At 34.8% G+C, this 222,211-nt stretch overlaps 4 protein-coding genes and 1 non-coding gene across 11 annotated transcripts in view; 2 read left to right on the plus strand and 3 right to left on the minus strand.

The window, feature by feature from the left end:
• Positions 1-32,536: 32,536 nt before the first annotated feature.
• Positions 32,537-33,587, minus strand: LOC106101563. Its single transcript, XM_013280822.1, has 2 exons — positions 33,333-33,587; positions 32,537-32,890 (listed from the first exon to the last, which is right to left on the minus strand). Exons 1-2 carry the CDS (start codon positions 33,482-33,484, stop codon positions 32,605-32,607), a joined length of 438 nt encoding a protein of 145 aa, XP_013136276.1. The 5' UTR covers positions 33,485-33,587; the 3' UTR covers positions 32,537-32,604.
• An 18,726-nt stretch (positions 33,588-52,313) lies between these two features.
• On the minus strand, positions 52,314-52,385 carry Trnah-gug. The gene has a single exon. It is a non-coding gene; the product is annotated as a tRNA-His (tRNA).
• Positions 52,386-55,396: 3,011 nt separating this feature from the next.
• On the minus strand, positions 55,397-150,608 carry LOC106101559 (dual specificity tyrosine-phosphorylation-regulated kinase 1A). 5 transcript variants are annotated; one of them, XM_013280811.1, is made up of 12 exons: positions 149,551-150,608; positions 133,566-133,744; positions 132,128-132,229; positions 67,588-67,776; positions 65,890-66,037; positions 65,136-65,309; positions 64,681-64,793; positions 62,873-63,082; positions 62,593-62,681; positions 61,967-62,096; positions 60,553-60,694; positions 55,397-57,798 (listed from the first exon to the last, which is right to left on the minus strand). In XM_013280811.1, exons 1-12 carry the CDS (start codon positions 149,612-149,614, stop codon positions 57,683-57,685), a joined length of 1,656 nt encoding a protein of 551 aa, XP_013136265.1. In that variant the 5' UTR covers positions 149,615-150,608; the 3' UTR covers positions 55,397-57,682. The 5 variants fall into 5 exon arrangements, with proteins under 5 accessions (XP_013136265.1, XP_013136264.1, XP_013136267.1 ...); XM_013280810.1 differs by having other exon boundaries at positions 55,397-57,801; positions 149,551-150,607; XM_013280813.1 differs by having other exon boundaries at positions 55,397-57,801; positions 133,623-133,744; positions 149,551-150,605.
• A 624-nt stretch (positions 150,609-151,232) lies between these two features.
• On the plus strand, positions 151,233-158,419 carry LOC106101585 (nuclear RNA export factor 1). The gene is made up of 10 exons (XM_013280867.1): positions 151,233-151,633; positions 151,808-152,401; positions 152,499-152,689; positions 153,275-153,384; positions 155,059-155,095; positions 155,468-155,715; positions 156,123-156,291; positions 156,847-157,011; positions 157,340-157,506; positions 157,708-158,419. The coding sequence occupies exons 1-10, from the start codon at positions 151,576-151,578 to the stop codon at positions 157,805-157,807; spliced, it is 1,839 nt and encodes a 612-aa protein (XP_013136321.1). The 5' UTR covers positions 151,233-151,575; the 3' UTR covers positions 157,808-158,419.
• Positions 158,420-165,304: 6,885 nt separating this feature from the next.
• LOC106101562 (inositol-trisphosphate 3-kinase B) overlaps positions 165,305-222,211 on the plus strand; it is a 91,627-nt gene continuing 34,720 nt past the window's right edge. For 2 of the 3 annotated variants that reach the window (XM_013280820.1, XM_013280821.1), the window contains exons 1-2: positions 195,049-195,223; positions 218,687-219,308. In XM_013280820.1, coding sequence (XP_013136274.1) covers positions 218,871-219,308 — 438 coding nt within the window. In that variant the 5' untranslated portion in view covers positions 195,049-195,223; positions 218,687-218,870. Of the gene's footprint in view, positions 165,501-179,261; positions 179,312-179,843; positions 180,563-195,048; positions 195,224-218,686; positions 219,309-222,211 lie in introns of those variants that run through there. The other variant, XM_013280816.1, reaches the window with a different exon arrangement.

Raw genomic sequence — 222,211 nt, forward strand, 5'->3', positions numbered from 1 at the left:
TGAGAATATTTTGTTTTTGGTGTATTTTGTTTTGTTTTTAGTGCATTTTGTTTTGTTTTTCGTGTATTTTGTTTGGAAGTCGGTTTTTTTGCCTAAGATGTCAGCAATTACAGCATATTTTTGAATAATTCTTTATTTAATAAAAAGCCATACACTTATATCACGCTTTAGGCTATATATTTTCACGTCATTGAACTTAGAGGGTTTATTTTAGATTAAATCCATAATGTGGGAAAGAGGCCATAAGTTGCTGCTAACATCAAGGAAGCAAGATTGCCAAGGTTTGTCATGTTATGTCATTTTGACATTTGCTAATGATAATTTCACAAATGTAAACAATAAAGTAATATTTTCATAATTTCTTGCGGATGAAGACGCACAGAAACAGCTAGCGTTTTTATACAGTAAATACATTTTTTTTTAAAGTAAGATCATCCGTTTAATTAGAGACCTTAAAGTATTCTATAGACTCGACATAGTAAACAACATCCTTTTCATCGGCAACTTCCTTGTAAGTAATATTTGTATTGTAATAGTTAATCGTACATCATAATATGTATCTTGTTCACTGGTTATTGTGTAATTAACATACACACGAGTGGGCAAACTGTTAGGGTTGGCTTTGACCGTTCAGGTTAGTTGGTGCGTACATAACTTGTCGTTTGTGCGTCCTGCTATTGCCACTGTATTCATCCTGACTGTATAGTCTATTGATCAATCAGTTTGCAATCTAACTAATATAATAAATACAGTGTAACAGTGGTAGTGCCCGCTTTATCATCTTAGCACGAATGGGCCGGCACGCCCGGTGTAATACCACGACCACACAGAAGAAAGGCGTGAAATGGAAGCAATTTCGTGTTTCGTCTGATGAGTGTGGCCGTAGGCCTAATTTAAGTCCCTTACTCTTTACCACCCTTTTCTTATAAGGAGAGGTGGGAAGGGGAAGTGGATTTGACGGTGTAGGAAATGCATAGGAAGGGGAAATATCCTCTTTATCTGCGTCTCCTCCACCGTCAATTAAGGGTAGGCAAGGTATCTGCAATTGCGGATGTCTATGGGCAGCGGTCGCTTTACCATTTCGGCGCTTCAGGTGGCCGCTAGCTCGTTTGCACCTTATGTTATAAAAAAAAAGTTTAGATGGATGGATTTTTGTTAGAGTTTGTAGCCTAAGTGGCTGAACGGATCTCGATGAAATTTGACTTAGATGTAGTGGATAGTCTGCAAAAAAACATAGGTTATTTTAGTTTTTTAATTCCACGCGACCCAAAATGCGGGCAAAGCTAGTCTAAATATAAATTAATGACTGATAAGTAGATTATACAATGTAAAAAAGATACAAACATTTAACTTTTTATTGTCCTGTTTTTCCTAATTTCGCACATAGTAAAAGTTAATTAGCCAGGCTGAAATTAAGCGCAGTTTACAATGTCTGCTCGCAGAGTCATTGATTGATGAGGGTGGACTGTGTGTGGCCATTGCATTCGCTATTTTCATGTACTTACATGAGGAAATTAAAAAAAGATTTAAAAGAAAGCAATATCTTTGTTAATATAGATCTCCGCTACTTAACTTTTTATAACTACGAATAAGATTTAGCTAACTACAATTTAAATGTTTTTGGAAAATTCCTTAATAAGATGGTATAATTAAGTTTTTTTTTGTTAGACAAAAGTCTGTTTTTTTTTTCTAAAATATCAAATCAATTGTTTCTTTCTGTATCAATTTTACTGTCTTTACAATAGCCTATAAATATTGGGAATTTGTTTATCAATGTCTTTTTGCCTACAATCGCTGTTTTCGTGGCCCCAACGTAAAGCTGGCGATAAACGTTCACGTTAAAGTTTACGGCGTCGCCAGAGTTTGACGGCGATGCGATCGGCAATGCCCCAACCAGTTTAATTACGTTTGTCTTACGTCGAAACTCATTTACAATTTAATTTGTCGACGTGCAAAAACATAATGTGATTAATTAACGAACCTTGATATCGTTTTATTCATATCGCTGATTGGATTGCGAATGATATTAAAAATTTAATTTTTAAGTGCCGACCTGTGCTACGATGTTTTATCTTCAATTAGCTATTTAAATTATTCATTTTGTGTTAATATTGTCTCACTTAATAATTCCATTGCTTTACAATTTACATTACTGGACAATCATACAACATGTGACAAAATATTTCAATAGACATTATGCAACGTAAGTGTATTCGTCGTCATCGTCGTCACCAGCTCACTATACGTCCCCACCGAGGGGCTCGGAGCCTACCCTAGTATGGGGTGACTAGGCCATAGTCAACCACGCTGGCCAAGTGCGGGTTGGTCGACTTCACACATATCTTTGAATATCTTCGCCGATATGTGCAGGTTGCATCACGATGTTTTCCTTCACCGTAAGAACGTCGGGTAAATTATGTACATATGAAAATTCGAAAATCACATTGGTACACGTCGGGATTCGAACCCAAGACCTGTAGATTACAAGTCAAGTGTTCAAACCACTGAGCCACCGACGCTCTAGTGTATTCGTGTATTCGTGTGTGTGTATTCGTTTCGTTTTGAAAATACAGTAAGTAATAGTTCGTGGAACCAAACAAAACATTTCAGTTAAATGAAAACCGCTAGTATAAAATTAGTATCAGTAAATAAAAGGGCAGGAAATGGATTGAGGTCAGACGGTGAGCGGTTCGAACGATTTCTCATTTTAACGGCCCGTTGCGTAATCCAACCGACACTGTTACACGCACTTATTCGATGTACATTGACGTTTTTGCTATTATTACCGCTAATTACATAGAAATAAACAAGCAGTGTTTTAGTAACATTATGTATCTTCACCTCATCTTCTCCCTTGCCTTATCCTACTCCCGTAGGGTCGGCGCACCGGGTTTTCGTCCTCCAAAACACTCTATCATCCGTCATCTCAGTCATCACTCCCTTCTTGATCATGTCACCTTTCATGCAATCCATCCATCTCTTTCTAGGTCTACCTCTACTGATGTACCCCTCCACATTCATAGCTAACATCCTTCTTGTTACATGCGATTCAGACCTTCTCATAACATGCCCATACAACTCTAACCTTTTACTCCTTATTTTCTCAACCACTGGAGCTACTCTCAAACTTCCTTTAATATACTCATTTCGTATCTTATCCAATCGTGTTACCCCACACATCCATCTTAACATTCGCATTGTATGTATCTTCACCTATTACACAAAATCAATCCCAGATCCTTTTTCAGATGACTATTACATTCTAGATTTCTTCCTAACAGTGGCTGACTCCATACCAAAGTCAGGTGTGAAGTGAAAGCAATTCTCCGTTTAGTCTGATAAACGTGCGGGAGGCTTAATGTTAGTCCTTCCCTTCCCACCATTATCTTATAAAGAAAGGAAAGAGGAGAAGGCAGAGTTGAGGACGCATAGAAAAGGGGAAAATTCTGTGTTTCCTCTTCTACGTCTATTAAAGGATACCTTTAACATCGCATCAGCTTTTACGAAATGTTCGGGAAGAGTTCGCTTTGCTGTTTCGGGAAATTTAAATGACAAAAATAAAAAAAAAAACAAATAATTATTACATCATTTTAACACAAATTTAGTAAATCTGAGATATGTTAATAAAATTCAATACGTTTAAATCCCACTAAACGGAAACTATCATTCTAAATCGTAAATCCTTCCCCAGTAGTACCGTTAAATCAGCGCTAAAGCTAGATTTTGTATTTCACACCAGTGTTAGTTTAAAGTGTAATCCCACTGGACTATTACACTGAATCCCCGAAGAAGACTATAAAGTATAACGCTGAATCACGAACAAGGAGATATACGATATGTGGAAATATAAAAGTGTATATATGTAAAAGTGTGAATATATAACATTGATCAAAACAAATCATATGAAATTGTAAATGATTTATTATGCATCTTGTGTACTAAGGGCGGACATACACGAACTTCTTAAACTATCGACATCTAATAGTCCGACATAGACCACACCGTCATTGAAAAAGCTTCGTCTATATCTCCATAATTTGACAAAAGTAATATTACATTACCATATCACACTTTTTATATTTAAAAAATTAATACCACGATTTTTTTTACTTCTTTTATTGTTTTCATAGCATAATATGACAAACAAGCAAGCGATCATCCGAATTTGCTAGAATATCGAATCAACTATTGCCCAAACATAGCCGCATTTGCAGTTGCTTTATTTACCTTTAATCAACAGTAGAGGGGACGGACAGAAAAAGTATGTTTCCCTGATAAGTTAAGGGTAATCATAAATTTTCCCATGATGACGAAATTAAAAAGAAATAGTTCATAAAATGCGCAGCCTCAATGAAAGCGTCGCAGTGGGAAGGTGGAATTGTTTAAAAAATTAAGTGGATTTCCATCACGCGAGCGCGCATGCATTGTTTTCATTTTAAATTAGTTCTTATTTACTCGCAAATGAGTTATCAACTTTATTCCAAACGGTAAATGCAGCTTAATTTTAAATACATTTTAAAGAATTAAAAAGTAATTTAATAAGATAATTCACTTCCTCTTATTGCGATTATTCTTCCCGATGTTAGTGCATTATTCAAGAAGAAGTTAACTAATAAACAAGCGTGTAAATACAGTATAGTAAAAAACAATAAGCGCTAAAGGACACTCTTATTCACTTAGCGTTTAAGGTCTTTAACCAACGAGCATGTCTTTAAGAACACTGTCGACTATCATCAGGTATTATGTCATCATTATTTCCTCCTTATTCTACTCCCGTAAGGTCGGCGCAACAGTTTTTTGTCCTCCACATAACTCTATCATACGTCACCTCAGTCACTCCCTTCTTGATCATGTCACCTTTAACGCAATCCATTCATCTCTTTATATGTATACCTCTACCTGTGTACCCTTCAAACGAAACAAAAGTGTGTACAAAAGATAAAACGTACAAATTCAATATTATGGTAGGAGCTCAAGAAGACAATTCTGTTGAGACTAATCCAGTCTGAGTGGGGCTTTAGCGATAGGGACTGCACGTGCCCCTGTTATTGTTATGAGTTGTGTAGCTGCAGTGTAAACTAATGGAACTTTAAATAGCAAAGTTTGACCACTATTTAAACTGTTGAGTTTATAATATTGTTGCATTTAGAGTTAATCGTGGCAAAAGGACGTAGTAAATTAAATGTGTTCAAGGATTACTTAAAGGGTTTTTTTAGAACAGACTAGATGTTTCCGTGCGGCTTCATCTGCGTGAAATTATTGAAACTCCATTTTAATGATTACATTTGTCAAACTCTCCATAGCAAATGTCAAAAATACCGTTACCATAATAACCTTGCTTCTTTAATGTTGACTGCTTCTAATTTATGGTCCCTTGTCCATATGAAGGTTTTTTCTAGTTTACTTACCCCCTAATTTTAATAGCCTGAAAATGTATAGCTTAAAGCGTGACGTAAGTGTAGAGCTTTTTACTGAGTAAAGATTATTCAAAAATATGCTGTGATGGCTGACATCCTACGCCACGAAGTAGTGTGTGTTTACGCTATATTATATTAGTATAGCCAGCGAATCTTATAACCTTAAAAATGAAATTAGCATACTGAACGAATGTCTATATGAATTTGAGGAAGTCTTGTTACTAGGATTCCCTTCTTTTATGATTTAACTACCAACTTATAAAGCAATCAATTTCATCTGACGCAAACTGTTATAAGCCAAAAACTTACAACAGACGCCACAAATTAGTATGCCTATTTAGAGCAGTTCCGTTTAATTTACCGGCTTGAAGCGTTAGGGGATGTGGGATAAAGGGGAGGTTCATAAACAAAGCTCGTAAACTGGAAACCTCGTACATCAAGCGAACGAATTCGTGTATCAACGGTTCACAGTAATCATAATTCAGCAATAAATCTGATCCGTGCTATGCTAAAATTATATTGATATTTAAACTCTACATATCCTTGCAACAGCTGCTACCCTGGTAACTTTGATCACATAACCGTAGGTTTTCATTGCCGACATAATCACTCTATTCAATTAAGGCAGCAGAAAAATTGATCCCAACTCTTTACAATGAACTAAAAATTTTCATTGAAATACATTTAAGACTAGGCGTTGCCCGCGACTTCATCCACGCAATATTAAGATAAAAAAATTAAATACGATTTTCGTTATCGGCAACGCAAATACATCGTCCTCCCGAAATCTGGAATTTTAATGTTGATATTACAAACAGACAATTCAATTTCATTACATGTAGTATTATTACAAATCTGTTAAAATATAAATAATTTCAGTATATCGTGTTTTTTACAACTTTTCGAAATATCACGAGGGGAAAACATATTTTTTAGCTCACGATTTTAATTAAAACACATATGTTCGTTGGAAAACACACGAATAATTCAAGCGAGAATAAAAGCAAAAACAGTTTGTAAGTTATTTTAACCTCGAGAAAAAAGCTGAGGGAATTTATACAAACATGAGATAGTAGAATTAAATAACATAAAAAGTACGTCTTAAAAATATTACATACCACGAGGTAAACGTTTATATGAAACATTCTTTATACCTAAAGAGAATTTTTATTAAACCATTCGTAAAGAAAATGTTGTCCAATTTATTTTTTTATTCAGCAACAAATCACACCTGAGCATGTAAGGCTACAAAAAAAAAACTTTTACGATAATAATTAAGGAAAAAATAATAATTGTATGTCGATACTGTACTATTGTAGGTATTACAGTAAAGCATTTTTGTCAAACAATATACTTTCATTTTAAACCCAACTTGCATGAAAAAGAAAGTAAAATAAGCTCGTAAATTCCATCTTGTAGCCTAAACTGATTTTAACATGTCATTATTATATTACACTAGCTTTCGCCCGCGACTCTGACCGCGACGAATTAAATAAATCAAAAGTGAGTAGCCTATGTGTTCTTTAAGGCTATCCTATACATCTGTAACATATTTCATCCAAATCCGTTCAGGCGTTAAGGCTACAAACTCTAACAAACATCCAACCATCCATCTATTCATCCATCTAAGCTTTCGCATTTATAATATCAGTATGAAGTATGATAACAAAGTTGAATAAAACGAAAAGTGACCCAAACCGTACAGTTATGTTCGTAATCACTTTTGACCGTTTTGTTTACGGTTTTCCTTTCAAATAGGAAACAACTATCAGCTACGACGTTAAGATGCCATAAATCGCCCTTTCACGGCCTACTTAACGAATGAACTGAAAAACTTATCTAGCTCCTAGGGTTGTGTACAGTGGTGAAGACAAGTCCAAAATAATTAAATAACAATACCTACTCAGTCTACAAATCTTTTTTAGTAAAAGTTTTGAGAAATTTTAAACAATTTTAGTTTTAAAAATTGTTTCGTCTCATTATTGTGACCTACCTGCTTAATTTGTATTTGAATAATTACTTATTTTAATAAAAAAGCCCTACACTTACGACAGTCTGTAGTTTATAAATTTCACGCTTTCTAATTGGGAAGGTAAATAAATTGCCATGGTAAAAGAATTTGTTAGCCAAACAGCAAAGGGTTTCGTAGTAATTTGTGCATTTAAATTTGACATTTGCATTTACAATAGTAAACAATAAAATAAATGTTTTTACTGTAAGAGTGTTTTTTATATAAAAGAGCTAGTTAAAGTAAAAATGTTTTAATACAATAGCACTTCTGTACAGAATTATACCGGCAACGCATATAAAGAGGCATATCGATGGGGTTAGTTCCCCTAATGTTCGCATAAATAATCATGTCGAGATGTTATCAAGTGAAAATACGACGGCGACCTGGGAAATAGTTTCCTTCGACCTCCCGCTTCCCGGTAGAGGGAATTTTAATTAAGAAGCTTTCATACTAGAAAAATGCAATACGATTTTTACGGATAAAAAAAAGACGGAAAACCAATCGAGCGCACCCAGCGAGAACAAAACAGACTCTAATTGGAAATGAAGATCGATCGATAGACGAGTCAATTAAAAACTTGTTTAACTTAGTACTTTACGAATACTTTAAGCAGATTATACCGACAACTTGAACCGGTCAATGTTGGGCGAATTTTATTAACACGGAGAATAAAAAAGTATTAAATACCGAAAACTACTTTAACATAAAATTATGTTATCTTACTAATATTATAAATGTATAAGTTTAGATGGATGTATGGATGTTTGTTAGAGTTTGTAACCTAATAGGCTTAACGAATCTCAAAGAAATTTGGCACAGATGTAGAGAATAGTCTGGAAGAACACATTTTTCCTTGCTTTTGTTTTTTTTTTAATTCCACTCGGACGGAGTTGCGGGCGAATACTAGTTTAAAAATAAGCCTTCAGTACACACATTTGAAGTTTATTAAATTCAACCAAATTGGATTATGAAAACAAACTTGATTTGTCAATCCAGATTGAGATATCTTACGCTGTAATTAAACAATTGAACTCGTTCAACAAACTGCAATCAATCAGCTAATCTTGACAAGTGAATAATGCTCAATCTTTCCTGCTAATACAAATTAATTTGGAACTTCAACAATTAGCGCACCCCGCGCCGTGCAGCTGTTTAAGGCAATGATAAATCCATCCAGTTAATCTATAGACAAATCAAATTAACTACAGACTATAAATCAACTTCCGAATTGGTATCTAAATAGATCTGAATATGGATCGATTTATTTTATGTAATTTTTTTAAGGTGGCAAACAAGTAAGCGACCACTTGAATCCGCCAAAATGGACAAGCGACCTCTGCCCATAGACATCCGCGATCGCAGATGCGTTGCCTACCTTTATCCGACGGAGGAGACGCACATAAAGAGGATATTGTCCCTTCCTATGCATCACCTCCGCGGTCAAATCAACTTCCCCTTCCCATCCTCACCTTATAATAAAAGGGTGGTAAAGAGAAAGGGAGTTAAATTAGGCATACTCATCAGACGAAACACGGAATTGCTTCCATTTCACGCCTGTCTTCTGTTTGGTCGTGGTATTACACCGGGCGTGCCGGCCCTGCAGTGCTAAGATGTTAAAGCGGGCACTACTACTATTAATTATAGATTAAAACGTAAATAATAGATAAACCTCTTTAAATGGCCACAGAATTTAAAGTCAATTTTTGAATTTGTTCGACATTTAGGAAATACACCAATCTGTATTAAATTTTATACCACGAACAAGAAAAATCGCTCAACACATGCAATGCCATCTTTTTTATAGGAATAGCGGCCAAACTAACTGCGAATCGCTTGATATTAATTGATTTGACGCTATGGACATCCGCAACGCCAACAGAACTGCAGTTGCGTTGCCGGCATTTAAGGGAAAAACTACTAGATTAGTAGTATATAGTACTAACTTTCGCCCGCGACTCCCTCCGCTTGCAATTAACAAGAACAAAAGTGAGTAGCCTATGTGTTCTTCCAGATTATCCTCTACATCTATGCCAAATTTCATCGAAATCTGTTTAGCTGTTTAGGCTACAAACTCTAACAACAACATCCATCCATCCATCCATCTAAACTTTCGCATTTATAATATTAGTAAGAAGTATGATGTAGACATCAAACATCCACTCGCCTTGCAAGATCAGTCTAGTACATAAATAACGTTAGCATTGAGTTTAAACGCTTATGACATTCCTGGGCAAGAAGATAGAACACATAAGCGGTCGTGACTTGAGGAATGGCGAGATACCATGGCTGAGTTGCTAGGGATGGTAGCAGCTGCAAGCAATCCCTTCAAAGTGCCCGCCACTAGCATACTGCAGTGGAAATAATCAACGCATAATTTTACACAACCCTACTTTACACCATACTGAAATTATTTAGCTCGAGCACTAAGCTATTCATAACTTGAATAATTTTTAAGAGAATACTAGGTTTTTTGTCATGTCTTTACATAGAAAAAATGTATAGATTGTTTTATTTATATTTTACTTCTTACTAATATTATACTCGTAAATGCAAAAGTTTAGATGGGTGGAAGAACACATATGCTGATGCTGCTTTTGTTTTTGTTTTTTAATACCAAGCCAACGGAATCGGGGGCAAACGCTAGCAACTCATAATTAAAACTTAGGCTCTGAAACTTAAAGTTATAGACTGTCACATTATACATCTTAAAAAAATTAGAAAGAATAACGCAAAGTGAAACTGCTATAATAAAAATCAGAGTGGTGAAAACTACTTTTAATAATTATCACTTAAACGGTGAAATAAACTTGAAGTGCGGCAATTTACGCGATAAATGCAAATAACAAGAACAATAGCGGAATTATTCGTGAACGAGTAGAAAGTGAGCGTCGAGTGAATCTAAATAGACTCTCAACGACACTCGAGCCCAGCCACAGCGTAATATAATCAGCAATACAACTTCCAATGTAATAAATTAAACATACAAAATCATTTTAACCAATGGGAACGTTAAATCAAATAAATGTAAAGGAAAACCATTACATTTTTTTAAATACACATTTTGTAGAAAAAAATTTCTCTCTTTATCACTTTATAGGTCTCAAAAGTAAAAAGAGGAAATACATTTAATTCAGTCGCTTTAGAGACAATAACATCGTATCTTAAAAAAAACATTTTTTGACAAAAGACATGAAGCAATACATAAAGCCGAGTCTATTCCATTTCGTGGGTCTCATTAGGAGACAAAGCGAGCATCGAAGCGGAGCAGGGGAGTCCAGGGGAGGGGAGGCAGGAGAGAATTGAAATATCAGGGAACAATACAAGCCACGATACAGGGATTTACGTCGCAATGGAGGCCTCAGTGAACGGCCCTGTGGCTTAATTTACAGATATCTACAGTATACATATTTAGTAAAGATATTAGAATTTTTCAATATATTTCTATTTGTAAGAGCGCGCACCTTGGACTAAACTATCGCACAACTGCTACGCGCTTTGGATCCTATTAGTTTATATAGAAGTGCGCACACTACTCGATTTTTAGTAGTGCAACAAAATAGTTGAATTGACTGCGAAACAATCGACAATCGCATTACAGTTGTGCGAAAATTTAGTTACAGGTGTGGGCCCTCTAAAACGTAATTCCAGTTGTGTGGTGAAAACGCCCCCTTATACCGAGCGTGTAACGTGGCAGTTACTATCAAACAATTTGATACATATTTTGTGACAATATCAGAAAATGAAATAGTATATCGAATATTTCTATGACCACTTTTCGTAATTATATAATTTTCGGAAACGCTTGCGTGACAATTACACTAACCTGTCTGGTGTCGATAAAAAAATTGTATTTTTATTTTATTTATGTAAACCGTATATCATTGAAATTTATTGATAACCTGCCTTACAACTCTGTTATTATCTAATTCCACTGTTTTTAAAACAAACCTTAACCGATAAAAAATATTTGAAACTAAAGCAACTTTAACCTATTTTATGAAGTCTACAGAAACGCATATACAAGTATTTTTTCGCATCCTCCGTCCGTAAACACAAGATTAAAAAACTCAACGCTTGAATCGTGGTAACATAACCTATGGGAAAAGTTTCAGTGAGACTTTTCCAAACTCATGACAAACAGTCTGCGCGAACACTTTACTACTGAATGAGAAAAACTGTAAGCAGCGAACGACTTTCGCAATATCCGCAATTTCGCAATACCATTTGAATAATTACAGAGTGTAAACCAGACTGAACATTATTACTAGATCTAATGATAACAACAAACGAGCTTTTTGTCGACTAATGGCCGGTTTCCCAGCTACATTTAAATATTCGTTAGTGTATAAATTATAACACGGCTAAAGGGACAACCTTCGATGTAGGCACCGACCAGTTTCAGACCCGTCGCAGGTCCTTCTTCAGGGTGAGTGGTTACCAGCTTTATCCGCTATCGCGTCGGTCGGTAACCGACGTCGGTGACGTATAATGTTTATTGTACGTAAACGGCGTGTAATGTCTCACGACAGTTTTAATAATTTAATCAGTAGTTAGTGATTACTAGATGATAAAATAAACGGAAACTTCAGCAACCCCTAAAAGAACGCGACTATCAGCCGTCATAAAGGATAAGGCCACACTAAAACTCCAAATTCTATGAAATTTTAACGTCAGACAGATTGTAAGCGACGCTTGCGCAGCGAAGTTTTTAAGATTCGTTCCAGTATTCCGCTGTGTGAGAGAAAAAAACACGAATTGAATGAAACCTCACTCGTAAAAACGATTCATTCCTTTAAGTGACACTAACATAACTGGTGCATATTGTGATTCTCAAATATTTAACAAGTAAGCTACCATAGCTAAAAAACGGAGTCATACAGTCGGGTAAAAAAAACACATGTAATTTAAACATACTAAAGTGACATTCTAGACTCGTGCAGTCAGTTGAACACGGAGTACTTGTAAAACCTATTCTAAGCATTAAGTCAAATTGCAACAATTTACCTCGAAGTTACGGACAATAGAGACAATTTACATTACAACAGAACTTTCTATAACTCACCTAGTGGTTTCCAGAAGACTCTCAGCAAGAAATATCAGTGATTACTGAACATTATTAAATAAAGCATAACAGTACAATAAGAGTTTAATTCAAAACAAATACATTTCCTTGATGTTATTTGACTTTTTATTATTTCCAAACAATCACAGTTTATTTTCCGGTTAGAAATAACAAATGAACATTGTTTAGAGTTTCAATTAACGGCCAAACAAGTTGTAGAACAGTCAGAATTAGTATCTGCCGAGACATGAACAACTTATAGTCAATTCTCATTTCCATTAAAAAAGAGAAATAACAATGTAATCTTTAACAAGTACTTCGATAGTGGAAATCCACTGTTAAATACATCTATAGAAACCAGTAATAGTTTGATTGTCTGTCCGCAAGGCCGAATTTATTTCGCATAATCTCTGGAACGGCTAAACTGATTTGGCAGGACTTTAGAAATGGTAGTTCAGCTTGCGGGAATATTTTAGAATCTCTTTTTCCTCGCTTCCAAAGTCACGGGCTACCGTTAGTTTTAATTAAAGTCTTGGTGCTTTTCCAATCAATATTCCCCCATCATATTGCAGCTTACTTCATTTGATGTACATCAGTTGAGCAAACAGTTACGTACTCGAAAACTAATAAGCGACTTGAAATAACTTCCTGGTATCGTCGTTTGACAAAATTATTAAACTGACTCGACATATTACAGGGAAATATGAAGTGCAAATATTCTACTAGTACTATAAAAATGTCGGAGGACTGCTTAAAAATAAGAAATATTTACTACTAGCTTTCGCCCGCAACTCCGTCCATGTAGTATTAAAAAAAACAAGTGAGTAGTCTATGTGGTCTTCCAGACTAAGTTCTACGTCTCTGCCAGATTTTATCCAAATCCATTCAGTCATTTAAGCTACAAACGCTAATAAACATCCATCAATCCATCTAAACTTTCGCATTTACAACATTAGTAAGATTTACTAAAGTAAATACCCAATTTGCTGCTAATACAATTAGAGTAGACCTTTTCCAATTATGACGTCACAATATGTGTCTTGCCTTTTTTCTTCAAGCTTAATAAAACATGTCCTAGAAAGTTGAAATAGCCTAAAACCTGAAAAAAAACAAAGTTTGATACATTTTGGTAACATTAAAAAGTTACCAGTAACAGAAGTTTTTTATTTCGCAATGTTAGTCGATTTTACTCGTCAAATTGTTCTAGAAAGAATATAAAAACGTGCTCTTAATAAAGTTCTTACAATCATGATGTTTTTTCCACATAAAGCTTTTATGTACTAAATCCCTAAACTATGATTATACAATAGTAAAAAAAAATAAAAAATATTTTTATTTAAGTACCATTTTAATAGCCGAGGGTCTTCCATCAGATAGTCGATACGTTAAATTAAAAACGGCAACCGATAACGTCCCTTATCTAACATTCATTTAAATATTACATTTGCTTACCTAAGCTGTAATTTTTACTCCTATGATACATTGTAAGTTGTACATCGTGTACTAAACTGCGGAGAAAAAATATTTACAAAAGAAATACTAAGCTAGTAGTAATATGCTAATTTCTCCATTTACATACTATAACCGTGAATCTGCCGTCTTTGGCAACCTATTAAAAAAATAACTTATCGTTTAACAATGGACCCATAGGTAGCGAAATATCCGACGTAGCTGAGCTAAAAGCAAACAGCAAAAAATCAACATTCAACTAAAACACATAAAACGTTGGATGCAGTACTACAACAGAATGACCGCAAGCCGGTAATACTAAATGCTGCACTTAAAATAATTCCACCGCCGCACCGCAAACTTAGCGCCGCACAACACGAGACAAAGTCCGGACATTTTTCATTAGATACCAGCGAATTCCGGACACAATTTTACGGCAAACAATTATACGTGTCCGGTAGTGTAGGACTTAAGTGGTATTACGTGGCTACTGCATGTAATAATTTATTTTTACTTTGTACACTAACTAGCAAAAAAACGTGACACAAACGAATAACAAAATAGCGCTGTCTGTAGCCACTAAATACACCTTTACTGTTTTTAAAAGACCATTTTTAGTGTACAGATTTAGTGAAAGTTAAAAACTATGTTATTCAAGAGTTTTCTCGTAACCCTTCCAACAGTTTTAAGCAAAAAATCCCCACTGCAAACACTTTAATTTTACATAAAAATGTCTAAATGAAAAAACCAACGAGTAAAAAGGTGAGCACGTAGTTTGCGATCTGTTACAATTATTGTAAACGCGTCGAGGGATGCGTCATCGCCTACTGGAAGATTTCTCCGGAGGTTAACAATTTTTGTTTCGTATTGTTTTCTAAATTCGCTTTTATTCTAAACAAATAAAAGCGGATCTAAACAATTCAAAGTCATACAACCAAATAAGAATAAATGTGTATAGTATGTATGTATGTATGGGAAGTACGTGCTGCTGTTCCATACATCTCTATCAGCCGTCATATCTGAATTCACACCCTTCTTAAGCATATCTTATTTCTTTATTTAAAAACTACTCAGCACATGTGCTGCTCTTCTTCTCGCTTACACGCAATCCATCCAAACTCTCGTCGGTCTTCCACTACCTTTGTAGCAACATTCAACATTCAATTTTATGTCAGAGAAAAAATGTTCGCAAGTCCGTGTACGTTCTAAGATATATCAGAACTTTTCTCATACACGTAGGCAAGTGTGAAATGTCTGTGACATGACCGCGATAGAGCAGACAAAGACGAATGGTGGCTACACACAGTTGAGGCTTATCGTGTCGCACCGAGCTCCTGATTGTGACTACACTCTTTATACTATGTACGTCCATGTACAGGAATTACTTTTTTACCTACAACTACACCGTTCTTTTTTGTTATATTTTGGATTCGTTTCTGTAGTTTTTATGTTTATTTCCTTAAAAAAAATCCAAGAAACACTATCAGAAATAAATCCATCACATCTGCACGCCTTTTAAATCATTCATAAATATTTCCTATTTGAAAACAGGACATCAACAAAAAACAACAAAGTATAAAACGGCGCGAAACTTTTGCGAACAAAACAAAATTTCTAGACAAAGTAGTCGCTGCGGAAATACGAAGTTTCCGTCTGAGAAGAGAGATGATAAATACTGCGCGCCGCGTCCACGCCTGCTTATAAATGATTCTCTTACTACGGGGATGCTATTAACTCCGTTTAAGGCGACTTCCACTGCGCGAGTCTGGTGGACAGGCGACGGATAACTTCGCTCGCCTCGCAATTTGTTCGATGTTATCCGAGGACCAAAGTGATACGATACTGTTTTCAAGATGTGATTTCTTTTAAGGAGGCACAGTGGAAACGCACATTTATACATTGGAGATGCTATTAACTTCGCTTACAGAGAAATGAAACAAAACGAACATAAGTATGTTGTGTAAGATGTTATATTGTTACTTAAAACGATTAGAGAACATTTTACAGCATAATAAATGGTCTCAATATCTTACATTTTTTTAAAATACAAATTGTTGCAATAAAAATTACAATATTGCTTTTAGTTTTCGTTAACAAGTAAAACAAAATGTATAGCAGTTCTTTGTTAAAGTTCTCGTTTTACAAAACCTTCTTAGTTAAACTTCTCAAAAGGATTATTCTTTTGTAAAATACTACATCACAACTTAACCGCTCAGAAGCCGCTCAAAGGCTTTGTGGGAAGTTAAATTAATCTTACGCCAGTTATTTATGCAAACATTATAATGCGGTTTTAATAAAAAGCTACCAACTTTCTTGACTCAGAGAAGGTTCCCATACTACACAAATCTGCTCATCTCAGATGTATACTGATCATTGGTAAACTATGATAGTGACAATTCTTTTTAAAATGCCATCATTTTAATTACGTTATTTTTTCCGCTTTCAGAGCTATAAAAATATCAGTTCCTGATTGTACGAGCCAAATTTCAAATTGGCTACGATTTATTCTTCTTTTTTTAACAAAAACAAAAGAAACATTATGGCCTTTCATTATACGAACTCTCGCCACTGTCGTGACGTCGCCTGAAATTTCTGTTATTCTAACACTAAAAATAATGAAGCAACCTTGTATATTTTCTTCGTATAACTTGTTCGCAAACTTTATGAGCAATGATTTTCAAAAGAACGTGCCCCGCTGTGCATGTGTAATGAAACATAAATTGCATCCACTTTGCATAGATTTACATACGGCGACAGATATGTGTTTGAATTATTCGCTCTCTCTGTACTATGCAAGCAAATTGCATAAAAAAATGTTAAAAAAAAGCTAGGAGACAGACATTAGAATTATCATATTAGATGCACATAAATACACCCAATGAAATATAGAGATGTACTATAGAAATAAACTTTCTTCTAGACCATATAATAAGCCTTAAAATCAGGCTTACTTTCAAGTCAAAAAAATTGAAATTAAAATTAAGAAATACGTTTATATTTATTACGAGCTGTTGCCCGCGACTTCACCTGCGTAGTATTAGGAATCATAGGAACTATATAAATTACAAAAAGCGACGTATCCCTCGGGAACCGGACATTTCTCGGGGATGAAGCTTATCCCATGTGTACTCCAGACTTTGTTTTATATCTGTGCCAAATTTCAATACGATATGTTGAACCGTTGCAGAATGATCGAGTAAACATTAAAAAACTAAATTAATGAATCCCACGCGAACCGTAACTATTGCCGGGATAAAAATTAGCCTACGTGTTCTTCCAGACTATGTTCTAAACCTGTGCCAAACTTCATGGAGATCCGTTCAGCCGTTTAGGCTACAAACGCTAACAAACATCCATCCATCCATCCATCCATCCATTAGTAAGAAGTAAGATTAGTAAGAGATATCATGCCATAAATAAAATTAATAATATACGTTTAGAAAAAAGTTTGTCTTTTCATCTTAAAATATTCATGAGAAATTCAAACAAACTATAAGCCAGTGTTGAAATAACTCCATAGTTACTTTATCACGTAAGTAACAAACTACAAACTTTTCCAAACTATGAATCAAGATTAACTCTAAAACCAAAGCAAAACTTGGCGTACGAACTTGCGGCGATTTGATGTATGGTCGAAGTTTTGTGGATGCTTTTAAGCAGAAAGATACACAACAACCGAATGTTCTTGAGACATAAAATGTGTGTTTTTACTTTTATTAGAAAAAATACACCATAAAACAATGAATGTTATAAGGGGAATGGATGGAACAACACTTTCAGAAACCTTTCTAAAAAAAACAAGGATAATTACGGTCATCATCATCCTCCTACTCCTGTAGGGTCGGCGCAACAAGTTTTTGTCCTCCAAATAACTTTATCATACGTCATCTGTCATCACTCCCTTTTTGTCACGGTTCAATTATGTACACGCATGTATGAAAAAGAAACGTTAAAAATAGTTTCAACTGCTCTCAGACCTTTGCTCTAGTGTAAACTTTACATTCACCTTTCACAAAACAAACAAAGAAGTGGAACGTTTACCTTTCTTCGTTTAAATTAATTTCAAAGGCATTGTTCGCACAACTGTAGACTTGCCGTCCATATTGTTTCATACAAAGAGCAAGAGAATAATAAATAGAACTTCAATATCAAATAATTAAGAGAAAAGTAGTTCTAAATACACTGCTAGCTTCCCCCGCGACTCCAACCGTATGGTACTAAAGAAAAACAAAAGTGAGTAGCCTATGTTCTTCCAAATTATCTACATCATCATCACCAGCTCACTATACGTCCCCACCGAGGGGCTCGGAGCCTACCCTAAAGTTAGGGTGACTAGGCCATAGTCAACCACGCTGGCCAAGTGCGGGTTGGTTGACTGCACACATATCTTTGAATTTCTTCACCAATATGTGCAGGTTGCATCACGATGTTTTCCTTCACCGTAAGAACGTCGGGCAAATTATGTACATAATGAAAATTCGAAAAAATCGAAAATCACATTGGTACATGGCGGGATTCGAACCCAAGACCTGTAGATTACAAGTCAAGTGCTCAAGCCACTGAGCCACCGACGCTCTCTCCGTAAATATGACAGTTCTGATGAAACTAAAAATTGCTTTTCATCCTTTTTATTTTATTTCTTCCTGGTGCAGTCCCATCCAAAGAATAAAACAATAAAGAGCGAATTTATAGTGTTTCTTGTAATAAAAAAAAACATTGGCTCTAAATTTTGTTTAAATTGCAGACTCAACCAATTAACATATCACAGACTATCATAAAATGTTTCTAATCATTTTTGTTTAACACTACTAAAGATAAACATTGACAGAATTCATTATAGAGTGTTTCATACAATCAATAACAGAAACAACAAACATTGTCTAACGATACAACAAACAAGGTGCATCTGTTCCATTGTGAACAGAAATTCCGCTAACAATTATTTACCTGGACAGTCGACGCTCGCTGTTTACAAGACAGAACAATCGCATTAACTCTGCAGTTTGCACATCTGACACTTGGACATGGACAGTGTTCACACTTTCTGATATTATGAGTTTACCGTCAGTTTGAACTGAGAGTTTGTAAGCTTAACAATCGAACAAATGTAATTTAGTTCAGTATTATTTTCTGTTTAGCGACAGACGTAATCATGAACGTAACTAAAAGGGGTAAAGACCATGGACTTCTATTTTGTATCGTTAAAATAACTTAAATCAAGAACAATCTATACTAATGTTATAAAGAGGGAAGATTTGCAATTTTTTATGTATTGAAATAACTCAAAAACTACAGGGCCGAATCTAAAATCCTTTCATTAGAAAAATACGTTATCGCCGAGTAAAATAGGTTACATCTTTTAAATTTCACGTGGACGTAGTCGCGAGCAACAGCTAGTAGTTTATACTGAAGTTTAGGAAGGATTCAGCAGTAAACGACTTTAGGCTGCTAATGATGATTATTTCGACAAAGAAATCTAGTATATATGAAGGAGGTTAGCCTCAGCTAGCAAGCTTCAAAATTTTACAGACAAAACATATGTACAAAGATAAATACAAAACAATTTATAGGAACAACTCAAAGTATTTTATGAACAAAGTACTCTAACGAGAACAATGACAACAAACATCTTCCGGTTATATTTTATCACTAAGAAATATAATACAAAATTCTGGCTTACTTAAAGTAATTTTGTATTTTCAAAGGCAATTTAGAAGTTTAAATTGCTTCCTCAACCCTTACTGGATCGTAATTCAACGACGTAATCAGTGATCATCTGCAGATGGGCGATATTGTTCAATGATTTAATATTATTTACGATAAATTTAAAGAACAAAATAATATATCTTTTCACTTCAGACACCTGCCGCTTTTAATTGTAATGGAATAAAATGCAAAATACATAAAACGACATGACTTTATTTAGGAATCGTTTTGACCCACGACTCTGTCTGCGCGGAATTAAAAAGTACTTGGTAGCCTATGTTCTTCCAGACTATGTTCTACATGTTTTATATTTCATCAAGATCCGTTTATTCGTTCTGTTGATACGTAGTAATAAAGATAATTCGATTTATCTAAACTTGTGTCATCAACCTGAGATTGTCCCAATAGAGGATCGACAGACTTTCTTTCCATTTCATACATCTCTAATGAAATTTAAATAATTTCATAATTCATTTAAACTTGCGTGTTTATAATATTCATAAAAAGTAAGATAATAAGGTTAATTAGACTGAAATAATTACAGCGAATACTTTATAAGGAGTCCAGTACATTAGGTAGTCTTTTGTTAGAAAACATCCCCGGAATAAAATAATCATAAATTGTGTCCCTCGCAGTTACTGACTTCTCTTTATTTTGGATGAATTCAATTACTTTGCCCTTCTTATCTATTTCATTTGCTTAAAATATGTTGTAATTATAATACGCTGTGAAAAATTGTATAAATTACTAGTAATATCAACTATGAAAATTATGATTTGTAAACCTTTGAGGTGTTTCCAGTGTCAAAACATTTCTATTCAATATTGAACTAGAAAACGTAGTTGAATTAAAAATAGAAATCTATATTATTCCCGCATAGGTAAGGTACCTTCCAGTTAAAGTCCCGTCAAAATAGGTCCAACCGTTATTACCAGGCATAAGAGTAGATTTTTACAAAAATTTAAAAATAAGGATACTCGTATTCATGACGGAAATAGTATGTAGATATTCCAATTTTATTAATTGTAGTTTTGAATATTTAGCAACAGAAATGTACAGCTACGTCACACTTTATTTTACTTTATGTTCTATATATTTGTAATAAGCTTCCTTACCTTTTATGTACTCCTTATTTAGTCGGTAGTTAAAACATTTAATTAAAAACGGTTGCAGATAACGTTATGGTTCCGACTTTCATGAAAATATTACACCACGCTTTGAAAAGCTCTTTTAAAATTAAGCTCAGTTCGCTTCTTTGTTTCCTTTTAGGGATGTTTCTTTAATACATGAGTATTCGTTTAAAGCATTTCACCTATGAATTCTAATGAAACATTAAAATTCTAATCAAATCGAAGCAAATAAAAATATAAGACGTTGTTATAAAACTAAAAAAAATACTTAGAATAAACGCAAGTCCCGAGGGAGGACCGTACTTTCCGTCTTTGTCAACAATGAACCGGAACTTTCTGGCACCTACTTGCACTCCTCTTGTAAACTTTGCACGGCTTGGTTGCACTGATTTATTAATGGCCTTTGAATTGTTCAAACTTCATTCACTTTATAATTATATAGTACAAAAAAGACAACATTTGGATACTTTATTATAAACTAAATAAATAAAATCTGTTATTCAATTGTTACTCACCAAGGACTAGCCAAGATCAAACAAATGGTTTAACAAATAATAGAAAACGAATTTAATAAAAACATAGTTTAGGTAATGGGCTCATAATTATAAAGAAAACGGTTAAAAACATGCATCATTAAACGTATGAACCCAAGATATATTTTTATACCAACGTAATCTATGCAATTTACTATTTCATAAAGCAATTTAATCTTGAACCACGCGGGTTGTATATTTTAACTGCATCATGCAAGTTGTGTTATAAATATTAGAGTAGCGAGTTGAGCTCGCTTAAGGACGGTTTGCTGATTGAAATAATATTCGAAGTTAAGCTACGTTATGCTCCGGTTGGCTCGGAGCTGGTTTTACTGAAATTCTCTGTTATTCCAGCTAGAGCATTTCCACGTACTCTTATTAAACTTGTGTCATATAAAAACCTAAAACATATATCGTTTTACGGGTATAAAAGTTATGGATTTGACATAATTGATTTTACCCAAGAGATAATTATAATCTACAAGAAATATAAATATGTATCAATAAGATTAGTAAATATAAAGCTTGTTAATGAAAAATTTACAACACAATTTATGAATTTGTTAGATACCATTTCCTAAAAACACTTTAAAGTTAAAAGTCGGTCTGAATAATTAAGATGTTTAAATATTAAAGCAACTTCAACAATCGCTCTCTTCTTCGGGGTGAGTAAATTTACGAAATCAAACAAGGAAGTCATCTCTGACTAATGAAATGGTCGTTTTTAATATTATAACTTGTAATACTGAATTTTTAATTTAATTACTGTGATACAAGATAAAAACTATCTTAGCTTGTTAAACATATTTATTTATATAATAGAAAATAATAGTAACTAAGTTAGTTATTCATCACTTATAATTCAATACCGCAACTATTGTGTTTAAATTAAGTACAATAATCTAGGAAAAATAACTAACATCAAAAATCCCACATCACTCTAACAGTATCAAATTGTAAGATAAAACGAAGAAAAAGTTCCCACGATTTCCAAGGTTTATAAAACAATTTAAAGAATTCAAACAATTGTTCTAGCTAAAGGAAACTTTAAAGCAAAACAAACTCGTGGAACTAACGTCTAGCTACTTGACGTATGGAAAAAGTTGTGTGAAAACTTGAAGAAAGCATGATAAATACGACGCGTCCGAAACTGCTTATAAATCTTATATTTTTAGCTTGTATTTGAACGCGCTTTACATAGAAACTATAACTTAAAAAAAACCTGCATCTGTACAGTACAGTTTTATAAGGTACACACCCCTTATGTAAATAGTTCGTTGTACCTATTTCTTTTAGAAAAATGTATGGATGGTAAATCATCAACCATTTGTTAGTCAACTGCTTGATTAAGCCACTAAAGACTTCTACAGCTATCGACAAAGACAAATAGGAATTTATCAAAACAAATATATTGTAGGCAATACAAATTACAGTACCAGGTATGCGTATGACATAAAAACAAATTGTAACTTTTGTTAAATTAGAAAAGTATCGAATTCGAAAGGGTCCAGAAAGTAATTCCAACTTTTAACGAGATTAATATAAATTGTATAATATTACGACAGAAAAAATTCAAACTTGATAAAACAAACTCCGTGTCACAATAATTCGCGACCTAAATAAAACATATTTATAAATACAAGATTTGCATTACCGCATCACTTCAGTCAGTCCGTAAATATTGTGCATACTGTGTCTAAATATCGGGAACTCAAACAACCCAACCGTGGTAAGAAACGTGTCTATCAAACATTATACATACATATGTCGTAAGTAAATTCACAACTTAGCACACAATTCAACAACAGAATACACAATCGTTAAAACATAGTACAAAATATTCTGCAGCTTTTGCTATCGCATTACAAGGCAATAAACAGCAGAACATTCTTAAACCGGACAAGTCTTATAATTGTTTATTGTTTGAAACGGAGGCGAATTTTCCTCGACTCTAATGAAAAATGTTCTGCAATGTGACTGTTGCTTTATGGGCCAAGTTCTTGCGGTACGGGACTTAAATTATTTTAAGTGCCGGGCTTACCGCACGCCTTGCGGTTATCGTCCCACTGTTGTGATTAATACCGAGCAAATTCAAAGGTACAAATGGAACTAAGATCTTTAATTATTTCTTTGCAATTTGTCTTAAAACCTTTCTCGTAGACATATATTACTTATATCGCGTATGATTTCTCGTGTGTTATGATTGGAAATTAAGTTTTATAATAGATATACTATGTAGATCTAAATGCTCAGAATACTAGTAACTATAGAGTTGTTTGAAACTGTTTGAAAAGTTACACAACATCAACACGTTTAAATCAAGGAATATAACAGGTTTAATGTTTTAATCTTAGGTGAATATAATACCTTTACAATTCACAGCAAAACTTGCTCAAACTATAAGACAAGAACAATGTTAATATTTAAATCAAAGAGAATTTTCGGAGTGTCAAATTATACAAATGAATGCCGCTGCCGCTGCTGATGTCGGGCCGCAATCTGTTACAATTATTACTATGTAAATTGATCTCCATTATAACATCGCAATCAGACTTAACGCTAGTGTCGCTAGTGAGATTTCTCAAGGCACGAACAAGGAACATGCAAGTATTTGTAAATTGTCAAGGTCAAAAGATTGAGGGGAAGTCCGACGTACGCTGCTGCGGTATTCCGATTTTCCCCCATCCCCAGCAGGTGGCCTTTCAACTGAGTCTCTGTCGACTTGCAAGAGATGGCGCAGGAGAGGTGACGCTGGTGTTCTCTTGTGTCACAGAGCTAAGACCTACTTTGGAGTAAGTTTTAAGCGATAGCCTAGACTGGAAACGACTCCTATTTCTAGGACCATTCTAGAGTCTAGTTTCAATGATGGTTAATGGAAATTATACAAGAAATACACCGACAAAGAATTGTATCCAGATATCCAGAGGGCTAATACACAATCAAGACAGCAACACTAATCCTAAGAGAGGGTAATAGACGTGCGTAATGCAGGTCTGCGCAGCCCTACCAGAAGTATCATTAGTTAGAATAACACAACTCTATCACTCCCAAGGAAGCAGTTGATAAACTTTACGAAAGGGCCATGTAATAAGCTTAATTTATAAGCCAGTTCTTGTGACTAATGTCGTTTCTTTTACAATCAAATCACTATTACTGTTTGAAGTAGATATTATCTTATTTTAAAAACTTTTTTTTCGGGATATTTGTATTCACTTTATGGAAGTTTAAAGTAGATAAAAATTATTGTTAAGGAGAAATATTTTTCTTTGAGTAGAATCACCTGTATTTTTTTGAATACAAATAATTAGGAACTTGTTTGGAGATTTTTGTAAATCAGATACATGTAATTGTCAACGAGAAAAACTATGTGTTCTTTAAAATACATTTCCTATAGAAAATTCCGTAGGAAATATCGCTTATGACTTGCACCACAGATAATTTCGAGGATACCTTTTTGAGTACTTAGACAATATTTTAATTATTCCCGCTTCGTTGCTCAACTTTGGATATAACAGTCGGTACCTAATTATTAAAATTTGTTACTTATCTTTGCTCTCTCGTTCACAAAACAACCGAAGTTTCTGAGATATTTCTAAAATGCAAAATGTTTAAGAGTCGTCTGAACGAGATAATATACAATGTAGTCATTTAAGTTAAAATTATACGACGAAGATATAATTTCATGAGAGCAAATTGCAGTCCTTTATTAAATTATTTTAAATAATATGAAATTTTAATAACAGATAATCATTTCAGAATGAAGCACATTTACATCAAATTAGGCAAATGTAAGCAACAAAAACTCATAAAAGTGGTGTTTATTAAATTTCTACATCAATTATGTTATTTCTCAAATAACCATATACTATTATGTTTAGATATACAGACCGCCAGGTACCATCCTCACCATCTCGATGGCTGGCATTCCACAACCGTGCGGTTTTCGCGGTACTTTCTGCCCCGCACAGCCGCGATGTGGAACGGTCTGTCCTCGGCGGTATTTCCAAGCCAATACGACTTAGGGTCCTTCAAGAATCGAGCCTATCATTTCCTCAAAGGCCGGCAACGCATCTGTAGTTCCTCTGGTGTTGCGGATATCCATGGGCGTCGTTGACCACCTTGGTGTTCACGCCGCTCGTTTGCCCCCTTTTATTATATATAATAAAAAAAAAGATATTTTAACCCCATTGTATTAAGAAAACAATTGAAAACATCCAGTTATTGTTGTCAGGCAAATGAGCTGAAACTCCTCGTTTTGCAGATGGACATAAAATTACACAAACGGAATTAGATACAACGCAGAGCTAATATCAGATACAATAAGTCCCATGACACACGAATTGTAACTTCAAAACATAACCACTGTAAAAAGTAAAGGGTCGGTTACATAAATGCCATAAGTCCGGAGTCCCACATTTACGAGTTGGGGACACAATTTAAATTGTATATGAGGTTTTACATCACCCCACCAAACTTTAGGGTGAAGGGATGATGCGAAAATAAAATCTTCATAAGAATTTAGTGAATAGGGAAACAGAGATTTTCCTAGCATATGGAATATCCGAGCTCGTTTTGCGACACATAAACAGCGCAATGTATCGGTTACTTGGCAGGGAATCGGAGATAATGAGATCTCGAAGTCATTCCTTGCTTCAATGTTTGCAAAATTGCATTTTTCCGATCCAACATTATAGCATATAATTTGTAATTGAACAATTTTATGCTTTATAACATGTACTCTTACTAATATTGTAAATGCGAAAGTTTAGATGGATGGATGGATGTTTGTTAGAGTTTGTAGCCTAAACTGGTGAATGGAGCTTGATGAAATTTGGCTAACATATAGACTAATTGCTTTTGTTTTTTTTAACTCCACAAGGACGAAGTCACGGGCAAAGGCTAGTTTTTAATAATTAGCACTTTCATTAAAGCAATAATTATTCCATAGATTAAAAAGAAAACTTTTAATAAAAGGTCGTTGAAAAAACTACACAGGACATAAAGTGGGCGAAACCAGACAAGTGATATATGTGTCGTTAGAAACGAGCCATGAAAGAGATGTTGATTAAACCTATTCAAACAGAATGGGTATCATTTACGAAACTGCGCCAGCGTACAACGGCCTTCGGTCACAAAAAAATACTAATAGCCGACCGAATTACGAAGACCTACAAATTTCATTCTACGTAACAAATTTGATTTAATGTTTATTCCACGAATTTAGGTCAATACAAGAACACAAGTCTTTTAAGATATATTAGAACGGATGTTTAACAATGTTCGCATTACTAAATAAAGAATTAGAAAGGGGGCACAACTTTGACTAAACTATTGCGTAACTGTTGTGCGATTGTCGATTGTTTCTCAGCCAATTCAACTGTTTATTAACACAACTAAAAATCGAGTAATGCGCACCTCCATATGAGTGCATAGGAGTCAAAGCGAGACTAGTAAGTAAAATATGCGCGCGCGCTCTTACAAATTAAGAAAAAAAACATAAAAATCTACTATTAAGAAAATGTTACCTACAAATTATCCATACGTATTACAAAGGTCAATAACCTCTACTATCGCTAGTCTTCATGTTAGACATGAAAATTATTATGATACTTCGAGGACGTTTCAATAATTGTACAATTGCACGCAATCATTTCTCGCTGTGAACGCATCACAAAAGTAGTATCATAATAGTTTAAAATAGTGAAGGAAATGCAAGTGTTACAGAGACTTGTTATTGTGAATGGAAAAACTTTATTATAAAAATCTATAAAATTGTATTAAAGTTTTAGCTGACAATAGTCTACGTTACTATACGGAATTCGTTTTCAATAACCAGTAGAACAATACAACGCTACTGGAAGATACGGAGTTCCAGAGGCGAACTGACATTATCTCCCATCGCCCCGTCCAATGTGACACTGCCTTATCTTTGTCGTGTCATGTACAAATGCCCTTAGATACTATCGTCATCTATCCTTAACATTAATAAGAGGAAATATTTGTATTTTTGTATGTATTGAAAAAACTCAGAAACTACGGGGTCGATTTCAAATATTCTTTTACCATTAAAAAGGTAATTTATCTGTGAGTAACATAGGTTATGTCTTTTATTATTTTATAATTTCACGCGGACGAAAACAGCTCGTTTGTTTTTCATAAAATGGTTATATATGTAAAATATTAATTAAATGTGTGCAATTTACACAGTTATTTAAGGGCACGTAATAAATCCGCGCTTAGCGTAATTAAAGTGACGTTTTAAAATTCACAACGGACATCGTAAAAGCGAAACGCGTTTGTAAAAGAGGAGTTTTGTAAAAAAGAGTTTTGTAAAAAAATCCCCTTTTAATATATTACAGCAGGCTCAGAGCGAAGTAAATACGGCAGCTTAGGCAACGCTTTGAAAATTTATCGGTCCAAAGTAAGAAATTATTTCGGAGATTTTTAGTTGGGAGCTTTTAAGTCAAGAGCCATACAAGGTATTTCTTTACAAGCTTTAAGTATGACCCTGACATACGTAAGGGCTTCAGGAAATGTCACGTCGTGATATAAATAGCCGTGCGGGGTTTCTTTCATCTATTCATACGGTTTAATGTAAAGAAAATAAACAGAAAATAATATTACAGAGAAAATGTAAGGAAAATAATAAGTTAAGTCAAAATTAATTGGTATTTTTTCTTTTAATTATCACTGAAAATTATCATAGAAATGAAAAATACGTGCTATGAATAGGAACATTTTAATATTTGTAGCAATTTAGGAGATTTGATGTTAAAACTTTAGTAAAAAATTAACAAGATAATTTAACTAGGAACTAATATGTTAAGATTCGAAGCCACCAGAAACATATTTGTTCTTTTATATGCACAATTGCATCTAGTATACTTCATTTCGTATCCTTACAAATCTATCCGTATTCTCCGTATTATATCCGTATTCCGTGACAATTCTCTATAACGTAAAATGTCCAACAATCGTCATTTATCAATGGCCTTAACTAGCAATTCGTAGGATAAGGGCGCTATCAAACGAACAACTCAATATAAGAAATAAGCGGACAATGATAACACGCCTTAGTGACGGTCAAACTGCCGAGGTGACTCGTAAAATGCCTACATCACGATCTTAGGCTTAGTGTGTACAGGGCAGATACACACTAGCGATTTTTTTACACATGCGACTGTAATCAGTGTAAAAATAGAGAGTTTTCTGATGCTTAAAATTGCATTAAAACTAATTTAGACTAATAGTTTAAGGTTATTTTATAAACAGTTGTAGAATTTTGAAAAAAATTTTTATAGATTCTTCATTTTTTTTTTACTAAAGTTTCAATGAATCATAATATTCCTGGAACTGGTATCTTGCGACAAATTCGTCGCACGTTAGTATGATTTTTATGAACTTTATCATTACGCATTCCGTCTCGTGGCCATCAAATGTCCGGGACCCCTATAAATAAGCTACAAGGCTCCCAGATTGCCGGGATATAAATGAAAGGGTGCAGGAAATTAGGGTTTTTTCACAACGGAACCGAGTCGCAAGTTTGTCGGCGTCTTTGGGCCACTAAAACATTTTTAATACTGTGAAAGGCTACGCTGTATTGAGCTTTTATAAAGAATGATGGAAGGTTTTACGGCGGCAGCTGACTTTGTGTATAATCTTTTTAAGAGCGGTCAACGGCTAAAGCAACCGTTGCCAAAATACTTTTAAAAAATAATTTCGTGTTTATGATTTTTCGTTCCCTGTTAATAGCAACAATAAACTTTATTAGAAAAGAAGTATTTTTAATATAAAAAAACAAAACTCAGTTACTTTCCTTTCTTGTCAACCTTATTTCTATGTACCATAATTTACTGGAATATATTGGAATTGTGTTGTAAAAATTCAAAAATTCTAAAACATAACTTCCACTTTTATCTATTGGTCTCTTCTCTTATATTGTAATTCTACGTCTTACAGTGGTAGATAATCTTGAAGTTTATATTCTGACACATTAACTAAGAGTGTTCACAAAATGTAGTCTTAAAGTAAACTGTCTGACTTAATTGAAAAATTGCAATTACACCTCCGTCCGTATCTGCAACTATACGGGAGTAAGCACCGTGAAGCGAACAAAATTACAGCCGTATAACACGACTACTCTGTAACAGTCACTGTCAGACTTACAAGAGCACTTTTCCATTAACTCGCGCGCTAAACGAATGTAAATCCTGCTACTCACTTGTAAAGTGACCATACAAAATTATGTTAACGGATAAGTCCTAATAATAAGTCGATAGAACACGAATTTCACGACGTTTCGCGTGATACTATGTGATACAAGCCTCACAGTTAAACTAAAAATTTAACATATGTAGTATTTAATTAACCAAATATCCTTATAATTCTGTACGTAGTTTTGAAACTATCAGTATGGTTACCCTAAACACATGGGTGCACGATCCTGCCAGTTGGCTTCCGCGTTAATAATGAATTAATTAATGCATCGTACCAAGTCAGACGGGCGGGGTGTACTACCAACGGAACTCGGGAACTTTACGCGCCGGTGCACCCGAGTACAGGTTACCGTAAGTTTTAAGACTTTTTAATCTCAACTAGATGATTAAAACATACTTTGATTAAGGATGAACATTAAAAAATTAAAATCTCAAAGAAGAATAATATTTACTCTCACCGAAATGCAAGAAGAATTTCTCGTCAAACTGTAACTATGTACTGTTTCTTTTCCTTTGCCTCGAAATCAAATGCGATTGAAGTGTATTCTATACAAACTTTTAGATGTAATAAACAATCATATTTAGTTGTGGTTCTTCATTAAATTTAGCTAAAAAAATACCTTAAGCAATAAGGAAAAATGCTACCAACGTTTTACAACAATTTGATCGTATTTTATTTTCCGCTGAATCACTCTTTCATAGGGTAATACTTTTTTTATCCGGTGTCAAATGAAAATCAATTTGAACGTTCTGATGGATGTAGTCTGCTAATGATTAATGACTTTTAACATCGAGGTAAAGCAATCGGAAAAGGTAAAGCCATACTGAAATTTATCATCATCATGTACCCTGAAAATCATACTAATGTTATAAATGCGAAGTTTAGATGGATGGATGTTTGTTAGTTTGTAGCCTAAACCGCTGAACGGATATCGACGAAATATGGCACAGTTGTAGAGGGTAGTCTGGAAGTATACATAGGCTACTTAGTTTTGTTATTTTTGAATTCTACGCGGACAGAGTCGCGGGCGAAAGCTAGTCTACTATAAATACCAGCAGAAACTAAGACCAGGAAATTAAATGTAATTAGTTAGAAAACAATAGCGAATGAGGTCTTACAACTTTCGAACGTACTAACATATATCAGAAAGACGAACAATGACAACAAATACTACCAGCAAAACTGCAGTGACTTCCTTTATCTAACACTTTGATCCATCATTGATATGAAACATGCAATCTAGGAGAGACCCAAGAAGAGCTCTAACATTGTCTACCGCCAGATGAATCTCTTTAGAACTCGTAGCCGTCCCAACTTTTCTACTAAGCAGTAATCACACACGGTTCGTTTTTAGAAGATACGTCCCTTGAGTATGTTAAGTTATGCCGTACTAAAACTAATTAAACTAATCAAAACATACAATTAACATGCGTTGTCCATTCCGCCGCGAGAGCCGGGTCCTGTGACGTCATTTAACTTTATAAAGTTTCCGGCTAGTTTAGGGATCGGTTGGGGACCATAGTTTATTGTTACATGAGTTAACGCTATAACTCATACAGTTCTGACTGTAACTACGTTACATGTTGGAGATTAACTCTGATTGTTTGAGTTATAATTCTTAATCAAATTATTAATGTTACCTAAACCCTTATCAAACTAAAAGTATTTCAATTTAGAAGGTTTTTCACCAGAATACGTAAAGACAAACAAAGCTTTATCTATCTATCTATACTAATATAATAAAGCGTAAACACACACTTCTTTGTTGCCTAAGATGTCAGCAATTACAGCATATTTTTGAAAAACTATTTCTTTAATAAAAAGCCCTACACTTACGACACAGTTTAGGCTATATATTGAAACGCTATTAAACTTGGAGGGTAAATAAATTGTATACATTTGTAATAAAAAAAACTACAAGCTGCCAACATTAAGAATACAAGGATTATTTTGTAACGATAATTTAGACATTTGCAATCGAGAATTTGAGAAATGTAAATAGTAAATAAAGTTTTATAATTCTATGCGGGTGAAGGCGCACGGGAACAGATAGTTGTTAATTAAAACATAAACAAACTGTCCAAAGAAACACATGTTTTTACACATACTTTACTTCGAACAAATAAAACTCAAATAAGCTTTCAAGTTTCGAACAAAAAACCACAAACCTATCGCTGGAAGTTTGCAAGAAAATAAACAACTTAAGCGGCACTTAACATGTTTGAACACGTTCGACAAAATTAAGTGAAACAACACTGCAAATTTCTCTTCTTCGTCGTTTTCCCACGTCATCACTAATACGGGAACCCCCGTCTGGCCTGATCGCGTTTCAAACCCAATTTCTCAAACTGCACATTACATTAGCCGTCTAAACATGTTCAAACAGTACGTGCGACCTCCGCCATTCAAGGGTGCTTACGGACTGGAGACCAGAATTTTTAGCTACAAACTTTGTTTTTCTTGTCTTTATCGAATAGAATTAACCTCGTGTTTTTTTTTTTAATTCAAGTCTGTTTAGTAACTGCCGAGTCTTCATAAATGTAAAACTAGCAAGATATGATAACGTACCCGGTATCTGTGGTTACAATATCAGAATATCTGATTGTATATAGAAGCATGAGTATAAAAATAACAATTTATTAACAAAATAATCTAAACAGAAATATAACTAGGACCCCACAGATCGCGAAACATCTTGTCGCTCGCAGTCCGCTTCGGGGTCGATCGGAAATTGAATTTCCGATATGATACGATCCGCTAACCGATACCGCAAGAGTCCAGTTTGAGTCCAACGATACTGAATCAATGGTTAATCGAAATGCAATTGTAGGGAGATTAGACATATATTGTAATTGACTTTATAAACAGAAATGGTAATACTATTTGCTTCTCATCATAGATTATTTGACTATGAAACGAAAAACAATTTTGCAATGTTAAGAAAAAAGTCTAATGAAAACGATATATTATATAAATAAATAATAAAAATAGAGAAATAAAAACAAGGAACGTATGTTAAAAAACGAAAGTAACAAATATATTGATTGAAAGCCATAAAAATTTGAATCCACGATAAACTTCATGTTTCGCTTGAAGGTTTCACCAAGTTTCGAAGCTTCCCGTAGTATATGTTATTAATGATAGCCTTTCGGGATTTCCTTTTAGGTTCTGAATGATGCGTTGGGTCACCTCTTCTCTTGGCCCGAGGTCTAAAACTTGTTCTGTTACTCGAATGCGGCTGGTTAGACATAGACCTAACATTCTGCATTGCATTTCGATCCAAAGATAAAAAATCTCCTTTGCTTACGTCGCATGACTCCTTTTGATTAGAAGTCACGACTGCCAAATTTGGTAACACTGTTGTCCTACAATGTTTAAAAATATTAAGTAAATCACTTTCGCTCACGACTCCGTCGGTGTAAAGTTAAAAAAAAAAATCAAGTAGCCTATCTGTTCTTCCAGACTATCCTATACGTCTATGCCAAATTTCATCGAGATTCTTTTAATTATTTAGGTGGTATACTCTAACATCCATCTAAATTTCACTTTTATAATATCAGTAATTTCAAAAAGTTATCTGTAGAATTGATGAAAACAAGAATTTATTCCGATATTGACACCCAGTTCTAATCCAGTGATAATTTCCTAGTTACATTACCATCTTTATCATCATCTTTATGATACACTTAACCCTGGTTTACGCTGCAGAAAAAACCTATCAACATCTTTTTAAATCCCTGCCGAAAAACAGATACCAGCATGTTTTAACGTAGAAACTTATAAAATGTTATTGATTATTCTTCATACCGCACATCATCAGCTGATTGTACATTCAAGAGAACAACATCATTGACATTAGTAGGAGTTTGCACTGACGCATCATTGTCCTCAGAAACTAACGTCTGCACTCCCTTGCTTATATCTTCAGAACTGATGTCACTTGAACTTTCATTAGTCATTATCAGGGATTTAAAATTGCAATAAAAATTTATTCTTCTTTACAAAAAATAGTAAATGTTTTAAAAAACTCCTGTCAAATTCAGTCACATTATTCTTAAATTACGTCTCAGATTATACAGAAAGTTGAAAAGAGGTTATCCATGTCCTAACTGGGTTCTTTTTTAATTAAATTATGGGTCTTTGTCCTAAAGATTGGATGCAACTGAAGAATACAAAATCTTTTTCATAAAACGCTACAAGTTCATTTGAAATTCTTTTTACACCTGACTTGATAGAATTAATTAAAGACGCCAGTAGCTCTCTCTTGGCTTGTTTATACTGTAACGTAAATAATTCAACCGGGGGCGAGGCTAGCGGGGAAGAGGAGGGAATGAAGCCGGATGAAGTACGGGTAAGAAACATTTCATTGCGGCTGCTTACGACACACGGGGGAACAATGCTTAATAAGCTTTATAATTAAACGCAAACAGCGCCTCGCCTTGAACGGGCGGACTTATTAGGCGAATTCCGCAGCTCTAAATTAGCTAGACGCCTCAAGCTGAGTGCCGCTGCATGACTACACCTGACTAATTTTATTCCGTCTCTTTATAACAGTAACTTCTGCTCGCTACGGACTCTTACTATTTAACTTTTTAATTTAATCCGCAAACATGAAGGTATGATTTATAACAGAAAACTTTATCGTAACCAAGAATTATAACCTTCAATTTTAATAATTCATTACTATTTTTAATTTAGTTATCTAAAATGCTTTAATATTATCAAAACCTTTATACTAGTTGCTACCCATTTGTCAAAATCCACCGAATCCAATCCAATTTTCGAGCTAAAGTTGATTATGTGACAGATGTGGGCAACCCGTTCTGTTAAGTAGGACCACCTTGGATTACCGTCTCACTGTAATCACGTCCCGGCCTAAGAACTGTGTAATTACGTACGCGCCCCAACGGCCCTGTCCACAAGCTCCCTGCCACGGCCCATTCTCGTAATGGAATTAGCTGTTTATCCTGGGGTGTTGCTTATTGAAGAGTTAGCTATACTAGATGTGACCAATCTCTGCTAAACTTAAAACTTTTTTCGTATAAATCTTAGAAGAAATAACCAGATGAAATTGAAAGACTAGATTTTTAACAACAGAACAATTAAAATTGGTTAAGAAAATCGCAACTTCTGCAACAAAGCTTATGAACATGAAACACACGCGATTTGTCAATGACATCAACATAATAAATCATATTTACGTCGCTTGTAAACACAACCGTGAATTTTATAAAGCGTGACACTTATATACTATCGCTAACTCTTCTTTTTCTAAAAGATAGAGAGAGGTGGAATTATATGAGTTGTATGAATGTGTAGATTCACGATTTGTATATCTAATATCACTTCCAGTCAGCTACATCTACCGTAATTCCCTAACGCCCTCTACTTCCTCGGCTCGATTTATGTATCGCGTTACTTTTGTATCGGCAGCTCTTTCCGGTATAATTTACGGGACTTGCACTCAGTACTCACTGTTCGCTACCACTTATTGCACTTAGCCTACATTGGCTATAAAGCTTGCTGGTTTGAATACGCCACCGTAAGGACTCTTAATATATTAGAAAGGAGTTTCGGTAATAATATTGGTACTATTAAAACGATAAAATAAAACCTAGAAAGAAATGAAATTGAAGTAATTTAAACGAAAGGAATAGGGAAGAGAAGAGACTTAGAGTCGACAGAATAGAGGTTGTGATGATGATGATGATAAAATGACCACTGTGATATTCTTGTTAATAACTCATTAAAACCTAACAACAATTTTTAAATAAAAACTAAATATTCAGTATAGAGGTCCAATTTGTCTATTTTTCGTTGATTAGTAATAATAATCATTCAAAAGAGAAACAATTTTAATTATCAGAATCTTATGAAGACAGTGATAACCTCACATGAGGTCTAAGTCACTCACTTACTATATTTTATCAAAACTTTGATTAAGTTATTTAAGTCATCCGGGTTTCAATTTGGGTCGTCTCAGTTGTCAACGAATTATCAAAATGTTATCTCAATCTATTGAAATATTGATTTCGAATACAAAACTTGGATGGATGTATGTATGTTAATATTTAACTCCAAAACGGATAAAATATCTGTATGTTAAAACAAATAAAGATTTCCAGTCTGGATAGGCTAAACAATTTATTTTTTGATTCCACTCAGACGAAATCGCGAGCAACTAGTAATATTATTCAAGATGTTATCTTAGTTTAAGATCCTTTTTCTTCCTATTTTTTTAGATATATCAGTTTCTTTATAACATCTAAGTTGTTAGTAATTTATTTCTTTCATCACGTCTCTGAATGTAGACGCAAAGAATTTTTTCTTTTTCAGGTTATAACGTTTCTCATATCCTTCCACAGGTATTTTTATTAAACATGTAAATGTCTGGGAAAGATACGTACGTGATAATACGTTTACATAAATCGTTTAAACGTTTATATAAATGATAGATCACTAAAAGTGACGATCTATAGGTATATGTTGAGTATAATTTTACTGTTATTCAAATACTAGCTGACACCCGCGATTCCGTCCGTGTGGCATTAAAAAATCTTAGCCTCTGTGTTCTTCCAGACTACGTTCTACATATATACCAAGTATTAGCAAGATTCTTAGAGCCCTTCTGGAGATATGTAGTAACAAACGTCCATCCAACAATTCATCTAAACTTTCGTATTTAAATTAATACGATGTAAGAAACGGTGAGTGTTAGTCCTAAAATCTACATAAGACTAAATTCACCTTTTTTTCTAGTTTTTAAATTTAAATCTACCTTTCTATTCTTAAATAATGCCCGTGAAAAAAACATTAAGTGACTTCTATCCCTTTTTTCCTGACAACCAAGTTTTTACCGCGTGGACGTCGAAAGTACAAAGTCTATTAGGTTGCAGTGGGGCTCAGATGTTTGAGCAAATTGAGTGGCGGAGCGCACGGCTAATATATTTATGACTTGTTTAACATTTTAGCCCGACGGAAATGTGACAAACAAGCCGACCACCGGACTTTGTTAAATTATGTACATCTCAAACATGATAATGTTATAAAATTCAATACATATATTTAGAGAATGGACTCGTGTAAATTAAAGTATAAACATAAAGCAGGCTAGATACGCTCAGTCCTAACAGTTTTAAATTAACAACACTGATAATTTTAGACTGTGTGTGTACAGTTTAAGAACTAAGGTCTGTAGCGTGCTTTATATACTAATGACTTGCTAGTAAACAAACTCCCTTTCCGGTGTTCTAATTTGAACCTAGTTATTTAGTAGATTTTATTTGTAAACCTTTTAGCAAGCGGTAGCAATACAAATGTACAAAATCAGTACAGCAACATTGGCAACTTCACAATTCCGTCCTGTTAACTGGCATTAGTGTGATAAATAATTATCAAATATTGAAACAAAAATGAAAATCATTCTCTTCGAGTCTTTGAACGTTGAAATCTAGAGGAGATATTGAGCCGGCACTCCGATTTCATCCCCCACTTGGGCGACAGAGGTAAAAGCATCCGCTCCGTTTACACAGGATGTTTGAAGACCACAAACGATTGTGCACTGAAATATTCAGCGAGACTTTATTAAAATACTGCTCTTTGAAATTTGCTCAAATTGAATATTACTCAAGATTCTACGAATAGTAACCTTTTATTTCAAGAATTAGTTGACGCGATTTGGACTCTTTCACTTTTTTATTTAGTGTTTTAAATGTTGCAAACAGAAATATTGATAGTTAGGTGATTATTTTGTTACATAGTGCATTCACACAGACTTTTAAGATAAATACTGAAATGCTGAAAGTTTGAGATGTTATTTTTAAAAAATCTTTTTTATCAAGAACTTTTAACGTATATACATGAGCAAATAGTAAAGCCAAATAATAAAATAGTTAATCCGAAAAAGGTTGTTATACAAATTCTATTACTTTCAAGCAATTAAAACATTTTACAACACAATTCGGATATTAAGTGGTGATAAAATTTAACGTACAGTTGTAGAAAGTTTCACGGTATTTAAAATATCATACAAAGGATAATGGTTGGTGGTTGGTAGTTAAGGTATGATTTCATACAGAGGTTGAACCGTCCTCGGCAATTATATAAATGGTTAAAACTTGTCGATGACTCAATTAGAAATAAATTGACTACCGTGGTTTTTGGTTGTAAGGCCAATACAGTTTTAATGGTTTAAAATTTCTTCTTTTAAATTCTGGTTTACATTTTTTTATAAATTAGTGTAATGAAATGAAGATACAAGTCGCATTTCGATAACATTTTTAACATGAAAAGTTCGGTTGTTTATTTGCAATGTTTTAGTAAATAACTAACATTCGCCCGCGACTTCGTCCGCGTGGAATTAAAAAATGCTAAATACTAGCTTATGCGTTCTTCCAGACTATCCTCTACGTCTATACCAAATTTCATTGAAATCCGTTTAGCTGTTTATGCTACAAACTCTAACAAACATCCATCCATCTAAACTATCACATTTATAATATTAGTAAGATATATACTATATTAATTTACTACTAGCAATGTTTACCATTTGATAATCAGCTCTTAAATCAAAAAATCAAGCTTGGCTCATACATGTATGAAACCGTAGTAAATAAGGTTTGCAATTCAATTCAGATATCAGATCGTACGTAGCTCGTGTGCAGATGTGAATAGAAAAATCAGAAAGCATTGAAACTCTGGTCTTAGAATTGAATTTTCCAATGGAATTCTAAAGATCAATAGAAACGTGGTAGTAAGTTAAGATTTTCTCGATGCAAAACATCAAAATTGTTGATGAAATCTGTGTGTGTTTACGGTTATTCTTTGTTGCTTAAGATGTCTGTAATTACAGTATATATATGAATAATTTCATCTTTAATTAAAAGCACAACACTTATAGCACGCTTTAGGCGATATATTTTCACGCTATTAAACTTAGGGGTAAAATATTTTGGATAAAAAGCCTAAGGTGGGAAAGAAACCATAAGTTGCTACCAACATCAAGGAAACATGTCATTTTGACATATGCAATAGATAATTTGACACATGTAAACAATAAAATTCCATGCGGATGAAGACGCATGGGAACAGCTAGTTTATTATATATCTCATTAATATTTATCTCTCTGAATTATTAAAAAAAATAAAGATAACGAAGCGGAACTAATTGTTATTCAAATTTAAGTTATTGCAAGCGTTAATATAACGATGCATTGTTAAGGGAATAATCCGGGACGGGGACTAAATGATTTCCAACAGAAACAATTCCATGAACACCTGCGGCCCGGAGACAATGTTCGTACTGCGCCGAAGGGACTCTATTATAAGCTAACTTGGTTGCGATTGTACCCCAATACATTGCTTTTATAGTGTTTCAGTTTTAATGTACCTTTGTGTACTTAGTAATATATCGTATGATGAACATTTTTCATTGAGTAGTTTCATCATTAATTTTAAAGACGATACAAAGAAGAAGCGCGGAGAATGTAAAAGATTAAAACAAAACTAAACATAAAAGGGAAAATAATATCCAGCCCAGCAACGTTAGAAGATTTATTAAAACAATGATGCATTTTTACAAAAAAAAAATCGAAATGAATATTCTAAATTTAAAAATTAACAAAAAAGAAAAAGTATATAAAAAGATGGCTATAATTACATCGTAATTATAACCTAATTTTTATGATATAAGTTCTTTATAAAGTACAGCTTGAGATAATTAATTATTTACGGCTTACTCACGTATACTTTTCTTTTTCCGGTGACGGCACCGACCAGTTTCAGACCCTGCGGGGGTCCTTCTTCAGGCCCTCGCCCTGAAGAAAGTAAGTATTAAGAAAGTATCGCGTTCGCGTCGCGCCTCGCACTGCGAACGCGTGCCGTGCCGTCACCGGAAAAAGAAAAGTATACGTGAATAAGCCGTAAATAATTAATTATAAAATGTCTCACGAAAGTCTAAATAATTTAATTACAGCTTGAGAATTTTATTTCCTATATTAGTACATAACTATTTTAAGTAATAGTAAACACATCACACATACCTTCCATAGATTTTTTAATTATTGTTTCATACTGACAAATCTATGCTTATATTATAACGTGGAAAGATTTATATTTTTGTATGTATTGAAATAACTCAAAAACTACTGGGCCGATTTTAAAAATTCTTTCACCATTAAAAAGGTACGTTATCATAGGCTATTTTTTTTATCCCGCGGACGAAGTCGCGAGCAAAAATTAATCACAAATAAAGTTACTTTTCCATAGCCTTAAAAATGTTTTAAAACCATTAAAGACTACAGTATTCAATTTAATGGCATTGTATTCAGCTAGGTCTTAAGTCGCAACCACCAGACGTTCCCCGAGCTGTCGGCGTCGAGCTGAACGCTGATTAAATTGCGATGAATGGAAAAAAATCTTCGTCGCGAGCGCGGAATCGAATCAAAACTTCCGACAACTTCACAAGCTTGATTACGTTACTTTTATCGCAATGAATGCGAGTCTATTCGATTACTCGCGTTTAAACTACGTATATTATCTTACTTATATTATAGATGCGACTGTTTCGATGGATATATGGGATTTGTAGCCTAAACGGCTAAACGGATCTCGATGAAATTTGGAATAGATGTAGCGGATAGTCTAGAAGAACACATAGGCTACTTACTTTTTTTTTATACACGGACCGAATCGTGGGCCAAAGCTAGTTATTTATGTAGTTTTAAAATATAAAACTACTAGCTGTTCACGTATATTATTGTTTACATTTATCAAATTCTCAATTGCTTATGTCAAAATTACCGTTAACATGATGACCTTGCTTCCTTGATGTTGGCAGCTTGTAGTTTATGGTCTATTTCCCACAGGAAGGTTTTTTCCAATACATTTACTCCCTTAGTTTAATTCCGTGAAAATATATAGACTAAAGCGTGTCGTAAGTGTAGGGGTTTTTATTTAAGAAGGATAAATTCCAAAATATGCCGTGATTGCTGACACCCTACACCACAAATCATATTACTCGTAGTATAGATTATAAACTTTTGGTTATTTTAACTTCTTAATGACGATTTAACTCACGAATGATATCGTTTTTGATATTGTCTCACGAAAGTTCAATTCAACAACAAAGGAGTAAAATCAAAATTCATATAAAGAACCACTTAGTTAACTAATCAAATAAGTAATAAATGTATGAAAGTTCAATGACCTATGACTCTGTGTTGAATATAATAAAAACATAAGAACATCTAACCCTCCGAAGTGTGACGAGCACTAATGAAGCAAGTTGAATAGGGGCTCAGTGACGTTCATTAAACACGTCAATACAACTTGGACCTCTTTGGTAACTCAAATATACCCCTAATAAGGTGCACACGTTGCACAGAATATGGCACCTTTGATTTGGCTTGCTTAGGTCGTAAAAAACATATCAGATTTCTTAAATAACGGATTCTCGTCTGCTTTTAACCATTCGATAGTGTGTTTTGGTTAGATATCTTCATGAAAAGCCTTTCCGAACTTTATATTTTAGTCCCTTTCCCTTCCCACCCTTATTACGAAAGGATGGAAAGGGAAAGTGGATTTGACGGTGAAGATGTAGAAGGTAACATCCTTTTTATGTGCGTCTCCTACTCCGTCGCTTAATGGATAGGAAATTTGCAATTGCAGATGTCTATGGGCAGCGGTCGCCATTTCGGCGAACTTAGGCGCTTGCTCGTTCGCCACCTTGTGATATCAAATCCAAATTTAGGTAAACCGAGGACTAATGAATCGCTAGGTAAAGATAAAATATATGGTAACTTCCGCAACCCAGCATCAATACCGAGATTTTATAACAACATCTGCTTACACAATAACAGTATAAGTATAATAAAGCTGGAAAACATAGTTTATATTTATAGCAATAAATATCGCCATAAAGAAATCGCAATTGTTTCATTCAAGAATATATTAAATTTATCGTTCGCATAATTAGCAATTAGGGGTCCCTTTTTCCTGAGAACGCAATCAATTCACAATTATGTAGGAAAGGTTATACGTAGCTTTATTAAATAAAATCTTTTCAAGGGCCGACTCCCTCTAATTTAGCTAAATTTCCTTTTCCCGACGAATTTTTAATTACCATGATTTAATGTCGATATTTAAATAAAGGCAGTAAAACGGTAGCGATGTTAAAAAGCTTTTATTACAAATTCTCTGAACATTTGCCGAAAATGAGAACCAATATTTTTATGTAAATACTAACTGTTGTCCGCGACTTCGTCCACGCAATATTAAGTTAAAAAGTAGCCTTTAATATGCCTGTCTATGTCAGCTACCCTTCAATAAAATTCCGGTCGAAATCGGCCAAGCTGTTTTGGAGATTACCCGGAACAAACGCGGCTTGCGGACAGACAGACAAAAAAGTAAAACGCGATTTTATATCAGCAACGCGAATACAGACATCTTCCCGAAAAAGACAAAAAGACACTTCAATTTTATTACATGGATAGTATGTAAAGATATACATAGATTAAAAGCTCCATCATCCGTAAACATAACAACAAATTATATATTTAGTAAGTATTAAAATTTACTCCAACAATAGGAAAAATCAACCTGAAACATTTGTATGGAACAACTTACATCATTTTAAATTCCTATAAAGTAGCAGTATTCAAAACATTAACATATTCAACGTCTGTTCTCAACTTTACTGAAGAAGACAGACCAACTGTTACGGCACAAAATACTTGTAAACTAGAAAGACATTGAAGTACATTTCTTGTCATTCCGCGAACAAAATTATTTGCATACAAGTGTTACTAAATTCACTTACATCTTCATTTAATTTGAAACATGTATTTAAAACAAAACAACATATCGTATAAAATAAAATATTGCTATAAACAATATTTGCATTTAAAAGCTTTAGTTCGAAAGCCGAGAGTTCGCAGGAAAGCTGCGACCTTTTAAACATCCAATAAATTATTCAATAGGATCACCTACAAAGCTCACGATCTAAATATTTAACTTGCTTAGCATAATTTAAAGCGCCAAATGCACCAACCAAGCTTGATAAAAATATCCGACTGTAACATGATAACCTACACCAGTGATTCCCAAAGACTACTCTTGACCTTGGCAGTATTTCCAAACCAGTATGACTTAGAGTCATTCAAGAAGCGAGCCTACAATTTCTTTAAAGGCCAACAACGCATCTGTAGTTACTCTGGTGTTGCGGATATCCATGGGCGTCGTTGACCACCTCTATGTACCCGCCGCTCGTTTACCGCTTTACTTATAAAAAAAATTCTTAAAGTCTCCTATGTCTTTAGATTAGCAGACCCGGTAATGTACGATTGCTGAACATATATTTGGAGCACTATTTGGAGCAGAAAACTCAATGCATCAAAACTAGTAAGATTTTTAAGTTTTACGATATAATGTTTGAGAATCACTAGCCTACCAATTGCACCCTCATCCTACCGACGAGCCTACGTACCCGCTGTTTGAATTTTTAATGTGGCATTCAATGTTACTTGCAGGCTCTTCCTGCTATCTATCAAACACGCTCTTAGTATCTCTATGATTGAATCTTAATACTAATATTACAAAGAGGAAATATTTGTATTTTTATAGTTTTGTATGTATTAAAAAACTCAAAAACTACTGAACAGATTTTAAAAATTATTTCACAGTTAAAAAGGTAATTTATTTGTGAGTAACATAGGCGATAGTTTTCTAATTCCACGCGGACGAAGTCGCGAACAACAGCTGGTATATTATAAAACTAAAAGTAAAGATATAATAAACTTAACAAAATACTAAGTAAATCAAAGATAAAGGTAGATAGTAGTAGATAGGACAAGATGTTTCCACTCCATATTACTAACATAAAAAAAGATATTAAAAACAAAAAGAACTTACCACGTTGGGCATAAAGTCCGTGCGCGAAGTAAATTTTCACTTGAGTCCACTCTCAAACTTTAATCACCGCTTAATTAAACTTGAGTGCAGTGCACGTGACCACCCCCTATCACCCCCTACCTATCACCTCCATAAACCCTACAATACTGTCTTGGCGACACGAACGAAATTACATTACATCAATGTACTTTAAAAGACTTGTTTGTAAAAGTTCGTCTTGAGTGCACTTTACACCATCAGTTAGACTTCTACTTTATGTAATTAAATAATAATTAAAATGAGAAATAGTTCTGAAACTTAGTTAATTCGAATAATTTCGAATCATTTCGATTACTGAACCAAAAGTCTCGATCTTAAATGAGCAAGCTAGGTAATAGCTATCACAAATTAAAACGCAGGAATTAAAAATACATAAGGAGCTACAATACTCTCATTTGCTTCTCAACCGTACATATGCCAAACAAAATTAACATATTTTTATCCGACCTTAACAACTATTCTGCATCAAAGTAAATAAGAACCACTTAAATCATAAATCGCATAATCGCTATATGTAAATCAAAATTACATCCTATTTAGATTGTCTATAAAGCAATAGTAAAATGTAACTACAACATACAACAGTATAGCATTCTGATTAGTAGGCATAATAACACCAGCAAGCAAATTAACACAGTCAGAGGCCTAAGTTTCTCAGTTAGCTCGTAGAGATTGCAAACACTATAAAGGCTGGGATTCCTCTGGTAATTGGACTGGCTAAACTCATTCAAGTCCTGACAACACGCAAAATACGCGCGCTATAGTGAAGTTGCTCGTCCCTTGATTACAATACCACTATTTCTAAATGGAAAACATGAAATAAAACGTTACATTCCTTTTAAATTAAAAGCAGAGATGTTAAATCTTTAGTAACCAATAATGTGTTGTACTAATGATGTGAAAAAATAAATTAAAACGTCAGTCCAGAGTTTGTTCACTTAAAAGCGGCCTTTGACTAAACTATCGAACAACTGTTGTGCGATTGTCGATTGTTTCGCAGCCAATTCAACTGTTTAGTTGCACTAATAAAAATCGAGTAATATGCGCACCTCCATATCACCGGATATTAATGAAGGCGCGAATTGACAGTTGTACAATAGTTTCAAAGGTGTGCGCGCTCTATAAATTATTTATTTAGCTTTTAATGTTTGATTCAAATAAGTAGAATTTTATTGATATAATGCGTATCTAAAATATATAAACAATTCGAGAAACGTGTAACATAAAACGTCTGAAGACTGTAGACAGTAATTTTACGCGTTATATAACCCGTCCCGCGCCGTATACACCCACATTTGTCATCGCGCCCCAACGATGTAACACTATTACTTTTCTTTTAAAACGTTTACAGAATGATATTACAAAACGTTTGTTTTTAAACGTACAGCAAAACCATTAAAACTTTTAATTTTTTAATGGTTTCCTGCGTTTTCTTGGCTTTAATCATTCATTAACAATACATATTAAACGTTTCAAGTTGGTTTTAACATGTATTATAAAGGTTTCTATTAGTGCATTTTATAGTCTTTTTAGTAAAACTTAATAATGCAGAAAAGCTAATATAAACTCTTAAAAACACACTGTTATGTGTCGTACTATGAGGAAGACATTTGGCGTTTCCCCTTCTCAAATAACATTCTAACATCGATTCCTTGCGTATGACAGCGGCCTACGATACATATTTATCTAACAATATTTATGACTGTCCTGAAAAAGCACCGCGATTTCCCCGTGTCCTCTTTCATATTTAAAGTTTTCGATGTTTTATGGCCAGATATATTGTCAAACGGCAGGGGAATAGATGACTGCTCTGACACATGAATAAAACAATATGCGGCACATTTCTGTATTCGTGTTTTTCAACCACTACCTGTTTGTTTTCATTGATAGAAATGATATCTTCTTGTGAGTTAACTGCTTGAAATACATCTTCAAAAAAAAATGTATGTCATTACTGTCGTTAGACTAGACACGTCTACGTCAAGAATGTAAAGATAGTATCATGGTTACGCAACATCCGAGAGGGGACAGGAATTGCGAGTGCCGCCCAAGATAAAGTCAAATTTGGAGAACTGACCGCCAACCTTCGCTAGTCGGAGAGGTACCTTAAGAAGAAGATAGTATTACAATTTTAATGTTAATCTTACTAATATTATAAATTTGGATGGATGTTTGTAGCCTAAACGGTTGAACGGATCTCGATGAAATTTGGCATAGATATAGAGGATAGTCTGGAAGAACATTTTTTTTTTTTTATAATACGAGGTGACAAACGAGCAAGCGGCCACCTAAATCCACCGAAATGGAAAGCGACCGCTGCCCATAAACATCCGCAATTGCAGATGCGTTGCCTACCCTAATTGACGGAGGAGGAGACGCACATAAAGAGGATATTTCCCCTTCCTATGTGTCTCCTCCACCGTCAAATCCACTTTTCCCTCCCATCCTTTCCCCTTAAGAAAAGGGTGGAAAGGAAAAGGGACTAAAGTTAGGCCTCCGGCACCACACTCATCAAACGAAACGCGGAATTGCTTCCACTTCACGCCTGTTTTCTGTGTGGTCGTGGTATTACACCGGGCGAGCCGGCCCATTCGTGCGAAGATGTTAAAGCGGGCACTACCACTGTTAACGGGGACTACCACTGTTATAGGCTACTTTTGTTTTTTCTAATTACACACCAACAGAGTTGCGGGCGAAAGCTGGTATTTAATATTTCAACCCAATGATCTTTCAAGTAGTAAGTACTAAATCGTCTGTCCGGTCAGAACGAGATCCGAACACAAATCCGATCCTTTGACGATACATTATCACAGAATTAGACCTTTTCGTATTGCACGATCGAGTGACAGATTTATCAAAGCATGAAAGGGTCTTGTTACGTACGATTATTTAGGGTCCCTTTATATACTCTGTAGTCAGAAAACGTTTAAAGATATTTGTAAATTGAGTATTTACATTAAAAGTTGAAACAGACCTTTTAAAGACTGGCTTAAGAGTTCTCCAAAATTAGAAGAGATGTTGAGGTTTACACACTGCGATTTTGTATCCAATATAAATGAAATATTATAAAAAAATTGAATACTTTAACTGTAAGCAGTTATACTCCACTTAAAATATAAACGATATTCGTTGAGCCTACACTAAAACGTGAATAAATTTTAATAGAAGTTGGAGCTATGCCAAGCAACTAAATCATATTTCAGATATGACCTAGGTTTTATGCTAACAGAAAGTCCGGCTAGATAAGCGCTCGTGGCATTCTACAATAAAAAAAACTTAACAAAGAAACCATTACATTAAACTCTTTATGCCATTATGTTGGTAATAAACACGAGTTTGAATTTTAATTATTGTAAAATAGGCTTTCATTTAAACAAATGAACAAAATGAATTGAAAATCTTATTTTTCCAACATTAACACACACGCAAAAAAGACACGCAAAATAAATAATTTTAAAACTATGGGGAATCGGAAAACATAGTATGCGCTTTAACGATAGCTATTAAGGTCTTCTATCTCCACAAAGCTTTTGATTCGTTCTTTAAAAATCATACTGTATACCATCTTGTATTATTTTATTTATTTATTATATACAACATATTATCGTCATCTTTTTCTTCAGGTTCTTAAACCTTTTAGTTTGTAAAAACCCTGCACATTCTCGTTGGGTAGTTACATTTTTTTTGCATGCGACAGATACGCCTTACACGTGTTGTATAAACTAGGGACTTAAGACATTATTGACTTTAGTAATTTAATTTAATTAACAAGGATAACTATTCTCCGAGAACCTTTTACGAGAACCTTTTATATGAATAAAACTATTAATATTTCATTTGATATTCAGGTAGCTTGTAAATAAATGTATAACATTGAATGCGTACAAAGCCGGTCAAAGAAGGTGACAGGAAGCAGGTGGGCCGGTAAGAGGGTCGATGTATTGTGAAGGACAGATGTGTTGGGACGGCTTTTTAATGCCCCATCCTTTATGGTCATACTTGCATTTTGTACTTAGTAAGGGAAGGGATAATATACGACTTAAATATAACACAATGGTTATAACACGATGTTTAAATCATACCAGTAAGTTTTTAATAAGAGCAATAAAATTAAACAACTAAAAAATAAAATCAAAACGGAGACGACGGCAATAATGTTGATTTTTCTGGTCCAGTGAAGCTGAACAGTGTTTATGATAATTCAGTGTAAGCTGAACGCAAGGCAATTTGAATAGCCGATGAAGCGAATTTATGTAACGATTCGGGCCCGAGCGACGAAATCACTGCAAAAACATCGGAATTGATGGAGGTAGAGCATTCATAATATCAATAACTTTTGCTTAATGTATCGTTTTTGCTTTTAAAACTTCGAACTGGTTACGAGTTATTTAAACTACCACACTAATCTCATAGACAGATTTGTATGTTTCTGACGATTAAAAAACACTGAACCGATATAAAAACTTTTTAAATTCTATATTATTTCATATACATAGACTATATTACTAAAAGAAAAGATTTCGAAAAGAAGACGTTGGCCCTAACGCCATCTAGTATTCAATACTACCACGTAGTTTAAACATAGGATTGCTGTAGATATGTTATAAAAACGCGTGATAAAATCCTTCCCGCAGACGGCAGTAAATCAAAGCAGCGGGAACATTCGTACTGTTACCGTGTTATGTCTTCAGAACAATTCCCGAGGCGGGCTATTATCGCCCACAAGCTCTAAATCTAAAGATAACGGGCCCAAGCATCGTCGCAGTTCCCATCAAATTCCCTCGCCATGTTTAAAATAAAAATTTAAAGGTAACGGCAGTTTATTTGATAAACTTCACTTAAAATTACAAGATAATGTAAATTTTTGATATACTGCAAATTGGCAAATCTCAAGGAGGAATTAATTTCAAATTCTTAGATGTAACAGCTATTGATTTTCATGTTTTAAAAATTTTATGGCACAAAATAATAAATAGGTTCTAAGAAAAAAGTGACATTTGTAAATTAGTGATTTTATTTTACCATTATTTTTTAATTGTACTAAGATATTTAAATGTTTTGAATCAACACACATATTTAATGTTAGTACAAATAGATAAAATAATAGATTTTACGGTTACATAATAAAAGCTAAAATACAGGAGGAACAATAACTCAAATACATTATCCTATTATAACGGAGGCCATAAATTTACTGAAACCAATAAATCTCATAACTATTACGCCAATTAGGCAGCGGTCAGCAACCCCTTAATCCGTGCTCCGAGTTTGCAGAAAAAGGGTCCAGGGCCGAACTTGCCTTACTCGAAATTGATTTATACCTAAAGATAAGCATAGCGAAAAGTTCTAACCAAACTGTTTTCCAAAACCGGCTCTGTAAAATGGGTAAAACTATTGTTGAATCGGCGAAGGAACGCGCAGTGGGAAGTGCCATTGTAATAAGTTATCGGTGAAGGATTTGTGGCTGCGAGTTGGATCGCGCACGGCCGCCCTGATTCCGATATTGATCTCAGTCGGACGTCGTTTCACCGACAGATGAAAAACAGTAGCTCGTAGCGCCCTCGTGTGGCCTTATTTTGAAACTTTTCATTCATATACAAACATTGAAAGAAAAAGGGACGATTTTAACCTACAATATAGAACAAGACTTATGAAATTCTTATGTATGTTAATTGGAAAATCTAGTTTTTGAAGTATCCAGATTGGGTAATTCAGAGATGGATGTTGTGCACAATTTTTTTTGTTTATTAGCTAACTTTCTTCGCTCTCTTTACATTCCTTGTCACCGATTTATCAACAAGTCGTCTCTTCACTGGTGAGCCGTACCTCACTGTGTTGCCTATGACGATTCTCTCAGACAATCGGAACTGATCATCGTAAATAGGCCGCAGAACTGCATAACTGATCCCTATAAGTTTACCTTTATAAAGTTCCTCTCGCATTAGAGTATTTTCAAAGAACCTAGTTTTAGTATACTTTAGTACGCGGTCTATATCGGCGCTGGTGAGTTTTAATAATGCGGCGATTGCTACTTTGTCATAATCATCGGAGTCTCTGCAATCCACTTCCAGTTTTATTTCTGTATCTTGTTGGGGATAAATGATTTGTTTGATTTGAAAACGATTAGGTCCGGAGCCAATCATGAAGGCACATCTGAAACTGTTCTGTTTATCAACTAGATTGTTCAACCAGTGGGCGTTGCGTTCTAAAGCGTCCAGTACGAAGCTGACGAAGTCGTTGACGTCTTTTTGTTTTTTATAGGACACGATGGCGGCGAGCGCGGTGTCCGGAAGGTACTCTGGCTTCGGCGAGTAACTGTCTGGCAAGTCAACACGTCTCGACGACGATTTCTTCGTAAACATATTGAACGGTACACAATTTAAATAGTTAAATAACTTCTTTATTTTTTTATTGGTAGCAATTTTGAAATTACTAGAAAATTTTTAGGTGTTTAAAACTGATTTTTTGGATGGATGACAAAATGACAGTTTTGAAAACAAATCAAAGTTGAAACGGAATGTCAGTCATGTTGATGTCATTTCAGACGTTTTATTTTTACACCACAAAGGTGTTTTACATTCTGATGCAAAATATTTTTTCTATCCAAATAATTGCTTGTAAATATACAATTTATTGTTCAAGCAAGGAAATGGATGTAAAGAATTTCTCGATACAAAACGATCGCATTTATAAACAAGAACAAAAATATTTTCCGACAATACACGGAACTTATTACTAATGTTTTCCGAAAGAAAACAAAAGCAAACAATAAGCACCTGTTAGCGCAAATAAGAGACGTTTTTGCTTTCTTTTATAGTAATTAACTGAGAGTAGTGAGCAGAGGGAAGTGAGGGAACAGGCAGTCCTCGAACAATGGTCTTTGCGGACGCTTTGTTTGCAACAAATCTTACATTTGATCACTGAACAAACAATACATTCTCTATACATCATTCGATTCATTCCGATCGTCTTCGAAACTAGCAACCCATCAACATTTCAACACAAAGACAGCAACATTGCGAACTAATTTACTTGAATTAAGTAGTGACTGTGACCGTGACTTCTTCGGCGTGGAATTTAAATATGAACTAAGTAGCCAATGGTCTAGTACGGACTGCATTTTTTTTTCTGTCTTAGGTATCATTAGGTTCATTCAGGCGTAATGTAGTTAAGAGACAATACACATCCATTCAAACTATCGCATTTATATTATAAGAGTTATTAGCATAATATCAAGAAGAGAAACAATAAAGAAACCTAATTTGCTACGTATTTTAAATAAATTAACGGCACTGGGTGATTGACAAGTCATTCAACTCGACCACAAAAGTTTAAAACAGCACAAGGCGTTTACAGATGTAATTCTAACGTAAGAGAATTTAAAATTGTCTATTGTAAATTTGATAATGTCATCTCTTTTAAAACATAAATCTCACAGAAATCTCTCGTAAGAATTACAAAAGTAACTTGTGTACTTATAAAATGTTGATATAAATATTCCAATACTTAGTATTACCAACTTCATCTCGTAGATATTTTCTCGTGTGTATGGCTTTTATGCATTTTTAATCGAAAAGTAATATTGTGAAGGGGATTTATTATATTTTAATATTAAGTATCTTAATTATACTTACAGTAAATATTATCTGAAGTCAATAATACATTTCAAGTACCAATGAACTGTTTAAATTTTATTTAAACCCACAGAACGATTATTTTTTACGCGAATTAAAAATAGTTATGACACCTACTGTTGTGTCATTGCAAATTATAGTCATAGAGTGGTTCGACAAGTTTTATTAGACAAAAACCAGTTTTATTTCTGTATTGTTCAACCAATATGTAGGTAGGAGATATGGAGTCAAAACAAAATCTAAAATTTCAAATTGCAGATGAATAAATTTAAATAAATCGGTACAACTTAGATGTAACTTATTTGTTGAGAAATAAATTAAAAACAAGATATAAGTACAAAACTGTTAAATGAAACCTGCAATTTAAAAATCTGAATGAGATATTGCCTTTCAAAGAAATGCGATCAAGTATTGCAGAATATCGAGGTCAACGCAAACCTTCCAAAGTGTAACAGTACATCAGCATGGTCGCGTAAATCAGAGGTTAGGATTCAGATCAAAACAATGTGTAACTTACCAAAAAGACAATTCTCAGAGAGCATCCCGTTACAAGATTCGCTCCAACAGAAATGATGTCCGTACGAACGCACATTCACACTATAGTAAACGTCACACAAGCGCAAACACCATAGTAAACGTCATATTCAATGTTAACTTGGTTAATTAAACACTTTAACGTTAGTTTAGCGCACTGCAAATAATAACACACTTGGGAAACAATATAGTCTATTACATATTACAAGCACAGATCCTGATACGGCCATGAACCATATAAAAAACGTAAATTTTCGTCGAGAACGACATAATCACCACTCCTTTTCCCTTACAGATTTCTATGATAGCGAACAGCTGCGGTGCGTGTTGTATCAAAACAAATACATGTGCTGCCATCTATGACACATCTATGAACTGACAAATCATGAACATTTTCTTCGTTTCACTTCCAAATTGAGAAAATGGCCATTAAGTTCTGAAACAATACTACAGATGGCGGTTTTTCAACATAAAGAAAACTTACATAATAAAAAATAGTAAATTAAAACGCTACTGCAAAAAAAAACATTTGCCAACATTTTGTTCTGAAATTTTTATCAATAGTTTTTTTTTGAAAAAAAAAGGTTTGATTTCAAGTGTAAAAATAACGCAATAAGAATTAACATCAAAGGAAAGTAAAAAAAGAAAGCTCCGCCGTAACAGTGTGAGACACTGCCGTGACCAGGATTCGAACCTGGGTTACTACGGCCACAACGTAGGGTCCTAACCACTAGACGATCACGGCTATCGGAACGATGTCTGAGAGAGTGAAAATATTGAAAATATAAAAACTTTGGGTTTTTCAACCAAAGAAAAAGAATGATTGTTTTTATTAAGTTATTTCAAAACGCAACAATTCTTGCTGCTCGTGTTATCATAATAGCGTGTTTGAAAGCAGGAATAATTAGTTTGTTTTACTATTTTTAACTGGGTTTATTGGTCCCAATTTAAACTTAATAATATTTTTTAACAACTTCTTTAATTTACGTAATTTCTATGTAATCGTTTTATTTTATTTTCGCACATTCATTGCAAATATTGACTGTCAGGTGTTTGTGACTAGCGAGACTTATTTTATCCATTCAAAGATTGAGTATTAAAGTATTCTTTGCTTTGATTCGTGATTCGTCTGATGAGTGGTGCCGGAGGCCTAATTTAAGTCCTTTTCTCATTACCACCCTTTTCTTATAAGGAGAGGTTGGGAAGGGGAAGTGGATTTGACTGTGGATGAGATGCTTAGGAAGGGGAAATGTCCTCTTTTTGTGCGTCTCCTCCTCCGTCGTATAATGGTAGGCAACGCATCTGCAATTGCGGATGTCTATGGGCAGCGGTCGCTTCGCCATTTTGGCGGTTTCAGGTGGCCGCTTGCTCGTTTGCCACCTTATGTTATAAAAAAAAAACTTACCATGACTTACTTACGATCCTAAATTAAAAATAAAAGGCAGATTTAGGAACATAAAATAATACCAAAAAAATCATTGCTATCGTTTATTGATTTAAAATACAAAACTTAGTGACATAAAGCTCTATCCTTTTATTGTTACAGTGCCCACGAACCGACAATCCGATAGGAAATAAACATTTATCTCGCTCGCACACCGACACGCGTCACGCACTCGAGCCCGCACAACCCGCGCCTGCCACAGGATAAATAAATACAAGTATATTACATACTCAAGCGCAAACACCTAGGGGGCCATACCAATGGATTCAGAACTATTCAAATAGGTCGGTGTTCGTATCGTCGTTACCAGCTTGTTGCACACGTCGACGGCAGATTTCCCTGACAACGCTTACGACACGCTCGCCTCGCATCGGCACTGCGGACACAAGCACGATGGTCAACGCTTGTGAGAAATAACAGGAGAATGCCTCGTATTATAGTCGAGCCAACGAAACTAACTTATGGCTAACTGTCATATGCGCCGTTTGGCCTCAGTTCCGACAATACGATATGAGGTCGGCCTCGGCCAAACGATTACGTAAGTGACGTCACCGGATCATAGAGGGATCATCGGTTCGCCGTGAGCTAGGCCGATGCGAGCGGCGAACAAACTAATCGATTATACAATAATGCTTATGTGTAAAATAATGTATGAAGCAACATAACCGCACCCCGCGCTTCAATAGGAGCTTTATGTTTACAGTTATATATCAAGACACTATTACAATAAAAATAAATACAGTTTAAATACATAAATTATATTCGGAAACCTGCCCGCGATACAATTTATCACCCTATTAAATCGTTACGATCCGTTTCCCATACCTATCTCTTATATTCCTAACGATCCTACAACCTCATGAAGCAAAAAAGTATTACAGTAAATATTATACAGACACTCGAAAAATGTATACTTGTCGAAACGGATGATAACTAGAAATAGATTCAAATCTACATAGAATTAAATGAACGCGAAGAAAGTGGCGCGCGCACCAAACGAACGAGGGCTAGACAAATACTTTGATGCTTCATGTGCGAATGCAAGCCCGCCGCGGCGACAGACGGTTTACAATCTCTGCTTACGACACACCCGCACTCATACCGCCACCAGGAATATAAACAACCTCACCACATCGAGGAAAAATGGAATCCTTTGCACATAGAGTTACAAAAAAGAAGGCCATTAAAGCGCTCCTTTTACAGATTTTTATATTCTTGGTTAGGCCATACTTCAATCGCAGACATTGTAAACATTTTAAGACCTGTGTTGCCATGATGTACAAAAAATCTTAATTGCGTAAAAACGTAAATTATTCGGACTACATTGTACATTCTTTCCGATGACTGTACACTGTGGGGTAGGAGCATTAAATAAATTGGGAGAAAAAGGGTAATTTAAAAAAAATAGCAACATTGCAGAAATTAAAAAAAATTCTTACAGTTGCAATGTCGTTTAACGGCTCTATTGTGATATAACTTCAGTCGTTTAACAATAAAATGAAACTTATCTTAATAGAACATTTCACTATGGAGCCGCTAAACCAGCACGGCACTGTCGCGACTATTCCCACGTTTTCCAAACTGTTACAATTAAATCGATTACGTATATTATTAAAAAAATATTTCAATCCATATGTCACAGTTAAACAAATAATGGCGTATTTGAATGGAGGTTAGGGATGATCGATTCTTTTTACAAATCCATCGATATTAGTATCGATATAAAACATAAAACAAACATCACAGTTTCTTGTACGAAATTACAAATACAATATCAAAACAATACTAAGTTGGTACATTTCAGTATTGGTAACTGGATAAAAATTATAAGTTATCACCTTCTTTACGAAAAAAACTTTACTTAATTTTATTTTCTGAAACATCGATAACAATCGATCATCCCTAAATGTATTTCGACGTATAAAACCTTAGAAAACGTAAATAGTCGCAAATCAGTCGCGTGCCTCACCCATATAAAGTTACCGGCACAATAAGGCAGTGATTCAGTGTATGCTGTACAAAATATCTCCATTACAAAGTTACGACCAGTCTGTTGCGATGAGGTTTAGTCATACATATAGTACATATTGTGAAACTAATTTCATGCATTCATACATATATTTATTTAAATTATCGACATTTCGAACGCATTACAACACTACATAGTATAAAAATATATTGGAAGCTTTAGTTGAGGCATTTAAAAATGAAGCAACAGCCATGTTTTTTAAAAACAAAATTACAATCGACGTTTTTGTTTATTTTTAATCGATTCACTAAAATACATCATCATTTTTGTTTTTTTTTTTCAATAACTTCTGTAATCAACCTTTTTCAAATGTGTCAAGACACTTTTTTTTATTAAAATGCTTAAAACGTCATAAATTAAATACGCAATTCGCAAAATCCATCAAATTAGTTCCACCTTTTGTATTCGCATAAATATAAGAAATTATTAGCTATTGTAGATTCAAATCCAAAAAGGTTGAACAAGTCAGTAATTCAATTTATTAACTCCTATCAGAAATACCCAATTTTTTATATATGATTTCAACATTCCCGTAACCTACAAGTACATTTTGTGATTTATTTATTTTTTAATAGAATTACCTATACACCTATTCTCTGTGTAACATATCGAATACTCCAACGGGACAAATGTAAGGTAGAGGAGCCCTGCCCTAGCGCGTCGCCTCCGCCTCCGCTTCCGCCTCCGCCTCCACCTCCGCCTCCAACAACTAAACATTTACAATATACAACTCTGTAATGCGAGGGCAACGTTTCAAATTATTTAACACGTTTCTGTATCGAAATGGAAACGATTTGTGCAATCGAAAAATATTCATTTATCAAATATCTATGACCTCGGTCGCTTTCCGTACAAAACGAATTCTGAATTGGCCCTTTTTATCCTCAGTCATCAGTTGCCGACACTTTTAAAAATATAAAGCTTGCGATAATAACTGAATGTAAGCTTACCTAGCATAGACCATAACTAAACTATAGATTATTCAGTTTTCATTCGCAGTCTGTATCCGTAATTAGTTCGGTTTCTAAATTTATATACAATATTTATTTTCTACCATATTGCGTCCTTGATATGCATTGCGTAACAATAAAAAAACCTAGCTTTGATGCCCTGGATGCGTCCGTGTGTGGTGACAGAACCTCCGAACCTTCTAAGTAAGCGATTAAGAAATAATACATTACATGTTACAAAGTAACATCTCGTCACCATAGTGTTCTCTTTACAGTCAGACTTATCGCGATAAATAAAAATATAGAATTATAAATATGGATTCAGTCCAGGTCTCGTGCATAGACGAGATACTTCCAAAAGCCGATTCGTTCCGATTTCTCTAGAATTAATCACTACATCCGTCCGTTGGCTCGGCTCGCGCCTTCCTCTAAATATAGAGTGATTTAACTTTACTTAACCTAAACCAACCGTCGCGTTCGCTTTTGGCTTATAAAATACTAGAGCGTAATTATGTCTATCGTCTTCGATTATGGAGCAATGAATTAATCTAAAGCCAGTTTCCGCTAGCGTACCCGCTTTCCGCTCCGCTCGTGTCTGCGCACGCAGCCGCCGGCTCCGTGCTAATTAAACTAAACCAACCGAGTACAAAAGTCACTTTAATGTCATTTAAACAACGCAATCGTCTTTGTAGAGCACCTCGCTTCTGGTGTCCATTCCGCACTCTTTACTGTTTAAACACAACTTCACCACTAAAATAACTTCTTACTCCGATCATCGCATTCCGCTACCGTACATCTCGGGTCGAGATTTGTCAAAGTCCAAGTATGAAAACATACTCTGCTCCTTCTGTATACACTTGTGAATTATTCACAAGTTTTCTAGATTTGTAAAGCAAGTGAGTTGCACGCTCGTTGCCGTCCGTTACTTTATTATAGTACTAAGGTGGGGCGTCGGTGTGAGCGAGTGACGATCTTCCATAGCGTGTAAGATAATATTTAGCACTCGTCATGTCCATTTTTCTGAAGCAAATACAATATCAGTGTCATTAAATCTGATTCTTTATAACTTCTCTTCAGCATCCCCTTCAATATTTTGAAGTTTCCTGGAGCTTTACACCTCGTCTTTGATAAATATAGCTTTATCATTCTTCTGGCCTCTCACTTTAGGGCACACTTTAGTCTACTCGCTTACACTCCTTTATTGCAACTCTCACTTTAATGTCATCAATAAATCGTCACGCAACTGTATCCACTCGTGTCCACCGGTCGCCCGCTCACACTACGCGCACTTCACACTGACAGAGCTGCAACCCGCTTGCGATACCGATGAGCTAACGCGTCCGGTGGCGTCCGACGCGCCCCTTGGTGCGCCTGGTGGCGTCCAACGCGCCCCCTGTTGCGCCCGGCGGCGTCCGATGCGCTTTGTGTTGCGGCCGCGCGGCGTCCAACGCGCCCTCTAGCGCCCGGCGGCGTCCAACGCGCCCCGTCTAGCGCGCTCGCTTGCGCGTACGCCTGCGCTTCCTGGGCGGGCGCGGCGGTCGCGGCGGGCGCGACGGGCGCGGCGCGGGGGGCGCGGGCGCGGCGGCGGGTGCGGGGGGCGCGCGGGCGCCGAGCTCGCGCTAGTGTATGGCGACGGGGCTGTGCTGCAGCTGGCACACGGGCTGCAGCATGTCGTCGTCGCGGCGCACGCTCTCCACCTCCATGCGCTCCGCCGGGCCCCACAGCCGCGCGCCGCCTACTGCACACACCACATATATTTATATGTAGTTGTAACATAAATTTGACATTTATGTTATAACTAAAGCATATACAATGTTCTTACTCATAAAATATATTAAAATTAAAATACATGACATACTTGGACTTTTATCAATATCTATGTAATAAATATTGCATTTTTCAAGTGTTATAACGTTTAAGGTTTTAATTTATGAGTAAGACATCTAGAATGCAGATTACGAAGTACATCAAATGAAATGACGATACATTTGAATTACTAAAAAATCTTCTCATGCTAATAAGACTAGGCAACCAGGCTTAACTTTACGAGAATTATATTCTCATAAGAAATTGAATAAAAATGTACATATCGTCATTTACCACTAAACATACGATAAAACTATCCTTGTGAGTTATAATCATTTAATTTCACCAACAAGAATATTTTAAATACGTAATCTCTAACTTGTGGTTACTTCTAATTAGGGGTTTACGCTAATCTTAGTGTAAATAGGAGAAAAACTCCTCGTTCATCATTTCCTAAACTATCACGTTCACAACTAATAACACGATAAACTTTGTGTTTTGTGTTGCCTAAAATCAATAAAAATATCTGCGACATCTGCAACTACATTTCATGTGTATTCACACCTATAAAAACATGCTATTTCCAATCAATCCAATATATAATTGGGTGATCTTAACATTACTTATTTAAACCCTTATTTCAATAATTAAAATAAAACGTAATTGATAAAGCATTTAAGAGCATTTAAAACATAAACAGCAAATAAAACACAAATAGAACCAAAATATTAGATAGCAATGTAACTGCAGATTGAAACAGTGAAAGCCATGCAAGTGATTACAAGGACATGCGATGGATTATGACATCGTCAACTACCGGGGTTGGACAAACATGTTCAAACCAACACTTTTTAAAAATTACTGAATAACTAAATACGATCAATTTAAATATAAAAATGTTGGTAAAACAATACTGTCACAAATTGCAAGAAAGTTTTATTACAAATATACCGTAACCACAAAACTATAATTAATTCGAACCATAGAGGTTCTTGCTTTGTTCAAATGTATTTAACAACGTTGTACAACTTCATACATACATTAGGGCTTGTCCCACCAATTTGTAAATCGTCTGATAATAATCCAACATGTAAAATATGTGATGGAAATATCGGATTTTGTTCCCTTATCTGATTTTTTTTTTGACTGAGTTGTCACTGTTTGCCTTGAAGAGGCATTTACAGATTCACCGGGCTCGAGGTGGCCGAGCGCAGATGGCGCTTAGCCTAAACCTCTTTACCCTTATCTGAGAGTGACGTCATTTTTAAGACATCAGTCAGTAAGACAGGCCCTTAGTGTTTCAATTCGAACCGAATAAAAACACAAATGTTTTACAATTCCAAAAATAGTTTAGTGTATATTTGCAATAAACTTTCCTACAACGAGTTGCAAGACAAGGAGAAGGGAGTATAAAAGATTCGGACATGTCTGCAGACCTGGCAGGTAATGTTAGCACTAGTTGGCGGCTAGTGTCGCGCGGGCGCGCCGCCGGACCGCTCTAGTCATCGCGGGTCCGACGGCCCATCTGCCGCGGGAACATCCACAATAAACTCACATTAACTCATAATTATTTCTTTTCAACAAAAAATACAGACGAATTGAGTACCTCCTTTTGGGAAGTCGGTTAAAATCAGAACATAAGGATCCCCTTTCCCATATGGATGGATTAAATTAGACATGAAAATGTACGCCCGGTTTTCATGAGATGTAAAATTATTATAGAAGGATAGGCGTCTGTATTAAAAATTCAATAAAATAATTATATCGCCTTTTCTTCCATTACATAAATGTAAAAAAACGTCATTAGTAAACAATTATAAACGGAAACATTTCATCATTTCATCTCAACCAATCCACAATAATAGAGAAATTTTCTTTTAAACTGCCTCACTCATCATCAAGTGGTTTAATATCACTTAGTGTACATTTCTCATAAAATCTACACTAAGGTACTCTAGCGATCACATAACGACTTTGAGTGTGGCAATTTACTCTCCAGAATCAAAGTGTTCCCGTATCCCGTAGTTATGAAATTAATGGAAGCGTTATGCATAGATCATGACAAGCTCGGAATGATTGCTGTCGACTAAACAGTTAACTGAATGGAAAATAATTTAAAAATAAATGCCAATAAACACCAATATTTTAAACATAAAGTTAGTTATAAACATCAATACTATACACATGCCAATTATTTATTTAGATTAATTTTGCATTATAAAGAGTATTAGTAAATAAACATATAGTTAACATTATTCTTATTTAATTGTTTAGTATTAAAACTTATATTATAACATACATAGATTTATATATGTAATTGTGTGGCCTCAAAAATGTATTAATTTATCCCACATGTATGTATAATGGGATGGTTTCTAGTTCAGAAATGTCATCACTAAGAGCAACTTAAATTTAATTATTTTATTGTATCGGTTGAATTCAAAAACTTTTGAACCATCAGTCATGGGCGTTGCCAGGATTGAGCCTGCCTCAAAAATGTAAACAAAAACTATTCAAAAACATAATCAAAAGTAGTTGCCTTCTCCCTTCTAGACTTACCATAGTCTAGATCATCGGCTGGCAACGCCCTACTCAAGTACCGACATGTAAATTAGTACGTAATATGTACGATTGTTTTGTACTAGTGTACTCGTGTACTGTGTGTTTGTGTGTTTGTACTAACCGTGTTGGTGGTGCGACTGCGCCTGCGCCTGCTGGGTGTTGGTGGCCTCGTCCGCGGTGCGCTTGAAGAAGTTGTGCTGCAGCGAGTAGTACGGCGTCACGCGCTGCTTCGGATCGTACTCCAGCATGCGGAGGATCAGATCCTGGAAACATTCAAATATACATTTCATTCATACAGATAAAAATACTAGCTGTTAGCACTAGTTAACTGCTCGAAACTTCGTCCGCGTAAAATTAAAAAATCTATATTTAGTATTATAGGAAACCTTGATGGATTGTAATGAATAGGCTCAAAAACTACTGGGCCGATTTTAAAAATTCTTTCATACTTAGAAAGGTTATTTATCTGTGAGTAAATTAGGCTATAATTTTCAACTATTATTATTTTTTTAAAATTTCACGCGAACGGTGTCGCGGGTGTCGCGGGTGTCGCTAGGAATAAATAAATGTAGCCTATGTTACTCACAGATAAATTACCTTTCTAACAGTGAAAGAACATTTAAAATCGGCCTAGTAACTTTGCGCTATTTTAATAAATAAATAAACAAAAAAACTTTCCTAAACCCTAACAATAAATGACATTATCAACAATTGAAATGGGTAAATATATCTCATTATTATTGAATTCGATTATACAGAGTTTTATAACTAGCCGTTCGCGTGCAGATAAATACGCTTCATTATAAAAACTTTATTTTATTGTTTACATTCTGTTAAACTTTAATTTTAAAATGTCAAAATACACATGCTTTTAGACGAACATGGTTTTATAAGCTAAAAAATTCCCACATTCATTGGAAATTCTCTCATAATGAAAACAAAACCAAACAATATGTTTTTTTTTTTTTACAAAATTTAGTTACAAAACAATATTATTATTATCGCAGTTATCGGCGACATTCACTTGTACTGTTTTGCTCCCGTATCGGTCTAGGTTAAATTGTTAGTTTACAAAATTTCAAAATGCTATAATATCCTTGTCTTACTTATATTATAAATGTGAAAGTTTAGATGGATGGATGTTTCTTAGAGTTTATAGCCTAAAAATATCTCGATGAAATTTGGTATGGACGTAGAGGATAGTATTAAAGAACACATAGGCTACTTACTTTTGTTTTTTTTTTTAAATTCTAGAAGAAAACTAGTCATCCATAAGTGCGAAAGTTAAGTTGGATGGGTGGATGCATTTTTATTAGAGTTTGTAGCCTAAACGGCCTAACGGATTTCAATGAAATTTGGTATAGATGTAAAGGATAGTCTGGAAGAACATTTAACAACACTTTTGTTTCTTAATTTTACACTGACAGAGTCGCAGGCGAAATCTAGTTGGTCTATAAATGTAGGCGTTTACCATTGGCTAACAATCGTTAGTATGTAATCTGGCATGGTATGTGTGTTGTGTAGTGAAGGTTTACCTTAAACTTGAGGTAATCAGAGACGGAGTGTCCGGGCTCCCCGCGGCGGCGCGCGGCCGGCCCGCCGCCCTCCACGCCCAGGATGTCGTGCAGCTGCCGCGAGCCCGGCGCGCGGTACTTGCGGTACCCGCTGCGATACAACACAATATTTTAATACAAATAACAATTATATTAATACAATTGGTTTAAAAGCGTCACACAAAGCAGTTAGTTTTGGAAATGCCCATAGTGAGGATGCTTTCTCTGCAAGTCTGACCACGGGTTGATTGAATTTTGAGATTTTGCAACCCGTGGGATACATAAAATGATATGTTTTTTAATTTTTTTTTTCATAAAATGTATTGTTTAGAAACCAAGATAAAAGATTATTAGACTATTAAATACCGAAATTATAAACTTTGAAGTTTGGATGAATCTGGCTAAAATTTGGGACCATTGTAAAACATAGTCTGGAAGAACACATACTGTTTTTTTTTTTCTGAAATTCGTCGTGCTAACTAAAAAAGTAGGACTAGATGCAAGATTGTAGAATGGAAGATAATGCCAACTACACACACATTGGACATTTTACTGATAGTATAGATAGTATCAATATCATATTGTAAAATAAAACATTTTTAACTAACCTGCCATCCTTTCCGTTAACTTTTTTCAGTACGTATCCACCGCCCTCTGACGCTGGTAATTTGTCAAAGAACTTTCTAGTTTTGTGCGCCTAAAACATTAAAACATAGAGTAGATAAATACATCAAATCGAGCACACCAAGATAACTTTAATTTGCACTGAATATTGGCTTCTTGGCACATATAAGCTCATATGAATCAAAACGCGACTAAACAGTACGACTTCAGCTAAATGGAAATAGAATTGGTCACTTTTCATTGAATTGTCTCTATATTCATTACCTGATCGAGTAAATGATCCGGCGGCATTCCGAGAACTTCGACAATCTTGTTCATCTGGTCGAGCTCGTTGGCGCCGCTGAAGAGGGGCTCGCCGGTGTGCATCTCCACGAGGATGCAGCCCAGCGACCACATGTCGATCGCCAGGTCGTACGGGATGCCCAGCAGCACCTCCGGCGACCGGTAGAACCTCGACTGGATGTACTGGTATATCTGGAAATTAGGTTATACCAACGATTACTTCCTATATCAGACAACGATGTAAATTTTTAATATTTTCTCAGTATGACTTATTAATATAGGTACAATCGCCGAAAAATGCTTTTTTCCTTTATTCCTATCAGGATAACTACATCAAATTTAAATATTTTTCATATATTAAGTGTTTCATATATTAATTAAAATATAATTGCAGCTTCAAGATTTCTTATTGATTTAATTGCTTATCCTGTAAAGTAATGAAAATTAGATTCTCATATTCTGACCAATGGCTATATAGAATAGCCTATATTGAACTTCGATAGAAATCGATATTTCTAACGTAAAGAATGTAACTTCACTGGATATAATTTGTAAGATTATTTAGGCCTTATACAAAAGCAATATACGATACATAAAATTCTTATGACTTTTTACTTTTACTTTCATCTTACATTAACAAAAACCTGTATGACATAACATAGGTACTTTAATTGCGATAATATCGATGCCTGTGACAAAAGGATAAGTAGGTTTTGAAAAGTATTCTGTGTGGGATAATTTTGTGGGCGTATCGAGCACAATCAGGTTATTATCCTACGCATATCGATGCATAGACATCAGAGATACCATAAAAAAGGTTAAATGCAATCTTAAACCCACATTTTTGATACAAATAATATTCGAATTCTGTCATAGATTGTGATCTCATTCAGTGACTCGATACATGCGGATAAAGTCCAAACAGATACTCCTGACGGCCTTCGTTATTCACCAAAAGTATAAAAAGTTCGCAATCAGTTTTACATAATAAAACATCTGACGCAACAATGATAACACAATTACATAAGCAATAGAATAATTAGTCTAAAAACAAATTGTTTAATGATATACTGCTGCGTAAAATAATCACAATTAGCGTTTAATTAATTAGAACAGTATCGCAGAGAGGGCGTTTGCGATAGTATAGACCGCGACCCATCAATGAATCGCTTATCTGCATCGAAACACGCCAAAGGCAGTTCCTTAAACGCTGCGTAATAATTTAATATTTAACGCGCAATTGGCGATAACCCTTGCCGTGGCCGCGGCCGCGGCTCGGGAGGCCCCGGCGTGATTTATCTCGACAATTAGCTTCTACTCAGAATTGGATCTATAAATCGACAACGGAGATATTAAATACGGCATCTATGGATTTTAATTGCATTCATAAATTTGCTAGAATACTGATATCTTCGAATGTACGAATGAAATTATTATGCAATATTAAAGCAAGGCAAAGGACTGCTAATATTCAAAATAAGTTTGCCTTCAACTACAAAACAAGAATTTTTGAGCTTTTATATTATTATTTTTTTTATCTGGATAAAATTATCGGTCAGGATAAAAAGGCTTCCTACGCAGCGCTGTCTTGTACATGGCTCTTAAATTTACACCCACGCTTTAAAAAAAGGAAAAATTAGACAACTGAATTACCCCAGAAAATGCCGGCGACTCACTTTACATGTAGAAATACGTTTTTAATAAGTATCTGGTTGTACTCGATGGCTTCTACTAAAATAACTGTATACTACAAATGTGTACTTTTTTTACCAACTTAAACAGCCACTTACCCTTTGTCCTAGTTGACACGAACTGCCGAAATCAACAATCTTGATGGCTGATCTCTTAGGATTGCATAGCAAAATATTCTCAGGCTTAAGATCACAGTGAATTATATTTAGTTCTGTAAAGAAATACATTACATTAGAAAACGAGTAAAGTTTTTGAGCCCTTGATAAGAAAAGTTTAATAATCACTAATTAGACTAAAAAGCGGACATTTTAACTAAATTATTGCACAACTATTGTACGATTGTCGATTGTTTCGTTGCCAATCCAACTGTTTAGTTGCACAACTAAAAATCGAGTAGTGTGCGCACCTCCATAAGCTCATAGGAGTCAACTAAACAGTTGTGCGGTAATCAAAGTTGTGAACGCTCTTAGTTCTTTTGGCACGATTTGACTGAGTGAATTAAGGCACATTAGATATACAGTTTTACTTAAACCCAAAGAGTTTGTTTACCAACCTGGTTGACTAAGGAACAGTAACGCGGTGCACAGCTGCTGTGCGAACTTGCGCGTCAAGTTGAGCGAGACGCCGCGGAAGTTGGTATTACGCAGGAGGTCGTACAGGTTGTACGACAGCAGCTCGAACACGAGGCACAGGTGGTTCCGCCACATAAAGTGACGCTTCAGTTTCACTATAAAACAATAAACAATTAATTAGTTAATTTCTTATTTATAGGTTCACCTATTACAGGTAAAACACAGAGCCCAGGATAGAGCGAGCTGGCGGAGCACTGTGGATACCCTTTGCCCCGCTTTGGGGACATAGGACTAGTAGCGAAGCGAAGCTATCACAGGTAACACCATCATTTGCAATGATGACAATTTATTATTTTTTTATTTAGTAACCTTCCCCTAGTGATATCCCTTCTTCATCTTGCGGGTAATCTCTTGAACCTGTCTCGTTTTGGTAGTGATTGTACCAACAATCTAAAGGCAGTACTTACGTGCAATACTTAGGTATCGTGATCAAGCGCTAGCTTAACGAACTTAAAAAAAAAAAACTAAATTTATTTACTTGCTATGACAGGGAAAACTTATACCATGATTAACCCAAAACAAACAACTCTAAATGGGTTTTTACTTGTGGCAAATGTGGTTCCTATATAAACGATAACCTCATGTTTTATTTGTAATTCCGTGCAATTAGACTTGTTGTTGTTTCCTCATGCCTTTTTACGAATTAAGGGGGTTTTAAGTAAACCTGTAACTTACCTATATAATACTTATTTTCGGCATCTGCCCTGTTCATCATTTCTAGTAACTTGACTTCTATTTGTGCCTGGTTTAGGAAGGGTTTCTTATTCTTAATTATTTTTATCGCTACTTGACACTGCTCCTCGTGGTCGTACGCTTTCACAACCTGGAATAAAACATACAATACAAGATTATTATAAATAATCTTAATAATTCTATACAACTTTAGTCTATACTTCTATACTAATATCATAAAGAAGAAAGATTCTTAGTATATATTGAAATAACTCTGCCGATATTATGAATTCGTTCACGATTAGAAAGCTCGTTATCAGTAAGTAACATAGGGTATATATTTTTTTAATTAATTTCACGCGAATAAAGTCGCGAGCAACAGCAAGTATTACATAAGTATAGGCGATTTTTGTTTTTTTTTTACCTAGAGTATAATTAAATAATAATAAAAGGACAAAACCCTAAAGGACGACAGAGCAACATGCCTTTTATAATTGGCGATATCGTCCTCAGTTTGATTTTATTGTTGGGACTTGGATATTGATGTAATGATTATATCTTTTTCTGTCAATAACATACATATGATAGCAATTTCCACTTTATTAAAAAATTAATTCCAATTCGTATGTTTATTATTTTTATAAACGGACAAGTGCCAAACGAAAATCTATAAACGTCTTAAACACTAGAGAAATTGTAGTATTTTCCTAGAATTTTTTTAACTGTTAATTAGTTAATTTCTTAATAAGTTTTTATGGATTTATTGCACATATATAAATTTTCCCAGATGAAGTAAACACTACTTTAGAAAGACGTCTCTGAGATCTACGAGTGGCTAAGTAAACGTTTAAAATGTCTGCAATCTTACTCAGCTCTGCGGCGAGGCAATAAAGAATCGAAGAATAAAACACTAGGGTTGTGCAAAAAACTCCGCTGCTCGTTTAACTGGAATGTTTGCTCAATGGCCCCGTTATTCCTATTTTTATACACGAGAGCTAACTACATTTTATTATGAAGAAATAATGAATAATCAATATTTTATCACATTTTTCTCACAGTCCGTTTCTAAAAACCGTTCTTTATGCGAAACTTGGTTAATTAAAATGAAATTTTATAGTACTGAAAATTCCTAAGGGACTGTTCTATCTTTTGGGAGATGTTAACCAAGAACAAAATACGTCATCATCTCCACAACCTTATCCTACTCCCGTAGGTCGGTATATTTTCGTTGACCAGATTAATCTATCTTCCGTCATCAGGGTCGTTTTCTTGATCATGTCACCTTTCACGTAACCTATCCATCTCTTTCTACCTCTATTGATGTATCTCCACTTTTTTTTTGTTACTGAATGGCCACTGTTTGGCTTGAAGAGGCATTTACAGATTCACCAGGCTTGAGTTAGCCGAGCGCAGATGGCGCTTAGCCTAAACCTCGTTTATGAGTAACTGAGCTCGAGGGCTCTCTCAGGAGCCTCGGCACGAGCCGTTACTTCGTTATTATAACAGTATTCGGGGGCCACCGAGCTCTTAGATCGCTTCGGTGGACGCTCCATGGAGTGACTAGGCACAAGGGCCCCGAGAGGGGACCTCGGCTTCGACTGTCACTCAATACCTCCACATTCATCTAAGGTTTTATCAAACAAAAGTCTAAGTTTAAAACTTCTATAGCCATTTAACATAATAATCGGTTTGTTAGCTCACCTGCCCAAAGGATCCTTTTCCTATTGGCGAGGAGATTTCATACCGGTCGAGGAACTTCTCTCCCTGTTTGATGATGTAGTCGTGGTTGTCGTCGTCATACCCGTCGTTGTATAACTTTCTCTCCTTCTTGTGTGAACCGTCATCCCCAAGGTACTGTTGCGCTCTCCGTTTCTTCTTTGCATAGTAAACCTGAAGCGAAAATAAGAGAAATCGTTAATAATACACTTTAATCAAATAAACAATAGATCGAACATTCGAAAAAGTTCCTTCACTTCACACGACAACAAACAAAAGTCAATTTATATTTCGGCGTATTTACTACTCAGCAACAAGTTACGGAGTCTTTTTTTTTGATTTTAATAAATCAAATCTTAAGGTATAAAAGTTTTTGCTCGACATATTTATGTACAGATTAATAAAGTAGAGGCATCTATGTTAAGTATTAAGAGTATCGAATATAAGAGATTAAAATATCCTTGAAATGTCGGTCAACCGCTGCATCCAATCGATAGGGGCCGAGTGCCGATATTTATCGCTGACACAGCACCCTTATCTATTTTACAACGACAGGATCAAATTAAAAAGCACCGATGATGCAAGCCCCGTTTAGAATAAAAAAAGTTCATCTTTTAAAATTTGTTTTAACATATCATTTTTAAAATCATCCAATATTCTAAACGAATTTTTATTTCAAAAATGGAATACGGTGCCCTATAAAACACTATCGTTGTTTATGCAATAGTACTTTATATAATAAACCTTTTGTGTGTCTATTACATTCTTACTATCGGCTTAACGCTTGCCACCGTTGGGCGATTAGCAGTTAATGTTTATATTCGTCGCTACAGACCTTGCTTGAGGCAGTTCGTGTATGGCAACCCCATACGTCGCGCTCTAGCCGCTTTATATGAATTTATCATAAATGCGGCGGCATAGAGCGACGCGTGATTTTGAGGCATATTTTACGAAAAGGCTTCGAGGAAGTATGAATACTAACGATGCAATGCCGTAGGCTATAAACGTCTAGGCGACCTACGCAACTAAGATATATACTATGTACAATGAGGGCTTTTGAATACAAGCTATATTGCTTCCGAACAACAGCGTTTATGATATTACACTACGTTATGATATAAATCTAAAAATTCAATGTTGACTTGATCTGAGACGCTATACACAAGTTTGTTTCATAAACGTTTTGATTTCTACAAATACACGCGCATAGAACATGATAATGTATAAAGTAACACAAATAGAAAATTGTAAGCTATAATCAATATCATAATAAAATACTTAGCGGAAAGATTAGGTTAATAGTCAGGCACATAGCAACATACGAACTTATAAAAGAGTCACCGTATGCGTTATAGGAAATGACGCGTCGCGGAGAGCGCGGGAATTTCGTCGGACGGACGTTGACCTAAATATGCGGTTGACATTGATCGACGATGGTCGCGATATGCCGCTATACAAAACATTCGGATGTGTGGATTCCAAACGCGCCGGTTCATCGCTACATGTTTGTTATTTAAAAGCACATATTTACTAATGTAATCTCTTATGTGTTTTGCGGACACAGTTGGATTCCGAATTAGTAAAGTAAATAACTTTAAATCATATTACACGTTAGATTGATTTCACCTGACTTGTCTAGGTTCAAAAAATGCTAAAAATATTATAATAGACGAGCATCACGTCAGGCTTAGCATACAACACTAGTATTAGACCGGTGTTACATAAATAACTATGAGGCAGTAAAACCGGCGAATGCAAATCAAACGATAACCCAAATTTCCGAGTGCGGCCTAGATACCTAATAAACAATAACTATATTTGATAGGCGTAGGAAGAACGGGCGAGCGTAGAGGTTCCGTCATATGTCTAGTTCAGTCGTGTGGTGGGTGGCAGGGCCGGACATGCAACGGTGACGCGATGTCAGATGCGTGGCTTCCCCGGCTTCCTTGATGTTGATTGTTGCCGGGTTGTGTTTCGGCGATATGATATCTTGGCTACGGTCCGGTTACAAAGGCGCCGTTGACAACGGTGGCGCGGCGGCGTGGTACCGTCTTGGTGGTGAGATGGTGAGATGATGCCGCAAGCGGGGCAGTGACCGCGGCACGTGGCCGCGAGATGAGCGCGTCGGGCCGGGGAGAGCCGGGGAGAGCCGGCGCGCGGCGGCTGTCATTGATTTTCCCCTCCCCCCGCGGCCGAGGCCGGCGCCCCTGCCGCGTCTCACCCACTTCCAGCGCCCGATAACGAGGTTAACGGGCGACGTGAGCGTCTCCTAAACTTTAATTATATCGGTACACCCGACGTGCATGTTTAACCGGGTCTCTATTCAGCAGTTTTGTTTGCGGCGCACCTGATAGCGCGACGTGGATCCGCACCCAGCTCGGCGATTAAGTGTCTGACGAAAGCCAGCCAGACGAGATGTGAACTGCGAGCAATGTTGGCCACAAGATACATTTTGTAGACTCCGGTTCAATTCGTAGCAACAAGACCGCCTTGATACTAATATATGCTTCGGGTTCGCGACACAATAAACGTCGTGAATTTATAATAAGCACATAATATTGTGTTGCTAAGCTTAGCACTTAACAACTGTTGAATGACGAACATTTACTACGAATACAAATAAGTACGAAATAAAAATAACTTCAATTTCCATATTTATAAATTCATCAATTTAAAGAGCTGCATTGCCGACACGTTGAGATACTAATCGACGATAAAAAAATATAAACTCACTAAGAAACGAATAGATTTGGCTCATTTCATTTCTATCAGATACAGTTTTAATGTTGGTTGTTTACATAATAAGTAAAGTTATTTTATTTCTCTAAAATGTGAATGTTTACAAGTTTGTCGAGAGTCGGATGACTACGGTTTTCAAGCTTACGTCGACATGTAGTTTATGTTCCAGTACAATATAACTAACGAACAATATGCGAGAACTCTTCAAAAATTCATAATGAATCATGTTAAGGCCAGTGCTCGAGCGGCGTTTAATTTAAAGTTTCGCCAAGTGGGAATAGTTTTGGATACAATTGAATAACAGCAGTTAGGCTGAACACGTACTGTTGAGAAATCCCACTCCGGACCCTGCCTCACTAACCATGTATAAAATTATCGCTAATTATTACGTGACATTAAATTAATATAATTGCTTTAAGTTATTTGTGTTTATTAGCCGATAAATGGCAACTATTGTAATTATTTAGTAAATAAATCTATACATTTTCGATTTATCTTGACTATTAAACGCAGAAAATCATAGGGATCAGTTGTTAAAACTTCATTATAAAAATCCACCGATATAGGTGAAATGCAGGTAATAACTATTGAAAATAAATGGTAATTAGAATAAAAATACTGCAAATCACACGCCATAGTTTACCATCATTTCCCATAGCATTTTCCGCCATCCGCCAGTGCCAATCTAGTGAAAATAACTTATTTCCCCGCTATAACATCTCCATCGTAAAAGATAGGACCCTATGTGTGGGTTAAACAGTCACCTACCCAATATCAATTTACTAGAAGTGTCATTAGAAATTCTAGCTAAATTTAAATATTTTTAGTAATCCAAGGTTTGAAAGACGTCTTGTAGAAAATAGGGATCGATGATACTCTATGATATCGAGATAAATGATAGCAAACATTTTGTGATTTATCCTCCAGCAAGATTTATGATAAAAGTAGATCTCATCATGGATGATAACAGAAGTAAAAATTTATATACATTAACATAACCATACAATTGTTCCTTAACAATGTTTTGGATGGGTATTTACAAATCGAATTAAAATAGTAATATACTATTTAGGAAGTAAAGTATTGAGAAATGGCTTATCACATCCAGTACGATTTACAGATCGTTGTTTCCACGGCTGTCGGTGATTCAGTACGTGAACCCACCAAAGATACGAGAAAAAGGGATGATGTCTATCCTAATGTTTATTACATCGCATTCTTTTCGATTGTTGATTGGCAATACTTCGTTGAAATTACTGAAATTAAACGTAATGTAAATACATAGTATAACAATAAACGTTAGCTTTCGCCTACGACTGCAGCCGAGGAATTAAAAAAAAACGAATGTAAGTACTGTATGTGTTCTTCCAGACGATGCTCTACATCTTTACTAAATTTAATCGTAATCCATCCATCCATTTCAACTTTCTCATTTATATCATTAGTAAGAAGTAAGATTAAACATTTGTCCATAATCTGGGCCTTTTTCTTTATGTTCATCTTTAACAAAATCATGTAAACAACTTATAAATTGTAATAGCAAAAGGTGTTGAACCGATACTGGGTTAAACCTCCAGCAGCAAATAAAAGGACTGCGAAATAAAAGTACTCAAAACTTTAGAGAGCACCTTGGTTGTGCTCAACACCATTTCTAATGGCTTGTTTTAGTACAATCCGAAAAATATTTGTAGAAATAAAGTATTTACGAATATGAGTATCGATTTAATTAAAAAAGGCAGGTTAACACGTGCTGATTTTATAGATTGATGAATGACATTTCACGGTTGTACAAAAGGTATAAATTACTAACTTAATTTTGAATTTCAGTCGTTCATTCATGTCTATTTGAACTAATAAGCATACGCTTATATGCTGCATTTGTATACCTTAACATCATTTTACTAATTGTTTCATTAAAATTAGAGAGATGTTTTGTATAGTGTGTGTTGTTATTGCGTGGGGTTATTGACTCTGTCCACGTGGTGCGCCGCACGCCGCCGCCTGAATCATCGCGAAATCAATCGCGATCGTTTCGAAAACGTCTGGCGTTTCATTGTCAAAGTGATCGTGTTGAGTTGAGTGCACCACACCGTTTACACCGTTTTTTTTTTTGTATGGTTAGTACAAGTGTTCACGGTTTAGATGGTGTTAAGTGATTACTACTGTATAAAAGGGCCTACCTACGATATTATGCTTTGGATCACAGTGCGTATGCATTCATAAATATTACAAAGTCTGTTTTTACGTGCTTTTTTTAAATAGTTTCCTAATTTAAGACCAGTAAACAGAAAATTCTATTTTTTTTTTCATAATTGTATCAACTACTCATGAGCAGAGTGATATGATATCTGGTATCTAAGATGCGCGAAATTAGATTATTTTCTAGCACATTATCGACAATTTATCTTGTTTTTAATCATGTCGTTAGATTTTTAAACTTATTTTAGCAATTATTAGATAACGGCGTAATGTCAAAACGTGCAGAACGTTGCTGCGGCGAAGACCGCGACGACCAGACGCGAGACTCGCTGCAGTGGATTCCAAAAAAAGCAAATACGGTTGCTAATTAATTTTTCATAGGGCCGGCGACGACACCGCGCCGATATGCAAACTACCCCCGCACCCGCACGCTGCACGGCGCGCTGTCGCCTGTCACCCGTCGCCGTCGCCCGTCGCCGCAACGCCGTCAATTAGTGCGGCGGAACTGCGCAACTTTACATCATTAACACCATAAAAAGACAGATATTGCGAGAAAATTTGTGCAATCAATTAGGAGTTTTAAGAGGGGTCGCGGGGGTGGATGCGTGCCGAGTGCAGCGCTGCAGGCGGGGCGGAGGGGGTGGCGGTGCAGCGAGGGGCACGGGAGGCGGCGCGCGCATCTGTGCATTCGGCATATTTACCCCGATAGTGGGCGGGCGGGTTCACTGACCCGACCCAATGCAAGGCCTGCGTGCAGTAGGGGCCCGTTTCATTACTGCCACCGCATCGCACACCGACGCAAAAAGCTAACACTGTGCGTCAAGTGGGCACGCATGCTTTTTTTGTTTTAATCATCTGGTGGATGCAGGCGCAATTCTGTTTTAGAGATGAGCAACCGAGTCCGGAGAAGAGAGGACAGCCGCGGGGCAGTCTCCCGGCCGATACACTCATATCGATCTAGTGTTTATTTTCATCCTAGTCTTCATGGTGAAACTAAAATTTACTATGCGATACAATGCTTTTGATTGTCTAAATACAATGGAATCAAACAATAAAATAAACGAGTCTCATTTGTGAAAATAACAGACGAGTAAATTGTCCGAATAAATATAAAAACAATGCACTGGGCAGGGATACAATGCGTCTAAACAGCACAAACAGCGAAAGCGAGGCGGCGCACCCACACAGGGATCATAATTACAGGCCGGCATTCATAAATCCAGTGATTAAGGCAGACAGACACATTCACCACTGTAAACTGTAGACGACGGTATACTTATGCAAAGCCACCCTTGCAGTCGGCGAATCGGATGCAATACTATAACCTACCCCAACCGTTCCCCTTGGTGCGGCAGGTCAGGCCGGCTTTGAAGGACATTTACATAATAACCGAGCGAGTATTTAAACCACTATTCGTTAATAGCTTAACGTTAACAACGTTACCGACAGACGACATTTGTAAGTTTCGAACCCAAATAAATTAGCGCGATAATGATGTCTCAATACACCGCTTTGTGGTTTATTCAAATTTATAAGGAATTGTGTAAATAGCCGGGGCAGTAAATAAACTTAACAGTCTGTCGGAAGCCATTGCAAATTCTCAAAGTCTAGCTCGCGAAAAGACGTTGTCATCGTAAATCATACGTTAGTAGCACTAAAGCTTGTTCGAGTATTTCGTAAAATTATCCGACGTTATATTTCAACCAAATGTGTTTGTATACAATGAACCTCTCGAAGCGATGGTTAATTTATTGAATTTATATGACTTTATATTACAGAATTCGTAAGCTCGCATTTTGTTGTCTGAATTATTAAATGTTGAAAACCGAATACAATCAATTAGATTAATTTACGTCTTCCATGTTGAAATAATGGAACAGTGAAATGGAAACAAATCTTGTTACTTTGCCGTGCTTTATTCAATAAGGATTGATTTGTTTTGATATTGCCGCGAATCGACTTATCGATATATTAAGCCTTACAAACTAAGACATAGACTCAAGAACTTTAGCTGATTATGGAACATTTACTTAAGATCTTGTAACTTGTTCATCATAAACTAACTTCTTCGGTAAGGTTAATATGAGATGCGTTATTACCCATTAGCGCATTATTAGACGCCAACGAAGTTAATTTACGTGGAAATATTGTTTTTATATACAAGTACGGTTCTTGAATGTATACGGAAGAAAAGATAAAGTAACAAGCTTTAGTAATAGACTATTTTACTTTAAATAAAGACTTATTACGGACAGCGGGCACAATTCCTCCGGCAAAGCATTCAGTAGCAAACTACTAGGAAACAAAAGTAGAGGGATAGAATACCAGCGGAGGCATCGATGGCGACAATGGAGAGCGGACTATAAGCGGATTGAATCCTTGTACCTTAATTTGTAAGACTCTTTCAGTATACAATCTCATTGTGTCTCCGGCACAATACACTATTCAATAATACAAAATGATTTGAAAACATTCTTGGGTCGTTTGAGGAAACTTAATTAAGTGTAGCGAAACTTTTATAAACTTTTCAATGTAGAGACGATGAACATTATAAACTTGGAAGGAAAGTGTTACATCGACAATTGTATAGCTTACAATGTAAAGATTGTAGACGTGGATTTTAACTACCAGACGAACCAGAAAAAACATATCATTTCTATTAGGAATAAATACAAACATATGCGACCATCTACTTCAATCAGCTATCGCGAATGCATTTATTTAACGGGTCTTATAAAACCTTTTAATTTTGCCGGCAGCCGAGTGCGAGCTGTATAAAAAAAAATTCCATTCTGTAACGTTGACCCATCCACATATTTATTATGCACGAGCATACTATACCGATACCTCCTATGAACGAGGATCTGAGACTTGTTTAATGGTGTTTTCTTAATCATGTGGAGAATAGGTGATTTAAATAGATATTTTAAATAATTAAGTTAGAGTCACATGATAGACTTATGCGCTTCGATCAGGATTCTATGAAAAACCTGATGAAATCATCCAAGAACGACGTGTTAAGTAAACATGAATAATCTTTATTTAAAATTACAACTCATTAAAATATTAATGTGCCACCCACGCATATTTTAATATAGTGCCTACGCGTGTTTTAGTAGTATTGAGGTTTACGACCTACGATGCACTATAGTACTATTAAGAATTTTAATTAGTTAAATGAGTCGCCAAGTCACAAGAGAGAGCGGGCAAGGATTTAAATATTAGCGTAGATTTGGTGGTGAAATGATATGCAACATGCAGTTGCCGAGCCACTGACTGCAGCCGGCGGCTGCTCCACCGCGATCGGAACACGAAAACTAATAATTAAATCATCTGGAGGGCGCTCGCCGTCGCGACTCCGCCATCGACGCGTGTCATAAAGGAAGAACGGACCATTAAAAATCATACGCGCTCCAAACGCTCAGGACTCGTCGCGTCGCCACTCCAAAGTTTGACCTCGCAATTACTAAAATTGGTTTGATTTACCATTTTAATTGTAACAAAAAGCTTATTTTTTCGACCGGCGCGGCCGAGGGTAGTTGTGGCGGGTCGTTGCAATCTCGACCGAGTGACTTTCGGCCGGAGGGTCGATTAGGGCTCGACGGGGCGGCTCGGCGCGAGCGGCGACGGCCGGCATTTTGAGCCGTGGCGTGATGCCGTTAAGGCGTAGTTTGTGTCGGCGGTGTCCGTAGGCGCGAGAGGAGAGCACTCGAGGTCGGATGCTGAGAGCGGGGTCGTGTCGGGCGGCGCGGGCCGGGGGGGACGGTTCACAAAATCGATATAGTCGGGCGGCGCGCGACGTCTTGCGTCCCCGCCCGCCCCCCGCGGCCCTCTAATGAATGAGAGCGAACATAGTCATCTCTGCGGATGGCGGCTCCGGCGCTACGCCGCCGCCGCCGCCGCCGCCGCCGCCGCCGCCGGTCCGATGTATCGCTTCGCGGCGCGATAACCGACACAACCTAGATCAATCCGTACGCTTCTAAATATATCTCATACCACTGCCGTATTGCTTTTCTATTTCTTTTATCTGCAGAAATCCAGTCTACTTTTAGACTCTCTTGTACAATGACAAATGCGCTGTTCACTGTATTGGAAGCTCGATAGAAGCGAGTAGGTACTTGTGTTGCCAACAGACACTTACATTTACCATGAGACGAGTAAATAAAAATGAGTAATTTGAAAGACATATAAAACATGAACTATTTAAAGTCGAATATTCGTTGTTGGAGGTTCAAAATTCATTCATACAAGGGTCAATACTAGACACAAAATAATTATGTTGTAAAGTCTTTTTAATATGATTTTTCCCACAACCGTTGGTGTCATATACAAAGGCTTATAAGGGCAAATGCAAAGTGGAAGTAGTAGCCAAGAAGGCAACGTAACGCAGCCATGAACTGTTTTATTTGCGACCGAGAGACGGTCTCAAGCTTCGACTCACTTACACAAGGAAATGACGTCGCCGACCGCCGCATTAATGTCGTGCGACTGTGTGCGACATGAAAATTGAGATTTTAGTGCTACGGCTCTACAAAAATGTGTCCACATTTCACTACAACGGAACATACCTTTATCTATTCACTTCTTAACTGGATAATTACATGGAATTTTTGTTACACTGTTTGGCATACGAGTAATTTTAATTAGAAAACGTCATAAAACATCAGCTACTGTGTAATTTTATTTCAAATTCTTTTCTGTTTCACTAATTTCAAAACATTTTTAATAACAGGAAGTACTGAACAGAGTCAAAGTAGAGGGCTACGCAGGCACGCAGCTAGCTAGCGTGTTGAAAAATGTCTGTGTCTATTGTAGGGTTACCATAATAACAATTATTCAAATTGGACAATTGTCGACATGATAATGGCAAGTCGCGGCAAATAAAAAACATAATATTGAAGCGGCACAATAAACATTGCTTAGGAGACGTTAAACGTTAATAAGAAAATTGTTACACAATAACCATTAACTTTATTTAGATTTTTTTTTTAAATGAAGAATAAATCGAAGTTCAAGCATACTGATAAGGTATGAAATATCAAAGCAGGGTGGGTATGATGAACAGTCCTAGAGTATAAACATTTATGGCATCCCTAGCGGGGCTAGGTAACCGTTATATTAATAACGTGGGGCGGTGGCGCGGGCGCCGGGTGCAACCCGTCAGCTCTACCCGCGGACGAATGGTGGTCATCTAAAAGTCATTTAAATAAACCTCGTCTAAAATAAAACTCATTGTTTCTATAAGTCATCTTATTTCTGACAGAGTTAGGTTCAATTACAACGTATACAAATTATACTGAGAAACATTGAATTTTAATTTAGTCACGGAGTTGCATTAAACTTCACAATACACTTCACATGATTTAAAAATATAAACAGTTTTATACAAAAGAATTAACAATATTAACTATATAAACCAATTCTTAGTAATCAAAAGTATGAAATCTAATTTTGTTTGATAATGTAAACGAAAGGAAAAGAAAAAAAATGAAAGAACCAAACAAGATCGATTGATGTAAAGGACCTATAAATGTGTGTACGCGGTGGACTAATGTGGTTTTTGCACTGGTTGGTGAAAAACAAATGCGAGTATCGGCGCGCTTTCGCATGCGATAACACCGTTTATCATATACGTACGCAATAGATGCAACGTGATCTCTACGAGGTCAGATGTCGATAGATGCCGATAAGGGCACGTGCCGAACATCACACGCGCATCATGACGGTGCTGTAAAACACTCAACTTGCACGTACAATAAGATAGTGCTCGAGAAGAATCTCGAGCACTATCTGCTACTATATACTAGAAAGTAATAAAAGTATAGTATTCAATCTAACCACATAGTTGCTCGATAATAACCACCTTCCTGTAATTATTTACAAAAGAACATTGTAAGAAACAATACTGATTATTATAAAAACGGTGCTTGTGGTGGGTTGTTTATTTTTCCGCAAAGTTTTGCACAAATTTCTTGTGACGTCCGAGCCGTCGTCAGTAACGAGCGCGTTCAGTGCTAATAATGCACAACAATTGAATGGGTCCCAACAAAAGTTTGCACACATATTAATACTTCGAACGGCATAAAGTTTAAACAAGCCCACAGAAAAGTTTGAAAGCCGCTACGAAAGTCTACGAGCTTTAAACGAAGTCACTGGCAAAAAGTATTAGAGTTTAGGTCGTGAAGTGTTAATGTGAAAGTTATAATACAAACGCAAATAATTCTATTAAAATATGATGATGAATATGAATAAAAAACAAATCACGGGGTGCTGATTTTTAATTTAAATAATTAAGATCAGAAGAGCAAGATTGCTCTCTTATATTTATCAGTGACTTTAATAATTATTCTATTCCTTACAAATAAAATGAATAAATAAAAATCTGATCCACATTAAAATTATAAATAAAGCAATGTAATTATTCGCAAGGGTTATATGAAGATGTCCGTGTTACGAGCATACCAAGGAGAGGAGTCGGAGCGACCGCCACCGGAGCGTAGCGGCCAGCGCGGCTAGCAGCTCACCGCGGGTCCTGTCCCCTGCGCGCACCATCCCGCCTGGGTCACTGCACTCGTTGCACTCGCCACTGCAAGCCCGGGCTCGCCACTATTCACGCCGTTTCCATTATAAACGTGCGTGTAATAATATTGAACGGCAACCGCAATTATCGGCCGCGAGGACGCGACTGGCCTGTTATCGCGCCGACACCTATTCTTCAGCTCGCCAGACGGCCGGTGTACGTGAATGGATCGCGCGGCCTCGTTGTTTTGGTCACTCGCCTAACGTCCTAAATGCGTCGCATCGGGAGAACAAAAATGCCGTACGCGTCATGTGTACTTCGTACTAAAAATATTCAATGACTGACACAATGCATCACATTTATATATTACACGATTTCAACACTAACAAATAATGCTTACTGCTTTGCTCCTCAGAAAGCAGAACTTTTTAACAGGTCACAATTATGACTTGAGGCATAAGGTAATAATCGGCGGGGGTCCGACAAAGGTCGTCAATCTGTACGGAATCTTGATGTCGTTGTAATTAGTGTGCATACATGCAATTTGCAATGGCAAAACAGAGTGCTTGCACTGTCAGGCAGACGCCGCCGTATGCGACTTTGCTCCTTGGAGCGATTAGCATTCGATTGTTTGTTCCCTGGTGCGTATGTATAATTAGCGGCGCGTCGGGATCGTGGCAGCAGTCCAGGTCGATCACTCGGGTAACGGGACCACACTATATCGAGTTCGGTCGTTGACAGGGAGATTTTTCCGGGGACGTCGACGTTCCGAAATTCTTCTAAATGTTGGTTAGTATTAATATCTTCATACCGGAAGGTAACACTAAAAACACTAACAATTAGCTTATGGTTTTCGAATATAACATGTAATTTAAATTGAAAACATTTCATTGTTTAGCTATAAACCGTGACAGTGTTAACTCGATAATAGCAAAGCTATAAAAGTTAAACGTGGCCCATTAACGTTGCTTCGCCTAGTGGACGGTGTCCGGAGCCCATGTTTAGTGCACAATGGGGTGTCATTACGCTGTCACTTGACAATGTCAATAATAAGGGTAGCGAGGGCACAGGAACGCATGCACATTATTATAAAACTTCCGTTCGAGTCACGTTTGTGCTACCCTGACGTTCATTTAAAACATAAACAGAAAATAAAGCTAAATTCATAGAAAATACTGGAAAAAAAAGTTAAAACAGTCCAGTTCAATGACGCATGTTGACGTTTGATTTAATAGATGGCTACCATTTTCTATATTGACAATTTATTCATATCATAGCAGTTATCGGTTCAACAAAAAACGAAATTTCAAAAACATCTTAACCCAATATTAAAATAACACACTGATAATTTGCAATGAAGCTTAAAATGTACCCAGGCTTACAAAAACTATTGATTAACTTGTATGTATGTAGCATCTTGTAAACTCAGAAATCACAGATCAAAATAGACCAAGAGTCATTTCCCAATGTCATGTATAAACATTAACAAATTTAATACACGCAGTATTATGAAACAATCTGTTGTGGAATTTACATTACGTATTGATAGACATTCATGCTGTATCTTGTTATATAAGATCTTATCGAAATAAAGATATAGGAAAGCCTTATCAACTATCCATGTAACATACAAAGATGAACACATTGTGTTATTCATTTATTAGAAACAGAAAACAATTACGCAAACATACATGTCTAACTTTTTAAATAATTTAGTTAGTTTACAATTTTTTTCAAGTATCAAAAGTAACAAAAATGATCAAAGAAAACCTCCCTTGGTAAGACATCGTATTAAAGAAGTAAATAGTTTCTTCATAAGGGTACTCATTTCATGGAATTCACACCCACGATCTCGGCTGGTGTACACCCACGCATTGATGTATTAGCACGTGTCAGAGCGGTTTGTTCCGAGTTATAAATAGAAAACTGTGTTAATAAAATCGTTAACTTTCTTTTCTTCCTTGCATTAGGATATGGTTCGCGATTAGCAAATGCTGATTGGAATAAGTACGAAATTTTAGTCCGTATAACCGAAGTTATTTTGGTTGTCTAATTATGTATCGATGTAACTCGGTCTTGGTCTATTTAGTTATTGGCACTATCTCAGAGCTTTTAACGTTGTATTAGTTCAGAGAACGGTGTAAATGTGGCAAGGTGGCGCCGGACGCGACCTCTGCGTGTGCATTACCGCGACTTTCCACCCAGAATAGTCCGCGGCCCGAAATGCGATGACGCAGCAAGAACTGTGTCTAGGCCGAGCCGCGAGCATCGGTCAGCTTCGATGCATCAACGAAGGACTTTCGCAATCATTTCACATATCTTCATTTCCAACTATAAATACGTAAATAAATATTTACTGAACTAATTAAAATGCGGTTAAAACATATATGGTTTATCACATTTGTATCAACGATTATAATCTTACATGAAGTTATTTGCTTAAGCTATAAGAAAGTCTTGAATGAAATAAGTTTTCGGTTGGGGAGAATTTATCTTTTTGTTATAAAATTATGGACCTACTACGCTTTTTTTATTTTTAACTCAATGACAATGCCATTATTTTCTATAAATTATATTCACGTAATATTATGGTAAACACGTTTTACTCTTCCATTATTACACATAAAACTGTAAGAAAATATTTATTGAACTAAACGAAACAATCGGTATGACGTAGACCTATAAAAATATGGACCAATAATAAACATTTTAGCTAAAGATAACATCAGATTTTAGATATTTAAAAATAATAATTTGACATAGTTTTTTTTTTAAACAAAATTAAATTTAGATAATACCCACATGAGAAGGATCTTGGTTGATTAATTTACACAAGGATTCTCAGCCATAATAAATAGAGGAAATGCACGGGAGGCGTCGCCGTAGAGGCATCTCAAATATTCGTTGATAGAGCACGCAGTTTAGAGAATTTCATCTCAAAACGCTTCAGATAATACGAAATTCAATTTATATTTCGCAAATCTGTTAATTTATCTTACCGGTATTATAATAAACACTAATTTAATACAACCTTATCCTTGCTCTTAAGATAATTTATACCACCCTTTATTTAAAAATGGAATCAAATTAGTAACGAAACAAGCGACAAACTTTAATTTATTGTTTTTTTTTTCATTATTGTATAGGCCAATAAGAACTGTTAGGTAACCAATGCATTAAAACAAAAATTAAAATGATTTAATCTAAATCATTGAATGCAAATTTTAATACTTTAGATGTCGTAAAGCTTAAGAAGAAAATTTCATCAAATCTAAATTTGTATGAATCGCTTATCTCATTTGGCGACAAATCTCCGCCGCGCCGCGTCGACCCAAGTGTTTGCGTTGCTCCAGGATTATTATGCGAGGCGGACCTTAAATATTTTTATGTGAGTCATTTATTCGTCCTTTGATCAGTCGCTTTGATGTAGGGAGCGGGCCTCGTAGACGACATTTCATCACAGAACGGACGCACTCAGGACGAGACTGTTATTTCAATCGGGGGGGATTTCTATTTTGGTTTTAATTAATGTTATGGTTTGAATGAGTAATTTGGGGAAATTAGAGTTTACATACGATTTTTGTACGTGTTATGTAAATAGTTATCGCGTTATAGTGTACAAGGGTTCGTATTTTATTATATGACGATTTAATCAACCTTCGACCACCGATTGATATTATGACAACACGATTATGACTCAACTTATATCGAAGTCGTTTGCTAACATTCATCGTATTCATACTAATTACGTATTATGTTTATCAAAGCGTTGATTTAGGAAATTGTTACAAATTTCTCAACTCAAATACAAAAAACTTTTGTATAATCAGTTTACATAATATTTAATTACTAATTGCATAATAACTTAACTGCAAAGTTCAACAAAAATTGCGCAACTTCTTATTTTCTTATAAATTAAAAAAATATGAGTGGTAAAAAAACAAGTTTGATTTACCATTATACGTTTTTTCAACTTCAGTATTTAATCGGACTGCCAACTGCTTAGATACGGTAAGGAAGGCTTTTATAATAAGAGCGGCATTCAGCAATTTGCCTCCGTCGATAGCAGTCGCTGGGCCTGTGTGCGACGAATAATTTCCATTATTTCCTTCCTTGGCCCGCGACGGCCCCGGGCGATCCCAGACGACAACCAATGCCTCCAATAACGTATACGTTATTTATTTCTATTGACAAAACATGATAAAGAAACGTAATTTATTGCCAAATTTCACTCATTATGTGTAACATTCGTAATAATGTTTTTGATTAAACAAAATAATTTTTGTAGTTTAGTAATATTTTTCTTTAGTTCTTATGTAACTAATAAAACATTAATTTTACTAACGAATGTTTGAATCATTACGATATGTTATACTGTCCATATGAAATAAATGTCATATTTTATATACAAAATCAAACATACTGCTTGTGGACATAGCAATAGACATTTGGTGTGTACATGTAATAGAGATAAAGAATTCGGCTAGCCGGCGGGCGCTCACGTGACGCGAGGAGATAGCGATCGCGGATCTAATAGACTTCATTGCACCAGATGATTGCCTGCGCTTGCTGCGAACTGACAGCATACTAGCGATAAACAAACAACAAAATGTCTTTATAATATAAGTAACAAACTAAAAACCCTCTGATATCGCTAACACAGCAATGTGACCGCCGTCCATAGATATATACAGTAAAGGTTTAACATAAAAACTTAATTGCACATAGAAATCTATGTACAGATACATGAGATTTAAAATCTTGCATTATGAAGTTTCAATAGCCCAGTTTGATTTAAAAATAGTAATAAATGTAAATATTATAAGTAATAACCAAATCAAATAATTGTTATCAGAAGCATCTATCTATACCAAATCATCTGATCTGAGGCCAAGTCTGACGGAGCGATGACGGCATCAGTCAATAAATGTATCGAGCGACGGCGCACAATTCCAGCCATTATCCGATGGATTGGCTTTCGACAAGACGTCGAATTCCAGTTCGGATGCCAAGCGGTTCCGGTTTTGTATAATATTATCTCTATGTTTATAAATATTTGCAAATCTATTTTATATCCAGAAGTGGCTGGCGCTCTCTCGTGTCGGAGGCCAAGACCCACTTCGGGTCGCTGCGCCAACGCAGTAAGTAAGTATTTTATATTTCAGTATCAATATTTATATATTGATAATACTAAAAAATGACGATATTACATTTAGTAATAGACTTTTTCTACCAGTTATCAGTTTAGTAAAAGCCACACACATCGTTATACCATCGCATAGACATCGCAGTATAAGTCAGAAGGCGCGTAACACGTACTCATGCACTTGGCAACTGGCGGCGCCCGCCGGGTATACACAGCCGCAGCTCCATTTGATAGAGACGTCTGAATGTCAACGTACCACAACCACACGGTCACCTTGAGGCGCGCGGCCCGGCTCAAATTTAGCCGAATTGAAACAATCTTATCGCGGCCGAGGTCGATGCCACGCGGTGAGGAGTTTGTCCGACACAGGACTAAAACATTAACTACGCCAAAACACCATTGTAAATTATATTTCTGAATATCTAAATCAACTATGAATGCTACATATTGGTAACACCGTTATTGTAGAAGGGTCAAAAAGGGGGTGATTTTAAAATAAAGCAATAACTGTACTCAGATCAAAAACATTCCGCAATAAATTCAAATATTGCATTCATGCATTTTTAATCGCCAGTACAAGTCTAGTACAGTAATTAATGCACAAACATTAACCTTACTACGGCTAGACGCGGCGCTTGACGCAACCGGCCAGTGCGTAAATACATCGCATTGCCTTCAGAGAAACGGCCACGTGTATCGGAACGTTTATCGTTTACGTTCATTTTGTGTCAGAACAAAGGAAATGCTGCAACGTCACCTTTGACGTCAGCGAACTGATCACGAGACCGCACCGTGATCAATTAATATAACATAAGGTGCTATTTAGAATAATACTGGTGCAGTCGTCACAGATAATGTAATTATATTGAACTTATATTAAGGTGTCTCCTTATTTCATAATGAGTCAAGAAGGGACTAATACCTATTCCAGTCTTTCATGTTGATCCTTATCATCGCTGGGTAATAAAACTTTACGTCCTATAATTTAATTTTAGACTAAGCAGAAAGTCATTAACAAGTTCCATTTACAAGTAAATAAGGACCAAATGTACAAAAAACATTTAATTAAAAGTAATAAACTGTAACTATATCGAATTACTTAAACTTGAAGTAATTCCATCAAAGTAGTTATTAGAAACCAACACTTTTCCATTATCAAAGCCTACCAGAAAAATTACCCGTATTTTCTACAGAGAAAAAACAACACTATTATTCCAAAATTAAATTAAAGCTTAATTCTAAAATGTTATGCATAAAAAAGACAATAAATAATCCAGACAAACTCCTTAAGGGCAAAAAAAATATTGAATAAAAAAGTAACAATACAGTCGACGCGAAGCTCAAAACGGCGTCACATTGATGCAACTGAATGGTCGCAGAGAGAGATTTTCAACATTTTCAATGGTGGCTGAAGAGACCGAAAAAGTGCATAAGGGGCTGAAACTTGGTAACGCAGTGTTAACTGTCTGCAAATTGGACTAACGACTGCGACCCACGAGTTTTGCATCGGTGCGAGTTGAAACCGCAACTTCGACTAACGTTTGTGAACACTATTTGCATATAGAGGTTTTAAATTTGATATATTACATTTAAATTTAATATTTAGATTTCTTTTAAAAATAACAATAAATAAAATGTTTTTAATGAGTGTTGTTACACTTCATTTTCAAATTTTGTCGAAAACATTCTTAAACCGTATTTTTCATTCTCAGTGCTTCCTACAAACACTTTCCTAAAATACTAAACATCCATAAAAGTTAAAAATAACTAAATGACAAAAAAAAGATTGCTGCAAGGCATAAAATAACTAAAACCGAAATTGAGTTCGCGCGAACCCAAACTAATTTCCTTCAACAAAAGCGTCGTATCGTGTTATTTGCTTAACATGAATGAAGTCGAAGAATCCATTAATAACGTGAAGTCGAAAAACCCAGAAGTGTGTATGTAATGTTCAACGCTCCAGATAGCATTCATTTTAAAAATAAACTGAAATATATATAAGTCGTTAGAGATTAATATTGTTAAGGTCGGTTTTCGTGTGTCGAATGTGAGCAGACGGCGCGGACGATGCACGCTCGTTCGTCGCACAACTGGAGCGTTTCGGCGCCGGCGCACGCGCGCTTTTATTGTTCCTCCCGCCTCTTTACCGCTAACTTTATTATGAGACGTCTGCTTTGAAATTTAAATCACAATTATGCCGGTAACAAATCGCCAAGCGCATGCCCGGTATCTCATTATCGAAGGTCCGTAATTAATGTCCTATGCATGAGTGATTCCACGCGCTAAATTTTAACTCCCGCCAACAGTGTTAGTTAAATTAATTATTTTTTTTATATCTGTACCGATTCTAATGTGCGCTACATACACTTGTCCGGTGTTCAGGAAAATGCGACCGTCGCAGAGGACAAATATAAATTATTGCTGAAATACCAAATAAATAGATGATTATGCACGATTTCAAAAATACATTTACGCGTTATCTTGATGGAATCCAACTTATATAATAAATGCAAAAGTTTGGATGGATGGCTGGATGTTAGAAGGGATCTCCTAAACTGATCTCGGCGACATTTGGCATTTATAAAAGCATAATCTGAAGGAACACTGATTTCTTACTAAGGTTTTATTATTCCGCGCCGAGGAAGTAGAGATCCAACGCTTGTAATAAACTAAATCCAAAATTCACTGATGTAAAAGACAGCATATCTATTTCATTATCCATCAACGTTTATATAAACATTAATTAACTATCTACCTTATTAAGATTAAATCAGCTGTAGCTTAGAATTAAGTCAGGCAAGCGAAAATCCGTAGTTCCCAAGACATTAAGAAGGCTAACAGCGTAAATAAAACGTTGGATATGTTACGATAGCAAAATATTTGGTGGCGTGCATCGGCATGTGTGTATTAGATCACATGATGCGATTAGCTGCGGACGCACACCTAGGGAGGGGATTATACCGCACAACGGTAGCGACTAGCGACTCCATCAAATAGATCGGCGCCGCGATACCGCCCGCCGACCGCCGACCGTCCGTCGGCCGCCACCAGCCTCGCCAGCTCAAAGCCCCACCTTTCATATTTATACTGCGATACAAAAACACTTATAGCCAAACCACATGTTACAAATATAGAATACAATCGATACCTAATATGGTAGTCATATCGGCATTACTAATCCTTTCAGATTTACTTTACTTTAAAGGCCGCAAATTTCGAGGAACCGCCTTCTCTTAAAACGTCAATAGCAAGAGTGCCAAAATTTTGGGAAATTCTTTATAGAGAATACTAAATTGTTTTGCTGTTACAAAAATGCAATCAAACAAAACTTATTGATAAAAATTAATAGTTTTACATTGCAACATTAACAAATAACATTGTAAAATGGAAGGATAGACATGAGAAGGGATACATTTTAAGCTTCCCACAATTTGATTTTTATCTGGCCACCCCAAGTCTGTGTTTCACATTAGGATATTGGTCTCGCGATCAATTCTGTTCGAATGGACGGGGTCGATGTTACGCTGCGGAAGCATTTTTGCTGATTGAAGGTGCCGAGCAGCCGGCTGAGTAACGCTTCAACAGACGAAAAGCGATACGATGTTACAAAAAAAGTGTTGACAGAAAATAGTAGAAAACAAACTTTGAAGTTATTATTATGAATGTTTAATGCTTACTTTTAACATTAAATTTCTTGAATAAACTATACTATGCTATTTAGTACAGTTTGTGTTGTGTTTAAGTCCATTGAATTATTAGACCATCAATCTCCGCGTAATGATAATGATGGCGCGGCGTAACAGCCGTTTAACCGACGTTAAATATTTACACGTTCAGGCCAGCACGTGGCCGCGCCAGATGTACCGGTCCTGTATTTAGCAAAGATGTAGGATGTTTATTTGTTGTTTATGTTACCTTGAAATTTCAATATTATGTGTTCATTTTCTCATATCAGTGTTTGCCTACATTCACTACATTGGCGAATATATTGGAGATTAGATCACAATTCGTTTTATCTATAGCCACTTACGTACTTTTGTTGTACTGATATTTCGCTATCTTATATAGAGCTATCTGTCTACATAACTTACCAAACAATCGCAATAGCCTGAATGGACGTAGACGTTTGACCCACTTATAATTTTAAAATCAATAAACACTGTTCCAAAAACGGGCGCCACCAACACGAGCATACATTAAAATTTCAAATTAATTGGCCAACGATGATCCACCGGTATCACTGCGAGGCCGGGCAAGCCGGCGGGTATTTCAAAATTCATACGCGGAACAAAAGTGTAGGCGGGCGTCGACTCTCCCCCCCGATGTAGGTACTTACCTGAAACAATGAAACGTTTTATATGAATGCTTGGGTTTTTTTCGAGGAACGCGAGGATGGGTTAGCGGCCTGCGAGATCGATACGAGATCGTGCGGTGAGTGATGCAAGTCATCGGGGTCGTCAACACGCCGCGTGTTTTGACGTACTGAATAATGACGTCAGCCTGACAAGGCCGGTTTTATTGCGAGCGGAGCTTTTAGGACGAATTGTGCCTGGGGTGTTTCTATCGTTCTTTAGATAAAGGAGAGAGCGAAAACAGAATTTTAGAAAATGCTTGTAAACACTTTTTCTATTATTAGAAAAATAGAGAAATTAAAAAATAACGTTACACTTTTGAAGTTTGTACTAATTGTTGACATTTTAACAAACAGAATAGTTTTTTGGAAAATCATTTTTATAACATTTTCCCCACATATTGAGAGCCTAGCAACATCAAAAACATCCACGACATTAAATTATATTTAGACTTGACGTGACGAAAGTGAGATAACTCTATGACGCAATAACGCCTACACAGCTAGAGAACAGCAAACACGCGAAGCAATAAAATAAAACGGACCAGCTGTCGACGAATTCAGTTCTTCAAGCGCATTTGTAGGCGTTACACTCCGTAAAGTACAAGTTACAAACAATAACATTTCCCGTTGGCGTCGAGGACGCGTGCGTACATACAATGAACCATTACACAAAGTAAAAAGAAAAATAAATAAAAACAATCGAAGCACAGCTTTGGTCGCGACGCGAACGAAATAGAGTTTCCCTTGAATCGTTTACCGACCACCTGTCCTTTAAAAGTTAATCTACTGTCCATGTAGTTTGCGTTGTTAAATGAAAAGGAAATCGCATTGATAGTTCTATCTCAAAACATACAAAATATTTAAGATCATCGATAAAGATTTTATTAAATACACAGTTAGTAATTTGATCGTCAACTAGATACGTAGAACATACAAAACAATTCCCATGGATAAGTTACCAAGTATTTATTACGAGTTATCGACAGATCGCAGTAACGGAAATGATGCTGCCACATGAAACAGATACTTGTCCGCATCGGACACTGCTTATTGCGAAGAGAAAGTTATTACCGTTGACGCGATCGCGCCCGGGAACAGTATGTGTCGTAAATAATTCCGACACACGCTGATGCTGCAATTCCACAGTGCAAATAACAACACACATCATTGACAATTAAAATTTATAAACTAAAGAAGTTAAGATGCAAATTATAAATGTTGAAATTGTATTATTTTTATCTACTCTATAAAAGCTTTAAAAATCAATAACTAACCCTTCGTAATATGTAACATAAATCAATTTAATAAACTGATGCCATCTGACATATTGCTATTGTAAATATCTTCAATTTCGTTATATAAATAAAACCCATATTTCCTTGTTATTAAAACATGGACCAAACATCAATTTTCATTTATCCTATCTGTAGTAGCATCAATACACAAACGTAATAATCCGACGAAAACCGATAGTGAAATTGTATTCGGCAAGTGAACATATGCCATATTTATTACAACCCCTACTATTGGCGATCCAATAAAGGATTTTCCGTATCGATCGAGTTGCTACACTGATTAATATCGTCTGGCTCCTTCGGCCGTCGAACGGATATAGTTCTGTTGGGAACGATTTCGATGCCATCAAATTAGAACGAGTTGTTGTGTCGAGGTTTGGTTACTGTCGATCGTCACGCGTTAGACAACTTATCGGAAGTAACCCTGATTAATTTAATTATCGAATGCCTTTTGTGGATGGGTAAATTGAATTGTAAACAAAAATCTCCATCAATAGACTGGTTGCAAAACTAAATAGTAATGTTTGTTATGATTGTTTTTTGATAGTTCGGTGATTAAAAAACACTCCTTAATTTAAAAGACTTTATAATAATGGCTACCCTGTTTGAATAATTTTTGTTGACTCACCCTCGTTAATTACACCTAATTATCACGTAATTAGTGTAAAAGTAATATCAACAAAAAATATTTACGTATCGCGCATACGGTATCGAAATAAAGCATGTGTTATTCAAATTTGTATTCACACATAAGGGTTGGTGGAAAAAAAACGGAGTGGTCGGCTATTTGAAAATTAATTTCATTAAAATTTATTCCCCAACATTAAAGGCCCTACTGGGGTTTTAGTAGCGTCTCCCTCGCCGGCCCGCGGCGTTATTTTCTGAACTCGAATCTTTTCTTCGTACACGTAAACACGTTTTAAATTATCGCCACCATCGAAGATTGGAGAAAAATAAAGTATGAACCGCGTCGTGTCGGGCGCTCATTTACAAACGTTGCAAATCTGATCAACGGAAGGCGCCGTGAAGTTCTGTGAATTTCGCAAATTATCTGATGAACCTTGGGTCGTCTTAATGGGTATCGTTATTACCTGTGATAGTTTATTTCTGATAATATGTGAGAGAAATAAAATAAAAAAAAGCAGTGAAATTAGAAGTGAAATTGTTGTTATATTTAAAACTAAATTTTCATTTACATTTTTAACATTAAAACCATGTATTTGGTGAAACCTAGATGTTGCGAAACAAAACATGTTGGTGGCGTTAAACCTTTTACATGAGGGGGGATGGTTATTTGGCAAATGTGTTCATAGAGCATGTCTGCGAACGGACATTTTGGCATATGAGTCGGTCCTTCCAAGGCGAGTAGAGTGGCGGTCTAGATCTCATTTCCCTACATTCACAACCAGATATTACTGAAGTCGACTATTGGTATATTTTAAGTAAATAAACAATTTTTATAAAAATGTCCCTGTAAGGTCATTTAAAACGAAAACAATTAAGTGTCCAAGAAATGCAGCGCTCAAGTTGTTGTACCATTAAAGTAACATATTATTTATAGAAGGCGCTGTTGTTCCTCTAATTTCAGTATTGTTAAAAGAATCCGAAAGTACTAAGTCTACGTCGGATTTCTTTCAAGGAAAACAAAACATTTTTATTTAGAAACTCTGTAAATGTATACGTTTTTCGAGGAGTGCGAACTCCGATATCGCGCAAGGGAAAGAATTCAAATCCCGCATAAGAGCTCCGGAGAACTTTTAATCCGAGCCAACGTCGAAGGCAACTTTTATTCATAGCGGAACCGACTTAAATTAAACGGGCCTATAGTAAAATACACTTTTGTGGCTACGGGGTTAAGAAATGTTTGTAGTCCTGTGTTAATATTATTGAACCGATTGAAATTGTATTTTTTTTCTTTTATCATTTACATAAAAAATATTAATAACTAAACGATACCAAACTAATTACGGTGACTGAGTGACGTCAACTGTATCTTCCATTTGTTTGAAATAACTACCTTTACCACGGTCATAAAGATCATACTTCGCCGACGTCTTCTACCAGAGGCGACTTACTTTTGTACAAAAGACTTCCCGCAATAATCTTTTAAGCGGAATCAATTTTGCATTCATTACAATAGCCGAGACCTACTCTATGCCTGCGTGGAGTCCATGAGCCATGGCGGCGGTATCTACAAACAATATATTTCAAAAGCAATTTCCATACGCTAACACGGTATCTGGTTATGGATTATGGATATTGATCGTTAAGAAACATTGCGGATTACAATTCTGTGACCTTTTGTATTTACGGTCTATTGCCCTGCGCTACGGTAATGTGGGCTACTTTGTACTTTAATATAGCAGTAAAATAAAAAAACATTTTAATTTACAAGACTAGTTTGTGTAACGCACGTAATATTATCGATTTTGATAACGTGGGCGATGATGTTGTATGTGTATGACGTGTGCCGAGTCCCCCGAGCGAGGGAGCATACATTGTGCATTGACGCATCGAGCCCAGCGGCCCAATTCGATCCGTGACGTAGGAGACGACGCCGCATTCTGGGTCAATTGGCAAACAGCTGACGAAACCGCAGCCGACGGGCGCTATGGAGTAACCCGCCGTCTTGATTGACGGACGGACTACGGACTGTTTGCAACTATACTGTTCAGGGTCGCGACGTTTCTCTCATATATGCACAACAAATGTTAACTGTATGCATTCATTTGTCTTTACATTCACAGAAAGAGTATTTAGTTTTCAATACTACTTTAATAATAATAATTGAAGGACATGTAAAACGAAACGGAAAAAAATCTTTACAGTTACCACTCATTCTATAGAACATACTATGTTCTTAACGATAAGTGATACATTATAATAATAATCAAAGCCACTACCGGCTAAATTTAAAAAATACAATGAAATCATAAACCATCGGTGGTGAGAGCTTTGTTCGTTTATCGCCTATAAATAAAATTAAAAAATATCCTTAACAACGTGCCTCGTCGAGTGTTGCACCGTGCACAAGCCGACAGGCACAGGCAACACGGTAGCGACACACCAATGCACGACAGAGGGTACTCGATACCCGACGCGGCCGTAACGACCGCGGCCGGCGCGCGACAATTAGCACTCCGCGAAAATGTCACGCAAACGGAACAAGGTGTAAAGGTGCCTTTTCAATGTGCAGATGCGCGGCACGTGTTAGGATTTATCCAGAATGTTGTTTCAATACGCAATATTATACAGAGTTATTAATTCAACGTAATTTTTTAAATAAATTTTTGTAGTTGCTTTGACTTATTTTGATAAAATCTAAAAATCATGGTAACTTAAAAATAGTTAACTTTTTTAGTTACAATGCATCCATATGCATGTAGATCATTTGTGATAATTTTGACTCATGGAACTCTTCACTATCGCCTCCTAACGGGCTCGAATTACCAATAACCCTGTATATACTTGTTTGGAATATTTTTGTTATTAAATAAATAGAATATAGCATTATATACTTTCTTCACCAATTATTTAGCTTATGGACTGTGTAAAGTTTGTTGTTAGTTTAGTATGTATCAAAATGGAAGTTAGCGTAGCTCGTAGGTTAGTCTACCTTGAAGTTGCATAGAGAAACTTAACGCAATTCCTCCGAACCATCCTCCGCTTGAGTAGCTATTTCAAAAGTATAGAATACTGACCTCTGTGGTGCTTGAATGAGTCCTTTAAATTAATATGAAGTCTTACCTTCTTAAGTCTTGAAACTAATTATTATTTTATTTAATTTTTATCATATCGACGATTTCTAAAAAAATAGTTTAAATGGTTTAAATGTGTGATCTACATACAAATCTGAAAATATATACAATGCCTCATTTCAGTTCACAAGCCTTAACCAAAGAACTGTAAGCAATATTTTAAGTAATATATCTATCTCCTTTTGAGTATTCTCCTACTTGAAGGCGGATGTCTTTAGCGTCGTCGTAAATGTATTTTCAATGTATTTGGATCACGGTGAGAACAAACTTAAATATGGTATAGATCGTACTAACATTTCAGACCATATAAAACTTTTTAAACCGTAACTTCACAAGGAAAAACCATTTTATTTATACTAATATTATAAAGAGGAAATATTTTTTTACTTTTGCATGTATTGTAATAACTCAAACTATTGGGCCGATTTCAAAAATTCTTTCACCGTTAGAAAGATAATTTATCTATCAGTAACAAAGGCTGTGTTGTTTTTTATTATTTTTGTCTGTCACGTGCAACAGCCGTTTAATAAGGAGTAATTTTGCTCTAAGGTTTTTAAGACATGAAGTACACACGTGCTAAGTAGATAAACACTAATGCATAAAAAATGTGATTCAGTGTCTACTGGAAAATACGTATCGTTGTGTGAATAATAAAACTCCCATCGCAACATATTAATGTTTCCACATAAAATACAATAAACATTTTTCTAAGAACTCCACATAAATTAAACCTATATACGGCGCTATATCCGAAAGCTGTACGATCACATACCAATGACACATTCGTGAAGGAAGCGTATATTCCGCGTAAAAGTCATCTTATTCGTGAAATAAATAAATCAGTACTCGGTTATTTCTTTTGAAGTACTTTTACGAGTCGATTGTCGTACGAACGCATCAGGAAACAAATCTGACCGCTTTCCTCCCGTTTCGGCACATTACTGTACAGCCAGATATAAATACCCGAAGAGCGGAGTGTAAACAACAAAAACAGTAAGTTCACTGGGGCCGTTAATGTTTTGTTATAAAGATTTAATATAAACTTAATCATTATGCGTATTTACTTGAAATCTATTGTCAATATAAAGAGAAAAACATGATTTACCGATCGCCTTCGAATTAGACCAACGAGATGTACCGTTTCCATTTAAGTATTATGTATTATTCGTTTCATGGTGGTCTAAACAACTTGATCAATGTCAAATAGAAGTCATTAGATTCGTATTAATTCCTCGAGTGTGATACAGTATAGGCAATCGGGAATTTTCAAACAAATTGCCAGCTAAATATGAAGATAAAAAACTTCGAGGAACAATTTATCACAAACTCTTTATTCTGTGCGTTCCAAACAACAAAACAAACTTTGATCGACAAACGGGGCACAGGTTGCGCCGGCATTCCTGCGGGACGCCTCAAGCTGCCCACATGTAACTTGTTTAAGCTCGTTACACGCAACCGTAAGCAATTGCCGTTCAAGGGAAATGATTTAACTATTACATAGGATGGATGCGGCGGATCTATTGTGACGACCCGTACGGACCAGGAAATCTTGAATTATCCTATTGCTTGCATTACGTTCAGATGTTAATCTCTTCAATATTGTAACGCATGTCTCACTTCCGTGTTCATACATTCATGTAGGAAGTAGATAATGTGTTATTGAAAGAATTGTAGAACACTGTGGGCTAGAAGCTACGCGACATCGTACATTTTAATGATTTTATGAAACGCCGAGTTGGAATTTCACTTGTAGGTCAAGTGTTATTATTGAACTGTATAAATTTGGAGCGGATATAGACGAGTAATCTATATTTTCAACAAATGTAGTGGATGTTCATAATTAATTTAAGGTTTTGATTCGGAACAAACCTGATATAGAAGTAGCCGGGAAGATGAAATAAAGGATAACCGTGTAGATATTTAAATATTGCCTTTTTATGATGCAAGTTTTATTCCAACAACGCAAATTTCTTAACTTATAACATGTTTTATGTTATAAATCCTGAGAAAAAACTCGTGTAACAGTTGTAGCAATCAGTCCCGCGAACGTTAGTCCTATCGAATGAGCAACAGGAATGCCGGGTTGAGATTGCGGCGGTCGCGCGCCCGACTTTATTGAAAACTATGCTTCCGCATTCCTCATGCCAGTATCCCCGTTACGAGTAAACATAAAATATCCAATACGCGAATAAATCCACACGCACAACTGTTACATCGTACAAGTTTTTATACATTTACCCTAATTCAAATTCATCGTTAGTCATTTTTAATTGAGCTACCTTTGTCGGGGTTAAAGTGGATTACTCTTTGCGTAGGTAACGGTCAGGGTATGTAATTTACGATTGGGTTCGTGATTCAAATTCAAAACCTATTATGGTTAAATAAAAATGCTTGTTAGTAAACCTTTTTATTTCATTTCGTAATTATTCCTTTTTTTATACAATCCAGCCTTTTCTCATATAACTATTTTTAATATGAGACGTCCGTTTCAAAACTATCCAATAAAACGAGATTTTCACTACAATTATTCATCTTTTTTGTGGTAAATTACGAAATTACGTGTAAAGTCGCGATAAAAATAATAATAAAGTAAAAACGACGCTCCTAAGTATACACGCCTGATGAATAAATGAATAATAGAGGTCGAAGAAGGGAGCTTGCGGCATACCAATTTATCCTGGGGATGCTAATAATGTGGCGCGCATTTTTCACCGGCGCGCCGCGTGACAAAGATCCTTCCCCATCGGCGGTTCCTAAGTAACTCGAGAATGAATGGTCTTCGTGTATTATACAAACATTAAACACTTAAGTTGGGGTAAGCGTAGACGAAATTTTGTGGCTTCGTGAATTAATGATGTCGGTGGCTTAAATGTTTATTATTTAATCCGTTTTACAAATTCGACAGTACAAAGCATAGTTTGTTTTCTACGTAAGCATATAGAATAGTAGATATCGATTATCAATAATAATAAAAACGTACACTTAATACAACTTTACATGAAAAGGAACTTTACACGATCAACGACCCTGATGGACATCCGCAGTACCAGATGCGGTGATGGCCTTATTTTGAATCTTAAACATGTTTAAGGATAAGTATACTTCACAAAATGGTAAGGCTCTTTAATTGACAAAAGTGCGGTCAGGCTATGCGTAGTCGAGGGCTGCATAGCGGGAGTCTTTATAATCCAATAAGAGGGAGCGCATCGGGTATCGGGCATCGGACGCAGGGCTGGGTGCCGAGGGGGAGGTTGCGGGGCGCAGGACGGGCGCTAGATTCCTATTCCATTAGGTGTCGCCGCGGAGCGCAATTTGCAAATGAAAACAACTTATTGAAATTCTTCCCCCGGGCCGCAGCGACCTCGCTCGCCGGCGCCCGCGATTATTCCAGATGGCGTATGGTGGGAATTTCGCTTTATTAATCTAAAGCTTTGATCGCTTCACTAAATTATAAAATTTACAAACTTGGAAATTACTAGCGACCTTTGCTTCTCGTGAAAAGCTAAACTTTTAAATGTATTGTTTTAATACACCAATATGTGGAGGAAGTTAATGAAATTGTTTTTTTCTTCAACCTCTTATTGAAATAGCAAGGATAAAATGATTTTCATTTTTATATGTTTAATAAAAAATAACACAAACTATATAGAAATACGGGTGGAAATAACGATATGAGATAAATGTACTTCCTTCGGCAAATGTTGCAAAGGGTTTATAAAAAAAGGGCCAAAACGATCCACCGCACCAATCATGTAGGGCATTTTGCATAAATTACGAGACCGCGCCGCGCCCGGCGATCGGCTTGAAATTCTGAAAAATGATCGGACGTATAATAAGCCGCCGCGGCCGAATGCAATTAACACTATTATATGCTAATGCGATATGCGTACTTCTGTATTTTGTTCTGACACGAAGGCTACTTCTAACTACGAAATATATTTTAATAACGTTACAAATATAATTAAAGTAATTTAATTCAATAAAATAAAATAAGGTTAAACTTGGCCTTCAATACTTTTACAAACCAAACATTAATTTTATGTTAAAGTAAAAATACCACACAAATTATAAAGGGACACCCCTTGCCATACTAGACGTTGATTTACAATAAATAACATTTTATTTTGCGCTCGCCAATCGACACTGGAGACGTCCTTGTTTTTTATCGGTGTGGAGCACCCTGTGATACTGCAGTTGAAAAACAAATAAATATTCATGAAATCCGGTTTGCTTACAAAACAAACTATCGTGGGAACTAATTCGGTATCAAAAGCGTGGGCGTCGAACGAAGTCAGGGACTGACGCACCCAATGTTACAAAACTAAACAGTGTTCGATGTAAGAGCTTCAGTTGGCCAGAGTTGAATACTGTGCAAGTTAATGTACCGTGCTGGAGTGGAATAAGGAAAACAATTCCAGCTGCTGGGAATCCCTGCATACTGCGAACATCATTTCAAAATATACGTGGAAATTTATCTGTACGTTTAAAATCTTTTACTTTCTCATAAAATGTTGATCATCTACATTCAAATAAAGTAGGCATTAATAGGTAATAGTACTTAAGATGTGTTTGACAAAAATATATCTACCAGCATATATTTGTAAGCTTAATCAACTAGTGTTTTATGATTTCGCGCTACCAAAGCTTTAGTAACGTGTGGAATCATCGACATTAGTAGGGGCATTTCCTTGGGCGCGGCGGCTCGCAATTACCCCAAATATAACCGCTATAAACGAGAACGATTATACCCCTACGCGTTTAGCATCGCACATTGCCAGCACTCGAAAAGACTTTGTCGGGAAATAACGGACGCCTAGTCAGCGGTCGTAAACCAGTTGTAATAGGCCGACTAGCAACACAGCTTTGAGGAATCCCTTAATCACGTTAAAAATCAATATTCACAACAATATAATAGCAAATAAAACATTTAAACATCTTTGTTATTTGTTTAAATTAAACATAAAATCTTAGTCTTACTAATATTATAAATTTAGATTTGTTTAAATGAATGGATATTTGTAGGGATAGTTATAGATGATAGTCTGGAAGACCGCAGAGACTACTTTTTTAAATTCCATGCAGACGGAGTCGCGGGCGAAAACTAGTACATAATAATGTAATGATATTTCGAGGAAATATTACAATAAATAGACACGTGAAGCTATTCCAGTCTCAGAAACTGCAGCGAGTGATTTATTTTTTACGTATCAAACACGAGTACGAAAGTTTTGATGCGAGGTCGTAAAGCGGCGAAGAGACACCGAGGAGATATAACTACTGACAGTTTTATTGTGTGCAGTTTGACGCATAGTTTCGATATTACCACCACTGTGAGAACATAAAGCGTTGCTGTCAACGGAAAGTTTCACGCGAGCTTTTTTACGTGTTTACCTTATCGCCGTAAAGTTGGAAGATGATCAAAGGAATAGTCCTTAAAAGTTTTTTCTTGCGAGTGCACATAGAGACTATTTATATAGTAATATTGCTAAGAGAGTTTGTACGTTGACTCAGAGTAAAACAAACAATATGAATGACATTTTAGGCTAAAAAAACTATTCCGATCGATATAAAATGTTCGAGGAATTATCACGGTCCGTTATGCGAATGTGGGTCAGTTTGCGATTTAAAGAGGCAGTGACGGTGCATTTCACGAGTCGCGAGTCTCAGGTGAGGCCAGACGTAAAGAAATTTCACCGATCAATCGGAAAGTAGCAAAAAATAGCAATTTACGTCGTAAAGATTCAATTGTCTGCGTCCGTAGAAAGAGCACGCAGATCGCAAGAAGCTAATTTCCTCAGGGATGTCGTTCATGGCGGAAAAACCCACCGCGGCGTGTGTATACGTAGTTCTTTTCTATTAGCACTCATGTTTTTATTTCTTTACCGACCTTATTATAATTACAATTATTTCTCTGATCGCATTGTACATTAAGATAAGGTGGAAGAAACTGTAACGGGCCCTTATACAATGTCTACGAACATTGTTTTAAAAATACTAATGGCGCCTGTTGTGTATGGGTTTATTTGAGGCAACCGCTTAGGGGTTATTTGCACATATCCATTGACACTCCGATGGCGAAAGCTGTCGGAAGTAATAATGTAGAAGTGGCATGGAGCCGGACTGGAATGCGATCCTCGGTTTTTATGTAAAGTGGGGAATCATAAGAGGACACGATCCACGCATTCGATTGCTGCTACCCTCCGCCATATGAACAGTCGCCGGCGCGTGCCCGCGGCGCTGTGGCACGTCTTCGCTGATCAGAAGGGGGCCGCCGCACGCCGTGCGCCACAGTCTACACGCCACAGCAGAGGGAACAGGAAAAAATGTAACTTGAAAACCAGTACAGAATGACATTTAAAAAAAAACTTTCAGATTCTCCACTTCTTTTTATTTTTTGTTATTTCAAAAGTTGATATCAATATTTTTGTTAAGTTATCTTGGTCCTTACATAAAGTTTAATTTAGTAGAAATAACATTAAGTTCAAAGTATCATACTCCATGTCGCGTTAATAGTAAAGCGGCGGTCAACAATAGCATCATGTGTGCTGTGCATGGTCGCGCTGGCGGCGGCTAGACTGTGCCAGCGATCAGGCAGTCGCGTGTGCATAATGTAGGGCCGCGTCCCCCCGCGGCGCCGGCGTCAACGACCGCGAGTCAAGGACGCCTCCCGATGCCGCTGCGGCGCGGCGCCCCCAACGCCCTTATATCCACTGTCTGCTCTCACTCTGCTCTACGACTATCTGTTTCTAGTTCGAACTGCTTATATTATCTTAATTTTTTTTTAATTTAGTGCAATTATTGTTTGTGATGACAATTCATTTTAAAGGCAAACAATCCCTTCAAGACTAATTATAATTCTAATGAGGTGGTCATTCTTCAATGATCCATTTATGTAAGAAAGAAAACAGATTTATATAAATTAAATAAATTTTCATAAAATTAAACGATATTTTTATTTCACATTAATACAACCTTGCATACTTTGCTGCATTTATTGAACATCGAAAAAATGCCTCTTAGAAAGTCTTACTTAGTGTAACATATAGGTGCTTTTTGAATATATACACAAAATATACGCAGTTGGTTCTGAAACAAGGCGGGAAATCAATCAGGCGATGGATGTCAACGTGCACGCGACGCACATCCTGTTTGTCCAAATATCGCGATGAGCAACTGCGGCCCCGCAATGCAACGTTACTGACGAATTCTGCTACGAGTTCCTTTATATTTACCTTCAGTAAAACAAGAAATACATACATATGTGAACTCTCTGAGAACTAAGTACATTAGTAGTTCTAGAACTCCAGGGGTATTAAACACTATCTTTTGTTATCTTACTAATATTGTAAATGCGAAAGTTTGGATGGATGGATGTATGGATGGATATTTGTTAGAGTTTGTAGCCTAAACTGCTGAATGGATCTCGATAAAATTTGGCATGTGTGTACTTTTTTTTTTTAATTTCACGCGACCAGAGTTGCGGGCGAAAGCTAGTGGTTTAGTATTTTTAATTGAACGTATTTTGTTCGGATTTAATAGATCCAGGTGTTATATTTTCAGCAACACAATTAAATGTATCTTTTGAAAACCCACTACGGTGTCAGGAATAGACGGATTACTGTCGTACTTTGAAGTTTAGAAAGCGGAAGCCATACCTACGCCTACTTTATCACAGAGTTAACTCGCTATGAAAATAGAAAGGTACGTAGTTACTAAATAGTATTTGTGTTGTTAATATATTTTAAAGGAAATGAAGAAGATATCTAAGACATTAAATAAAGGGGGCGTTGTTATCAAATTTAACTAAAGTGGAATCAAACTCCTCCACAGATGGCTAGAAACTTACAACATACACATATTTAAAAAACATCGATGGAATTTCAGAAGCGTTTCAGCTATTAACTACTATAAGGTGCAATGACTAATGTTATTATTAAATGACTTCTATCTCATAAACGATTTAATTAAGATGAAATTAAATATCCAGAACATCTAGATCAAACATATGAACGAAATAAATCTGGGGACTCTACTTCGTACCTTTTTTTATATTTAACACTAATTGCACCAATAAGGGAAAGTAATACAACATTTTTCCCCAGTCACGCGAGCACACTCCGCATGACAAGTGAGGGTAATTTGGGTCGTAGTCGAGTGTTTGCCCAATATACGACGGTCTGCTAAGGCGCCGCACACACTCGCCATATTGTCTCAGTATATCCTCGGAACTTCCATGAAATTTTTATATAAGCCTTTATTCTAAGCCCACGGAAGTCAGTGAAGTTGTTTGTACTTTCAAGGAGCTTAGAGTTAGTCATATTTAGTTATTCTAGACAAGTTTTTGAGTAAGCAAAGTATATACATTTATAGAACAACTGGGTACATCTACTAATTTTTTAGACTCGAGTTGAAATTCTTAAAATTTCAATAGTTTAATAATAGAACTGCCCAGCATTATTAATACATACAATTTTCTATCTTTTATTTAAATCTAAAAGATAAAAGTTCATTGATTTTTGTCGGCGAAATAATAACCATTAACAGATTAAAAGAAGCAAATTAATTTAACATCAAACAAAAATTTGGAGATCTCTTAAAATATAAATGTATGTTTACGCGGTATATCAAACAGTATTACTTATTAGTGTATTAGCAAGAGCATAAAAAAATCTCGTTTCCGCATTATGATAATGAATAATTAGCGGTTAAAATGTTAACGTACTGATTTATGCGAGGAAAAGGAGACTAACGTATACGGGCCTCATTAATAAGAGCCGATTAAACCGAACCAGTACACGGAGATCTTATCATACGCGTATGTAAATTATTTACTTAACGAAAAAAAAAAAAACTTTCACGGTAATTTGCAAAATCGGGCAATATAACGAAACAAGACAGTTCAAAAGCCTCAGACACTTAAGGTAGGGTTGTCACAAATTAATGTTTTTATTTTTTACTGTCATCGATTTCGGCAACAGAAGTGAGAATTAACAATCACGCCTTTGATTGTAAATAAATCCAATTAATATTTTAAAAAGCTTAAGACGCCTAGGTTTATATACAGAGGACGTCAGTCTTTTTTTATAACTAAGTATCACTGTCGCATAAAATTGTGCGCGGCAACTAATTTAAAGATTTCATATGCGTTTCGTGCCTTTCACGAGCAGTTTATGCCATGATATAGGGGAGCCTCTGTGTGCATAACGCTCGAAACTCGATAGCCCACGGGACTTGTTTATACGGTTATAGTGAGGCGTAATTTATACAATAATTAAGGCAAGTATAACGCCTACCGTCAATTCAAAGTAATTGAATGGACTACTTTGAAATTGCTTTTGATGATGAGAACTTCAAGTGTAAACTATTCATGTTGTCCGAATGAGTACGTCATAGACATTTGATCGCTTCAACTTTTCAATTGGCGCATACAATTGTTACGATCGCAAATAAAGAGGATGGCGAATGTAGTTCGCGAGCGAACGTCCGTCGCTCCAATCGGAGTGGTCTCACAGCAATCCCTTTTCATAGTGCGGCGATACTTCGAGCTCGGCCCGTTGCTTTTGATTAAATTATTGGGCAGCGTCGGGCGTAAATAAAACGTAAACAACTCTTTAAAGTGATTGTTGTGGCTTGTTCTTAACATTGTACCACGTTCGTGCGGTTTGATTGTGATCAATAGCAAAATCGCTTTGCGATTAAAATGATCTACTTTTTAAACTGTTAGACGTAAAAAACTAATAGAAGTGACAGATTTATGGCTATTTCGCCTATTAATACTAGGACATTTTACAGAGAAATCACAAAATTCTACACTTCAGCTTTCATACCACACAGTAATCCGATTCCTAATTTTACAAGAAATACTACTGACAACGTATTGATGGTTCAAGAACAATACATTCAACTGGAATCACATTACATACAAAGTTCCATCACAAAAGAATCACTTATTGTAAGATTATTTATAGTGGTATGCAAATGAGCCTCTCGGATCTTCGGCAATTTGGCAACAAAAGAAATCTGACAGGCTCGAGCTCCCGCTCCAAATAAAATAGTTTTCATCTTATATTTATCGCGTCTAGACATTGCTGGACCGACGACTACGAGCACGTAATGCTGAGAAATATCATCGCTATAATTCCGATACTATAAAAAATTCTTACAAATGATTGAAAGGAAAGATTGTGGTTTATTTTTGTTGTATCTGATATTCGTAGACTTTGAGTCTCCATTGAACCAATGATAGAAAAGAGAAAGAAATTAAAACTAAATCGATACAAGCGCATTAAATGCAAAAACACACATGCCACATAAATCGCAGGTGAAAGCAATTCAAACACAAATAAGGAGGGTTTTTTCGCAGGGCCGCATTAGTTGATAACATCTGATGTGGTAGCTCATAGACAAAAGTAAAATGAGTTTGTAATTCACATTTGTAACAGAATTAGACTTGTAACTAGAAAGAACGAATGCCAGAAGATTTTACACAGTTCTTTTATAGATGACCGTATCTCTAATGATTAGTAGATATTTCATATTCATTTGAAAAGTGTACATAACCTTATATAAAGTAGTGCAAAAGCGAATCCATCTGCATGTTCATCAATGAACCATAAAAGTCAGCCGGGCAATATTTAATTTTACGAGCTCAACAATTTGGCGTGCGGTGGGGCGGTCACGGCACACCGCGGCGCCACGCCGGGTATTCCCCGCCCCACTACTTTCGTTCTATGCACGAAGATTGTTTTGCGGTTCCATACATTTTATTGCCTTTTCATCATAAATCTAATAGCTATTTTAAAACAATTTTGTAACCTCAACTACCTTGAGTTAAATTTTATAGCATTAAAATATTATTTTCCTATTCATTTCATGAAAATGATGTCATTATCAGAATGACGATAGAATCAATTTAATGATAATCCGAAGATATCATTTACAATTTCATAATAATGTCAATATGTCGTGTTACTCATACACAGTTCGACGAATTTTAAATGTAGTGGTTTAGCTGAACTTCTGACTTGGGCAATCTTGAAATCTACAAAACTAGAATCAGGGGGAAAATTATAAAAAAATAATATTTTAAGTTGCGGATTGATGCTATTGCATTCGTGATTTCGTCGCAAATACAACTATTATGCGCCAAACGTATGACTCACCGGACATTTGGACCTGAACGTACGGAATCGTTATTAAGTCTATTATTAAATTTGTTTCGCTCGCAGGAATGCATTTTTCGAAACGAAATACGTAGAAAACGCTGTGAATGCGCGATACGTCATGATCTGAGAAGTTGTCAGCCGGGGATTGCTAATGATAGATGGCTTCAGTATTATTGTACGAGCTTCTAGATTTATAAATATACTTGTTACGTACAAAATAAAATGATCTACGTTACGTTAGTATATTTATTATTAAAATAGTTACAAATGAAAATTCTGTCGATATAAAAGACTACTAACACATATTTAGTTACTTATATAAGAACGGAATTTTATAATGAGTAATATTGAAATAGCATTGATATTGTTTGTACACAAATCGACTTATTACGCCTAAAACACGTATTTACGACCGCCGCCGCAGAGTCGAAACGCATCAAAAAGTTATTACCACATCAAAGTCCGAAACGTATAATAGCCGCGCGAACAGGTTCGAAAACCCGGAACTCGCGGTATGCAAGGTTGGCCCCGGTTGCCAACTGTGCCAAAAATTTCGTTGTCTAGCTGCGTGTTTTGTTTACGTGCTATGATTGACGGGTGAGGGGCGTCACGAGCGCACAAAGCAACTCGTCTTTGTGCCGAGTCGATCGTGTGGACCGTTTCGCTTTTATAGAAGTTTACTTCTACCACGGTCTTCGTGTTTTAAAATTACCAATTGACATTTAAGGACGACCGTAATACTTCTACAAAACTCTTACTTCTGAAACAAATTTGTTTCGGTTAACGAAAAAAAAAATACGCTACTTTTAATTTTGTATGTATGATTTACCTTTAACTAGAAAGTACCATTAGGAATATCAGTTTACAATAAATGCAACAAAAATATTTATCACCTTATATTACAATTTTAGGACACCTATTAGAAATGAATAGCAATAGCAACATTCAACTGACAGTTAACAGATTACGTCTACCTTACAAGCAGCGCCAAACTTACAGAGAAAAGTACAAACTACAAATCAAGATCTGAACTAATTAGCTTGGATAGTTTACGAAAGATTAATTTGTTTAATTAGAAACGTTTTAAGGCACGCGTGTCGCACTATCGATGGCAAGCGATAATCGAACGATTGTTTCGCATCACGAGGGAAATTCGTGAGGTTCAGTTCACGAGTACACATGTACTCGGGCACGTGGATCTTTATGGGTATGAAGTAAATGACATTTCATTATAATACACGATCATAACTTTTAAATTATGCTTATTAACTTATTACTGCAGACAGAGACTTGGGAGATTTACAAAAGCATACTGTATATTGTCCCTTTAATTATCAGTTTATCTTCAAAATATAATTGTATTTGTATATTTTTAAATCGTATCAATTCTATTACTAGAGAAATCTCCAGTACAAACAATAAACAACTAATTATTATTCGCCATCAGTCATATAACAAACCCATAAATTATACTAACAAATTCACGTGCAATTAAACGTTTGCTATTAATTTGGACGATAGGTAGTGAGTTAACAAGAAATTCAACACGGCAGTGTACTCGGGGGATATGTCCGACTTTGTAGTTTCGTGGCCAATGGACAGTTTACAGTACAATGTCATATTAGGACGCGAATTTATATTACTAGCTGTTCCCGTACGGCTTAATCTGCATTAAATTTAAAAAATATATTTTATTACATTTGTCAAATTGATTATTGGAAAAGTCAAAATTACCGTTACCATAATAACTTCGCTTCCTCCATGTTGGCAGCTTGTGGTTTATGGTCCCTTTCGCACATGGTTTTTCCAATTTATTAACCCCTAAGTTGAATAGCGTGATATATAGCCTAAAGCGTGTCGTAAGCGTAGGGCTTTTTATTAAAGAAAGAATTATTCAAAAACATGCTGTGATTCCTGACATCCTACACCACGAAATAGTGTGTGTTTACGCTTTATTATATTAGTATAGATTTAATCTCATATCATAAATGAAAACGACATTATTAAAAATATAAAAAAAAACTTTCTTCGTTGACTGTACACATTCAGCTGACAACAGCGTCAACAATGATAAATAATGTCGACGCTTCAACATGACTCACCAGAATGCTTTGGCGCCAAATTAATCTTATCAGTGCGTGGAAACTAGTTCAATGCGGTCCTGCGACGCGCTTCTTTACACCGTTGACGTGATGTATGACAGTTGACATAATTAGGCGCCGTTACATGGTTGTGTGAGAAACAATCCTAAGGCCATATTAGGAACAAGGCAAAAATGGAGTAATAATTGTAATCTCACTAATATTATAAATGCGAAAGTTTAGATGAATGGATGGATGTTTGTTAGAGTTTGTAGCCTAAACGGCTGAACGGATTTCGTTGAAATTTGGCATAGATGTAGAGGATAGTCTGTAAGGACACATAGGCTTACAAATGTATTTTTTTAAATTCTACGCGGACGGAATCGCGGGCGAAAGCTTGTTTTTTTTTAATTGTTATAGTAACACTAAATAAACATTGCATGACATGCGTTATTTGGGCAGTTTTCTATCAATTGCAATACTTTATCTATGATAAATACGTGATTAACCTTGTTGCAAAATCAGAAAAATCGCATTTCGTCTTTTGAATTTCGTTGAATATAGAATATGAAACAATAACACAATATAAAACTAACGGCTTATTTTGGTAATAAGGTTACTTGTCATCGGTATTAATAAATCAGTTTATTTTCCCGCCAAACGGTATAAACTATTGTAAAATTAAATACATTACATTAAAATTCACCAGCATTGAGGTACAAATTAAAAATTAATTAAGACTTGCCTGTTCTTGATACCAGTTCTTAGCGTTGTCGCCACCACAATACATTCGCATTAATTATAGGTTCGCGGGCCGCGATGGGTGGAGATACCGAGTGACCTTGTGGCGAAAATTTCTCCTAGCAACGAAAATAACTCGGATACCGAGCGGCCGTGTAATTATACGGCTGTTGGTATTGTAGAAGTTTTACGTGTTTTTTTTTACTTGGAACACTTCGAACTGTGCCTAAACAAGATTGGGTATATAAGAGTATTTCCTTGCCGAATACTTTTAAATAAAGATCGGGGACACGCCGGCAGATGGTTGGACACCTGCGCACCGAATGTACTTAAGTGTTCTGACTGAGAGATGTTTTGTAATGTTATATAGGGGATTACAGAATCGCTTGTAACTTCTATACAAAACATTGTAATATTAAGCAAGAAAACATTTTAAGTATTTAATTGTGATAAAGGATAATAAAATGATGTAATATTTTTATCATAATCAATAAGCGCAACAAATACCTTAAAGATTATTGCGGCGCGTTAATTTGATCTCTTTTGATAAGTATTTTGCGGATTAGGTTTTGAAGTAGCAATTAAAAATGTAACTTATGCTCACGTACTCGTATCAGACTGATCATTATCATAATCAGTTTGTATATCTACTACCAGGACTTCCCCAAATACTTCTAGTGTATGACGATTTATTTGATTAACCCACGAAATGATAAGACCACCAGGACATTAGAAATTCAAATAAAACGTTAACTCGATTCTGTTACTTTCTTTCAAAGACCTTTTTTGGTTACAATGGAATCATCTCAAATGTCGCAAATTACATGTTGATTAGTTCGCATCCCAATTCATTTCCAGTGCGGTACAATATAATGCATAATAAAGACTGATATTAGGAAGTGTATTAAAAAAAAGATATATCTAGAATTTTTAAACACATTACACACCGCAGCTATAATTATTAGATTTTGGAACTTAGATGTTAACGCCGAAATTTGTCTGAGTATAATTTGCTTGCTAATTCTGTGTGTCAAATCTTTATCTTAGTGGACATAATTATATTGTATACTTCAATCTAATGATGCAATTTACAATTATTTTTGCAACTTGTCACTAAAATAGGATTATAAGTTAGGTCAATTGATGTCAGAAAAAAATTCTATTTAAATTCCATGCGGTTCATCATTTTCGCTCGGCCGTCTTGAGTTAGGTCCTTCGGTTGCGGTCTTTCTCACCCCTGGGAAATTACGTGCCACCTAGCAATTTTACATCAACTGTTGCTAACAAATCTAATTAATTTTATGTCTATATCAATCTTAACTCTTTGTAGTTAATAGTTTATCTCTTAACATCGAATTTTAAAACACCAACGTAATTTTTTTAATGATGTTTCATTTCTCTGACATCTACGAAGTAACAACAGTATACAGTCATATCAAAAACAAATATTAGTAAAATAAGTAACAATGCAACGTATATCCCATATAGGTACAGTGGCAATATAAACATGTTTGCATATCCTTGCTAAAAGTCCCCGCCGGAGCCGGGCATATAGGTAGCCATATAATCAAGTATGCCCGAGGCGCAAGCTTTTCACAATATCAGGAGATTAGAAGTTAATATGACGCCGCTCCGGTACACGGCGCGCTGTGAGCATTACACATGCCTCAAAGCTTTCGCTTATAAGAGTTTGGCTTCCTTCAAAGGTCTTTTGATAAAAGTTTTCTTAAATTTCGTGATACCGATTCCACGCACACTGGGAGACAGCTATAAACATTTCCTTCAGGATTACAGTGAATAGAAGTCTTATTAACGATTTAACAAAATCTAAAGGTAACGATACGACAGAGTTAAAAGTGCAGTTTGGGAGGTCTTAAATCAGACAAGCAAGCGGAAAAAAAAGAGTTAACTGCAATTTTATAAATGATGCTAACGCAGTTCAACATTAACCTACAAAATACAATACTTGAAATAAGATGCATGCAATACGTCCAGTAAGTGGCTTACATCGATCACGGACCAACATGATAGAGCCATCGGCACCGACATCAGTTTAAGGTCACTGCAATTACATACGAAAATAAACAAAACGACCCCCCATAGTCCCGCGAGACACCTGCCTCTAGGGAACAGGTTTCGGCCCCGTCCGGACCGTGTGAATGGACCTGACGGCTCTTCTCATAATCTACGCCAAAACTGGTTCTATGTGAATGCTACGACTTTGCCAACAAACCGCTGTGTTGCCGACTGCAATTACCGTTGCTGATAATGCTAGAGATGGCCGAAAAAAAAACAATTAGGTAATAATTAATTGGCTTTTTTTTAAAATCACCAGCTTTGTTTAAAAGGTTGAGGTAACATTTATTTTGCTATATCTTGCAGCATAATGTTACAATAGTTATTAGCACTTAAATTGGAAACTTCAAGGTCGAGTATAAATTAACTACATTGCGTAGCAACTTCAAATATACAGATTTCTTTGGAAGACGTAAACTTGTGAACTTTCATAAAAGGGGTGGAGAGGGGAAACAAAATAATAAAAAAATATTGTGCATTTACAACTAGAACTACAATATAAAAGTCTAAGGCTTCTCAATATCGTGAGCAACGGTCATGTAATGCTTAATCCAAATTGTTACACGACACGGTTAGCGGGCATTTCATACCTGTTCCACTTACAGCCTAGTCTGAGATTTATTGGCGAATAAAATGCTCTATCAGTTGTTATCATGACGATATGGTGTATTTGCACAGAATTCCGCAAGGTGTAAGGAGTGGCACTTTTTGTGTCACGGCGCTTACGTTGAATGTTATCGTACGTATGATTTGATATCACATACCGCGATTCCAATTAACCGGATCTATCGCACGGAATGTCTATAGAACTGTGTTATGTCTGAAGTAAATTAAGTTTATCTATCAATATAAGTCACACTAATGGATGGATAGACGGACGCTTGTTACTTCAAATTACATATAGATACAGTATACACTTATAAATCTACAAACAAATTACAAGAATATTTTCAAATTACGGAAATTAATTGTAATTTTTTTAAGGTTCTAATTATTCCGCATAAAAGTTGCATAAAGCGTATTACCCGGTTTAAAATTAGGGTTTAAAATTGCAACTGCACTCTTAGCATTGCACGTTATGAAGTGTATAACGTAATTTGTAAATTGTACGCGATAGCCGAGCAAATTGTTACCAACAACACAATGGCCATACTTTTTAAGCTCCCCTTTTAGTTAACGATGTTTAACTGTTTTCACGGGAAAAATTACCTGCAGTTTACAGAGAATCGCCTCAATGCGTGAATACATTAAATACCACAGAACCAAAAAATATTCAAATGAAATATTTTTCGATCAAAGTTATTTAGTTAAAAGTTTAATAATTAATTGCCGTGTCTAAATAATTTCTGTGTCTATGCGAGCAACTAATTTTAGACACGGATAGCAGCTGTCTAGTACGACCATTTTTTGTGCTCCTACGATACCCAATAAGTAACCATATGTCGCACAAAAGGTGAAGGTTACAAGAAACTTTGTTCATAATAAAATATAACAACATGACTTACATTTTCTGCTATAAATGATTTTAGTTCCTTACCTGAAAACAAAAAAAAAGTTATAAAAACATTTTAATATAAAAAACGAAAACAAAAGTTGTAGGTATGAAAAACTTGCATTTCAAACTCTAAAACTCCGCGGGTATCTTAGATTCGTTACGTAAATATAAGCACTTTGAAAGCTTCTAAAAACTATGCAAAGTTCCGAGAGGAGAGGAGTAGCGTACAACAACAGCCACTTGTTTATCAATCTCTTCCGAGGTCGGAATGTGTTGTGACAAGAAAAATTCAGTTAAAAACTAGGAACGAATCTATACTAATATAATAAAGTAGTAAACACCTACTTCTTTGTTGTCTAAGATGTATACTTAGCGGTAAATATTTTGGATAAAACACCTAATGTGGGAAAGAGACCATAAGTTGTTGCCAACATCAAGGAAGCAAGGTTGCCATGGTTTGACATAATTTCAATTGATATTATGACAAATATGAACAATAAAATAATTTTTTTATAAATTTTATGCGGATGAAGTCGCATGGGAACAGCTAGTATAAAATAAAGTTCATACAATTGGTCTCATAGTATTGATTATAAAAAGTTTCGTTAAAATTTAACATCATCCGACAACAATTTCTGTCTCATTTTTAAAATCAATTAAATTAGAGTTATTGTCAGAATAAGACTTCTTTAATAAAGTTTTCTAATATTTAATGCCGAAATTTAGATTCTTAAACAAAAAGTGATGTAGTTTAGTGTTAATTTTTACAAATGATCACATTTCGGATATAGGATATAAAGGAAGTTCTATGCGGTTTTGAAAGGCATTAATAATGCATCGCTTGAGGTCGGTCTGCTAAAGGTCATGTTTGGGCCAGACGACGAGAGTTCTTTGAATAGGACGCGCAGAAAGGTCACCCTCCAGCGTTTCCATTGTCCGAAATAAGGCAGGATATTACGAGCTTAAGCATTTCGACGAATACATGATTTCGTCTCGTACTTACAATGTATATTGGTAAAATATTTGTGAAATGGGAGTACGCAGATTGGTACAAGTCAAACTTTAACATTACATTATTTCTTTTATTTCTCTATTATTGAAGGAGCTATATACTGCCAATGAAGCGTCTCGTTATAAACACAAAGAGTAAAAACAAGATGGTTCGTAGAATTTCGAAAAGGTGAGATTTCAATTTCTATTGATAAATTTTTCGTAAATTGATAAAACGGCGTCCATCTCACGATTAAGTATCACAATTAGACATAGCACATAGAAAAGTAAATAGCGATTCCTATCACGTTGCTCCAAACGTAGAAAAAGACGTTAAATTGTTTATTTAATTATATTTAAGCTTTAAAATGATTATACACAAGTACTGTTTGCGCTAAAATTTTAAATAAGTAACCGTTTATTTTTATATCCACAAAGATTCATTCACAAAAATCGAGACGAGCAAAAAATAACCTTCAAGTTAATTAACAAACGTTGTTATTCTAACCCTAACGTAAGCGTATAATCTTATTGATTAAGTAAATCTAAAAATATACAGAACTTAAAACCTTTGTATCACTAAATATCACGAAACCCGAAACGTTTTGCTTTCGGTTATCGTGTCTTTACAAAACGTATACGAAAGAGACAGGGTGAATGGCATATATCGTATATGAATGCAGACGGTTGCGGTATATTCGTTCATTTACAACAATTTGCATATCTCGGCTATTGACTAGTCTAGACAATGTAAGAATTAGTGTTATGTGAACTGAGACAGGTACAATATGTTTTAATTTATGCTTTTTATAATTTAACAACCAGTTTTAATGGATATAAAGAAAATTTCGTTATCCGAGGTAACATTCGTCGACATGCTATTGCAGCTCAAGCTTTTATTTATTCAACTCATGCAATGACATTTTACTTCATTGGTACGTTGTATAGCAATTGATTTTTTATACGATAATTACTGATTAGGTGATTACGGATATATAAAAAAGTTTTTTAAATAACCCCTAAACATTTTGAATTCATTTTGAATCAACATATTAGTATTTATGAATGAAAAATACAAAAATATATTATTTTTTCCTTTCATTTATATCTTTGTATAAATACAGCAAAAAGTTCTTATCGGCCCTCGTATGGAACCAGAATCGTATCGCAAAAGTAACATATCCAGTATTCGTAAACAATAATCGGAAGTGATAAGCGTCCGGCGGGGTGAGGGCACTCGGCGTCGACCCGGGGACAGGCAGCGCTCCACCAAACACCCTCCCGATTTCCAGGAAAGCGGGCCGCAATATCACGGCTAATTGACGCCGCATTTTTATTAGCTATTCCCAGAAACAATTACTTGACGGCCGATTTGTTTTCCGGCAACGTTTAAACATTAATTATTACGACGCTCGAATAAAACTTCGACGGCGGATGCGTAATTACCGCCCCCGTCTTACTTGACAAATGGGTTGTGTTTGTATTATTTACATTATCTTGTCGTCAACCCTTTGAGTCTATTGTGTAGTCAATACTCGCTATCGCCATCTATTTAAAGCACTTTAAATAACTCTAATAAAAATTAACCGTTAAAAATACTTTATAGTTCTTTTTACTCAACTATTTATCATCATTACCAGCTCGTCCCCGTCCCCGTCCCCAGGGTCTCGGGGCCTGCCCTAAGTTAGGGTGACTAGGTCGTCAACCATATAGGTCCAGTACGGGTTGGTTGACTTCACACATGTCGTTCAATTTCGCCGATATATGCAGGTTGCATCACGATGCTTTCCTCCACCGTAAGAACGTCAGGTAAAATATTTATAACGGTAACTAAATGAATGAAACAATATCATAATATCAGTTCGTTTATATTATAGGATATTGCGCTGCTCCGTAATAATGCATTGACGACATTACGATATTACTTCCGAGACGTAAGATGCGATACGCCAGCGCTACATTGTACACAGGCTACGTCACTGATAGTGTTAACTGTAATGAATCCGTCATACGCTCGTCAACGCTCCACTCCCGACTTATAATAAGCAATCAATCCTCTCCGTGTACTCTGACGTCGGCATCTTGATCACATTGTTGCTACTTCCATAACAGTGAGTTACCACTGAGGAAGTACGTCATTACATAAGAAAAAAACAACGACATCTTTTTTTATGCTTTTTTCGATAGTAGAAACCCAAGACAAAAAGTACAATGTCGCTAAAACATAGTTAAGTATTCAAGAATAGGACTACAATCAAAACATCAATTTGGCGCCAAAATAAAAAAATGATAATTCAATATCATTCAAAAATGAAACTTAACATTTGAACACGAAACGGAACTCTAAATAAAAACTTAAATTCGAAGGAATACAATTAAAAGGTTTCGAAAACAAGAAGCAGGTATGTACATGGCCAGGTAGACGCCACCTTTTCGTCGAATTTGTTTATGTTTTATAAATAGCTGGGCCTCTCCTGAGGTAATAAGCAATGGCGACGCCTACGTATTTCACGATTCGCAACTTCGCCTGTGTTATTTTTAAACGGCCAATCGATGTCTATTTCTATACAATAGTGGTGCCCTTGAAGAGCGTTGGAGGGTTTCAGTGTGTTACTACATTCTTTTACAGTTCAACTGGCGCTGTATTATTAAAGGAATATTTATTGATGTCTTTTAGATTTAAAGATGGATAGATTGCGTGAAAGGTGACATAATCGAGAAGGGAGTGATGACTGAGATGATGTATGATAGAGTTATGTGGAGGACTAAAACCTGTTGCGCCGATAAGATAATAATGTTCTTTAGATTAAATAGAAGATGTTATACAAACCAACAATGAAAATGATTAAAGAAGTAACTTCATGGATTTCGATTTTTCGCAAACTGATAAAACTTACAGAAGACGAAGGAAAGAATCTCTGAATGAAAACTGGAGGAAGAACCGTGCGAATTTTTTTGTAAATTTTTAGTTGCTAATATGGAAAAATATATAAAGATATATAAAATGATAGCGATCTAAAGAGGAAGACGTCCAACAAAGTATAAATTCACAACATCCAGATGCGACAATAAAGTACGAGATAAAACATTTCCGCGTAACAAAGTCGGAATGATCGCAGGTAATGAATATAACACGCCTATATTTATCTGATCCACTTTGGCAATTTCACGAACGCCTCCCGAGTCCTAAATAGTGGGGAGAATTGGAGAATTATATTGAAGGCTGGTTTGCTTATTTGTAATTCAACAAGTGTATCCGACTTCAAATGAAACCTACATGGCCGTAATACTCGTATAATGAAACATGCGAGAAAATGCGAGATTTTTCACATATTCATAACATCAGGCTCTGTGCTGTAGGCCACGGCGTTTATTTATTAAACTTTAATGAAGAATTTAATAAATTAAAATTTACTGTTTAAATCAGTACATTATGGCCATTCAATTTGTCTTCTCGATCTTGACGTTAATTGAATTGTATTGTTAAAATTTTAATTTCATAACAGCAAGTAATAATGCACTTTTAATAACAGGCGTAATAGAAATATTACCGTATAATGAGTAATCGTCTAATGTCCCGAAAAAAAAATATAGAATAACATTTATTTCTTCAACGCGTCTTACGATATTTTTTCTGAGGCATTTACTCAATTTGTCTAATGACAGCTCATTCAGAAGGGAAACACGTGCCGATTGGTTCACTAGAGTATATTTAATCTTATACAATTGTATCGTAGGTACACTCCGTTGAGTCTTGTTTCTCGTAAGAAAAACTTTTTACAATTATTTTGCAACTGATGTAATAATATATTTTTCCATTAAACATTTAATTATACAAAATTATCGAAGTGAACTGCGATATTGAACTCAAAACACCTTTCGCTTACGAAACTGTATGATCGCTTTTCAAATCGACTTGATTTCTTTGAATTATTTCACATACAATAACATTATTTTTAAACGTGTGATTTGATTACTAGAGCTTGTAACAGCTATTAATTTTGCTTGAAAAATAACCAGCATTAAAACTTCTAATATATGGAGTTTATCCTTAATAGGGACCGTAAATGACAGAGCTCTTAGAAATACATCCTCCGGTCAAATTCCCAACTGTTCTACAGTCTCTAGAAATGTCTCCAGATTAATTCTTAGTAAACGCTAATCTCGATCGTTGTGTGGGCAAATTGGAAAGTAATCGCCGCAAGGGCATCCTCGAGTGCAGTCGAACAGATAAATCCCGGGCGCTGCGACCACCCAGGCAATGTGCAGATCTAGGACACCGAGCCACAGCCGGCGGACCTCTCTCTTACCACTAAAGGCTGCCATACACGGTCTGTTTCAAGCTAAGAATACGGATAGCTACGAGCGGTCACTTCAGTTACCACTAAAATACTACCGGCCATATGAGAACTACATGAAATAGTCGGTACCAAATGCTTGAAGACTGTGTATGGCGGCCTTAACTGAATGATAACGGACTTAACATAGCTAAGTATTAAATGTCTGTATTGACAATATAGCTTATTATTTACAGCTAACTAAACGCTATGCGATAACTATATGAATTTTGTGCCACTTTTTCACAACAGGAACCATCATCATCATGATTTTAATAAATATTAATACAACTTTTGAAGACAACGTTTGATTTTAATCGCTACACTAAATTATTTTTACTTATCGACGATTTTTTATACAATAAACTCGTTTGAATCAAAACAGTTGGTATAACGCGATTCTTAATCACGATCGAGGTCTTTCATAAAAGTAAGTATACTGAAAATAAGTATTATAAACGGCATAACAGATCATTATTGACCACTTAGGTCAGCGGCCAACATTCTCAACCGGCCAACGCCCCACCAATCGTCTCCTTGTAGATAGCTATCAAACTGAAACGACCTTAAAACCAAGGTGGGAAAGTGTAAAATCGTTTGAGCGAGACATCGCTCGCGATACGGTCCACGTCAGTGCATTTCCAGGAATGCATCGGTCTCCTTTGCGACGTAACTCTGAATTGTGGCGGGTGAAATCAGTGCTCGTTTTTCCTTGATAGTCGAACGTGCAATTGCTGTGGTTTTCGGTGCACCAACAACTTTCAGAACGGGTAATTAATTAATGTATCAAATTAAATTAATTTCTTTCACCGGTTATAATACTCAGAAATGATAAATTAGCTCTTATTAAATGTAGGCCGCGCGGAAATCCTAAAGCAATATCTGACCGCATGTGCAACGGATATTTTTAAATGTTAAATCATAGTAAACTTTTTTATTAAATGTTTTTAAACACATATTGAAATCAGTTGAAGATTTGGAAAGTTAAAGACACTACCATATGTATGAGTGAAATATCTTAATATATTATCGATTTTAATTATTCACGCCGCTCGATGTAGGCATATGGCAGAAAGTTGACGTGAAAGGCTTTTAAGTGTTCGTTAAAACGAGGTGTGAAATTTGTTGGTGCATGAAAATCATCAAAGTAGAAACTACCAAAAACTCAACGAAGCACTTAAGATAACATAGGCTTAATGATTTGCATACGCGTGTGAAGTTACGATAAAGGTAAAACTTTCAAGTCACATGGTACCGTTGTTTCACATGAAGAAAAATCTAGAACAAAATCATTCTATTATTGCTACATATCAAAATGTATAAGTTTATATAATTTTTATTGGCTATATACTCTGTATTAGCATATAGCATCTGTATATAGCGTAATAATAACGAAGCGAGGTCGCAGGGGAAGGAGTATTCGAGTGTTCCGTGGACGTGAGCAAAATAACGCGGCGGACGATTTCCGTTCGCGCCGCACGTCGGAGCTAGTGCGTTCTAGGCTTTTCTGCGCTACCTGCGTTTCATATACAACTACTTTTTTAATTAAAATAAATTGACTTTGATTTAATTATGCATTGTTACATTTTAGTGACAGTATATAGTGCAGTATTATAGTGCGATTCAGAGGGAACAATATTAAATTACGATAAGGATTATTTTGTTAAAATGATCAAAAAAGATAGGAACAAGAATTTTACTGTCGAAATCTGGTCGGGTAATATGGTATCCATCCAACTTTCACAATTCGATTTCGAATGTGCTAAATGTTAATGAAGAGTGGAATTCTAGTATACGGATTTTCGGGTAGTTGACATAACGTGTGAACAATATTGGGATATCAAAGTACAATTTGATAAATAAACCATAAAACAACGCAACACGTGTTACACGTGTGATAGTACCATTGATCGTATTGACTGCAAGTTATCTCTGGTAGAAACGGTACGCAGGTATTTCGCTCGCTTTGCATACTAACTAGCAACGGTCCGCGGCGTATGCGCCGAGCCGGCGGCGAGTGTTGCGTCATCAATTTGCGCAAACGACGCACGCGCACCTATCCGCCATTCATCCGCTGCACAACCAAATTGATTTAATTTTGGAAGTATGACACCCTAAACTGTGAATTCTAAACACACAAGAAAAACTTGGGTGTATTAAAGTAACGCCAATTCTAAGTTTCATTCAATGTATGATTGAAGATAGATACGGATGAATTGAAGAAGACTTCAAAAAAATCTGCCGTAGTAATCAGTTCCGAAAGATTTTTTGATAACATTCTTGGTATTGACAAAAAGGTTTCGAAACACGTTTCACGACGACAAAAAGAAATATCGACAACGTGTGATCTTGTAGGAAAATCTATGAAATTGCATTGCGTCGCGACCGAAATCGGCAGCTTTCGACTATTTACATAGTTGTACACGAATGGTTTTACGGAGCTATGCTTTCGTAACTCATTTCAGTAGCTAGTAATTGGTGGAGTAAAAACACGTCGTTTGTACAATTAAAAGAAGAAAAACGTCATCGGTTTCATTCATAGCGATTAGCGGACGGATTGTATGTGAGCGGAGCGATAACACGCCGGATGTTTGGCCGCGCGTGCCATTGTTCGCTTTGCCCTATTGACTATATTATAAAACAGTGCGATTGTGCCGCGATCGGCGCCTGCTCTCAAGATCCCGCTCAATGGAATAGATAAGGAAAAAACATCGGATGATAGAATGAAACTTTTTGTAAAGTATCACATACTTCCGGTTTAGAAAGGAATAGATAAATACACAAAATCAAAACATGAAAAGAAAACAACGAACGGTATGGAATACGGAATAACGTCAGCATTTATTATTTAATCAAATGAAAACTACAACATTATACCAACTAAGAATATATGTGTGCTTATACTCCGGTCGCTATTTTCGAGTCTAGTAAATAGACGATAATGGTAGCGAAGGGAGACAGTAAACCATACAAGAGTATAGAAATAAATCAAAGCCCACAATATAACAGAGTAATTTAAAAATATCGATAATAGTAAACGTCAAACAATACGGCCTTCAGGTATGAATGTCAAAAGGTAATTGAGCGCGCGGAGTGCAAGCGACATCGACACGACGCGGGGGCGATATCAACCGGATGTCTATTTCAAATAGAATTGTGGCGTCGGCGCGACGACACGACAATTCGATACAATTATATAAATACAAACCGGAAGCGGTGCCGGAAGTCGGGCTAATAGCGGCTTATCGATAGTTCCGAAACCGGTTGACAAAAATTTAAAGTTTCCTGCTTTAACTTGTTTTCATTTTATTTAACACAATCACGTAAAGGTTTTTCAATATTCTTTAACAGATCGTGCATTAATGACCAATCTAGAAAGGCCAAATTTTACAATGTTTTTGCTGCTAGGGATTCATAACTTAACGAAATAAAAACATTTAAATACTAAACATTTCTATGGTGAATTGGTTAATAATGAAATGGTAAGTAATTACAAAATACATTAAAATACTGTGTAGATATTGACATTAGCAACTCGGTAGTTATCGCGTAAATACAAGATTGATGGATAAAGTTGACACGGATCATGTTCTATGCCAAACTGCTACTGTCGTTTACTTGAGGAAAATTGTAAGGTTTTTACGAAAATCAATCATGTTATATTTGAATTTGTATTGGCATAATCGGAACCAACAATAATAACGTCTTTTAGTTAAACATGTATATTCAATAAAACTAAAGTTGACTCATGCTATCTATTTTTGCAGATAATTCCTATATTATAAATAAATGGCAGAACTGACGACTTAGGACTTCTTACTTAAGGTTGGCTCCAACCAAAGTAGTTTATTACTTGACTGAAGCCTATAATAGTTCCAATACTTATAAACGATGACACAAACGCTAGACTTGACAATTAGTTGCAATATTTTATAGACAATTCACCTAATCGATTGATAAGCCACTGGGATATTAGTCCAAGCATGTAAACGACGTGTGCGGTCCGGGGTGAGGTTTCTAGTGCGTCAATCAATCGCTATCAGTTGACCGCTATCAGTGCGAAGGTGCTCCCGGCTATCGGCGGATGTTTACTTACAAGATAGCCGGTCACTTCCCAACGGTTTATTAACCTCGAGACTATTGTAAAAAAACTGCGGGCGGTTAATCTGACAGCGTGATTTTTATCGTGATGATTTCTTATTATGCATAACACATTCGTTAATGTTTATAATTTATTCTTATGAATAAACTAATTACGCATTTTACATCGTATAAGTATAAGGTTATTGTTTATAACGTTTCATAAAAAAGTTTTCGAATTAACACAATATTTACTTTATCGTTTGCAATATTGACTGGTACAGTACAAATGAAAATTAAGTGTCCCATTATCACTTAATAAAACGATATTCATTTGTATTTTTAATAAAAGTCCACTCAGTACGCGTTAATACCGTTTGTATTGTATCGAAGGGAAGGCGCAGAGTCATGGCAACATTTTGCAACAAAAAAGTTAACATTGTTACTTGGGCCAATTTGCTCTTTAATAACCATGGCGAGGATTACCGAGGGCGGTACACCCGAGTTTAATCCAATTATTTCTCGTTTGCTTTTTAAATTGAAATATAATAAAAACCTGTGTATTTTATACAATCAAGTAAACTTCTATTTAACTTAATAAAAGCTACTTACAATTAATTTCACTTTTTGTAGGCCAAACTTTAACCAGTATTCGTGCAATTTTATACTAGACAACAAAAGAAGAACTCTTACAGTAGTCATTTTAAAGAAAATTATTTTTGGAATACGTATTTGACTTAATTTGATGAGCCGTTTATAATGTCTTCTTCCTATTGAGAAACTCCGTATTATATTGAAACATTTCACTTTAAATTTTCGTACATATTTTGGCGTGCTCAAACTTGATAGATACAAAAGCTAAATCAAAGTGAAACATTATAAAACTTGACAAATTCGAGGCAGCTCTACAAAGGTTTTGATCGAGGTTCGAACGTCTATCTGTCCGCAATGTCAGTCGGCAATCAGCTTATCAGTTACGTCAGTATATTGAGAGGGCGTCGTGCCTCTCACGTCACCGGCCAATCCGTCATCGTTGTTTGTACCGTTCATTGATTTTGAATTGCTACATAATTGTTATATACAATTGCGAAATCGATTTTAATTTTACTATAGTTTATCTTTTCATATAGTCAAACAGATTCAATAGTCAAATTTACATTTGGATAAAAAGTCGAGTAAGTCCGATATTTAGAGCATTTTCATTTTACACCATGTAACAATTAAAACTATTCTACGCAAATCAAAATGATTTAACTACATAAATAGATTGTTCATCGAATTACAATCTGCTCTCACTATAGTCAGTTAATGTGGTGTAAGCCACATCTCAACTTGTAAGTAATTGGCACATAGCAATTACATCAGAGCATTACACAACATACCGTATCCGACTAGTAGATTCGTGCATCGTGATATCACCAATGAGTCACAGACCGACATTACCACACCAGCTGACTCATTGAGCCCGCGAGTGGGAATGGGAAACTATTGTTTCCCACTTCCATCTAAGATACACCTAGTTATGATAATGAAACCGTGGTACCGCTCAGAGTATTCTAAAGACAATCGAGTCTGAAATATCTTTTTTATTCATTTAATTTGGATCACGAACAAATTAATATTTTATCCTCATAAGTAAATAAATATAATTTCGACTTTAAATTAAATGTTTGACTAACATTAAACACAAAACAAGAGCAAACATAACGTTCAAGGGTTTTCCCAAATAACAACAGTAATACTTGGGTTTTTTTGTCATTCATATTCCAACCGATAAGTAATTATGACAAACAATATTTACATACATACGCGTTTTAATTGAAATTGTTAATAGATACACCAGAGTTTCGGATACTAAGGAAATAATTCTGTATTTTGTCCTATTTAAGTCATTGATCTGTTTAGTATTTTTGACCGACTTCCCAAAAGAAGGAGGTACTCAATTCGTCTGTATGTTTTTTTTTAATATAAACAAGGATATTCTGCGTCGCATTAAACTTGCTGGACGGTGTTATTTTAATAATTTTATAACGATAATGGGTAGCGTTCACTTTTTTCCGGCTGGGTAAACCCGTGACACATCCGCAATCCCACGCGGCCAAAGGTACGGCAGACCTATTCACTCGGCTCATACCTGACGCGCCACTATAATCATTTACAAGGCTGTTTCGTCGCCTTCAGGGAATTAGCCGTCATAATTACATGTTTCCCTTCCTAGACATTATATTTAAAAAACTACCTGCGTTGCATTAGCAAAAAAATTGGAAGCGTTAAACCTTCATATTTTATGTTAATTACAATCATTTTTTTTTTCAGAACTAGTTTACCTTTAATATTATTTAAGCCGGACAATCGGATTAACAATGTTTCCAAGTAAAATTATTAGTCCTAGTTAATTTTTTTTTACTTTCAGTCATTTATTAGAAGTCTAAACAACGATGTTCTCGATCATTTAGTTGTCAAAACTTACTTTACTTTTCTGTCTTAGTTGATAATTTTAATAAACGAAGAAATAATTTAAGCAATAGAACCCTAAGAGTTTCACGATTAAAATTTTATGCGGATTGAAATGAATTTCAAATTACAAGATGATATTGTAAGTTTACATGTAAACGAGCGGGGCCGGCGTCGGTCGCCGTTCGCAACAGCTGATTCACCGGCGGGCGACGGCCTTGCATGCACCGCGCCGACTGTTATTGACTCTAATTGTATGACGGATATTTTAACAAGGTAAGCACAAAGGGAGAAAAACAGAACAAAAATACTTTTAATTCTATTAACAGTCAGATAATAAATGGAAGGCGCTACGGTGAGAAATAAAAATTTATAAAACATCAATGTAGTAGTGTTTATAACCACTTTGCCTAACTTGAAACGTTCACGCCATCTTAGATATAAGTCTAGACAAATGAGACTAGTCAAGTAAAGTTCAAAATTAATTTCAAACATTCTCTAAAGCAGCTAATTAAAATTTAAAACAATAACGATGAATGAAAACCAGGTATTTGCGCACGCGATAATAATGTCGCCGATCAAGTTTCGACAGCAAGGTGACACGGCTGACCCAAAGGTGACCCGAGCTCAGCCGCGGTTCGTCGAACTTGCCTCACGTATTGTCACACACTCGCACCTCCGACGTGCGTCATTAATTAATAATATGTAGATATCTCATCCCAAGAGCGTCGCCGGCTCAGGGGTTTAAGCACTTGACTTGTAATCCACGGGTTAGAATCCTACCATGTACCATGCACATAATTTACCCGACGTTCTTATGGTGAAGGAAAACATTATGAAATCTGCACATATCGGCAGAGGAATTAAAAAATATGAGTGAAATCAACCAAACGCACTGGGAACGTATAGTGAGCTGGTGATGATCCCACCTGAACCCCAATATCACGCCAATGATAAGGCTATATATTCGACTGCCATGAAACATATGAAAATCATAAGGGTCTACCAAAAAATAAACAATAATATCTCATTCAAATCATTGCTATAATTGTTTTAATAATACTAAATTATAGTAGACATATTTATAATAGACTTATTTCATGAATTAAAAAACAAAACAGGAACGTGGAGCGACTTTGTAACTGCAATTCCATGTAAGTCAGAGGCGTGAATAAATGCCAGTGGCAAGTTCACAGGTCTGATGACCCAATGCGCGACGCACAACAACGCAGAGAATATAAAAGAATCGCCGGCGAACGCATATGGAAGCGACGAAGCGGACCCAATTTGTTATTCAACGGATGCAGCTCGCCTAAATTTAGCATAAATCGAACGCATAAAACATGGGGGACTCTTTCTGGGCGCCATGACAACCGACCTCTTTTGTTAATAAACATTACTGTGGGGAACAAATATAACACATGACTGAATCGATTTTTCAATAATGACATTATTTACAGAAGAAGTAAATATAAAAATTAAGAAAAATGATTCATTGTGATCAAGAATAAAAAACAATGTCTTCAACCCTATAATAAAAACATCTAGGTAGCTTCGAAAATGCACCATTCGTTAGGGAAAAGTAAAAAGTGAGAGCGAAACGTTTAAACGTATTTGCCCCACCGCAGCGAGCAATAGCGGCGGCCGCCAGCTAATTGCGAAAAACGCGATTAACGCTCACTGTAGAGGCACTAAACGAATACAGCTCTGTTTACCAGTCCCGACTCATTCCTTTTACAGCGCCACTAATAGACCTTATTTTATTAGGGACAGACGTCGGGATAACATTTGTATTTTAGCAACTAAGTAATCATCGTAAAATCGACGCTGTTAACTCGGCCGCTGGCACGTCCGTGATAATTGCGACGACACGCTTTATAAGCTGAATATCCATTTGCTTAATTGGATTAAATGTGATCAATATAGCTTTTCGGATTTTAGCATTCAAGCTTACGAATTCGTACTATTGTTTTATTCGATTAAGACACTTTGAAAATAAATGTAGATATTTAGAGTCAGGATCAGTAGCAATGAGGTAAACCCAACAGACTGGTTGAAAGGCAAATATCGACATCGATTGTTACTATAGTGAAAGCTTTTATTTGTAAGAACAAATGGCACTTATATTTCAGTATAGAAGTCAACTGAATAAACAATAGTTTAAAATACACAACACTAACAGGGTCGACAATGGAAACGATTTCCGAGAAATAGAAATTCCATTTTATTTGAATATGGTGAAAGGGGGCAATTAAATGTAAAATATACATTGTCGCATTGAAATAGACTAAAACAATACAAAACGGTTCGCATGACGTGAAAGCTAGTTATTTATTTATAGGGCAAGACTGCCACCGATCCTTCCATCGTCATATTTCATTCGACGAGGCTGCGGGGAGGTGCGAGGGGTAGGTTAGTCGGAGGCTGTGTCGCGACGGTGGAGACGGTGCCGACAGCTTGTAACGTGAACTATCGCCGCGCCGCGGGCACACCGCTCCCGTACTCGGGTTACAACCGCATAACAGGATGTCGATCGACTACCGCCACGCCGCACCGCCGACTGTTTTCATTACATTTATCTATTCATTTTGTACTTATAGGGCTATTCAGGTGTCTCATGTTAGAATGAGGCTTTATGAACTGGTTATTATTATTCCAACTTCTAAAGGAGAAATCTAATTGATGTACTAACACCTACACATACGTGACTATGTAATAGAGCAAAAAGTTGAACTTGAGTCCAACATTTCACTATATTCTTTTTAGTTTAATCTCTAAAAAGATTTGTCCTTTAGCAAGGAGGAATGGCTAATGCATTTACTGTAACTGAGCGAGATGTAACTGCAGCCGCCCTAATCGCTCCTGACTAAATCCAATTACTAAAAGGGAGTTGTTTTTTAAAGAACCGGCAGTGATTTTTACATGGCACTCTTTAGTATTGGCCAGTCTTTTCTTTTTACATTCTGGAATGAAGATGGTTTTTAGACGCTGATTTCTGAGAAGTTGCTGATATAATTTAAAATGTAATCATGTAGATGGATGGTTTATACATTTCTAATTTAACAGTTGATACATACGTACGGTGAACCGATTTATTAATAGATGCACATGTGCGTGGCGAGTGTGGTAAGACATAACGTTACTTAATCGTCTCCTTGAAACAGTTTATTATCAGGCGCGTTATGGACATGACACACATTTCGACGGTAAACACTATTACACTGATACAAAACTTTTTTTATATATCTCTTAGTACTACGTCCTAGGTTCTTCGTCGATACATATTACGCGTTGTTTATTGCTAGTTACATAAAAAAGGCATTGCAACACAGCAAGACACAGTTGAACGTTAAGAGATGTTGGAAGGGTTTAAAGGTGTTCTTGTATTCAGTAAAACAGAAATGACTCAATAGTAAAACTTTGATGACAATTTGTAACTTTCCTTATGTCGAGGAATATCGGGTGAAAAAACTTGAGACAGTGAAAAATGCCTGAGAACGTCTCATTGGCTAACGGTATGCAAGTCTATCAATGAAAGATTGAAAAATGGGGCCGGTTCATTAATTAAACAATGATGTCGGCGGTCGACCGTCGGCGTGGAGCGTGTCCCCGTTCCCGCGGAACTTTCAATGCGTCACCATCGGGGTTAACTGTGACAAGGTTGTACAGACGACCACCTGAGAAACAACGTAATAGCAAACGTTAACGTTTCCGAGTAAATCATACTCGACGGCCATCCGTGTTCGAGCTTCGAGAGTGTATTGTGAACGTGAAAATGTATAAAGACGAGACGGATCTACTAGCGTTGGTTACTATTGAAGGTTGAGCGATGTCAAGTAAATTTTAACACGCAATTAGTAACCTAGCGAGGTACCTTGGCACAGATAACACAAGCCACCGAGGGACATATGGCTCATTTCTTTTCATAAAAAAGAAATTTTATCAACCTCAAAGGTTGACGATGAAACTTTAAATCAAAGTAGTCTTCGAATAGTTTTACATACATTTAATGGGCAATGGACTTTTTCGATGACAGCCTGTCAGTATCTAAAGATAATCAGTATTATTACACGCGATCTGTCGTTTAAAAACTGTACACACGATATAACCAAATTTTACGGTTGCACGAGTTCTTTTCATTGACGAAATTATATAAAATATCTATAATTTCTCCATAACGACAAGAACAAGACATTTTATGTCGAACAAAATATTAAGGAAGTGTTCTTTTTAACCGATTGACTCAAATCCGTCAGCAATACGTAAAAGTTACTTACGAGGCAAGGACGTTAAATCAGGTTTATTTTGCTTGCAATAAAAACATGTGCAACAATTTCGTTATTTGACCTCCTTGAGCGAATACACAGAAATGGCTTGATTCAATCACTGCACAATGTTACAGACAGTTTGATATTTGAATTGTATAAAATGGTTTTATGTGACCTCGATAGAATGGGCATGGTTACTACATAGATGTTTCTTGGAGCTCTACATCTAGCAGTGAACTAGCGGACGTATGAAGCGCGTGGCGGCATGTGCCGGCCTGCCCGGTCCGCGTAGCAACGCGCCTTCTCACCTTGACTCACTTTGTACCGCCTGCTTGCATTGCGCTTGCCTCCTCATTACTATTACAAACTTATAATCTTGTTACATTACTGATACTAAAATAACTTTAACAAAACTATATGTTATTGTTTTTATGACATTCTTAAAAAACATATTTAAGGTAATTAAGCGGTAATGCGTCAAACACAAGATATGACTGACGTATCTGTTTACAAAAGTGAATTAACATTCATTTAGAAATAGACAATACGTAGTGTGACTTGACGGAACCGTAAAATTAAGGAAGAATGAGAATTAAATAAGACCAAAGCTAGACAACGACGCGCGTAGCAACACAACGCAAACAGGAAAACGTCATCAAACGGTGTAGAGTCGGCGCAGTGACGCGACCGCTAATCAAATAATTACGCGTTTACATGCAAACTGTATTGACATAAATGATTTTATTACTGCTTATGAAACAATACTATAAAATTAAGTGATCTATGATGACCTGGTTATTTAATTATAGACACAGAATTGTGATTATTCATGTGGGTATAAAAAACAATTGCGTACAGTCAGACAATTTTTTTTTAATTTTCACTTCTTTTAAATAAGAAAAATATTATCTGTAACAACGGTAACAAATTGAAACAGACAAAGTGAGACAGCAATGATTTCTATTCTGTAATCAGCGCGAACGCGAGATATCGCAATTAATCCAGCCGGATAGGCCACAGCTGATGTCCGCCCCGCTCCAATATAGCGATGTACGCTTCACTACAGACTGCAATAAAACAATAATCGACACCTCGGTGGAAATTCTCATGCTTCTCGCAGGATTGTCGCAATTAATTATTGTGCAAATTGATAACACATTTGATACAACGAACATTGCTAAGCCCTGAGTTTTAACCTAATCTAGTAATGTAATAGATATAATCTATAACACTCACCCAAAAAACTTTAAAAAAAATTACAAATTCTTACAAGACGTACATTTAGTTTATTTTCAAACTATACACATGTGTGTCTGTATATCAGGATAAATAACGAACTACGACACAAAGCATTAAATAAAAAAGTACATTAATCTTACAGTAACCCAAAAACCGAACATAACACGCACATAATTTGTAGCCGGTGCGGCGCGAGGCGGCGCGGGGCGTATGAACGGCACGCAGAGTGAATTCGCTATCTCCTGTGAGGATAGGCCGCGCCACGAGGCCGTCGTATCCGATACCGCAAAATGCAATGAAACAATAATGAGATCGTAAATCACGAGATAAAATTTCTTACGATAGGGATAAAAAGAGGTCGAAGCGAACTCGACAACCGAGCTATAAATATTGATCGCCGTCTCCTTGACTCGAATCGCACTGGCATCGACCGGGCCGTTGCGAAATTTCGCCGGCGGCTTACTCATTGTCGCCTACTGCATCTAGTGCGGGTGGCCGCCGGGGCTGTTGCGTCACCACATTGCAATATTTTTATACATAAACAACATATTGCACAGGAGTCGCCTGCGCACTTCGTTCAGCAAAAACATATTGAATTACCAAAAGTATTTCCTATGATCACAAGTCAAGTCAGGTCCACCTTTACTTTTTATACAACTTTATGCTAGCTATTACAATCGTCACATAAGGATTTCAGACAAAAACCTCCTTGAGATTTGAGAGAAATGTACATGCCAATTATAACATGTACGATTGTTACACATATTTAAATTACCTATTATATCGAAACCCCTTATTTATATATTTTTCACCTTGCGTAGATAAATGGTAAGGAATTACATACATTAAGATTAAGATCATAAACTTAAGATTAGCTAATTTTAATTTCCTTTATCTTAGCTATGCTTAGGTATAACGTATGTATGTTGAAAATATATTTTGTATTTTTTTCAACACAACTTGTTTATAATGCATTGGTGCAATGTATGCATTTCGGTTGAAACCTATTTACCGTCAGTGGAATGTCGAGCACGTGATGCAATTGAGGTCATTTGATACCGTTCACGCGGTCAGCAGAACAGCTAAATAATACATGCTCCAAATTACCTGCATAGCTATTACACTAATTATTTTAAATAGTTTTCACAGACTTAATTTGTTACACATAATTTTCATAATTTAAACATGTGACCATTTTTTATTATTAATAGCACCAACAAGGTCACAATTGGTGTTTAATCAAAGTTTCTGTTGTTTGTATTATTTTACAATACTCATATAAAAATACAACTGATTACATTGTTTCTAAGGAAAATTATTTAAAAGCACAGTCGGAATGAAAAATAATATTATTTATTACATCGTCATACTTTATTATAAAGTTTTTGTAATAGTCAATAATTCGCAGAATTTCATGTTTGACTTTGTTGATATTGCAAGGTTTATTAAAGTAAACGAGCTAACTTAAATAAACAGCTATTTATCAAGTTTCCGATGAAGTTATTACGAAATAAAACTCACCGCAATCGGTGTACACACATAAAAAAACAGCAATTGAATTCCGAACCTGCTTCTTTTTGAAGTTGGTTGAAATTTGAAAAAAAAACCTTAGCAGGTTGATTACACTTTAGAGTTCGAAAACTAATGACATTTAAAAGTTACACAGAATATGAAACAAGGCACAGACTGGCAGGACGCCATGTAAACAGAGCACCATATAGACATATAGAGCAACGACCAGCCCCGTACGCAAATAGAATATAATCTATAATTAAACCGTTCAAATACAAACGTAGAGCTTTCGGAGGGGGGAGACCACGTGTCCCCTAGGCGTCAACATTAATTACCACTACTTTTGTTCTTGTATAGCATCACGTTTGGAAAGATTTTATTTTTATACATCTAAAGTGAAGATATTTTTGAAACATTGATAAAAAATTAAGACCCTAAACTAGGCTAGGTTTTACGAACCTAATAACAGTACAATTCACTTTAGAAATAAACAAAGTGTGAAGAATTTTAAAGGTTATTAATTATGGCCACTACTAAATCTATAAACACATTCGAATTTGTACACTAATAGTATAGGAGTGAAATGACAGAACTTTTTCTACTTCTGTTAAAAGCAACTTCATTGCAATAATTTAAGATATTTACTACGTGAATTCCCATATTCCTAGAAACTATAACTCACATAAGCCAATGATTTATCCCTGATGACTGTCGAATGGCACATTGCCAGTTATTGGGTTGCAAGATTAACTTTGACGACACGAACATAACAAATAACTTATATGGATAACCGTTAAATAATTAAACGAATAACAACAATTATTAACAAACCAGTTGGAGTAACACCTTTTTTTCAAGACAATCTTAATTATAATTTAAACTTTAGCGAGAGAATCATAACGTTTTTGCCGTTTCATTTTAAATTATATTTATATCGTTAGTGACCGTATCAAAATATACAAATGATTATTATAATCCCTATAAAATCCTATAAACGTGGCGTAATTACTCGTGGCTTATGTGACGCAGGAACACCGCCTACGCAACTCTAGTTGCACTGTACATTACGCCCACATCGACTAAAGGTCACGGAAGCTACACGCGCAAGTATTGTAAACAGGATAAACTAGGATAATTTAAATGTTATGGGAAACGAATTACAATAAAATACTACAAGATAGTATGCAATAACCAAAACTCTATTGTAATACAAGTATGTTCTAATATCCCGATGAAAATAGTGTGTAATATAGAAACTTCGTAACCTACGCGCAGTAGTAAGTTAATTTTCAAAGAAAGAATTCTGACAAAAAATTTAAAGGTCTGACTGAAATCATTTCATTCAGTTTATAAACTGTGAAATAAAAGTGCAAACCGAGTGTAAGAATTATATAAATAATTGGTAGCATAAATCAAATGTCTATTTACGAACAAAGTTTCATATAAACACAGCCACCTACTTCCAAAGTTAACACGATTACAGCGTGTAAAAATTATAATTCGTTGCCGCAATAACCCGGTCACTATTTCATTGAACAGTTTACTGGTTCATTGAGTTTTTCTTATTTACGCTGCTATAAATTTCACTCCCACACCGCCCACCTCCTAGAATCGTGTCAGAAAACCCACGGCGCGTTCCTAAAGGTCGTACCTTAATATTTTTCACCTTTAGTTATTTATAAATCGTTATCAACTGATTAAATTACAGTTGACAAGATAAACATAGTACTCATATACCAGATGGGCAAACTTAATCTCCGGATGCCATACATAGTAAATGATCACGCTTTACTCTATGCTTGAATAGTAAATATAAACAAACCAACGAAGATTAACGAGATGAATGGATAAAGAATAATCGATAGAGATAACTAGACGATACTGATCGGAAATTCATAACCATTCTACCGTATCCTTCATTTATAAACTTGTAGTTTGTAAGGACACTATTTTATCATACAATTTTGTCATCACGTGCAAGCTTAAATATATAAACATATACAAGGCTGTGTAGTAGCTTCCGTGTTTGTATACATACGAGTATATACAGTTTATATAATTTGATAAATAACTTACCTCATTAATGTGTTTGTATGTCTTGATAAGATCCACGCTGAGTTTCCTTAACGGTGCTGTCGAAGGGTCTCGAAAGTGATGTGGTATCCTCGCTTGCATCGCCTAAACAAAACAAAACACATTAGGCGTTAAATTTACCTAAGAAAAACCTACGCAAGCAAAACAAAATGAAATGCAAAGGTGAAATGTGATGAAAATAGAAAACGTGTGCTTTGTGATATTGAAAAATGATACATCGATAAAATGCTAGTTTGCAGCTATAAGCGATCTACAAAATATAGGCATATATTTAACAGAAAACATAGCATAGATACGAAATAGAACAATCTACAAAATGTGTGAAAGCAGAACGAGAAAAAAAGATTGCCAAACTCAGTACAACAATACTGACATTAATCAAAAGACATGGAGTAGGCGTTACAAGCTATTTTAACACACGAGACGGTTTTAAATACACACCTATTGAATACTATAATAAATTTTGTATCTTTTCACACATAATAATCATCGTTGATCGACATATATCTGTAACTACAATAAACATAAATTATAAGTATTTCTCAAAATTTTAATTCTGAGATTTCATTGCAAAAATGGCGACTGTCTTTTTAGTATAGTAAATCTCAAACTGAGACTATTTACTACTGATTAAATTTTATTGTAAGCATTGATCTAGTTAAGCTTATTACAGTCATATAAATCTATGTTACTATGTGATATTTTCGGCAAGTCAATTCTCATTTTTCTTCACGTTAGCCGCGTTATAATGGGACGCGAACAAAGGCGCCGACGAGTAGTCCACTCATTTGTAGTGTTCATGATGGACGACTAAACGTTTTGTCCTAATGTCTACATTACAAGGGTCGAAACAATCTGGGCTATGATAGAGAAATTTTCTTTCTCAATAATGTGACAAGACTTCGTTATCAAGGAAAACGAAATTTTAATGGAAACCGTGTTACTTTTTTTTATTAAAAAAAGAAAACATTGTTATACAAAACGTGTTTAATTAAATAATCTTGGAAAAATTTGAGCCATACCTCGTCTCTACTTGGGTCTCAATTAGTCAACATTTTCAAAGCGAGTTTCTGCGCAGGTTATTGTCCTCAGACGTCCCTCATACAGTCGCGGTTTGCGATTCAATTTAATTCACTTGCAAGTTGTAGACTGTTTTCAAGGGTTGTTCAAGTATTACATTGTGTGTACGACAACCAATAGAGTCGTTGTTTTGGCTATTATGTATTCAGTATTTGAGCTAAATTTTCTTTTTACCTATCATGTCGTCCGCGTACTGTACAGGACCGTGTGTACAAAAAAATAACGATATATAACGTGCAATTTCTACATATACTGTGAACTTGTTTTATCAAGTTAGGAGTGTATCTGGGCACGGTCCGGTACTGCAAGCGGCGCGCTAACCGCCTCGTGCGTCATTTACCTGTGGGGGGTAACGGTAGCGGCAGAAAGCTCGGGTGTTGCGCGCTCTAGCGCTCACCTGAATGTCGGACGGCGCGCTCATCGAGGGCAGTTGGTCCTCGGCCACCAGCCGCCCGTACAGCGGCACATGCCGCCGCTCGCCGCCCGCGCCCTCCGGCATGCCGCCGCCCACAACGCCCACTGCAATAATTAAATAATCATTATTAGACAGTCAAAATTAAAAAATACACTAATTTCAGCTCAAATATGAGGACACAGATACCTATGGTCTCCGAGTCTTTCCAAATTAAGGGTGAGAAAATCTTAATCAGCTAACTAGTAATATTAAGTGAATTTATCAAATGTGAATGTTTCGACAGTGCCCACTGTTAAGGTGATTAAAAGGTTAGTCAATCGTGTCAACAATAACAGCTAGGTTCTGGCTTATCCACCTGTCCGACGCCCACATGCCGCAGATACCAAATATTTTGTCGTGTACAAAATGATTCATTTAAATATGACTGGTATTTTCAGAAAGTGAATGACTAATTATTTCATAAGAATCGTATCAATTAATTAATAATTTCGGTACTATGTTCAAATTTGTTTTTAAACCGGCGAATGACACATTATCTAAGTATTGTTAAAATTGAAGAAACTCACTATAAAACACAAACTTATATAATAGTTTTAAAGTAACACGAATTAAATGGAAAACATGATTTGGAAAAAATCATTTAAACAAGTTTTCAATAGGTCATTAACCTTTCGTGATGCTACCATAATTTGAAAAATGTTGTCATTAGACACACGTTCTGCTCACAGGCCTCCCAAATTTGGTTGGCTGTGATCACAACAGGGGTGTTCGGGCGTACCAATCAAACTTGTTAAGAACTTCACATTCGAGGTGACGTACGCTAAAACATGTCACTGAACATAATCCTGTACTTTAGGTACACTTCGAAAACTTCAAACAATAAATTTCCAGTTTCACTCTGTGTCGATTTTACTTTAAAAACGTTGGCCTCAATGTCGCTTATTAACTTCATAATGTTACGAAAGAGTCTAATAAATTCAACCTTGTTAGCATGCGCCACTATAAAAAATCGTTTTCATTCAATATACATAAAAGTTGTTACCCAATAAAGTGCATTGTAAAGTGTAGCAGTGCCATTGGGGTTAAAGATAAGTATACGATTGTTATTTGATGATGTTTGATATAATCACTTAGTAAACTTCACTTTACAGTACGTAACCCAAGGTGTGACAGCAAACTTTATCGCTCCAGAGGTCGCAGACGAGTTAATTCAGTCTTATTTATGTACCGTCTGACACAACGTGACATTTCATAATAAAACACCACCGTTCGAGGCTCTCGTTTATTTCAAGGCGAGTTCTCTCAGCAAAAAGTTTGTTGAATGTCTAGTAAGTTTCCATTTTAAAACAAAGTTTAATTGCGACTTTCATTAATTGGATAAAATTATTTTTTCTATACGTAATACTATGACTTTGAAAAAATAATGTCACAAGAACTAAAATACTTTTATTCAATAAGGAGGAAACATTATCTAAAAGAAACCAAAATAAATATTAATTTGGTTGGTCAGATTTTTTGTAATACTTCTGATATCATGCATTGTGACTTAGATTTTGTTTTCTATGGTTTCTTATTGATATGATCATAATTACGGTAATAGAATATATATTTCAGTTATAATATTGCTATGATTAATCTCATCAAAAGAGCGCTATTTTCTTGTCATCGAATAGAGTAAGAAAGTATAACGTTTGTGTTGTTAAGACTTGTCACATTGCTTTGTGCTGCAAGCTACATCATGCATACGTACACGTGTAAACAACTGCGTAGTTGAGTGGGAAACGCTATACGTTACGTGTGTGGACACGATATTATTCAGTCGCCAGTTGCCACTCGGAATGATCATACAATCTCCTACGTTGCATTAAATGTCCACTCATTATCACCTTAATTAAACCTAGTTAATAACAATTAATTTATATGTTAATTACTAAATAAGAGAAGTAATTTATAATTGGCCAAATAAAAACTTTTCATAATGCAACTATACCGTATTAGCAATTAAAGTATTGCGTACCTCTTGTTTACATTTCTTACAGTAATGTGATAATAACGCATAAGTACGTATAGATAGTAATAACATTATGTAATAGGAATTTATCCCGAACGTTAAAACTGTATTACAAAGGGCGTTTGATAAACAATGTTATTATTACTTATCAGCTGATAGGCCTTTTGTCAGATATTTATCAAACGAGTGCTGTGTATCAAAATAAATCAATGTCGTTCGGCGCGTTCTCATAACATCACACGTAACCGGCGGAGTGATGAATGACGTATACACGATTGAAAATCAGGCCGCATCAAAGAATTAGCATTAAGGTCTATACTGTTCCGTACAAAGCGGCGAGACGTAGTCTGCGAGATCTTCTTCGTTTCAAAGCGACAACACGAATAAAAACTACGGAACTTTCGGCAATTTGCAACTCTTCAGTTTGTCGGATGCCTAACGTCTCAAAAAAAGTGTAATGTTCTGTAGTCGAACATGTGATATTTATACAGCGCAACGAGTAATTTCGAACGGAATAAAATTTAATGTAGTGTTGTTTACGGCGTAGTTACTCCCGCGGATCAATACTCGGCTTATTGGATTTCAATGCCAAAGAGGTGAAACATGTCTTTCACCTCACGGATTATTTTGGGGCCGTATGTCAAATTCGGCGTAGAAAGGTGGCACGCGGCGAAAGCGCACGCGATCTCGGTTCCCCAATGGTACACTATAACTAGTTTGCATTTAAACTGCGCAGTAGCGACGACCAGTTTAAGTGGGACCGTGCGATAGTGTTCGATTGTCCCGTTCCATCCGGCAGCGTACGGTGGTCGGAGGGGGGAGGAAGGGCTCGCGTGGATGGCATTACGCAGGCCGACGAACGCGCGGAGACGAGTAGCTACGTCACCGCTGCAAGCGGGTCGGAACCGGCCACGGTGCCGGCCGACAACCTGTGGTAGGTATGCGTGGAATGCGACTAGCCGCCGGTAGATTGGCGTGGGAGGTGCAACATAGTCGGCTTCGTCCTATACGAACCGCAATTGCAGTTTTCAGTATGAATTAATTTAAAGCTACATAAACAATAACAGAATATCTGCCTATTCGTTTTCATTAGGGAAATACTCTAAATAATATTAATACGAATATTTAAAAACTTAGTCATATAATAAAACTAAGCTATTACAATGACCTGACTGGCGTAAGTACGCTTCTTAACAATAACTGCATATTTCAAACCTACAAGTAATAGATATATAAGTTTATTACCCAGACGCGTTATGTTTGCGACAAATTTCCTGTCGACATTTGTTTACATCATCGGCATAGCGCGAAATAGTAAACAAATAATAGTGCGCGTGTGTGACTTTATGACATCCCTGTATCGGATCTATTACAAGGTCACGTGGAGGCCCTAGCTGGAAGTTCAAGCGAGTACGGTTAACGTGTAATAACTGCGCAGTTCGTCGGCCGACACTTCGAAGAATCCATTAAGTCGGCATCCTTGACATATCGCAGGTAGAAGAATACTCGTGTACAAAGCTGCGGCGACACGGACCGTAGCTCTCTCGGACTACTTACTTTGGTGGCCTTTGTCTCCTGTGATCGATATCATCTTTTGCCACAATTTTTACTGAACATAACACAATAATAATGATCACTTGAAACACAACTGTAATACTTAGAGCACTGTTATCGTTCGCCAGTGGCGCGCGTAGGGATCTCGGATCATTTTTTTGATGTCTGTTTATAGGTAGACGGCAGTTTTCATCGCCAACATGTTGCGATATATGTTGGAGCAACGCGAAAGCATAACGTAGACGATTCGGTTTTCGCGAGCGCGTATTGTGCAACAGTGTTTGTGCACGTGTCGATGTTTTTGTGTGTCGGCGCGAACGTTAAAACGCAGCATCGGCGTGTGCCGGCGCGGCAAGCCCGCCTCAACTAACGCGCGCCGCCGCTGATCGCTGTCAGTAATAACCGAGCGGAAGGCCACGTGATTCAGATGACAAACATGCAGGTTTGCTCCACGATAGCCGTCGCGATTTTATCGATGATTCGCGCGCCTATCGACGCAACCGTTTCCTACTTCCTTGTCAGCAATTGATTTAATAAACAAGCTATTTATAGACATGTACGTTTATTTAAAACTAGAGTATATATTTAAACAAAAATTGCGCAAATTAATAGAAATAGAACGTTGGATATAGTTTTAAAATTTGAAATCGTATGTTTCATTTAAAATTTTAATTGAATAAATATGTACAAAGTATACGACTTAAAAACATGCTCAAAAACTACACGAGCGTAGAAACACATACACAACAAACGTTTTTGACATCACGATTTGTGTTTAATTGGTAGTGTTTTCCGTATTCTATTATGTCGATATACGTGACGTCGAGTGTGGCATCGGCGACGGTACAGTTCAACTGTACACCCATTACGACAACAATTCGATGCAATGTTTTCAAATCGTTCCATTGTATTAAAATTATGCAACCGCATCTTCAGTACATGGTCTTTAATACTGTATTAAGATCAAAGTATGCGGCGACAAAAAAATAATAAATGTTCGGTTGTTAAAAAAAATGACCTTTAATGTCTTTCTGATTTCCTCTGTAGTAATCAAAATTATTAATAAATTTTATCACGCTTTTGTTTCCACAATATCATTAATATATCGACAAGTAGATCTTAAAGCAAAAGAACTTCATAGATGTAACACGAAATTTAAGGAATATAAAAAAACTTTCCAGACAAAATAAGTTGCTCCTATACACGGAAACAGTATCGAAAAGTTTTTAAGCGCGATACGTTAGAAGAAAAAGACGAGGTAAGGGCCCGCACTTGGAAACATTCGTGTGCATATAAAACTACACGAATTCTTTTTTTCCGTCGGCCGCTGGCAGCTACGCAATTTCTCCGATTGTATGCAAATCCTTGGCGCAAACAAAGAATGAAAGAGCACCCGGCGCAGACGTCCGCCCGAGCCCACCTGTGCCCCGGCGAGGCGGCCCGACTGCACACCGGGAGAACTAGCGCCCTAAACAATCTCACCGGGATATTATTCACGAACGGATCTCATCTCTTTACATATCGAACGACGTCTTGTCGGCCATGCTTTTATTAGCCGTCTTCGACTGGTGAATTATTCAGCGGATATTCTATTAAGCACTTAGGCGGAAGAATAATGCATCTAGTGGATTTTCATAGCGTCAGAAGCGCCGCATAAACACGAGAAGACCGTCCGGAGGTCTCATTTGCATCGCTTGGGCCAGACCGGGCGGCGCGGCATCTCCGGACAAATTTTGTTTTCGTCGGAGCGTCGGGAGAAATAAATCAGTCAACAGCGAACACGACGGCCGAACGATGAATATATACAGTTGACTGATATCGTCAACTTTCATTCCTATTTGTTGATATTGTACGACTTTATGTTATAAAAAAGAAATATTGAAACCGTTTTTGTCATATTCTTGTTTCATATCGAATTAAATATTTCTTCGTTAGAATACAATCATTGAAATTTTGTTAATGTAGTCCAGAAATTAAAGGAATTATTTGATGGAATAAGAACGGTGTATGGATAAAATACAAGAGTTAATGCTTCAATCACATATGTAGATATGTACACACGAGTCGCCATTTGCTTATCATGGCATTTTGGCAAATCATGATGGCATGTCAAAACATTTTAATTTTTATTTATAGTCATCATTTTAACTAAAACATTAAATTGTAATTTACTTATTAATATAAAAATTTAATTAGACATAAACGCATTACGATCGGCTTTTACAAAACATGGACGTCTATGCCAAAGCAGACACATAAAATATAAACAAAGAGAAGAAAATATTTTACTGTGAAACAATTCGTACTAGACAAAAAAATCTGTGTGCAATTAAAAAAAACAATTGCAATCTTGGATCTTTGTTTAGAGAGCTTTTCTTTAATTTGATTTGGGTGCAAAGGAGCCTCGTTAGCCGTACACAAATTCCTACTATCTTGGGAAAAACAATCAGTACCTCCCACAGTAATTACCTACCTGGTAGAACGTGGACAGTGACAGTGGCCACCCCCCACGCCGATATAATGTTTTCATTACGAAACAAAAAAAATAAACGGAGCATACCATTCTCTTTAGGCTATCTAAGCACACTAAATAGTAGCAACGCCAATAGGTATCTACCGCGCAATAAGTACTATCAGTAGTAAGAAAACTCTATATTCCAATGTGATAAAACATATAGAGGACGCGTTGAGTCCGCATGACGTAGGCATACTGCATGAATTACATAGCAACACATTTCAGCGTCACGTAATTAATTGCCTAGTTACTACGTCTGTTAAGATTGTTATGCTAATTAGGCTATCATGTATAATTTAAACAGTAGTACCTGAGCACATCATCAATGGAAATAGTTTTGTAAATGTGCTGATAAAAGAAAAAACTATTTCGTGGATTACAACAAAATTATACAGCCAGTTATAACATTTATATTTAAAATTACTTTAAACTATCCTGTTTTGTGACCGCTGGTTTTACCAAAACCATTTAAAGTACGCGTTTAAATCTTTACATGTACCTATAACTTAGTAACAAACGTAATAATTTTGTCAGAAAATTAAGTTTTAAATTGTTACTATATATTAAAAAAAATACTTCACTATCAGAATAGAATAGAGTAAACTAAGCATTAACAATGTGACTACAACGGTAAGTTCTATAAAGATAAATGTATATTATGTTTCATAAACACTATGCCACCTACATACCCTATTATCTATATACCCACTTCAATGGTCTTACTGGGTGTGATAAAAAAACCACATGCACCGGCGGCGTGGAGACATTAATCGAGGCGCAGTCATAACTCGCGAGGCGTTTCGCGAGTCGAGGCAAGGCGCAAGGCACGAGGCGAGGCGAGGCCGCAGGACGGGTCCCAGGCAGGTTTAACGGCCGGCCGCCCGCCTGTCTGGCCGTTCACCCGAGGCCCGCGCGGGGGCCTCGGCGAGCGCGCGCGAAAACACCGCGCCGTTATCGCGTCCGACTGTCGATGACATGCGAATTTCTGTCTCATCATTGATCAAGACAACGTCTTACTTCAATTGCCGGTGATAAAGTTAGTTTAACCTATAAATAATAAAATACAGATTATAAATGCATACATGTTTGGGGAGCTTTCTACTCCACAGTCAAGTGAAATTACGACACCGTTTAGCGTTTGGCGCATTCTACCTATTTAGCGAAGCTTAAACAGCATGTTTACTCTCTCTAATAATCGCATACAAAGTCTTAGATGGTTGTAAATGCTAAAAGCAAATAGTAAAAAGGATTTTCCAATATTCAGATGTTTGTTATTATCGCGTAGTATGTGATTTATTAATCGTTTAGTGTTACCAAAGTTTTTCTCAAGAGATGACGAATGCGAATGTAGTACGAAATGTCCTAAGAGATAAGCATCGCGCTAACTAAATTTGCTATGACATTAATGTGACATTGCAGTTAATCTTATCACAACTGACGCAAAATACTATGAAATAATGTCTCATTGTTCCAATACCAAAAATATTAAATCTTTGGAATCTAAGGTACATCTGAATCATATGTCTGACAATATTTGTCACAATTTAAGGACATTTAACCTTTGTCAGATAAGTTACCAACTGTTTAGGGGTAAACTACATATCCTTTTTTTGAGTTACTGTTTACAATGCTTGTCATAATAATATTAGTTAAAAAATTATTAATGACTTTTTAAAGTACATTAATAAGACATATCTCTCACAAAAGATAATAAAACAAATGGTAATATAGCGTGGTGTTGTGTTTTGCTCTAGTTTGCGGAGGCGAGTGGTTGTGGCCGAGCAAAAACCGCCGGTCAACGACGTCGGGGCCCGCTGGGTATACCACCAAGGCTTTTTACCTTTAACATGTCCTCGAATCGTGTACTTCAATAAAAATATATTCAAGGCGGAAAATAACAAGAAAAAAATTAATGTCTTTGTTGTAGTCAGGTAAAGCCAACTATACAATACTTTTCTTATAAACATAATAATTTGAACACAGATCGGTTTTATAGATAAAGCTTATAAGAGGAGAGGAGAGTTTTATAATTATCGATATTTTTTTTGTTTAGACACTTATATATTGCTTTGCTTGCGCAAATGAAGAAAAGGATTGGCTCCTACAGCACAGGGTAATATAGTGCAGGAGCCACTGCGTTCGTGAAATGTATAATTTGAAGAGTGAAATAAAAATCATTTATCTTTTTTATTCATTTGTTTATAATATAGTCTACTTACGTACTAAAATGGACTCGCACGTGATTTTTTTTAATACAAAAGAACATGATTTAAAATTCTATTGTCTAAAATGTAACCAATTGAATATCAATCAAATTATATGTGATTGTATAATCTAAGCTTGGAAACATAATTATCAAGGTGTTATTTATAAATTAAATTATAAAAACAAATCGAATTTGTGTTATCACTAAAAGGTTTATTTGTTCAAAGTATCTAAATAACTTATCACTTCCCTGTTACATAAGGAAGTGAAGCGGAGCGTGTACAGAGCGGAGATAAGTTTAAACCGAGTTTGGAACGTGTAACCAACTTTGTTTTGTTAGATATATCAATTGAGTTCATATCTATTATTCCCGCTTCACTTCAGACGTACCCGCCCGCAGCGCTAGTATTGAAATCGAGGGAGTGCAATACTTGTGTTCTAAGCGTTCAGCTCTCACCCAATCAGTTTTAACGAGGGATTGACTAACGCTAAGAGTTGCAATTAGGTATTAAAGTTTACGCAATTCTTCCATTATCAAGGCAGGCGAACCGAGACGACGGCCGTTTTCTGATGTCCATTAGGCGACGGTTATTGTCCAAGCCGACACGTAACTCGAACCGAATTTCGAAACACAAAGGGCAACGAACACCCGAGGTGTGAAGGTCGCAAAAATACTAGCTGGCGTCGTGGTGAGATCGAAACGAAAACATTCGTCGGCGGTATACAAGTTTTGTTTGAAACATTCGTATGCCTCATCCTTTAGCCGATGAGGTTAAGCGATGTATTTTTGTTATCATGAAATACAAACTGGTATATTTTGAGTTGTAGTTAGTACAACTACAACTCAAAATATATATAGGGAGTGCGACAGAATAACATCTTCAAGTTTGTAACCTGGAAACAAATGGTACTTCATTTGCACATTGAGGTGTTTTTGAAAAATATTTACTCAACGTAGCCCTTCACTTTGCGTAACATTTTGCTATTTTCCATGTTGTGGGATAGTAGTATTTATATTTTCTTGTTCAAAATCCCAAAATTGTATCTTTTAAGGCGTTGCGTTAGCGCCACAACCGTTAATCAATGCTTTCAATACATTCAATTATTAAAATATAAAGCACAGCCACAGCGCAAAAACCTTAGCAGCCGGTCATCGACACCGAGGGGCACTTTAGGGCTGCCTCGTTACACCTCGCCAGTGGAGCGGCCGACAATAATGCTTACTGCCTTGTGTTTATTTTCCTTCGTGACAAGCGGAAATTACGAACCATATTAAAATCACAATAAAACACAATAATCGCTTCAATGAACTATTGTTGCGCAATACCAATGGCAGTAAGCGACTGATTTTATATAAAATCACACGAGTAATTACGACTTAGACGTTGTGATAATTTTTAGTATCTATAAAAGCGATTATTTGGCGTCAACGTTCTCACATAATAAAACATAAACTCGGATCATTATATCTAAAAATTACTATTTTCATATCATTACTTGAAGTTTTATAGCAGAGCGGAAGTAACATTTTTTATATTGCATACAATCAAAACCGATACAATCACTCGTCCGCATTCCACTAAAAAGTATCCCCGTGAAACTGACAGAAAGCACGTAATATGTAAGCGAGATTTCAAGCAATTAAAATGCAAATGGTCGCCGGCGCGCAATGAAACCTCGAGAACAGATACAATGGCTTCAGTCCGTCGACGGACCGCCGGAGAAATCTTAGCATTAGCATAGTGTACCTGAATGCCCACACAGGACACAATGCCCACCATGCCCACGTGGCCCACGCATTGTTCGCGACCAAACGACGAATTGTTATTGAACTTCGTTAGTCGTGCGTAATGAACAGTTGGAAAGAACCAATGAACCGATTTTACGAACTACTTAACACTACGTAGGTGTATAATAAAGATGACATGCCGTCAAATATCAGTGGACGTTATTGGTTAAGATAGTGAGAAATTATTTTAAAATGAAAATAGTTTTATTTTAATTGACAACCCGAGTTAAGTCTTGAAACTTCGGTGCGAAAACTCTAAAATGGAATGAAAGCAAGAAATATTTTTTAAATATCGAGTAACGGGAAAAATAAATAAACTTTAGTGCTTAGTTAACAACAACAACTAAACTTCAATTAAATGAGATAGCCTTCTAATATAAAACTACAAAGCGTGAAATAAGTTCTTAATTATAATAATTAATAGAAACATTAACAGTTAATTAAAATAAACGTATCACATCTTAAAGTTATCATAAAATTAAGCAGTTTGCAGTAAAAGATCTTTAAACTATCGACAAACGATACGAGTAATAAATCTTAACAATTTCACCGCTCGGGCGCATCGAGAGGGCAATGAATCATGATAAAAATTTGTCGTTCCGCATTCCAATGTTAAATTCATTCACGGGTCGAAACTGAGTTGTCTAGACTGTGTGTCGGAGAAAGGTGACCATTCACCGTCGCCGACCGCGCCGCTGTCGAGACGTGCTGTGCTCACTTCACTCGATACCGTTAAATTACTTGTTACCATGTGTTTCAGGGATGGATTCTCCTAAATGTAAACGATGTACACGCGGCGGCAATGATAAAAGCATTGTTATCCCTTACATCATTTGCCAAGGTTTATTTTCAGACTGCATATCTGGGTTAGTCAAAACTAGGTCGTGTACAAAAACGTATTGTTGAGTCTAGTTGACCTTTCTGGATTGAAAATGGCTGATGATATAAATCAATAATAACAATTAAAATGAGTATACAAAAATAAATTTGATTACTAATAGAAAATAGTTCATCCTGGTCACTATGACCTGATCTTAAGTGATTAGTTACGGGTAATGATTGCTATCCGTCTGCCTCAAAGTTACTGCAAGATCCAAACTATTGAATTGAAGACAACTTAAATACAAAATGTGTTCGCGGAAACGAAATTGAGAGAGCGATTTAACACCGAAGTAAACCGTTGTCGGTTACTTTCCAAAGAGCACGATAGCATCTACATGGCGGTCGGTGCACGAGCGTTTGGGCTTAATAGCAGCACACCGTGAGGCCAGCATCCGCATAGAGACAGCCAGCGCTAAATGAAAGTTGATCGCGCAAGCAAAAATACCAACACAACCACTCGCCGCACAAACACCAACCGCTGCAAATATCGCCGCTGCCGCAACCATAGTGTCGTCATGTTTTGTTTTTATCATTGCATGAAGGTAGTCGTAAAAAAAAGAAAACTTGAGATCATTTTACGAAATTACTCCGATTCATTCTCAAGTGTTTTAATTTACAAAGCAATATTTTCTAAATGTTAGTTTGAATTTCGCGTTTCAATATACTTTAAACAATATTTATGAAAAACAAAAACAAAGTTTTCAAAGAAAAGCTAATTTTACGAAACAAAAAAGATGCACTGAGAGATGTCACCTATTTCCTCGAAATCGGTCATTGGGAGCGGTTTATTTGTGTTATTTCGGAATATCCGACAAATAAAATGACCGCCAATTGAGTGCCAAAAGCGTGGGAAGTGAAAGAACTCGAGACAGGCACAATAAGACATTTATGACTTTATTATTATAATGACAAATGTTAGTTCTAAGGGATTCTCCCTTAACGATCTTTTCAAATATAATTTATTTTATATAAGGGTGCGTTAATAGATTCTATTCAAAGCCCGCATCTGCCTCGTGTAACCATCGTCAATCGTCATACTGTAAACAATGAACAAGGCACAACAAATGAAAGTTGTGATCACTATAATTATATTTCAATGGAATATTGTCGGGTCGAGACTATGGCGTGGGAGTGTTGTTATCTTATAAAAGCATCGATGCAAGTACCCATCTGCGGGGGTGGACGAGGAATTAGGTTAAAGGTTGGGGAGGTCGAAGTCGCGCATTAAGCAGTTTTGGGGTCGAGGCTACATGAAGCGATCATAATTCGTCCCGAAATAAACTCCAAATTATGTCGTAAAACAATCTTTGCTTTCCGGTTGAGTAACCGGCATGTGAAACTGCCGTCATTGATTCTTTCGGTATTTCTTTTTTTTTTTTTAGGAATTTAAGCATCAACATATTGTAATACGTAAAATTTTAAACAAAACATCGTATTGACGTCGCAGAGAATATTTAGTTTATATCATGGTGTTAGCTTTTAAACTATTTTTATGTAGTCTATTTTCTTAAAAGTTATTTAGTCTATGCTATAAATCTATACCATTTATATTTTATTGAAAAAAATAATGTAAACTTTGTAATCCAACGCATTATTTAAATATTTATTTCATAATTTTAAAATGTAAGAATTATATTTGTTATTTTAATAATCGGACAGTAATCAGATGTCAGAGACAAAAGTGTTGTATTAAACTCGGCTACACGTCAGCTATATTGTTAGTGGCGAACAGGGGATGGTGGATACATGGGAAAACGGTGTTATAGGCAAGGTTATTCTATACAAATTGGAATAAAACATAAGAGCTAAAGAACACTTTATTTTACTAAAGCGTAATATGGCTGTGACGCCCATAATAGGTACGTATATTGATGCAAATCATAGTACAACCGTAAAATCGATCAATCAAACCTAACGGAACCGCAACTAAACTCCAGTCAAATGCCAGTTGAAAATCAGGTCAAAGGGATGTAGGGCGCCGCGTTCCCCGCAGGACGAGGGGGGCGTGCATCCAATAATATACACCTACAGGATATACTCTTGCAATTGTGTACACGGCGTGTAAAGGAGTTGATAGGACGGAAAATTGTATTGTGGCCAATGAGTCAAGGGTCCATGTAACTCGATGCATTCGTGCTTTTATTGGAACGTTACACGTCGGCTACATCAAACGTTGGCCAGTTTGATGCACATACGTCACTAGTATTATTAAATAAACGTGCTGTCGCCCGCAAACTTCGTTAGCGCAAATTTTGGACCACCCGTTACGCAATTTTGACAGCGCGAAATTAAAAAAAGCCTATAATATGCCCGTCTATGTCTACCCTTCAGTGAACATCCGATCGAAATTGGCTCAGCCGTTTCAGAGATTACCTGAAACTAACGCGGCTTGCCGACAGATAAAAAAAATTAAATGCAATATTCGTTATCAGCAACGCAAATACATCATCTTCCCGAAATTTGCAATTTTTCTTTTGATATTACAAAAAGACACTCCAATTTTATTATATGTATAGATAGACAGGGATAGATAGATAACTCATGTTATAAGTTATTTTAGTTTTCTTTTTTATAATTTAATTGTTTGGTGAAAAAATTAAGGATGAGTTAGGCTCTCCCTACTAAAACCTTGTAATATAAGGATGACACCTTTAGAAACATTGTTTTTCTTGGTTGAACAATTCTGAATATTTCTCTTACAAATTAACTTCTAGACACCAACATACATAGTGCCATTTGAATATCACTACAGACATCATTGAAAGCAGCTAATTCAGGCTCCAGCTACCAGTTAAGTTACTTATGTATATTAAGACATGACCAACTGTAATACATCCATTTTGTACACAATTGTAGTACAAACAAAGAGCTTGTATTAGTTCCATAATTTGTAATAGACAGTCCCAGAAAACACTTAGGGTGAGTTGCACCATATCGCCGGTTACCGTTAAAGTTAAAATTATTTGTAACAGTAATATTTGGAATAACCTTAAAATTAACTAAGGATGAGTTACATTAACTAACTATAAACCTTAACCAGCACATTCCCGATGGTTACGTCTTCGGAAGTTCATGATATTCGCTACACCAGTTTTGCGCTGGTCAAAATGACGTCATATTTGACACTAATCATAACCGCCCGATTTTGGGCGGTTATAGTTAGCGTTACGGTTAGTGTCAGTTCGGTAGTGTCAACTGTCACAAGCTCTTATCTTCAAAAGCACAAATAATGGAAAAAGTAATGGAAAACGAAAATCTCTACTATTATCCTATACGTAATCCAGAAGAATAAAGTCTTGCGTGCTCGGAAATAATGGATTTCCAAGATGGAACTCGAAATTTGGCCAAACATTCAGTTTGGACAAATTTCGAGTGTCTAAGGCCATAGCAACAGCGCTTGTCCCTTTTCTCTTATTTAAAAAAATGTCCTCCATAAAAGGACAATTTATAATATGCATTGACAGGACAATTTATAATATGGAAAATAAATAAGATGCATTTATATTTGTATAATTTTATTGCTTCATTTTTGCTACATATTTGAGTAGTAAAGTAAATACAGTTTCAATAATGGCCCAAACTAGTTTATTTTCACAAGAGTTTGCCATTTTCTCCATCTTCGTGGGCAAAAAGTTTATTTCACTATAAAATACCATGTGTATGATACATAAATATAATCGGCGAAACATGAATTTCCAAACATTTTAATTTACGTAAATGTCATTCTTGACACCAACTTGACACTTTAGTGACATTCAGGTTTAAATGTTTCCATTGTAAAAACGAAAAACACATAAAACCGCTGTGAGAATATGTTTTTGCACTTGTAACCCTATTAACTAAAACTATAACTTTTACGATAACCGGCGATTTGATGCAACTCACCCTTAAACCTATTCAATTAAGATGTCCGATCTCCATGTAGAATTATTTTAAATAATGAGCAGAATTTTTAATAATTATTTACATTGAAGAAAATAGTAATTCTGTATTACGATTCATGTCATCAGTAAATGTCATATAAAACATTTAAAATGCATGCAATAATAATGAATATTATTTGCATTATTAATTCTTTCCATTCATTATTAAAACATTGTGTTTCGCAACATTATTTATAAAACATAAACATTATGTTTCCATCTGAAAGATGAAGCTTGGTATTATTAAATTGATTACTAGCTGTTGCTCGCGATTTCGCGCGCGTTTATTTAAAAAATAATAAAAAACATAGCCTATGTTACTCACAGGTTCTCACACCTTTCTAATGGTTACAGAATTTTGAAAATAAATTTTAAAAATAGTTAAAGAATTTTTAAATCGGCTCAGTAGTTTTTTAAGTTATTTCATTCAATACATATAAAAATATAAATCTTTCCTCTTTATAATATTAGTATAGATAATATAAAGAAGAGATATTCCTCTTATTATTTACTTACAATACTTAAGATTAAAAGACTCAAAAGCAGAGCATTTAGCTAAAACAAAATACATACCTTACTGTAAATTCTAAGTATTAATTTTTAAATAAATATGATATAATTACAAGAGGGTACAACACATAAAGTTGTATTAGGTGGATAGTAAATGTTGTACAACCCTTTTTAACTTGTGCTGTTATCTCACTATTTTCAATAAATTTAAACATTTCTTGTATTTCATACTGTTTAGTTTTATTAAAATTAGTAAATAACAAATTAGGGAAAAATTCCAAGTATGACCAAAATTTAAAAAAAAAATTCAAGGGTAGTTTAAATAAATTTACACTACAGTGATAAAAACACATGTAAATCTAATTTTTGTAAATGTAAACCTCATTTTTCTGTAATAAATCATGAGTGTGTTTTTTTTTATCCAAGATTTAAATAATAATATTAAAATATTAAAAAACCAGTTACTGCTCCTAATTGTCAGTGTTTGCAAATTGTGGGTGTTAAAAGTAAATTTTTCTTACATTTGTTTTTGGCATTCTCATCCATGAGCATGTTAAAGTGGTGATGGCGGTTCCACGCTGCCATTTTGCCTTCGTGAGGAGCCCCAAGAAGCACCAGGGCCGCCCCGGCGGGCCCAACTCCGTCTAGGGGCTCCAGTGTCCTCAGCACCCTTCAACTTTGTCACACACTCATAACCCGAAACGCATAGCTAGCACACGATTCACTGTTTTAAATCGCCGTCGCCCCGGACGGCGGTGTCATCGGCGCCGTCGCGCGCCACACATGCCTTTGCACTTCCTCCACGCACTTGGGATGCACTCGCGGGTAAATAAGCACGATCAACAAGCCGCCCGGTGAATCACCTCCGACGCACGACGCACGCCGCACTGCAGAGTGCAACCGGACTACGCGCGCCCACCGACCACTGACACCCAAACACTCGGCCCGCGTCACGTGTGCCGTGCGCTTCCACAGCGCTCGCACCACCAACAAACACTAGCCTTCGCGCACGAAAACAATTTTGCACACCCGTACGAAAAAACTTATTTCGGTTAATGAAAATTTATAAATGCAACAGAATGGAACGCGCCGTGAGGGAGCAAGACAGACGACGCGATTTCCCTTCTTCGATCCGATTCGATCCTCACGGCTTAGAAACGAACTCGCGAGCCGCGAACAAAATAATAACAAATGTGCATGAGATGCTTGCTCTATTATGTGCACGTGGGTTGCGTCACAGAACCGATGTGATGGGTATTCACCTCGGTAGACAAGAACAAATGTTTCCAAAAATTGCGACGGATTCACCGAATACAGATTACAACTGTGGCAAGCTTTTGAACGGTTTCAAAATTTGATGAAATACGAACTACACCATTATTCACACGAGTATCAAAAGTGGTAGCTTAATATAAAGCTACACTTAAATAATTACAGAGTCATAAACTACACTATTTGTAAACAAAACACAGCCTGTAATACATTCAGAAAAATAGTAGTTTGGAACAGAAATCGCGAACGCGTTGATCAAGCGCGACAAGTAGGACAAAACATGGCAGACTCGATGAAAAGCACACGAACTTTGTCTGTGGTCGTTTTATTTTTAAACTTTATGGTTTCCACTACGTTCCATTTTAAGAAGCTTTTTTCTTTTGTTGAAACTGACAAAATAATCATTTTTGAGTAAATAAACAATTTAATGATTCCTGATTCTTGTTCTTGTTAAAACAAAAACAATCGATATCAAAAAGAAAATTAAAAAAAAAGATTAACTTATACCATAGAGAAACGCATTGATTCATTCCAAAATAAATGAAAAGCATATTATTGTACGCCAGTATAATTTTAAGGTTTTACTCAAGTTTTATCTATAAAAACACTTTTGTTTTTCATTTAGTAGGCCGAGTATTTACTGAACATGGTTTACAATTGAAAGATAATGCACCTATCACCATCATCAACGCGTGAATGGTGTGCATATGGATATGGATTGATGTACAAAAACTATGAATCAAGGTAACAAGCTCCAATTTTCTATATAGACAAGCAATTTTAAAAGCAGAGCTTTTTGAACATCCTCAGAACACCATAACCATAACGATTAGAGGCTTTAAGAATGCATAGAGAACAAACATATTCATCCACTAATCATTTTGAGAAGTTAATGTAAGTGAGTAAGCTAGTGAAACAGCTTCGACTAATTTCGAATTGTCTGATTTAAAGTTTTATTTTAAGCATAGTTTAATCCTATCTGATAATTGATTCAAGGATTTCATCTGTGGTGCTACCGCCAAAGACAAAATCATCATTTAATTGACACTTTGTTTTTTCGCTTGCTTATTCTTTGATAGGGATTGGAAGCAGCCATCTTTGTCTTGTTGTTTTTCTATTCTAAAGTTGCTTTGTGATTTATTGAAATTGAATTTAAGGACTCATTGCACTATTACCAGTATTGTAATCCAAAACATTTTAATAGAAATTAAAGGCAGAACCATATTAATCGCCTTAAAAGTGATATTCAATAGCAATAGTAATTAAATCTAAACATGCCAAAACGTGGTGGAGCACGTATAAAAAATTGGAAAACTGATAATGACCATTTCGGTAAGTGAGCACTATTTTCATATTTAACCCTTAATTCGGTAGTGTCGAGTGGGATAAAGTTCTACTGAACTAGTTCAGAGACAAAATACGTGAGATTTTGATATTAGTGTGTTGATAACATATAGTATTTTTGCTACAACAATTATAATTCTTATGCAAGATTATCTCTTATAGAACACGATGATCGTTCACATAATCCGCGACGAGTAAGCTTCAAGCCAGGTACTAACAAAGGCAAGAATAAATTTACCCACTGGAACAAAAATGCTAAATTATTGCTTGATGATGATGTTGATATGGGTATGTCTGGAGGGTTGTCTGGAGGGCCTAGAAAACCATTTAGAGGACGCGGAGGACGGCTTGGATCTCCAGCGCCAAGACCTGGACATGCTGGCAAGCGGTTTACGCCAGGCATGCTACCATGGTATCAAATAGTAATTCCATACGGAGCAAAACATGAGAAAGAAGTTTTGTTACGTGCTTTACTCAATCATGTATCGCCAGATATTTTCAATCCACATTATTATAGAATTAATGGCAATGCTGCCATTTTCTATGTGGATGATGTTAAATCTGCTGAGAGTTTGTTTAAAGCAGATAAAAAGATCTTAATGCCAGATGGGTTTAAACTTGTGGTGATTGTGAGAAATGCAGTTCCGAGTGTTAATATTGATGCCAATATGAAGGAGAAAATGAAGTTAGTTATGGCTAAAAGATACAATCCAGCTACAAAAGCTTTGGATATGACAAAGTTTCATTCCGATCCTGGTAAGTTCATTAGTCTGCTTTATTTTTAGTTTGTTGACATTTTAATAGTTTAGTTTGGTATACAATTTCTCACATTTTCATCAATTTATTTTTCCAGATTTATCGGAGATCTTCTGTGGTCTATTTCGGCCTGTCATAATGCTTTCTGCAATTGATATCATAGCAGAGAACATCCCGGACATTGAAGCCTTGAACCTAAATGATAACAAACTACATGGACTTGACCATCTCAAGATTATGGCAACAAAATTGAAGAACTTGAAGATTTTATATTTAGCCGATAATAGGGTATGATCTTATTTCTGATGCAATTTCTTCTTTTTGAAAAGAGAACACTGAAGACCCTCAATAATTATGAACATTTTTTGAAATCAGTCCTTCTAATGAAAATAATTCGTCTTATGAAGTCTATTATGATAGTTTTCATATATCTTGATGGCTTTTAACTTCATGTAACATGCTGCACAGAACAATTACAGTTGTACCATGATGCGAAGTGATGGCAAATTGCTATATACCAATAGCCTTGGGTCGTCTAGATTATTGAAAACTGTAATAGTTGAAACTATTCATTTGTTAAGTTAAGATGTGCATGTTTCAGTTATTCTATTATCCTACCACCTTTTATCATCTATCCATCTGATATTGTAAAGAGAATGATTTGAATTTTTGTATGTATTAAATAACTCAAAAACTACTGGACCAATTTAATTTTTTTTGCCATTAAGTAGCTAAGACATCATGGAGTATAGGTAATGTTTTTATCTATTTTTTATGTCAAAGTCGGGGGAACAGCTAGTATTCTACAGTTTAAGTTCCACTTTACTTTCATTCTGATGTATTAGTAATTGTGTATCAAATGATAATTTGCAGATACCCATTGTTGGATCACTGGAGTCTTTAAGAAGCCTACCACTGGTGGAATTGATGTTAAAAGGCAACCCGTTGCAGAACAGGTTTAGTGATCATGATGATTATGTCAGGTAATATTTGATTGATTTAAATACCATTTGTTTGAAGTTCCAAGAGTTGGAAGCCTTGGATTTACTTTTTAAGGTATTTGGTTATTGAACTCTAGTGAGATAACTTGGATCTACCTTGTAAAAATTGATGAGGAATTTTCTGTATTTGATTATTGTGATGTTGGAAATGCTCAGGCTGGTAAATGATGAAATTTGAAAATTAACATTTTTGATGGCAATTTTTTATTCTGAAAATTATCATTTTTGCAAGAAATGATTCTATATATTTAAATAATTATTTGAGGGAAAAGACAACCATAACACTTTTATAATAGCATTGTACAGAAATCTAGAAGGTAGTAATTTTTTGTACTAGCTTTTGCTTGTGAATTGAAAATGTCACTCAGTGATGTTTTTTATTATTTAGCTTCCTAAGGGTAAAATTTTGAAACCACTCTAGAAGTTTTAAATACAAATCTTTCTATGTAATGTTTAAAAGAGTGCAATAGTTATTTGAAAAAAAAAATATGATTGAATTATTCATTAATTTTAGAACTATGTATCATTTGATTATGTAAATGGTGTTTATTTACATTTCACCTATTATGTACATTTTATAAATTATATTTTGTATTACCTTGTCTATGTACCGCTTAATTATTAGTAATTTGTTATTTTAATTAACATCTGAAATAGAACCTTTTAAATTGTAACATGTAGACAGTTAAGTTGAATACAAGAAAACTCCACAATAAAATAACCAATAATAATTTTACCTTCCCTCAAATGTTTACCCCTATGGACCCTTCTAATGGAATTATATCACGTTGGAATTAATATCTTATTTTAGTGAAGGGAGTGAAATTGATATGAAAATAATACAAACATGTCTTTTCATTTATTATATTATACAATTTTATAACTAAAAGCCCCACAGACTACAAATGCTTAATTGGGTAATCAGTATGAGCTTGTATGGAAGTGTTTACGCCTAGTTCTTTTGATAAGAATTTGGTTTGACAGTACAACCCAACTAAACTATTGCCCAATTAAAAGTTTATAGTCTGGGATCCCTTAAATTATTCAAAACTGACAAAACAATTTGAATTAGTTCCAACTTTGACTTTAATCATAATAATCCATGCTTGCTTCTTTAATAATTATGTACAGATCCTGTTATGATTAATGACTTTTTAAATACACTAGAATTTTCAAGTTTGTGCTTTGGTAATCTGAGTAGTGTTAAAAAGTGAGTCAATAACAAATAACAATGTGCATTAACCCATATGATATAAACAGAACACTTAGATTGTGCGCACATCTTAGACTAAACTATCACACAATTTTTACTTTCCATTTGATTGTTTTAAACTTATATGGAGGTGCACATACTACTCGATTGGTTGTGCAACTAAATAGTTGAATTGGCTGTGAAACAATCTACAAGCTCACAGCCATTGTGCGATAGTTTTGGCAAAGTTGTACGCCCACTCTTATTTTTAATTTTCATCTTAGTTAAACTTTTTTTAAGGGAGTTAGGTCAGTCATTGCACATTTTTATTTGAAACTATACTCAATTTTTTATCGAATAGATTGCTTAGCACATTACTGAAGCGTTTGTATTGAGATATCTAGTGTATAGTAAAGTTAAGTGTTTCAGAGATCACTTTCACCTTTGCCTTGTTGTTTGTCCAGCACCGTGCGGAAGAAGTTCCCCAAGCTTGTACGGCTGGTGAGTATATTACAATCAATATCTTCCAAATGAAAGCCTATTTAGATTACAAAATGGTTATAGCAGAGGTTCCCAAACTCTTTTCATGTAAAGGTTCATCATTTTCAAAATTGATTGATATCCAATTTGGTTACCAGCGATTGTGGACCTCTGCTCTCTGTCCTATAGACTCCGAGAGTTTCTGTTGTAAAGAAACACTTCTTTCACATTAATTGCCTGTTCATTAAGCAGCCATCTTGGCTTGTATTTTCCATAATTACAAGCTTTTATTTGGAAAATTAAATTTTCTCAACTGTTGACAGGAAATATTTAGTTTTTGCATGTTTACTGATAGTTTTTTTGAGCGTTGTTGCTACACAATCTATTCGCCAGGACGGTGTGGATTTGCCGCCAGCTATCGGTTTCGACGTATCAGAAGATGTAGCTCTACCAGCTCAACAACAGTCATTCCTCATCGAGCCGGCAGCACAGGACTTTGTTAGGCAGTTCCTAGCTCAGTATTTTGCAGTCTATGATTCCGAATCTAGACAATCCTTAATGGATGCATATCATGAAAATGCAACAATGTCTATGACGTCGACATACCTTACACATGATACAAGAAACTCTCCGGCCACTAAGTAAGTAAAACCACAACTTATAACCTTAAAAAAATGTTGAAATCTTTTCTCTATATTTTTAAATAACACAATATAACCTCAATTAAGACAATTTTTTTATAGAATAACTAAAAATGTATCCATGGACATCCATGTATGGCATATTATCCTATATTTACTTATTACAGCTGTTGGATTAAATTAAAAAATAACTCAATATCTTTTCTTTACTATTCATTTTGTGAGTTAATTATTGAGTGCCTTTATTTAAACTTTTACAATTAAAAATAAATTATTAAGATTAGTATGTATTCTTCTAGACTGGTTATATCTTTACCACATTTCAGTCTGTTAAGCAATTTTGAAAATCCCTATTATGAAACCCATTCATCCAAATATTCGCATTTATAATGTTGCTATAATCGTAGGTTACAACAGTATATGCCAAACAGTCGGAACATCTTGAGGATCACAGATAGGGAGTCGAGACGTAGATATCTTCGTACAGGCAAGCTGCAGGTGGTCGCCTTCCTCTCCGACCTGCCGAAAACAACACATGATCTCATGGGATTCGCTGTCGACGTACTTATTTATACTGTAAGCTATTTTTTTATTGTTATCTAGCGTTTATAGTATATTACATACAAATTTCTTTAAGATGCTTTTTTCTGTACATCCTCTTCATCAATTAGAAGTAGGCAGTGTAATTGTAAATGACCATGTACTTTCAGTGCCCATTAGCTTGTTGGTCACTTAATATAAAATATATTTCAATGCTAGCTGCCGCTCCCAGAGTTGTTTAATGGTTTATTTCTGTGTTGATTTAATGTACTCCTTAGTGACCAATTAACAAAACTAATTTGTAAATTTAAGTCTGTAAATTCTTACTTATATAAGATATAAGCTGTTGCTTGCGACTTTCTCCACATCAAATAAAAAAACAAAACATATGTTGATAATATAGTTTTTTAAAGGTGAAAGAATTTTTAAAATCGGGCCAGTAGTTTTTGACTTATTTCAACACAAACGAAAATGCAATTCTTTCCTCTTTAATTTTTAATTTACAAACGTGGAACCCTTTAATAAATTACAAGTGTAAAGGTTTAAATTTTATAGTACACATTTACACATAGAATTTTAATTCCTTTGCAGCCTACATTGATAATGGTGTCGATGAATGGTGTTTTCAAAGAGACGTCAACGCAGGGTAATACTAGTCGGTCTTTCCACCGCACGTTTATGATAGTGCCTAATAGCTGTGGCGGTTTCTGTATCATTAATGATATGGTCTTCATCACCAATACCACTAAGGAACAGGTAATATTTTAATAATACCTTTTTTTGTTTTTAAAATAGAGTACATGAACTGTCGCCATGTTGGAGAGAGGTCTCAAATGGAAAAGAAAATTAAGTTTTAATTTTTTTTATTAAAGTACCATTTATATTTGAAATCAAACTACAACAATTTTACTACATATCGAACAAAAATAATATGAAAGACAACCAGGAGATTACCATCCTCCCTTTTGGAAATCAGTGAAAAAATATGTTAACACTCATTTTTCAAACGCTTTCCTACAAATTGTTGACAAATCAAGTTCTTTGATACTTAAAATTCTATGTAAACAAATTAATTTCTTTATAGGAAGATAAACTGTTCCAATCCGGTGTGCCCGCCCCCGCCCCCGCCCCTGCGCCCGTGGCCGCCGCCCCCGCCCCCGCGCCCGCCCCCGCGGTCCACAACGAGCACCACAAGATGCTGCTCGCCGCGCTCAGCCAGCAGACCGGCATGAACGAATACTGGAGTATGAAGTAAGTACTGTATTTAAACTGAGTAAAAAATCTTGTATGGTTTGCTTAACTATGTTCGATACCAAATTGAAAGGGAATTTAATTTAACTAAAACAAGCTTTAATTACAATTATTCAGATTTGACAGTAAAAAAATAATTTGACGAAACATCGATAATTTTTTTTTCAGTATGAGAGATTTTAAATATGTATTTTTTTCTAGCTGCCTTCAAGAGACGGGTTGGGATCTCCAAAAGGCGATGTTTATCTTCAATAAACTTCAATCTGAGGGTAAAATACCTCATGAAGCATTTGTTAAGTGAATGTGAACAGATTCATATTGTTGTGTACACGTTTAGTATAAGAGATACGAGATTTCATCGTTCGTCAGAACTACGTATTGTTGTGAACTTTAATAATGAAGCCCGAAGACATCGAATACATTTAGATTTAAATCTAATCAGAACTAAAAGAAAAATCTCAAAACTGTAAAATTTAAATTGTTTGTTTTTAATGTTCTTTCAATGTAAATTAAAAGCAACATTTTATAGCTCCGCAAAATGCAATATGACGTTTAAATACTTGAAAATTTTCACGATGCTCTAAAATGTTGCTTTTAACAATTTTGTTAAAAATATCAGATTTAAAGTTAACTCTTGATGTTGTATTATAAAACGATTCATATTTCTGTAATTGACTACAATGTCATAAACAAAAAAAAATTAATGCAACATTTTATTACTTTTGAGAGTTGGAAAATGCTTTTTAATAATTGAAAATTGTAAAAATGTTGCATTTAAACATTATTGATAAACTTAATATCGAATTTAACTGTTTATGTTAATTGTAACAAACTTTCCCTATAACTGTGTTATCTTAGTGATAATTAGTTATTTTCAAATTTAATTACTATATAGTCATATTTTTCAATTATTTTATATTTTTTCTGAAATAATTATAAGCATATTGTTTATTTTGTCTTCAAAAAATTCTGTTTTATGCAGCAAAAAAAATGTGTATGTGTAAAAAAAACAAGTGTGACGATATTTTTTTATTACATTTCGTTGTCAAATAGAGATATTTCAATTTTTTTATGTTATTTTCATTGTTTTTCTTTGAATGTAGAAATGCACAACTAATCTGTGCTTTTCGAAAGATGATTGAATTAAATAAAATTATTGTGATATTGTTAGATTACATGATGTATAATTTTTTGACAGTCGCTGTCTTTTCGATTGTAATTTTTTTTTAAATGTAATTATGTCAAATATCTTTTAGATACTACAATTACTTATTAGATACAATTGTACAATAAAAAAAGCTGCATAGTGTAAAAAAAAATTATGTATATATTAGGTTATACTGGGGTTTTTGGGGATCGCAGTTTGTATGGTGTTATGGTTGTTGATGAACTGAGGTGTAACGCGGTCGAAACACGGTATTATACCGCTTGTTGTTTCCATGCGAGTGTTAGGGGTGTAAAACACCCCGTAGCGGCGGAACCCCTAGGTGGGCTAGCTGCTAAGGTTTATATCACCCATGGACGAGCGCAAACCACTAAAACCAAAACCATTCACCATTATTGGATTTCCACCTGCCTTATGAGGGTTGATAGGGTCAGAAACTAAGCAGTAATTTTAAGATTTATCGTAATATTTGAAAATAAAATGTCTGCAGCATTTTTTTGTTTATTTTTCTTACCTTTTTTTATCAAATCAAATCATTTATTACATTTTTATAAAAAAAATAAAACATGTACCATAGAATCACAATAGTAAGTCACCACTTAAAAAATCATCCACACTATAAACTCTTCCAAGAAGTAGATAAAAAAGCTGTCCTCATCATCATCATCGTCATCATCTCCTTATCCTACTCCCGTAGGGTCGGCGCGTCAGGTTTCTGTCCTTCACAAAAAAAAGCTGTCCTATTTTTTTAATTTCTACAGTTTTAAATTATTAAATAACTTGTAAATTTGTATACACATAAACAGCTACTAGTATACTTAGCAAGTCTGGGTTTATTTTGCAGCACTAGTCTGAACAGGTCGCGCCCGTTACGAACTGTAAATAATTCTTGATGATTTTAAATGGTCTTTGATTGTTTAAGGGATGTGGTGTCTGTTTTTATTTTTACAAAAATGTTGGTTTGATCTCCAGAGATTAATAGACGTTTAAGTGTCACTTAAATTCAATTATGCTTTATATTTAGATACATAAATCTTACTAATATTATAAATGCGAAACTTTAGATGGATAGATGGATGTTTGTGAGCGTTTGTAGCCTAAACTGCTGAACGGATCTCTATGAAATTTGGCACAGGTTTAGAGCATAGTCTGGAAGAACACATAGGTTACTTTTTATCCCGGGAATAGTTACGGTTCCGTGGGATTCATTAATAATTTATAATGAAAGGTCCTCTAAAGAGGGGTTGTTGGTGGGAACTAACAAATCTAAAACTTGAGATACCATTTCAATTTAAAGTTTTTTTTTTATAAACTCACATGGAGTTTGTATAGCCAGATATAAAGCTTGACTTAATTCGTGTCAGGGCTATTATTTAGTTTCTTGCGTAATTGTAAGATTTTGAGATGCGACACTGTTTACCATGCTGTCAGTCAGATCTAAGCATGTTGAATTAACCTGATAACGATAGATAAGTTAATTCTATGCAATACGTATGTGAATCATAAATCTGTTAGAATATTTCCAAGAAATTAATACGTAGTAGGAGAAGACAGCCCCTGTTTTTCCCTATTTTCATGAATATAAGTTATCATAAACGCATATATCAAGTAATCTAATGTAAATAATATAAAATGTTTCTTAAATATGAAATGTTGATTGTATAGATAGCCATCAAATAATTTTGACTTTAAGATTAATTTGTACATTCCGTAGCATTGTGATAACGTCGCATCCACTCATAAATTACCGATTTTATATATTTTTTGTAGTGGATCTAATTTGGCAGTGACTTGCCCCCAGTATTTTGTCGCGTGCAGTGGCCACCCCTGGCGTCAACAAAATATAAGATATTTTAACTATCGCAATTTGTATCTTAAAAAGTTCTAGATAAATCCAGCGCTTTCATATTCATTACTAAGACGCTATTTAATTTAAAACATTTGCTTCTTGAAATTGTTTACTCACGACAATAAAACCGCCCAGCTTTCGGGCGATTAGCTCCGTAATTTTTAAGGAAAACCGTGATGCGCTTTGCAATCGCATCAACTTATTTGGAGACATAAATAAAAGTTGTTTTTGATTCTGTTTTACAAAACTCCGTTTTGTTGCCAAGATTCTATAACAATTTTTGAAATAAATGATGTTGAAAAAAAAATGTACTGCCTGTATATTTTTAAAAACTATATTGTAATTTGTAATAAATTAATAAATCTGTTCCTTGCATTGCAAATATTTTATAACGTAGTATCATAATCGAGTCTTGCCATGAGAGTAGAGCCAAATCAAACAAGTTAATTACACGACCTGAATTAATAGGAAAATTTGTTATTACCTAGGCTATGACCTGGATACTTTGGAAAGTTTAGTCCTCGCTTAGATTACGAACATTATCTAGGGTTTAAATTCATTTAGGTCTGAGATGCTGTGAAAATCTTCCGCGGCTTGCGCGTCGCTTTTGTTGACGAAAGATAACTGCGTTGTAACGTTACGATACTGTTTTGTGGAATTTTACGTACAATAAAGATGTGCTGCGTGGTTTCATGTGAAAACATTACACTTTTAGTGCTCTCATACGTGGCCTGTTTTCACCGAAAAGTTGCAATTTTTTTATTATATGCAAGAGGAAACCACTTTTGTGGTTTACCACCACTTAATTTCACAGGAACTTGTTAAAATAAGATATTTTAAAGCAAAATACTGCATTGAACTTATAATATTTGTATTAAAGGACAAATAAAACACCATAAACTAGCAAAGAGAAAGTAATTAATGGTAATATTTTTAACATGTCAAGGAAAATTTTCAATAACATTTATAGGGGCTCAATTCCTTCAGCTCTTCAACACAATGTTCTGCTTAATAGGTGAATACGCGTTAGTTTGTTACCCTTTTTCGTTAAGACGTGTACTAGTCTTTGAGTTTCTAAAAATAGTCTTGTTGATAAGTTTCTCGTGTGATAATGAGATTAATTGGCGATTTGGTTTATAATTAGCAATTTGACTTATCTTTTAGTCGTCATTACGATCTCTGGTTTAGTACTTCATGTAATAGCGCGCTAACAAAGAAAAGTATGTTTTCGGTATATTAGTCTGTAAGTCTTAAGTTTTTAATCGCAATCATATGCTAGATCACAAGATCTAGAAAAACACTCTTAAGATATTCAGACATCTTGGTGTTTGTAAGTAAAATATTAAATTTTAGCTAAGTGCTCATAATAGGTAAATACTAAAGGAATATTTTCGTATCGTAATTGCGGCTTACAATCTGACAACAGAACGGACAAATTTTAATGGAATTTAGTATTATTATTCATATTTTAGTGTCGTTTCAGAACTTGGCAATACAAAGATCTCAAAGTCAATATAACCTAACTTTTTTCAAAAAAAATAAAACAGTTTTTAAGTTTGTATAAGTGATAGAAAAATGTAATGACGTATATAAGCTTTTTTATTAACAATGTTTGAGGGAGAAAGAATGAGGAATGTTAGAAATTAAGTCTGCGGCTGCAAATCGGAATTCCCGGTGACCTGTTTCATGTCTTGTAAGGACGTCACAACACAACGTAGAACAATGTTTATGGATTCACTATGATGATTGAATGGAAATTACGATTTAGCCATTCAAAAGTCATATATGATAGGATTAATTCTTGTTACTATATTTTAAACTAGCTATTCGCGTGCGGATTCATCCGCGTGAAATTATAAAAACTTTATTTTATTGTTTACATTTGTCAAATTATCAATAGCAAATGTCAAAATGACATGACATGCATAGCAATCTTTCTTTCTTGATGTTGGCAGCAACTTATGGTCTCTTTCCCACATTAGGGTTTTTATCAAAATATTTACCCCCTAAGTCTAATGGCGTGAAAATATATAACCTAAAGCATGACGTAAGTGTAGGGCTTTTTATTAAAACAAGAATTATTTAAAAATATGCTGTAATTGCTGACATCTTAGGGAACAAAGTAGTGTGTGTTTACGCTTTATTATAATATTATAGATAATCCTGTTTTTATATCACCACCATCAATAGCGCTTTACACTTAATATTAAATTAAAAAACTTTATCCTCTTCCTTCCTTTAACTGTCCAACTTTCCGATCCATACTTATATGTATTTCTCAGGATGGTTTAGTCTATTTATATCAATTATCAAAGTTTTCTAACGTATGACATTATCTTACTAATAATATAAATGCGGAAGTTTCGATGGATGGAGTTTGTTAGAGTTTACTGTATAAACTGCTAAACGGATTTTGGCATAGATATAGGTCATAATAGGGACGACCGTACAGATTTTGTTTTTTCCTCTACGTCGTCGGTGTCCCGGTCGAAAGCTATGAATTTTATGTATTTGATGTTAATTATATAATTATATTATGGACTGTTTTTCATGCAGTTATTACTGTGTAAATATTATCTTATTATCTTAATGAATTATATGATTTACTTAATCTTACTCCGCGTTACAATTCACATGAATAAAGAATAAATGGAAAGTTTCTTTTACAGATATCGCAGGAACTTCTATGTTGCTGTAGTTGTTGCTTACGAGTACATTGTCTATGGAATGTCTATGGAAAACAAGTAACAATCTTAGCGACTGAGGGGAAATCCTTTAATATGTTTTTTGTTGAAATAAAAGTAAATCAAATCATAATAACTTTGTCAGGTGAGCTTCTATTTAAAATGAACAAATTATTTAATATCGCTCTCTTCTATACAGGGATGGCGAACCATTGGTACGCGTCAAAATATTTTGGCTAAGTCGCTGATCACAAAATTTATTATGCACTACGAAACTAGACTAAGTGTAGGAGAGTACGCGGAATACACCCAATATTTAACAATAAATATAGATAATATAGATTATAACCCACAAACTATTTAAATATGAATTTCTGGATTTGCATTGTTTTAATAAAATAAATGCATACTACAATAAAATAATGTTACAATAACAAAATAAAACGATTGTGTTCTTCGATGTTTTTAATAAAATAACAATATTATTATCATGACAATGAATTTCATATTTGGCCTTATTGGAAAAATAACTATATGAACTTCATTCTAACACTTTAAACAATACTACAATTGAATCTAGTTTTAAAATAATTTAATTTAAACAAAACAAACATTTTATGCAAGTTATGTCTTTAAACGTAAGTTTTCACTGCAGCAACACATTTGCAAAATGCCGTCTTTGTACTTTTAGAGCTGTTTGGTAGACATGTTACGACATTGTTAACTGACGGTACACATTAAAAAGGTATGTCGTATTTGCGGTGCTAATGCAATTTTAAGGTAAAATATCGCATCGCCGCTCTCTTGACATTAGAGGGGTCCTTGAATTAACTAGATATTGTACTAAAAGTCACCATTCGAATGTACGTGAATAACGGTTACCTACTATAAAGTGTTGCAAGATGTTTTATTCATAAAGTTACCAATTTAAGTATTTTTTGTGGTAATGTTTTCGATCTGGAAAACACTACATAAGTGAGATAAGAACAGGAGGATGATAAATTAATTTCTGTATCAATTTAGCAAATTTTGTATAGATTAAGAGAAAAAGTAGTGACATCCAAGGAATACGTGTTCAAAGACCCCAATGTACATAAGCTATATTAATTGCTTTGAACTGTCTTTATAACCTAACCTAACCTAATTATTTCTAAACGTCTGCATCCTTAATTAACGTATTGAAGCTAAGATGTCGTATCACATCATCTAGACACATCACATTTTTAATTCTTTGTAGCTTCGTAAAAGACACGTTCGACGTAGTAAGAAATTTTGGCTAAGAACCAACAGGGATTGGACCAACATTGCCAGCGTCGAAGATCTGGTTTGTTATCGCAAGATAGGGGGAGATTAGCTAAGCTGGTGTTCCTTTATTAGTGGAGAGGCACAAGAAGAAGTTTAGTTACCTTAAAAAATGAAGTGACACATACAGAAGAATTCTAGTTGATGACAGTAGGCATAAATTGTTAAAAAAAATTAAGCCTACATGAATTATGTGGTTGAAAGGTTAAATGATGAAACAAAAGAGTGTATGTGTAGTTATTACTAAATTAAAGACTCGTTTGCCGAAAACAGTAGGTACCTTGATGTTCTGCGAGCACGTTGCTCGAGGCGGTTTCGCTGCGTACCTTCGCCGCGTACGGTAAAACTGGAATTGGCTTTCATCAACGTTGTTCTTTCTGCGACCTTCTTCAAGACAGTTAAGAAGAAAGTATTAAATACTCTAGAGGTTTATAACAAAAATCCGTGTGGAAGTGTATACTTTACATTGGAAGATCATCACCAGCTCACTATACGTCCCTACTGAGGGGCTCGAAGCCTAAATTAGGGTGACTAGGCCATAGTCAACCAGGCTGTCCCAGTGCGGGTTGGTTGAGTTCACTCGTATCTTTGATTTGGAAGATAAAACAATAAAATTAGTACGATACTTAACATGTACTTATTTGCAAAACATTGCTTGATTTTTGCAAAACAACTATTGAGTTGTTAACATGCAGCTGGTCAGAATGTAAAAAAATACAAAACATGAATGGCACATTGTAGCGCGAATGTGAACGCGGCTTTATATCGCTTGCTTTTACCTTAGTGCATTATCTTGATTCAGTTATCTGAGGCGGGCTAGCGGGCGCGGCGAGTGCTGGCGAAACAGAGGCAGTCGGTGTACGCAGTCGATGGTCGACGGTCGGTCGCCAGTCTCTGGCTCGGTTGTTAATTGTTATCAATCTGTGTTGTATTGTTGTGAATGAGTACGGTGTTTGTGTGGCTCTAACGGTACTGTTGCGCGCTTTAAATCTAGGTGAGTGTAAACTAGCCCTTAAATTTCTTTTTAATCTATCAAGTAAATGCACGTGTGCATTTGTTCATTTTAGCACTATTTTCTGGCTATTGTACTGGCGGTTTTTAATGCGAGTTTTATGTTCGCATTGTATTTCGTAAGCGACGCATACAAATGCATTTAATTGAACAGTTGTAAATGCATTTTTCATTACTCGTTTGTGTAGGATACCTACGTTTTGTTTGTATATAACCTTCCAATGTAAACGTAATTATTTTTATCACTCGTATAAATGGGACCAAAGAGAAAGTTTCAATTAAAAATCTGGTTGTTTATTGTAATATTACTTTAAGTATGTTTTATCTTGTTTAAATATTTAATTAACTACAGTTATTTTATTGTGATTAAAATAATTTTATAATTAATTGAAAACCAATTCAAAATTAAAAGTAATGTAAACGATTGTTCGTAGTATATGCTGTTATCCAATGTCATTAATTTATTCATTTCGATGAAAGAAGCCCTTTTCGATCAACACGAATACCATAAATGGGAAAGAGGGGCAACACCGGTCTTGCCGAATACGGCATGTTGATGAAAAACATGTGGAAACAGCAAGGTGGGGTAGGGTGCCAGTAAAATTTAACCTTCCATAATTATTTGCGGTAAAACCGTAATATAATTAAAATCTTAAATGCGAGATTTGAGTGAACATTCTTCTGTACTTTTCTCAACTTCAACTATTAATTTTTTTCTTATATCACGCATTAAAAGTCACAGACCATAGCTAGTAGTACCTTATTTCAGTTTCTCTGACAATCTATAAGTGAAGTAAATCTCATAAAAATGAACAAGACATGTCATTTTAGAAACAAGGATGTTTTGTTTGTCCTTGTTTGATGCATCATTGTTATGACAAACTCCTGATTTGCGATGTATTTTCACGTACAAAAGGTTCCTCTTACTAAGGTTATTGACCTTCTTGTTTTCTTACTCGAAGTTGTTACAAATGTCAAATTGTTTAATGTCATTGACCTGAAAACGAAGGTTCCAGGGACAGCTCACGATTTATTCAATAGCTTTGACTGAACTAAATATTATGTACTGATTATTTACTTGTAAGTGGCTAGAAAATATTCCAATATATTTTTAAGTTTGGTTTGGTACTTTATTTCTAGTATGGAAAAGAAATGATGACTAGTAGATATTAGGTAAAATTAACTCTAAAAGTTATTATTACATTTTGTCGACTTTGAAAACAGAGACAGACTGTCATGTCGATTAATAGAGATGTCATGTTCTTATTGGATTGACTATTAATGCGTTTTGTACACAAAATACATGCATACATACATACGCATACATGCGACAAAGAAATCGACCAGAAAAATCGATTGCTATCCAAATTAAAATAAATACAAACATACCGTAAGTTTTAGTATTTAGTCCGGTATTCAATGTTTATTAAAACAGTAATTTAATTAAAAATGTCACATGTTTCACCACTTCTGTAGTTTTTTTATTATAATAAATGTCTTGCTTCTAGATTCTTATGTTGACTTTCATTATAATTCTATTTTAGTAAATACGCAATAAAGCATAGAAGTTGTAACATTATCATATTGTTATTAAATGTTATAACTGTTTATGGAAGCATTGTCAGTTTAATCTCCGTATAGTCATTGTAATTATGCAATATTTAATACTAGTTGTTCTCGCGCGGCTTTATCCGCATGGAATTATATTTTGTTGTCTACATTTGTAAAACTTTCAATGTAAATGTCAAAATTCAAATGACAAAATTACAACGCAGGCCTTTGCGCAAGACGGTTTTTCATTTTATTTACCACCTAAGTTTTACAGCATGTAAATATATATCCTAAACCGTGTAGTAAGTGTAGGGCTTTTTATTAAAAACACCTTTATCCAAAATTATGTTGTGATTGCAGACATCCTACATTTATCATATTAGTACAGAGTAAAGATATAGATTTGTAAAACGGAACGTGTTATAAAACAAAATTAAAACTCAACAACAAAACGGACGAATACCAATAGCAATATAATACGAAGATATATCGTCATTCATTCAGACGATTATCAAAAATTTCTGAGAAGAACTAAACTACATGTTTATAGTAACACTAACCGTGAATACAGCCAGAATATTTACATAAAACTTATAGCTATCTCTCATCCTGTCTTAAGCCCGCTAGACACGCTTAGTTATATCTGAACATTCAGATCGTTCAGATAAATCTAACGTCTGTAAGCCAAACAGAAATCCGAGAATTATTCCCAGCCGTCACCCCTTTTGCAACGAGGGGACGGTTGGACCTTATTTCATAAAAGTTCCATCTGTCAACCTATTGATAGTGTGACTGAAAGGTAAGATAGAGGAAACCTTTTATTCTCACGTGGGAACAGAGCGGGATGACGGTTGGGAATAAACCAAATCCGACTGTTCAGATAAAACAAAACGTGTGTAGCAGGCTTTAGAAAATAGGTGAGATCACATGTTTTTAAACAAATGTTTCGGTAGTAGGAACTAACGGTTAGACATTAGACATGTTTCCGCGACGCAGACACGCAACATTTTGCTCACGTTACACACTGTAACGTAAAATGTATTCAATCGCTTCCGTACATGTTTTGTCTGCACTGATAATTACTAATGAACTAAATTAACATTCGAAAGTCACCGTTATAAAAATGTAACGCCATATTTTTTGTAAGACAGTCGATGTTCTACCGTGTCCGATGATTTTCTAACATAAACGGAACTATAGACTATAGCGTATTAACTGTCTATTATGTTTTTTGACCGACTTCCCAAAAGAAGGAGGTACTCAATTCGTCTGTATGTTTTGTTTATGTGTGTTACGGCATAACTTCGCAGCTAGTGGACCGATTTTGATAATTCTTTTTTTTTATCCGAAAGGTAATGCTTGCAAGTGGGTCCCATTTATTTAAAGTAAAAACATTAAAGGGATGGTTAGATTTGTTATAAACGAATACGCTTTAAACGCATTACATCTGTAGTTCATAGTAAAAATACTTCACAATTAAATTTTCTTTAACACTCACTAAAGTTTACAAGTAAATTAGTAAAAAAAGGCAAAGAAACATCTAGAATTACTATATTTCAAAGTAGAATAATTTCTGTATGATAACATAAAAGTTGTTTATCTTGTACATCACAAAACTAACTGCAGTATGTACGTGATTTCGCGTGAAAACGCGGGAAACATGGGAAAGTTTTATAAGTGGCAATCTCAAGATATACCACTCATGTTAAGCCGTAATTTATCATAAGTTTTCATAAGAAAGTGTATACGAATGAGACAACCAAAATTTTTTCAGTAAAAATTTTACTGCTACCAGAACTAAATGTTTTACATATTTTTAATTATTTTACGTAATCTTGAGAAGGACTATAAAGCTTTTTTTAAAATATTTAAACAAACGAAATACCTTTTATTCGGTAATAACAAAAAAAAACTGATTATCGTAATAGTTTGAGGATTTACACTCAAAATATTTCCAACAATATGCGAGTATTTTTTATCTTAAAGCATCTTTAATATCTGATTCTGCACTTTTTTCTATTAAACATTATACGTTACATACAGCCAATCGTTGATAATAAAATTGAGTTAAATAAATAAATAGTGGTATCAAGCGTCTGTTGGCTGATCGCACTTGTAAGTTGTTAGGATCAATTGAAAGATCGTTTAGATAAACGGGACACTCCGTAATGCCCACCCACACTCGAAACAAGACGTGTCCAAACTGCTCGTCTTCACTGTTTAATTTATTTCCGAGTCTGCAGTATTTTTTAAGTAATTTTGTAGTAAATGACAAGGAGAAAACAATGTACACCAGTGACCCATTTAGTGTACACCGGTGCAGTCTCAGTGTACACCAGTGCAGTCTCATTGTACACCAGTGCAGACTTAGTGTACACCGGTGTAGTCTCATTGTGCACCAGTGCAGTCTCATTGTACACCAGTGCAGACTTAGTGTACACCGGTGCAGTCTCAGTGTACACCAGTGCAGTCTTATTGTACACCAGTGCAGACTTAGTGTACACCGGTGTAGTCTCATTGTGCACCAGTGCAGTCTCATTGTACACCAGTGCTGACTTAGTGTACACCGGTGCAGTCTCATTGTACACCAGTGCTGTCTCATTGTATGCCAGTGCAGACTTAGTGTACACCGGTGCAGTCTCATTGTACACCAGTGCAGACTTAGAGTACACCGGTGTAGTCTCAATGTACACGAGATTCTAAATTAATTCAGATCTAGGAAACATTACCAAATATGTGTATACCGGTGTACAAATAAACCTTATTTATTTTTTACAACACTTTTCTTAGCAATCAAATAGTCTATTATATAAAAAGAAAGAGTTTGATAAAGCTATGATAAATATTTTCTATTGTAATTATTTTACAATCAATAGGACATAGAAAATGTTAGAGCAGACCACATCACTGGTGGTATCAAGTAACAATGATGCAATGCTTAGTCAGCACTATGCTGCAAATAATAAGGCCATGCAAGAGTTCATTATGTTGATATACGTCATTAGCAGTCGATGTATGCAGGTGTATTGTAACTGTACTTAGGTCATCTTTAATAGCGGACATTTAGTACATTAATCTGCTATAAGAGACTGTCTAAATGTTAAAACGATTCCGAGTATTGAAGTTAAAAATAGTATAATTATAGTTAAAAGAAATAAAACGTCGGTACAAAGTTTTTATCGTAATTAAAACCTATTTGATATCCGAAATCGAATAAAATTCTAATCGATTTTTTTGCAACGATTTTAGTCACAGCTGTTTAGCCTTGACCCATTCTTATTTAAAAGAAAAAGAAAAATGCTTTATTTTTATTTTAAAGTTACTGACCATACCTGATGTCACTATCAAAAGTGTGGGTTTACCCACATCAAGGAAATCGTATAAAATTATTTATATTGCAAAATAAGTGATTTCATGTAATCGATAAATTAATAATATGAATTCATTCAATAAAAAATTACGTATTGACAAAAATTGTTCGCAATATTATTGTGACGTATACTTCAGGGGTAGCGAACAAATGGCACGCGTGCTTTTTTGATTTGGTCATCGCGATTGATCCTATTACGAAATGTACCCAATAATCATAAACTGAAAATTATTTGATGGCACGTTGAAAAACGTATTAAACACTTCTTTAAAATACTCACGCAGGTTTGCCACCCCTGATGTAGAACGATTACCATTAAAGCCAACATAAAATTCTTTACATGATTGACAAAAGGCAGTTTTGTCGTGGCAACTGCCTTTTGCCGTGACGGTAACGATCAAATTTAAAACCGCAATTCTTATTGGAATTTGGCGCAATAAATATTTTTAATGCGAATAACGTAACTTAAAGTACATACATATAGTTATATGTAGCTATTGAATATTACGTCATTGTTAGGATTTAGATAAGGTATTTGTGACTTTAGAAATTCCAGTAAAGCGTGACCATGGCAGTGTAAAACATGTGTTGGTAATATCGGATTTTGTTACCTTACCTGACTGTGACGTCATTTTTAAGCTATCTGAGACTCTATCAGGCAGTGGTGGGAGAGACCCTTAATTTCTACTAATAAATATATTTTGTTTTGTACAGAAACTTATTCATCCTTTACTCATTTTTAAACCACTAATCAATTTGTGGTAAAATTAGTATTTCCTGAGAATTCTTGAGGATGTTAACTTAAAAAATAATATTTTAATAGAAACTTTTTTAATTTTCTAAGACATTTTGATTTTTGATCACAACTTTGAAGTTTTATGATAGCGTATAATTAATAAACGTTTTATGCCTTTTAGATTTTTTACAATAACACAATTATTTTCATACAATTCTAATCGAAATGATCACGTTCGAGGACATCTTTTACGTCAAGAATTCAATTCAAATGGCTTGTAATTTAATTAAACGATTTTTTCCTGTTCCAAAATTGAGTGTTAATTGAAATTTTCTTCTATTTTAAGAAACTAGAATATGCTTAATGGATTTATATTATATTATAAAATTAAATCGTGTTTCAAAAAGTAAGTAACAAAATCGAGTATTGTCAAAGAAGCATAGCTAAAATGGCACATTATAATAATATTTTTTTGTCGTAACCATTTCAAGTTGCTTGAATTAGATCAAGAAATTAATAAGTTAGTACTGAACATTCTTGACCCTAAGATTACGTGCCGAGAAACCAGTATGGCTGAGAAAAAAAGTGGACCAAATAACTGGCCAGCAACGTGGTTATAAGACAAAACTAATGTGCAGCCAATTTGTATTATTTTAGAAAAAAAATTAACATCGTAATGTTGATCTTATAGCAAGCATATTGAACAGATGAATGTAATTGAATTATTACAAGTGCTTTAGGAAACTTTAAATGTCGAAAAAATAATGGCATTCTTAAAATAATTGTATGCGCCTACGCAGTTACTTTGTACTGAAATATTTCATGCGGTTGCCTAACATATTTGTGAAAAAACCTAACCTGTCTCAATGCTTAGCGTCACCGCATAAATAAATAATGGAAGCGCATCTATTATGCATTAGCAAGGCGAAAAAAATGTCGCAGTCTCTGACAACAGTGACCATGATTTTTAAAAAAAATATTGCAGCTATTAAAAATATTGATGAATACAGTTTATTTAATTAAAATCGTAACGACACAATTATTTTAAACGTTTGACACAAAATAAAGGGCTTGATAATCTCATACAGGAGGATTAGTTCAGGACAAGAAAGGTAACAATGTATTTTGACGTTCTACCCGGATTTTAGAAGGATGAAGGAAGGACATCACTGGACGATCCGTGAGTTAACAAATCCATGGTGTACATAAAAACACATTTACATACGTTTAGCCCGGATATCGACCCTGCACGGATGCTGTCAGTAACAAATGTTCTGGTCATTCGATCATCTTAGCGACGCACTCTACATATACTTTATGGTCAATACTGCGTCACCGCATCATAGTGCGTCATGTCTTATGGAAGTGACTGCAAAATAACAAACTTGTTTACAATTTCATACACATAAATGAATTTAGAAACAGTATATTTTTCAATTTGTGATGTTGACATCAACATGTTTTCGCTTGCGAAAAATTTTACTTTACAATATTCTTTGTAAATCATAATAGTGACAATACTTTGAAATTAGATGTTCAAGTCATTCAGTTAATTTTATTTGCAGACGGACTAATTACAGCATATAAATGCGAAAGTTCAGATGGATGGATGTTTGTTAGAGCTTATAGCTCCTAAAGCTGAACGGATTTCCATAAAATTTGTTATAGATGTAGAGGGTAGTCTGGGTGAACACATAGACTACTCACTTTTGCTTGTTTATAATTCCAGGCGACGGAGTCACGGGCAAAAGCTAATATTGTATAATTTTAAGGGAAACATTAAATTTATTTTAATTAATCTTAGTGTGGAAAACAAATTGGTTATTTACGCAGGAAATCAGTTATCAAGTTGCGTATCGGTCGACAATACACGACGCCCTCGCAACCATATTTAATGAATACTTCGATAACCGAACTTATGATAACGCTTATAACAAGCTTTGCACCCTTAACGGACTTGTCTTTGTTTTATATATTACAAGGTGACGAAAAAGCAAGCTGCCATATGAATTCGCCGAAATAAAGAAGCGGCTACTGTCCATAGGCGCTTAGTACCAACGGTCATACAAAAACGCAGGCGCCTTGGCAATGCTTTGGCCTTTCTCTATTGGTGCTGATGTCCATAGGTGGTGGAAACCTGGTGCTGTGTGCGGCAGTTATACTTACCTTATGCATACTCTTTTCCAAGTATAATCAAGAATACTTCAGTTTACAGTTTGGGTTTTCCACAAGTGCGGGTTATAAAGTAATTTTATTTCTTTCTTTACGACGTTAATCCGAATGACGAAGTTATTAAAGTTGGTACCATTTGAGTCACCTTCCAAGTAACATGCTTAAAGAAAAGCATAACAAAATAATGTTTATTTACAGGTTGGGCTTAAGGTAAAATATTGTTCACAAGTAGACATCTTTATTGGGACATCAAAAGGTATCTGTCTTTCAAAACAAATGTTACCAGCCCAGATGGTAGTTATGGCAAAGACCATGGACTTCCTTGGATCTAGTTTTACCTTTTTCTTACATATATAATCAAATATCGAAACATACGTGCGTTTTACTTAGAAAACATGTTATAATATCATATGACATTATTAAACATCTTATTATAAACTGAATGCAATGTTGAAGGTTTATCTTGTTATAGTTTGGTCAAATCAATCTGCTCTTTACAGCTATTGTTATACTGACGTCAGTGACTGCGGACCGTTAGTTATTCTAAGAGTCGTGTTTATTTTTGTAGTGTAGTAGAATAATGAAGCTTTGATAACGATTGTAGTTACAATGAAGTTTTAGCAACAGATAATTTGTTGATAGAATATGTCTGTATAAATAGAATTGAGAAATTGTAACTACACGTTACAATGGAAGACAATTTGGTTAACTATTTATGGATTCATATTTGTATGTTTTAGTATTTATAATGATGACTAGCTGTTGCTCGCGACTTTGTCTGCGTGAAATCAAAAAAACAATAAAAGCCTATGTTACTCACTGATAACGTAGCTTTTTAATGATGATTTTTATTTTTAAATTGGCCCAGTAGTTTTTGAGTTATTTCAATACATACAAAAATTCAAAAATACCAATCTTTTATCTTTATAAGATTAGTTGATGACGTAAACATCTCTGTTTTTAATAATTCTGTGATTATAGTCTTACAAAGGTAAAATTGTTTAGACTAGTTTGTTGTAATTTTACATTTACATTTTATTTCATTATACAAGTCAATATTATTTTTAACTTCATTATAACTAAATCGATATATTTTAGTTTGATGAAATTATTGAAATTAAATTTCTATTTCCTTAATGCAGCAACACGACATTATTTACCGACTTCCTACACGGAATTAATTCGTTTGATAAAGTAATTACAGAAAAAAATATAGAAGTATATGTTAACGAAGATAGGCGTTTTGCTGTTCACAACATTAAATTGCAATGCAAACTTTTAAGCGATTCCTTATCAGTATCCTAGAACATTACCTGTATATTTCGCTTTACATTTAGACGACAAAACGATAGTACCAGCAGCGGGCTGTATTGCGTTACCGGCACGTTATCAGCAAATTAAACTTTATCTGATATTTCACGTTTCGTCAGCGCAGAGGCCAACGGAAGCGCACGGCAATTGCGTTACTAAATTAATGTTCGTTCCACGTTCACCTGTTTTCTAATCTACTTTTGACGACATTCTATTCCAATAGCAGAAAACTTATTAAAACACTCAAATTTAATTGATGAATTTATTAATTGGATTTATTACAGAGGTTGCTCTAACAACATTTCTGTTAGTCTAATAATAAGTGTCTAAAATAAAAAAAAGGTTTCGTAAAAATAGAGAACTATTATTATTTCCCCAATATACAGTGTTTCTAATCAGATGTGTAATGTAATTTAACAAATTACAATAAAAATAGAACAATTAACGTCGCTAGTTGAGACGGGCAAACGGGGCCTGTCTTGCCTAGAAAATAAATAATGTAAACAACACAAAAAAATTATTACTAATTAATGGTAGCTGTCCCCTCCCTAATAGTCTTAGCCTATAGAACTGCTTTCATATAAATCGTCAGCGATACGTATTACCAGTTTTGTTTACTTTATGTACGGTTCGGAGAAAGGGGGTTTATTTCCCGGACAACTAAGAAGGGTAATGTAATATAACTGTAATCTATACGTTATTATAACAATGAGCTCGAGCTGTGTCCGTACGTTACGGTTTCTAATTCCTTTCCATTGTGCTCACTGTTCACATTCTTAACACGATGTTAATCTCCAGTGAAAAGTGCTTCAATCTGATGAAAGTCGATTTCACCAAATTACTAACTATAATGTAATTAATTTTCTACAAGAAAATAATAATTACTTCGAGGTACTGAGTGCAAAACTCGAAGCTCAAATTAATTATTTGTCAATTGATTTGACACACATTCACAGAAAGCTTAATAGTGAGATTACAAAAGCTCATAAAAGCTTAAAATCACATTTATTTAACTAAAAGCATTAAAAACCTATTGAGAGAAAATTATATTTGTTATTCATTAGTTAACTAATTTAACAGTACTTACAGGATGCCGTTTGTAATCGTACACTGTAACGGGTAACGATGCGAGTGTGTAATTAGTAGATGCATTATATGCACTTAAGTTGATAGTCATAACACTATCTTATTTCCGTGTTATAAATTTTGAGTGTAAAATGTGCAATATTTTTTTTTATAAATGACTCTTTAAAAATTCCTCCTTTAATTTATTGTAAAATGGGTACAAAAACATAGCCACTGTTAATTAGCCTTAACGTAGGTTACTAGCTACGATTTTTTTTTAAATCCCATAAAAAAAAGTACTAAGTTTACATTAAATCATGAAACATTTTATGTTAAAAATGAATGTAGGTTTTTGTTAAATCCTTGTAATAAAATTGTCTTCATATCACAATAAAATCATGTCACATCTTTAAAAGCTCTCACCACATCGAGATAAAAGTGTTTACACTAGCCGCGTGCCCCCGATCCGTCTGCGCGCTATCGCTGTTAGCTTAGCCTTATCTGGCTTATCTAGGCCGTCAGGTATGTTTTACAATACACTCTTTCCCGCGACTTTCCGTGTTTTGATTTTTATTAATAATTTAGTTAAATTGTCATCACTTAATATTAGAGCAAAATATGTTATTGGCTTTCAATCATAAAGTTATAACTCATCTTTTCATAATTATACAATTTTATATACCGTTAATTAAAACAAGTATTTTTTCCTCAATAACGTAATCGATTAGTAAGTTAAAATACTTGAAAACAGAGTTTGTTCCTTCAAAACATTTCGCGTAATTAGATAGTAAAAAAAAATTGCGAAAAACATCTAAAAGACAATTTATACAGCTTTATACGATGTTTTATAGCAGGAAATGGTTTGTCTTCATTAAATAAATTACGTGGACAGTTATCAAAACAATTTGTTATATTGTCTAAATTAAGCCATTCTCGTGCGAGTATAACGAACGCCCTTACTCCGGCACAAGGCTGGCTTTGACGTCACATTAGGACACGCAGCGAGTGACTGGCGGCGTATAAAGGCATTATCACACTGAATCAAAAGCGTATTATTTATAAACATTAATTGAATAAAAGCTTCGCTTATAGATAAATTATTGATATTTATTAGTTACAATGTTAGATAATACTAGTGTTGTAAAAGTTACCTTTATGAAAAAACTAGCTTCGACTCGCGACTACGTCCTCGTGGAATAAAAAAAAACAAAGTAAGTAGCCTATGTGTTCTTCTAGATTGTCCTCCACATCTATGCCAAAATTTATCGAGATCCGTTTAGCAGTTTAGGCTACAATATCTAACAAGCATTTATCCATCCAAACTTTAACATTCATAATAATAGTATTTTTAAAAGGGTTTTAAAATCGATTATATTACTCAAGTGGAGTTAGTTTACAGCTGTAGGTGTAAATGGATATTATATAACCATATGTAAATTACTACTTTTTACTTTAAATTCTCTACTAAATAACAGAATGCTGTTCAATTTACCAACACTTACTAGTTTCAAAAACGTGACCTTTTGATGTTTACACCTTACCAATATAATGACGCCTTAACAAATTTAACTCTTGGATGCGGTACTGAATTAACTTGAGTTAAACAAGCCATGAGTGGGGTAACATTTTTTATTACAAATACCTTTTATTAAGGACTTTCCTGTCTGGTGTTTCATCTTTGATATTACGATAGGTTATAGTGGACATTACATTGAAGGTAAAATTTATCTGGTGTGTGCAATAATTTCAAATAGTTATATTAATATGGAAATATGTAGTACATAGTTGTTAATGTTGATAATATACCCACGTACTTGTACTATTCGTGTATGCGGGTGCAATGCATAAAATATCAAAGCATAGGTCATAGGAATATTTAAATGTTAGATTCTGCAAATCCTTCGCATACTAAAGTAAGGCGTCTCTATTATTTCGTTTAGTTTATTTTGTTATCTAAATTATTTTAATATAGTAATCATGATAAATAAAGATATTATCAAATAATTTTAGATAACGTTGATACTATCAAAGTCAAAATTTATCCAACGTCTTTTGTATTAATTACTCGGTTATTTATAACTGGCTGTTGCTCGCGACTTCACCTGCGTGAAATATAAAAAATATAGTCTATATTACTGAGTGATAACGTAGCTTTTTAATGGAGCAAGAATTTTTGAAATCGGTCCATTAGTTTCGGAGTTATTTCGATACGTACAAAAATCCAAAATCCCAAAATGCTAATCTTTCCTCTTTATAATAATAGTAGAGATAATATCTGATCTACCCAAAATGTGTTTTTTTTTCGTAGATGCGTTGACGACTCTACATTTAGCTCGAAGGCTCCTAAAATCTCAACTTATCGGTTTATATGGAATTTGTTTTTCACATTGTAATGTACACTTGCATATACGTATTAAAATCATGCACGTTTGCCTTGCGTATCAATTCGTTCCACATTTTGAAATCTAATAAATCGTGTGTAAATCATAAATTCTATATTTCGTAACTATATGGAAACTTTATTCACAGAGTTGAGATTGTATAATAATGCTATAGAAAACTCTAATAGCAACCTCCATAGAGCAAAAGTAAACGTAATCTATACTATTATAATAAAGTGTAAACACAGACTTCTTTGTTACCTAAGATGTCAGCAATTACAGCATATTTTTGAATAATTCTTTTTTCAATAAAAAACCCCACACTTACGTCACGCTTTAGGCTATATATTTTCACGCCATTAAACTTAGGGGGTAAATGTTTTGGATAAAAACCCTAATGTGGAAAAGAGACCATAAGTTGCTGTCAACATCAAAGAAGCAAGGTTTCCATGGTTTGTCATCGTCATGTCATTTTGACATTTGCAATTGATAATTTGACACATGTAAATAATAAAATTAGATTTTCATAATATTATGCGGATGAAGTCGCACGGGAACAGCTAGTAATTAAAATATTTATAGAGCTTTTAATGAATATTTTAACTTCAACTTTTAATTCTTGCAGGCGATTCTACTTTAGTTGCAACTTATTACAGTTGTTTTTTTTTTATATTATAAGGAGCAAGCTGCTACCTGAATCCGCCGAAATGGCGAAGCGACCGTTGTCCATAGATATGCGCAATTACAGATGCGTTACCTACCCTTAATCGAGGAAAGAGAAGACTCACATAACCAGGGTATTTTCCCTTTCTATGCGTCTCTTCCGCCGTCAAATCCACTTTTCCTTTCCATCCTTCCCTCTTAAGAAAAGGGTGGAAAGGAAAAGGGACTAAAACTAGGCCTCCGGCACCACACTCATCAGACTGTACGCGGAATTGCTCCCACTTCACGCATGTCTTCTGTGTGGTCGTGGTAATGCACCAGACGAGCCGGTCCATTCGTGTGAAGATGTTAAGGCGGGCTAGAGTCGTAGACGACTGTTAAATTTATGTCATCATCATTCTAAAAGAACAAGGAAAATACTAATAATAAATATGATGCCTAATGTCTTTGCCTTATTCTATTTGTTTATATTAATATTAGTTTTCTTTGTTTTAGTTACTATGAAATGTTAACTGACGGTTCAGCAACGAAGTGACGTAATACAGGTAACAATAGATTTTAAATATAATGTGTTAGACATAATATGCACAATTATCATAATTTGTAAACATTCATCTACAAAGAGCGCATGTTTTGTATTCGTTATTTATACAGTGACCTATTTCAAGTCTCGGCACATGTTCGTGCTTTTGTCTCTAAGCTAATGAATGGAAAAATTTTGTGACATCAATACGAGAAACAAAAAAATCATGCTCCGTTTTTGAAGCGAAATCAAGGTGCATATTAAATTGTTTAATTTTAGTTTATAATTTTAATCAAATTTACCAAGAATGACAATTGAAGGTAGAATTCGAAATTATAGATTTTAATAATGTAATTAAATTTATGTTTTATAAAATAAACCTATCTGTTTTTAACATAAAACGTATTTCATGAAATTAGATGGGAGATGTTATTAATTTAATTTTGATATTAAAAATGATACGAAGAATTAGTTAAGTTTTAATTGTAGTTCGAATACTGTCATTTGTTTATTTACATTTATCGAGTAAACAGTTTGTGTATGTATGTATCCAGGAACAATGCCGCGCCTAGAACCTCCGGAGGACTTTCGCCGCGTGCTGCGCGAGAAAGCCCTCAACCACAGCCTGTTCTACCTGAAGCTGAGCGCGGGTGTGGAGCCGGAGAAGGCGCGGGCCGCGGCGCCGGCGCAGTCTCATGCGCAACGCCGCGCTAGTGCCAGTGGGCTCGTGAGCGCGGCCACGCACGCGCGTCTCCGGCACGCCCAGCCGCGCGTCTCCGAACTCCTGCGCCGTTTCGAACCTGCGCCCATGCAGTATCTGCGCATTCCGCGCGCCGCCACCCCGCCCGAGGACATCACCTCTTCGGACGACGATGACCGCGCGGCGGTACGGCGCCGCAGCCGTGACTTAAGTGACGACTCCGCCGTGGAGCTGGAGCCGAGGCCGCGACGACACTCGCACCCGCGCGACCTGACGCCGCCGCCCGGCGCGCCCTCGCCGCGTCGCGAGCGTACTTTAGTGGAGGCGCATGTGGTGCAGCTAGGGCGGCGCGGCAGCGAGGGCAGTGACGGTAGCGAGGCGCGTGGCCGCTGCGTACGTACACCCAGTGTCGTCGTCAGCGACTATTCGGATGGCGTGGTGGTGGGCGCGAGTGCAGAGGAGGCGGCCTGGCTGCGTGCGCGCTCGTTGTCGGCAGATTCCGCCTGCTCCTCCTGCTCCACACTCTCCAGCCGGGACGACGAGGAGTTCGAGCCCCCAACGCTACCTAAAAAGGTAAGATTTCGATTATTTTGTTTACATTTTTTCTTATTTTAATGTCACCTTGCAGCTTAATGACAATATAAGCTCTACATCTTATCATTCATATTTTCAAAAATATTTATAAAACATTGATAAATCTGTAGACAATACAGAAATGAGAGATAGTAAATAGCAAGGCAAGTCATCAATATCTTGCAAATATTTATTTAGAAGACGAAAGATTGTATGAGCGACGCATTCAGTTGATTTAAGAAAAGCTGCGCACGTTTCTTCATGAGTTGAAGTTAATTTATTACCATACAAACACGTTTTGTTGTTTTTACATTTACGTAGTGTTTACAATATGGTAATCAACAAATTATACAATCATATTAAACGTATAAAAGCACGTGTTCATGGATCTAATAACACGTATTAATTATTCATTCTGCTAGACAGATGCCATTCTAGTTGTTGATGTTTGCAGCTGATGTTTGTTGCACTAGTTTTTGTACCATGCAAGGGTTTGTTTTTAACAAATTCTTGTACATTAAAAACATTTATGAATCCTTTTAAAAATCATATGGAAAATAGAATACGATTTTTTTGTCCCAACGACAATCAAATGTTTTTATTACGTAATGCTTTGAAGGGGTTAAGGAACCGAAAAACCGAACACTCTTTTTTTGACGGAAATTTAGTGAGCTTCAAAAGAACCTTTCAACTTATAGTCTATGAGCAGTTCTTGCAATACTAATAATACCAAACTACTGCTTGTTTCTTTGTCATCTTTCGGGTTAAAAAGTCTACAAAGACTTGTCATTTGTATTGTGACAAATGACAGTCAGTGAAAGTGGGATCGCAACGTATCCGACAAGTGGACAATGTAAATTAATTCCACGTCCATTACTTTTATCGGCAGCGTCCGTGACGTCAACGCGGTCCCGAACCGGTTGTCCTGTTTGTTGTACCATAATGCTTCAGTTTCCACGTTGAAATATAAAACTTATCTATAGATTAATACAATTGCATAAAATTAAAACGTAAAAAAATTTTCGATTTGTCTTATTTTGTCTTCACAAAACAATGTTTTTTAAATAATTTGCATACTTTAGCAAGAAGTACTACGTATTGTAAGATCGTATACATATTTACAATTCTATTCTTTTCATAAGTTTGGGTAGTACTCATAAAAACCGTTTATGTTACCAACATAATGTCAACTTTATTGCCACTAAAACGCATTTATGTTTATTGTTTTGTTATCAGAAATCACAGGACGTTAAACGAGTGTTATTCCGTAACAAATATTTCCATTGAAACGTTATCATGGGTTCGGTATAACATGAATCCCGTGCCATCGGGACAGCGCAGGAAGCTGACATCCGTCAAAATGTGCACTATATGCCACTCTCCGCGTTAACTGGACCGAGACACGCATAAATGATTCTGTTCCGGTGTTTTTGTGAAATGACCGGCTTTCGTAATTACTGGAAGTTTTTTTTAATACTAGTAGATTATTGTTAATCTTACTAATATTATAAATGCGAAAGTTTAGATGGATGTATGGATATTTGTTAGAGTTTGAAGCCTAAACGGATAAACGGATCTCGATGAAATTTCGCATAGATGTAGGAGATAGTATGGAAGACCACATAGGCTACTTACTTTTTTTTTTTTAATTCCACGCGGACGGAGTCGCGGGCGAAAGCTAGTTTACTGATATTTCTTTTAACCCTTCCAACTAAGCTCTAGGCTTGTGCTAGCTTCACGACAATAGTCGAATGACGGGAATCAAACCATCAACCGCAATATCGGTAGTACGGACTACCCCAAACTATTAGACTATTGGCGCTTTCGTATTTAGCGACTTTAATTGGCAATTAAAGGGGACCCTTAGTGTAAATCCCTGAGGGCGACAGTTAGTCGGTTATGATACATTAGTAAGTAGTAACATCGATTAGTTAAGATGTAATGAAAATCTGATATATCCTTTGGCTAAACTAACAAAGTTGCTAGGAAATTTCTACCGGTGTTTCCACTTTTAAATATTGTTTTGTTTGTGGTATTGCAACGTATTTGTTCAGTTTGTTTACAATGAGTCTAAACAAATCAGCTAACATCCAAGTAACTAAACACAAAACATTTTTTATCAGTGAGTTCCAATAGGTGCAGAATGTTTATTTTATCTTGTTTATAAGGACAATATTCTTGGAAAGGAATATAATATAACAACCTATGGACAATGTATATTTCTTCTTACGATGCCTCTCCGACTAGCGAAGGTTGGCGGTCAGTTTTCCAAATTTGACTCTGTCTTTTGCGAGGCGAAACAGTTTATTAGATATGTACAAACAGTTAATTAGAACGAAAATATTTTTATTAGAATACATCATCTATTTGTGGACGTACAAACAAATAAATGTGACTATCGTCACAAGTTTGTCAAAGTAATTAACAAAAGCTATTTAAGCAGGACTTATTGTCAACTTGTGATGTACAGTCAACATCAAAAGTAGGATTAATGTTGATTGTACAAACGCACTTAAGTTAATAGGGCGAAGAACACACTAGCGATTCTAACGATTAGTCAATAAACTAATCGTTTTATGGTATGCAATTTTACTATTTTTAATTAAAAATAATTGATAAATTAAGGCTAATCTATAGTAATCACCAGCTCACTATATGTCCCCATCGAGGGGCTCGGAGCCTGCCCTGCCTAGTCACCCCTGCCCTGGAGTAAGGAGTGACTAGGCCATAGTCAACCACGCTGGTCAATTGCTGGTTGGTTGCTTTCACACATATCTTTAAATTTCTTCGCCGATATGTACAGGCATCACGATGTTTTCCTTCGCCGTAAGAACCACGGGTAAATTATGTACATATGAAATTCTAAAATTCAGTTGGTAGGTACATGGCGGGATTTGAACCCGAGGTCTGTAGATTACAAGTCTAGTGCTTAAACCACTTACCCACCGACGTTCTTATTTTATAATACATTTTACTTACATATATACATTACTTATACTATACATTTCATGATCGTATACATTTAGGTCCTGTAGTAGGTTGCGCTGTCACAGGAGCCAATCCCTTCCCCATTAGGTTATTACAAAAAATGAATACATAGAGAAAAGAAATACATTACAATATCAGTGACTATATTTATGTAGAACGATGATGCAATTGAAAATAAAATCGATAGTGCGTTGTGACCTTTAGCTTAACAAAGCGTAACTAAAGCCACTAAAGCGTTTAGAGGCAATGTAAATTTGTTCATATCTGCCGGTGTCACAGCAGATCCATCTCATGGACGGCGATGACGTCAATTCTTTAACACAGTTTCGCTTTAATTAAACCGCTTTAAGCATTCAATTGCTTTTTATTATGTTTTTTTGTCGGATAGATTATGATTTGTAATAAATGGAAGATTTATTGATTTTAAAATTAAATTTGACAGTTTAACGTTATATTTGATGTAAGAATGTTTGAAATAAATTGTGAAAATTAAATAAAGCTGAAGTTATCGAAATTGCTTTATTACTAGTAAAAAAAATGCTTGTTTTTTATCTATACTAATATTATAAAGAGAAAAGATTTTCATTTTTGTATGTATTGAAATAACTCAAAAACTACTGGGCCGGTTTAAAAAAAATTCATACAACATCAAAAAGCTACGTTATCAGTGAGTAACATATGCAAAACGAGTATATTTTTATTTCGTAGTATTTATTTTTTAGTCGTATTTATTAAAATAGACAGACGTTTCAAAATGGTCCACCTGTTGGGTCGATAAGGAGTAGTTTTCCTTAAGTCATAAATTATTTTTAAACAAGATATTTATTTTTAATGTTATTAATACATTATCGCGTAATATCTTTGGTTGTCATAATTTAATTTATCATTTAAAATTATTAAGCCTATATAATAGCGAGTGTATTATGTTGTTAAGTTAGTAAAGTTATTACTAAAGTGAAGCAAGTTGGTATACGATTGTACGTAATTGAATTTTTCTTTTCTATTTGGATGTATTTTGCTATTCTATTGTTTACTCGTAATTATCGATTGAAAAGATGGTAGTTTTTTGTTTGTTGTCTAATGTAGGTTTATGGTTATGTTGATGTGACCTATAATAACGTAACGTCGAAGTCGATTTTTACTTTACCGAGATGTAATCGACTTTCTCTGATTGAATCGTATATAATACTAGCTGTTCTCGTGCGGCTTAATCCGCATAAAATTATAAAAACTTTATTTTATTCTTTACATTATTCAAATTCTCAATTGCAAATGTCAAAATTACCGTTACCATAATAACCTTGCTTCCTTAATGTTGGCAGCTTATAGTTTACGGTCCCTTTCCCACATAAAGGTTTTGTCCAATTTATTTATTCCCCTAAGTTTGATAGCGTGAAAATATCTAGCCTAAAGCGTGACGCAAGTGTAGGATTTTTCATTTTAAATGAGGAATTATTAAAAAATATGCAGTGATTGCTGATGTCCTGCGCCACAAAGTGGTGTGTGTTTGTGCTTTATTATGGGGGTACAGTCTTTCGAAAATATTATACATACATATTAGTAACAGGGGGTTTCTTTCAATATTTCATTAATTATTCTTACGTGACCGTTGAAAATTGTCGCCTTAAGAATGCTATTGTTAGATTGTTATCAGACAATAGAAGTATGTGTGTAAGTTACATAAATCAATGATAACAATCACAAAAACGATGCATGAGATGTTTAGTTAGTAAACAGTTAATTGGTAGGTACGTAAGGAAACAATGGCTTGTTATGGTTACTGTTTCCTGCAGTAGTAAACCGATAGTTTAATTTTTTTTATATGCCCGTCCCCGCCATTGACGTCAACCGACCGGTCGGAGGCGCGTGTGTGTGTTGTGTGGGCTGCACAGGGCCGTATCAACCAATAAACATTTTCGTATTTATCATATTTATATAAATTAAAAAGTTTAAATATTATTTGTTACTAGGTGACTAAAACGGCTGAACGGATGTCTATAAAATTTGGCAAAGATGTAAAACGTAGTGTGGAAGAAAACATACATACTGCAATTTTTAATTCTAAAAACCTAGATGTTATGTTTGATTCGAACTCACAAAAACCTGTTGAATAGGCCACACCATTACCATAAGTCTCATCTTTTTTAATAACGTATTTACTATCTTCATACACTCAATATTCTATTGGTTATTATTGAAATTTTAGCAGCACTAATTTAATTCAACATATCTCTGTTATCTATCTTCTATCTCGTTCCTACGTCAACGATTTCTTTTTCTTTTATTTAAATACCCGTAGATGTAATTACTCGTAGTAAGAAATCAATATAATTATAGTTATTTACTTCATCATTGACCGTTTAATTAGTTTTTTCTCACGTTGTCTTCAACGCTTTAAATACAACGATTGGTGTTAGTGTTGAGTTTACTTAATTAAAAAAATATAACAGCATGTTTCAATAAAATCAATACGTATATCGATTAAATACGAAAAGTTAATTAAAATAAAAATTTATTTTTTATTTTATTAAAATAAATTAAGAGCACAACCCTAGCGTGAGGATTTAGGTACAGTTTCGAACTAAACAGGGCATGCATAGACGTTGCAGTTATTATTTAAATTTTTTTAAGTAACATGTGAAATAAAAATTGTAATCGTTTAAAAGAATTGTAATTAACATTAAAAAAATTATGTCATTGTATATTTTTAACTAAAATTAATTGCTACTATTAACCTAAAAAAACTTGTGACAAAAACGAGTTGTGTGAAAATATGTTAATACTCTTTGTCATCTATTGAGAGCGCGCGCACACCTTCGACTAAATTATCGCACAACTGTTCAGTCGAGCTTTGATTTCTATGATTTTATATGGAGGTGCACACATTATTTACTTTTTATTTAATTTGTTACGAAACAATTGACAATCGCGCAATAGTTGTGCCATAATTTATTTTTTAAACATTAACTGAATGAGTGTACAAAGTATTTAGGTACTAGGAAAGTGTAAAAGGTACGAGTATGTGTTAAATTATTGTGGACATTTCGCTGTTTGCCTGACTTCATGTTATATACCGCAACAGATCGGGTGTTTTTAATGTGTTGTTATGTTTGTGTGGGTGTTGCGTGCTCAGGCGTGCATCGCGTTTATGTCCGACTACTCTCATTATTTTTTATTACCGACGCTATAGGATAATATTCCTATGTATACACAAATCCGTCTACATATACTATTAATATTTAAACCAAATTTTACATATGTTTTATTCATTTTCATGAGGAAACATCGCAGTGTGTACATAGCTGAAGAACTTCAGTTGTAAAGCCAATCCACACATTTTATTCAATACATTATTTTGGTTCCATGTTATATTAAGAACATGGTATGTAGTTATTATACCGAAATTCAATTCCACTTAATCACACTTATGAATTGACAATTAAATTATTTTCCTATTAACTTTTGACGTCAATGTTTCATTATTTAATAACGAGCTTCTTCCCTTTTAGAGTAAAGGGATTTTCCTATATTATAAACTAGCTGTTCGCCGGCGGCTTCACCCGCACGAAATTATAAACTTATTGTTTGTTTGTCAAATTCTCAATTGCAAATGTGAAAATACCAATTACCTTACTATGGCAATCTTGCTTCCTTGATGTTGGCAGCAACTTATGGTCTCTTTCCCGCAATAGGGTTTTTATCCAAAATATTTACCCCTAAGTTTAATGGCGTGAAAATATATAGCCTAAAGCGTGACGTAAGTGTAGGGATTTTTATTAAAAAAAGAGTTATTCAAAAATATACTGTAATTGCTGACATCTTAGGCAACAAAGAAGTATGTGTTTACGCTTTATTATAATAGTATAGATTGTTAAATATATAAAATGAGGATATAGGAATAAGAGCCAATGTTTGTGTTCTATCAGTTTCCAAACAGGAGGTGTTCTAAAAAGACGTCAGGCATTGTGTCAAATGAAATCTAAATAAAAAAATCTACCCATAATTACACGTTATTTTCCATAAAAAAAGAAAAAAACCTATTATAAACTTTATTTTCCAATCCTGTCTGAAATCTCATGTTATTTTATCTAGCCTTTTGACAATTTCTCAGTTATTTCGACTTAGCTCTTGCAACGCATATCGGTCACCACCAACCACAAATATGCGTGAGTTTCGTAGAAATATTTCGTAACGTCATCTATAGTAAACTAACTAAAGTATTTTATCTGTGTGGCCTTTGTAAATTATATTTCATTTTCAGAAGCTAAAGTTTACATTTTTTAATCTATTCTACCAGTGCTATATGGAATAACTAAGTTATATGTTAACAAAGTCCAAGTATCGTTGGCGAGGACTCTTGGTTGTCAATATTTTAAATTTTATAGTATGTTATCGTCACTTTAACGACCACATTATGTTATAGACGTCATACACATTTATCTAACTACAATGTTTTATTCTATGTTTTATTACCGCCGTCAATGTTTTACATATAATAAAAGAGATTTATAAACTTGTACAATCGACTTCGACGCAAACAATTTGCGTAGAAGAAACATTACATTGCAATTGGGTTTATTGTTTAGTTGTTTACACATGAAATTGGTAGTTAACAAGTCAGCGTTTTTTTTTTTAATATAAGGTGGCAAACGAGCAAGCGGCCACCTGAATCCACCGAAATGGAAAGGTACCGCTGCCCATAATCATCCGCAATTGCAGATGCGTTGCCTTGTCTTCATTGACGGAGAAGGAGGATCACATAAAGAGGACATTTCCCCTTCCTATGCGTCTCCTCCACCGTCAAATCCGCTTTTCCTTCCCATCCTTTCCTTTTAAGAAAAGGGTGGAAAGGGAAAGGGACAAAAATTAGGCCGTGTTATTATTGTTTCTTAAAAGAAGAACAGTAATTTTCATTATATATTTAAATATAAGAGTCAAATAGTATTGGTAAAACAATTAAGAAATTGATTTTCTCCGTCCCATTTAACTGGGAACAATAGTAATCGTGGTAGGAACACTTTTACTTGTGCATGTTTCAAAGTATAAATCACATAGAGTTATCTCATGTAATAATTTCACAACTTCGTCGCTTTCTGAAGAATTAATTTGTCATCATCATCATCATCCACTTGCTCTTATCCCTTACGGAGCGTCGGCACAGTATGTGCTGCTCTTCCATACATCTCTATCAGCCGTCATATCTGATTCCACTCAATAATTTAAATCACTGAAGAATTAATTTGTATAAAATATTAATAGTTTAGTTTATTTTCTACTAACACATAGGCACATGTATTTATTAGTAACTTGCAAAAACATTCTAGCTAATAATTTTAAGGCACTATTCGTAATTTTTGTAAATTAACTAAGACAAATGTTATATCGTATTTGCAAGTTACTAAATAATAACCATCTTTCGTAACAGGTCGCTCAGGATGCCTTAAATCCCCTGAATTTTGTATGAGAGAATTAAAAAGTAAAATTGCTTGTTCCAGATCATAAGCACCGAATGACGGGCACATTTGGCGTCCTGAGCGACCTGCGGGGTGCGGCGGGGAGCGGCAGGACCTGCAAAAGCCAAAAGTCGATCGTCGGAGAGTCAATTGAATACTTCAACGCGTTGGAAGCCAAACTTATGAACTTGTATTCTTCGTATACTAAGTATAGTGTGAAGATAATTTTTAGAAAATCTACCTATTCAAAAATTGTTAAATTTACCTATCTTTAACAAGAAATTGTTTCTTGAGTGATTTATATAAATTTACAATTAAATTTAATGCTTGCATTTTTACTCAGAGACGAATCCTGAGTATTAAAAAACAAGACGACATTTAATGTCTTATACTCCTTACTGTTTAATTAGTAAAATTATTTTATTATACCTTATTATTGATTTAAATGAATAACATAATTTATTACAATAAATAAAAAAAATGTCAATTTATGTTTACGCTAATTAAAACAAGCATTGTATTGTTGAATCTTTTAAAACTGTATCTTTGTCTTTGTTCGCTCTTTAACGCCCTCTATGTTTTTTTTGTTAAATTCAATGAAGCGGATATGTTTTTGTTGTTCTTAAATTGCAACTTCCGTGGGATTTGTACGGATACGATTGTTCTTTGATGCGTCAGTAATCTTTGATATGTTTGTAAGAAAATCCTGTACATTTTTAATGACTATAATGTTCCTTAAGTTTACTTGTACGTGTGTAGTGTTATTCCATTTTTATTTATTGAATGTTAAAATTAAATTAACTGCATCTTAGGGAAATTGTTAATTAACTTAACATGGCCCTAATTTTGGTTTAAAGTGATTTTTTAACTAGTTTCAAGATATTTTAATGATTTTGCAAATGAACCTATTCTTTCAGTATTTTATAGATTTAATTCCTTTAAAATATTATAGTTTATTTATTAATCTAATATTTATTTTAGTAATCTTCTATCTACAAAGTGCAATTACTTAGAAATAAGATTAGATTTAATAATTACCTTAAGAATGTTTTACTCTGTCTCATTTTGATACATCTTTATAAATGTTAAAATTTTACTTATCCTGAAGTACGATTTAACAAAAGCAATATAAAGTTACGATTCTCACTATATTTAAATAATTATTATTTTAAGTAATAAGTTAGGACTACCATACAAGGACCTTTTCAAACAATCGGCCAGGTCGTATGACAGAAAGCTTTTTATTATAGCGTTTTTAAACTACGGTTGGTTTATTATAGGCAGCTTTCAATACTGATGGCTTGAAATAATCCGTGTATGTCAGCCCTTAGGATTTTAGAATTTCTATGATTACTCTACGGTTTAAGTATTTACCAATAAAGTATTATTTTGTAGATTTTCTTAGTACATTCCTTTTTCTCAGTGATTTCTTTGCATCTTAGTATAATTTAATTATTTAAACAATCAAGAATAACAAAGAATATTACATATCAATTATTATTTTTAGATTTTAGCATTTGTTTTGAATGTAAAATGAATATTTGTGTTAATTATATATAATTGTAATTTATAGTTTATTTTTAATTTTTATTTCCAGCATATTTTTTGGGCGGCTGAATTGTGGCGTTGATCGATCTAGTAAAAAGAACTTTACCAAATTATTTCTTGCCTTATTAAGCGATTGTTTTTGTTAATTTTTATTGTTATTCATGAATGGTTGTTGAGATTAATATTAATACATTATAGATTATAACCTGTTATCGACTTTACGTTGACAATTAATGACATTTAGTGACGTCAAAAAACCTGATTGTTTACCATTTCTAACGTTATAACGTAATTTGTTATAATGCACGTTATTAATACATGTATGTATGCTGAATAAATTTTTATTGATCGTTTACGTAAGTTGTTTGTTTTACATATCTGTCGTATATTTTACAAGGCAAAATATTTAAATACACAATTTAGACATTTTTGTTTCGAATTTAAAACGTGTAGCCCACATTTTTTGAATATACAAAAGAAATCTTCCCTTAAATATTTTTGTTATCAGTTACCTCTAAATAGTTAAGATGAATTTTAACTGTTATTTAATACTAAAAATGTAAAATGTTGTCAACAATATTATGGTGCCTTCCAAATTTTAATAGCAATGATAACTTTTATTTGTTTTGCTTTATCAAATTGCTCAGGCATCGACAATCTTTCATGAGCTGGTAGGTTTTAGTTTTGTGATGGTTTTAATTTCCATTTTTGTGTCCGTGGGTTTAACATTTATTGAAATTCACTTTAATGTGTAGTTTTCCATCGAATACTGATTGATTCAACTCAGTAAGGTGCAAGGCGGAGGTTGAAAACAATATTGGCGGGAGATATACGACGTGTCAGCAGTTGATTTATTCTCGAGCGCGAAAACCTCTGTAGTGTTTCTTAAATATGGAGATGGCTTCGGAAAATATTTTGTGAGATAGTCTTAAAGCGGCTTAAAACTTTCTAACGGTTTGATTATGCTTAAAATATTATGACACTAGCGTTGGACCGCGACTCCGTCCGCATGGAATTAAAAAACACAAACGAGTAGCCTATGTGTTCTTCCAGACTATCCTCTATGTCTTTACCAAATTTTATCAGAATTAGTTCAGCCATTTAGGCTACAAACTCTAACAAACATCCATCCATTCATCCATCTATTTAAACTTTCGCATTTGTAATATTAGTATTGTTATGATATAAGCATTTTTAATAAGTTTGTAAATGAATTAATGAAGATAAAATCAAAACCAATCAATTGGCATGTCATGAAATTTACTTTTCCGTACTTTGTTAGCTTCTCGTAAATCGTGGATTATTCGATGCCAAGATATTTGGATATTTCGTTCAGCTGCATAAAATTGTCAAGTTGGGTAATTAATTAATATGTTGGACGCGATACACGAGCTTGGTGCTTAATGGACCCGGTCTACTTGTAGCTCCTTTTATAATGCACCACTTTATTACATTTTACGGCCATTCGCAAACATAAAGGGACTGATTTAAACCCAAAATGGCGGATACAACTTTCCGTGTTTGTTTATCAAATTTATTTCTCGTTATATTGGTGATTTGCAGTCTGAATATACTTTAGTATATTAATATTTCTGAGTTGAAAAAATGGATTGACTTACAAATTTTGTATCAAATTTTGTATCTTACAAGAGTTTTCAAGAAAGGTTTTGTTGCTGGTATTAGAAACTACTAGTTTCTTTTAAATACTGAACTTTAGATATATGATGTCGGGTAGGTTGTCTACATTTAAAAAGTAATTCGTATCTGGGATTTGTATCTTTAGCGGTTCCCCAAAGATTTCATGTCATTTTGTTATCAAGAAATCATACAAAATCAATGATAGTTATCTTTCTGTCTGTAACTTTGTCACCTAAAATGGCAGGCTTATATCGTATATAGATCATTCTATGAATGCGGAAGAGAAAAGATCGAATACCTTCGTCTAGTCGGACGGCCATTACGGCTTAGTATTACGTTTTCGTCTATAACTAACAAGCTACATCCCGTCTTGTTTCTATTTATCAAATTAACTATTTTACTAATTACTAGCTGTTCCCGTGCGACTTCATTCACATGAAATAATGAAAATTGTTTTATTGTTTACATTTGTCCAATTCAATTGCAAATGTCACAATGACAAACATGACTTGATGACAAAGCATGGCAATTTTGCTTCCTTGATGTTGGCAGCAACTTATGGTCTCTTTCTCACATTAGGGTTTTCATCCAAAATATTTACCCCATAAGTTTATTGGCGTGAAAATATAAAGCCTAAAGCTTGAGGCAAGTGTAGGGCTTTTTATTAAAAAAAAAAGAATTATTCAAAAATATGTTGTAATTGCGGCAACAAATAGGTGTATGTTTACGCTTTATTATAATAGTATAGATAGTATATATAAGTTATATTAGTGTAATAACATAATAGCACAATTGGAACAATAAGTTGCTATGATGATTACCAACCTTAGTTAGAAGAACAACAATTTGTTAGTTATTTAAATCATAACCGTTAAAAAATCAGATGTACAAATAACCTTTTATAAAATGCCCTTTGATTCAATGATTCAAAAAACGTCAGCAAACGTTTGGATAATTAATAAAAATGAAAACAAAATCTTACTTTCTAATTTAAAGTTCAGGGGTCATGCCATTTAAGTTGTCTTATTTTTTTGAATCAGATGTTATTTGGACAGTGACAGCTAGTCAGCCCTTCGCTTGTTTGGTGGTCAAGTGATATTTTACCTTCCGGAACATAAATTATGTTTCAGTAATCACACGGAATTCGGAGAGTCTAACATACTTATCTCATACTAATATTATAAATGCGAAAGTTTAAATGGATGTTTGTTTTAATTTGCGGCTAAAACGACTGAATGGATTTCGATAAAATTTGGTATGGATGTAGAGGATAGTTTGGAAGAATACATAGACTACTTCACTTTTGTTTTTCTTGTTAATTCTACGCGGACAAAGTCGTGCGCGTATGCTAGTAATATTATAAGCGCGAAAGTTTGGATGATTGGTAGATTTTATAGCCTAAACGGCTGAACGGATTTTGATGAACTTTGGTAAAGATGTAGAGGATAGTCTGGAGGAACACATAGATTACTCGCTTTTGTTTTATATAATGTCATCGACAGTATGCGTATTGTTGGTGTTCTATGTACAGGTGTACCAACTGCAGAAATTTATTACAAGTTATCAGTTCCGAAGTTTGCGTATTTTAACAAAATGTAAATTTAAAACTAAAGTATTATGAAACATAGGACGCGAAGTGATCATTGCAACCTTTAATGTTTTTACCAAAAACTATATTTATTTAAATGTCGTTCTTATTAAGTACATTAATTTGTAAAATTGTGTCCAAAAAGCGATTTAAATGAGCGTAACATTGGCGTAAACGTATAATTATGTGAAATTATTTCTTTTTTTATTTGAGCGATATAATGTTCATGTTATGAAAACCAAATTTAACCTGACCTCAATTTCAATGAAGTTAATAAGTGAATGGGAGTAAAAATGAAATTCCAATCCTTCAGCCTTGTCAAAGGGCAGTTCTTTAATTAATGAATGGGAACGAAATGCATGCTTTTCGTAATCCGTTAAGATTTATTACAATATTTTTCACATTTCGTTTATTGTAACAAGGAGATCAGCTATTTTAGCAGTTTGACATTTAAAATGATGAAATTATTGAATAAAACTTGATTTTTTTTACTTTAATTGATTTTAATCCTTACTTAAAACGTATCAACTGCGAGGGTCAAATATGAAGAGATATAATCTGTATTGACTCGTGAAATCAAAACTTTAAAACAAATTTTAAAAATACTCTATGTACGTTCTGAGATTTGGCATATTTGAAGCTTCTTTTACAAATAAATGTGTGTTTGTAAACCTCTGGAAAATAGATTGATTCATCTTAAATATACCATTAGTAATACAGAATTTCATCAATAACTTTGGTTTTTATTATTGCAAATGTCTATAAAGTTTTAATAGTAGTAAAGTTTCTTACAAAAGTTTATCTGATGTCATCATATTGTGATTTTTCTTTTCAAAATTCATGGAAATCGAATGTAGATCCGACTAAGTTTTCGAAGGTATACCTATGCACTAACCACTGAGACACGCGAGTTTATAAATAATGTATACTTTACATTAAAAATCAAGGAGCTCTTAAAACTGTAACAATTCTTATCACAACTAGACGCTACGTCAAGGCTCCAGTATTACAATGAACGCGCGTCACTCACTTCATAAAAGGAATATGTAATTCAGGCCGTTTTACGTATGAAAAACGTAAGCATACACGTGTCGTTATCCTTGAATTGAAAAAAAAAAACGTCTTGATCCCACGAGTATCCATACTTGTTACTTCGTATCATGAATTAATACAGACATAGCCTGCGGACTGGTCGCGAATTGAGCCTGATGTAGCCACTACCTCCCTCAAGGTAGAGACCTCCTAGCCACTAGCCAGTAGCGTATCAACGCGTGAGGCGTTTGCACGTTCGCCACTAGCTATCTTAAATAATATTGAATATTTTCGTAATATTTTTATAAGTAAATTTTAGTGATGTCGAAAATTATCGATTAATCGTGCATCGATGTTACAGTGATTGGTGACAGTGACCTTATGACATAAACAATTAATTATAATAAGTGATAGGTTTGTTAACAAATACACACCATAGAGTACACACTATATTTATATCAATTTTATATCTAAATCATTATTTATTCTGTCAAATGTAATGTATATTTTGATCGATAAATATCTCAATGCACCGTTAGATGAGTAAAATAAATGCGACGCTTGTTTACGAAGTAACGCGTGTCGGATTTCGCGTTATTTGATTTGATGGAAGTTATCTTTGAATCCGATCTCGACGGGTTGTGACGCTAATTGATATATTTTTTTTTATCGATGTTTTAGGTATTCGTATCGATGTTAGCGTATCATTGCTTACAGGTTTATTCCAGCCAGGTTTAATGAAGTTTTAAGTCGATAATTCCCTTTTTTTGCGAATGCGTATTATAATTATTAAATCGTCTGTTATTATTTAAGAATAACTCATTTATTTATATTAGAAAATAAGTTTTAAATTAAGATCAAGCCATATAATTAATGATTTAAATTGCGTCAGTGTGGAATACATTAAATTTTAAGAGAAAGAACAAATTAAAATAAATTTTTAAAATGTTTCTTTTTAACATGAAAATAAAATAGTTTTGTTGAAAAGTATTGGAGTATTGAAGGTAAGACCCTTGTCCTTTACGATTTATTTCAACAATACTTTATTATATTAGGCGATATCAATCAGTTCCCTTAAACGCGTACTGATTGTAATTTATTGAAAAACAAACTAATTGTTATAAAACGAGTGACTACAACTACATACAGAAGTTTGTGCTTTTTGTACAATGTCATCGATAGTTGTTTACTAATCTTCGATAGTTTTTTTTGCTACGGTTGTGTAAATTACTTTGTTGGAAATGTTTTAATTATTTAATAAGTCAATAGATTATTAGAGACATATTTTGTATTGCTATACGAGAATTTCAGTTTTTTTCAAAGATTCAGTTTGTAAGAACTACAGGGCGTTATCCTTTGTTTTTGAACGTTGCTATTGCCGTTTATTTATGTATTTATTCTTAGTCTTTGAACGAATGTATCGGGATAATAATGTAAATCATTGTTTTACCAACCAAATAACAAATCGTATCCACCATCTCGTCTGACATTTCACGACTGAATTTTAAACACAGTTGTTCGTATGACCAATTTATAGGAGAATACGTCGTTGTTGATATTTTATTGATGTGTTTGAAGTACCAAAGAGATCAAGTAAATGTCAGTGATCTATTAGTATTTGAAGAATTAAAAAAATATATAATTAGATCATACTCATACTAATATTATAAAATCGAAAGTTTAGATGGATAGATGGATAGATGGATGTTTGTTAGAGTTTTTAGCCCTAAACGGCTGAGCGGATTTCGATGAAATTTGGTATAGATGTGGAGGACAGTGTGGAAGAACATATAGGCTACTCGCTTTTGTTTATTTATATTCCACGCGGACTAAGTATCTTCGCTAAAATTCTCTTAGAACAGTAAATAATTTATCCTGACTCTGATCCCAAGCATACATACATATATCAGTAAATCGAACTTGTTACAATCTTACTAATATCATAAATGCGTAAATCAGATGGATGGATGTAACCGTTTGCCGCCCAAACGATTGTTGATAACGACGAAATGGCATAGATGTAGAGAGTCTGGAAGAACACATAGGCTTCTTTTGTTTTTTAATTCCACGCAGAGTCGCGAACTAAGCTAGTTAAACAATAATTATCGAAGTCAATTATAAAATTGAATATGTCGAGTTTAAGCTTGCTTGTTTGTACAACGTCACGACAGCCATAACTGTCCATTGTATACGGGAATTTTGGCACAAAAAATATCCAACATTGAAACGTGTACAACATATGTCGAGGGCGCCGACATATTCGCACATACACAAAGTCAGATGTTGCCGAGTTATTTGAACTAAACATGTGCGCCTTTTTAGTTCGCCTTGTATCGGTATATTTATAAAACATAAATTAATAACACAACATATTTCTTCTGTATTCTGATAGAATTTATTACGTTCATTTACGAACGAACGACAGAAATACTTAGACGAAATAATGTGTATTATTATATAATTTGTAATATTACAAACTAGCTTTAATCCGCGACTCTGTCCATACTTTTAATATGGAATTAATCGAAGTGGATTTTATATTTATTTTACATTTTTCGATTCTTTGAGGTAGTATATTAGAGGAAGTTTGAGAGTAGCCCCTGTTGAAAAAATAAGGAGTAAAAGGTAAGTATGGGCATGTTATGAGAAGGGATGAATCGCATGTAACAAGAAGAACGTTAGTTATGAATGTGGAGGGGTATACCGGTAGAGGTAGACCTAGAAAGATATGGATGGATTGCGTGAAAGGTGACATGATCAAAAAGGGAGTGATGAGTAAGATGACGGATGATAGGTTTATTTGGATGACGAAAACCCGGTGCGCCGACTCTGCGGGAGTAGGATAAGGCAGGGGAGATGATGATGATTCTTTAAGGGAGGCGCTAATCCTCGCTACACCTTCTGGCGGTGTCCATGAGAGGTTTTAACGGGAATTTAAATAATAAGTCACCTTTTGCGAAAATTTGATAACAAAATATATCGCTAAGATGGATTTAAACCAAGGACAGTAACAGAATTAATAGAATCTATGTATGTATGTTTGTTGTTTTTAGCTTTTTAATCTTTGCTTATCCGTTTCAGTTAATGAATTATTACACATCGCGCATACGTCTTAAACTGTACTTTAAATGAATAAACATTACTTAGTTAAGTTATCTCCTTCGATAACGAATTACAAATAAAGTAAATTAATTTTAAGTTATATTGCCAGTAAGAGAACTCCATTAATCGGAGATAAGTTAATCTTACATCATTATTACGGGCACTTATTTACAATTAAGCTCCGATATCGCGAGAACACACAAGAACGAAAATAAGCAATCAATATAACGTGTAGAGATAAAGTTTTAGTGTGGACTTCTACTGCTGTAACAGCTTTGTTATATTTCATAGAGTAAAAATCCGGAAAACTTCATAATATCAAATGACCATTAACGAAAAAAGATAAAGAAAGCAGTAATTAAAAGTGAAAAGTTGGTCTTAAGCATTTATCTACTAAGGGAGATTTATAATAATATTAGCTTTCGCCCGCGGCTCCGTCTTAGTGGAATTAAAAAACAAAAATGTCTTAAGTGTTCGTATGAGATCCGGTTAGCAGTTTAGGCTACAAACTCTAGCAAACATCCATCCATCAAAACCTTTGCATTTATAATATTGGTAAGATTTATCTCTAATAAAGGTCGTTTACAATAATTTGTGTTTCCAAAAGATTTTTTTTCTTCAGTAAAATAATATACGGTAATACGGTAACCTTTTGGAACATATAAGCTTTAAGAAATAACGATGCAGATAAGCGATGCAATTTAATTCTCGATTTCATTATTATAAAGTATAAAATTTTATTTCATTATTCCGCTCACATCCAAGTTTGCCTTTAAAAAGAGAAATGCTTACTTAAAAGTGTGAAAACTTTTTAACGAACTAAATTGTAAAATTATAAATTAACTAGCTTTCGCCCGCGACTTCGTCCGCGTGGAATTAAAAAATACTAAAGTAAAGTAGCCTACGTGTTCTTCCAAATAGTCCTCTATGTATATACTAAATGTCATCAAGATTCGTTCAGTCGTTTAGGCTACAAACTCTAACAAACATCCATCCATATATGTAAACGTTCGCATTTATATTAGTAACGTGGTCTTCCATTAGTGAATTAAAACAGAAGTAAGTTATATCTATTAGTATGAGATAAGACAATTACATCATAAGTCAAACGTTAATTCAAAGAAGCGAAGCAGTTAACGTGAATGCGTTCAAGACTTTCCAGCTTTAAGTTTGACGTATTAAACATGTGAATTTATTTAAAAATCATTCGGTATTCTGTAAAAACGATGATAAATTAGTTTAGTGTAAACTGAAGGATATTCAACTCGTTAAAACTACAGGAGTATTTGATTGAATTAATCTATACTATAATAATAAAGCGTAAACACACACTTCTTGGTTGCCTAAGATGTCAGCAATTACAGCATAGTTTTGAATAAATCTTTTTTTAATAAAAAGCCCTATACTTACGTTACGCTTTAGGCTATATATTTTCTCGCCATTAAACCTAGGGGGTTAAATGTTTTGGTTAAAAAGCCCTAATGTGGGAAAGAGACTATATGTTGCTGCCAACATTAAGGAAACAAAATTGCCATGCTTTATGATGATAAATGCTTTATTATGATGATGTCATGTCTGTCATTTTGAATTGCAATTGAATTTGGCAAATGAAATCAATAAAACAATTTTCATTATTTCATGCGAATGAAGTCGCACGGAAACAGCTAGTTTTAATTTATAATACACATAAGACGTCTTGTATATTAACATTGTTAAATTGATTTCCATGTCATTTTTTATCGCAAACTATTGTTGGTTCAAGCATTGTAATATGTAACTTATTCTTGTTTAAAGTATATCTGATTGGATGATAATTGCTGTCGTAAATTAAATGTAGTCGTTCGCGTAATGATAACAAGCGCCGGCGCTGTTATAAATCAAATGCAAAATAAACACTGGTATAGGTAAGGCCCTTATCTTGATGTATTTTAGGGTTGCGTATAAAAATATAACAATAATACAAAAAACCCTTACACTGTTTTCCCATTTTTTTCACAGAATTGTTCCATTTTTAATCGTATTAGAACTTTGTCCACATTCAATATTTGCATTCCTTTTTAATATCTACGGAACCATTGCAGCTTGTGACGTATCACGCTTTTCATAATTGTATAAACGATATTATTGATTACAATCTCTGTAATTGTTTACGAAAATCGTGTTCTTTAATTGTTTACTTTTAAATTAACTTGTAGATTTATTAACTATGAAATTTGAAACCACTTGATCGTTGAGGCGCTTGCGAAATAAATACAAGAATTACAAAATCTGATTAAAAATACGATTTACGTGTCCTGCTGTTTAACATCCTGCACCTCCCGCGGACCTCATCTAACTTGTACTTGTCTGAATAATAAACATAACTAAGTTAGTTAACACGCTAATGATTATAAAATAAAAGTACCGTATAGGGAAATTCTTATAATTAAAAAGAGAAAAATTAACTAAATTAACATTTAAATCTGGTGTGACTTATTTAAAATCTGCAATTTTCAAATATACAATGTTGCCTTAAATAAGAAACAGATAGAAATTTAGCTCTATACACATTCGAATACTTTTACGCATATAAAAATTATACGCGAAACTTTTTAAATATTTGCAATCGATACCGGCCATAAACAATATCAATAAAAATACTTTCGGTTATTGATGGTTACAAAAAACTACTCACCGTTGGGTAAAGAATCTCTCTCGTTATGGCCCCGCTTTATTACTGCGTTTAATTAAATTAAATGCCTCGTATATCATTGGAAATGGACACCGCAATGAATATTTTATTTGCCTACCAGCTATTTAAATCGCATTAACGGCTGCCAATACGTATTGCGCCGCGTAAATAAACAATCTTTGGATTATTTTTTTGGTAAATTTTCAGGAATCGAAACCGTGATTTCAAAAGTCAATGAATTTAGAAAACTCGTTTCAATTTCATCAAAGAGATAATACAGACTAAAAAACATAGAGTAGAAGTTGTAAAAATTAGTTAAGATTTTTACTCTATTATTTTACGAGTTCTGATAGCGATACTATGAATTTCTGTTTGAAATAAATGTAATCTCAATAGTAAGTTAATTATTGTATGTAAAAAGTCATTTTTATACATTTTGGGTTTCAGTATCATGAAGAAAAAATTGCTTTCATCAAGTTAAATATTAATTGCCTGGAACAATGCTAAATTTATTTATTTACTAGCTGTTCTCGCGACTTCGTCCACCTGAAACTTTAAATGGTAAAAAATATTGCTATAACGTAGCTTACTAGTGGTAAAAGAATTTGTGAAATCGGTCCAGTAGTTTTTAAGTTATTTCAATGTATACAAAAATACATTTTCGTCTTGAGAATATATAGATTACAAATAACATAAAAGGGTCCTTAAATGTACATTATGTAAATATTTAGTGTACATTACATAGGTTTAAAAAGAGATATAACGAGTAATTTATGACAGCTCCTTATCTCACATGAATAGTGAACGTTGCATAATTAGTAAACAAAAAAAGTTACATAAGCTTTAATAGCAAACTCCAAAAAGGTTTATACAATAAAATGCAAAACAGCCCTAAATGGTGCAGTAATAAATTCCCGTAAAAAACTCAACGACAAATTGTAAGAATTTCTTAAGTTTAATGAATATTAATCTATGGCGGTTGGTAAAGCGTTGCCCGACTGGCTCCGAGATTTATCGATGCCACGGTAATTGGTGTAATTGACGTGAAAAATGTTAAATCCCACATAGGAGAGTAACACAGCAACGTTTGCCAAATGGATGTCTTATAATGAACCAGTCTTTACAGAATTTATACCTAGATATCATCATATTTATCACAGTCACAGTAATTTGATCTTATAACACGAATACTGACATTTTACATACGTATTTAATGATCTAACCGTTACAAGCATGTAACATTCTGGAATTTTATAGAACGCCGATTATTACTAACTTAAAACCTACTTACGAGTAAAACGTGGTAGTATTGTTCCAAAAAGAAAAATGTGAGATTCTGGATTTAAAAACCATTCCCAAAAGAAAAATGGAACAAAGCAGTTTTACTTTTATTTCAGAAGTGATTGAAAATTAGAGTTTAATTAGAAAATAGTAACAAAATTGCCGTGCAGTCATAAACCTATTTCTATTTATCTAAAATCTGATACACTTAAATGATTGCAAAGTTACACTATATGCAATTACTGCAGAATACTGTTATATCGAAATTGTAACACTTTATCAATAAAGATAAAATAAGCAAGTAAACTTAATGTGCGAAGGAGTGGCGAGTGTGAATTTGATTTTAAACCCTTTTCCATTACTGCTCTATATTAAGCTTTATTGAGTATTCAATTACGAGAAATCGCATCCATTTTGTCTTCGTTATCTTGATTTATGCAAGCAATTTATTGAAAAAATTCAGAATTAAAAAGCATTTGTTTTTATTTCATTTACCAATTCATTTGTTTAAGAACGTGCGTACACCTGAAACTAAGTTATCGCACAAGTGTTTAGTCTCGCTTTGATTCCTATGTGCTTGTTGCTTGTAAATAGTTGAATTGGCTGCAAAACAATCGACAATCGCACAATTGAGCGATATTTAATCAAAGGTATGCGAAGCTCTTAGTATGACCATAAAATTGTTTCCAAAAAAAAAACAAAAGAAACTCATTGTTACTTGTAAGAACATTTTGTTTCTTTCTAGTGTTTTATTAATTGTTAAATTTTTATTAATATCGATGTCGATATTTGTTAACTGTGTGTGAACATCACATTAGCTGTGATACCATATGAAATAAGCTTGCTCGCTCAAACCGCAAACTGTGGCCTTGTACAACGAATAGATTGACAAGGTATGAAAAATGATTTACTTATTAATTTAACACGAAAATGATATATGTTTGTTTAATGAAATAAACTTACCGTCGGTTTCTTTTACAACATTGATATCAATAATGTTGTTTTAATTTTTTTAACACGAATACGAAAGTAAAGTACGATATTGAATAAATGTTTTGGCAGAAAAACAAAGGAGTACAATTTATGCTAAATATAGTTTAATTCAGAGATCATACAGTAATTTATTTGACGGAAATGTGCACTAAAAGTGTAATGTTGGAAATAATAAGTCATGTAATATTTTAATTTATTAAAAAAAATATTTTTTTTTTAAATTATCTGTAGTATAAAATTCGTTGAAAACCGGTGTATAATATAGCTATTTTAATAATGATATCTTTGTTTCTTGCATTCTTGTGTCAATTGCTTTGTGCTATCTTACTAATATTATAAATGCGTTTATAAAAAGTTTAGATGAACAGATGGATGGATGTTTGTTAGAGTTTGTAGCCTAAACCGCTAAACGGATCTCGATGAAATTTGGCATGAATGTAGGTGATAGTCTGGAAGAATTCCACGGGGCCGGAGTCGCGAGCGAAAGCTAGTTTTTCATAACTTCGAGCTAGTAAACAAAAAAATTACAATAAGTACATCGTAGAAATATTTAACAACGTAATACAAGTATCGTTTATTTAAACGGTGACAACTACGCATTATATTTGTAAAGAGACGGTCATATTGGACTTTTTTTTAAATCGTTTGTTTAAATAAAGACATTACAATATCCAGGCCAAAATTTGACACAATATTTGACGTATTACGTATTTAAAAAAAGACAAACAATGAGAAAACTTTTTTTCAGCTAATATTGAGTTTTAAACTAAATAATTTTTTTTCAACTTGACATAAATTTGGATGGATGATTTTTTGTTAGAGTTTGTAGCCTGAACGGCTGAACGGATATCGAGAAAAATTTGTCACTGATGTCGAACAACGACTGGGAATTAACAGAGCTACTTGTTAAGGTTTTTAACATGTAGTTTAAGGATTCCCAGACGTAGCCTATTGATTCCCAGTTCCGCGCGGATAAACTCGCGGGCGCAAACTATTTCTTAATAATAATGATATTTACTAAATCGAAACGTGTATACACAGCTTTATAGTAGCGCGTATGAATATTTAACGAGCCACTGTGGTCATAAATATTGTCACAAATGTACCAGAGCGAGCCAGAGATCGATTATGCACAAAGTAAAACCAATAAATTGTTTCGCATTGCTTCGTGTTTGTCAAACATTACACCAATAAATAATATCATACGTACAAGGGTTTGAAAATTTAAGAGTTGGTTATGTGTAACCTCTTTGTAAAGTTATTACCTTTGAAAGATAAGTATAACGGCTTACTCCATTACATTTTTTTATTAAAAAATGGTTAGTAATGACTACCCATCATCGTTGCACATTGTAGATATTACGTAAAAAAAGGTTTAGGACGAGTCGAATTTGTTCAATTCAGCCCATTCCCTGTTTGCGCGTGTGTTCAAATGGGTTATGATACCAAAAATCTGCTCATAGCACAAAGACGTCATAAACGTATCCAAAAGTATAAAAACAAAAAATGTACATCGCAACTTCAATCATACATATATAAATAATGGATTTCTCCGACTACCAGCTTCGCCAAATTTAGCGCGAGCCGCGAATGCCCTGTCGGTACAAAGAATCGACGTCTTACGGACACTAACTCGTTTGGCCTTTTTCGTCCAGCCCAGAAAAAATAATTCATTCCAATTCTATCAACAGTAATGAAATTTTGAATTTCGAATTATAATTTCATAGCCCTCGTGTTTTCTTTGTTGCCAGCAACTTTTTATAAAATAAAAATATAAAAAAGGTGATCTGATTGTTACTACGAAGCATTTTGGTTCACGGATTATGTCAAAAAGAACGCTTTAGGAAACACAATAACTTCTGATATCCCTTATTAGGAATAGATATATGTCTTAGTTACAGACCATTCACTACCAAGTTAAGTCTAAATATTTTCCCACCGTCAGGGAACTTTGTCCCATGCACATCTGGGTTCAATAATCTGACTAACATTGTCAAAAAACCGATTGTTTCAATATGTCGTCATAATTTATTTTTAATTCTATTAACGTTTATGAATTCTCTAAAAGTTCTGAGCTTAAAAAAATCGAGAGTAATTTTGTAGTTTCTAATATTAGTTTTTAAATGCGTAAAAATGATAAAATAACCTTTGATCAGGTTTTTACTGTTATTTATTGTCAGTGTTCACTTATACCAATAAATTAATAGACACGAGTAGTTCGTAATTTCCAGTATATTGTCTACTGTATGAACGCTGTCAGCAATAAGTAATAAATTCATAAAATTAACCTCATATTAGTTCTCGAGCGTAGTGTTTACTGAAAGCGTATCACGAATATTTGTTAGAATGTGTTCGTAACGCATCGACAAATCGTATTAGATATATATCAATAAATTTGAAATAAATTTATTCCATGACGTTATGAATACGTTCTCGAAACTATTTCACAAATAATCGAGATAGAACCTGTGATAGCGTAATGTTTGTGACAAGCGGTTATTAGTTCACGTTTTTGTTATTCTAGTATTCAATTGTCAATGCGCGTTGAAATCTTTTACATTAATTTACCGAAACTTTGTTAAAACCTTAGAATAAAATGAAAAGCAAAATGTAAAATTAACATCCTGACTTCCTGGCGAGTTTCCACTGTCAATGTATATGTATAATACCATTTTATTAACTCTGTTTTTAACAATAATATGTGTTACATTTGTTAGATTTAAATAGGATATGATACTTTAGCGATCGCAACATAAAGCCAGTAACACACGACGAAACCGGAACTACCACGGAGTATGAAAACTGAGCATAAATGAAACGTAGAGATTAGTTTCACACAGGCTATCTGCATATTTATGTAATTAGTCAAATAGATTCCAAGTTCCATGTCAAAGAGTTCGCTTGTCTTTTGTTACGCTTTCGCAGTGTACTAGCAACCTTAATAGTAACTTTCTATAGACGGGGCAGTAACCAGTTCATCATACACAACCTGTATTTAACACTTATCGACGTACGCGACATTGCAGTGAAATTTGATTTATTTTCTATACATTCGACAGTTTAAAAAATACGAAATTAATTTGGGCGGTACAAATCATTTATTTGACTTATAATCATGTCAAAAATACCAATTAAACAAAAATAACACTTAAAACATATTCAAAAGAAGCAAAATAAGTTAACACGATTGATTGGATAAAAAAAAAAATCCGAATGTTAATTTCAAAGTTAAAAGTATCATTAATATTACATGCCAGTATTTATTTCCTTACAAAAAAAATTAAATAACTAATTTATAAAACAAATCAACTACATGAAACCGTTTATAAAAAAACTATCAAATCAAAACACAATTTACTTTTTCAAACGTCTTATCTTAAAAAAAAAACTGTTTATAGCTTGCTATTTATATCAACAAGTTAAGATTCAATTAATACTTTCAGTATAAAAAAGAACCTATAAAAATATTCTAAGCGATAAAACATTTTCAAAACGAATTCAACATTTGAAACCCGAACACTCTAATCCTTGATTCAATTTGGCTTTTAATTAAGATAATAACCAAGGCGGTGCTAACGCCCACGTATACGAGATACGAATCTGCAATCACAATATACAATTGTACAAATTAAATAATGAATTGCGATTCGCAGGCGTGGGTTGTATAAAGCTGTTACTATTAACACTTTTACGACACCATTCTTAATTTTTACGACATCAATTCGGTCGTAAACTCTAATTATGTTTGCAATACATTTTTAAATTGTTATCTATACTAATATAATAAAGTGTAAAAACACACTTCTTTGTTGCTTAAGATGTCAGCAATATATTTTTGAATAATACAGTATATTCTTAAATAATTCTTTATTTGACAAAAAACTCTACACTTACGTCACGCTTTAGGCTATGTATTTTCACGCCATTAAACTTAGGGAGTAAATGTTTTGGATAAAAACCCTAATGTGGGAAAGAGACCATAAGTTGCTGCCAACATCAGGGAAACAAGATTGCCAAGGTTTGTCATGTCATGTCAGTTTGTCATTTGCTATTGATAATTTGACAAATGTAAACAATACAATACATTTTTATAATTTCATCCTAATGGATTTTCACAGGAACAGCTAGTTGTATATAAAACAATTCCTGCGATTTGTATAGTTCAATTTTTTTAAATTTCTGATTATAAAAAATAGTTGTTATAAAATTCGAAGGCAAAATGTCGCGTTTATTCAACTAATTCCATAGACATTGTTCTGTCTTGGTCCTGAAATAAAACTATTGAAACAAGTATTTACTAAGTATTTTGCAGTGATTGAGAGCGTCCGCACACCTTTGACTAAACTATCGCACAACTGTTTAGTCGCGCTTTCATCCTACAAGCTTATAAGGAGGTGCGCACAATACTCGATTTTTAATTGTGCAACTAAACAGTTGAATTGGCTGTAAAACAATCGACAATCGCACAACACTCGTGCGTGTTTAGTTAAGACTTCTGCTTAATAATTATGTAACGGTTAACCGTAAAGTAGAGCCAAGTAATTTAACTTTCGTCCAAGGAGGTTAAAACCTTTATCATGGACATGATCAAAATATCTCAAAGTCCGTATAAAGACAGATTTAGTGCGTTTTCCTTAAACCGTCGAAACAATCACATTCCTTTGCCTTACTTTTAAATGCCAGCCAAAATGTTGTAAACGGATTTTTTTTTAATTCGGGCTGATTTAACGGGTTCTGCTTTCTCTGAAATATAAATATTAACTGGGACGTGTGTTTTTATCTGTCAGTTATAAGGCCTGATAAATGGTGCATGTGTAAAAAGTAGTCGAATGTTAATTCACATGAAGAAATTATGTTGTTTTTCGTTCACGAACTGTAGATCGTTATCTTGAAGCTTGTTACATTTCTCGTAAACCGTTTTTGGTGCGTAATAAAGTTTACCTCTACATAATTTACTGTACCGAAGACACGAATAAGAAAGGAGTTAACTATATGCAACATTATGAATACAGATTGAACATATATTTTGACGGTTTTAATGCATTTAATACTAATTTCAGGCCTTTCTATTATATTTTTTTGTATAACAAACTTTTGCGTTATTTAACAATAATGGTGATAGAAGTATCCGTTTTATTTAGAATAATTTAAAGATATTACTGTACTTGTATTTTTAAACATCAAATCGAAATCTGATCTAGACAAATTGACGATAAGAACATTCAAAATCTACATTTAAGCTTGGTTAAACATAATTCAATGTTAATGAAGCATGATGCTTACCGTGTGGTGTAGTTACCGTGGTGTGTTGTGTTAGAAAAAACGACATTAAAACAAACAAAAAAAATTAGTGTCTTCCTCGAAAAATTTACTAAGCAATGTGAGTTTCGTATATTAATCATATACATTCACTTGTTATTTCGGTTCACTAACTTTAAATTACATTAAAATCGTGAAGCGGCAAATTGTTAATTAAAATGAGAACAAATCGGCCAAGCTTCACTTATTTCAACTTAACTTACCACGTTAAAAGGTAATTAAAAAACAAAATCAAGTTTATAGTAATGACTTTAGGATCAATAAAACGAACGGAATCGATTTGCGAGACAGGCGTGAAATTTCTTTAGTCAATACCTCGTTCCGTTGTATGAGATTTGTGCTCCAATATAAACTGGTTTCGGTGTAATTAGTGCTAAAGATTAACACAAATAATGTGACAGATAACAAGCCAGCATGCCACTAACAAGGTTTATACAATAGCCGATATTGCATAAGAGGAAATAGTTTTATTACTATTAAATATGTTAACAAACTTTTTAATATTCCAAACGGGACCGTTTAATATTAGCTACAAGAATTCATTTTTTTATTTGCTAATGAAGCCACAAAAATCATACTTCATACTTCATACTAGTTAATATTATAAGTGCGAAAGTTTAGATGGATGAATGTTGGTTAGAGTTTGTAGCCTAAACGGCTAAACGGATTTCGATGAAATTTAGTATAGATGAAGAGGATAGTCTGGAAGAATAGACTATTCTCTTTTTTAAATTCGCGCGGACGGTTTCGTGGGCGAATACAAGCATTTCATATTTAAGGCGCGAATCATCTTCTTCCATTTAATATTAATGTTTGAGAAATGCTAGCATATTAAAGAACTAGCTATTCCCGTGCGGCTTCGCTTCACCCGCATGAATCTGTGAAAATGTTATTTTATTGTTTACTTTTATCAGATTATCAATAGCAAATGTCAAACTGACATGACATGACAAACCTTGGCAATCCTGTTTCATTGATGTTGGCAGCAACTCCCTAAGATTAATGGCGTGAAAATATACAGCCTAAAGCCTGACGTAAGTGTAGGGCTTTTTATTAAAATAAAAGAATTATTCAAAAATATGCTGTAATTGCTAATATCTTAGGCAACAAAGAAGTGTGTGTTTACGCTTTATTATAATAGTATAGATATAGATAAAAATAATTTAAACTGACCAACAAATAAACTGTTATTTACACTCTTCAAAATTCATAAGCATAAGATTTCTCGGTTCATAAAGTCATAAAGATAAAAGCGTTACATCGGCCTCACACGTCGCAACTTAAACAAAATTTGTATAATCCTTAAGTACCCGGAAACCAGTATTTTCCGATCTCACTACGCGACAGGTCGTTTTCATATAATTACACATAGCGTAATTTGTCCGTCTGTATGGCAAGCCGGTTATGAAAGCACCGTCCCTAATAATGTTTATTTTTAAGACTGAAAATTATACGTTGGGCGCCGTAACAACACCGCATTGGTTGAATTAAGCAGTTAGCCCGTTTACAGTTTGTTCTGGACAATTTACTACGCAGTTATCTGTTCAAACGATAAATTTCTTACGGCCTGTCCCACCACTAGCTGATAAAGGCTCAAATAGCTTAAAAACGACGTTACGGTCAGATAAGGGAACAAAATCTGATATTTCCATCATACATTTTAAACGTTCGATTGTTATCAGACAGTTTACAATTCGGTGGAACAGGCCCTAAATGTCTTAATTAACTTTGGACCATAAACACGCATGACACAATGGTCCTTTGATTTCGATAACGGCGATGGACGCAGAATACATTAGTGTTGTGCTATAATGTATCTCAGTTGACATCTGGTTGCAAATATAAATATTTTGCCGTCGATTTCGACCGAGGGATTTCCATTAGGGTAGTTACACACTGAATAATCTAAAGTGAATATAAGAACATGAAAACTATCGTGTTGGAAAGGTATCCTCATTTTTTACAATATTCTATAATTCAATTTAATATTAGATAACAGGAGCATATTATTTACGCCGTTTGTCAAAAAGTAAAAATAAACTTGTAGTCTTAATGTATTGTTTTTTCTCAGGACAGCATTAAGTCTGCGATGAGCCTTAAAGTTGGCTTAAATTTATGTATTACCTTGTAATAAAACATTAATCTTATTGTAAACTCCAGACTGATGGGGTATTATCATCCTTCAGTAATGAATCGGAACACTAAATATATGACGACAGTTGTACTCGTATTTGTTCGACGCAGTTTATTACGCAATAACTCTTCTCTCTTATTATTAAATCTTCAGGTTAATATTAACATAGTTGTTTATTTACTTGAAATCGAACATTCTGGAAAGATCTTTATCTTATAACACATGATTTAAGTTCTTATTTTGACAAGAACAAGTTCTTTTGATACACTCAGAAAAAATTCATGATGAAAAAACCATATACTCTATTTTTTCTGGTAATTATTATTTCGAAAAACGATTTATTTAAATTCTAATTTCACAATAACTGCAAATGTTGATCTAAAACCCAAAACATGTCAATTTTTTTAAAAATTAAAATCGCTTTCAATTCCGTTGAGAAACGTAAATAACTTCTAACATTCTAATGATTTTCTCTAACGTGATATTTACGAAATGTAAATATTACATTTATTTATATTAATAATTTAATTACATTTAACTGTAATATAATGTTTCTGTCGAGCTTTTAATAACCTTTTTGGAATCGTTTATTAATAATTGTCCTTCATTGCAGTAGCAATGCGAGGCTGTAGCAGGTCCGTTAAATTGTTGAATATAAAAAAGGCGATGGAATTAAGTGTCGAGAGCATGCAAAACTCGGCGGCATGTGATCTCATTAATAAAGTATTCATGAATGTTAATTATCATCAACACGAAGTTTTAAAACGGTCGAGTAATTTATGCGTAATAATTCAATAGACTACTAAAAAGTTTTAATTTCATTGACTGTTTAAATTTGAGCTTTTTATATGATAGCTAGGGTACCTAAGCCCGGGGGTCGCGGACGTTAGCGATAGTATGCCCGTGGCCGCAGCCTACAGCGTTAGAGGAACCGAGGAGTTTAGTGGGTATGCCCCCCCTTTATGGGGGATAGTCCTACATAACTATCGCGTCCCCATGGGCGCGGAGTATACGTAAGATGCATTAACCTCGGGCATAAAAAGGGTACCTAAGCCACGTAATGAGAAATGAAAAATACAAACTACTACAGCTCATCGTACTAGACAAAATTCACGGAAAGCGAAGTGTAAGCCGAAGACATCCTGACTCAAAAACTTACACCAGTGGTTTGGAAAGAGCACCGTTCACTTTTTTAGAGCCGCGGTGTCAGGAATGCAATTGCCCCTTATTATCGCCAAACTTCGAAAGAAGATGGCACTTTAAGAAGATATGATGTTTTTAAATCATGTCTGTAGTCTTATCTAGACTATTATAATAAAGCGTAAACACACACTACTTTGTTGCCTAAGATGTCAGCAATTACAGTATATTTTTAAATAAAAAGCCCTAATGTGGGAAAGAGACCATAAGTTGCTGCCAACATCAAGGAAGCAACATTGCCAAGGTTTGTCATGTCATGTCATTTTCACATTTGTTATTGATAATTTGACAAATGTAAACAATAAAATAATGTTTTCACAATTTCATGCGGATGAAGCCGCATGGTAACAGCTAAAAAAAAGCTAACATAAAATAGGTACATAACATATCCTTATAATATTAACCGGTATATAATTTTCGTTTCATAATTTAAACGGTTTCCGATACTTTAACGTTATCTATAGACTCATTAACACGTCAGATAAATGATTTAATATAAGTAATGCAAGCGGTCAGAGGATATGGACCGTAATAGTCGAGTTTACCACTGATTTTACTAGTAAACGGTTGTTAAATTGCTTGATTTATTACTTTACGACTATTTTAGTTTATTACGTTAAATAGTAATAGGACAGGTCTCACATTAAATTGGCAAGAATTATGAAATTTGAGTCGAATTTGGGTGGGAATTTTGCGCTACGTAGACTCTTAATTGCATGCCATACATTACTCTATGATTAAATTTGTGTTAGACTCTTCTACAATAGATCACTTGTTATTTCTCTTAAAATATTGAACAATGTTACCTTTTTAACATAAAGTTTTAATAAATATGAGAAAGACAATACATCCCTGACTTCTTGGTAAATTCAGCGCAGCGTTGAGCAAATCCAAAATGATGCGCAGCGGCAAAGTCGTTCTTAGTACAAATTATTTATGACGATCTTAGTTTTTATTTTAGTTACGTGGTATTTATTGTTGGTAACACTGTACATAGTTTTTTTTTTAAATTTAACGAATATATACGCGTTTTTTTTCTTTTTCCATTTTATCTTAGGCTAATTGTCGGCGTATTCTGTGGCCTCTTCCATAGGTCTCTCCCTTGGTATTTACTAGAAGGTAAATGTTTATTATCCGTATGTTCCCGTCGTGAAACTTGCTGAATCTTCTTTTAAAACTGTCGCCTCTTTTTCTGTCGATGATTGAGGTAAAATGGCTGTCCATGTTAACAAGTTAAACATTAATTAAACATCTTCATTGTTTGGAAATCTTTTAACAACATAAAAGAATGACGGAACATCAGAAATTTGTAGTCGCAAGAACAAACCATTACCATAATTACCACCCACGGTCACAACATACTTAAACAGTGCTCTGTAATTTTACAATACTTAATACTATTATTTGGCTTGAATATTATAATAAACATTGTGTTTATTTATTCTTTTGAGTGGAATAGGTATTATTAGTATTAACTTCATAAACCATATTAGTCAAAAGCTAAGAGATTCTTGTAAAATAGTCTTACATAGTGATGCAGCCCAATAAATAATATTGCCGGGCTGATAACGATGAAAAAATAAAACTAATTAATAATAATACTCCAAGTGTTTCTCTGTATAATGTTTTATATTTAAAACATGAATTGAGTATTTGCCTTTTTTGGTTGTTTTTTGCCGACATTACGAGCCGAAAGCGGCGCCTTTAATGGTGTCTGCAAGTTGTACCGCCTGTATAATCGCGTAATATGCAAATTAACTTAATGAAAAACTAATGTAAAAGTATGGGAATTTGTAAAATTAAATAAAGAAAGTCTAACAAAATCAGCCGGTTCAAAAGTACGGTTATGTAAAAACATAACAAGTTGAATTATTTATTAATAGCGTGGTATGGACATGTTGTGCGACGAAACGATGGAGACATAAACCAGAAAGTGTTAACATTGAATGTGGATGGCTAAAAAGGTAGAGGAAGACCGAAGAAAGTATGGATGGATTGTGTAAAAAGGATATGCTTAAGAAAGGAGTGTATTCAGATTTGATGGCTGATAGAGATGTATGGAAGCACATGCTGTGCCGACCCTCCGTAAGGGATAAGGGTGAGTGGATGGTGATGATAACAAGGTGAATAATTTAGATTAACAGCGTCTATAAAAATAAATTTAGTCTGTACTTATGCACCAAATGTGAAGTGTGTAAAGTCATATTTAAAAACAGATCTAACCATTGTTTATATATCAAATATTTTTTTTAAATGTTTGGTTATTCACAAACGTTAGCGGTACGTGACTAAAAGGTTTACGAAGCGACTTTAAATGCAGTTAATTATTTTAATATGTGACAACATGGCGATACATTAGCGGCATTCGTTTTTACAACATTCCTAAATCAACTGTAATTAATTTAATTATGAACTAAACATACCGCATGACTTAAATATATACTAAAGTGTTCACATATAGATTTATTAAGGCCTTTTTATTATACATTGTTGAACGACTTCTATTACAGATATAAATAAAACGTTCTATTTTACAAACATTTTAAAACACAACTAACTGTTGCTCGCGACGACGCCCGCGTGAAATTAAAAATATAGCTTATGTTACTCACAGATAAATTACCTTTCTGACGGTGAAAGAATTATTAAAACCGGCCCAGTAGTTTTTGAGTTATTTCAATACATACAAAAAATCTTTCTTCTTTATAATTTTAGAATAAATATGGATAATGGGCATACCTCCAGTACGTTGACAACTATATACTTTAAAAAAACTTTAGTTGTAGAAAATTTGCATTATACTAAAATGTTTTTAGCAGACGAAAGCCATATACGGTATGAAATTAATTCGTTCTATCATCTCTATACGCTTGCAACTTATAGGCTCGTAAAATATTTATTAGTTGGTAATAGGGGCATTTGAATTGCTGTCACGGCGCGCAGCAGCAGGCTCGCGACCACACATAGCGAAACGTATTGGAACCGACACTTACGAACTTTTAAAAATTTGACCTCTGTCGTAGTTAAATGTTGTGTAATAAATATATGAAAACTTTTTAAATGCGTGTTTTTACTGTTTTTTTTTAAATCAACATTTGTATCTAGTTATACTAATGTTATAAAGAGGAAAGATTTGTATTTTTGTATGTATTGAAATAACTCAAAAACTACTAGACCGATTTTAAAAATTCTTTCACCATTAAAAAGCTACGTTAACAGAGAGTATTATAGGGTATGTTTTTAATGCAGCCGAAGTCGCGAGCAACAGATAGTAGATAAGGAAAATGCGACAGCGACCATAAACATTTTTTCCTTATGTGATGTTAAAGTGTTTTGTTTCTTAAATATTGCATTATTATGGAAGTTGTAGTTAATAATTAACTGGATATGTGGTACGGATAAATCTTATGGAATTGAAATATTTCTATTTCTATGTTATCAAAACAATTTTATTATATACTCTAACGTGTTCATATAATGTGTTATGGCAAGGCTACACTCTGACAGATTGACTTACATAGATATGCGGCGAGAAGTAAATATTTGCAGTAAATATAATAAAATAATAAATACTATATTAATCATTGTGCAAAGTTAACCCTATTTTGTCAATATAAATTCAATATTAAACTGTCAAGTTATAAATATTATGTTTGAGTTCTTTCCTACTTCGATTTGTAAGTCTGTGCGGCTACGACTCGTAAAATGGACGATAACGCCACTTGAATAATGATTCGAATTTTACACTTCGAAAAAAGAAGGAAAGATATCGACGACGAAATCTTGTAAAATAGCGATGCTTGAATACGATTTTTTTTTGTTTAAATTACGTTATCTTTAGAAGATTTACACTTTTTAATTTAGTTTAAAAATACAGGCACATCGGGAGTCCCTTTTTTGGAGTTTGGTTTAAAATAAAGTTACAGTTATTTATTTTTCGTAACGTCTTTTTTTTAAATCTCACCTGCCAGTATTTGTCTTTAACAGAAATAAAAAAAATGAATAATCAAATGCAACGTTAATTAAGTCATTTTATTAAATATTTCTATACATATATGCGCGTTTATTATTTCGAAAGAATTGAATATTTTGGTAGAAACTATGACAAACAAACTTTTCATTTTACCATTACTGAGGTTAGAAAGTTTCTTGCTATTTTACAATTCAATATAACTAGTAACATTATCATTCGTTTCTCCGAGTTTATTCGTATTTCATAAAATAGTAATGTGTTCTAAATATGGTTTGTTTATATTATGGGACAAATTGCTTGGTTTAATTCAATCAAGTCAGTCTATAATAGAGATTGCTATCTTGATAGATGATTACTGTTCTGCTGTTTATGTCTACGGTTATACCGAATTTACATAGTAGTTGTAAAACAAGTGAATGGTGTACATATATGTGAATTAAATACGCATACACAGTACAAAACATTTAGAAGAATCATGTTTTCGAAATTTGCAAAAAGATATTTAACAGCCAGCAAAGACATGTGTTATACGAATGGGTCGGCTCGTCAGGTGTAATACCACGACCACACAGAAGGCAAGCGACAATTGAAAACAATTCTGCGTTTCGTATTATTAGTGTGCGTGCAGGTGCCATAAATTTAGTCCCTTTCCCCTCCTCCGACTTTTATTATAACGAATGGATGGGAAGGGGCACGATTTGGCAGATGAGGAAACGCATAGAAAGGAGCATCTTCTATCTGTGCATCTCCTCTGTTTATGAAAGGTAGACAACGCATTTGCAAATGCGTACATCTGTTAGCAGCCGTTGCTAATTTGACGTATTCCTATGGCGGCTTGCTTCGTTTGTCTTCGTATAATAAAAAATGTTATATTTATACGTTTAACCGTATTTTCTTATAGGATTCCAATTGCTTAAGAGTTTTTAGGAAAATATGTACTCTTTTTAAGTGAATTTTTACATACTTTACATATTTGTACCAAGATTAATTCTGCCGTGTCAAAAGTACGGTCCTGTAGATCACTATCAATTATAGATTGACCATAAGCAATATGCTAAGCGTCGGAGGTCGAGAAATTCCGTAAGGCTTGATCCTTCACTAGATATGGCCGTAAGTTGTCGAACATAAATTAAGTTTTGGTCAGCTTTAATAACTTAATAGGTTTGCGATAACATCGCAATACTAGTTAGTAGTCAAAAAATCCAATGAAAACATTTGTGACTTTTTAAACTCAATAAAATGAATTTTAAATTCATTACAACTAGGTTAAACGGACTAAATTAACTGTCAATACTATATGGAAAATCTTATAAACAATGTACCGCTTACATACAATCTTGTCAAAACTATGCTCCATATTTCCACATACATTAATTTCAGTCATTTATTGATAAATGTTCGCTTGTTATGCAAAGTTTCTGGACAACGGGCACCAACTAATTTACATGAACAGAAAACTGAATATTGACAGCCCATATATCTTTATATGTGACATTATAAAACAAGTAAATAAGCTATTCAATTTGAAACAAATATGGAAAATAAGTCGGAGTAACGAAAGGCGTGCCGAAGTAAATTCCAAAGGTAAATCATAGACACTCCTCCTCCAATATTGGCTTTTTTGTGACTGAATGGCCACTCTTCGCCTTAAAGAGGCATTTACACATTCACCGTGCTTGAGGTGGCCGAGCGCGATGGCGCTTAGCCTAAACCTCGTTTATGAGTAACTAAGCTCGAGGGCTCCCTCAGGAGCCTCGGCACGAGCCGTTACTTCGTTATTATTACCGGATTGGGGCAACATTGGCGTACGTTTCGGAGATAATGAAGTAACAATCGCGTAGAAACACAGTCTTTCAATCAATATTGTAATTGCACACATTTACAGAGATTCACCAATTGATTATTCATACGCACATAATGCCATAACATCTACGAGTATTAACCAATGCGTTGTCCACTCAAAAACTCAAATAACATCAATTAAAAACAATTCCAAAAGTTGTCAGCACTCGAAATAAGTAGTAGTTACTTTAATTGTTCAACAATTAGCAATCACTTCGCTACTGTAGAACTTTTTATAATTAAGAAAGTTCTAGGTAATTTATACTAGTCAATATACTTTCAACACAAGTTCTGGAGGTTTTATGAAAACCCTGATACTAAATCTGATTTATTTATATGTTGTTTTAACAGGTAGCTTTTACATCATGTACAAATTGTTCGTTTCCATCACGTTTTACCTTTGACCGTTAAATAAAATTGCCATAAAATAAAAAAAAACGATGCATACAATTTGCGTGCCTCAGTAACAAAACAAACAAGGTTATGTTTTACGCGGACAGAATAAATAACAGCCCTTCGTTTCATAATCTACATTTATTACATTAAGATAAAAAATAAACAGGCTGACTGAATTTGAATAGAAATGTTAGTGAGCACTAAAAAAGGTTTTTTCTATATTTAACTCCTAAAGACGTAATAAAACTTTTTATGCATTTGTATTTCGGGTTTATTGTAAAAAAATAATTCTCTACATGCACGAAGTCAAAGGCGCCAGTAAGTAGTTATCATAAAATTTATAAACGTCGTTGTGATAAACGAATTACCATTTATTCCAATGAATATTACTATATTTCGTAATTGATTTTGCACTTGCTTAATAACTTCACAATGTTTATGGGCAATTTTATAACACTTTTTCACTCCAATATAAAATAAACTCATTTTTTTATACTTTACAGTTCTGACACAAAATATAGAGCCATTTATTCGTAAATGATTCAGTTTCCCTAAAATATTGTTTATTTATTGGTATCTCAAATACTCTTTCGAGATTATTAGACTCAAATCCATCGCATAATAAACGAAAACTCTTAATCGGCTTATAGAGGTGTATGGAAGAGCAGCACATACTGTGCCGACCCTCCGTAAGGGATAAGGGCAAGTTGATGATGAATAAACGAACACTCTAAATGGTTTGTGTCTTCTAACTAAACTATACGTAACAGAAGTGATCAAGGTTTTTTTTATAATGAATAAAATAAATCGTAAAAACTACTTTGAGGTACACTTATTAGCTTAATGTCCCTCATTATTAATTTATTTTATGATTTTTTATATGGTCCCCTGTACCATAAGCCCTTATTGCGAAAAACGACTTCACACACACATTGACTGACACCATAATCGTAAAAATCGTTACAGTTGATACGAAAAATGTCAATGAAACCAACGGCATGATACATAAAAACCTCAATATAAAGTGTCAATACGGAGTGGAGACGATAAAATTGCAAATTGATTGTTTGTGCCAAGCCTGATGTGAACATTGACAAGAGTGTAGTGCGGTGAGATGTGTTAATGCGGGCGAGGATTTAACGCGTCAGAGATGCGGGCGACGAAAATGACGTCGTCGCATTGTAGGAGCGCGACGCCGCCACTGTCGCGGGCGTCATCCACAGATCTGGCGGCGTCGTGCCCCATGTCGCCGGATCTGTCGCGACATCGGGCATTATCGCCCGATTTGTCGCTGGATTTCTCGAGATTAAGACCGTTGTCGCCGGATTTACTCGAAAGGACTCTATCACCGGACTTCCCGAGACGGTCTCGGTCTCCGGCCCGTCCGCGGTCTCTCATGGAGTCGCTGCTGGTCGCTAAGATGGAGGCACTCAGTACGGGAAAGCTGGTCAGGACCGACTCTCTGGACAGCTGCAGCAGTTTTGGGTCAATGTCGTCGTTGCCGAGCGACGTGTGCCGCTGTGATGACTGTCTGCTGGGCATTGTGGACTTCTACATGCCAAATCTGGCGGATAAATCCTATAAAAAGGTAAGATTTTTACTTATAACAAACCTATGCGTGTTTTTTTTGTTAAAATTTGATGTTTCTGTGTTGGTTTCCTTAAGATTTCTTTACAAATTTTCTATCGGATAGGTTGAAAAAATGACAGATTTTGAAAAGGGTATAAAGGAAACACTAAATAACTATTATTTTTATTTGCTAACAATTTTGAAATTCATGTTATTTAATATTGATTTGTTTATTACAATAAATGTAACTTGTAAATGTTAAATTAACGATCATAATGTCAGACTGGTAGCGCCCTCTAGCGTGCCTTTAACAAGTTCCTTCGATCGTACACGTGACATACATCGATATTCACTTAAACTTTTAAGAGTTTGGTGAAGTTACCAGCAGATGGCGCTTTTCGTTTAAGTCAATTAAATAACTTGTTAGCTAAAAACTGGCATGGATTATTCGTATTCCCTTTTTAAAATACTTTAGCAAACCATAACTTATCACTGAAAAATAGAGCTCAAAATTGGCCATAATCATAAATTTAAAATCAAATGTAAATTTATACAAAACTTTAGACATGCGTGTGTAATTGCAGTAGCCCTTCACTATTGCTATCCAGTAGTGAATTTATTTAATAAATGCCACATATTACGCCGTTCACACTGATGTTATCAGCACATAATAGTTTTCCCTTCGCCTGTGGCTACGTGAAACAGTCATTGCGGTGACTTTAATGAGGTACAATTTTAATGCAAACCGCCATTCCTGTATAATGAAGCAATTTCAATCGATACGGTCTATCGAATTGACGTATTTACACCGGCCCACGGTACCCGCATATACAAATCGAACAACCGGTTAAAGTAGGTACAAAAAGGAACTTTATTGTGTTACTTATAGGGTTCATAATGTAATGTTAATGGGAATCAATTAATATCGGCACGGATCGTTCCTTGTGACGTCACCGGACGCGAACTGAATGTAGAAACGTATTCGTGCGTCATACAAACGTCATAACGATCCTTTCCCTTGTTTCTGTAATCACCTGTTTTTTTTTTCTTTTTATTTATGATTTTGAGATCTGTTAATATAAACGATTCATTTATGTCCAGTTCAGTTCACAATATGCCCAGTTCACTTTTGGCCAGTATAGTTTGATAGCGCAGATCTGACTTGAGTCACATTTCCTTTCCACCCATTTTTAAGAAGAAAGAATGAGAAGGAAAAGTATATTTGACGGCGGAGGAGACGCATAGGAAGGGGAAGTATCCTGTTTATGTGCGTCTCCTCTTTCGTCGATTAAGTGTAGGCAACGCATCTGCAATTGCGGATGCCTATGAACAGCGGTTGCTTCGCCATTTCGATGAATTCAAGTGGCCGCTTGCTCGTTTGCCACCTCATATTAAAAAATAGATTGTATGGATTTACTGGTACCTGTGTTCTGACTGTGTCAATTAATAGACAGACCAGTAATTGATGTCTATTCACCGACTCTACTGGCCAAATGTGAACCGCGCATTATAAGACATTTTGTATATCTAAGATGACAATGTCTATAAAATGTTACCCGTTTTAATCTTTTTAACTATATCAAGAGAACGTATATTTCATCACATTTCCGAATGTAATTAAAAATCGTTTAATTTGCAACTGCGATATGACTGAGTACAAATTAAATTGATAAGATCTGATATTAAGATATTTAACATGCATAATTGGTATGATAATTGTAAGTAACCATGAATTATAACAGTGAAGTTACTTCTTAACCATTTTTATAAGAGAAGGAGACAAACGAACAGCGGGAACAAGTAATTTAAAATAAATAAAGATCATCTTAATCTCATACTTATAATAATTTAAAAAATTATGTAGTTTTAAGTGATTGGTAATCAATAAACTCAATGACATGCGAGGTAAATTTGGAATCAAATGAACGGTCTTTTAGATTTTGCTTTTGTTTTTTTAAATATGATTCAGGTCAACGTTCCTTACTGCTTTTGTTTCAAGATTAGTTAACTAGCTGTTGCCCGCGACTTCGACCACGCAATATTAAGATAAAAATAATATGCCCGTCTATGTCAGCTACCCTTCAGTGGAAGTCCGGTCGAAATCGGCCCAACCGTTTTGGAGATTATCCGGAACAAACGCGGCTTGCAGACAGACAGACAGACAACTCAAAGACATCATCTTCTCATAATCTGGAATTTTTCTTTTGATATTACAAGCAGTCACTCCAAATTTATTATATGTATAGATGAACACTCTACGGGATACCTAAATGAGTAGTGTAAATTCATTTCCGATAATAACTGATATTGTGGTCTATCGAACAAAACAGCGTTGAAATGCCAATAAAATTACGGCCCATAAGAGATTCAATGACACTTAATTAACTATAATAACGATTAACCTTAATTTGCTACTTGCTTCTCGTTAATGACATTGATTTCGACGCCTTATAATTTAGTTATATTACAGACACTGTTCTTAAGATCTATACAATTTTATACCTTCGTAATAATACGTGTTATATTACCTAAAGTTTAAATATAATAATAACCGGATATGCGAATGACAACCATGTAACTTGAAACTCCACTGTAGGATGACGTGGTATTCGGTAGGTCACATTAGGGCGTTTATAAAACCAGAATTATTACGTAGAGACAATTATGATTTAATATCTTAAAACTCTTATAAATGTCATTTGTTGTTAACATTATATTAGAAATAGTAATTTTAATAATAAGTATTTAGCATCTAACGCGTTTTGCCTAATAAAAGTACCACTTTTACAATATATTTGCGGTCTACATTTAACGAAATCAGTTGCTTGAAAAGTGACGTTCAGTTTCGCGGTCATCTGGAAGACAAGGCCAAGCTGGCTTCCAAAAAGCTGGGTGTGCTCAGTAGGGCGAAGCAGTACTTCC

Source organism: Papilio polytes, unplaced genomic scaffold (genome assembly GCF_000836215.1).
Source record: "Papilio polytes unplaced genomic scaffold, Ppol_1.0 DF823980.1, whole genome shotgun sequence".
Classification (NCBI taxonomy): Eukaryota; Metazoa; Arthropoda; class Insecta; order Lepidoptera; family Papilionidae; genus Papilio; species Papilio polytes.

Excerpts from the sequence above, each read along its gene's own strand:
- LOC106101559 (XM_013280810.1), bottom strand. The coding sequence starts at position 149,614 with ATGGCAGCGTGGAACCGCCATCACCACTTTAACATGCTCATGGATGAG. Across the intron at positions 62,682-62,872 it reads CGGATCATTTACTCGATCAG|GCGCACAAAACTAGAAAGTT; the intron begins GTAATGAATATA and ends TTAATGTTTTAG. Across the intron at positions 57,802-60,552 it reads GCAGTCGCACCACCAACACG|TAGGCGGCGCGCGGCTGTGG; the intron begins GTTAGTACAAAC and ends TGGTGTGTGCAG.
- LOC106101585 (XM_013280867.1), top strand. The coding sequence starts at position 151,576 with ATGCCAAAACGTGGTGGAGCACGTATAAAAAATTGGAAAACTGATAAT. Across the intron at positions 151,634-151,807 it reads AACTGATAATGACCATTTCG|AACACGATGATCGTTCACAT; the intron begins GTAAGTGAGCAC and ends TATCTCTTATAG. Across the intron at positions 156,292-156,846 it reads TCGACGTACTTATTTATACT|CCTACATTGATAATGGTGTC; the intron begins GTAAGCTATTTT and ends ATTCCTTTGCAG.
- LOC106101563 (XM_013280822.1), bottom strand. The coding sequence starts at position 33,484 with ATGACTAATGAAAGTTCAAGTGACATCAGTTCTGAAGATATAAGCAAG. Across the intron at positions 32,891-33,332 it reads CAATCAGCTGATGATGTGCG|GACAACAGTGTTACCAAATT; the intron begins GTATGAAGAATA and ends TAAACATTGTAG.